Source organism: Pseudorasbora parva, chromosome 10 (assembly GCF_024679245.1).
Source record: "Pseudorasbora parva isolate DD20220531a chromosome 10, ASM2467924v1, whole genome shotgun sequence".
NCBI lineage: Eukaryota > Metazoa > Chordata > Actinopteri > Cypriniformes > Gobionidae > Pseudorasbora > Pseudorasbora parva.
Genome location: NC_090181.1, coordinates 9,593,614 through 9,881,971, shown reverse-complemented (window position 1 = coordinate 9,881,971; position 288,358 = coordinate 9,593,614). Strand labels below are relative to the sequence as shown.

At 38.5% G+C, this 288,358-nt stretch overlaps 2 protein-coding genes and 1 long non-coding RNA gene across 12 annotated transcripts; 1 reads left to right on the top strand and 2 right to left on the bottom strand.

Moving 5' to 3' along the window:
* Nucleotides 1-79,243: 79,243 nt before the first annotated feature.
* LOC137090556 (uncharacterized) lies at nucleotides 79,244-127,146 on the bottom strand. Of its 3 annotated transcripts, none has more exons than XR_010907894.1 (3): nucleotides 126,818-127,146; nucleotides 124,436-124,600; nucleotides 79,244-79,321 (listed from the first exon to the last, which is right to left on the bottom strand). It is a non-coding gene; the product is annotated as an uncharacterized lncRNA (long non-coding RNA). The 3 variants fall into 3 exon arrangements; XR_010907893.1 differs by lacking the exon at nucleotides 79,244-79,321 and adding an exon at nucleotides 88,224-88,853; XR_010907895.1 differs by lacking the exon at nucleotides 79,244-79,321 and adding an exon at nucleotides 100,455-100,536.
* Nucleotides 127,147-139,881: 12,735 nt separating this feature from the next.
* Nucleotides 139,882-261,444, bottom strand: kif26ab (kinesin family member 26Ab). Of its 3 annotated transcripts, none has more exons than XM_067455104.1 (15): nucleotides 260,952-261,444; nucleotides 258,692-258,928; nucleotides 212,706-213,179; nucleotides 203,622-203,788; nucleotides 167,992-168,175; nucleotides 161,533-161,742; nucleotides 159,176-159,269; nucleotides 155,992-156,254; nucleotides 151,899-152,082; nucleotides 148,600-148,759; nucleotides 147,728-147,890; nucleotides 143,945-147,263; nucleotides 143,356-143,546; nucleotides 142,318-142,468; nucleotides 139,882-142,191 (listed from the first exon to the last, which is right to left on the bottom strand). In XM_067455104.1, the coding sequence occupies exons 1-15, from the start codon at nucleotides 261,084-261,086 to the stop codon at nucleotides 142,013-142,015; spliced, it is 6,111 nt and encodes a 2,036-aa protein (XP_067311205.1). In that variant the 5' UTR covers nucleotides 261,087-261,444; the 3' UTR covers nucleotides 139,882-142,012. The 3 variants fall into 3 exon arrangements, with proteins under 3 accessions (XP_067311205.1, XP_067311206.1, XP_067311208.1); XM_067455105.1 differs by lacking the exon at nucleotides 260,952-261,444 and adding an exon at nucleotides 259,419-259,646; XM_067455107.1 differs by lacking the exons at nucleotides 203,622-203,788; nucleotides 212,706-213,179; nucleotides 258,692-258,928; nucleotides 260,952-261,444 and adding an exon at nucleotides 172,387-172,843.
* An 831-nt stretch (nucleotides 261,445-262,275) lies between these two features.
* LOC137091025 (uncharacterized) lies at nucleotides 262,276-286,477 on the top strand. 6 transcript variants are annotated; one of them, XM_067455099.1, is made up of 13 exons: nucleotides 262,276-262,762; nucleotides 264,306-264,341; nucleotides 264,630-264,747; nucleotides 264,927-265,089; nucleotides 268,086-268,272; nucleotides 268,435-268,524; nucleotides 272,068-272,184; nucleotides 272,560-272,679; nucleotides 273,377-273,550; nucleotides 274,236-276,222; nucleotides 276,334-276,390; nucleotides 285,146-285,262; nucleotides 285,456-286,477. In XM_067455099.1, exons 2-13 carry the CDS (start codon nucleotides 264,333-264,335, stop codon nucleotides 285,668-285,670), a joined length of 3,354 nt encoding a protein of 1,117 aa, XP_067311200.1. In that variant the 5' UTR covers nucleotides 262,276-262,762; nucleotides 264,306-264,332; the 3' UTR covers nucleotides 285,671-286,477. The 6 variants fall into 6 exon arrangements, with proteins under 6 accessions (XP_067311200.1, XP_067311199.1, XP_067311203.1 ...); XM_067455098.1 differs by having other exon boundaries at nucleotides 285,143-285,262; XM_067455102.1 differs by lacking the exon at nucleotides 264,927-265,089 and having other exon boundaries at nucleotides 285,143-285,262.
* The last annotated feature ends 1,881 nt before the right edge of the window (nucleotides 286,478-288,358 follow it).

Sequence of the window (288,358 nt, the reverse complement as noted above, 5' to 3'; positions counted from 1 at the left end):
GTGTGTGTGTGTGTGTGTGTGTTAATGTTTAAATGTTCATTCCAGTATGACTTTCTCAATCAGAATTGCAGAATCTGTGCTGCTACACTCTTAGTAATCTGTCCACACACAGCCTTGGAAAAGCATTAAATATTTGCATTAAAATATCTACAATTATATTACTATGAAAATTATATATACAAGATTTTTTTTTTTTTTTTTAAACCTTGTGTGGCATCTCATGCGAGTAAACATTAACATGACTAGAGTACATTTACAGTGCACCCAGAAAGTATTCACAGTGCTTCACATTTACCACATTTGTAATGTTACAGCCTTATTTCAAAATGGATTAAATGAAAAAAAAATCTCAAAATTCTACAAATAATACCTCATAATATCAATGTGAAAGAAGTCTGTTTGAAATATTTGTAAATGTGTTACTCTCCCAGTTTCTGCCTCTGAAAAACATCCCCACAGCATGATGCTGCCAACACCAGCTTCACTGTAGGGAGGGTATTGGACAGGGGATGAGTGGTGCCTGGTTTCCTTGCCGTTCCTTGCTGCTTGCCATTTAGGCCAAAGAGTTTCATCAGACCAGATAATTTGTTTTTTTTGTGAGAGTCCTTCAGTCACCTTTTGGCAAATTCCATACAGCCTTTTACTGAAGAGTAGCTTCCATCTGGCCACTCTATTGGTAAGGCCTGATTGGTGGAGTGCTGCAGAGATGATTGTTCTTCTGGAAGGCTCTCCTCTCTCCACAGAGAAACACTGGAGCTCTGTCAGAGTGACCATCATGTTCTTGGTCAGCTCCCTGACTAAGGCCCTTCTCCCTCGATCGCTTAGTTTGGCCTGGCGGCCTGACATGCACCGTTAACTGTGGGACCTTATAAAGACAGGTGTGTATCTTTCAAAATAATGTCCAATCAACTAAATTTACCACAGGTGGACTTCAATCAAGTTAAAGAAACATCTCAAGGATGATCAGTGGAAACAGAATGCACCTGAGTTTTATTTTTATTTTTTATAAATTTGCAAATATTTCAAACAAACTTGATATTTCCTTCTGAAAACATTTGCATGAGCACTACTCTAACCTTGCAGGAAGGGGCATTTACTTGCTGCTGCCTATTTTAATAGCCCCATCCTCCCAGCACACATACAAATAGATAGACCTAAACATAAAATCCACATTAGAAGTATAATATAGGCCAGTCAAAGTTACTTTTCAAAATATAAAATTCAACTATAAAAGCCTGGGTGGAAAAACAGAATACAGGGGGTAAGCTGCAAAGACCTTGGAACTGTGGTTCAAGAGACTGTGTGTGTGTGTGTGTGTGTGTGTGTGTGTGTGTGTGTGTGTGTGTGTGTGTGTGTGTGTGTGTGTGTGTGTGTGTGTGTGTGTGTGTGTGTGTGCCCGCATGTGTGTGTGTGTGTGTGTGTCTACAGTGGTGGAAGTAATGCATCATTATAGGACAGAAACCAAGGATGACCAAAGGCCAAACACAGCATAACCACAGGCATCTCAAAAGAAATGCATTGCAACAGCCAGAGCAGAACTCATGCTGGGTTAGGGAACCCTTACACTGACTTTGATCGAAAACATGCAATAGAAACACAAACAGTCTCATGGCTGTTCTTATTGCCATCATTACACATTATCAGAAGGTATAGACAGTGATTGAGAGCTAAAAATAAAAGCAGTTCACCTAAAGATGCCCTATATCAGTCTTCCCCATCATTAATTTGAACATCTCATCTCATCTCTTCTCATCCTCTCCTCTGCACACTGCTGCGGTCCCATCATCTTAGCATTCATTTGCATGTATAATTATAGGGCAGGCACTCACTGAAAAGATTCATCCAAATTGTAATTAACAGTAATGATTTTTTTTTTTTTTTTTTTATCGGAGCCATGGCCATGAACAGGCATTTATGAGACCTAAATTGAATCTAATAACCTTACTGCAAAAGATTTGAATGGGTAGAGACCTCTGCAAAGGCATATTATCTAGTATGCATGAATTGTGGCACGAAAGCCTAATACTGCAGGACTAAAACTGCTTTCTGACATCTAAAGGTCTGTTCAAACAAGTTGTTCAGTCAAAATGATGCATTCCTTTGGGTTATATTTTACATTAAAGCAAGCAAAAAAGAATTAAGAGCGACAATAATGACTTTTATACTGTTATTAAAGGCAAAATAAATAAATTACAAATAAATGAAAAGCATGTCATATCTCAAAAACTCACCTAGCTTTCTTCAGAGCTTTCCTCCATGATTACATGACATAAAAAAATTTAATATGGTGTTCTAAATTGTGGAGAATTAAGCCATATATCATATGCTGCAGTAAATTTCTGTATTGTTAACGATTAAAAATACAACAAGAACCGCACAGAACTGAAAACTGTGACCCAAAAATCGTGATACAAACCGAACCGTGGGTTTTGTGAACCGTGCCACCCCTAATATGTACCTAAAACACAGGTTTCATCCATTTTATTTATTGTTTTTGGTATTTATTCAAGTGCATTTTTTTTGTAAACAGACTGAGAGTCCATAGCTTTTATTGTTTTTGGTTGTTCTGTTCATTTATTGTGGATATTTAAAATGTTTTCCATTTTCAGTGTTAAATAGTCTTTAGAAATAAAAGCTTATTAATCTTTGAAAAGATGTACCTATGCCATTGTCATTATTTTAGATGAAAATGGTCTCAGAATGACAATCATTTATTGCACTCATTTCTTGGCCAATTTATTGTTCAGCAAAATTTGTTATTGTGACAGGACCACAGACATCTCTTGAGAATGCTTGTGTTATTTACTACTAACAAGCCTTTTCATTTTTACTTTAGACAGGACTGATTATATAGTCAGAGACTGTTTAGTACTTATGGTTTATGTAAAACAGCGCTCAATGCCAACTTCTACATTCTGTTCCATTACAAACAGCAAAGCTTAAGATTATCCAGAAGCCAGAAACCAAATATCCAGGCATTGTTGGCATAAGCTAATATGCAAATCTTCTTTGAAACTCATGAGCATAGCAGATACAAAATCCTACTGAAGTTCAGTGTGAAATTAAATCATGATCTAGCAGTCCAGGTTAAGGTGAGGTGATTGGCTAAAAATCGGCAATTGATTGAACTGGCCGATCAGAACACTTAAAGGAAGCGTAAGATTGTGGCCAAAACTGGTACTGCAATCACTTTCAAATGACTATAGTGCGGTGTATCCCTCTCCCCCTCCCCCTGACTTGTGGTTTCCAGATAGGCTGCAGGATCAGCAGGAACGTTTGTAGCTGCAGCTGTGGTAACTAGAGCAGATCTGGCAACCCGGATGCCCAAACGCTACTGACTTCATGATTGGTTGAGGGCTGCAACAACAACTTTTAAATGACATATCCTCAATTGCTTATGGTTCGGTTTGTATCACGGTTTTAGGTTCACGGTTTCGCTATTTGCTATGTTCAGGGAAAAAAGGACTACTGCCAAATAAAAATACAGAACATAAGAACAAATAAATCAAATACAAGGTCTACCATTAGTTTTCAAGTACAGAAATGTAATAAAGTAATCCAATGTAAAATAACTGCCTATTTAACTTTAAATTAAAGATTAATCCTTATTAAACTTACAAAATATCCTTTGTTTGACATCAGCAGTAAAGGCTACTGCCCCTTTAAGACCTAATGCAGGGGTATGCGTTGTATTTCTTGACTGTATAAAGTTAACTTAAGGCATATACAGACTATGTCTGTTAGGATACTCATCAAGATGGACATCAATATTTAAAAAGAGAACTCGATATTTGCCTGCGCTTTCAGATGAGTGCACAGAGACAAATCTTCTCACAGCGCACGCAAGTTCTCAATCACGTCTTCTGACTCTACACCCCGGTGATGACAGCGAACATGACTGGTCATATTTAAACATACGGCAGCCCTCCCATGCATTGAACAGTTTACAAAGAGAGACAATTTTGCACGCGTTTTACTTTTATTATTGCTGTTTTAATGTATCACTGAGGAGACAGCATGTGTATCCATCGACAGAAACATACATAAAGCAGCATTATTTTCAAGTTACAATGCATATTATAGATGCATCATTTATCAGATGTGAGATGAACCATGGTGCAAGTGCGTGCCGATCCGTGGGTGGAGAACCATACGATTCGATTTTTTTTTTCTCCCACAGAGAACCGTCTCACCCCTAATATGTTGACGTCAGACATTATATTTGTTAATTCAGACATTAGATGTAGTTATCGTATACAGTCCCTGACAAAAGTCTTGTCGCTTGTCTATTTTCTAGAAATACCTGATATTAACCTGACTTTTAATTAATTCATTGGTGTTAGAAATAGCTCATATGAAAAGCTAAAACCCTCCCAAATGATGTTTAATGCACTGAAATAAATAATATTCACAGAAAAAATATTTATCATTTAATCAAGACGGAAAGGTCAAATTTTGGCAAGACAAATTTTTGTCGCCTATACAGAAATTGAACAAATTTACAGCAAATACAAAAATATGTCAGCAAATTAAGTTGTGGTGCTGTGAGATCCAAATTTAATATCTTGTATGACTTCCATGAGCTTGAAGGACTGCATCCATGCGGTTTGGCAAGGATTCATACAATTTATTGATGAAGTCATCAGAAATAGCTAAGAAAGCAGTCTTGCATGCCTCCCAGAGTTCATCAATATTCTTTGGTTTCGTCTTCCATGCGTCCTCTTTCATCCTACCCCACATATGCTCAATGATGTTCATTTCTGGTGACTGGGCTGGCCAATCCTGGAGCATCTTGATCTTCTTCACCTTGAGGAACTTTGATGTGGAGATGGAAGTATGCGATGGAGCACCGTCCTGCTGCAGAATTTGGCCTCTTTTATGGTTGGGAATATAAGAGGTAGCTAAGATTTCTTGGTATTTTAGACTATTGATGTTGCCTTCCACCCTGCAGATCTCTCGCACACCCCCATACTGGATGTAACCCCAGACCATGATTTTTCCGCCACCAAACTTCACTGTTTTCTGGGTGAATCTCGGATCCATTCTTGCTCCAGTAGGTCTCCTGCAATATTTGTGGCGACTGTGGTGTAATTCAATAGAAGATTCATCTGAAAAATCCTCCTTCTGCCACTTTTCCAGCGTCCATCCTTTTAGCAGGCTGTGGGCCTTGGCAAATGCCACACGGTTTTTCAATTGTCTTTTATTTAGTGCTGGCTTCTGGGCACTGATTCGACCATGGAGGCCATTTCGAGACAGAATCTGACAAACTGTTCTGGTTGACACAGGGACTTCAGGTGACCAGGTCTCGTGGAGCTCTGCTGCAGTGGAAAATGGGCTGGCCTTGGATTTTCGAGCCAACAAACGGTCCTCTCGAGCAGTTGTCTTGCGGGGTCTGCCTGACCTGGGCTTGTCAAAAACGTCTCCAGTCTCTTCAAATCTTTCTTTTATCCTCTGTACTTGACGCTGAGACACATTGAAGGTGTCTGCCACATCAGCAGTGGATCTGGTCTTCAGCCTCTTGATAATCAAAACTTTAGTCTCAGGGTGAATCTTAAGCCGGGTGCACACTGTGCGATTTTGGCCACGATTTGGCCGTCTGGGACAAATTTAGCAAATCCTAAAAGATTCCTCTGATCCTAGGCTAAAATCTGACGTCTTTGGTCGTTAGTTTGACATGTTCACCGGCCGCCGATTAATGAGCGCTGCGATCAAATTTTACCTCAGACGAAATTCTGGCAGTGTCAGAAGATTTGGCACAGAATCCTGCAGTGTGACTTCTCCTACGACGACCGTCAAATATCTCCGTTTTTCAAGACAAACTATGACCAAAACGAGTGCTAGAGATTTCTTTGTAGCCAGCATTTCAGTCCCGTGTGTAATGCAGCTCACTGTCACTGAACGAGTCATTCATTGATGATATGAACTCCGGTTGAGTTTTCTTGCGCGCGTCCGTTTTTAGCGCGCCTTCACTATCGTGCAGTCTGACATTAATGTCAACTGAGCTCTTACAGTGTGACATGGCGATCATGTTCGTACAGTCTGACAAGGGACATTCGCAAAGGATTTTGAAAAATCGCACAGTGTGCAGGACCCATTAGGCATGTTTGCAGAGGTCTAGTTGCAGTTGATGTGAAGATCTAGCGTACTGGGGTTCTTTTTATACACACTTGAGACCTAATTGATCCATTATTAGTCACAGGTGAAGCTCATATGACAAGGTGACAACACTTATGTCTTTGCTAAAATTGACTCAATGGGCTTTACCAAGCTGTGAATATTAGAATACTTTTTGAAAGTTTAGTTTTTCACTGAAACATTATCACAAAAGCTGGTGGGATTAAAATGAGCCATTTCTTGTAAAAAAATCTTGATTAGAAATATATTTCAGCGGCACATTAGGTCAATTTGTACACAAGCGACAAGACTTTTGTCAGGGACTGTATATTAATTATTTTATCCACGTTTTATCATTTAAAAAACCAAAACAGTTTGAAGGACTTTTACACAGCACCTTCCTCTCGTCAGACGGCACCCCGGTTGGGAAACTGCTTCGGGATAAGATGATCTCCTAGTTAAATTTAGCCTTAAAAATTATGATACATTGAGGAAAAGGAACCTTGAAAAGAGCCAAGAGTCTTTTCATCCACATGAGATATTTTCTCCTCAGCAAAACCCCCTTTCCACACCCCCGATCAACTGGGCATTAATAATAGAGGCTCATTGAGGCCTCATGCATGTCTGAGTGCATTAAACTCGCACAGGATTTACTCAAGAATGGATCTCAATGAGGGGGGAATATCTTTTCATACAAACGGTGAAAGACAAAGAAAAGGAAACACACTGGGAGAGAGAAGAAGGAAGAGAATGTGTGAAATCCCAGAAATTCAATTGGTTTTCAAGTGTCACAATCAATGACAATGTGAAAAATAGGGGGGGGTGGGGGTAGAGAATGGAACTGCAGAAATACAATGGTACCTGATTGTAACCCAAATTTTCAGAATCCATAAAAATGCTATTTTTTAGGAACAAACCCGAATTCAAGGCATTATTCGCTAAACTCCATGTCCATCCTCAAAAACAACCATAAACATCAAATCCTGCACTGCACCATTAAAACTAACATTTTTACACCTAAAACGTTACGTTCACAAAACCTTTTTAAACGTTTTACAAAAAAACTATTGTGATAGAATTAGGGTGTAAGAAAATATCGATACATGTGAATATCGCGATATTATGTTTGGCAATACTGTATCGATTCTCAAAAACACTGTATCGATATTTATATATTTATTTATTTACATCCTAGATTCGTGGCTTTGTGTTCGGTTTAAACCACAGAATATATAACACCCAACCGCCCAGATGGCAGTGTTATCTCAGAACGTATAACTGACGCGGAGCCGGTGAAGCGCAAGGTAAAATTGCGTGCTGCATCGCTAGTGTTTGCATCATTAGCAAACCCAGCTCTCAAGACGATAGCATTATTCCGCTCCTGCAGAGCTGAAGTTTTGACTCATTTTGGCTTCAGCTAAAAAGAAGCCACTAACGAAATCGACAAGAACCATTTTGTTTGCAAAATAGGCCAAGTTAAAATCTAATACTTGGGAAACACATTGAAACAGAGAGCTCGCTTAACATCCTGACGTCACCCGCGCTGCTGAGAAGCGTTTCAATAGAATGTACTGCAAGTTTTCCTCTCAGTAACAAAATAAACACACACCAAAACTGACAGCGGTGGCAGGAGAACGAAAGATAATAGCGATGTGGATATGATGACCAGCTCTGCAGTTCAATACTTGAAATAGCACTTTATACAATAGACTGCTTTATAGAAAATAGCTGAACTGTATTAAATATAAAACAAACAGTCCTTTAGTCATGACTGAATGGATCATGGACTGCACTTTCTGTTGTTAAATAGCCACCGCTATACTGTGAACCTTTAAAACATATACACGTAAAGAATCCTGCAGTCACTTTTTACTTTACTCAGATTGCACAAAATAGTGATTAGTGATATAAATTATACTGTATTAATTAAATAAAATACTTTGTCTCATGTTTAGGCATATGGCTGTGTTCTTTATTCTTTTAAATTATATATAATTTAAAAAAACACAAAAAAGAAATATAGCAATATATTGCCTCTCTTACAATATCGCAATATATTACAATATATCGTACCGTAACCCCTGTATCGTGATACGTATTGTATCGCCAGATTCTTGGCAATACACAGCCCTAGTTATAATGGACTGCAACATATTTATGTTTATTGATTCTTCATATTTTTGCAATAAATAAAAGATTGGGATTATATAGAATGATGTATTTCTTTATAGTGTATAGGCCTATATTTTTTAAGAAAATATTTGGGTTAGGTTAGAGGTTAAGGTGGGATTAGCACATCAACAATATCTATTTAATGATATATTGTTACAAAAATGTCATTGTACATATTTTTGTCTGCTAAGTCTTATATATTCTTTTTTTTTAACTTTTACACAAAAATGTTTAGGCTTGAGCATATTGTTACAGGATCTAAAATATATCTAAAAATGGTAAAAAATTTAAGTTCATCACCTTCTACTGTACCTATTGAAGACAGAAAATGCTGTTGTGCAGAATTGTCAATAAATATTTTCTGTAATGATGGCAATGTATATTGTATTGTGTTGTATTTTCAGTGTGGTTTGTACCTGCTGCATTTCGATTCTTAATGTGAAGGCTATACAAGTATCTGGGTTAGATATTTAAAGAAAGTTGAATGCTTATATAAAAATACAAAGTTGAGTTAACTTAAAAAAAAAAAAAAAAAAAAAAAGCAACCAGCTGCAAAGCTTTTTTGAGTTTACTGAACTTCAAGACCTCTGTAGTTGTGCTTACTTGTTTCTTTGAGTTGGACTGGTAATTAGATGAACTTACCGAGTAAAGTATAATTAACTTAATCAAATAAGTTTAGTGAACTTTCAAAAATGATTTGGCATAACTTCAACCACTTAAGTTGAGTAAACTCAAAAATGCTTTGCAGCTGGTTGCTTTATTTTTTGAAGTTAACTCAACTTTTTATTTTTTACAGTGTATACAATTATTTTTTACGACAAATATGTTACATTTCTCTAGATGTAAATATAATAATAGATTTACATTTTATATGTTGTCAATAGTGTACATTTAACATATTTTCAGATGGACCAGAAAGTTTGTCTTGTAGAGTAAATCTTAGATACTAATGTGTATGTATATTGATCAGGATACCAGGGCGTGTATTCCAGAAAGAAAGGTTAACTTACCGCTGCATATACCTGGAACTCTCAGTTGATTAACCCAAACATCGAGTTATACTGATACACTATAGATAAGCAACAGATGCTAAGAAAAATCGTGCCATTATATCCTCTACTTCTTTTGTTTTATGGCAATTTACATGACCTACTTAGTGCATCTCGGCACCTATTTGGTGGTTGTGCAATTATTTTAAAAAAATCTTTCCATTTAAGTAATCTTTATTCACTGAAAATAACGATCATATTGTTTGTTGATGCTAATTCATTGAATGCAGATTCATGTGTAAGAAAATGAACATTTAAACATTACTTTGTTATAATAGTGCTTCAGAATGAATATATATTATTGTATAATATATAACTGTAACTATATAACAAATTTAGTTATAGGAATATAACTATATTAATTATAAAACATGCATCTGAATACTTCTTAAGCAAGCTAACACTGGAACAGAAAGTCTGTTTAGAGAGTAAGTTGCTATGGCTACTTGCATACCCTGAAATTTACCCTTAAGCTTTTGGAACCGAAACCTCCATATGTCACATAACAGGCTTTCTGGAATTCCCCCCAGAACTGCAAACAAATGTAAAAAAATCTGGATTAAAAATGCAAAATAACTTGTTTACATTCATTTGGCCCAAGAAGAAATTTGAATACTATTTTAATCTTTTTTCCATAAAATTTTTATATTTTACTGTTTTTACCTATAACTTTTTTTAAAAAACTTCATGTATGGTGGACTTCTCCAATAATTTAGTGTGTGTAAACCCCACCCCTTACTTACATTCACATCTTCCTCCATTCATTCATCAATCAAGCGAATATTGTCAATATGGGCGGCAAAATGAAAACATGCTGTTTTGCACACTGCTTTTAAGTGCGAAACACAATTTAAAAAAAAGCAGGTTGGTCAGCAGTAGCCTGGTCCTAACAGACTCTCATGCATTTCATTTGTACAGAGAGTCTGGCCGCTATCCATTGACAAGCGTTAACTTCCTTGAAGGCGGGTACTCTGCTGAAGTTTAAAACTATTGGATCTGCCATAACCAATCGCTAACGTTTGGTCGTGTCGTACGCCATGCATATGTCTATCAACTTTAGGTTTAGCATCGCTAGTGTGTTCGCCTTAGCCAACTCCTTCACCACTAACAGCGCAAGATGGAAAATCAAACTTTTCCTGAACCACGTGGGGTGGAGGGCCACCAACAAAACTCAGCAAAGATAGTTCTTGCTCCGGCTTCTGGATATTCAGGAGCGTTGCCACAAATGCGTGAAAGTACGTAGGAGGGTGGAGCCAGGCTAGGTCAGCAGAGCAGGGCCATGCACAGACATTTTGAGGGGCAGTGGCCCTAAACAAAAAAAGGTGCACTAAGGGGGAGTCTGCTAACTATTCTATGATGATTTACCCACTGTTTTGCTGGAGCTTTGAATCTATGTTTACAATGTTGAATGAGCAGCCTAACTTCGCTCCTTCTCCCTGTCTTCTTTTTTTGTGAAGGCAGCGTTTTTTTGTCTACAAAGTGTGCCAACAACAGCAAATTTGCTGTTATTTATATTAGACCAAATCGGGTGCAATAATTTGATTAGACAAGATTTCTAATCCTCTTCTAAGAACATGGATATTTTGCACAAGTTGTTAGCACCATTAGAAGACCAGGATCAAAACATTGCTGACGGAAATAGTAAAACAAACTACCAAAAGACTAATTCCGCAGATTACAATCCACAACCACTGTCTGTGATGTGGATTGTAATTTGTAATCTACCTGTCGATGGGACGGCATTCTGGAAGTGCAATCTCCACTCTCCAGAGAGCGGGCACAGACGGAAAACACAGAGCAGATTAGCGGAATCAGCGGATCTTTAGCGGCACGATAACAGAAGGCTTTTATGGGAATCCTCTGGGGGGTTAGGGAGGGGGGGCGAGAGGGACACCTCAGCCGATGAGTGTGGATGAATCTATATATGTATAATTTATATTGTATAGAAATATTAATATTTTATATAGAAATATAACAAATTGTTTTTTAATATATTCATGTGTGTGTATTTATAAATGCATAATAATTACACACAGTACACACACATTTTTTATGTAAATACAAACTTTAATTTTGGATGCGATTAATTGTTTACAGCCCTAGAACAAATATTATATTACAATTAATTTACAATACAAAAAAATAAGTAACTTCTGGGTTTTACAACATGGATCATATTTATGTAAAACATTTATGTAAAATATGTAAAAAGGTCTGCTTATTTTTATTCATTTTTTTATATATATTTTAATCTGGCTTTTGTGTCTGTTATTGTAAACAGCTTTGAATTCAGGAAAAAAATGAAACATTACCTGGCAATACTATTCTTAATCTCCTCCTGTCCACTGTACATTAAATAGCATCTCAAGCAATAAAACCTCCCCCTTTTTCAATTTAATCATAGTGGGAAAAACGAATTAAATAGCAGTGATGGAACAGTAAATTTCTTATACGAGCTGTCAAGCGTCCAATCCCGCATGTACGTCTGTACACCGTGTGCACGTGAGCATGGAGGTGGGCCGGTCTCTTTTGGACAAGCCGAGGCGGTGACAGTTTGGGTGGCCAGACGATGTTCCTTTGATGAGGTGACAGACGGCCACTCGTGAACCGAGGGGGTTGGATGACATCAGTATTCACTCATGGCTTCACGACCCCGGCTGACCTTCCCCTCTCAATTCGCACCACACCTCTCCCAGCCGCCTCTTTCTCTAAAGGCACTGCGGGAGGCGCGCATGTTCCCTCGAATGAAGTTATTGATGGCTTTATCAGCCCTTCGGCTCCTGCGCTGCTTCAGTGGTGCGTTTACAGGTATAATGCTGACAAGGAGTATGATAATGGCCATCGCTGATCATACACATCTTTTCAACCTTCACAGCGCAGATTAAATTGCTTCTCACTTATTTATCCTGCATAATAGGCTCTGGGAATAAAACCTGGGTGCGGCCGAGTGGGAGCCACTGCCTGCATTAAATGTGATGATAAAGGTTGATGTCGAAGACGCAAAAATAAAAAAAATTGTGGTCTAGTCACCGAGAATCCCTGACGTGCTGGTGGGCTTGGAGTGATGGTCCATAATAAATGACAACATCCAACATGAGGCTGTTCAGTACTTAGTGAATGCTGGAGCGCTTTAACATGGCAGAAACAGTGTCTGTCAAAGCACAAGGCTTGTCATGATTTTTAAGAGTAATATGCTTGCAAAGAGATGCAAAGAATCACTGCATATCTTTGATCAAAAACACATACAAAATGTAATAAAAGAAGTAATAATTTGAAATATGTTTGTGTTTTCTACATTTAAACATTAGTAAAATATTCATAAATCATTCCAACAGGCTGATTTGGTTCTCAAGTAATATTCCACTGTTATTATCAAAGCTGAAAATGGTTGTGCTGCTTAATACTTTTTTGGAAACCATGATTTTTTTATTTTTCTTTTCAGGATTCTTTGATGAATACAAAGTTCAAAAGAACAACATTTATTTAAAATAATGGTTTTTTTTTCCATACACTTTTGATCATTTTAATACATTCTTATTACAAAACAGTATTCATTTATTTTTGTTTGTTAACATTCATAAATATTATTTTATTTACATTACTGTATGCAACATATCAATTATTTTGAAGCTTTTATTAAACTTTTTTTCTTTATAGGGATACTTCACCACTTTTTCATATTAAAGCTATACTGTTTAACTATTTTAGTTTATTCTTAGCTAAAAACACTTAGTTCTTTCAAAAATATATGTGCTCATTAATATATATTTACTTCTTTCAAGCAATAAAGTATTCTCGTAAGTTTATAATATGTCACTGAAAATACATACGGGTGAGGGGTTCGAATGCTGGTCGTCATGTTGCCCCTCCATCTTGAAAGTACATTAGCCAAAGAGGGACATATCCGTAAATTCAAGCTTCGCCTTTCGCGTTTTAACACTCGATGGCACCGTGTCGAATGTGAAGAGGGGGATTGCCATGTTAATCTTGGACTAAATCGGCCACCGTAGGTGTTAAAACGAAATCAGTATTGAGAGGAACAGAAACTTTTATTCACTGGATGGTCGTATACCTTTACACCACTAGATGGGGGAAAAAATAACACAGTGTAGCTTTAAACTATATGTTATTCCCTTAACTAAAACGAGTTGATGCATACCTCTCTCGTCTGAGTGTGTGCACTGACGCGCGGTGACGATCTGATAGCATTTAGCTTAGCCCACTAAGCCCAGTTCATTCACTATGGTACCAAACAGAGATCAAGTTAGAAGCGACCAAACACCTCCACGTTTTCCCTATTAACATGCAGTTACACAAATAGTTAAACAAACAAGTATGGTGACTTTACGCTTTTCTAAGTGGATTAAAAAGGAGAACTATACTGTATGGCGGAATAGCACTTCTGAGAGTACTTCGACTCGGCGCAGTAAAAAGTCTCGGCTGAAACATCCTCCCTCACATCTCCCCCTCCCCTCTATTGACGGAAATGAGAGAGGGAGGATTTTTCAGGTGGGACTTTTTACTGCGCTGAGTCGCACTCAGACGAGAGGGGTATGTGTCAATTCATTTTAGTTAAGGGAATAACAGTTTAATATGAAAAAGCGGTGAAGTTTCCCTAAGGTTATTCCTTACCATAGTGTAATTATACATTAATTATATTATATACGGTGTAATTATGAATATACTATACACCAATCAGGCATATTATTCCCAATATTGTGTTGGACCCCCTTTTGCTGTTGAAACAGCCCTGACATAAAACAACCAAGATTTTAGCAGCAGATCATTTAAGTGAATACCACAGAAACCTGGGGAATTTGGAGGCCAAGTCAGAACCTCAAACTCGTTGTTGTGCTCTTCGAACATTTCTGAACCATTTTTGCTGGGTAGGGCGCATTATCCTACTGAAAGAGGCCACATCCACCAGGGAATACCGTTTCCATGAAAGGGTGTAGATGGTCTGCAACAATGCTTAGGTAGGTGGAACGTGTCAAAGTAACATCCACATGGATGGCAGGACCCAAGGTTTCCCATCAGAACATTGTACAAAGCATCACACTGCCTCTGCCGGCTTGGCTTCTTCCCATAGAGCATTATGGTGACGTGTTCCCCAGGTAAGTGACACATATGCACATGGCCATCCACATGATGCAAAAGAAAATGTGACTTATCAGACCAGGCCACCTTCTTCCATTGCTCCGTGGTCCAGTTTTGATGCTCACGTGCCGACTGTTGGCGCTTTCAGAGGTGGACAAGGGTCACCCGACGGTTCTGCGGCCATACACAACACACTGAGATGCACTGTGTATTCTGACACCTTTCTATCAGAACCAGCAATAACTTCTTAAACAATTTGATCTATAGTAGCTCTATAGTAGCCTTGGTCGCCCATGACCCTGTCACCAGTTCACTACTGTTCCTCCCTTGGAGCACTTTTGTTACTGACCACTGCAGACCGGGAACACCCCACAAGAGCTGTCATTTTAGAGATGCTCTGACCCAGTCATCTATCCATCACAATTTGGCCCTTGTCAAACTCACTCAAATCCGTACACTTGCCCGATTTCCCTGCTTCTAACACATCAATTTTGAAGACAAAATGTTCACTTGCTGCCTAATATATCCCAACCACTAACAGGTGCTGTGATGAAGAGATAATCAGTGATATTTACTCAATCTGGTGTATAAATAGGTTTAGGGTTTTGTTTGGTTTAAGCTTGGTTGCTTGTAATTATGCATAATTTTCTGTTATTACCATAAGTACTTGTAACAGGAAACATCAAATAAAGTGTAATCTTTTTAATGTCAATTTAATACAAATAGTATTGTTCATAGTTTGATAGTTCAACGTACATTAAATAAAGTTAACAAACATAACCTTTTGATTTAATCAAAATGTATTAGTAAATGTTGAAATGACCATTACAATTATTAAGTATTGATGTTTGTAAAGTGCTACTATATGCGCGCGGCGCGTTCACATTCACATTTTATAAACATTTACAGTACAGACATACGGTTTTAATTTATTTACAAAAGAAGGAAATCACTTTTCATGTTTGTTGTAGTTCTTTATGTGTATTTTACATATTATGGGCGCTTTTAGACTAGCGAGGCCCATTTTCCCAGGGCCTCGCAATGATGTCCAGCCTAAGACCTGGACAGACCCAGTTAGAGCGGGTTGTGATCTGTGGCTGCTGGTCGTGCTAGATGGCTGTTGCATTTTCATCAGGCCTTGCGGCAGAGAGGAAATGAAATGTGTTAACAGTATTTCACATCAGGTACAGTGCTTCCATCCCTCCAGCCATGACACCGTGGCCCCCTGTGTGATTAGCAAACATAAAAACGACCTGCTTCCAGTGTCATAGGTCAAGGTTCAGAGGTTAGGCACACCAAACGTGCTTGTGCAGAGAGCTCAACAGCTGCAGTTCTGAACGTTTGTCATATGAAGATTGGCAATCCCGATAAAACAAACACTTCAGACCGTCACAAATAGAGACAAAAGAAGACATCTTTTTAAAAACCTTGTCTATCGTCTCTGTATATAAAATCAACAAACAAACTCTACATTGTCTGGAGTGGCATTCCTACAAATCAAGTCCTATGTAAAAGGAAATGAAACAAATTTGCTCTGAATTCAAATGAAAGCTTTCCCATGACATAAACCATTGCAGAATTATAATAATGTTGGTTTGCTTTGTTGAGAATGAGAGAAAATATAAAGGGGAAAAGACCTGAGGGATTCCTGCACTGAATATCATTGAATATCATGATTAATAATTGAACATCGTAGCGTATTGATTTAAAGCGAATCCATTCCCCGTGAAGCAGTTGGACGCATGCTTTCATTAAAGCTTTGCTGATTTAATAAAAGCATAAACTTATAACTGAAACGCACATTAACGGACCCTTCAGGGAACTGATGCAGGAACAAATGTGTATTTCTCTTTGTAAATGTGTACACAAATTTTATCTTGATATAGCCTACTATATTTGCATCAAGGGGATAAAAATAGACTACAGCTAATATATTTTTGACTGTACAGAGAGTAACGTCATGTATTAGACAGATACAATCAAGAAACAGATTGTATCATCCATACTCCAGACTATAGTAGACACTTGTGTAAATTAAACGCATTGCTCTGCTTTCGCTGGGTGTCACTCTTCTTTTCTCCAGAGATGGATGTCTGCGTTTACCATGTGTTAGTGAAATCATACCTCTCACAGCAAGAGACTGAGAATAAATGTGAGAATAAGTACATTGACATATATAGGGAGTCTAAAGCCTTGTTTCAAAACCTATAGAGCTGGTGAGCTGCTCGTTCATGCAGAGCGCATTTCTTTGCATTTACAATCGTGAGATGGAATACATATTTTTTTTTAATGAAAAGTCGGTCATAATTTACTCATCCTCAAGTTGTTTCAAACCTGTATGAAGATCTTTAAAGAATAGGGGTTATTCATGGGCCCCATTGACTTCCATGGCATTTTTTATACTGTGCAAATCAATGGAGCCAAATGGTCACACACACTCTTACACACAATTTCAGCAGAATAAAGAAATTCATACAGGACATTTTTGGGTGAACTATCATTTTAAGTTAAAAAAAAACATGTTTTAGAATGCCTTTTATTATGTGAGACACTGCAAAAGATGCGAGATGTGAGTGCAACAGTCAAGCGTCATGTATAGAAAAACGATAGAAAAGAAGTGCAGTGGAATGCAAACGTGAGATGCAGGGCAGTGGAATGAAAAAACATATATAATGTCTAGAGACATTTTTTTATAAGTTGAACTTGCAAAAGAGCAGTTAAACAGCCCATGTCTACATAGGAAAGCAATAGAAAAGCAGCACAGTGGAAAGTTGAAACATGCCATGAACTGATTTATATGGAACATTAATAAGCAGCAACTTTACGTGTAACTCAAATGTAAATTAAATGGCCTTCCACACAGGTGACTCGACTCACAATTGATTTCACTAGATTTAGATGTTAGCGTGTTGCTAAGCTAACAGCATGATACTCTTATAAACATATACACAGTGTAAAAAAATAAAAAAAACATATATATATATATATATATATATATATATATATATATATATATATATATATATATATATATATATATATATATATATATATATATTTAAACTAGGGCCGGGACTTTAACGCGTTAATTAAGATTAATTAACTACGGGACTTTAACGCGTTAATTAATTACGCAAAAAAAAAAAAAAATTAATCGCACTTATTTTTGCCCCGCGGAACGTTTTTCAATGAATGAGTTTTGACGGACCGATTATACTGGAACACCAACTAGCGCTCATGAGTCACGACAACAACCATGACAACAACAAACCATAGTGAACATGAACGAAGAAGCTGATGAGAGCGCTTTGCTTGGCCCCGTGGATGGGAAATTTAGTTTTAAAAAACGAAATGATGGAAGCGTCGACAAGAGCATGGTTGTGTGCAAGCTACACAACAGGGGTATCCAAAGTCGGTCCTGGAGAGGGCCACTGACGTCCTGCAGAGTTTAGCTCCAGCTTGCCTCAATACGCTGCTAAAGTTTCTAGTATGCCTTATAAGACCTTAATGAGCTGGTACAGGTGTGTTTAATTGGGGTTAGAGCTAAACTCAGCAGAACAGTGGCCCTCCAGGAGCAGGATTGGACACCCCTGCTATACAACAAGGAATTAGCGTATCACCGCAGCACATCGAGCCTCAAATATCACAAATATGCTTTTGCTACACTTAATGGCAAACATTGCACTGGTCTGCTGGACTGAAATAAATAAACAATATTTTGTTGATTAAGCTTATGTATTCAGTCATTATTCAATGGTATGCTAAAAATCCATGTGAAAAATTGGGCTACTTCTCATTGTTCCAGGTCAAATATTTATATGCAATTAAAATGCGATTAATTTCGATTAATTAATTACAAAGCCTCTAATTAATTAGATTAATTTTTTTAATCGAGTCCCGGCCCTAATTTAAACTAAAGTTACTTCTCAGTATTGAATGAAATAAGTCTTCTTTATAGTCAACATTTCTTATGTTTTGTCCGCTATCTTGAATTAATTTTTCATTAGGCTTGTCACGGGTACATGTACTCATAACACTTTCACTTAATTAACTGATTTAGTTAAGCTTTCATTTAGTCTCTTTCTTCCGGGAAAAATATTGACGACTTGATGTGACCATGACTTTTGTCCAATCAAATGCTCTCTAGAATGAGAATGTACCACCCTCATACCAACTGCCAATGATAATCAAGCAGCACATCATTATTTGCTGTAGCATAAATAGTCCTATTGGCTAGAAATGAAATAAAAACACACTTGATATGTCCAACTCCAACTTCCTGTTCCAACAGGAAACACATCAACACAAACATAAAAAGTGCTGAATGCTTATTTTTTATTAGACTGAATTAATTAATGGAAGTGGGAATGGCATATATTAAGAAATAAGGTGTACAAGGTCAAATGGCAGAATAGGGTCAAAGGGCACAAATGCCATAAAAACTCACCTAAATTTTCACCTTCACCTTTAAGCTAGGTTCATGTCACAGCACTGCTGAAAACTGCAATAGACCTACAGTCATTAGGGGGTAAAGTTCCATAAAATGTGATGTATATATACTGTAAGTGACTGAGTTCTTGCATTGGCAAAAGCTGTTGCCGTAACCTGTACGTTTCCATTTTGCCACCACCAAGTGGCTGATAAAAATCAATGAGAGATGGCAACTATGGCAGTGGGGGTTCTATTTTATTATTGACAGAGGCCGTAATGACACAGAGGGAAATGGGATCAGGACCTTAGACAGGTCCAAATAAAACACTCATCTTCCACATGAGCACATTCTCACAGCTCTGGACCATTGAGCTTTTAAACGTGCAATGTTAAATTTACAACCAAAACCACCTAATTCTATTTGGAGGTTTTAAAGAGAACAAGGATGTTGTATTAACAGACATGCATTAATATAAGGAACATAAATATACAAATTATTCAAAACAAATGAGGCAATAGGCAACATTGTTTGTAGAGCTACCATCTAGATCAGTGATGCAGAGGTTGAAACAGAGAGGTTGAGGTTGCGTGACCTTAGAAAAGCCACTTATATTAAAGAGCTGAAGGCTCAGAATTGATGGAGAGAAATGCTAGAGCTGGGTGGAAGCCTATACCAATGTCAAAAACATGTGCTCTTGATTGTCCAAAAGGTCAGAGCTCAAGCGCACACACACACACACTTACACACATTAGTTTTTGTGAAATGTGGGGACACATTCCACATTCCATAGGCGAAATAGTTTTTATACCAAACAAACTGTATTTTCCATCCCCCTACACTGCCCCTGCCCCTAAACCTACTCATCAAAGGACACATTCTGCATTTTTACTTTCTAAAAAAAACTCATCCTGTATGATTTAGAAGCATTTTAAAAAGTGGGGACATGGCCAATGTCCTCATATTTAACCCTCTTCTTGTAATACCTGTCATACCCATGTCATTATACACATTTGTGTCCTCATATATCACAAAAACATACAAGTCATACATTTGTTTGCACTAGTATTGTGATATGCAGCTGCAATCGCTCATGTCTTTAGGCAAATGTCTACCTTCCATTCAACTGTTTTAAACATTTAATTTTTTAGATGACTGTGCTTCCTTATTATTATTATTATTGTGAAGTGTCCTTGAGGCTGGGAAAAGATGCTATATAACTTAAACATATTATAATAAATGTTTTGCTAATTTTTTTATGTATTGTTTATTTATTTATTTATCACTGATATTTTCTTCTCCCATATGATAATGAGGTGGTGGTCATTTCACAACTATTGCATATTTATTTATTATTTATGCAAGTTTCATCCTCCATATGAACCCTTTAAGTGTATAAAAACAGAAATTTAATGGAGGAAGAAAACTTTGTTTCCTGATTAATATAATGATCACGAATTGTGTGAATCAAGTAAGACAGAAATCCCTCTTATTTCCCAAGGAAAAACTAAATATTTGTACAAAATCTGCAGTGAATTATCAGAACATATTTCATATCGTTTAAAAATCCACCATCTGCTCCTTTCAAGGGATTTCAATTGCAGTGTTCAGACTCACGTCTGATCTGGTCATGCATTAATCAAATTACAGCAAACATATTGCTTATTAATATTTCAGCAGTATGTACAGCCAGGTATTAACAATAATACCCAATTGGCCTGCTGAATATTTCATATGTTAGATTGGGCCATGAACACTGCTTTAACCCCTGCTGGGCCGGTCTTATCGATAGCGTCACATGGTTTTGCCCCCAACACAAAGACAAGTAAGGTGGAAAAATGGATTATCTGAGGTCTGGCTCGCCATGGGCTCCAAACCTTGCGCTGAAGCGGTCTGGATTGTATCCTTTGAGGAAATAAGGGCCCCATTTAGACTTCACCCTGCCACTCAACAGCCCAGGCGGTAATGAGCCCATTAAAATGTAGATCCAGGTATAAGAAGGACATGAGGATGAGATCCTCTCATATTTAAAGCTGCAAGCAGACAAATCATAGGATTATGTAGCAGTTCATCCCAGGAGGATAGAGACGCCTGCACGGCTCTTTATACCACATGCCCACAAAATCTTGTATTATATATGGAGAATTTTTCATAATTTTTTGTTGCTATGGTCATTTGGTAATCAGGTTATGTTTACTGAAAAAGATCTAAAATAGGTGAGAAATGCATTCTTGTTGCTATTTTGTGTGGTTTGTATAATGAGGTTAAATGAATGTTTCAAAGCCTGAGTCATGAAGAATTAAAGGAATCAGCTTGTTAAGTCTGAGGTCATGTGTCACCGTTTCTGGGTCCAAATGCAGTAAATGCTAGCCTGACAAGACAGACCCACATCAAGATGTTTGGTCTGGAAACTCACCATAGACAGGGCTCAATCCAAGGGGCGGGATAAACGGTTGTCTTTCAAAATCCCTCTGCACGCAATTGGATAGCGCTACAACCAACCAGAGCAACGAAGGTGAAACAGAGCTAGTTGACAGATTAAACTTTTGCCGTATCCGTTTTTTTAAGAATGACTTTAGTGCCGTTCTTTGTCCTTTTCTCAGAGAAAAGCTTAACTCCAAGTCTTCCAAAAGTCGCGGTCAAAGCTGATTCGAAAGACCGCCGTTCACCAGCTTCTGTATTTACTAGAGGCAAGCAAGCGAAACTCTGCCGTCATCATGTTAAGCCCCGCCCACCAACTCTATACACGATATGATTGGCCCGACCACAGTTTGGCGTTTACAGCTCAGAACTGTATTGAGAGTTGCTAGACGACGCTCGCGGCAGATTAGATTTGCTGCCACTAAGGTGTGTCTAGATTTCTAGGCTAAATAAATGCCAAAAGCAAACAACAAACAGTGTGTGCTGCAATACTCCTGAAAAATCATAATCCTAACCTTTATCTTCATATTGAAATCTTAGATGACCAGATGTCGTGGCAGGGCTGTAACATCATAGGCATTAAGGGGGGCAGTGCTATATGAAGACATGATATTTCTTAATGTTGTTCTTCATTATGTATCGCTTTGTTTGTTGACAGACCATTTAAAGGTCCCGTTCTTTGCGTGTTTTCGAAGCTGTTGCTTTGATTATGTTTACTCGTTTATGAGTTCATTATGAGTTCATGTTTCGCGTGTAAAAAAAACTATTTTTCACACAATTTACTTATCTGTACACCACTGTTTTCTCTGTCCTAAAAACGGCCTGATGATTTCCTTGTTCTATGAAGTCCCTCCTTCAGGAACACATAACGAGTTCTGATTGGGCCAGCGCATCTCGTGTTGTGATTGGACAGCAGCTTAGCGCACTTTGCCCGGAAAGGTCCCGCCTCTTACCATAACGGGGAGATGCAAGCTCTGAATGCGCGCTCTTCTCCACGTGGGAGAGCAACAAGACCACGCCCCCTATTTTGCATGTTCTTGTGGGCGGAGGGTTAGTCAACAAACGGTTCTAGTGACGTCATTACATCCCTGCACTTCCTGCTGTAGTCCAAACCGGCCGTTCACTGTAGGCTTTGAAAGGAACTTCTGTTAAATAAAATATCTCGCTTGGCATTGAACTTTGAACTTTATAATTTTACAGGTATTATTTATGCTCTAACAGCAACATTACACACTAACTAAAGTTTGAAAGATGGAATCACGAAGAACGGGACCTTTAAAATGTGTTTTTTTTTAGGCTGGCCTGCCTGAGCAGTCTAACAGTTCTCATCAATGATGGCCAATTGTGCTGTTGAGATATATTCAAAATTGAAACAAGTAGAGGTTAGGACCTGGAAACTGTATTCCTTATGTCACACCGTAACAGGAAGCATGACTATGACTCAATTACAAAATAAGAGACATGAACGTGGGTCTTTTTTATTTTTAATCATTATTTTATTTGCCATCGGTAGCCTACATATTGTATAAAATAGGCCTATGGGCAAACTAACTTAGCTTTTCAACTCTTCCGTGAAATCACATTGCAGTAACAAAACAGAATTGAACACACTTTTGTCGTTGTATACACAGGTAGCCCTTCACACACGAAAGCATGTAAGGGTAAATCCTCCATGTTGAATATGCTCCTGTGTAATCGGTTCGCTGTGAACCATTGTACATAATGCGCAAAGCACGGAGTGCTAATCCAGGGCGGCACTCTTCCAGAGTCTGGCCTTTGCGATGTGTGGCTATGGAGATAAATGAGGCTTCGGGGATTAAATCGTCCCAAACGCACTGACTGGTTAATTGAATCCCCCCCGGGGAGGCACTGCCAGAATAAGAGGTGTAGTGTTGAGGAGAGCTAAAGGGCTTTTTTTTTTTAACCTCTGGGTAGGGCACCTTGGGAATGTGCAGAGGGTCAGGATATAGGTAAGACAAATCCCTTTCCCAGCCTCTCAAAGGCAGATTAAAAATGGGATACCATACTCATTGTATCACTGGGTGGGTAAGATGGCCACAGAAGCAGTGGCTTTTATGTTCCTACTGATGCAACAAACTTGCCTCTGGGGCGGCGAAAAAGAGCAGACTTATTTGTACAGCAGATCCATTGTCTGCTAGCCTTACAAGCCAGACCCACAACAACTTGTTGGGTCTGGGAAAACACAATTGGCAGGGCTTAATCCGAGGAGCGGGATAAATGTTTGTCTTTCAAAGTCCCTCTGCATGCAATAGGATAGAGCTACAACCAACCAGAGCGCTATCAGTGGCAAGACAACAATCACAAGCAGGTTGTGGCTGTGACACAATTTCCTTTTTTACAATTTCCTTTTTTAAGAATTCACATGGTCGCAACTCTGCCGTCATTATGTTAAGCCCGCCCACCGACTCACTATACACAATGGCCCTCATTTATCAATCTTGCGCAGAAATGGGTGTATATGTTAGCGAAAGATTATGCTTACACTCCTCTCACCGCCTGATTTATGAAGCTGTACGCACCTCTGCAATCCAGGTGTACGCAATACCTGCCCTTGATAAATGCCGCGGCTGAAAACGATCATCATTAGAATAACACGCCCCTATATATTCAAGTCTCCGCCTCCCCCACGCCCTCATTTTACGCCACGGACACACGGAAGACGGCAAAGAAGCGAAACTTCTACAACTTGGAGATCGGGCGCGTCTCAATCATCTCACTAGTCCACTAGTCAGGGCACTTATTAGGACATAAGTAAAAGTAAACGGGCTGACTCCCTGATCAGTGCCCTGACTAGGCATGTGCCGATTTCAATTTTTCATGTTGCGATTAATTGATGAAGTTTTATCACGATGTACGGTATTATCACGGTATTGAAATAAGTTTAAAAAAAAAGTGTTGCCATAGCATAACAGCTTTAAGAACTATATTTGTAAGAACAAAAATAACTGAATGTTTAAATACAATAATGCACCAAAAATATATACAGCTCTGGAAGAAAAATTAAGAGACCCCTCATTGAGAGATCAATGTTATGTGGTCTCTTGATATTTTTCAGAGCTGTAAAAGTACAATTTTCAAACAGATTAAAGGGTCATGAAACCCCAAAACACTTTTTTTGAGATGTAAACAGATATGTATAGGCTGCACATCATTGAAAACACTAAGGGTACTCATTAATGGTATTCATATGTGAAAATAGTTATTTTTGCATTTTTCAGAGCGATTTCTGTCTTCCGGTTTGAAAAGCTTAGTCGGAGCAACGTCACAAATGCTGACGTCGGCGTGGCCTTTTCAGCCCAAGTATGGGCTGCTGGGCAGTGGGCACATGCTGACGTCGACCGCTCCGAGCGATTCTCGATATATATTCATGACATAAAGCTCATTCAGTCCAATCCCTGCGCTGTAGTATGCATACAAGATAATTTAGTTAATATGCATGAGACAGTCACTTCTGTCAGGCTCGTCTTACATCATTATTGTAGAGATATGGTGGGGAAGTTTTGGAAGCAGCGTGCGGAAAAGTCACGGAGGAAAGCTAGGCGTTGTGCTGATACGAAATAAAGTAAAGGGTGCCGAGCGAGCTGTAACCGGCGCCGTCTGTGGAAGCCTTTGCTACAAAGGCTCGGTAAAGTAAAATTCACCTGAGGAATCGCACGCCGAACCTGCAAGCGTTGACTATCTATGTCAGGAGTGCAAAATAACCAATCTGTAATCTGTAGACTAATGAACAAAAGCCACGTCCTCTCCGTTTTATTTGTGGTCACAGCCATGCACTAAACCGCATGTGTTCGGGCTCTTAGTGAAACAGTGTGCTGCATATTTGGACAAATATAGATTTAGCTGCCGAGTGATAGACAGCGCGGATCGTCACGGCAACCCAGCGCGCGTCGTTCTGCTTCAGATGCGCGGTCGAGACTATGAAGCCTCAAACACCTTCGCTTTTACCCCGATCTAGAATTACACATCTCTATCACATTGCAGTTGGGTGGTTCACGTTCTCTTATCACGTCGGCGCGTTGTTCATCTTGCCAAACAGCGTGCATATTTGGACAAATATAGTTTATCACGTTTCCAAAAATTTCGTCATGCAGAATAACATTTATTTTCATTTCTCACTGAATTGATTATGCTGGTTTGAATATGAAGAGCTGAATGATTTGCGATCTCTGCTGCACGCCACATAGCTCTCTCATTCGCTGTACTCATCCCTCATTTAATCTCACTGTGGTAAACAATGCCAACGTGAACCAGGAACATGTCTCAGAACCACTGTAACTGCTGCTGTTGGTAGCTTTGTTAATGCACCTACTGACAGTCCCCTATTTATGCAAACATTCCCTCTTTCCACACAATACCCATCCCACCTTTTCACAGTCGACCACTCCCCTTTTAACAAGCTTTTTCAAATCGAAGGTGTGAAAAAACACCGCTGCAGCAGGGGGGTTTCATGACCCTTTAAAGTGCAAAAGAATTAGGCTATAAAGAACAACAGGTAAGCTTACAAATTACAATAAGGGCTCATTAGTTAATGCATTCACTAAGATTGAGCAATAGCTACATTTGGTACAGAAAGTATAATGTTTTTGTTAATGTTAGTTAAGAAATACTGATCATTGTTAGTTTTATCTTAGGTCCATTAAAAAAGTTATTTTGATTTTAATGTTATTAAACAGTAACTAAGAAATTAACATAGAATGATTAATTCTTTATAAGTATTTTTCATTGTCAGATTGGTAATAACGAATTAACATGTTAACTAATGAAGTCGTATGTCTCAAAGTTTTACTGAACAATAACGAATAATCAGAACACTTCTAATCATTAGGGCATGTTGTAGTCCAGATTAAAACATACAAATGTTTAAGTTTGAAAATAAATAGCCTATTAAGTCTTTAAGTATTAAGTATTAGGTGCTGTGATGAACAACATTGAGATTACAAAAACGAATGGCTGTTTTAAAAACTACACGCGTTTTTTGTTTGTTTGCTGGTTTCCGGGGTAACCGCTCCATTCTGCAGTTCATCAGCGCCCTCTGCTGTCACTGAGCGGCACTTCATTAGCGCGTCTCCTTCACTCGTTCAGTCACGTGCAAACGCACGTTGGGAATACAGCAGTGTTGAGCATTTATACGGTTGATGGGCAAAGTATTCTTGAATGCATTATAAAAAAATTATAAATTGTTAATAAATTATTATTTACGATATTTTAATATGCCCACGATAACAATATCGTGCATATTCATTATCGTGATAAATCGCATTATCGAAAATCGGCACATGTCTAGCCCTGACTACTGAACTAGTGAGATGATTGAGACGCGCCCATCGAGACCATCACCAGGGAAGTGGAAAAACGCGAAATTGTTTTATTTAGGAGTTTAAAGAGTGGGATTAAAGGCACCCAAAAAACTAAAACAAATATGGACCCAAATTACGAGTAGCCTACTGTTAATAGTGTGGAGGTTGAGAAGTGCTCTCCAGCAGCTTAAAGCTGTTTGGACGATAAATTAGGCCTTCCTCACAATGCATTATTTTACAGCACATCTTTTGAAAAAATTAGCATTTAATTTCGTATCACGGCACATGTATTGGGGTGTACGATATGATTATGTTATGTGGAGTAGCCTCCATTCATTCACATTAATAATTGCATGACAATTTGTAAGATTCTTTTTATTATATTATTATGATTTTTATTATTAATGACGCTTATTGTTATTTAGAAGAAGAATGTCGTTATTATTTATTTTATTAATATTTAAAAGAAGAAGAATGTAATTTTTATTATTTTGTCGGTCTGAATTATTCAGTCCGTGTGCAGCTGCCGCACAGGCTCGCAACTGGAGGAATACATGCCTCAAATGCTTTGGTATAGTCACACAAATTAAACATTGAAATCCATGTTGCTCAAAAATAAACACTGAAGTTTATACTTACAATGTTGTTGTTGTTGTTGTTTTTTACAGTGGGTCATAATATAGCATATCTTTGTCAGTGCGTTTTGTGGTGTTAGGAATAGTTTTTCTGTGCATTTTCGCACTAACTCAAACGTGCGTACACCACCTCCTGAGCTGGCGTAGGATTTGAGCGTGCCGTACGCCAACGTCCATATTGATAAATCTCAAAGTCACCGTGGGTTTGGGTGTACGCAAGGTGTACGCTGGAAATTTGGTGTACGCACTTTTGATAGATGAGGGCCAATATGATTGGCCTGACTAGGGTTTGGTTTTTAAGCTCGCAAGCCAACGAGTTGCTAGACGACCCTGGCTGCAAAGTACATTTGCTGCTACTTGGATGCATCTAGATTTCTAGGCTAAATGTCTGCAATTGTTGCAATAAAATGTTGTGTTTCTGTATTTGGATAAAATCAGGTTGTGGAAAGGGCTTAAATGGAAAGTGCATAAAAACTAAACTAAACTATACATATTCTCATTACATAATTTTTTGTTTCTATTTTTCAATAATTGCCACTATTATTGGCACCCCTAGAAATTCTTGAGTGAAATATCTCTGAAGTTTATTCCCGTTCAAATTTAGTCATTTACAGACATTATTTCAGGAGTATAAATATAAGGAAACACAAAGGCCAAATTCCCCTAATCATTCATCACAATAAGCAAACCAAAGAATATAGTTCTGATGTGCAACAAAAGATTGTTGAGCTTTACAAAATTGACAATTCACATTTCCACCACCAGTGCAATAATTAAGAAGTTCCAATCAACTAAAGATGTTAACAAATCTGCCTGGAAGAGGACGTGTGTCTATACTGTCCTGATGCACGGAGAGGAGGAGCATTTGAGAGGAAAAAGACTATCCAAGAACCACAGATGGAGAATTGGAGAGATTAGTTAAGTCTTGGGGTCAAAAAGACCAAAAAAAAAAAGCACCTAAATCACCACAGGTTGTTTGGGACGGTTACAACACTTACATATTACATATTTAATATACATATATAATTCATGAACATATGTAGTTAATTGTGGCATTCAATCTGCCTAATTTTAATGAATACGTGCGTGTTTGACTACGCGGAAGGATCTGTATTGCTCATTTGATTTCGCCGAACAATCTCTGAGGTACTTGTTTGATTTCGCGCAAGGATCGAGATCAAAGGACTTTGCGAGTTTCACCGAGAGGCAACAGCAGCAATTTTGAGGGTGCAGTTCACGCGTCAGGTAAGCGTTAATGATTAAATTGCAGACAAATATGATGAACATTTTAGGCTTGTGTGGATATTTAACGTTAGAAGTGAAGTAAAAAGTAAATTAGAAGTTAATATATCCAAGGAAAATAGGGATTATTTAGGCCTAAGTGATGTCTACGTCAAGTTCATTTGTCATCGAATAAATGATTTACGTTACGTTAATGTGGTCTTTAGCCATGTTTAAGTAATAATACATCATTTTGTTTTAAACTACAATACTATATAATGTATTTTAGGTTTAATCTCAGCGTGTTGTGCAATTTATGTGTCAGACAAACTTTCTCTCATTAGGCCAAGGTGCTGTGGTGATTTTTATACGAGCAAATTTACTGAAACATGTCAAACGTGTAACTTAATGTAGGCCAAATAATGTACTCTATTTAGGGTTACGTACGGGTTTTGTTGAACCTGATTTTTCGTGTTCCAACTTTTTAAATTATCCCGTAATGTTAAGGGAACAACATAACCACGAATACCATGATAAAATGGCGCTCATTTCATCGTCCTCACAAGTGGGACGAATTATAAACAGAGAAAGAAAGCAAGCCATGTAGGCCTATGTTGCAATATAAGGTTAAAAAAATATAGGGTTAAAAAAAAATACTTTAGTTTGCAACTTTAGTTCAGTCACACATGCAAGTAAATTATTAATATTGATAAAATGTATAAAGAATATAATTTGATTTTTTTATTATTATTTTTTTTCTCTTTCTTTCTCCAACAGGGTGTGACCAAGATATCCATTGATGCTTTGTCGTTGCAAAGTTTCTCATCCAAGCCAGTCAGTTCTTCTTAAAGGGATGGTTCACCCACAAATGAAAATTCTGTCATTTACTCACCCTCATGTTGTTCCAAACCTGTATGAGTTTCTTTGTTCTGCTGAGCACAAAATAAGATATTCATAAGAATGTTTGTAACCAAGCAGATGGAGCAACCAATCACTACCATAGTAGGGGGGAAAATACTATGGTAGTAAATGGTTGCTCTATCTGCTTTGTTTCAAACATTCTTTCAAATATCTTATTTTGTGAACAACATGAGGGCGAGTAAATGATGACAGAATTTTCATTTTTGGGGAACTATCCCTTTTCCAGCTGAAACACTGGCAAGTAGCAAGAATGCTCCACTGAATCTACTTTGACTGTGTGTGTATTTTCAAAACTAAAGGTGCATTAAAGACGTTAAAGAAAAGTGAAAAGGGCTTTGGTCATTTTTTTATTATTTAAAGAAATTTGACATGAATTCTTATTAAAATGTATCGTTTGTATGACAAATGTTATAAATACAGATGATACAATGTGTTTTCATTCGTTTTTATCCTCGCTATAACATGTTGTAACTAGTTCCACTGCAATTTCTAGTAACAATTAAAATCATTTAAAAATGAAACCCCTGATTAAAACATTTTAGTTGAATTAATTATAAAAACAGGTTGAGTAAACGTACATTTTAAAGTTAAAGTCAAGTTTGAACCAACTTAAAAAATATTAATTCAGGTAACAATTTCTAGAACGAAATTGAGTGAACGAAAAAAAATCTGTGGAAGTAGTTACTAAATAATAATTATTTAAAGAAGTAGTTACTAAATAATAATTAATTAAAGAAGTAGTTACTAAATAATAATTATTTGAAAGCGCTAGATTTTTTTTTACAGTGTATAGAAAACAATTGGGGTAAACAAAAGAGAAAAAGCACCAACATGGATCTGGGAATCTGAAAGATCTGGAGAGGTTCTGTATAAAGAAAAGAAAAAAGATTCTGTATGAAGGAATGGTCTCTGATCTCTTGTCAGTTGTTCTCCAAACTCATCAGGTGTTATAAAAGAAGAAGCTGTTATCTTGAAAAAAGAATTGCAATAATTGGGTGCAAATGATTGTGGCCAACGTGAAAAAAAAAAACTTTTATTTCTTATTCATATCTACCAAGGGTGTCAATATTAGCAGAGGGCACTGTACACTATATATAACTAATCTTCATATCAGAAAGCATTGCCTTTGTGTAACAATCAAAAAGACAAATCCATTTCTTTGTCTGTGTTCATATTTGAGACTCCACCCCCCACCACCTTTATTTAAAGATGATCATTGGTTTAAACACATTAACCAACCCCCCAAAAAAATTCTATAACCTCTAGCGGGGCTAGAGGGAGCTGGGATCTGACAGAGATAGGCGTCTTTCTGCTGAGCCACTGAGCCATAAAGTCATAGCAATGCACATTTAGAAGCCGTCAGCAGACGTCACTAAACGATTGCTGTAAGGTGCCTTCAGGTTATTTTATTACATTGTTGGAATTAAGTTATAGATTAAATAAAAAAGTGGAAATTGCACCATATATCAAGGCTAGCTCCGTTGAATAAAGGATTTGTCACCGTGAGCACTCCATCACTGTGTGGTGACATCCAAGATCATTAGCATTTCCACAATGGTGCTCTGTCTCTAATGGAGTCGCAAAATCAAAAGACAGTCACTTAAACGAAACAACAGAGCTGCGACACACATCTGTGATTTGATTCAAATGCGAGTGTTTGCGGTATTTGTTGCGGATAAATAGTAAACCTACAATGCACAAAAGTTCAAACGAACCCTTATCTAGACCCTTTAGAATCAGGAAGAACCTTTGATGCAAATACTATAACGGTACCAAACACTTTAGAGTTTAGATTGTTTTTAATTACAGAATATTAATTAGCTAGATAAAAAACTATTCAATTTGGTTAATCTGATCGGAAACGCTTACTTGATTCATGATTAGCATGTAAATTAAACCTCTCTTCGACTGTTTTAAGTGCAATCCATTCCAAAGCTAATAGTCAGGATGCTAATTCTAAATTGACAAAGCTAATTCAACAGGCGTACTAAAGAGGAGCCAAATCTGGACAAGTAAAAGATGAAGAAAAAGTTTCAAAAGATCACAACTAGTCTCGACTTTCAGACAAGACTATCTAAAATATCTACTTTTAGGCTAATTTACTTTAGTTAGCTTGCTGTTGAAAAAAAGAAGTGTGCTTGTATTAAATATGTGCTCGTGTACTACAGATCTTAAAAGAATATTTTTCAAACTGTAATTGCAGTTTGTAATATTGATTATATTATAATTTATTAAATAAAATGTACTTAAGTGTACATTTTCAAAACTGTTTCCTTGTGCTCTTTACTAATAAATAAATAAAAAATGTATCATTAAAATTATTACTTGTGTGTGATTGCATAATTAAAATACATAACATACAATATTTAATATACATTACATTAATGTATCTTTTAGTGTACTATAAATGCTTGTCCTTACATTTGGCGGTACTTTAACCATATTTTAAAGACAACAAAATTATGAAGTTACATTAAGATGTACTTCAGTTCTTCTTAAGTGGTCAAACGAGCACTTTACATTTCAGCTAATTACATTTCATATCTATTCCAACTATTATACAGTTTAATTTAATTGCACTAAACATGCGGTTACATGTCTGTAAACATTATTCAGTCAGCATTGAAGTAGTCTATAGTATTTTAATGTTATTTCTGTAACAGTACTCTTAAAAACAAAACAAAAAAGCTACTTCTTTTCCATAAGAGTCATCAGACATTTGTTCCTTCTATTACAAATCCCTGTGATGGATAAGTTTACGCCTCATCCATATGGTGGCAGTATTCCAAAGCTGTCTAATCCGAGTCCCCATTCTCCCCGCAGGCCCCTCTACGCGGCAACTTACTCGACAGAACAAAGGGCACAGCGAATCTCATCTCTTCTGACAGTCCTTCAGTGATATTTCACCACAGCATATGGCCTGCGACATCCAAGACCAACGCAAACAATGGAAAAACAAGCTAACTTTAATGGAGCACAGAAGACTAAAATGATTCCTTGTCAATATAGCTGTAAAAAAAGCTATATTTGAGCTGGTGCAATTGCTTATATACAAGCAGAAACGTATACATGTCAGTAATCCACTGATATTACATCAATATAAAAAGATTTAAATGTTGCGATGCATTTCAGATGCACAACGTACCAAACAAAAGCGTGCTACGGCATTTAGAAACAAGGCAAATTTGCATTTATTAAGAAGTGACAATATGATTATATCCCCATCCGTCACTAGTTAACTGCACTTTTACTGCGTAAGAAATAAGACCCCCATATTGAGCATGGATGAACTGTAAATGGTGAAGGCCCATTAGAATTCATTAGGCGTAATTGGGAGGCACTTATTACCTTCCAAAGGCGAGTGAGAGCTCGTTCCAACCAGCTAAGACCTGAGCATTACTCTAATTCTTCATTTTCTTTCATAATATTATCTCTTTCTGAGGAAGATCATTTAAATGTTAATAGACAGCTTCCCTCTGCTGTGCAGCTATCAGTGTCTCTCCCTGGGAGTGCTGAAGCCGCTGTACGTGGGTCAAATCCACAACAAGGCTCTACTCCACAGAGACGCGAGTCTTTCTCTCGTTTCAGCGTTGGGTCTCTGAAATGTTCAAACTAAATCTTGATTGAACTCAAATGATCTGCTCAAATGGAATCTCCTCATTTAGCAGACCAAAAACCAAACAACAATGCACTGAGACTGATTAGAATACAAATATACGATATATGCAGTTTATTACAAAACTATACAACTTTCTCTTTTTATTGCACTTATCGTATTCTTGAGCTGTGTCCAAAATCACGTACTGTCTGAGTGAACTTGCTTCATGACTGTTAAGATCTATACAGTATGAATGCATGTAGTATGAATGTAATCTGGACGTGCTACATCCGCCATTATCACGGGACCTACCAGTTGCATCCCTTCACCTCCATTCATAAATCCTCTCCCAGGGCCTCATGGGATAGTAAAGTGTCCAACGAATGCGCACTTCAGAATCTCACCAGAAGCAGTAGGTCATCCGGGGACTTTCCTACTACTCCTTTTCGAATACTGTGTTCGGACATATGACTCTGTTGGTGTACTGTTTTTCACATACAGTAGGGAAGAATTCTAGCCTAGAAATCTAGACGCACCCTAGTGGCAGCAAATCTAATCTGCCTGCGAGTGTCGTCTAGCAACTCTCAATACCCTTCTGAGCTGTAATCCCCTAACTCTTGCCGGGCCAATCACATCGTGTATAGAGTCGGTGGGCGGGGCCATAATGACGACGGCCGAGTTGCGTTTGTGTGCTTCTAGTAAACACAGAAGCTTGCGAACGGCGGTCTTTCGAATCAGCTTTGACCGCGACTCTGGAAGACTTGGAGTTAAGCTTTTCTCTGAGAAAAGAACGGCACTGAAGTCATTCTTAGAAAGGGAAGATGTGTTCAGAGTTTAGCCGACCGGATACGGCGAAAGGTTTAATCTTTCAACAAGCTCTGTTTCACCTTCGTTGCTCTGGTTGGTTGTAGCGCTGTCCTATCGCGTGCAGAAGGAGTTTGAAAGACAACTGTTTATCCCGCCCCTCGGATTGAGCCCTGTCTATGGTGAGTTTCCAGACCAAACATCTTGATGTGGGTCTGGCTTGTCAGGCTAGAAAAATTTGATATCGGATGCAGAGTTGAAGTACCTTGAAATGCCATCATACATAATTTGGTAATTATGCAGCATGGCATCTCAGTCAGATATATGTCATAGGAGATAATCATGCTAAAATATACACTCTTAAAAAATCTTGGGTTATTTTTTTCTACCCAAAACCTACATAAATCAAACCCTGATTTTTTAACCCAGTGTTTGGGTATTTTTGTGTTACCCAGAATGGGTCAGATATAACAACCCAGGGTTTGAGTTATTTATCAAGGCACTATTTGCTGTTTATTTATGGACAGGTTGTGGACCCAGTCACAGTATATTTCAGCTACGAGTGAAACGCAGGCCGGTGGTCTGAAGTTAGAAGTTCCCCCGCTGAAAATGACACACGCTCCAGCACAAGATCCAGCGTGTTGTTACGGTGGAAACCGGACAACAGAGACTGATCGATTACATTTAAATTACTTTTAAATGTTACATTTTTACTTCTAATATTTGTTAAATGAGCTTAAAATGCCAGCAATATGTATTAAACAAACTATATAAAATATACTATGCTGTAAAATATGAAAGAAAATAAAGGAATTATCATGCAAACCAGTGGATATATGGAGTATTTTAAAAAAGATTTGAGGATTTAATTAAATCTGTAAACATTAATTGTTGCATGATTTAAAAAAGAAAAGAAAAGAAAAGAAAAGAAAAAAGGTAGTATTATTGTAGTAAAACTGAATCAACCCATAAGGCTGGGTTAAATAAGCAACCACATTTGCATGGTAAAATTATCCTAACATGTTCTGTCCTATATTTACCCAGCCCTTGGCTTAAAAACAACCACATTTTTCCTATTTTATTTTTCCAAGCATATTTTTCTAATCCACATCAATCTTAATAACTACTAATCATTCTGTATCATTTATTAGTGATATATAATTGATAACAAGGGCTGAAAGTGAAAAAGTCTAATATTTGTAAGTGCATAATTATTTTTTTTAAGGAAGAATGGATAAGAAATGCTTGTCACTGTAAAAGTAATAATTTCACAGTACACAATAGTTTCATATTATTTAATAGTTCGGCTTGCAAAAACAATACCGTTGTAGTTTTTTTTTTTCCTGTATATGGCAACGTACAGGTAACCATGGCTTTAACTGTAGCACTTTTTACAAATCTTTCCTGCAAAAAAATACAAACATTTTAACACTGTACCTTAGCAGGTCAAAAACAGATTTGATCCATGAAATCTGCCATGCCAGTGTACTTTTCACTGTAATGATGGGTAGTTGTAACTGAGCTACTTAATAAAAAAGCAATTGCACTATATAGAAGTAAAAATATGTTAACGTTTTCCACTAGAATTTTAATGTTAAGACTACTGGCAGAATTACATTAATTCTAAACGATATTTTGAGTATGGTGAATTACCTTTTATGCAACAATAAAACACATTTTTAAGTAACATGAACTTAATAATTTTCTACATGAATGCAAGTAATTAAGTTGATCCAACATAATGTTTTAAGTTAGGTGAAGAAGTTTAGGCCACAATAAAAATGCATTTTTAAGTAACATGAACTTAATAATTTTCTACATGAATGCAAGTAATTAAGTTGATCCAACATAATGTTTTAAGTTAGGTGAAGAAGTTTAGGCCACAATAAAAATGCATTTTTAAGTAACATGAACTTAATAATTTTCTACATGAATGCAAGTAATTAAGTTGATCCAACATAATGTTTTAAGTTAGGTGAAAAAGTTTTTTGGCCACAATAAAACACATTTCTAAGTAACATGAGCTTAATAATTAAGTTGAGCCCTGTCCTATAGAAAATATTTTTTCCTGTGTTTTCCAGGAGGCAATTTTTTAAATATAAACAGACACCATTAATGATAATTTTTTTTTTCCTAATGATATTCAGGCTTACCATGTTTTTGCTCTTCTGTCATGACCGTGAGAAAAAATCTTTAGCCACACTCAGCCTCCCGTTTGTTCCGACGAAGAAAAATATAACGTATATGTAATAAATAAAAAATATATATTGAACGTTTTATCGAACGCATTTTTATTAATAGCCTATGATTACATGTCTATCTCGAGACATGTCGTTTTATCGCCCAGCCCCACTGTAACCCATGTGTTTAACTAATTATCACATTCACGGTCTTAACGTGAATATTAAACCTTATGAAATATGGTTCTCCAAAATAAATTCTTAACAGACGAGAGCAGGCTGTAAAACACACTTTTTTGTGGTAAAATACGAGCAGAAGGTAAAAAAAAAAAAAACGAAATTTGGAGAAATAAATAAAACGAAATTTAGGAAAAAATAAAACGTAATTCATAGGGCCCTACATAATTCCGACTGGTTTTGAGCAAAGTATCTGAACAAATAGTGTAGCTAAGTTAGCTCAATTAGTGACAGGCTACAGCTATAACGTTAGCTAACTTTACCTCCTCGGCACACAGACTAGTTATAACGTTACTATCAACACTGCGCAGATTTCAGAGTAAGGACTTACAGATTTCAGTATTTGGTTACAAGTATATTTGGCCATGGGCCAAAAAAAATTTGCCACTAGATGGCGGGCCAGAATATAGTCAAGGGATAATTTAATAAATAAATAAATAAATAAAAATAAGTCAAAACATAAAAGAGGATTTGAATAAGCCCATTATTGGCATGTTTGATTGCTCTTAGCGAACTATGTTTTATTATTTCCACTTTCCATATTGTGAATTATAAATGTATTTTAATTTGATTGTTACACATGGAACCTATTGTAATACTTATTTGACGTCATGTAGCATACTTTTAGCTCAGAATTATTCCTTGGCATCCTCACGTAGTAAACTGCATTTTTTTTGCAATCGTTTGCGTTTTGGAGACAGGCTAAACTCTCCAAGTACAGAGTGATGTTAACATTTAAGATAGCACTATCAAAGAGTCTAAAGAGGAAAGTTAACAGCGAAAACAGGGCATACAATAAGAATGGGAAGACATCTGTGCATGCATCCTACCTGGTTTTGTGAATGCAAAGCTGGTGTGTCTAATCTGCAACGAAGTTGAAGCATGGCACATTTTTGCTGGTTCTTGTCAATATTTTTTGATAAAAAGGAAGCTGAATTTGAGTTGTTATTGTTCACGTGGTGCTGACGCCCCGCGATATAATCAAACGTTTCAATATTTCACTGTTCGTTTTGTCATCATACCAGACATTTCATGACGGCTCTAGAGGCGTGTCTAGCGATCTTCCACAGACTCTTGAATGTCTTTCAGAACTTTTCAAATTGAAAGCTCTGAATTTATCCTAAAATAAAACATTACTGCTGAAACGTTGCTGTATTTTTTTTAAAGGCAAAATCACTAAAGACAAAATTGATTGAATGTTGATATAAATTCGCACTGCCCGCACTGAGCGGGGCTCGAACTCTGGTCTTTTCTGCACGGGAGTCTGACGCTCTAACGATGAGACTAAATGCTATGTAACTTTCCACTGGCCACTAGACGAAGTGATCGACTCTTGAAATAACGGAAGTTTACCTGCACAGTTCTCATTAACTCACCTCCGTTACACTGACAGATATATTTCAGAACCAGCCGCTATCAAAACAATCTGCCAGATTCGGCAGATGCGGGCGCGCCGCGGGCCAGATATTATCGCTGGCGGGTCACTTTTGGCCCGCGGGCCGCCAGTTGCCGACCACTGAAGGCTGTCAACTGAATCCTGAGCGAATGCGAATATGTGTAATTAAGCATAAAACTACTTACCATTCACCACATGCTTCACTCGTCTCGTTGCATGGCCTTGCGCGCGGAAACTGTGGGCTAGCTGTTTGCACGTCATCAAATTGTTTTTTACATTAACAGAACTTAAAATTAAATTGTTTCTTGATTAACTGAAAATGTTAAACTCTGACAAGTCATGATAGTATATTTCATCAATAGGCATAATTTGTGTGTCATCCCAACTCAATAAAATAACAATTACAATTAAAAAGTCTAATAGTTTCTCAGAACTTGATTTTTTATTTCACAACAATATATATATTTAAGTAATGACTAAAGGTCCTCTGAATTAGTTTTTAGAGTGTAACATGCCCATCAATCTTGGGAATCTTGATGGAACTAGACACAAATTATTAGCCATTAAATTAAAGTCACAAGAGAAGATGATTGACAGCAACACCTTGAACTAATGCTGACTGTTATAGGGAACAGGTTCCAGCCCAAGCTCTCCAGGGTTATTGAGTTTTAAAGAGCCCCATCACCCCCTTCCCCCCATAACCCAGCCCAGCTAATGAGGCTTCTCCAGGGGCAGAGGTTTACTCCAGAGGGGGTAAAGAGGCAGTCGTGTTGCTCATTTACTGGCAACATACAGCCATGACTGTCCACTAATTGCAGGTCTGAACTGGCTCATTTGTTTTGATCATTAAAATTCAGTTCAGAATGCCAACAACCACACACACACTCGCATATAATCACAGATCATTTACAAATACAGCAGCTTTCGTTGATTCAGAGCGATGGTGATTTCACAAAGATGGCACATATGTACAACCTTTAGGGCAGAGGATCTTAAAGGATCACTGAAGCGAAGAGTGTTTTTCAATGTGTTGATTCCATTTCCACTAAAACAGGAATACAGGGCGGGACATAATGAGCAGCTCCACCCTCTTTTAAAAACGGCAATAGCGTTTGGCAAAGCTTACGACAGATTCTTCTTTTAGCTTTAATATGAAACTGTTACTAAAGTGAAACAATGAACAATCATGCTGAGGGTGTGTAGTTTGAAAAGTCTGTAATTTATGTTGGTGTTATCTATTCTACTTGTCAGTGCTGTATCTAATGGCGAGTCTGTTTCCCCCGTGAGTTCTGTGTAGAATTCAAATGGGTCTGATACGTTTTCTGGTCTGCACCGACTTTCGCTCATGATCCGCTCTGTGCTAATGTGCCTCTGGAATGGAGCAGACTGTGTGCACTCTGCAGCAGTTTGCGTGACTATGAAACATGACTTTATTCGCCCCAATGGAAAGCATATTTACACTGTCAATATGTGCTTTATCCCCTATATAAGGCACAATGTTTCATTCACCATATAGAAAATAGTAACTGTGTGAACAAGTGACCGATTTAAGCTTCAGAGTCTATTTATAGTGTAGGGGCGTCCCGGGACGCCTCAGATTCTGGAGACCATTTGATTGGATAGAACCTTTTATGAAAAGTTGAAGTACAGATTAATGTAATCAAAATCATTGATCTATTGGCAGAAGAGAGACTACGTTTTGAATGGTCATATCTTCTAAATATGTATTTTGTCATTGTTTTTGCACAAACTAGCTCATAGATATATTTAAGGCTAACATATTCATACTGAAAGCAAAAGACTTAGTTTTTATTTCAGGGGGACTTTAACCAGGGGACCGGGGCCCACTAGGGGGCCTCAGCAAACTTCCAAGGGTAAAACATGCATTGAGCAAAGCATGGGCATTTTTGTAATGAATGTACTTTCTAGTTGATGTTATACCAAGCTTTGTATTATTTTATTGGATAGAAATAGTCATTTAAAAAAAAAATATATATATATATATATATATATATATATATATATATATATATATATATATATATATATATATATATATATATATATATATATGCTATATATATATATGCTATATATATATATATATATATATATATATATATATATATATATATATATATATATATATATATATATATATATATATATATATATATATATATATATATATATATATATATATTTAAAAATAAATAATATTTAGTTAAATATGAACAACTGGAAAAGTCACCGGGCCTTCAAAAAATGTGTGGACAATTTGAGTCTTAGTATAGCCGGACGATTAATGGAAATAAAATTGCTATTGCAAAATGGCACAGCACAAAGGCTGTGGTCTGATTAAATAAATATATGCACTGCATGCTTCAGAGGGAAGTGCAGCATTGTGTTCATTTACACATGAGCAGCTCAAGATAACAGTGTTTTCTGTCAAAAATAAATGTTTTGATTTATTGTTGAAAACTAAATGAATGAAGACGGGGAAAAAAAGATAATATATATATATATATATATATATATATATATATATATATATATATATATATATATATATATATATATATATATATATATATATATCTATACAACCATATATTTTTGTATATATATATATATATATACATACATACATACATACATACATACATACATACATACATACATACATACATACATACATACATACATACACACACTCACTCACTCACTCACTCACACTCAGTGTTGGGTCACAATTGAAGGTCTAATAGGTCTAATGTAAATAGATCCTGAAGCAAAACCAGATGAGAACCACAACTCTAACATATTCAGTTATACTCAGTATGGCAGATAGCCTAGAATACACACATTAGTGCAAGCTTTCAAAAGAACAATACATACTTATACAGACTCCCACATGCACACGCAAAGACAAACACACGCAGCGCGCCCAAAGCCTCCAGGGACTGTGCGATTGCTGTCTGTGGCACATTTCAAAGCATCACACATCAAACCTGACTGAGCCTGAGAGAGGAGCCCTTTAGCTGGCTGGTATTAAATATTGATGGACTAAAGATATGCAAATTGTTTATTGACTGGCTTCAGAGGGAAATGAGGGAAGGGCACGTCTGTCTGGCCTGTGCCATTTCTGCCATAATCGCCTTGTCTGATTTTGGAATTCTATTTGAATGTGCAGTGCTAAGGCTTTGTGTCACTCGTGGTTGTAATTACTAGACATAAACAAGCAATTAAAGGAATAATGAACTAAATATGCTGCCGAGCTTAAATGGCGTTTAGCTTTAATGGGTTGGCATAGAGGAGAATAACCATGCAGAGTGCTGGGTTAATACTCACTAATAGCTTCAATTATTGCCAATTATTGCTTATTCAGGATAAACAAAGGGTGACATTTTTGTCACTTGACACGACAATGACATTTTCCAGGTGGTGTTCATGCATCAAGAGTGGAGAAAAATAAATCAGAACTTCCTTTACGAGGTAAGAGGAGACTTTAGTGCCGTGTGATTTGTGCAAGGTTGCGTGGCTCTTAAAGAATCTATCCATTATGTCTAAAATTGTAAGGCTGAAGAAAGATGGCTAATTGCTGTTTGTATTCTGCCTTGGGATTCCAGTGTTCTTTACGCTAGCAAATATTTTGCCACTTGATACATTCTATTTAAAAAGCACCATTAAAGCACTGCTAATGCTATGACAGAACTAGATAATTATAATACTTATGCTATATCAGGCTGACCACCTGTGTGTGGACAAAAGAGACATCAGGGTTCAAGCAGGCCTAAAAAGCCGTCTGAGAGAAAACACAAATAGCTGCAATACACTGGGGCAGCAGAGAACCTAACTGGTGGGGAAATTATATGTGGTAAACAACAAGTGAATTAGTCTTATTTGGATAAAGAATTTTGGGGATTTATGTCTAGTGTTTCATGATCGCTTTAACCTCATTTTGTTATTAAAGCGGTGGTAAAATACAATTTCACTTTTCTAACTTTAGCTAGCATGTAATGTTGCTGTTTGAGCATAAACAATATCTGCAAAGTAACAGCGTTCAAAGTTTAAAGCAAAGGGAGATATTTGCTTTTAAAGAAATCAATTTCTAAGGACTACAGCAAACGGCCGGTAGGGACTACAGACTTTTCCTCCAGGGTAGCTGACATCACTAACCCCAATATTTACGAAAACCCCATCTGCGAGAATATTAAATAAAGGGGGCCATGTTGTATTTCTGTGGAGAAGAGTTGCTGTGGTATAGTAGGATGGAGTGTTGTTGCCACGATGCAGATGAAACGCTGTTATTTTCATTCGGATTGCAGGTCCACTTTGTTCAACCTTTCTAGGGACAGGGGAGTTAGGGGTCAGTCGTTTTTTTTTTTTTTTTTTTAACTCGGTCCCTCATAATCATTACCCAAATCTCGCTCTCTGCGCTGCACGTTACGGAGGAAAGCTTCCACAATCTTTGCGAGTGCAATGCAGGATTTGCACAACTGCTTGTCCTGAAAGATGGAGCAGTTTCAACTTTAAAAACGGGCCACAACCTGTAAGTATGATTTATTTTTTGTCGATGCATTTTCCTGTAATATTTCGTATTGTTAATTGTATGTTGTAGCAAGGAAGTAAACAAATGACAACGCTGCTTGCAAAAGCAGTTTGTTAAATGCTCATTCATACTTAGCATTATTCGACAATTAGTCAATTATTCTTTGATTAGAGCCTTTATGTATTGTTTATCTACATGCTTGTTCTATGGTTCTGTGTTGGATTTGGCTACTATAGTAAAGCCAATGTTTAGTGTTTGTTTTGGGTTAATAGTTCTTGCGACAAATATTTGGCTATAATCCTTCTAAAAATACAAAAGGTGCCATTCAGTAGCGATCACTATAGATCTGCAGCCTTTACAGATTACCGGTAAAGGTAAGGGGTTTCCAAGAAACGAGCACTAGGCGGTTAGCGAATCAGAACACACTGGGCCAGCTAACCAATCACAGCCCATTGCGTATTTTTGAGGGACCGGCTTCATAGAACCCGGAAGCCATGAGACCGTTTTTACAAGGAGGGACAGAGCAGTGTAGAATAAAGGTAAAATATATGAAAAATAATGCAATTTTTTTTTTTTAAACAAAGCATGAACACATTACAGTGCACCTCACAAACACAATTAAGACTTCCAAAGAATGTGTTTTACCACCCCTTTAAGCAACCAAAGACACATGGTAATATTAATCACAACATTTTTTCCTCTAGGTTTCTATATGATAACAATATGAAGCCAAATTATACAAGTATGTCTGTTCCAAACACTATATTCATCCTTTTTAGCTATCATGTACACACCCCACATAAAAGGCTGTTTTAAACCACAGGCTGCCAAATTAGGCTGCATTATATAATGCTTCATTCTACAGCATTTTGTGTAAATTCATACTCCAGGCATTAAAAGAACGCATTACAAAGATCTTGGTAAAAAGATCCATGCAAAATATTTTTTGTTCAAATCATATATTTGTTATTAAATCATATTTTATAGCAGCAATCATTCAAATAATACATTGTTTTACTGCAATATACGCCACTATTCAGAACTTCAGAGTAAGATATTCTAGTCAAGAAATGAATACCTTTATTCAGCATGGACATTAAATTGATAAACAAAAAGTGTTTTACTTTTGAACGTCAGTGTACATATAAATCTAAAATCTTACCATAAATTAATTTGTATTAAAGGGTTAGTTCACCCAAAAATGACATTTATGTCTGTGGCAAGGGGGGCGTGGTTCAGCGAGGTCTGCAGCGGGAGAAAGAGCCGCGGGACGAGCGGTAAGTGAGTGGGTTGGACGCAGAGCAATAACACCTGTCTCTTGTTCCAGTAATGAGCGCGGAGAGGGTATAAAACCTCGGCGGAACCAGAGACCAGGAAGAGAGAGAGACGGACGGTTGATGCTGAAACACAGACTGAGAAACCGGAAGCCGGAAGTGCCGACCCGGAAGTGATCGCGAGTGTTTGGAGTTGGAAAGAATCTCCACACCATAAGTGTGCTTTTGATATATTGAGTTGATAAATAAAAGAGCATCAACCGTCCAGCCGACCCCCGTGTCCTCTTCCTTCCTCACATTAAGAACTTTGTTACATTGGTGCCGAAACCCGGGAGGAAGTAGGACAGCGCCGCCGCCATGCAGACGCCCTCCGCCTCGCCATTTGCGGACATTATTACATCCCTCGCGGTCCTCCATCAGGACCAACACCAAGCCATGCTGGACCTTCGGGCAGACCAGGAGCGCCGCTTCGAGGCCATTGCCCGAGGCCAGCAAGAGGACCGCGAGAAGTTCCGGAGCTGGATCGACCGGGAGGCTCGCGCCGAAGCCGCCGGGCTCGCCAGCGCACCGGTCCACGTGCCCCTGCACAAAATGGGGCCACAGGATGACCCAGAGGCGTTCGTTGACCTCTTTCAAAAGGCCGCGGAGGCCTGCGGGTGGCCCCGGGCACAGTGGCCGGTGCGCCTGATACCACTGCTGACAGGCGAGGCCCAGGCGGCTGCACAACAGCTACCGGTGGCGAACCTCCTGGACTATGATGACCTAAAGAAGGCCATCCTCCAGCGGGTCGGCCGCTCCCCGGAGCAACACCGACAGAGGTTCCGCTCCCTGGAGTGGGGGGAGGCCGGCCGACCCTTCGCGATGGCCCAACAGCTCCGGGACTCAGGCCGCAGATGGCTCCTGGCCGGCGGAAGCGACGTGGACCACATCGTCGATCTGGTGGTACTGGAGCAGTTCATCGCTCGGCTCCCAAGGAAAACTGCCGAGTGGGTCCAGTGCCACCGGCCCACGTCGCTGGAGACGGCCATCCACCTGGCGGAGGACCACCTGGTGGCGTGCCCGGGGGTCGGCGCACCCCTTTTAACCTCTCGCTCTCTCTCTCCCCCCTCTGTGTCTCCCTCTCCTCCTATCCCTCTCCCTAGGTCACGCCCTCCGGGCCCTCCTCGGATTCCCCCCAGAGGCCGGGGTGGGATGGGCCCTGGACCGCTCGGGAGTTCGCGGGCTCCGCCCAGGGGGGCGGGGCTGCTGGGGATGGGGGGTGATAGTGGCTCTGGTTCCGCGCCCTCCCCGCGCTCATTGTCCAACCCACTCCCCGCCGCAGGGGTGGCGGGTAAGCCTGGGCTGGCCTGCTGGCGGTGCGGTGATCCGGATCATTTTGTGGACCGATGTCCGAGGATGGACATCGGGACAATGATCCGGATCCCGGACGTCCAGCGGACCACCCCCGATCAAGCAGGAGAGTACCAAATTCCTGTAAGTATCAAGGGGGGTACATATCAGGCCTTGGTGGATTCAGGATGTAACCAAACCTCGATCCATCAAAGCCTGATGCAGCCTGGGGCATTGGATACAAGCCGCATGGTTAAGGTGCGGTGTGTACACGGGGATGTGGTGGAATATCCGGTTGTCCCAGTCACGATACAATTTCGGGGGCAAAAGCATAGTATAGAGGTGGCGGTTAGTCCACACCTCCGGCATCCGCTAATTCTGGGGACGAATTGGCCCGCCTTTACGGCTTTATTGGGATCGTTGTGTGCGGATGCCGCTTGGGGGAAAAAGGCAAGGAAGGGGGCGGTGCGAGTACAGCTTGGGGAGACTGAACCGGGACCCTCGGAGACAGCTCCAGAGGAACCGAGCGGGATTGAGAGACTAATTCTCTCGGACCGTGATGACTTTCCTCTGGAGCAGTCCCAGGACGACACCCTTAAGAACGCTTTCCAGCAGGTCCGATCGATCGACGGACAGTCTCTCCAACCTGCCTTGCCTGTCTCCTATCCTTATTTTGCCATAATAAAAGATCGGTTGTATCGAGTGACCCAAGACACTCAGACAAAGGTAGATACAACCCAGTTGTTAGTACCAAAGAGCCGCCGGGAAATGCTTTTCCAGGCGGCTCACTCTAACCCGATGGCGGGCCACCTGGGACAGGCGGCCACGCTGAATCGTTTAATGACCCGATTTTTTTGGCCAGGCATTCATGACAATGTGCGCAGGTGGTGCGCGTCTTGTCCTGAATGTCAGTTGGTGAATCCACTGGCCGCCCCAAAAGCGCCATTGCGCCCCCTTCCATTAATGCAGGTCCCCTTCGAGAGAATTGCGATGGACCTCATCGGGCCATTAGAGCGATCCGCACGCGGACATCGTTTTGCGCTAGTTATCGTGGACTACGCAACACGATATCCGGAAGCAGTGGCTCTCCGCAACATCTCTGCGAAGAGTGTTGCGGACGCACTGTTTCGTTTAATCTCCCGAGTGGGGATTCCGAAGGAAATCCTCACTGATCAAGGCATGGCGTTTATGTCACGCACGTTAAGCGAATTGTACGGATTATTGGGCATTAAATCCATTCGAACAAGCGTCTATCACCCACAAACAGACGGCTTGGTCGAACGATTTAATCGCACTCTTAAATCCATGATCCGTAAATTCGTACAGGAAGACGCCAAAAATTGGGATCGGTGGTTAGAACCCCTCTTATTTGCTGTGCGGGAGGTCCCGCAAGCCTCCACGGGGTTTTCCCCCTTCGAGCTTCTCTACGGACGGCAGCCCCGGGGGGTGCTGGACGTCCTACGAGAAACTTGGGAGGAGGGGCCTTCTTTGGCCAAGAACGAAATTCAGTATGTGCTGGACTTGCGAACAAAACTCCACACCTTGGGGCGGCTATCGAGGGAGAATTTGTTGCAAGCCCAGGACCGCCAGAGCCGGTCATATAACAGGGGTACAAAACTACGCAAATTCACACCGGGAGAGAAAGTGCTCGTTCTACTCCCTACGTCGAGCTCAAAATTAATGTCAAAGTGGCAGGGGCCGTTTGAGGTCGCACGACAGGTAGGAGAGCTCGATTATGAAGTGATACGATCCGATAGGAACGGGGCACGTCAAATATACCACCTCAACCTGCTAAAAAAATGGAATGAGGTGGAATCAGTGTTGTTGGCAACGGTGATCGGGGGAGAGGATGATCTCGGGCCAGAGGCGAGCATTAAAGCGCAATCAGTCGCGCTGGCCCCTGGGGGAGATCACCTCTCACCGTTACAACTCACTGATTTATCAAAATTGCAGGCGGAGTTCGCTGACGTGTTCTCGCCCCTACCGGGACGTACCGACTTGATTCAGCACCATATCGAGACCGAGCCGGGCGTGGTAGTTCGCAGCCGGCCGTATCGCTTGCCTGAACACAAGAAAAAGGTAGTTCAGGAAGAATTAGGCGCAATGCTCGACATGGGAGTAATCGAGGAGTCCAACAGTGACTGGGCGAGCCCGATAGTTTTGGTCCCCAAAACAGACGGCTCGGTCAGGTTCTGTGTGGACTACCGCAAGGTGAACGCTGTGTCGAAATTCGACGCGTATCCAATGCCGCGGGTTGACGAGTTGCTTGATCGGTTGGGCACGGCTCGATTTTATTCGACGCTGGACTTAACAAAGGGCTATTGGCAGATCCCCTTGTCTCCATTGTCCAAAGAAAAGACAGCTTTCACCACGCCGTTTGGATTGCACCAATTTGTCACGCTTCCTTTCGGGTTGTTCGGGGCGCCCGCTACCTTTCAGCGCCTCATGGACAGGATTTTGCGTCCCCATGCCGCATATGCTGCTGCCTATCTGGATGATATCGTGATTTACAGTCACGATTGGCAGCGGCATATGCAGCATGTCAGGGCGGTCTTGAGGTCGCTGAGGGGAGCGGGGCTCACGGCCAACCCAAAGAAGTGTGCGATTGGGCGGGTGGAAGTAAGGTATCTGGGCTTCCACTTGGGTCATGGACAAGTGCGTCCCCAAATTGATAAGACCGCAGCAATTGCAACCTGTCCGAGACCCAAGACCAAAAAGGAGGTTAGGCAGTTCTTGGGGCTGGCGGGATATTATAGACGGTTCATACCAAATTATTCGGACCTCACCAGCCCTTTGACTGACCTTACTAGAAAGGGGCTACCAGATACGGTCCAGTGGACGGAGCCGTGTCAACAGGCTTTTACCCGAGTGAAGGCTGCTCTATGTGGCGGGCCGCTCTTACACTCCCCTGACTTTTCTCTCCCTTTCTTGTTGCAGACTGACGCGTCGGACAGGGGGCTGGGCGCAGTCCTGGCCCAGGAGGTGGAGGGGGGAGAGCGGCCGGTGCTGTACATTAGCCGTAAGCTCTCCAAGAGGGAAGCTAAGTACAGCACCATAGAGAAGGAGTGTCTGGCCATCAGGTGGGCCGTTCTCACCCTCCGCTACTACCTCCTGGGGCGAGAGTTCACCCTCTGTTCGGACCACGCTCCTCTCCAATGGCTCCACCGCATGAAGGATACCAACGCGCGGATCACCCGTTGGTATCTAGCTCTTCAGCCGTTTAAATTCAAGGTGGTCCACAGGCCGGGTGCTCAGATGGCTGTGGCCGATTTCCTCTCCAGAAATGGGGGGGGGGGGGGGGGGGGGCTGCAGGCCGGACGGCTCCCCGGCCTGAGTCGGGCGGTGGGGGTATGTGGCAAGGGGGGCGTGGTTCAGCGAGGTCTGCAGCGGGAGAGAGAGCCGCGGGACGAGCGGTAAGTGAGTGGGTTGGACGCAGATCAATAACACCTGTCTCTTGTTCCAGTAATGAGCGCGGAGAGGGTATAAAACCTCGGCGGAACCAGAGACCAGGAAGAGAGAGAGACGGACGGTTGATGCTGAAACACAGACTGAGAAACCGGAAGCCGGAAGTGCCGACCCGGAAGTGATCGCGAGTGTTTGGAGTTGGAAAGAATCTCCACACCATAAGTGTGCTTTTGATATATTGAGTTGATAAATAAAAGAGCATCAACCGTCCAGCCGACCCCCGTGTCCTCTTCCTTCCTCACATTAAGAACTTTGTTACAATGTCATTAATGACTCTCCCTAATGTCGTTCCACACCCGCAAGATATTTTATATTTAGTCCGAGAGCGTATCTAAGTGTATGCACACTATACTGTCCATGTCCAGAAAGGGAATAAAAACATCATCAAAGTAGTCGATATGAGACATCAGTGGGTTAACTAGAATCTCTTAAAGTATCGAAAATACATTTTGGTCCAAAAATAACAAAAACTACGACTTTATTCAGCATCAGTCTTCTCTTCCGTGTTTGTTTTCAGTCCGCAAACAAAGATTTGAATGGTTATGAATCAGCGGATTGATTCATGATTTGGATCGCGTGTCAAACTGCTGAAATCACGTGACATTGGCGATCCGAATCATGAATCAATCCGCTGATTCATGACTGCTTGAATCTTTATTTGAGGTTTGAAAACAAACGCAGAATCGAAGACAATGCTGAATAAAGTCGTAGTTTTTGTTATTTTTGGACCAAAATGCATTTTCGATGCTTCAAGAGGTTCTAACCCACTGATGTCACATATGGACTACATTGATGACAACTTTAATTAACTAACTGATGTCACATATTGACTACTTTGATGATGTTTTTATTCCCTTTCTGGACATGGGCAGCATAGTGTGCATACACTTAGATACGCTCTCGGACTAAATATAAAATATCTTAAACTGTGTCCTGAAGATGAACGGAGGTCTTACAGGTGTGGAACGACATTAGGGTGAGGAGTTAATGACATCAATTTCATTTTTGGGTGAACTAACCCTTTAAACAGAATTTGATTTCCATTCAAACTGTTCCAAGATTCCAAGATGGTGGTGCTGTTGACAGAATATAAGTATTAATATCTACAGTGTAGTGCATGTAAATGCACGCCAGTGTAAAACGTGTCACTTCAGACACTTACAGTAAAAGGTTACATTTCAATTAGTAGAGAAAGACTGTAGATGTTAACGCAGCACACTATCTTCAAGAAAAACGAATCTGTTAAGCAGGAGTGTGTTAATAATATGACTGTCCAGACTTGGCCAAACATTCCATGACTGTGGCTGTGGGTGGCCAGTACACCGGCTGCCACTGTGCTTCATCATACACTGACCACACCACCCAGCTCTGTGCCAGGCCCCTGTTGGCACTGACAGTGTGGCAGTGTGTCAGCATGCTCATATCATCTGGTAGTGATGACGTTGTGGCACAGATACCCCATCACAGATGCTGTCATGCCGAGCAGGACCACTGAAAGTTAATCCCTTTAAGTGTTTCGTGAGCCAATGCGCTGCATGATATATTGTGCCAGGCTTTCTCCAACAGAAATGTCTCTGATTAAGAAATTTGAAGATGCAGGTATGTTATCAGCTGAGAACATATAAAGAAAAAAATACAATACAATAGCAATAATCATTAATAAATATATTTACATGTAACTATTTAAATTACAAAAACAAATCCATAAAGAATAATAATCTTTTATTTTATAGAACAACATTAAAATTACAATACCGAAATGTATGGCGGTCTTATTTTCTTTGCTTTCAAAAGTTAACCACTTCAGCTCTGCAGCACATTTTGCATTTTTTTGAGAATGAGTAATATCTGAATTTAAAAGAGCGCCCTACCCACATACATTGGAGTAAATTGATAAAAATGGTCTCATTTTACAGAAAACATTCTAAATTTTAACACAGTGGTGGAATATTGCATATATTCTAATGTATCTATTCACAATTTTATGATAAACATGTATAAAACAATTAATATTTTGATTTATTTTTAATTAATTTATTTAAAAATCTATATTTTTCTATCAGTTTGGACTCCAACCTTTCTGGAAGTTTCTGTTGATTCCATAAATTGGCACTAAACAGGCGAAAAATATTTTTTTTGATATCGCCTTCCAAAAAAAAAAGTTATTGAGATGTATCTGTCCAAAGTGTCTAATAACTCCTACTCATCTGCATTGACATAAACTGGCCAGTAGGAAATGGAAAAGAAGGCTCCGCCTCTTCAAATTTGTAAAGGGAGATCTCGGGCTCTGATTGGTCTAGAAGCATGATCGACATGTCTATAAAGAGCTGAGATTAAACTCTCTTCTAAACAATCTAGCACTGTAGCCCCAGCATGCAAATCAATGCACGCAATACTGGATTTTTCATAGGATGCCGGTTGTTGGTTTGTTGGGCCCAAGAATGGGAAACAGAAGTGCTGGTGGACCAATTTTGCCTGAGAACAGCATGACTTTTCGGTACCACCAGCTAGACCAGCAAAAAAAAAAAACTCTAACCAGCCTGGACCAACATGAAATTCATGTTTGTTTATGCTGGACATTTCAGCAGGGCAGTCAAAAGCGGGATGTAAACATCAACACATTGTGAAGCAACAAAAATGTGAATGATACGAGAAGTGCCAGTCCACTATGCTTCCTTGTCACCTCTCATATGAGCTACAGGCGGCGCTTGCATCACACTTCACAACGCTCTCGTAAATGTGTATGACACTTGGCCCGAAGCAGTGGGTTATAGGTAAACATTTTAAAAACAGTAATATTTTTCAAGAAAACATTGATTCATCAGCTGGGGTTCATATTGTACACTTGCATTATATGGATATACAGAAATTCATTCTTCTTCTAAATATACTTCAGGGAAAGAATGCGTTGAGTAAATGCTTTGTTGGCAATAATTATCAAATTTGAGAAGATTTTTGGTGCCTTTAGTGCTTTTAAATGTGTGTTATAAGGGATCCAATTGCTACAGAGATGTAGTCCACATTGAACAGCATTTATTGAAAACTAAGCCACTCGGACACTCATGAGCTGCTCAAATTGAGTTCACTTGGGTCATACTTCAGTTCGGAAAATACAGTTATCCATAAAAATATGGGGGAATGTTTAAAATGCTAAGATGCTTTGGGTACTTTTTGCCTTTACAAATGATGATTTTAAAATGTCTGAGTCACTGTAACCCATTTCACTGAATTTGAAATCTTATATACAAGAAAATGTATTCTAATATGATTAATACAACTAATGAATCACTGATAATTAATATAATAATATAATACTTTTTTATTAAAACATGTTTTTTTATAAACAAAGGAAAAAATTTACAACTCATGTCAACAGTAAATGTAAAATACTGTGCATTTACTGGGCAACAACATATATTCCTACTATACAGATTATTTCTGAAAGGTCCCACTCGCCTCCATGCGCGGGTAATGAGGGAGAAGACAGGCAGGTCAGTATGTTTAGTGTGGCCCCTGGAGATCCCATGTTCCAAACCACACATACATATTTGAATAATAATATAAACACATGCATGTCCTTCTTGTGTCTGTCAATGCAAGGCCTTACCTGTCAATCATATGGATGTTTTCATGTTAGGTTTGAAGGCCCCCCACCCCCTGCGCTGACATCGGTGATTGTGCTAAATATATGATTATCAATGTACATGCTGGAGAATCTGAAAAAAAAAAATCATGTCTGGTTCATAATTGATCAGAGGAAATATGATGCGCATAAATTATTTGGTGAGCTTATAAAATCTTAACATCAGACTAATTCAGTATGTTAAAACTAGCATTTGAAGGCTGCCTTAGTGAGGGACCACAAAGTTGTGATCTAAGAAAGAAGCAGTCTTGCATTAAAGTCGATGGAAAAATAATAGTTCATATTTGAAATGAGATTTTACTTTACATTAAAGGGAGGCGTTTCATACATAGAACCTTTGAGGGGACCATATTATGGATTTAGCTTTAATGCATTAAACAGCTTGTAAACACTCTTTTATCACTAAAAAATGTTTTTTTTTTTTTTACATTTGGATATTAATATCCTGTGTCTGCCATCATAGCCCCTCTATATACTTTAAAAGGGAGGGGTGAGCAGTGAATGTTTGCAATTCACAATTCAACCTAGACTGCTAACATGTACACAGTGCACCATTAAAGTTGCCAGTGCCTTTTTATGTAATATTTTAGTGTATATTATACATTATTTATCTATGCACTTCATTTTTTTTATTCATGTGAAACGACATCTCTTCCTATCAAGTAATATGGCGAGGGTGGCGCTATCATGGTCTGGTTCGTTTATGGCTTCCAACTTCCAACAATCCAATCAATACCCGAAGGATGAAATCAAGCCTCGCCCTAATTTTTTTCTAATTTCAGAAGTCATTTCATTCAGATATACACAATATTGACAAACGTTTTGGGATGTCTTCCTTTACATGCTCATAAACTTTAATGACATCCCATTAATCCATAGGATTCAATATGAGGTTGGCCCACCCTTTGCAGTTATAACAGCCTCCACAAGGCTTTCCACAAGGTTTAGAAGTGTGTTTCTTAGAAGCACATTTGTGAGGTCAAGCACTGATGTGGGCGAGAAGGCCTGGCTCGCAGTCGTCGCTCTAATTTATTCCAAAGGTGTTCTATCGGGTTGAGGTCAGGACTCTGTGCAGGCCAGTCTAAGTAAAGCTCCTCCACACCAAACTTGCTCATCCATGTCTTTAAGGACCTAGCTTTGTGAATTGGTGCACAGTCATGTTGGAACAGGAAGGGTTCCCCAAGGTTTTCCATGAAATTGTCAAAATGTCTGAAGCATTACGTTCCTTTCAGTGGAACTAAGGGGCCCCTTACAACCCCATCACCAAACTTTACACTTGGCACAATGCAGTCTGGCAAGTACCGTTCTCTTGGCAACAACCAAACCCAGACTCGTCCAGCAGATTGCTAGAAAGAGAAGCGTGATTGGACACTCCAGAGAACACGTCTCCACTGCGTCCAGTGGCGGCGTGCTTTACACCACTGCGTTCGATGCTTTGCATTGGTGATGTAAGGCTTGGATGAGCTGCTCGGCCATGGAAACCCATTCCATGAAGCTCTCTACGAACTGCTATTGAGCTAATCTGAAGGCCACACAAAATTTGGAGGTCTGTAGTATTCACCTCTGAATCAGCTGTCCTTTCAGTCTAATCAAGGTAACGGTAACCACAATGGAAGGCTCGCCTCGCCAAAAAAAAAACAATGGCGTCGGGCACTTTTCTGCTCAGAGTTGATTTTTTTTTTTTAAACTTCATGCGCTCGGAGTGCTCCTTGAAAAACACAAGGCACAACAGGCGGTTCAAACGTGAGGCACCCGGGGCGCATAAGCAGTGCGCATAACGCTTAAAAAGGCACCTCACGCTACAAAACATGTTCTGTGTGATTGGGGCCTTTGGGTTCTTTAAAATGAAGTCAAGAACCCTAGTGTTCTACAGAACCCTATTAAACCTTTATTTCTAAGAGTGTATCTACAAATGAATGAGTTAGCTGACTTCTCATTAAAAAGTTACCTAAAGTTAGTAAAATGTCTAAAGAAGACTATCGCAATAAAGTCGCTAACCAATGTTTTGTGCTAATGTTTTGATAATGTCATTAAAGATAGGCTATGTCAGATAGGCCTAATTTTGAACAAACATTCTATTAACATTACTGGAATAATGTTTGCTCATAACTTTGAGAGAACCTTGCCACAACATTAGCCAAAGCTAGGATGGTGCCATTACTGTGTTCACACTGGCAAACCGTGACTGAAATGTCATACAGCTTGAAGCATCGATATGTTGCAGGTTTGATCAGATATAACAGAAAACCAAAGCAACAGACATGTGTATCTATCAGTGCAGCAGTGTATCAGCTACACACACCACATTTAATCTCTTAACATGAGGGGTGGGCGGATTGACAGGTTTGCTGAGTTGGCTTTTAATCCCCCCGCCATCCCCCGCACAAGTATAATCACGATCCAGACAAAGACACTCATCGCCCCTGCGTGTAAATCAATAGCATCACACACACACACACACATACTAACACTTGCTCACACTTACACATGTAGATACTGTTATCAATAAATCCATCCTGTATTTGTCCATATTCTAGTAGAGATGCACGATTCTGGATAAATTAAGTCACTGATTCTGAATGGACAGCAAAACAAAAGTCTATTAAAAAACAGATTTTATCGATTCTCATTGAATGATTCAATGACTCGCTCATAAAGACACCAGTTTCATTACTGGAGGAATCAATGTCTTTGAACGAATCTTTTGAAATCATGATTAAATGAATACACTCTAAAAATGCTGGGTTAAAAACAACCCAAGTTGGGTTGAAAATGGACAAAACCAGAAATTGGGTTGTTTGAATAAGTCCATTCACTGGCTTCAAACAACCCAGAACCCTTAGAATTGTGTGACATAAAGTCAGAATTGAAATATATAAAGTCAGAATTGCATAATATAAAGTCGTAATTGCGAGATTATATCTTGCAATTCTGACTTTATAATATGCATTTGCTAGATATATATGGAGGACCAAATTACTCAAAATAAAATAATTACATAAATAATTAATTCAATAAAACAACAATTACGTTTATTCTGAAATAATTTAATAATTAATAAAATAAATGAATAATTAATTTAATAATTAAATAATTAATTAAATTAAATATAAATGTAATAATTTAATAAATTAATGTATCCATTTAATTTGTAAAATTACATGAAATTGTTTAATATTTTTCACAATTACCTCTTCCACACACTATTGTTATGCTTAAAAAAAAATCATTATTTAACATGCTTTTTCAAAAAGACGTTTTTCATAATAATATGCTGCATTTACGAATGATGTCTATTTGACGAATCATACATTTCCAAAGCACGATTTTCTCAAAGATTTTTGGGAGGACATTTCACAAATGCCAATCAACAGGCAGTGGGCGGAGCTTGCACAGACATGACAGATCGATCTGTGTGTGGTGTGATGACATCACGAAACACCAAGGGTGCTTCTCATTTCTTATTTGTGACTGAAAATGTATTTTGACTCTATTGAATTTTCTTGAGATAGAAAACTATGAGAACTGTGGCTGTATTTAATTTTATCTTGATCAATTCCTACCGCCATATTAATTTCCAATCAGTTCCCCTATTTCCCCTTGCCACTTGCCAGACCCAGACAGAAAAAAGTAATCAAACTGAAAGGATTATCCAATCAGCGCCAAGCTCCACCCACTGCCTGTTGATTGGCATTTGTGAAATGTCCTCTATTATTATGAAAAAAATATTTGGGAAAATCATGCTTTGGAAATGCATGATTCGTCAAAAAGGCGTCGCTTGTAATGCATATTATGAAAAACAGCTTTTTGAAAAAGCACTTTTAATAATTCAAAAATTGATTTTTAAACATAACAATAGTGTGTGTGGAAGAGGTAATTGTGAAATATATTAAACAATAAATGTTATGTTTTCATGTAATTTTACAAAATAAATCGATACATTTATTCAATTAATTCATATTTAATTATTACACTAATTAATTCATTCATTATTTCAGAAAAAAAAAACTGGTACATTTAAATTGTTGTTTTATTGAATTCGTTCTTTCTTTTAATATTTCATTTTGAATAATTTGGTCCTCCATACATATAAAGTCAGAATTGTGAGATAAAAAGTCGCAGTACCTTTGTTATTGTTTTATTCTGTGGCAGAAACAATCTGAGCTATAAACTTGTATCCCAATAGGCTACTAGTATGATAATCTGAATTATTGCAACATAAATAATGATACTGTGTGGTTGAAAAACTAGCCTAGATGACAACTTTCTCTCTCTGGCTCACGATTAATTGTGCAGCTCTAGTAGAGGACACACACTGGAGCAAAAAAAAAAAAAAACTAACACAAAAAATGGACCGTCATACTCATCCAAACAAACTCACATATGTGCAGTACTGCTGAGCACAGCTTACAGGAGTCTAACATGTGGAGCCCTGAGGCTGTGTGTCAGTGAGAGCAGAAGTCATTCCTGTGGCAACTCAAACTGAACTTTACACCTAACACCCACGATGAGCATGTTCAGCTGATTGAATAGTTGTTGTCATTGGGTGCCTGGCTTACAAAAAGGGACCGTAGACAAACATGCTTAAAGGTATCTTTTAAATAAATAGATTTTCTTCGATGGAAGACAAAAGGAGAAGATTAGCAGATGCTTTTGAAAAAAGCTTGTGAGCTTGCGAGAATAAACGTTTCTGAAGCCATATGACGATGAACAGAAAAAAAAAAACAATGATAATAATACTATTGTAATTATTGTTTGAAAGTTTGGAGAAAGCAAGATTGGAAGTGATTGGAACACTTAAATTCAATGATTTGGAGCGGTGTCCCGATACTTTTGGCAATATAGTGTATGTTGATTTCTGAAGTATGTGTATTCAAGAGAAATACAGTATGGTTTATGAAAAGTATCACAGATAATTTATCTTCAGGTTGAAATATTACAGTTCAGTGCAGTGCATGATGGACATCATCAAGGGCTGTAGAGAGAGAGAGAGAGAGAGAGAGAGAGAGAGAGAGAGAGAGAGAGACCACTTATTTGCACCCACCCTGTACTGACATTCAATGTGGCATGGGCGGAAAAAGAAAACAGAAAAAGAAAAGAAAAAAACGCTGTCATCATGAGCGGCTGCCATCGCGCTGCAGATAATTGTCTACTGCTGTCCTCTTAAACCCCCTGGGGTTCAAAGAAGCCTCCGGCCATCATTCTCAGACAGGGTGAAAATGAAAAAAGAGGAGTTGAGGTGGGGGGATAAGAGCGAGGGATTTGAGAGAGGACACAGAAAGAAGAGAGAGAGAGAGAGAGAGAGAGAGAGAGAGAGAGAGAGAGAGAGAGAGAGAGAGAGAGAGAGAGAGAGAGAGAGAGAGAGAGAGAGAGAGAGAGAGAGAGAGAAATGGTAATAAGAAGACAAAGACAAATACATGTTCTCAAGGGAAGGTGAACAGAAGAGGAAAGGCAGAGGTGACTTACTGAAGCAAAGTGTTCATCTTAAAAGCAGCAACAGCTATTTGATGCCTTTTATTAAGATTATTTATTATTTATTTCTTAACCCCGTGAAGCTTACTACGATATTAGCAACACGAATCCTCATTTAGAAGACATAAAGATCACTAAATCATGATACAAATTTGCATATATAAGAAACGGGTATATACATTGAACACAAAATAATAATAACATAAAATATTAGCATATCACACAACACATTTTGTTTTGTGTGAGGAACATAAATTAATTAAAAAACTGTTTCCTCCCACTGTCATTTTCAAATCTCATTTGCGCTGGCAACATGTCAGTGATTACAAATTGCATCGGTCTCACGTCTTAAATCTGATTAAGAAGAGCGGAGAAGCATATGGTTCATCTTCAGGTAAATTCACCTTTAATTCTCTAAATACAACCATAACTATCCCAGAGTTCCATTGTATCTCTTCCACAGCACCCTCTCCATTAAGATATTTTTACAAAAGCTATTAAACCAGTGAATATCTCGAATCTATTTTTGCATTTTCAAACCTAAAAGTTTCACCATGACTGATGTTAAAACAATAACAACAAAAAACATGTCATTTCCTGTTTTAATATTCTCCCAAATCCACTGAAAGCGATGAGAGAATCTTTACACCCAGGCATCCGTGAGCCCCTGTGGTCAATGACGAGCCCAGAATATGTCCAAACACCATCTGTTACCTTGAATTTACTTTATTTTGAGTACTTTCACTAATGCTGACTATACTATCTAGGAATCTGGGCTCACAGTAATATTGCTAAAGGGAATTCTGTTTAAAATAAAATGTTCTCCATATTTTTTCAACAGAAAAGTATCTTGAAGAAACAGACCACCCAAAATTGAATAAATTCTGACATTATTTACTCATCCTTGCACAAATGTGTCTTTATTCTGATGTGAAGACCAATGGCTTCATTGACGAGTCTTGTAATTAAAGGGATAGTTCACCCAAAAATATAATTTGATGTTTATCTGCTTGACCTGGGGGTAAGCAGATAAACATCAAATTTAAATTTTTGGGTGAACTATCCCTTTAATCGTGACAAAACAAAACACGTTTTCACAGTAGTGAAAAAAAAAACGACTCGCCAAAAACGATTTTGAGTTAATAATTTATTATTGAGTTATGCATCACATTTATGATATTTGTCATTTTTGAATCCTGACAGCTTCTTGTCACTATATACTTTCATTTAATGGAAAAGAGCAGCATGAACATTTTATGAAACATCTTCATTTGTGACCCATCGAAGAAAGTCATACAGGTTTGGAATAGCGTGGGGGAGTAAATACAAAATAAAAAATAAAAAACATTTATGATGCTTTTTGTAATTTTTTAAGCTAGACGCATGGCCACTGTATGCTTTCACAGTATGGAAAAGAGCAGCATGAACATTTTGCTAAATATCTCTATTTGTGATTTACGGAAAGAGTTTGGAACACCATGCGGGTAAGTAAATAAAAACAGAATACTTTTTTTTTTTGGTGAACTCTCCAGGTAAATGAATGCTAACACCTCATCTTTAACTTTTATAGTTTGCTTATTATAATTAACTTTAAGAATCTTTGCATTGCTGAGTCACAAACACAATGATTTTAGCTAAATGTGCTAGCGTTGTCGCTGTCCTCAAGCATTTTCCCCATGACTCTACTTTTTTGTTTGTTTGTTTGTTTGTTTGTTTGTTGCTTTGCCAGGGTTTTGGCTCCTGAGGGGAACTCACTGACATATTCTGACAACATTTGCCTCCTTTTAGCTAAAAATGTGCACAAGGCTCCTTATGGTTTTACAAGCTTATCTGACTTGGCACAGTATCTGTCGCTGTTGGAATGCATGTGGCCCACGGCTCCAAAAAGCAAAGTGAAGGAAATAAAAACTCCCAGATCTTTGTTGGTTTACCGCGGCTGTATAACGATTAAACAGCTACAAGTCAAACCGTTGCCTGGGACAATTTTCCAAACAGAAGCTTTCTTTCTTTTTTCTTTTCTTTTCCTTTTTTTTTTTAACTGCAAGCAGTACTGGTAGGAATATGTTTCGGAAAAGGTGAAAGTTCATGGGATGTGTCCTCCGGCTGTGCCTGGAAGATGTTATGGGTGAGAACTGGAAAGGCCCTTTTTCTTCTCCTCAAGTGTGATCTCTCAGAGGGAGTGAGGACAAAACACAGACATGACGCCACTCGTTTGTACTTGAGATCTGCGACACACAGCTCAGCAGGTAGCCGGGGAGTCATGCCAACAGCAAGAGGCCCATTTGAGAGGCAGCGTGGAAAACAAAGGGGAAAATGCTGGCAGCACTGAATCTTTAAGGTTATTGAGTGTGTAGAGTTTAATTATGGACTGCTCTCATGTGAGACACACATCTGGAACACCAGCCTGCCCTTTATCACAAACCGCCTCATTTCTTACTGTGGAAAAACACATTTTTTGAAAATCTCTTTCTTCTCTAAAAACCACTCGAAATTATAAAATTGTTAAAGCTTACTAGAGATGTGTTGCTATGACACATTATATCCTGTTATAACATGGTATAGAAGCTGAAGGTTAAAGGGTTAGTTCACCCAAAAATGCAAATTAGCATAGTTAAAGAGGTTTGGGAGGGTAATAAAGGCCCTTCTGAAGCAAAGTGGCACGTTTGATTAAATATCCATATTTAAATCTTTATAAATAACTAGCTTCCAGTGGTCAGCGGTACACAAAGTCGACTTGTGCTAAAAGAGTAACTTCCGACGCTACGCTTTTTGCTCTATCCTCTGCACTTCTGCGTTCGTCAGTACGTATGCGTCAAGGGTCAGGGGCCTTAAATTAATATTTTAGTCTATTTCAATCATACTACACATACTATAAAACAGATTTTTTTTTCTCCAAAACAAATGTAGTGTAGTATGCAATTTCAAACTCTGCTAATGTATTTTTGCATGGGTAAGGGTGTTGTTGTTAATATGTGCATAAGTTAATATATTGTTCAAAATTCAGGGTTTGTAAGATTTTGAATGTTTTTGAAAGAATTAAGTCTGCATTAATTTAATTTAAAATAGCTGTTTTATATTTCAGCATGTTTTAAGATGAATTATCAGCATCATTACTCCAGTCTTCATGGAAGATTCTAATATGCTTATTTGCTGCTCAAGAAACATGCATTGCAGCTTGAAAAAAATATAACTGTTATTAAAAATGCTCATTGCTTTGCATTTACTGCCTTGATTTATACAGTCACATGGTCCAGAATTCATATCATATTTTTACTAAATTACAATTATATTGTATGCAATATATTTGCGTGGGTAAAATGGGTAAAAAAAAAAGTGTTTGCCTCCATAGTTTTTAAAAAATGTTCATGAAGTTATCTTTGAAAATCAAACAATGAGATGAAAAACAAATATTGTAGCTGCTTGCATTTCTATATGCTAAACATAGTTACCATGTATTTAATTTCAAGACTACCTATTACTCCCGGTTTCACAGACAAGGTTTTTTTTTTCTTTTTTTTCCCCCTAAGGCATGTTTATAGAAGCTACTTAAAAGCTCTAATTGAACTAAGGCCTAATCATGGCTTAGTCTAAGCCCTGTCTGTGAAACCAGGCCATAAAGTTAGCTCAACTGCAGCAAATTAGTTGAGATAACTTAAAAAGATTTGTATGACCGGTTGGCTTATTTTTAAAAAGATAAGTTGGCTCAACCACTTTTTTGTTTCCTTGCTTCCTTCTTTAAGTTCAACCTGTTACCCATTAGATGAACAAAAAGCATTTACGTTGACTTTAATCGTCAATTAGTTGAGGTTAACTTGAGTGATAGGTTTTAAGTAAAGGTTTTAAGTAAAGACAAAGAGTTGAGAATGAAAACACGTTTAACAGTATAATGGATCCATGCGTCAGGTCTTAAAGTGACAGCAGCCTAATATACCTGCAGCCAATTATAAGATATTTTTAATATCATCTATATAGTGTAGCTGTTTTTTTGGCATGGTATTATTGCCAAAATTATGACCAGTGAAAATGTAAAAAATTTGGAAAACCACTAGCCACAAAGGGTGGTGGGCAAAAAAGTTAATGTCTACCCCTGCTCATAAGACACTGTTGAGGAAATATTAGAGAAGCTGAAGGTTAAGGTTATCAGACAACTGAATGACGTTGTTGCCTTTCTGCTCTTCCTTCGGCAATGAATTTAAGAACACAACTATAGAAATAATCCCCACATGCACCATCATGATAAAATACTGATGTTTTGCTTTTATTATACATATTAAACCCACTGACTTTCCTTGTAGGAGGTCCAAATCTTCACACGCACAAAACGAAATTGAGGCAGACGAATCAAACGGCTTCACCACATGCCCAGTCAGCTCCATTAACTACGACAAAGAGACCGTTACACCAATGTACCCATATCTATCAACAGGGAGCATAGGAATGTTACATTAATACAAGTCCGCATAGCCGTTAGCTTCACTACACCTCATTTTATAGGCCTGATATCAGTCTGCGGGAGTCTGCTTTAGATACACGTGACAGAGAAGAGCATATCTGCCATATAGCGATGGAGGATTAGCTCAGTGCCATGCGTGAAATGACTTTGTAGCATTAGTAGAATGCCGGACCGGTTATCTGATAAAACTTCGGGAGGCTGGGACCTGAAAAAGCGAGTTGGGATTAATCAACAGTTCTCAGAAAACTATGATGAAATGATGAAGAAGTGAGAATTATGACAAAGGGTTTGGCTGGCACAGAGAATTGGACTATGAATATTTGATAGAAACTGTTCTGTACGAATCAAATGGATGTTAGAGCAGAAGGGGTGCAGTTTTTATGGCAGACCTTCAAACACTATCAGAAGAGAACGGAGCTTTAGTTTTCATTTCTACTTCTGTTTATTTCTCACAGACACTGTTTTGAAGTCCATAAAAGTGCATATATACATCTAGGATGACTTGAGGGTGAGTAAATCATGAGCTAATTTTCATTTTTGGGTGAACTATCCCTTTAATTTGTGCATAGTATTATTATTATTATTACTCTGGAGGGACAGATGGCATATGTTTAACCAGATACATGACATATTATGTGCTTCTTTAACTAAATAAAGAGTTAATATGTCAAAGTCAAGGCTTTAAATAGAGGACAGGAGGACACCAATATGAACAAAAGATAAATGAATGTATATTTATGGACACTTGACACGTTCCAAAAGAATCTCATAGGTTTTCAGTGAAAAGTTTTAAGTACACTAGAGACCGTCACGGGGCTTCTTATCAAAGTATTTACTAGATGAGTTATGTGTAGTGTCAGCGGTCATGACACATATTTTAGAACAGAAATGGATTATGATTCAGAAGACTCTTGAGAGGGAAACAAGAAAAAAATAAAGTGATTGCAATCATTGTCATAAAACATTGTGCTGCAGCATAATTCAGTGTTCATTGAGGTTTGGCAAATTTGGATTCTTGTTGTCATGATTTATGGTAAATGCTAAAGACATCCTTCAATGGCATTTACTTATGAAGATAAATTGGTCCCTCCTCTCATGTCTGAAACCAGAACACGGGGTCACTGACAAACCTCACAAAGGGGGCAAAAGACAAATTCAGACCTCAATCTGACAGCTTGAGGGTGGTCACAGGTGGACGTGGTATACCTCATTCACACGGAGGAAAGGTCACTGTGATCCAGACATCATTAGTTGGGTGTCACATCATTCATTATACAGCTAGATTAATTCCTTGAGCCTTTCACACAACTTAAAAATGGGAAGATCATCTCCATGACTCTGGAAGTAATCAAATTCTCTAGAGGGTTTTTCCAAATTTGAGTGTTCTATAAGTATTGCTTTTTAAAGAGGAAAAATACTTTGGACATGTGAATTTTACAACAAGATTTAAATGGATATTGCACGCAATAATTTGGTATAATTTGCTCCCCTTAAACCCTTTTAAAATATTTAAATATTGTAAATAGTTGTAAATATTTAATTACAACTCCATATAGGAGATTAATAGAAACCTGATGATTGCAATGCAGACTGCCCAGAAAGGATATATACATACACACACTCCGATAAGGCATTACATTTTGACAGGTAAGGTGAATAACACTGATTATCTCTTCATCACAGCACCTGTTAGTGGTTGGGCTATAATAGGCAGTAAGTGAACATTTTGTCTTCAAAGTTGATGTGTTAGAAGCAGGAAAAATGGGCAAGCATACGGATTTGAGTGAGTTTGACATGGGCCAAATTGTGAGTCAGAGTATCTCCAAAACTGCCGCTCTTGCTGGGTTTACCCGGTCTGCAGTGGTCAGCATTATCAAAAGTGGTCCAAGGAAGGAACAGCGGTGAACCGCCGACAGGGTCATGGGCGGCCAAGGCTCATTGATGCATGTGGGGACCGAAGGCTGGTCCGTGTGGTCCGATCAAACAGACGAGTTACTGTAGCTCAAATTGCTCAAAAAGTTAATGCTGGTTCTGATACAAAAGGTGTCAGAATACACAGTACAACGCAGTTTGTTGCATATGGGGCCAGTCAGGGTACCCTTGCCGACACCTGTCCACCGCCGAACGCGCCAACAGTGGCCACATGATATCAGAACTGGACCACGGAGCAATGGAAGAAGGTGGCCTGGTCTGATGAATCACATTTTCTCTTGCATCATATAGATGGCCGGGTGTGTGCTTACCTAGGGAACACATGGCACCAGGATGCACTATGGGAAGAAGCCAAGCCGGCGAAAGCAGTGTGATGCTTTGGGCAATGTTCTGATGGGAAACCTTGGGTCCTGCCATCAATGTGGATGTTACTTTGACACGTACCACCTACCTAAGCATTGTTGCAGACCATCTACACCCTTTCATGGAAACGGTATTCTGTGGTGGCTGTGGCCTCTTTCAGCATGATAATGTGTCCTGCCACAAAGCAAAAACAGTTTGAGGAGCACAACGAGTTTGAGGTATTTACATGGCCTCCAAATTTCTTCAATTTAATCGAGAATCTGTGGGATATGCTGAACAAACAAGTTCAATCCATGGAGGCCCCACCTCGCAACTTACAGGACTTAAAGGAGCCCATGCTTCGACAGGTCAGGGCTGTTTTGGCAGCAAAAGGGGACCAACTAAATAATAGTGTGGTAAATGGTCATAATGTTATGCCTGATCAGTGTGTATAGTGTGGTTTTAGTGTCTTAATGCCATACATCCTCCAAATAACTTCAACATCCTGATATACAGAAAGAAAGGGCCTCTCCACTTTAACAAGTGATTCTTACTGAATCAAACACGTGTATGGTCATACACCACTAGACTCAAAATTACACTACAATGAAAGACAGCCAAGAGCAATAACAGGTCCATTTATAACAGAAAGCTCTAAACTCCTACACATAAAGAGTTTCATTACCCTCTTGCTACTCCTGGTCATTCTTTATTAGCCTTTCTGCTGACAAATTGTGTTTATCTGATGTCCCGTGAACTTATGACAGTGGCAGATTCACTTCAGTGCTCATACATTCTTTGAAGATCAAGAAAGCAGTTGTAAACCAGTCCACTTAATACCAGTGTCCAGGAAATTTAAAAAGTGATCCCTTTGAAGTCTGGTGTGAAAAAAGCACATAAGCAGATTTTGGTAAGTTAATCAGGCTTAAAACACCCACCCCATCTTTCTTTCTCTGAATATAAAACGGTCTCATTAGCCAAGGCCATGGCTGCACTCTGCATACTGCCACCAAATGCTCAACAACATGGTGGTTTATGGATCTCGGAGCCACATCAGAGAGCTGGGTGCCCCATATTTCCCCGAAAGAGACTCATTTTACAAGACTGAGTCTCATGTAACTGCACTAATCAGTCAGAGCAGAGAGTTTAACACATGCTGTAAAAAAGAGCTACTGGGTCATTCACTCTATGAAGTACAGTCTTAATATACTGCATCAAATATTGAACTAACCATTTTTAAAGATGGAGGCCATTGTTAGTTTTTATTACAATATCAGTGAATAAAGTGAACGGCTTACATTTTCCATAATTTCACTACTTAGTTTTAAACAGTTGTTCAAACAAAACACTTCAGTTACACTTTACTTTGATGGTTCCCTTTAGACACCTACATGACAACTAACTCTCATTAGAGTATTAGTTGAGTATAAGTAGACTGTTAGGGGTAGGATTAGGGTTAGTAGAATAAGAGGTTAGGGTTAGTAGAATAAGAGGTTAGGGTTAGTAGAATAAGTTAACGTGTAGTGGACCATCAACAAAGGGTTAGCAGATATTAAGCAATATTAACAGAAAAATATACAGAGATAACCCAACCCAATCTCTCGACAATTAGTAAGTATTGTACAAGATGGCTTATTTTGCTAAATTGTACATATTTGAAAAGTTGTCAAATTTGTATGCTCTCGTGCAAATGACCTACCCTCAAACCCCACCCCTAAACCTACACGTCACTGGGGTTTAGACAAATCAAGCCAACTTGTACAAATATGTACGAATTGGTCATGAGAAAATGCTGGATAACCTGGCTTCTCTTGAGAGTCTCGCTTCAGAGAATATTTAATGATATGCTAAAGCCCGCCTGCACATTGACGTGATTGATAACAATGTAGTTTGTGAGTAAAGAACACCAGCGATTCAAACCACGTGTTTTTTTGTTGTTGTTTTTTTACTGCTGTTTTAAGTACAAAGTAGTCAGCGATAGTTTTGACTTATGAATTTGCACATGGTTTGTCATATTAAAAACACCACATATACATATAAACAAAACTTGATTTTCACCAAAAAGGGGACTTTAAAATCCCATGATCAATTTTCAGAATGAAGTGTAACCTTGTATAACGCTTCCTATTCTGCTCATTTAGTTGTTTCCTCCACCACTATTGAATTTTCAGTGCCCCAGCAAAATAAATCATATTTTACCTGTTGTGAAAGTGAGTTCATAGTCTGTATTAAATGGGATGCAATAATAAGGCAATATACCACAAAATACTGGCAAGAAAAGTATTTTTGTTGTCCTTGTGTGTTGCATGCAAAGACAAACATGCATCTCAACCAGTGTAGCCAATGACTCTTCAGAGCCAGTTCTTGTAGTGAACAGTTTGAAGAGACAAGTTACTAGTTTAAAGGTCCCGTTCTTCGCGATTGCGTCTTTCAAACTTTAGTTAGTGTGTAATGTTGCTGTTAGAGCATAAATAATACCTGTAAAATTATAAAGCTCAAAGTTCAATGCCAAGCGAGATATTTTATTTAACAGGAGTTCCCTTTCAAAGCCTACAGCGAACGGCCGGTTTGGACTACAGCAGGAAGTGCAGGGATGTAATGACGTCACTAGAACCGTTTGTTGACTAACCCTCCGCCCACAAGAACACGCAAAATAGGGGGCGTGGTCTTGTTGCTCTCCCACGTGGAGAAGAGCGCGCATTCAGAGCTTGCATCTCCCCGTTATGGTAAGAGGCGGGACCTTTCCGGCCAAAGTGCGCTAAGCTGCTGTCCAATCACAACACGGGAAGTGCTGGCCCAATCAGAACTCGTTACGTGTTTCTGAAGGAGGGACTTCATAGAACAAGGAAATCATCAGGCCGTTTTTAGGACAGAGGAAACAGCGCTGTACAGAATCAGATAAGTAAATTGTGTGAAAAATACAGTTTTTTTACACGCGAAACATGAACTCATGTTATATTCCACACTGTAAACATAATCAAAGCTTCGAAAACACGCGAAGAACGGGACCTTTGAATCAAATATGAAACACTGCCCTGAATAATGTTGCAGCATATAGAGACAATGGGTCATTTCCATGATGACAAACGCGATCTCCCAAGAGCAGCTCAAAATAGCATCTGGTTATAGACATGCTTTTTTTGGGGGTCTGCAAATAATGACGCAAATAAATAAATGGCGTAAATTGACAGATGCAAACCTTGGTAAAATCACATTTATTTAAATACTCTTCTCTAATAAATACTGCATCTGAAAGGGAAACTCCTACGAATGCATATGCAATTTCAGAGGGAAAAAAAGGATTAATTTCAGAAAATATGTATTAATGTTTTAATGGGTAATCAAGACAAGGTCTTTTTTGTCTTTTCTAATATACTTATAAACAACTAATGATGATTTGCGCTTCAAACTAAAGCTTGTAGCATTGGGATTCACCTTGGAGATGTTTTTTTTTTTTTTTTCAGGGCATTTTTTTTAAATTAAGAGTTTTTAAAACCCCTATGGGGAAAATTAATAGGGGAAATCTGTTGCATTATTAGCACACAGCATAACAGGAATGATCCTACTACAAGGTGAAGGAAAGTGAAACCAATTTTTGCACGAGTTAAGAAATCAATCTAAAATGCTGGATTTTCAAGCACACCGTACAGCCGTGCTCCCTCTCTTTGAATCCAGAAGTCCATGGTGGGACAGCGTGCGACAAAAGGCTGGGCCGTTTCTGATCCCAGATGAGGAGCAGGTGATAATAAGACACAAGCACGGAGGGTCAACGGTCAGCTCTACATCAGTGTCAGTCCCACATAAGTGACAAGTCTCGCTCATCCGAGAGTTAAATTACTCTCGCCTGACAAAGAGCTGACAGACAAAGAATGAAATATGGGTTTGGATGGACCAGAGGTGTGGACAGACTCACAAAGAGCACGTCCTTACAAATTAGCGACCGTCTGGAACGCTGTCTGTATTGCACCCTGCCATAAAATCCTTCCTCTAGTCTAGTAAATGGATGACAGTAAAAATACTCAATTTGTTAAGCTCTCTCATTGAGTTCATTCAGAACATGCCCTAACGGGATCAATATAGCCATATTTAAACAGGTCGATCCCCCTTTTTTTGTGTGAAACATATCAGTAGATAACTATATTGCACAAATGCAATATGCACTTCCATGAAACACTGCAAACAACATAGAGTTCCCAAAGCTCTCAAACTGCTTATATTTGTATGTGTAATATGCATCTTTTGCATTAAATAAATAAAAAACTAGCATATTTAAATCAATTATTTAAATGTATCCATAATTTATGAAGGATATTTATCCATTGTTTAGAAGGATATTTCACAATGTCTTAAAATTACTGTAAGGAATAATATCACAAATTGGATATTGTGAATAGTGCATGCACTTTGTTAATTGTTAAAAATCAAATGACTTTATTTTATGCTTGTTCAAGTCATTACACATTCTTGCAACCTTTTCCTTAAAAAAGACATTCTTAAAAAAACAGCCTAAATTGGTGATAATAACAATGCATTTTTTGAGCAAAGTGCTTGCAGACAGCAGTGGGTTGTACTTAAGACCCATTTACAGTCAACTTGAAATGGTCATGTATTAGTCCCCTATCTTTTCCGCTAGTAAAAACGATTGCTGAGGGGAAAATCTTGTTTTTATGAGTGTAGTTTTGTGCTTAATGGTGACATTCAAAATGGTTAAAGGTTAGCGAAACTTCCACAAATTGTCTTCTCCATATTAGAGAAATTACCTCTGGACTGAGGTAATGGATTCACCCTTGGGAGAAAATATGGGTGCTATTTAATTCCATGACAGAATCATTTCTAATAATTTTCCCTCATCTCTTCTTTCCGATCACGTCATCTCATCCTTTTGACCCCTCAGTCAGACAATCATGGCGGGTCAGACCCATGGCAGCTCAGACAGATGGTTGGCTGGTCGACCCTGACACCCCTCCATGTACGAGGTCAACCCCCTAACGCCCCTTCTTGGTCTTTTTGTCTTTTCCCTCATGAGCTTTTAGTCCCCTACACGTGCCAACCAGGTGAGGGGGGGGGGGGGGGGGGAACCCATTTAATATAATTCCCTCAGGAGGAGACAGGCCAAGTGCTTCAATATGTCAGGGACCATGTGACTATTTTACATGTTGCTTTTTCCAGTGCAACAATTATATCGGAAAACAAAATAAGAATAGATTAGGAGCATATCTGAGATAAAACTGAAATTACCATTTTTATTTATTTATTTTGTTGTTGAAAAAAAGGCAATTTAAAGATATACATTTTAGGACAAGTAAAGCGCATTTATAAATGCTTTGATTACTGTAGCAAGATCACAGACTGTTTTTTGATCTATCTATCTATCTATCTATCTATCTATCTATCTATCTATCTATCTATCTATCTATCTATCTATCTATCTATCTATCTATCTAGAGATTTTTTATATTATTTCACTTTTTATAATTTATTGTTTTTCTATAGCATCAGCTGGATAGAATTATTTACTTATTTATTGAAACCAATACTTTAAAATGTATTAGGATAACATACACTGTCAATAAGTTATGACAACATATGTTTTTACATTGTTTCAACTCAAATTAAAGGAAGTGTATGTAAGATTTTGGCCAAAACTGCAATCACTTTCAATGACTGTAGAGCGGTGTATCCCTCTCCCCCTCCCCCTGACTCGAGGTTGCCAGATAGGCTGCAGGATCAGCAGGAACGTTTGTAGCTGCAGCTGTGGTAACTAGAGCAGATCTGGCAACCCGGATGCCCAAACGCTACTGACTTCATGATTGGTCAATAGGTGGAGGGTGGAGCTTCAGGCCAAAACACAACATGTCAGCATTAACATCAGTTGAGGGCTGCAACAACAACTTTTAAATGACAATATCCTGGCCGGACTACTGTTGTTAGTGATAGAAGTATTTGAAATTAACATTAATGTCTATTGACATAACAGGGCCAATTTATGATTTATTGCAATACATTTCTTATATACAGTTCCTTTAAGTTTAGCAATTTTCAACTTTTGTATAAGTTATACAAGATTCAACTACTTTTTTAAGTCAGCTAAATGTCATTGAAGTTGAAATGACTTGCATTTTTAAGTACAATCAACTTGAATGTTTGTCATCTTTTCTAAAGTGTAATAATATAATAAGTGACAGTGTAAATTGACATGAAAAAAAATATTATTTCCTATCCCAATTAAAAAAATTAACTAAGCAGCAACAATATATTCATAACATAAAGTGTTGAAAAAAGTACAGTTTATTGAAATGTATAACTTCAAGTGATTAAGTGATTAAAATTACAAAAAATGGCTAATAAGTCACTGATCGCTCTAGATGCTTGTTGCATGTAAAAAGCAAGGAGCAAATAGTAAAGATGTGTTGTCTATGTATTTTCTTTGCATACATTTTGGTGCCACTGTTTTTAAAAAAACAACATTTTTTTAATGTCATTACATTTAATTTAGCCTACAAGGTCACAGCTTTTTAGCCGCTTCTGAATCTATGCATTACCAAATTGCATTACCAGAAAACACTGTCAGATTGTTTTAAATACAGTGTTCTGACCATCTTAGTGAAAGAAAACTGTCAACATTCCAACATCCTACTTTTTTTTTTTCTTCAGTTTAGCAAGAATTACCATGTGTGACTGGTCTTACTCGCAACACAACCGAACGGGACTAGAAAAACCGTCACTAGCATGGCAGGCGGATGCACTAACAAGGAAGCTAAAGACTGCATCCTTTAGTGTCAGTCGCTAGTGTGCCTATTAAAGGCAGTGCACCTAGACCCCATCTGGGTCACGGCACCAACATGACTGGTCTTACACTGCTTTGAGCAGGATTTGAACCAGCATCACCAGCATGGGAAGTGGGTGTGCTAACAAGGATGCAAAAGAATGTCAATCGCTAGTGCGCCTCTTGAGGTCAGACTGAGGTTTACTTGCACCGCTCTTTACAAACTGGCATCTGTTACACAAGGTTATTAAATACATATAAACAGAGATGATAAGGGTATCTGCCTCTAAAATAACCATGTCTTGGTAATTACTCCAATATGTATAGAAATATCAACTGAATTTCAAGCACTCATTAATAATGCCATGAAAGCCACAGCATACTGTCTGTTGAACTATGCACTCCAGCGCTGTCTTTCAAATACTGAGGTCTTTGCATTGTATTTCAATTCATGGTGTTTTGCCAGCTTTGTGTGCCAGGACAGTGATTTAAATGGTGATAAACTAGAGCCAGCCAGATGATCACACAGAGAGAAGTTGGACGCCTAATTACATGGACATCCCAATATGCCACCCTAAATCAATGGCCAGTTGAGGAAGAAAAGAGGCCATTCATTCTAATCCGGAGATGGAAGAAAGCATTGATATGCAAGAGGGATGGCGAATATTGACGACCGTGATCATTGATCTATGATCAGAGGGATGGTGTACCTGCCAGGGGAAAGACTCATCCCTGCCTTCCAGCTGCTTTCTCTCCACGCTAAAAAGAGAAGACGACTCCTCCCCTTCCCTCTTCAATCCAGTCAACTGAAACTTCTTCATAGTAACTTTCAGCTCTTTGTTTATGCAAGCCGTAATTAGTGAAATAGTCAATAAAACAGTGGGATGCCCCGATCACAATGGAGAGTTGGCAGTGGATGATGGGAGCGTTTCAAACGTGGCATTGATGCAGCCGTAGAGGTGGAAGATGATTCAGCAAGCCATAGATCTTTTCCACAAAAAGAGAATGCAGTAGAATGAAAGGTTGTAGGCCAACACGGCTGATCACAATCCCTCACTACATTAGCTATTATGTAGAAGCTTCTCTGTTGTATAACCCAATTTATATGTACAGATTTATACTATTTTGTCATGTCTGAAAAATAAATCAGCAGAATTGTCTGTCATTGTGGATGTTTAATAGTCTTCAAATATTTTAATGGCCAGGACCTCCCAATAAACTATACACATTTTGTCAGACAAACTCTATTGAACAATTACATAAAAAAACATTTTTACAACATGTACTATGAGTAAATTGGTGGTGAGGGTTAAAAAAAAACTGTATGCTGAGTATGCCAAGTCAACACCTCAAACTCCTTGTTGTGCTCCTAAAACTATTCCTGGAACATTCTGCTTTATGGCAGGGTGCATTATCCTGCTGAAAGAGGCCACAGCCGCCAGGGAATACCGTTTCCATGAAAGGGTGTACATGGTCTGCAGCGAAGCATAGGAAGGTGGTACGTGTCAAAGTAACATCCACATGGATGGCAGGACCCAAGGTTTCCAATTGGAACACACTGCCTCCGCCAGCTTGCCCTCTTCCAACAGTGCATGTAGATGGCCAGGTACTTGTGTGTTGCTTACACTCTAAAAAATGCTGGGTTAAAAACAACCCAAGTTGGGTTGAAAATGGACAAACCCAGAAATTGGGTTGTTTGAACCCTAGTAAATGGGCCCATTCAAACAACCCAATTTCTGGGTTTGTCCATTTTCAACCCAACTTGGGTTGTTTTTAACCCAGCATTTTTTAGAGTGTAAGCAACACACAAGTACCTGGCCATCTACATGATGTAAAAGAAAACATGAATCCTTAGACCAGGCTACTATCTTTCATTTCCCCGTGGCCCAGTTCTGATGCTAACGTGCCCACTGTTGGTACTTTCAGTGGTGGACAGGGGTCAGCATGGGGACCCTGACTGGTCTGCGGCTATGCAGCCCCATCTGCAACAAACTGTGATGCACTGTGTATTCTGACACCTTTCTATCGGAACCAGCATTAACTTCTTGAGCAGTTTGAGCTACAGTAACTCGTCTGTTTGATCGGACCAAATGGACCAGCCTTCACTCCCCACTGAGCCTTGGCCGCCCATGACCCTGTCGGCGGTTCACCACTGTTCTTTCTTTTGACCACGTTTAAAAGATACTGACTGCTGCAGACTGGGTGCTAACCAAGTAACAGGTGCTGTGATGAAGAGACAATCAGTAAATCAGTGTTATTCACTTCGCCTATCATCCCTTATCATGTTATGCCTGATCGGTGTATGCCGACTTTTAGCCATATTTAGTCATATCTAATATACATTAAACATATTTTTCTATGTTTAATATATTAAATATGTATTTTTTTATTGCAAATTACTTTAATATTATATGGACAGTTTTTACTTTTTATTTTGTTGAGAGCATACTTTTTTAAACCATAAGAATTACATATGTGATATGTACAACACAATTTTGCTTCACTTCTTTTCCATTTAAAATGCAACAGTAATGCTGTCAGTTTCCTCAAATTTATGTGACCAATCCCATCATTTTGGAAAGCAAGATGCAGTAAACTTTAATTATATCCTAATTGTTAAATGTCTTAACATTAGTATGTTAAACATACTCCATAAATATCTCAAGCTTACTTCAAACGTTAACACTTTTACAGCCGTAAAAATTCCCTTTGTAAAAATCTCACATTTTTCCGCAGACCTCCAGAGATGTAGAGAGCTGCTCAGAAAAAAAATCCTCTCTAGGATGGCAATGAAAATGAGAAGTACGGGTAAAACAGAGTGTTATCTAAAAAGCGTCATGCTGAGGACCCCTGTGAACACTGAGAGAATGTTGCTGTATGTCTGATACGGCTGCATAAATGGCTCGGCTTGAGGAAGTCAGCATTTGTTTCCTTTTAAGTCTTTGTGTATTTGCTTTTTTATACAAATCATTTAACCATCGGCCAACAAATGAACTGTCCTGCCAGGAGAAGTCCCTGTACTTCCTATACAGTCCGCTCCAGTAATGAAATGGGAAGCTATATAGTAAGATACTCCAATTCCAACCGATCAAGCCTACTCAGCAGAGCTAGAGAAAGAAATCCATTCAGGCACTAGTGAGGGGTCATTAATGCTTGATTTTACGCCTGCACTTCAGTACACACTGTAAACTTGCCCTGAATATTTATGGGGGTTTAAAGTGTCCACCACATCATTCTCTGAGGTGTCACAAAACAGCTGTAATCAGGAGTCAGAAATGAGTCCCTGTCCGCTGTTCTCTTCACTCTCAGTCAATAGAGCTGCTGTGTAAAGTCAGCAGTAAAAACTCTGTAAAACGGTGCTTCAATCGTACAATCTAGCAGCCATCTCAGCGAGCCATTCACAAACCACTGAACAGACTCAATACTATTCATGGAATTATTTTCAGGTCTGCTTTTGGAGAAAACACATGCTGCTGCTCAAGCAAAGTGATGTTGAGTTGTTCAGGTTCAGTGGCCTGCACAAACTCTCGGTCCTTGTACGTTTACTTCGATGATTTCAAGATTGACTTCTGTGTTGAAATGAACCCTACTGTTCAAAAGTATGGGGTGAGTAAGATCTTTTAATGTTTTTGAAAGAAGCCTCTTATTATGCTCACTAAGGCTACATTTAATTGATCAAAAATACAGTAAAAACAGTATTATTTCAATTTAAAATGTTTTCCATTTAAAAATATTTTAAAATGTAATTTATTCTTGTGATGGCAAAGCTGAATTTATCTTTCAGAAATCATTCTGTTATGTTGATATGGTGCTCAAAGAAACATTAATTATTATTTATTATTATTATTATTATTATATTGATATATTATTATCAAAAATGTTGAAAACTGTTTTGCAGCATATTTCTGTGGATACTGGTGCATTATTTTTCAGAATTAAAATACTTCACTGTCAATTTGATGCACCCTTGCTGAATAAAATTATTATTCATTAATTATTAAACTGTTTTATTTCCTAAATTATAAAAACATGTTGCATGCATAATAGAACAAATATGGTGAAACATGTTAAACATTACATTTCCATTCTGGAAACGTATGACTTTTACATCACTACATTTGAAAGACAAATATTGTGCTTTTTACTCCACTACATTTCTATCTAGGTCGAAAGTCATTTCTGTAGCAGCTCTGAAAGTCGGAGGATGATTTTTTTTCCATCTTTCAAAGGTTTTTTGTTGTTGTTGTTTCAGACAGTGTGTCAGGAATCACTCTTATAGGGTCATATACATTTTCCCAACTTTTTTTTGAACGCTGATCAGTTCATAGCAAAATGGAAGAAGACGGTTCTTAGGCACAAGTGTGTGCACCCAAAGCTATACTTTGAAAGTATGTTTCAGTTAAAAAAGAAAAGAAAAAAAGATTAGTTTAGTTGGCAATGGCATACACTTGGTGCATGTCTTATAAAATATTAAAAATATAAACGTCTGGGACAAAGAGAAGAGTAAACAGTTGGAGAATATCAGATGTGTATCAGTGTTTTGGATCCGTGCATTCAGCCTTAAAGTGACAGCAGCTTTATAAAGAGCTTTGTAACTTTTATACAAGTATTTAAAATGAGTTGTATGAGTAGTCGTATGCTAGTATGTCAGATGGAGCATCATTGACTGGCTTAAACCATGATGACAGTGTGCATTTATACAACAAAAATAAATAATGCATTGGCATAAAAAAGGAAATTTACTTTGATACTTAAGTACTTTTGAAAACAAATACTTCTGTACTTTTACTTGAGTAAAAATCTATTTTTACAACTTTCACTTGTAACGGAGTAATATTTGACCAGTAGTACTTTTACTTTTACTCAAGTAATACAGTTGTGTACTTTGTCCACCTCTGCATATTAGATGGAAAAGACAACACAAATAAATAATAAAATGCATCTATGTCATAATATTTTTCACTACATTTTTGTTTTGGATGGATGGATAAGGTACAACAAGCCATGCTATATTGTGAATAAAATCATAGACAAAGGACATGTTTCGGCATAGTGCCTGCAGCCTCTTCAAACGGGACCATATTTGCGATATCATGCCCTCACTTCCTTTTAAAAACAAATTCACTGGGTGCTGTACTAGTTCCTAACATGTGCTGTAAACCTCCTAAGATTATGTGTGTTAGGTTACCTTAAGGTTACCATCTGTTTCAGCACTGGAAGCCGGAATGCTGTATTGACCAATCAGCTTCCAGAGCCACAACTACCCATTAATAATAATTAGCAAGATATACAGGTATCAATACAAGACACACCGTGGTGTTTGTTTATTGGTGGCCTAAATGAGTATGTCGCCGATTAACAGCCAAAAAAAGGCTGTGAAAAAAATTCCATTAATTTATTCGTGTTGTCTTTGACGTGTACCTTTCAGCTATGCAAGGCGTTAAGAGTTTATTCATCCATGCTTTATTGATTGCAAGTTACTGAGGCACTGCACTTTAATTAAGACTCTCTAAGACCTGAGACACACAGTAAACCGATCATGTTTTAACACACATCCCTCACAGCTACTCGACCATGTGTTTACGAAAAAAAACACTATTTTGAACAGTCAGTTCAGAACTTCAAAAAGCACAGTGTTGGATGAATTACCACTATGCAAAGTACTGAAGTGACAAAGTCGGTCTCTTTTTCTTTATAATAGATTGTAAGCAGCCAAGAGATAAGCTGCAATAGAGACTGTAACTATGTGCACAGTCAAACATTACCTTGTCTTGGTGGGCAAAAACTGATGTTCGCACAAAGGAAGTGAAGCTATTAATTGGAGAGGTGAAGAAATATATAGGCACGGGTTACATTCACTGCTAATGAATGCTAGAGGTGTCCAATTCGGACTTTTCCCATCTCCATTTTCTCGGTGTCTCCCTTTATTGCCCTTTCTCCTCCCTTCAGTGATATGACTGAGAGCCAGGCACCTCTGCATGCCTCTCTTATCTCCTCTCTCCAGCTGTGTCCTGGTAGGTAGAGGCCTTCTGGGAGAAGGATTCTGTTTGGACTGAACCTGAGGAGGGAGCTTATTGGAGACCTGCACTTGAATATATGTTCAAAGACCAGCATCTCAGACAGAACGAAAAATGGCTACTTTTAGTTGTGGTTGTGCTGCGATTTGTGCAAGAATTTGATTGTGTAGTCCAATTAAAGTTCCAAGATTTGTGAGCAAAGGTCAACTTCTGAAAGGTCATTTCTGAAGCCAGTATTTTGGATGGCTGTGAAATTAAATGAGAAATGGGCATTTTCAGGAATAAGTGTTGTGAATGACCAAATATTGTACACTGTATAGCAACAATTTAAAAAAAGTTCCTGTTTTTTGAGGTGGCAAATGTATAATCTTTAGGAGATAAGCAAGCATGAAGCGTCACTGCGTAAGCAGATCATATGAAAACATACAAATTAAACCAATCGTCATCATTTACTCACTACTGTCATTTAAAACCTGGATGACTTTCTTTCTTCTGTTAAACTCTTCTGTTAAACTCTAAAGATATATTGAAAAATGTTTTTATGTTTTCCAAGGTAAAAAAAAAGACCAGATAACTTTAAACAAACGTTCTATTAACATTACTGAAAAATGTTTGTTCATAACTTTGAGAGAATCTTGTCAGACTTTTTAAAAACGGTTTTGTTTCATTTTATTCACAAAAAATGTCATTGTGTGGCCAAATGTGACAAATATTGTCAACATTCTTCAAAATGTCTTCTTTTGTGTTCTGCAGAAGAATGAAAACCATTCAGGTTTGGAATGAGAAGTAAACAATGATGAATAAATTGACAAGATTTGACATTGAAGGAATGTGAACTCTGTAAAGCGTTGCTTTTTAGAAAAGCAATTTTAAAAATTATAAAACAATTTTATAAACAATATTGATAAATAAATCAGTTTAAGATTACTCATTACTTTTTTGTGTGTCTACATTGTTGCTCCTAAAAGCTGCTGCTCAAACTACCACTAAACAGTAAAAAAAAAAAAATGTAAAGGGCGCCTATTATGCATAATATACATATAGTTAAATTTGTTTATGTCTGTACGAATCATTTTACACCAGACTGCTTTGTGAATGAATTTCAATACAAAGGGACAATACAAAACACAGGGTTTTGCTAAAAAGTTGTTACTTAAGGATGGATTACAATTAACTGTTGGTGATCCAGCTTACAGTCTCCAGAGTGATGGATATGGCAGAAGTAAAGGTGAGAGCACGCACTTCATTACAGTTCTTCTGAGTTGATTTACGGATATAAAGTTTATCAGTTTATTAAAGGGATAGTTCACCCAAAAATGAAAATGTGATGTTTATCTGCTGACCCCCAGGGCATCCGATATGTGGGTGTGTTTGTTTCTTCAGCAGAACACAAATGAAGATTTTTAACTCCAACCGTTGCGCTGTGCCAGTCATATAAGCGCATGTCAATGGGGTGCTTTTCACTATAAGAATAAACCTTGCAATTGCAAAAAAAGCAATTGAGCATCTCTGGAGAGAACTGAAAATGGCTGTCCACCAACGCTAACATCCAACCTGACAGAACTGGAGAGAGAACTGCAAGGAGGAATGGCAGAGGATCCCCAAATCCAGGGATGAAAAAATGGTTGCATCTTTCCCAAAAAGACTCGATAAAAGGGTGCTTCTACTAAATACTGAACAAAGGGTCTGAATACTTAGAACCACGTGATATTTCAGGTTTTCTTATTTAATAAATCTGCGAAAAATGTCAACAATTCTGTGTTTTTCTGTCACTATAAGGTGCTGTGTGTACATTAATTAGAAAAAAAAAATACTTAAATGATTTTAGCAAAGGGCTCCAATATAACAAACAGTGAAAAATGTAAGGGGGAAAATATGGAATATGGAATACAAAAATACGGAAAGTATAGTAATTATATATACATTATTATTATTATTATTATTATTATTTATTTATTTTTTCAGATAAGGAGAGAATAGTAAAGTAACAACATGCAGTGTGACAAAAATACGAATGAATACTTAATGAGAAATAATATATTACTCGCACTTATTTCTGTACCTCTGGAAATTGCAGTGTTACCAATAGTGTGTTGGCTTGAATTCCTACGTGAGGAATGAGCTTCTACTTCATCTACTTCAAGCCTTTCTCAGCAACATCAGACGCTTCCTCTGTCACATTTCATTTTTCTTTGTCTTTCATTCCTCCGCACATACAATTAATACTGTCAATTTCCATTTAAGAGCAGGGCTTTTAAAATTAAGCATCCTCTTCCAAAAGAAAAAAAAAGGAAATGCAGCGATAATTAAATTCAATGGTGATGGTGAAGACGTTGAAACAAAGGATGCCCTTCTCCAACAAATAGCTTTTCAAAGGCCCACCAGGAACAGAGGAAAAGTTCCCCTACCTATTCTCTGGGGGGCTGATTCTTTGTTCCAGGCACAATAGCAAACATCTCAGGAAACATCAGAGCAGCAAACCCCCTGCACAAATGAGAGAAGACGACTGTGTGATTATGATTAGGAAAGGATCGTACAGTGTAGGTGTAATGCACAGACACAACACTGCTAGTACAGAACAATGAGTAAGAAAAACTTGCTTTTACACCCTTTACACAGTCAGTCCCACACGTTAACAGACCCTTGACCTTTGCTTTTATTACTGTGCTGCATGCAGGTAAAAGGGAGTAGCGTGGGAAGCAATTTATCACAAGTTGAAAACTATTCCCAGAGAGAGGCTTTAAAATTGTGCGTTTTTGAATGACGTTTCACATTGTAGAAATGCTCATTATAATCCTTGTGTAAGGTAAACGCAAGGTAAAGCAGCTATGCATGGATGGATGGATGGATGGATGGATGGATGGATGGATGGATGGATGGATGGATGGATGGATGGATGGATGGATGGATGGATGGATGGATGGATGGATGGATGGATGGATGGATGGATGGATGGATGGATGGATGGATGGATGGATGGATGGATGGATGGATGGATGGATGGTTGGATGGATGGATGGATAATGTGAATAAATTGAAGTACAATTTACCTTGACCTTCGAATTCAAAAAGTCATCAAAAAAAGAGTTAGCGGATGTCCACATGAAGCCCAATTTTTAGACCATGCAAACAACAGTGCATGCACAGAAGAAAGACAAAAGTGTGCGTATGGATGCCGAAAAAGAAGTATACCAGAGCCACGGCTACCAGGGAATACTGTTTCCATGAAAGGGTTTACACAGCCTGCAACAATGCTTAGGGGTAGGTGGTACATGTCAGTGTAACATTCACATTGTCCAAAGCATCACACTGTCTCCGCCAGCTTGTCTTCTTCCCATAGTGTATCCTAGTGCCATGTGTTCCCCATAGACAGTAAAAGAAATGGACAGAGCTATCCCATAGACTTCAACGGCGGAAAGTGAGGTAAATTAGAAGCACTCACTTCCTGATGGCTGAGCGAACTGCGCAGGCTCAGACTGAGCTTGGGACGTAGATGTGACGTGAGCAAACTGTCTGACAGCTGTAGGTCTTCTAGTAGTTGTGGAAAGTAAAATCTGAATCACGTTGTTTAAATGTTTTGTCCCGTTGCTTTTGGCTCACTATAGGCTTCTCCCCATTCTTCTCCCTTGACTTTATCGGACTTTGTGTCGTCACGTCCCCCCGACTGTCTCATAGACAGTAAAGATTGTTTCTGAGCGTCTCCTCAGGTCTATACAGTAATTTATCAACTGTGCGACGGAGTCGCGTTGGTTATGACGCAATCGTTAGCCTATTTTTACAAAAACAGCTTCTACGGGGCGATAGTGTAAGGCTGCATTTACAATGCAGGTCTTGATGCACAATTCCGATTTGGTGACTATATCCATATATTTTTTTTTTGACAACCCGCTTCCATCATCAAAAATTTACCCGTATCCGATATTTGCATTTACACTGTACACTGGGAAAACAGCCCAAGACGTTCTTAACCGGTGAAAGGAAGTAAAACAGCGCGATATGCGATGGCCGCAGACAAAATGATTGTACAATGTTTTGCTGTCTGCACTGTTCCACACATCTTTAAAGGTCAGCAAAACATTTCTCTCGTAAGGCGGAGAAGAAGAGGAGAGCCCATGACAGGGTTGCCAGGTTTTCACAACAAAACCCGTCCAATTGCAACTCAAAACTGTGTTAAAGTAGCCCAATTCTGCATGAAAACCGTGGACTTGGCAACGCTGGCCCTTGATCGCAGTTTGTGTCCACCTGAGTTGACGTCATTCGCCTCCGTCCTTTTTTCAATGACGTATGACTCGCATTTACTGGGGAATATCCGATTTGACCGCTTACATGGCAGACGCTAATGCACACATCCGAATCATATCGGATTTATTACCACATATGAGTGAGGCCTGAATCCGATCTGAGGATATCTGAATTCATGTATTTTTTTTCCTGCTTACACGTTCATATGTCATATCCGATCTGTGCCACATGAGAGGAAAAAAAATCGGAATTGGGTCACTTGAACCATGCAGTGTAAATGGGGCCTAAGATACAAGGTAATGGAGCCTTTTATGCATTGTCGTGTTTCTTTATAAATAAACAATGGACAAATGGAGACTTTAAACGCCTCAGATGTAAAGTTATTCACTGTCAAAGTGACTCAAAAATGAATGGGAGTCAATGGGATGCTAACAGCAGGTGATGGCTTGGTTAGCAATGGCCGCCCCTATTGGTGGAACGCTATCCGAGTGCTAGATTACCCCCTTGGTGTTACCGCCATCCGTGATGTAAAAGAAAACGTAAAACATCAGGCCAGGCCAGGTCCAGTTCTAAAACTCACATTCCCAATGTTGCCACTTTCGGTGGTGGACAAGGGTCAGCATGGGCACCCTGACTGGTCTGCAGCTATGCAGCCCCATACGCAACAAACTGTTGCGATGCTCTGTGTATTCTGACACCTTTCTATCAGAACCAGCATTAACTTCTTGAGCAATTTGAGCTGCAGTAGCTGGTCTGTTTGATCGCCCCACACAGCATCATGGGCGTAGATTACGCGGGGGACGTGTCCCCCTCACTTTTAATAAAATGTATTTTCGTCCCCCGCACTTTTACTGGGTCTCACCGATCCTAGTCGACCCGCTCCGAGCGGGATTCGAACCGGCGTTACCCTGCGCGGCGGCGGGCAAATTAACAGGGACACTAAAAACAGCCTTCTCTAATCTCGGTTGATAGCGCGGTTCTTGAGGTCACGGGCAAGTGTATTTACATAGAAACCAATGTGAATACATTAAGATTTAAATTCAGGCACAAAAAATAATCTATGCATGACCTGTAATTTTTTTCGAATCTTAATATGAGGAGGGCGCTCACATAGAAAGTCCAATAGTGGATTCGTAGAAGTAATACTGTCACGCCGGAGCTGCAGCTGAAGATAAACAATCGTTATGAGTGATGAAACGTGACGACGACAATCAGACGATTGCGACAATATATGCTTTATGTGTGTTTTTCAAGTCATCTCAATGTAGGCTATTTATTGACAATCATATGAATAATGCAGCTTTTAATGTTTAGTATCTTCTGCTCACCAAGGCTGCATTTATGTAATGAAAAATAGTTAAAACAGTAATATTTTGAAACATTATTACAAATTAAAACAGTTTTTTTCCTATGTGAATATATAGTAATTTATTCCTGTGATCAAAGCTGTATTTATCATCATTACCCCAGTCTTCAGTGTCACATGATCCTTCACTAATTATTCTCATATGAGGATTTCATAATCAAGAAACATTTATGATTATTGTCTGTGTTGAAAACAGTTGTGCTGCTTAAAAATGTTGTGGAAACCATGATAGCCTACATGTTATTTTTCAGGATTCTTTAATGAATAGAAAGTTCAATGGATAGCATTTATTAAATAAATTATTATCTAATTTGTAATATTAAAAATATCACTTGTAATCAATTTAATGCATGTCTGATCAATAAAAGTATTAATTTCACTCTTTTTTAATTTTACCACAAATGTTTAGATGGTTTCCACAAAAATTAAGCAGCACAAATGATAATAATCCTAAATGTTTCTTGATTATGAAATCCTCATATGAGAATAATTAGTGAAGGATCATGTGACACTGAAGACTGGAGTAATGATGATAAATTCAGCTTTGATCACAGGAATAAATTACACTTTACTATATATTCACACAGAGAACAGCATGGTTTACATCAGAATACATATTTTTTTACATTGCATAAAATCTGTGGAGTCTTAATGCAGAAGTGTTTGTAGTATATAAACCAATCATAAAATTGGCATAAAAAATAGGAGAATAATATTATAGATATTAATTATTGGTAATTGTTCAGCAGTGTATTTGATATCTTGCCCAATTAAAAGCAAGAGATGCGATAAATTATATTGGTCCAAAAAAAATGGTATTATGACATTTCTGTCCCCCTCACTTCTGAAAAGATGGCTACGCCCCTGAACAGCATCATTGAGCCTTGGCTGCCCATGACCCTGTCGCCAGTTCACCACTTAGATACCGACCACTGCAGACCGGGAACACCCCACAAGAGCTGCTGTTTTGGAGATGCTGTGACCCAATTGTCTAGCCATCACAATTTGTGACTTGGTCAAGTCCTTACGCTTTCCTGCTTGTAACACACCAACTTTGAGGACAAAATGTTGGCTTGCTGCCTAATATATCCCACCTACAAACGTGCCGTGATGAAGAGATAATCAGTGTTATTCACTTCACCTGTCAGTGGTCATAATGTTATGCCTGATCAGTCTACATTCATACTGATGTTTCAAACTACAGTTCTAAAGAAGTTATGTTCTCTTTTACCAAAAAAATTTACAGTATAAGGTCAAGTTTTTTCAATTTGAAAACAACTTGACCTCGGATGTGTCTCTATCAAGAGGAGATTATTTGTCAGCAGAGACTCGTATGGCAATACATCTTGCACCAAGCAACTCACCTTGGTGTTTACTATCAGAGCAGAGTTCACTAATATCATTATAGATTATACACTAACGTTAACCTAGGATTTACTGTGCTTTATGGCTTTGGGATTGCTTGAGCCCTATGGTCCATAAAGGGAGACTGCAAATGATTTTCCAAGCACAATACACTTTCCAACCCTGTCTTACTCAGTTAAACCTTGCACAATTCAATTAAAAAAAATAAATGAATTAATAAAACTTCAAATACTTTAACCTAGGATATACTTTTTAATTAGTGGCTTGCCTAAAACTCCTCTTTATTACAAAATGCCTTTCCACTTTTCCTCTGTCTTTCCTTTTTTAGGATATTAGTGAGCATCTCCCTCCTCCATGTAATTAGGGGTCCAATTAAAAGGGTGTTTCTAAAGCAATTCCACTGGAAAAACAGGGTTGATGACAGAGATAATGATCTTGATTATTCATGATATAGCATTCGATGTACTGAGAAGGGCTTGAAATCCTTTGCCTGCGGGGCATCCTACATCATACAAGAGGAGGTAACTGTAATAAAGCAGAAGTTTAATTATTGTTATTTTTATAAGGCATATTATAATGAGGTGCGGATTATCTGTTCATTAGCCCAGATTGAATTCACATCCTTTAACACTCCTCAAAGAAACATTCAGTGTAATTGGCATCTCCTCTGAGTAAACGTGGCTCCTAGCTGTGTATTAAAAGCTTGTGTCTTTTATTGTCTTCCTCCACTAAAGGATTCTTTAGATTAAACCAAAGATTTAGAGTCTCTTGGAACTTGGAAAACGTATGGTTTAAATGTATCATAGGAATATAAAGATGAATTCTCCAGAAAAGTAGTTTCTGAATCAGCCATAACCAGATGTTCTTTTCTAAAAGCAATACATGAGGGTTCATTTTCCTATATAATGTTTTTTTCACTTTTCAGTGCACTGGAGTTGAATCCATTACACAGAGCACATCAAGACAGTCGAATTAAAGTGCAGCTCCATTCTTGTCACTCTTAGAAAGGGATACTGCAAAATCAAAGATTAATAGAGAACCCTTTTCTGGATATAACTCATACCTGGTATTAAAGGGAGAGTTCTCCCAAAAATGAAACATTATGTCATCATTTACTCACCCTCATGTTGTTCCAAACCTGTATGAGTTTCTTTCTTCTGTCACAGAAGAAGGTATTTTAAAGAATGTTGGTAAGCCATTGAAATCCATTGTTTTTGCCCTACTCTAAAAGTCAGTCAATGGCTACCATCTGGTTTCCAACACTCTTTTAAAAATCTTCTTCTTTAAACAGATCTCATAGAGGTTTGGAACAACATGAGGGTGAATGATGACCTTTTAAGATGGTCGATCGCATCACAAGTGGAAGGTGTAAACGGGGTCTAAAACGTTTTGAGATTGTCCACTTTCAACAACTTCCAGAGGTCGTTGAAAATGCTTGTGTTTGAAATTGTTCTAAAAGTCACAAAAGACCATCTACTCTCCGCTTGCTGACCATAGGCATAAGCATTATGGCAAGTGCGCTAGCCAGACAGGATTTAAACTTTGTTGGCTGGAGATCCAGGTTTGGTTTGAAGCCCAAGCTCAATGTTCTCTAACCACTCCTGATTTCTACACACACTCATAGCGTTCTGCTGGTCTTGCGGCGTTGTCAATTGTATGTGAATTGTGTGAGCTTATTTCCTCCATTAGATTTACCCACCCATAGAACCTCCCCTCGAAGAAATCAGGACACAAGTGGTTAACAGTGGACCATAGAGACAGATTAAAACACGAGGTGTAAATGAGTTTGTCGCCCTCGTCTACTTGTGATCCAATCATCCAAAATGCATCTTAATACCAGGTTAAAACATGGCCTAAAAATTCTAAACACAGGCCTGGTCTGCATTTTTTTTTTTTTTTTTTTTTTTTTTTAGGTGAACAACTGATAGACTAATGGTAATTTACCTTCAAAAAATAAAAAAAATAAAAATAATAAAAATAATAATAATAATAATAATAATAATAATAATGATAATGATACAAAAAATGTATTAATAAATGAAAAAAACTTAAATTTTAATTAATTAAAGTATTAAAATAAATTAAACTAAAATTAATTAAATCAAAATTAATTAAATTAAAATAATTAAAATATTAAAATTAATGGAATGGGGATTGTGAATTTTGAATCTAGTGGATTTTTTTTTTTTTCCGAATTAAATGAATAAATAACAACTGCACTATAGAACAACAAGAGAAAAAATATTTGACATAATAATCCAAGTAAATGCTGTAATACAGAAGCATAGCAAAAACTATTATTTGTTACAATAGTTTTAAGTGATCCCTCCCTATATATAGTCCATAAAAATACTCCTTCACATCTGGCTGAATAAGGCATTGATAAATTACTGAGGCATCTGCAAAGTCAGATCATGAATTAACCTCTCACTAACTTCACTTAACTCTTGAGATATGTTCCTCTGCTTGTGCCCAACAGACCCTAATGAATATCATAAGTACCAGACAGTAATAAATAAATGAATCCATTAATTCATAACCTCCGCGAGTCTGGAAGACGGTGGAAATGAAGATGTTCTCAACGTGTACTTACACACCGCCCAATGTAAAGAGTAATTTGATAGGAATCATTAAAGTGAAATTAGTCCTTGATTAATTATCTCCCACGTGATTAATTAACCATAAAGCCTCGCAGCTTACAGGCCGCTGGCTGATCCGGTGTGTTTTGTTATGACGGGAAGAATCACAAGCCAGGCTGAGAGGATATTTGTGAGCAAACGACCTCCCAGGAAGACTTCATCATGTAGACAGTGTACATTCATCATGAGCCAAACGTCCTGACAGCTGGTCGTAAGAGGAGGTGGTTGACGAGCAGGGCTATGAACACAGCCACATCTCTCCGAAACACTATTGCCATAACTCTCACAATTTAGTACCATGGCTCTCTTACCAATCTCTTACTCAAATAATGCTATGAGGGGGTAGGGGTCATTTTATCTGGTATTCAGCAGGTCTTCCAGTTATTCTTCCAGCATTACCAGCAGAAGAGCAGGACTAGCCTGTGGAAACCAACAACCCTATTGAAAACAACAGCATGCTGATTAGGTATGTTTTGAAGCATGGCAGCTGGTTTAAACTGGTTTATACTGGTCCTTAGCTGGTTTAAGCTGGTCTTTATGAGTTGGTTTAAGCTGGTCTTAATAAGCTGGTCTACATGAGCTGGTTTAAGCTGGTCAAGTGCTGATCCTAAAATGGTCCTAAGCTGGTCCTAAGAAACTAGCTCCAGCTCAGGAACAGTTTAAACAAGCTCATGACCAGCTAAGGACCAGTTTAAACCAGCTGCCACGCTTCAAACATACCTAAGCATCATATGCTGTGTTTTTCAACGGGGATCCCTGAAACTGGTTTAAGCTGTTTTTGTTAGCAGGTGCCAATATGTAAAACAGATCCTTTAGATTAATATAAAAACACTGGCTACAATTACACATTTTATAACATTATGATGAGCTGTCCATAACAAAATTACTAGAGATATTCTTAGGGCTCCAGACTACAAATACAATTCTTTCAGATGCGTTTACTCATACAAAGGCTACTGTTAGCATTACTCAAATGACTTATTTGTTTTTACAAGACAATTTTACAAGAGAATACTACTTCAAAATGACAATTTTATTTCAATGTGTTGCCTGCATTTGTGAAATTGTTGTTTTTTTGTGAAATTTGAAGAAATAAAAAAAAAAATTCCCAGTGTTCCATTACGGTTATGGTAAGCCCCCTGACATTTCCGAAGCACGCAGGTAGCGGCTGACCAATCACAACACACTGGTCCAGCCGACCAATCAGATCACAATGCGCTTTTCGGAAGGAGGAGCTTCATAGAGACATTGGCTGAATCCGAAATCGCCCCTTAAACCCTCATTCACTATTCCCTATGTTAGTCCACTAATACAGTTCACTTGAAGGAGTGAATAAAAACGAGTGAGTGAATTCGGACAGGCATTATTTGTACACAGGCTCTACACTGGTTATTGCGGCGCAATGTGGGATTGAATGCACTCAGTAACGTCCACTATGGTTTCAGACACCACTAGAAATGGCTGTCCACTCAAATAATGATCTGTTTGAGGTAATAGGGGGCGATTTTGGATTCAGCTAAGATCTAACTAGAGCTTTACTGAAAGACTGGGAAGAGAGGCAAAAATGTTTTTTTTTTCTTTAGAACATTCAAGCATTAAATCTTTTCTAGTAGACCCCAAAAACAAAACCAAGAGTTTGTAAAAGGGATAAACCAACATTGTAGGACAGGACCCCCACACAAGTGTCCATCTGTTTGCCTGTATTAAAAGACAGATGCCTCTCACCCTAAGCCCTTTCTCCTCTTTCTGGGGATCCTTTCTTTTATACGCAGGTGCTCTTTTAATCAGTGTGATGTACCAACGATCACACACCCTTGTTTTCTCAGCGTCCACTTGTGCAAGTATAGTCATCCATCCCGGCAACCGAATGGTGGCTAACCAGGGCGTGCTGGGTCGCAGACTAGATGAAATCAGACAGGATGCAAATGTCTCCCAGCAGGTATGGAAATAGGACACTGTGAGAGTTGTTGGTTGGGTTCAATATTAGCTCAATACACCAGGGTGCGTCACAGATGCAGATCTCTTTAACAGTCCTATGTAAGACAAGGTTCATTGTGCACAGAACGCACTGACACGTTCAAAATGCATTCAGACTACATTTCGGCAGCACACTCCAGCTGTGTTTCCCACTGAGATTGAATAAAAGAAATTCTTGAAGGACAAAGATGAACAAGGTGAAGCAAAATCCAACGCAGATGTGATACAAAAAAAAAAAGCAGCAGGACCCGAGGTGTGAGCTTGCAGGGCAAATCTGCAATAACACTCCTCCCCACTGACAGACGCATCCTGCAGAGGGAACAGCGGATTCTCTTTGGAGCAGCGTGAAAGCCAAATCCCTCTCAGCACAGCCAGAGAGACGAGGTGCTGTGTGTGGAGCTCGTTCAACGCAGGCAGACACAACAACCTGAGGGATACACACACACACACACACACAGCTAAGAAGAAGCACCTCAAAAAGTATTCTTTGTTTAGTTTTGTTTTTGCATGCAACTTTTGATTCTTTCACCCTCTGCAAAGAGCTCATATTCTAGGCTTCTGTCATCCAAAAATGAGAATTTTGTCCGTAACTACTCACCAAAACCTTTTTTTCTATTTTTACATTTATCAGACCTTTTCTATCCAAGGTGAATGGTATTCTTTACAACGTTTTGAAGCTGTTTCAAATGATATTGTCGCTACTGTTTTGCAATAAAAGCATAGCATGACCATGGGTTCTTGGGGACCAAAAAGGAGAAATAACAAAATTCATAGTGGTCTTGTTCTCTATCTACGTTCTAATGCACCCCCGCCTTTTATCTAATTTCATTACTTTTTTGTTGCAAATTTGTATGTTTTTAGTTGTCTATGGACCTAAAAAAACATACTATTATTAAAATGTTCCTAAGAAAATGGGTTCCTAAATTCTGTTCTAAAAGCTATATTATACACTGAAATTCTTGCAGTTTCTCTTAAATTCGCCCTTATGCATCTTACATCTTGGTAAATCGCATTTTGGGTAAGCAAAATAGACTATCAACTTAAAGGGTTAGTTCATCCATAAATGAAATTGATGTCATTAACGACTCACCCTAATGTCCTTCCACACCAGTAAGACCTCTTCGGAACACAGTTTAAGATATTTTATATTTAGTCCAAGAGCTTTCTGTCTCTCCATTGAAAACGTATGCAAGTATAGGGTATAATGTCAAAGACCAGAAAGATAATAAAAACATCATTAAAGTAGTTCATATGTGACATCTGTGGGTTAGTTAGAAATCTCTTGAAGCATCGAAAATACATTTTGGTCTTAAAATAAAAAAAACTACAACTTTATTCAGCATTGTCTTCTCTTCTGGTTTGTTTTCAATCCTCAAATAAAGATTTGAACAGTTATGAATCAACGTTTTGACTCATGATTCGGATTGCGTGTCAAACTGCCAAACTGCTGGAATCACGTGACATTGGTGATCCGAATCCTGAATCTATACACTGATTCATAACCGTTCTAATCTTTGTTTGAGGATTGTAAACAAACGTGGAAGAGAAGACAATGCTGAATAAAATCGTAGTTGTTATTTTGGGACCAAAATGTATTTTCAATACTGTGTTCCGAATATGAGCGGAGGTCTTACGGGTGTGGAACGACATTAGGGTGAGTCATTAATGACATCAATTTCATTTGTGGGTGAACTAACCCTTTAAGATGGAATACAAACATTTCTAAGGATTCAATACCATGGAAATATATCAGTGAATTCAAATCCTCTTCAGTAAACAGTAAAAAAAGACAAAAGCCTATACAAGATTCAATTCCTATAACCCTCGCTCAAAGATTTCATTATAGTGAAGCACAACAATCACAGATCCGATTACCACAGCCATCATATCTAGAAGGAGATCATTTTTAAAAAGCACAGTAATACACAGTTATTTTCTATTTCTATTACCAAAACTTTAACATTTACAAAGCCGTCCATTGTTTAATGCCAAAGCATAGTCCCTCTGCACAAAGCCAGTTGATTTCCTCTGAGGGTGCCACTAGCTACGTTTCAGAGGTTCAGATGTTTCAGAGGATTAAATCTCTCCCAGGAGACCCCACTATAACCGGGCTATATATGCCAAAGCCAACCTGTGTAGATCTTTTATTTGCAATGAACACTTAAAGGTTGAGTGAAGTATAGTGTTATTATCGGTTATGATTCGGGGGGCATGCTTTGTGCCATGTGTTTAGCAATGTAAGCTGAGGCAGCCTGTCACACCTCTAACATTAATGAAGTGTTTGTAACATGTTTAGCAGCATTATCATGTCCAAGTGCATGCTGGAGACGTGTAGATGTTTGACGGAACAAACAAGCATGCCATACAATCCAGATTGCTGATAGTAAACCAAATGAATGCAAATACCATGCTGCAGCGCATACATAAACTAATTGTTTATTTGACACCTTTATTCAAAGCACCTTAAAGAACGTGTTATACAAGTACAACCCTACAAAATGGTTTATTAGCCCAAATATTTAACATCTAAAAGAGGTTTTACAAAGTTTCTAATGCCAAGGATACCAAAATCTAACGATCCCCTTGAAAGGGACCTCCTTCTGAATATAACGAGATGGCTATACATATTCCCATTGGCTAAAAAAAAGATACATTTTTACAATGAGACAAATACTATACAAATGTATTCACAAACTCATGTTGCAAAAGAGTTCTTCCAGAAGACTAACTTATCATTGCTTCACTTAAAATTGTAACCATGAAAACCACACTAATGTATCTATTTTATTGTTTTTGGCATTTTTGCACTCTCTCACAGTGACTGTCTTTCCAAATAAACTCTATACGTATCCAGTTAGACAATGAGCCATCTGGATCCATTTACTCTCTCCATCAGCACTAAATTACGACTTTGTCTTGCATTCCTGGAACTGTGGACATATTTTTAATACACAATCTGTGGTGTGAGAATCCTCAAAAAGCATGTGTTCACCACGACTGCTGTGGTTTCTCTTCCTCCCTCTGTAATCTGATGGGGATTTGATGTTGCTACCAATCCTATTCTATTTCCAATTTATTCAAGTATATCCCCGTCTTGCCAGAAACACCACAATGGTGCCAGTATACATCTCTCTATTCCTCCGCCAACACATGGCAGTCTATTTTGAAGATAATTGCCCATGTTTGATGGGTATGCAGTCTTATCATACTGAAGCCATTTTAGAGGCAAGAGATGAAGAACCTTGAGCCATGTTGGATAGACTGTCCCCTTGAGGGTCTTTGGAGTGAATTTGTGTTCAAGATTCCTTCTTTAGGTCAGGAACCAGTACATTGGCACATACCCTCAAATTTTCGCAAAATATATGTCTATTTCATGTAATACAGTATGATCTATCATTTTAAAAACGAGTCTTCCAGCCATCTCCACTTCTCTCACAGCAAGAAATGGTAGCAGGAGACGGGACCCCTGAGGGGCCGGTAGCACATCCCCACAAACAACAGCCACAGATTCCTTTTAACCACCACTGATGAATATTCAAGAGCAATGGCAGGAAGCCCCCGGTAGCAAGCAGCCATTTTATCCTGTTCTACACGTTAATTACGCTGCACCCAAAATGTGGGGTGCTAGGCACGCTGGTGCCTGATGCCCTCCAGTTTTTAATTAACTAAATGACTGCACAATTTCTGCCCATTGATGACGGCTTAGGGACTGAATTTTTGAGCAGCAGACAGATGCGGGAATAAGGCTCCAGGTGAGTAGAGCAAAGCTAATGAGAAAGCAAGACATGCAGGACAAGACAACAGTTACCATAATGGCAGCTGTATTCTGATGATGTTTTCATTGGATTGATATCTCTGAGCTAACAGAATGGAGATTTCAGAATAATTTCAGGAAAAATCATTTTTGAAAATGGGTTACTTCACATTGCCCCACAGATGACAAGAAATGGTTTTGCTGGGTCAGTGTGAACAAAATAGTGTTTCCTACATATAAATCCAAGTTCAGAATGTATCAAATGTCGGTGTTTGTTGGGGAGTGTAAAGGAACTCTAACACCCTCAAAGTCTTTTTAAAAAAATGGTCTTGGCTGGTAAACAAAAAATAGTTACTTGCCAATATGTCCTTCCTACTCTACAGTCAACTGTTAGTGGTGTTATAACAAAGTGGAAGCTATTGGGAACAACAACTCAGCCCCAAAGTGGCAGGTCACGTAAAATCACAGAGTGGGGTCAGCGCCTGCTGAGGCACACAGAAGTTGGCAACTTTCTGCAGAGTCAATAGCACCACACCAAACTTCATGTGGCCTTCAGATTAGCTCAAGAAAAATGCGTAGAGAGCTTCAACCAATTGTTTCCATGGCTGAGCAGCTGCATCCAATTCACTAAGTGCAATGCAAAGAGCAGTGGACACGTTTTCTGATGGATGAGTCTTGGTTTGGCAGTTGCCAGGGAAACAGTACTTGCCTGACTGCATTGTGCCAAGTGTAAAGTTTGGTGGAGGGTGCATTATAGTGTGGGGTTGTTTTACAGGGATTGGGCTTGGCTTCTTAGTTCAAGTGAAAGAAACTCAATGCTTCAGCATACCAAGACATTTTGGACAATTTCATGCAATTTCAAAAGTTTGGATGGCCCATTCCCGTTCCAACGTAACCGTGCAACAATACACAAAGCAAGGTCCATAAAGACATAGATGAGTTAGTTTGTTGTGGTAAATGGACTGCATTTATATAGCGCTTTTAACAGACCCTATGGCCATCCAAAGCGCCTTACATTTTTGCCTCACATTCACCCATTCATACACCGACGGCGATGTCAGCCATGTAAGGCGCCATCCAGCTCATCGGGAGCAGCTGGGGTTAGGTGTCTTGCTCATGGACACTTCGACACTTGGTCAGGTGGAACCGGGGATTGAACCACCAACCTTTCGGTTTGTAGACAACCTACATGAACCACTGAGCCACTGCCGCCCCTGTGGAGAAACTTGACTGTGCTGTCCTGACCTCATCCTGATAGAACACCTTTGGGATGAATTAGAGCGGAGACTGCGAGCCAGGCCTTCTCATCCAACATCAGCGCTTGACCTCACAAATGCGCTTTTAGAAGAATGGTAAAAAATACCCAAAACCACCTTGTGGAAAGCCTTCCCAGAAGAGTTAAAGCTGTTATAGTCAATATATAAACTCCATATTAAACTCAACGGCTTAAAATGGGGATGCCATTAAAGTTCATGTGCATGTAAAGGCAGGCATCCCAAAACTTTTGGCAATATAGTGTATATTGGCCACCATCTGTATCGGCCGATAAATGTTCATTTTCAATATTATTGTTATTAACCCAATAAGAAAAGTATGCTGATATATTAAAGCCGATGCACATCATTCGCCATAAGGGCATGAATTGTCTGAAATATGATTGGAATCCCTTTGAAAAGTAAACACGGTTAAGTGCAATGTGCAGTTAAAAACTGTCATATGGGCTACATAATATTATAATCAGAACACTACTGTAAAGAAATGTTGTGAATTATTTGTGCACCTGAGTTTAGCGCATTGTTACGGGAAAAAAGCATCCACAACAGTTACACCTTCATGACTAGCACATTCAAGTTCCCTTTTGAAAAGCCTTTTGTGCAATTGAAAGTTGTAATATTAGGTTTATTTTGGTCATATGTAGCTGATTTATCTCATATAGGATGTGTTTAGTTAAGTTAATTGATGTGGTAGTACAGCTCTCCAGTTTACCGGTGCCCATATTTAGCTTCAGAGCATGCTGCTTAAACAGCAATTCACGACATTAATAAGTATGATTGGGACTGTAATATTACATTATGATGAGAACACTGTTGTAATAAAATGTTGTGAATTCTTTTAGTTAAGTTGCCATTTTCAGTGCATTGTTACGGGAAGAGTGCACTTACAACAAGACTTACACATATTGACTATAACTTACTTCAAGTTCACTAAGGCATTAGTGTCATTTTGTGCAGATACAAGTTTTAATATTATGTAAAAGTTTCATAAATATCTGATAAATCATTCTTTTTTTTTTAATATGCTTTACAAAGTGCTTCAGTTTACCGGTGTTCACCCAGCTCAAACAGCAATGTGATTATTTGAAACATTAACATTCATTTTTACATGTTTATTTTTCAAAAAATTTGAGGCATTATTAATAATAGCTACCACTTTTATAAAAAAAATGTCATATAATATTATTTTTGGTGATTATAGAAATGATCCGGATGTGTTTTTTAATATCTGCATTGTCAATATATCACATGCAGAACTTCTGACTCAGCTGCCTGTCAATTTCAACGTTTCAAAATGTTTACATAAAAAGATGAAATGCTTAAAAAGTACAGATTATGACACTAAAAGTCAAACGTATGAAATTAGATTTACCAAAAGCACGATAGCTCGACAGCCATCTTTGGTCATTCATAACATTTAAAAAGTCATTTTCTGTAAAGCTGCTTTGAAACAATGTGTGTTGTGAAATGCGCTATACAAATAAATGTAAATTGAATTGAATTATCTCTCTGTGCTATGTCCAGCTATTTTTAAATGCAATGTCTTATGCAAACTTCAACATGAAAAGGTTCAGACTGAGCGACATTTGAAAACAGCTTTATAATATATTAAATTAATAGCAGCAGTATGTCACTGTCTGTGTTTTATTTTTACATCAGTCATTGAGAATGACCTTGAAGCAAAAGAGGACACACAGGAGGGATAGAAATGATGATGGTTGGTGGTTCCCATGTGGAGTCAGTGTCATTAATGCCCCAGAACCTCACTGCTGGAAACACACACACACACATGCATGACCACACACACAAACCCCCACTGCCGCACCTCCTCTTAAGATTGGAGCCGACGGGAAGCCATGTCATTTTACCAACTTAAATGAGGAAACTAGGGCCATTTCAAATCCATAGTGAGAGAGTGTGAGAGAGAAGGGGAGAGAGGCTCTAACACTTGTAGACTATCCCAGCAGACTTTTTTTTTATGGAAAAAGACAGTTGGTGGGTTAAATGGACATGGCTGGAGTGGAAAATGGAGAGATGTGTTAGGTCTCTTTAGGGGCATTGAAAGTGCCCTCTGGGCTAAACTAGTTTAATGTTGCCATTTAGGACTGCTAAGAGATAGAAATAAAAGATGAAATGGATCATATTCTTAGCCGATTTGAGAGTCTAACAAAATGAGTTCCCTAATTTTTCAATCTCAATAGTTTACCCAAGAAACATAGTCCTGACTGTATTTTTTCTTCTTCTTCACTGGAATGAACAAATGACTATCCACTATATATACACTGCAATTTTTTTTAAAACAATTGCATCATGATTTTCACAAAAGTTTGTAGCAAAACTGGTTTCAACATTGATAACATTAATAACACATGTTTCTTGAGCAGAAAATCATCATATCAGAATGATTTCTGAAGGTTAATGTGACACTGAAGACTGGAGTACTGATGCTGAAAATTCAGCTTTGACATTACAGGAATAAATTACATTTACATGATAACGATGTACTAAAAAACAGGAATGTTTTTCCTTCACTTTTTTCACATACAGACAACAATGACTAGAATTTTTGTATTATGCATTCAATGATAACATTTCAGCCCGTATCAACTGTTCACAACATAAGGATTTGTGCACATAATGGAGCCATATTGAAGTTTGTCCCCCAAGGCTTCCTTCAAGGCACCTTTAGGGTCCTTCTTATACCTTTATGCACTATGTAGCACAGCTTACAGAGTTTGCACAGAAGATGTTGGAACAGTAGTCTGTTTTCTATTGTCTTTCCTAAAGGAAGTGTCATCATGCAAACACCAGGCAAACCTTGACCCCCTGGCCTTATCAAACACCACTAAAGAGCTCAGGGTACTGAATTGCATGAGATAAATAGATTTAGTTTTGTTGTTGCTCAAATACAAAAAAAATCTAATGAATATTTTTGGGTTGGCTCTAAAGCAGTGCTAGTACTGTTACACTCTCAGAACAATGGTGTCACTGAAACACAAATTCAATAACACATGCTCATCTTTACACACAAACAAATATGCACACATTCTGCTTCAGCCATTCATGCCTTTGGCCAAAATGAGTGAAATACACTCACACACTCCTGGCCCTCATTTTAACAGATGGGGTTTTTACTGAAACTGTTTGTGTTAAGTACCTGCTTGAGGGGTGGCAGCTGTTCCCCCTAAACTCTGGCATCACCTTTTGCCCTCTTTATAACACTATAACTGTTCTTCAGTCCTCAACTTTTGATGCATTTAAAGGGGCCCGACCCTTTTGTAGTATTTTGCACCAAAATTGTGCTTTAATTTAATGTTAGTTAAATAATTCCCTCCCTCTACAGAACCCTTTGAATTAAACTGCCTATTTTTGCAAATATGTACATTCACACTTCAGTTTGGATAAGTAATTTATAAGACTGTTCTTGCAGTTTATTTCAATAGATCATTTGAAGGGAGGGGGAAAAAGAAATGATGGATGGATGGATGGATGGATGGATGGATGGATGGATGGATGGATGGATGGATGGATGGATGGATGGGAAAACAAAATGTTTGCTGGATGGATGGATGGATGGATGGATGGACAAACAAACTGTGGATGGATGGATGGATGGATGGATGGATGAATAAATAAATGGACAAAAAAAATTGTGGAGGATGGATGGATGGATGGATGGATGGACGGATGGATGGACAAAAACAAAATTTGTAGGATGGATGGATGGACAAACAAACTGTGGATGGATGGATGGATGGATGGATGGATGGATGGATGGATGGACAGACAGACAGACAAACAAACTGGGGATGGATGGATGGATGGATGGATGGATGGATGGATGGATGGATGGGTAAATGGACAAAAAAATGTGGAGGATGGATGGATGGATGGATGGATGGATGGATGGATGGATAAATGGACAAAAAAAAATTGTGGAGGATGGATGGATGGATGGATGGATGGACGGATGGACAAAAACAAAATTTGTAGGATGGATGGATGGACAAACAAACTGTGGATGGATGGATGGATGGATGGATGGATGGACAGACAGACAAACAAACTGGAGATGGATGGATGGATGGATGGATGGATGGATGGATGGATGGATGGATGGATGGATGGATGGATGGGTAAATGGACAAAAAAATGTGGAGGATGGATGGATGGATGGATGGATGGATGGATGGATGGATGGATGGATGGATGGATGGATGGATGGATAAATGGACAAAAAAAATGTGGATGGATGGATGATGGATGGATAAATGGACAAAAAAATGTGGATGGATGGATAAATGGACAAAAAAAATGTGGATGGATGGATGGATGGATGGATGGATGGATGGATGGATGAACAAAATGTGTAGGATGGATGGATGGATGGATATAATGTATTATGATTAGACCCTTGAGAGATACAAACAGAAGATAGATAGATAGATAGATAGATAGATAGATAGATAGATAGATAGATAGATAGATAGATAGATAGATAGATAGATAGATAGATAGATAGATAGATAGATAGATAGATAGATAGATAGATAGATAGATAGATAGATAGATAGATAGATAGATAGATAGATAGATAGATAGATAGATAGATAGATAGATATAGACTCGTGACCATGGGACTGGAGATGGCAAAAGTAAAAAGTAAAGTATATTTCCATGGTAACCAAACATCCTGAAGTCTCTATCACTCACAGACACTCAATAACCTTGGGCTCATATTTCTCTGCTGTTGATTTAACACCTCACAGTATTACTACCCTGGATCAAGCTCTGCTCTGACACCCTGCAGCGCTGTTCAATGCTAGCGTTATTTATTTCCTCTCTCTACAAGCGGCGCAGTGACATATGAGCATGCTCCGATGCTCCATCCATCTCTAGTTTAAATATGTGTCTGCCAGATCAGGATGGAGGTTGAAGACTCAGATGAAGTATGTTACAGACTTGCTGTACTGAAGTAATGTATCAGACAGGCAGAGATGTAGAGGTCGGGGGAAAGTTTTGCTCTGGATTTGTGTCACATCAAATATGCCATTGTGCTGAGGAATGGGCTTTGTGTAGAACGTGATCATCGTTCCTGAATATGGAGAGTGAAATGATGGGGAAAGGATTATGGGAGGATAGCATCTTTAAAAAAAAAAAAAAAAAAAAAGTGTCATGGGGTGATGTCCTCACCCATTCAAACACCAGCATCCAACAATTGTTAATAGACAGTGTAATAAGCATAAAAACACAGCGCACAAAGATATTTGCTAAAAGGTTGTGATTTTAACTGGATTCAACCACTTATCAGAACTTTTCTTTATTGATTTAAATGTTATAAAATTGTGAATGTGTACTAATTAATAATAATAATAATAATAATAGTTTTGCTATTATCATCATTAATACTAATACAATGGGTCAATTTCTGATTAATTCTGTGCTTATTTAGCTCAGCTTCAAGATTAATAGCAATGAAACCAGTCTCCTGGCTTTTAATGAGCAAAGCATTTGACATCATATATACCTTTACTAAAATTCAAAAGAGCATCTCAGATACTGTGGAATGTGTGTGTTCTCTATCTGAGATTTCGATCATACCATGCTAAATAAATCAGACATTCATTAAACTATTGAAAATGTAGAATTATTAATGTATGATTAGTTTAAATATTTATTCTGAAACTAATATATCCGAGCTTGTGCCTCTGATATGAGATCTTTTGAATAAGATAATTTCACCACCCTCTTTATGTTGACTGTGTGAATTTCAAATGAACTTCAACCATACCAGAGAGAAGGAGAAAAAAAATCTATAAATCTATATTTCAGGCTTTTTCTTGGCATTCAGAACATGGTTAAGTTCACAGAATATATACGTTTTTAAAGAGTGAATATTTATATTCAGGAGAGGGAAAGAACATTGTTTTTTTTTTTTTTGAATGAGAGATTTAAAAATAAATAAAAAACATTTATGAGATATGAGAGGTGAGTGTCAGTTAGTGTCTGCTTTTTGGGTCAGATTAACCTGATGATACAGGTCTTTGGAAAAAGTACAAATAAATAAAAAAAAATAAAAAACAATTCCTTGGTCTAGAATCAATAATACTAGACCGCCCATTGATTTATTCAAAAATAGATTTAAAAAGGTCATAGATGCATCTTCTATGATGAGCATGTTTTCAATTTCAGAATTAAAATTAATTTAGATTAATTTTGGGAGGACAAACATTAGGGTGATATTATACAATGAATTAAAATATTCCATATTTTGTGTGTGTGTGTGTGTGTGTGTGTGTGTGTGTGTGTGTGTGTGTGTGTGGTATAGGTTTAGGGCATAGAATGTACAGTTTGTACTGCATAAAAACCATTACGTCTATGGAGAGTCCCCACAAAGATAGTGAACCAGACAACCAGATAGTGAAAATTACATTTAAGCCTGCAAATGAGTGATTAAGGTGTTAGGAAATATGGAAAGGTAATATGTTATCACTTGTTGCTTTATGGTTACACCACATTACACTTTTCTAGATTAATATTAAAATGGAATATCAGGTTTTTTTTTTAACCATACGGAACCAAAATGTAAAGCATGAGTAAAACAAGCTTATTTTATATAGTAACAATTAATAAATGTTATATATTAGTAACATTTATTATTTTCATACAGTGCATACCAAGTCTTCACGCCTAATAAGCAAAACAGTGATGTATCTGACAGACTGTAAATCATACTAAAAACCCATGCATGCACACCCACATCAAAAACTATATCCCCTCATTTATTTATTTATTTATTTAGCGAAACTGCTTATAATGCACAACACATCCCCAGCCACTCCCCAAGTAATTACCGCATTCTGTGAGTACTCCAAATTAATTCATACACTACATGGAACTACAGCAAGACATAGGTTGTAAAAAAAAGAGCAATATAAATATGTATGCAAACATAAACAGAACAGGGAGGAAAAAAATGAATATTTGTGTTAGTGATTAGCTGGTCCTTGGAGAGGTTGCCCTGATGCAGCATGTGATGTTGAGCGTAGAACGCTGCTTCTCTATAGGGTATGAGCTGGGCTCTGCATACATAAGATATGAAGTAGAAAGCACAATATCCAAGAAATTACAAGCTACACAGTGTATTTTTGTAGACAATGACATTTAAAATGGTCTGTTTTAGGTAAGGAAAAAACAGTCTGTTGTTGGTGGAGGTGAGCAGGTGTTTGGCTGTCACTACATGTGTGCAAATGTTTTGGTGGAAGCTCTTGGTTAACGGGTTCCTCCCTCTAAACATTAAATTATTCATTGAGCCTGGCCATAGTAATTATCATAAAGTCAGTTTAGTTTTCCGCACACTTCCTCAACCACCAGGCTCCTCTAGAAAGGTCAAATAAAGCGTGACATTTTTTTTTTCTTGGCCACGGTATGAATTGTTCCATGGAGAATTCTACAGGAAGTGCTGTGTTAGTGTTTAAATGTAGTCTTCAACACAAAATTACCAAACCCCAAACAGCAACCACACAGGACTTCCATTAAAGATGCGTTAGCGTTATGCGTTAACGTCCCAATCAATTTAAAGAAATATATTCCTTTCATTTTAGAGGCTTCTAGCGTGTCTAAACATGTCACAACACATTTCTCTGCATTTGATTGACTGATTTCAACCGTCAAACTCAATACTTAAACATGACGTAACTACCTTGTCAACATGATTCAGATTATTGTGATTAATAGTTTAGTCATAGTGTGACAAATGATGTCCTCCATCAATCGGAAAACTGAAAGGCGATGAGGAGGAAGCAGAGGTGAATCCAGCATGTTCAGAATGTTTGAACAAATATGCTCCAACACAAAAGAACACGAGACTCTGCTATAAGCCTCACCATTTACACAGGAAATCATCAGTAATTTCATTTCTGACAGTCAGACGTCATGTCTATGTCTATCATGCAAACACTATTGACTGGCAGCGTGAGTAATTAAGTCAGAGGGACAATATTGGATCAGGCGTGAGGAAGTGCTGACACATCACAGCATAAATAAGGGTTTGGCACTCCCTTTTTTACTCTGGAATCTGCAGACAAAATGTTTGTGTTCATTTTCAGCGCAGAGTTTGCATCATTGTGCCGAGGGCTTTGTTTCCGGATCATGATTTATTTAACAAAAAAAATTGTATTCCTTTGGTTTCTTTATTTTTGCCAAACTTTTAAGATATATATTTTTTTAATAACATGTTTCTAAATCGTAGGTCTGTTTCAAACAGCCCACCAAGAGCCTTTTAAAAAGAATTATATATATATATATATATATATATATATATATATATATATATATATATATATATATATATATATATATATATATATATATATATATATATATATATATATATATATATATATATATATATAACAGTTATATAACTTTCACAAAGAATGCAATCTCGTGCGTTGATAAATTAATTATTTAAATAAATAGACCTAAGATGGCTAGGTGAGAGAAATGCTGATATTGCATTCGAAAAATATCAACATAAAATAGTTTTATTTAGTTTGCCTTTGTGAAAAAGAAGTGTACTTCATTGTATCAACCCTCTGGGTTTAGGGGTCACACTTGGCTTCTTCACAGTCAAGTGACCAAAGCCTTAAAACTTTACTTTTTTCCCTCCAGGAAAAACAAAGATATTTTAGCTAAATAATATTTTTTATTATTATTATTCAACATTTTGAGGGTATTTTATGATACTATGCAATATATAAACATTTTATTAGCTATTTTTCCCCATGTGAAAATAATACAAATACATATATTTAAAGTAAATATATTATAAATGTCAAACTACCACATTACAAATGTTTAATTACAAATATTTAAATTGAAAATAAATAATACTAAAGTATATTTTAGTTTACCATAAATGCCTGTCCGTACATTAATCACTTTAATACTATTTTAACGATACCATAAGTAATTATGGTCCAAAAGATCAACTAATTGAATTTAAAATAAATGTAAAAATGTACAATGCTTACAAATTCATGTTGTGACTGAAAAGCTAATAGCTTATACTAAATATTTGTGTGTTAGGTGTTTCTTATTCTTATATTCGAGAATCACATTGTTAGCTTAGCGACATACTACTGTCAAACTCTATTATGTACCCCAATTATGTACGTGTTTGGTAAATGGTATTTACGTAATCTTACACTTTTAAAATCTGTCAAAGGCTAATGAAATGAATGCTGCATGAAAAGCATTGTACAACTTAACCCTGTGGTACAAGCCCAATCTCAGCTTGAATCTAGAGGACACACTGTCACTTCAAACTGATTGACTTGCATGAGGAGAGCCACCAAATGCCATTTATTAGATAATTAATGTCTGACCGGGAGGATCTTTGATTTTATTGATTTGGCAGGGTCTGATTGTGCTTTATTGATGTGCTACCATCACAGAACAGCTGAGTATTTGAAGCTTGACCATTTACTGAACACGTACATAATTGGGGTCTCTGGAATCCCAAAAATGAAGACAGCAAAGTCGATCTCGGTATATGAGGGTTAACAAAATACATTTAAATGTTCATCAGTGCTATTTGCAAGAAAGTGTATAAGAATCACCTAATCCATTTAAGCTATAAATGGATAGTTCATCCAAAAGTGAAGGATAAAATGACATTCCCTGACTTTCTTTTGTTTGAAGGTATTTGATAAATAAAGCTATTTTTTGTTCAAACAATGAAAGCAATTGTCAAAAACGGTTGCAAATTTTTTCAGAGCATCTTTTTTTTGTGTCAACAGAGGAAAAAATGTCATACACAAATTTTTTGGGTTAACCATCCCTTTAAACTAAAGTAAATCGCAGGACCTGATTTTACCAACTGCAATGTTCCTGGATCAACTTTCATCAGATCATCTTTGTTGATTCTAGAAAACAACATCAAATAATCAGATCTGAGGGACAAGTTCACAGTTTGTCAAGTTAGGCTGAAAACCAAAGATGACGATGACCGTCATTGAACTGAACCAAACAGGAAGTTTTTATACACCAGGGAAATTAGCTAATTAAATGACAACAGGTGAATGAAATCGCTAATCAAACAAACTGAGAAACTAGGTCAACACAGACTAAGAACAAAGACAACTGACAGAATTAAACTGGTCCTTGAATCACGACAGTACTCTCCTCTCCTGAAGGCACGTCCTTGCGCCGTAACTGAACATTCCACTGCGGAGGGAGGGAGAAGGCTTTGGAGGTGAGCGGGGAGCTGGTGGAGGAGCTGATGGAAATACACACCATGGTGGAGCTGATGATGGGAGGAATCCGGGTGGAGTCATGACTGAATCCGGCAGAATAGAGAGGCCGAGGGACCAGGCCAACATCCTCGGCCCGAAAGTCCATGGTGGAGCTGCTGGCTCACAGGACCAAGGCAGAGACGGGGCCATGTCGGCAGACCATGGCGACGAGAAGGTGAGTGAGGACAGGAAAGCCAGAGGGAAGGAGAAGCGTGGTGGATCGTGGTGGATGGACCTGGAGGCCTGATGTAAATCCAAGGATTCAACCTCAAGCTGGTGAATGTGAAGCCGAAGACCCGCATGGAGCAAGCGGCAGGAGCTGGGTAGAGGAGCAGGACGACACCAGTGGCACCGACAGACCCAGGGAACTGGACAAAACCAGAGCAGGAGATGGGATCGGGAAGTCAGATGGGGGCCTTCCAGACTGGACTGGGGTATCCAGATGGCTGGACGGTACCGGAATTGAAGACGGAGACTCGATGATGGGGACTCAGGAAGTCTGCTCGTGTCGGCTCCATGATGACCCAGGTAGCAGACTTTGGCTCGGACTCCTTCTCTGCCTTGCTGAAGGTGAACAAAGAGTCTCCTTGCTGCATGCTTTCGTTTGCCTCCACCACCAGTACTCCAATAGTGGCATGACTTGGCAGGTGATAAGACGATGCCAAGCAAGTAAGTCTATCTTTAAATGTGTTATTCAGCCAGCCACTCTGTCACGGAAGGCTATAGTGACTAGCTCACAAAGAAATAGGGAACTCAGAAAAAGTTTTGAATTAAAAACTTGCAGGAATACATAGAGAAAACTAACACAACCAACTTCACACGGACAATGACCGACATTGAACTGAACCAAACAGGAATTATTTATACACCAGGGAAATTAGCTAGTTAAATGACAACAGAAAAAAACTGAGAAAGTAAAGACAGACAAATGATACACCTTTCATTTCCCTCTGATTTTGGGGATAAATAATGGGTAGGGCTAGGTTAAGGGGTAGGGATATGGTTAGGACTAAATTTGAATGTTGTTGAACACGTCTAACTCGGCAAAATCAGGAAGGGCAAGGCAATCTAAGACATTGAGTAATGTGCATCATAATCCATTTTAATATTACCATATTCTAGTTATTATTGAGGTCTGAAGTTCAAAAGTGAATTCCTAGTTAATTTCAGAAAGCGCAAAATCAATTGCATTTAACCTAATTCACCCTAATATATCCAGCAAGAACACATAATGCCTGCAGACAATATAGCTACAAGAAAGGAAAATGTGTCGAAGCCTCCTCAATTCAATATTGCTAAAGAACACTTTTTTTAGCACTGATTACTGATCAGAAAACCATTGATCTCGATCTGCTAGGGCAAGCGGGCTCAAAACACATTACAGATATGAGGAAAGAACTAAAACTCATTCTGTTTTGATTCCATCACAGGTGGAGGTCACTATTGAAACATAGCCAGAAACTCAATCCAGAGCTCAGCAGGAAATGAGGCACTGTACCAGACAAGACAACCCAGGACATCCAGACAAGAGGAGGAGATGGGAACAAACACAACTGCTGCACCGTCATAATGCAAACCGTGTACTTTAAAGGGATAGAGCAGCCAAAAACGAAAATTAGCCCATGATTTACTCACCCTCAAATCATCCTAAGTGCATATGACATTCTTCTTTCAGACTAATTCAATTAAAATTGCATAATGGCAGTAAATGGCCGTTTCTGTTTTGAAGTCCATAAAAGTGCATCTATCCATCATAAAAGTGCTCCCCACATGGCTCTGGGGGTTAATAAAGGCCTTCTGAATTCGAAGCGAAGCGTTTCAGTGAGATTCCACAGGCATTAATTATCTGATAACTAACTGTCATACACACGTTCATGAGAGACTGGCGTTCCAGTGTATGATACAGGACACTCCGGGGAGAATATACTAGTTCTCGCAAGAATCAAGTTTTGTTTTGCTATATCATCTGTACTTCCGCATTCGTCACCGGAACTTATGCTACACGTGTCCGACTTATACACTGGAACGCCAGTCTCTCGTGAATTTGCATATGTCAGTTAGCTGAAGTTAGTTTTAAATAGATGTACTTTTATGGACATAAACTGTCATTCAATGCCATTAAAAACCTTGGATTAGCCAGGACATTTTTTAATAGAACTCTGATAGTATTCGTCTGAAAGAAGAATGTCATATACAACTAGGATGACATGAGGGGGAATCAATCATGGGCTAATTTTCAATTTTGGGTGAACTACTCCTTTAAGTGTGCGCACTGTATTGTCCATTAGAAGGAAAATGTATGCCTACTTAATTTAATAATAGTAAAATTGCTATCAATTACTTTAATTGATACAGAGATGTTTTTGCAAGGAATAGTTCATCCAAAATGAAAAAGCTGAACATTTTCTCATCCTCATGAACTATTCGCTGTTTTAAAATGTATCTTCTGCCTTCTTCTGTTATGAATTATGTTTTATAGAGTAAACTTTAAATATGATATATATCCAGACTCCATAATCCTCTCCAATTATGGTTTTATCAGTATGGTTATGCTTTGCATTCTTTGTGCTGTGTAATTTAAACCGACCTGGCCTGGTGAGGACATCAGTTGCCTTTTGTCATGGCCCTGTTTTTCAATTCATGACCTTGAGTTACAATTATAGCCTATCTATGGAACATTTCTGGCCTAGCATCTCTCTCTCTCTCTCTCTCTCTCTCTCTCTCTCTCTCTCTCTCTCTCTCTCTCTCTCTCTCTCTCTCTCTATCTCTCTCTCTCTCTCTCTCTCTCTCTCTCTCAATAAAAAAAAAAAACACATAATATTTGCAATAATAATTATAATACTCTGAAAATGTCATGGGTTGCAACCATCAAATTAACGTTATAAAATAAATACCTTAGACCGTGAAAACATTTTAAAGAAAATAAATTATGACAGAAGAAAAATTCTGATAATAATAATAAATTGTAAATGTTATTATTATTATTATTATTTATTATACATTGATTATTATTATTATTATTATTATTATTATACTTGACTATTTTACTTTAAGCCCCACAAAAATGTAAAAAATAAAACTAGTTCAGAACATTAAAACATGTTAATTGTAGAAAATATGTATATCATTGTCTGCATGACATTTTTATGTATTTTTACCAGAAAAAAATAAGAATAAACCCGGCCTGGGGCAAAAATGTATGTCACATTATTGACTCGTAAATTAATACAAAAGTTTAGCTATTTTTATTTCCGTTTAAAACCCTTCAAATGTTTTGGTGAGTTACAATCCTGTATCTTCCTCTCATTTGTAAGCATCAGTCTGCAGAGCTCAAAAACAAAGAGCCAATTACACACATTAGAACTGTAACTGACCGTAAACGGATGTGACTGCTACAGGTCAGGGTCAGATGAAGATCGTCTCCCTGTCAAAGTCAGCTGAAAGACAAACGGACGTAGCAGGACGTTCACTTTACAGCAGAATCCAGTGAAGAAGGAGGGGTCAGTTCCTAATCAGATTAGGGGATATTCAGCATGCTTGATAACTGTATTAGCACTCAACCTGCAGAGCTAATTACATCACCAGGTTAATACCAGCGTTCAGCCTTTCATAATCTCATTCTGCGTAAAGTGGGAGAGCCAAGCTGTTAAAGCTGGTTTATTGGGTTAGTCACTATCATTTTCAGCAATTCAATGGGATTTCAACAGAGTTCAATGAGTGATGTGCCAGCCTGCTGCATCCCCAAGGAAATCAAAAACAAATCGAACATGATGAGAGAATCAAAAGCATCATTCATCCATCAAAACAGTGAATCCATCATCCGCTCAAAAACCTCTGGATCATGCGTCTTTCACATACATGTACAATCTTTAATCCTGACATCAATGAAATAATAATCAAACTACAAAAAGATCATTTGATGAGGGCATGGCTTAAGAATTTCTTTTCACTAATGAAATAACAATAAGTAACATTTTAAGAATGATTAAGGTGAGGCCCTTACAATTGAAGTCAATGTGGTCAATTACTGGAGGTTTTAAAGACAATGGCACTGACATATTTCAGTTCAAACATGCATTTTAGTCTGGGACTATAGGCTTAAGCCTTGTCTGTGAAACCAATTAGTGTTATAATTTTATAAAAGGTTTTACATTTAATTCTCATATTGAAAATGATCACCATTTCATACACATTTGAAGATAACATTGTGAAATTGTGTTAATATGCAATATGATTGTGACGTTACATTCAATACACATGTGTCAACTTGTTATTAAAGTTGGTTAAAAAAAATAGTTTGTTTAAATATTTAAATATATATATATATAGTACAGTTAGTCCACAGTTCAATACATACCTCGGTTTTTAACCACGGTTTTCGGTTTGGTTCTGGTGGCTTGTCACATCAGTTTTTTTCTATTCTATTCTTAGGCAACAGGAACAGCAAGAGGTTAAGGAGAAAAAAGGCTTGTTTTTATTGCAATAATCTTTCTTTGTTGTACTTAAAAGCATTGAAAAACTTTACTTAAACTTAAAACTTTACTTTAAAAAAAAAAAACTTGTACACATTCCTAGTGTATTGTATAATATAAAATAAATACACATAAAGATTTACACTGGTAATACTGGTAATTTACAAGATAATACTGTACAGCAGCATTTAAGTGTGAAATTAAATGTATATGTAAAAATAAACTACATAGACCATATGTGGTTTTCAGTCAAGAGCAGTGATTTTCTCAGTGATTTTCTCTTTGTCTTTTGTTGTTGTACTAACATTAAAGGGATAGTTCACTCAAAAATGAAAACTCTGTCATCGAGAAATGAATACAGATTTGGAACAATATTAGAGTGAGTAAATAATGACAATTTCAGAGGTGAACTGTCCCTTTAAGGACGGCGTGTTCACTAGGCTCCGCTGCTGTAAATTTAAGGCATGCATGCATCTAAAACACAGACACATGCCAATTTTACTTTCACTATAGACATAACAACTGTGTTTGTGTAAACATTGTGTGTATTTGATAGTATTAACGCAGTAAGACTACTTAATCCAGTATTTACGTGTTTGACAGGCTTTTAGTGCGTGTGCTCGGAAAAGTGCTTGTTAAAACGGAGCATAAGCACGCGAATGAAATGTTTAACTGGTAAGGCTTTAAAACGCATGCAAATAATGAACTTTCCTGATTGTGAATAACTATAGTGTTCCGTGAGTATAACTCTACCACTAACGTGAATGTATGTCGCGTTTTTCAGTATAGTGGGATCGAGGCAAATTATAGAATTTGTGGGAAAATAATTAATTAAATGCAAAACCAAAAAGAAAAACGCAATTCACTATTATATATATATATATATATATATATATATATATATATATATATATATATATATATATATATATATATATATACATACAGTATATATATACACAGTATATATATACAGTATATATATTCAGAATCAGATTTGTGATTTGCAAAATGAATCATTCTGATCTCTTGTGCTCACAAATGTAACAAAAAGGTCAGGATAAATGTACTGGAGTAAAAGTAACACTTTATAACACTTGATGGTCCACTTTAGACATTCTGTTGACTAGACGTAACACTTTATCTACATGTCAACTCTCATTATATAAGTATTAGTAGACTGTCTGCTTAATATCTGCTAACACTTTATTTTGATGATCCCTCACAATATTGACTAAAAGTAGAACTTTTTCTACTAACCCTAACCCTATTCCTAACACTAACACTCACTCTAATGTTAGTTGTTAGTTGACATGTAGGTGCAACGTTTACTTATAGTCAATGGAATACCTAAAGAGGACCATCTAAATAAAGTTAATCGAAAATATAAATTAACAATGTATCTGTCCTTCGTTACTACATCTGTGCTCCCATTGTAAGTGTCACCTTACTGAGGAATCCTGAGTATCTAGACCAAATCAAACCACAAAAAAAGAAACGTTTTAATTTGTCAATTATAACAACAAATGATTCAATTCATTTTAGAAACAGCACATCATCTATTCCCAATGGTCTAGAATGAAAAAAATATGAAAAATGAAAATGATAAATAATTAATCATGAAACTGAATAAAATGTCATTACACATTAGGTTTTTATAAATTTGTGAACCGAAATGAATTCATCACAGACAAGAGTTCACCTCATTTTCATGTTTGTATTGAGTTGTCAGTGGTGTAGAAACGGAACATCCAGAAAACTGATTATATTTTTCCAATTTAAAGCTGCAAAAGGCGAATTTGAATTAGCATCTCCATTACCTCTAAACAACACATAGTTATTCACCAGTATTGAATTACACTGTGGATGAAAATGATTGATTTGAATGTGAAGAGATTAGCGGACGAGGCTAAACCATCCATCACAAGAGAATCATTACAAACATAATTCTCTGCCAGACAACACAAACAATGTGAGGCATCCCAGACAAACAGAAGAAGTCAAAATACTGTCAGAACGGGCCCGGTTTTCACCAACGCCTCTCTTCCCTGTTGTTTACCCCTTCTGGCCTTTTTTGGATGTGGTGCACTTTGTAAATTTTGTGCAGAAGCCTCTCAGTGACTTTGAAAGGCTAAAGCTTTGAGGACCCTATCGTAAAGACCCCCCGTTAGCAGCTGCTCTCTTCTCCAAGCCAACAGAACTAAACTTAAGCTCAACGTGAATTTATATTTATAGAAAATCTCTAGTGAGCAACTCGAAACAACTGCCCTAAATCTGAGATATTCTCTTTTAAAGACCTCCATCTTGGCGTGCTTCTTTGAAGAAACAATGCATGACGTAATTAACCAGGACGCTGAGGTGCATCTATTTTTAATGTGTCAGACACTTCTCAAGCTGAGGGGGGAAAAAAGCTCCTCACGCTAATGAAACTACAGTGAAACTGGGGTGAAACATTTGGCAAGCAGGATGTGTTACGGTGCAGTTACATTAGTGTGTGAAAAAAAGAACTCCATTGTCAATAACAGAGATTGTGCAGATTCCTGTTGCAATGACTGGATTTCTCTCACAATATTTATCAGAGCAACGGTAAATGCGCCCCATTTACTGATCAGAAACTTAAAACTTGATTTTCGAACAACATTTTTATCAGGCAACATTTAGGGCTTGGCTTACTAACAGAATGATGTTCCATGACCAAGACAACTGTTTCATCCAGTATTTACCAACATCATACTTGGGAAAAAAAATGTCACCATGAAGGTAGTTTTAATAAATTTTCCCAAGTAGATCAATTCGGAAGTGTGTTAAATGGGATTCATTGATGGACAATAACAAACAATGAATGAAAAAGGAATTTATTTGTTACTGTGGCAAGCAGGGAGGGGCCAAGAGCAGTGGGAATGGAACAAGGCTGGTGGTGTGAGTGCTAATGAGTGTCACCTGCCCGCCAAACACATCTTGGCTGTGTCCAAAAACCATCAGACAATGACTCTGCAGGCAGCGTTTTGTGCATGAAGGCACCTCACGAAACTAATTTCAGACAGACTTCTAAGGCAGTGTAACAGTTTAATGATCTACAGCTAAATAGAGAGAGCTTTGGTGAGAACTAAACATATTTAATTACTACAGTAGTGATTTCTCACTAAAAATTACATCAGAAATGTAATATGTTGGTAAAAAAAAACGTACATTTACACACAAACTGGCCAGCAAACACAACTTCTGGATGCCATCTTTTTTTCCCCAGCTCAACTGTCACTGAATGGAAAGCACAGGATTGTGGGACATCAAAGGCAGTGAAGGACACATGTATGCTGCCTTCAAAAATGGATCAGATGAAGGTATCTCAGGAGACAGGAAGTGAAGCAAACATTAGATTCGGACGTGGCTTGATGCCTTTCTGCCTTCAAATGTGTCCTCCGAAAGCAGCATTTTACAGGTTTCGGACGCAGCCCTTAAGTCCCACGGAGACGATGTGTCTTGGGTAATCAGATCACATGGGGATGTGACATGAGGTGTGAACCAGTTCTAAAAGATTTGTGCTTGTCCAATTTCGACCACTTCGCGAAGTAGATGAAAGCACACTACAAAAGCTGGATTGCTTTTGTAGTGTAAACGCACATGCGATCGATTTTTGCTTCAAAAGATCTACTGACCTTACGTGTAAACATTACAGGAAATGCACTAGCAAGACAGGATTTAAACTTTGTTGGCTGAAGACCCAAGTTTGGTTTGAAGATGAAAAAAGTACTAACCACATTGTTTTTTCACCATTCCAGCCTCCTTCTCTGAGCCTTTAACATTGCTGCTACAGTGGCCTTTTTCCTTCTGGAGCTCCTCCATAAGACTACATATACAAGGGTGTCCCTAGGTCCCTAAATATTCAGGCATTTTGTCTAACTTTTGTCTAATTTTGCCGCCATTTTGAACTGAAAATAGTAATATGTAATGTGATTTATTATGTAATTAACAAACAAGAAATATTAAAGCCATTTTTTTTCTTCTTCAGATTAGGCATAGGGTTAATAATGAATGTGTACATATTGAAAATGTGTATAATTGTTCCATTTGTAGCCTTCAGTAAATTAAAAAGCTCATCTTTTTCAGCCTGTATTGGGCAGAAGATTAGTAATGAATGTGTGCATATTGTGAATTAATTTAATAAACTTAGTTACCTAGCTTTTCATGATAGTCTTTGGTAAATTAGCATGTCTACGAAAATGATTCATAAAACATAAATATCAGTTAACCATATGTTTACTTCACTGACAAAAATGAAAAAAAAAGTGTCACATCTGCCTACCGACATGGTTTTCAAGCTATTGTTATCCATTTTTTTTTGGTCTTTAGAACATCTTAAAATGTATAGATCATTTGTAGATCACAGAAATCTTTTTTTTAACACTAACCCCTAAAATGAAAATCCTAGAATCGTCCCGTACACAAAGTTTTATATATTATGCAGTCACCTAAAGGATTATTAGGAACACCTGTTAAATTTCTCATTAATGCAACTATCTAATCAACCAAACACATGGTAGTTGCTTTAATGCATTTGTGGTTGTGGTCGTGGTCAAGACAATCTCCTGAACTCCAAACTGAATGTCAAAATGGGAAAGAAAGGTGATTTAAGCAATGTTGAGCATGGTATGGTTGTTGGTGCCAGACGGGCCAGACTGAGTATTTCACAATCTGCTCAGTTACTGGGATTTTCACGTACAACCATTTCTAGAGTTTACAAAGAATGGTGTGAAAAGGGAAAAACATCCAGTATGCGGCAGTCCTGTGGGCGAAAAATGCCTTGTTGATGCTAGAGGACAAAGGAGAATGTTGCCTGGTCTGATGAGTCTCGATTTCTGTTGAGACATTCAGATGGTAGAGTCAGAATTTGGCGTAAACAGAATGAGAACATGGATCCATCATGCCGTGTTACCCCTGCAGGCTGGTGGTGGTGGTGGTGGTGTAATGGTGTGGGGGATGTTTTCTTGGCACACTTTAGGCCCCTTAGTGCCAATTGGGCATTGTTTAAATGCCACGGCCTACCTGAGCATTGTTTCTGCATTGTCCATCCCTTTATGACCACCATTTACCCATCCTCTGATGGCTACTTCCAGCAGGATATTATATATATATATTGAACGGTTCAATAAGAATACGTGTATCGTTACACCCCTAATATATATATATATATATATATATATATATATATATATATATATATATATATATAAAGAATATGTACTGTCCCCAACTGAGCAAGCCAAAAGACAAAGGTGACAGAGGCAACAGTGTAGGTATGTATGAAGCACAACTCACAGATAAGAGTCACTTCCAAACCTAGCAGCTTTCTTTTGGGCAACAAAACCAACTGGACACTGTAGTGAAACGTGCTGAAAAATATTTCACCCTCACTCAAAATTCCTGATCACCTGGATTCTTATTGAAATTAATGGATTCTGCCCGCATAAGATAATTCATCGAACAACAGTGAAGAATAATGGCCACACCTTTGAGCTTTTTGATTCCTTAAAACATGAGGCCAATGTTGAACACAAAACCCTCTAAGGGAAGCGTCCATAGCCAAGTCATGTTAGTCTCCCTCTCTTCCTCCTGTCCCGTTATCACCAACCTTTACTAGCAAAGCATTTGGAGTTTTATATTGGTGTGATTTATGTGGACTTGAGGCACATTAATGATGCTAGCAAGACTCACCCTTCATTCATATTCATGAACAACTGTGAGGAGAGGGTGAACAGAGGAAGGGGGAGGGGAATGTAGATTCTGCCAAAACTCTTGCAGGCACAGTCCTGGAGAGCAACAATGCCAGTTTACCAGCCTACGACCAGGTGCCCACAAGTAGGACTGTCCAAGTGCTCGGACTTATGCAGACACAAAAGACACACTAATGAGTGTAACAGAGCTATACAATAAAGGCAAAAATATGACCTTAATGAACAGTTGTTATTTCCCTTGCTTCTGAATTAATATTTACCTATGTTAAATTCTATGCATAATAATAAAAAAGCAGACTATATTTGTCTCAGTCAGGGAGCACAGTATATTTACTGTAATATAATGCATATGACTCTTATGCCCAACAAAAATGCATTTATTTGATACAAAAATAAAGTAAAAATTGTGCAATACATATTTTAAAATGTAATTTATTCATGTAATAGCAAAGCAACATTTTCAGCATTATTACTCCAGTCTTCAGTGTCGCGTGGTCCTTCAGAATTCATTCTAATTTGCAAATTGTGGGCTCAATAAATACTTCATATAATTTTTTTTTTTATATATATATATTGTAGAAACTGATCAAAATTAAGATTTTATCAGAAAATAAATCAAGTTAAAGCAGATCCTGTAAACACAAACTCCCATCCAGCTTTCTGAGCCCCATATGATGTCACTTCCTGACCCAGCTCAGTATCATCTATTTCAATAAAGGAACCACCAGAACTTCACTTCTTATTAACCATCATGTCCTGATCAATGAGCTGTAGTCCTAAAACAGCTGACACCTAATTAAAGGGGCAGTATGTGTGTGTGTGTGTGTTCGGCTGTTACAGCAGTCAGGTAACCAGTGGTAATTAAACCTTAGAAGAAATGTCTGTCCAGAGCCCAACGAGGTGGGAGGTAAACTAGGCAGTTCAAAATGAATGGTTAGCTTGTCTCCAGAGCCAGAGTCTAATTTGCTCCACCAGACAAATCAATACAACAATTTCATCTCAGGCACTTGAGCAACAATGAACACAAAAAAATAATGAAACATAACAGCCACATCTTTGGGGAGAAGGCAGAGTTACGTCTTTTTATAAAGCCATTGGGAAAACAATCTGACAGGTTTGTTGTTCAGCATTCTAGGTGGATTTTTTCCCCCTCATTTGTACACAAATTCACCTGATTTTGAGTTTAGTTTAAAATATTAAAAGTTTAAAATTCATACAATTGGCCAGAGGTCACCAATACCCCTTTTCCAACCAGGTGCTAGTTCAGAGCCAGTGCTAATGCCAGTTTGTAGTCGGTTCGACTGAGGAGCCTTCTAAGAACCGATTGCTTTTCCACATGCTGAGAGCCACAACAGAGCCACGTCTTAGGTCGCATCTTTCTCAGCAATGCTAGCGAGGCAGCGGGAAACACACACACACACAAGTTCTAATGCATCAACGCTCTGCAGACCGACCTGCGTATGATATAAAAAAAACGCATGAGTGAATCAAAAGCATAAAGGGGGTCGAACACCGGACGCGGAGCTCGGCGGCGCTCGGCGGCGCGCCACGTCTTTAAAATTCGAACAAATTGTTTTCAATGAGTGTACGCACACCGGTGGCGGCATTCGGCGCCTGTCCGCGGCGACTCAGGAAGTTGTTCTAAATCCTGCCGCGCCACAGAGCGCCATTTCAAGGCTTTATATTAAAAGTATATTATCGTTAAGGTATACTGATTTCAACCTTTGCTACAAGACACATTTGTTTTACATTCTGAGTTCAACAGCTTGAATAAAGTCTAAACATATTTTGGGGAATGTATAATAAACGTAGCCTTTTAAAATGTGCGCGTCCGGTGTGCGATACCTGAGACGCTGCACGGCGCGCCGCCGAGCTCCGCGTCCGGTGTGCGACCCCCTTAAGGAGTAATATGCTCTCGCTGGACTCGTTGTCATACGGCAATTGGTCTGCACAGTGCCGATGCACAGGGCTTGACATTAACACCCGCCAACGCGCCAAATGCGGGTAGATTTCAGCTGTGGCGGGTAAGGCAGCCACTCCCACTAGCCCATTTGGCGGGTTGAATATAATTTCAGCCTACAGCCAAATGAAATGCGAAGACCGTATCACAAAATTAAAATTGTCTTACAATTCTTTATCGATCAACTTGCAGTTAGTGAAGGCGGGATAGGCGGAATCGCGCTGAATGACACAACAGAAGCGTGCAGAAGCTCTGTCAAACGCACAATCAGTTCTCCTTGTCAGTGTTGGGCAGTAGCATCGCTAAATTTCTGAAGATCAAGCTCAAATTGGAAACCAACTGCCAAGTCGTTGATATACTTCACTTTCTACGTTCCTTTATGGCTCGCGCAGACGCGCACAGATGCGCGCGAGCCTTTCAAAGGACTCCTTTGGCAATGAGCGCGGAAAGACGGGTTCGTCGGTGCACTGGATACGCGCACTATCTAGTAGTTGACGTTTGTTTCCGAGCGCTCAGTTCGCTGTTGCACGTGCGTCATCCGCGCGGTGACAAAAGAGAAATCGTCTTCAAGTTTTAAAATAATCTATTGTGTCTCTTGAATAAACACCTCTTATTAAAAGCATCGGAGTCCAGCCTGGCCACCTCTTGATATGAATGAATGAAACTTTTCCATGGAGAACACACACACACAAATATAGGCACGTTTTGTTTTTTGCCATGTTGGTACTATTTGGAGCAGGTCTTAATTCTTTTGCTACTGTAGCTTACTTTGAGCTGAGCTGAGTTGAGTTGTAAATTAACTTAGTTTCCTGCAAAAGTGCCCAAGTCTAAATTGAGCATAAATGCAAACACATATCATACACATAGGCTACAGATGAGCATACACACACTCTCGACACCTGGTTTTGTTAATATTATGGATCACATGTTTTTGTTGCCAAATCGATTTCGACAATTTTTGAATAGCCTAACTGAAAAAGTATGCATGTCTATCTACTTTTTTGTCTATCGAATTTTATTGATCACAGAGATAGCGTTGATTGGAATGAAGTTGGTTCAATGTAAAATTAAATAAATAAAAACTAGCTTAGATATAGTAAACTACCATTGCCAAGTGCTGTAGCTTAGCTTGCTACATTTCCTATAGGGGGGTAGCTTCAGTGAAGTGAAGCTTAATTTATCGTAGAGTAGGCTCTCTCACGCATGTGAAAGTTTGAAAGGGTTTTAAATCTTCAAAATCAAGTAATTTAGGCATGCCAAAGTCAACTTTAATCATATAAAATGTAATTTCCAAACTGCAAAATTGTGGCCAGTGAAAATGCTGAGTGGCTAGTAACTTTGGAAAACCACTAGCCACGGTGGCTGGTGAGCAAAAAAGTTAATGTCAAGCCCTGTCGATGCATCTCAAACAAGCCTTCCATCAACAATGGCGAATGTTGCATTACTATTAATTCGCATGGCTTTACGACATCGTAAATCATCAGCATCAAAACACAGCGAATCCAACGCATTCATACGGTTTGCAGTAATTTGTTTAGACAGTAATTACAAACGAGCAGCAGCTTTTAGCTCCAATACCTGCTATTTAAAAAATGGCGGATCTAAAGTTTGTGTTCATCTTGTTGACCCCACCCCCAGCGCCTGATGTAATCGGTTCTTACTTCCAGCCCACCAATGTTTTGGTGCTACTTAACAACCACTTTTCCTGGCTCGGAGCTGGTGCTTTGGGTGTGGAAACACAAAGAACGGATTTGACATTAGGCTCTGGCTCAGAACTAGCACCAGCACTACCTTGGGGGAAAAGGGGTATAATTAGCAATCCCTGGGGCCAGATTCACAAAAAGGGGAACAATCTTTTGAAAATAATTTATTTTAATTCTTGATCAATTCAAGTTCTAAAATATTTTCTTAAGCACATCTTAATTTCTTTACTTAAGAAGAAAACGAAAGGTGACATCTCCCCCTCCCCCCAAGAAACAAGAAAACATCTCCCCCTCCCCCTGTGAGATGTGAGGGAGGATGTTTCAGACGGGACTTTTTACTGCGCCGAGTCGAAGTACTCTCAGAAGTGCTATTGCTCTATACATTATAGTTCTCCTTTTTAATCCGCTTAGAAAAGCGCCACGTTTTATTTTATGTCATCATTCTTGATCGTTCAACTATTAGTGTAACTGTTTAGTCGCTTCTAACTTAATCTCTGTTTGGTACCATAGTGAATGAACTGGGCTAAGCTAAATGCTATCAAATCATCACCGCACATCAGAGAGATTAAGAGCACACACTCAGACGAGAGATGTATGCATCAACTCGTTTTAGTTAAGGGAATAACATGGTTTAATATGAAAAAGTGGTGAAGAATCCCTTTAATGTTTCATTCATAAATAAATCCTGAAAAAAGTGTCACAGGTTTCCAGCATATCAGAATGATTTCTAAAGATCATGTGACACTGAAGACTGGAGTAATGGCTCATGAAAATTCAGCTTTGCATAACAGAAACAAATGATATTTTATAGTATATTAATATAAAAAAACATTATTTTAAATTGTATTATACTACGAGGCTGTATCTGATTGGTTGATGAACGTTCTGCTGTGCAACTATTTCCAGGGAAACGCACAGCTAAAGTAGTTCCAGGCAGGTCTTTACCGCATTACATGTCCATGTCCAGTAATGTCTTCACACATACATATATAATATGACCATCAAAATCCATCCAAGCCTCCATTTCATGACATGTGTTGACTACCCTATATTCACCGATATCTCCAGTTGTCAGTTTGATTTTTACAGGTCTCAGCACTTCAATGTGTGTATATGTGCTACTGGGTGAGGACATGCACAACTATTCATCCCGATCAGTTTGAGCCTATACAGTAAAACAGAATTTCACATCACACACTAGTGCTGAAGTCAGCATCATGAAAGAGCATCCATTAAATCTAGCGTTCTGATTTTCAGCGGCCTTGGGGATTTTCCTGCGTTTCTTCTCATCAAGCAATCATGCTGTAAAAGTAAAATAATTAGCTATCCAGTAAGTTATGAGTTTCCTTAGACCTTTATAAATTGAAGGCATGAGAATGGCTGAAGATCTCGTTGTATTATAAAAGGTCAAATGGAGTGTTTCACTCACTGCTTCATGTAGGAGAAGAAGATGTTCTGGCAAGATCAAACAAGAAACCATATAATTGGCCTATATATAGCACCTAACACTATATAAACTAAAAAAGATTTCATTTGTATGCTCACTTTTTAAGTAATTAAAAACTAGATGATAGATTACAGACAGACAGACAGATAGACAGATACCATCCCTTCTTTCCCAAATAATAATGATTTCATAATGTTGGCGAGATTATCAAAACAGGGAGTCACATAAATTAATGAATAATTTTTCTGCTTATTTCAATGCGGTGTGAATTACTTTTGCTCTGCACAGCTGCATCTGAGGGTTAGACATTCATGCATCATTTTATCACTACCTATCCTCACTTCAAAGAGTTACAATGAAAGATTTGTTCCTTTGAACGGTATTAATCAGAGCGGACAACAACTAAGATGTATGCGAATCAAATTCCTTTTTCTATTGATGGGGAAAAACAATAGCTACATTTATTTTATGTTGGAACAACTTTGGAAAAAACATTAAAACACGTTCATGTGTTGGCGTTTCAAGGGAGGGAGGAAGGAAGGAAGGGTGGCCAGTTTTACCATTTGAAGCCTACTTTAATGTTCAAAATCTCTCATGAAGTTTACTCTGCTGCATCTCAAGATGTTCAAAGCACATTCTTTCCCTTTTGCCTTTTTGTGTGCAGGCAGCCAGTTTGTTTGCCAAAGGAGGTTACAGTATGACCTTCTGTGCATTCTGCAGTGGGAAAACAATCAAGTAGCAGCCAAATCAAATGTCCACCTTCGAATAAAGCATAATCAGGAATAGACGCCTTCCAGTGAGAAGAAGGGCACAAAGAGCACACGAAAATAGACTCAATTTGTGCTTTCCATCCAAGAACAAGTAAAACTCATGAATACAATTTATCTTATCATGTTTCTATAATGGAGAGCAGGCTGTGAGGAAGGAAATACAGTTAACCTGTGGCTGAGATCGAGACTAGCACTGTTTGCACTTCGCCTTCAACAGGGAGCACTTCGCCTTCAACAATGAAACTTTTAGTTCAACATTATTAGAATCACTACAAATCAATGTTATATTTCATAATGATTCTTCTAATGACTAAAGTTCTATTGTCTTAGCCATTCTTGAAGATGGATGGATGGATGGATGGATGGATGGATGGATGGATGGATGGACTTACAGAAGCCTTATAGACATTTTAATAGCTTATGTACTGTCGTTTATCCTACTTTGATGGTTGGATAATTACATTAAGAAGGTAAGGACATACAAACCAGGTTTTTAACACTGATCCCAGAATGTAAAGCTGGTCTCAGCAAAGAAACGATACGTCATCAGAAACAACAGCATGAATCAGTTCTGCTTGACTGTGGGAGGTTACATGGCCCTCATTCTGTGTTGCTTTTCCTGTTGTCACTATTACATTATAGCAGTTTAACATGCATGAAGAATAACCCATCCACCAAAGATGGTGAAAGGTGACAAGAAAGACCCATACACCGCCTCCCAGATTCAGCTCCTCGCTCGATTCTCTCGGCCCCTTTCCGGCTCACTGAAGTAGGAAGAAACAAGGGTGCCACTTTGCCATCACAGAGCCCCCAGCCCACCAGATGGCAGATGCCGGAAACCTGCTGCAAGGCCAGCCCGCTCAATGAAACTTTATTGGGGAGATGGCCATACGAGGTGAATAAACGTCCATGGACAGGCTAATTAAAAGGGTCTTTTTCATTAGAGAAGTCCATCTGTTAGTAGCACAGGTCCCAGTGGAGTCTAAGCTTCTGGTAAGGATATTCACACTAGCTGCCATTAAATCCCAGTATCAGCATGTCGATTATCTGGGCTCCTTATATGGGATTAGAGATGTTTCTTAACCTGGCTTCTGGGCTGTTAAGCTGGGGCCACACTTGAAGATATTTAAACTCTTATAAGATTTGCAAAGTGTGAGAGACAAACATAAGGATAAGAAATCATAGATTTAACCGGTTTGTTCCTCTAGTGTGTGGCCAATAAAGCACATCACACACAAACAGATTACATTCGCAAATAAGAGTGCTGCCTGGTGCAAAATCTCTCCCATCAAACATCTCAAATGTGACTTTAAAGTAAACAAACATGGAGGACGACCAGCAAAAAGAAATTGTACTTTTAGTGTATTGAATGCTTTTCACAGAAAATTTGCAGGAGGGTTGGGGAGTCATGGAGACAGTGTGAAGAAGGACTTCTGTGAGCTTGGTTTCTGATTGGATGTTATTTAGTTTCACGTGATAATTTGCGAGTGCATTTGTCCCCATATTTTATATTATACCGTATATTATATTTTCCCTGATTAATGTATACAATCAAAGTAAATCCACGGATGTATTAAATTGACATTAAAGCAGCACTAGATAACTTTTCAACCTTCATAATGTATTTTCAAGACTCCTGTGATGATACATCGACTTACAATAGGTTGAATGACGCGTCTGCCATAGCCTGAAGGGGTCTGTATAATTTGAATCGTAATTTTAATCTTCGGGTTTCGGGTAGTAACCCAAGAACAAAAAGAACTACAAAATTTGACTGCTTTACGGCATATACGTCACTTCCACCACCACCACCACCCCCACCTCACGTAAACACGTGTAGTAAATACATAAGACACACAAGATCAAATCATATTTTAGGATACCTAGCATGTCTGTAATATTTGTTTATTTGTCTTGCCTCAAGTTTGCAGATTCATCTATGGTAGCTTGTTATTATAATATTGACTAGGGCTGTGCAATATATTGAAATTATCGAAATATCGCAAATGTATATATCGCAATAAGCATATTGCATCGGCATGCAATATCTGAATGATTTTAATAGGCTACTTCAACATCGTGAAAAAGTGTATGTTTTAGGTCGAAGCTGTGACAAATATAGCAGAGAATAGACTGGGCACACAACTTTTTCTTATGTGACTTGCTTGATGTTAAAAAGAGTTATTAAATGCAATAACTTGCAAAAAACAACAATTTGCAGTCTTGCGCTGTCTGACACACACACATACCGAAATGTGCACAAGTCGCCTCTCTGAAAGCGCGTGATCCCTTCAGTTCAGTTTCGTGTCTGCATTACATTTACAATTACAATTTTGGTTTGTTTACATTGATGTTAAAGGTGCACTATGGAGCTTTCCGTCCACTAGAGGGCGCCTATTCAAAACAAATCGTAGTTTGATGATGCAAAGTGTGAGCGCAGCATCTTAGGAGATGTGGTCTTCTCATCACAGCCGGTGGAAAATAGGACTCGGGCAGAAATCACGTTCATGCATGCGGTTATTAACGTTACTGTAGTCTAAAGCAGAGCAGGACCGAGCGTTCTGGACCTGAGCACAGCTGCTGGAGCGATTGTTAAACAAATACCCGCCTCGCAAATACCGGGACTTTTATTATGAAGGGACGGGACACAGTCGCCGGGCACCTGCACAGACCCGCTCTTCCGGTTATGATTTTGAGGTAATGCCGCTCTGTTTATCATATTAGATACATTTAAGTGTGTTTAAAACGATGTTATGACTTTACTCTGTGCGTTCACTTGTTCACACTGCTAAGAGTAAAGCGCTCCTGTCAAATAAAAGCCGAAACTGAGGGTAACGCAGATATGACGCAATTGACAGGCGACTCCCTCAAATGCAATGTTGAAACGTCCCTGTCCTTAGTTAAAATAGCAATTTTCTCACAATTTACAAACAGTTGGAAACTTCTGGGATATTGTAGGTACTCAACTGAACAAAATATATAACACTGGCCTAGTGGTTTTTGGATATTTTACTGCAAAAATACTACATAGTTCACCTTTAAAACTACATTGTGCACATTAATTTTTGCTAAAACACTGCTGGTCACTTTCAGAAGTTGTAGAGACGCTTTCTTTTCCCAGAAAGAATGTGAAACACACAAATGGTATCATTCTCAGTTTAAATATTTTTTTAATGTAACTTAAATAGATTTTACACACTAATAGCAATATTGTATCAAATTAAAAAACGCATTATTTAAAAGTGTATCGCATATCACTTTATTCTTCAATATCGCACAGACCTAATGTTGACGATATATGGTATTACCTACCGCTCAACACTGAATTGACACTGAATTGAAGGATCATATAGATTCTGTAACACTATGACCAATAGACTAGGCTATTATAATGACGCTGGCTTGTAAACGTGAGCATCGCGATCATTTGGCGTTTGAAAATAATAAAACCCATGAAATTATATTCATATGACATGCTGAAACATGCCACTGTAGCTGGGATAAAGACATTTCACACGCGACGCAAGCAGAACACCTGCATGTGAACTCCTTCTGCAGTGTTCAGGGCTATCATGGTTGTCATGTCAACAAATGCAACCGCGCATCCCCTGATGTAGGATGACAGAGTTTACGACGTAGTAGAGGACAATACTGTTTCCCAACTGTAGGGTGACCCCGAGAGCAAAAGTTACCTAGTGCTGCTTTAAAGGCATTTAAACAGAATATAAGTCTGAATATATATATATATATATATATATATATATATATATATATTCAGAATATCTATTGTTGCACATTAAAATATGGAAAAGTTAAAATCAGCACTAATCATCATGAGCATGGATCTATTTTAAAAAACTCAGTGGCACGTGATCAGAAAGTACCAGACTTTGACTCAAATGCAAGTGAATTTTGTGAAATATGTATTGTAAACTATGAAAGACAAAAGACAGCTAGAAGAAGTGCCTTAAAAAAACGGGCCAGACGTCATTAAAATGCAAGACACACCGAATCTGCCAACACAGCTGGTTGTTCTCGCCAACTTCTTTCCTTGTATGCAAACAATTTAATACTAATTTATTTCCTTTCACCAAAGACACTCAAGCTTTGAAATCAACATTTCTCAAATGGCCAGACCTACAAACTGCATAACCAGCCGAGTGCAGTTGTCTGATGCTAATCTCAAGCGCTCTGATTGACGGCATTCCAAACAGTGATTATAGTGAAGTCATGTGTGCGGTCTGAAGGAGAAAATTGCTGCCGTTGAAAGCTGTAGCTGTCGCGCAACAACTGTTTTTTTATTCCCTGTAGTGTGAAGGTCACATATTTCATTACATATGGGATTCGTGGGCGTCTATGACAACCACTGTGAGCGGCACACAGATCAAAAAGACCTAAATCTTAGTGTTTGTCATGGTGTCATGTTCTAAAATTCAAAATGTGAGCAACTGATGCTAAACTTGTTCATGAAGCAATGAAAATTAAATGTATCCGTTCCAAACATATATGACATCTTTTCATAACAGAAATGAAACAATTCTTTTCCAATCTTTTTTGGGGGGAGGGGGTTAACATTTAAACATGCTAAAAAATGTTTACCTGCTTCATCTGCTGTTTTCACACACCAACATAAAAAGTGCATGTCCGCCACCTACTGGTCTGGAGTAAGAAGCATGGAATGGCCCACCAGCGGATGCCAAGTCTCCTTCTTCTTGAGTTCTTATGGGGATTGACGTCCATCGATAGGTGCATTACCGCAACTTGCTGTTTAGGAGTGTGGATCAGAAATAAAGTAATTTTTAGAACAGATGCATTATGTCTATTAAACTGGCACCACAATTTTACTATTAAAAGTGCTTAAATATCAGGTTGCTTTTCACCAAAATCAAGTACAAAAAGGTACAAAATGTATGTACAAATTAGAATGCATAAATAAAACAGGATTTTTACATTCTCTAAAGGAATGCAAAAGCGCGCTGCCACACATTTACTGTAATATATATATATTTTTAAATTCAGCTTTACAGATAAAAAAAGGATACTAACTGAAAAATAATGTTACGGTTTCATAATATATGAAGTACATGTGATAAAATATGGTACTTTTTGTATAAATATATTTGAACATACTGTATAAATACTTTTAAAAAATGATATATCGTCACACATTTTCATTTTCATATATGAAATGTGTAAGTATGCAAACAATAAAGTGAGATAAAAGTTTATGAATATGTTCAGTGTTAACTGAAATTATTGTGTGTTTCAATAATGTTATTACATGTAAAAATATCTTGAATTTGAATCTTTTAAGTCTTTAACAGTTTACTGTTTTACTGGTACAATATGTAATTTTTGGCCCTCTAGCAGTTACAAAAGTGCAAGTATTGTGTGGAAGATCACTGTTGTTTTGGTTGTGCTTCGGCTCAGTGCAGATGATTATGCTTATCCTACTGCTTATAAAACATACTAGGTTTAAAATAGATAACCAGTGTAACATTAGATGGAAAGGATCTCAAGCTAGCCGTTACTGTAGCTACAGGCTACCCATTAATGCATCCCCTTTTCTGCAAATTATACCAGGAAAATACTGTGTCTATTAATTAATACACAATATTTCCTGGTATAAATTGCAGAAACAGCTTAAATTTGAGTATCTACCGACAATAGCACAGTTTAAAACTAGGATAAAGGGTCCTCTTCGTTTTAAGGTCACACTTGTTCTCCTCCCAGTCAAAAGTGACCAAAGCCTTAAAATGTAATATAATATTTTTTTGATTATTATTTAGAATTTTGAGGGTATTTTGTGATGATATGCAATATTTATAATTTTTTTATTAGCTATTATCCCCATTGAAAATAATACAACATTTTTAAAAAAAAAAATACATTAAAACAGTATTCCATGTTAAAATAGAGACAGGGCATTCAAAAAAAATTGAAGGTAGTTATTGCCCTCTAGTGGCAGTAAAAAAAAGAAAAACTGATGTAATGCCCAGTTATGACCACTAGGTTCCTATATAACTCTAAAGTAGATTATAAATTCTTTAGTGTTTTTAGACATAAATACTTATTTTTATTAAGTTGTGGATTTGGATTTATACTTAGACATTCTCAAAGACTACCTTTTGCCAAGGTTTAGATATTTATTTTTAATGTTGATTTGAATGCCAGTTTTTGCATTAATTTTACATTCAAACCTGAGCATAGAGGAGATTTTAAACATATAACATCAAAATTCAATAAAAATGTAACAAAAATAAACAGGTATGTTTTATCACCGCATAACGGGTCTGATTTTAACCTCTTATTTGAGACATAAATACTCAAATAACACAAACAAATGGCTCAATTTTACCACATGAATTACAGCCATACCAGTTCATTTGTATGTTATTGTGGTTTGTGCATGCGTCTCTGAGTGTTTATGTCTGTTTTGAAATCTTGATGTTTTAAAGATCAACCTCTTCCTTGTTGTGTTTTTTTACTGCATTGTGGCTGAATTATTGATTTTGTTTCACATATTCGCAAAAATGTGCTCTGTGTTATAGGCGCGCGCTATTCATGTGTGTGTGGGGGGTGGTTGTGTCTATTTTGCACTCTTGATATTTTAGTGTCACCCCTACATTGCTATTTACTTTTTTTCTGGTTAATGGGAATGGCTGATTTGTGGTTTGTATCACCAAAAGATTCCCTGAGTTTTTGTGTTTTTTCATATTTTCCATTCATTTCCTATGTCGGTCATTTTTGACCGCGAAGGAGACAAATGTGACAATTTTTAATTAATAAATCCCAGTCAGCGCTACAACAACCATAATAAAATGACCCTTCAATAGACACTTCCTTCATAAATTCCAGTAACGTTACAGCACTACAACAACCCTAATGAAATGACCCTTCGCAACAAAGTAGCATGCAAAGTAGGCCTAATGCTTTATTGAACTCTTGTCTACATCCGTTTGAAAAAAATACCGTACTCACCTGTTGAGTAATAAAACCACCATATTCCCGTCGCTTTTCAAATCCCCTGTTCACAAACAAGTGTTGCTTCTCGTTTTATTGCGAGCTTTCTCTTTTCTCCTCTGTTCTGCGTTTTGTTTTTGTTTTTTTAGACGAGTGATTTCCCATGATTTAGCGGCCATGTCAATCTTTCTCACTCGTTGTGACAAAACATGCCACTCCCACACTATTATTATGCTGCCTTCACGTGCTCTCGAAATGATCGTAAAAATACGTTTCCTAGGTAAAAATTGCACATAAACGCCTTCCCATTTCAAAATTTAAATGCGATGAAAGTTAATCACGACTTCAGAAGGGGGAATTATCAAATTTCTGATAGCAAGTGAAGGCAGTATTTGTAGTGCTGGTTAGTAGTGAATAATCGCATCCAAAATAAAAGTTTGTGTTTACATAATACTGTGTGTAATTATTATGTATATATAAATACACACATGAATGTATGTATTTAAGAAAAATATATTATTTTTTATATATAAAATATATACAAGATAAATTATAAATATACAACATATACATGCAAAAATTTCTTAAATATCTATGCATTAAAGGAGTGTGTATTTATACACTAGACCCCTGAAGGTGTGCTGTGGTATCTGGCACCAAGATGTTAGCAGCAGATCCTTTAAGTCCTGTAAGTTGCGAGTTTGGGCCTCCAATGGGTTGATAGTTCAGCATATCCCCCAGATGCTCAATTGGATTGAGATCTGTGGAAAATTTGGAGGCCAAGTCAACACCTCAAACTCGTTGTTGTGGTCCTCAAACCATTTCTGAACATGTTTGACAGAACATCCTTTGTGGGAGGGCGCAATATCCTGCTAAAATAGGCCACAGCCACCAGGGAATACCGTTTCCATGAAAGGGTGTATATGGTCTGCAAAAATGCTTAGGTAGTTGGTACGTGTCAAAGTAACATCCACATGGATGGCAGGACCCAAGGTTTCTAAGCCGAATATGGTGCATTATGGTGCCAAGTGTGCCCCAGGAAAGCGACGCACACGCACCCGATGCTCACGTGCCTACTTTTGCCGCTGTGGACAGGGGTCATCATACACTGACTGGTCTGCAGCCCCATACGCAACAAACTGCAATGCACTGTTTATTCTAACACCTTTCTATCAGAACCAGCATTAACTTCTTGAGCAATTTGAGCTACATTCATCTGTTTGATCGGACCACACAAGCCAGCCTTTGCTTCGCATGTGCATCAGTGAGTGGTGAGGTTCACCATTATTCTTTCCTTGGACCACATTTGATAGATACTGACCACAGCAGACAAGGAACACCCCATAAGAGCTGCAGTTTTGGAGATGCTTCTCTGACCCAGTTGTCTAGCCATCACAATTTGGCCCTTCTAACTCGCTCAAATCCATATGCTTGCCCATTTTTCCTGCTTCTAACACATCAACTTATATATATATATATATATATATATATATATATATATATATATATATATATATATATATATATATATATATATATATATATATATATATATATATATATATATATATATGCAAAACAATAGAGAAGCACAATAAAGATATGTTGGCTTCAGATTTGATTGGTTATAAGCCATTGTGAGAGCCTAATTAGCATGTCCTCCTTCTCAGTGGTAGGGCTGCAGTTTCTATAAGGGTCACCTCTCTCTGAATACTCCTCCAGCAGTGATACTGTCTGACTGTATGCAGCAGCTCGGTTGGGGGGCGAGAGGAGAGAAAGGATAATGAAGAGGATACACCAGCCTTGCCGGCTGCTGCCAGGTTGCTGTCAGCTCGGATCAGACCTGTGTCTGCCACACATCTCTATTACACAGTTCCTGAGTAGCGGCTGGGTTAACGGTAGCTTGCCTACTAAGCTGACAGGCCCTCATCCATCCACACAAAGTCCATGTCACACATTACCAGCATTATAGAGTGTATTAATAATGACCTGACTTTAAAGGGATAGTTTGTTTATTCAAAATTCTGGCATTTAATCAACTTCATGTAGTTTGAATTATTAGGCTATTTTTGTCTGGTTGGCTTTGAAGCTCTACAATAGACAATCGTTTTCATTAGAAAGAATATCCATTTTTGTGTTCGTATTCATGTAATACAGAAGGAATAGAATTGAATAGAATTTAACTGCTTATTCCTAATATCAAAATCATGTTTGGCTGTGTAAACTTTTTTTAATAAAACATTCAGTGCAACCATTTTTTAAGAGAGCATTAAATTCATAGTCCCATGGGAAGGCTCAGCTTAAAGCAGTGGGTAGACTGCTTAAACTGACCCGCTGGATAGTGATATGTGTGTTAGTTAGGGTCTGTCAATAGTTACAGCACCCGTGAAGCAACCCAAGGCAGGACGAGGCATGTGCTAGCATTAAATCTAACCCACACACACGGGTAGTTTAAGGTCTCTTTCTGAACCAGCTTGTTTTAATTACTTAGAGTAAGTGGCAGCATTTGGCTGGGTTTATTGCTCTTCTTAAATGAGCAGGCCCCTGCTTTAGAACGCGAACTCTCCCTGATTGCAAAGCTGTAAATCCCTACTCTTGCTGCTCCTCTAACAATGCCCGGGCCGGCTGCTGCACCCCTTGACTGGAGGGCACTCGTAAATTCTCTTTTAATTTTCCAACTCGCAGAGACAAAGGGTGGCACAAACAACCCCACGGTACCAAAGGCCAAAAAACAGTCTAGGTCTACATGTTGAAAAGAAAACGGTATTAGGATCCATGTGTAAATTGGAAAGTGTGTGTGGGGGGGGGGGGGGGGGGGGATTTCACGAGTATTCTTGAGAATTCTTCACGACTTTGCATTTATTAATTAGCATTAGAACCTAAAATAATTCGCATTTAGAATCTCAAGTGTTTTAAAAATATGTATTTTGGCCAGTTTCCAAAATGCAAATAAAATAAATACTTGTAATAATATTAATAATAGAAATAAAATAAATATAGGTTAGCTTATAGTTGTTGCTGTGAGGTAATTACAGAACTTTTTGACTCCTCTATTCTAAAAAATATTTTCAGTCTATTCAAAGAAACATGAAGCTTCACAAAAAGTCAAGGTCTTGAAGAGAACTTTTAGGATGGAAGCGTAAATACTGCTCTGGCTAAATTAAACCATGAACCTATCATGTTAGGTGTAAACCAAAATAAATTATAGTGGGCATGATAATGTTTTCCTTGATCTACTTAAGCAATATAGGGATTGGTTCAGTTCCCTCACAAATCAACTGTGCGTTTTTATGGGAGTGACCGATTGAGAGACCCTGTGTCATTAAGGTGCTGAAGGCTCTACTCATTAGAAATGACAAGAGGAAGTAAATCTAACAATCACTTCCTCTTGGTCTGTGCGCTCTGTATCGCTGGACCACCAATAATGTTTCTAGGCTAGTAACATCACTTCATAAACACTCCTTAAAAATGAACATGGCAGCATCATTTCCCTTTTCTAAATGGTTTATTTTCGTCCATGTAACAAAAAAGTTCAAAACTGAGCCATAAAAAGGATCATTAAAGTGGTTCATACTACTTGTGTATATGCTGTGTCTTCTGAAGTCATATGATAGCTTTGTCTTTGGAATCAATCAGAATTTAAATCCTCATTAAACTTTAATATTCTATTTTACTAAAACATTCAAATGTAATTTTCTTTTATGCATATTAAAACTATGCACATTGAGTTTGTTCAGAGTAGATAACACTGAATGTTCTTTGAAAGGTCATTTCATTTTTGAGTAAGAAATGTTTTTAATATCCTATATAAAATTTCATTATTTTCTTTAGCCCAAAATGTTATCAAGTTATACTTAAATCCTATAGCAGACCTGCAGGTGGTGCTGGGGAGGAGGAGGGTTTTAACAGAACTCTCATGCCCATGCAACTGACATTACTTTGTAATTGTTTGTGAAACTTATAGCATTTTCTGAGGGAAAATTGTTTCCACAAAAAAATCGGTGTATTTCTGATTCATTTCAAATGAATATATCATGGATTGCCTTTGGACTGCTGTGGTCCCTCCTGACTTTTCCCTGAACTCCTCTTCATCGTATTGCCGTCACGTTCTATCCCCTGCAGGAGCATCTAAAGGTTCCCATTTCAGCATCAGGGTCAAAATGGCCCTTTAAAACCGTAGACTCAGCAGTGTAGCACATCTCCCTACAGCCAAAGTGTCTCAGTGGTGGCGGATTCTTTTCTGATGGGTAGAGTTCAGGAGCTGAGGCCCTTTCTAAAAGCTGAGATCCCTTAGTGAGAGCTGGAAGGGTTTGAGAGTTTGAAGTGGTAACACACACATATACCAGAGAAGTTGGCTACATAAGTTAATAATGCATGAGCATGAATAGATATAAACTCAACAGGAAATATGACACGAATGTGACAAATATGATTTCTGCTATCTTGAGGGTATTATCATCTTGTACCCGGCCGAAAATGCAGTAAAAAACAAGGAAATATTGTGTTCACATACACACCAGGGTAGCTTTATGTGAACGTCTGTGACAGTGTGTATGTGCGTGTGCGTGTGTGTATTTGTGTGTGTGTGTGTGTGTGTGTGTGTGTGTGTGTGTGTGTGTGTGTGTGTGTGTGTGTGTGTGTGTGTGTGTGTGTGTGTGTGTGTGTGTGTGTGTGTGCTATGGAGGTTTTACATCAAATCCCATTTCCCGCAGTACACAAAGCTTGCTATATTTTGCACAGCTGTACTTTTAACATCAGCTAATAATAATATAATTTAAGTTTTAATAATCATATTAGTACAAATTGTAATCTCAGGTTTGTCCATGCCCTATCATGAATATGATTACTTTTATAGTCTTTGCCACATGACATTTTATATTTTTTTTACTTGTTTAAAATAAACCCAATATTAAATGCTTTGAAATCTGAATGTAATAAGTTAGCATTATATCACAATAATATGATTTTTTTTCAGGTTACAGAAGCTCAAAATATTACATTTAAGGGTAGCTACATTTACATGACAATGATGTACTAAAAACAGAAATGTTTTCCTTTGCATTTTTTGCATACACACAACAACATTGTCAAAACCATCCCATTCACATGGATCTCTGAAAATGACTAAATATGTTGTATTCTGCTGCCAGGCCAGTAGTTGGCGATGTCACTTTGTAGAGAAAAACACTACGTGCCTATAGACAAAATACTAAGGCCCTGTCCCAAATGGCACACTTCAGGTGCACTTTCGCTCTTGTGGACTTACAATGGCCACTGCATGCGCATATCCATTAAGTCCATGAGACCGCAGGGTGTCCATTTGTCATTTTAGGTCTCAGAAGGGTGCTCGCGAGCCTTAGTGGCCGTTATGCGCCCTCGATACGCACTTCTGCAGAGCCCACACTGATGCGAACTACGCAGCGAAGTCAAAGTGGCATTACGTCGTGAAAGTGCGGACTGTGACTGTAAGGGTTTAGGGTGCCATTTAGGACAGGGCCTTAATATGCATATACATGTCACCGTTTTCATAAATTCATGTTTTTGTAATTTACATGGAGAGGATAACAGCATCGTTTTCAAAAGATTGCCCTTTTTGAAACCTGTTTTCCAAAGTTTGTGTTTTTAGGCCCCCAAAAGGTTGTTCTCATGTTAACGAACAGCCAAAATGCATACATTTTTTGGTTGGAAATAGTATTGTGTAAACGGCCCCTGAATTTTAAGTCTACATAAAATCAAAATATGCGTCTTTTTACTTTGTAAGCTCACATTAATAGTCTTGTGGTGAACAATTAATCCACTTTATTTGTTTTCATAATCTTAAAAAAAAATCTAAAAATTTGATTTCCCAAGCATTCCGTCTCTGATAACATCTGGCGTTTGATACAATGTCTTTAACCACTTCTCTTAAACTGTGATCTCATCTATTTTTCACATTCAGTATTCTGTTACACTTTAAAATACGGTCACACTTATACACTCACCTAAAGGATTATTAGGAACACCATACTAATACTGTGTTTTTTATTGTAAGTTAAAGTTACTTGTGCTAATGTTTAATGTGGCTCCCTTGAGTGTAAAACAAATTCCCCTTGGGGCAATAAAGGTTTGATGCATTCAGTCACCCCCTTTCACCTTCAGAACTGCCATAATTCTACGTGGCATTGATTCAACAAGGTGCTGAAAGCATTCTTTAGAAATGTTGGCCCATATTGATAGGATAGCATCTTGCAGTTGATGGAGATTTGTGGGATGCACATCCAGGGCACGAAGCTCTCGTTTCACCACATCCCAAAGATGCTCTATTGGGTTGAGATCTGGTGACTGCGGGGGCCATTTTAGTACAGTGAACTCATTGTTATGTTCCCCCACACCATTACACCACCACCACCACCAGCCTGCACAGTGGTAACACGGCATGATGGATCCATGTTCTCATTCTGTTTACGCCAAATTCTGACTCTAGCATCTGAATGTCTCAACAGAAATCGAGACTCATCAGACCAGGGAACATTTTTCCAGTCTTCAATTGTGCCATTTTGGTGAGCTTGTGCAAATTGTAGGCTCTTTTTCCTATTTGTAGTGGAGATGAGTGGTACCCAGTGGGGTCTTCTGCTGTTGTAATGTTCCTAATAATCCTTTAGGTGAGTGTAGATTAAGGTCCAATTCACTCTATTATAAAAACTCTTAACTAAGACTTTTCCCTCAATAAACTCCTTAATATAATGCTTATTAATAGGATGGGTATTGGGTATGATTAAGGGGTGTAGAATCAGGTCATGCAGAATAAGGCATTAATATGTGCTTTATGAAAATAAAATAAAATAAAATAAAATCACCTTTATTTATATAGGTATTTATATTATTTATAAGTCCAATTGTTTCAAAGCAGCTTCACAGTGTTAACAGGAAGATAATGCAACAGAATTTGATTCGGCTGTACAGCCTCTCTGGTGAAAACAGTAATGTTATACAGCTCATTTCAATTATCATATAGTGTCAATGCAGGCAGATGGGTAATATAGTTGAAATTTAGGTGTCCCCAACTGAGCAAGACAAAAGCCAAAGGCAACGTAGGCAAGGAACAAAAACTCCTTCAGGGTCAGAATGGAGAAAAAAAACCTTGGGAGAAACCAGGCTCAGTCGGGGTGTCAGTTCTTCTCTGGCCGACGAACAAACAGTGTATGATTATAATTCTGACAACATTGCAGTTCTTAAGTCATATTTGGTAAACAGATATCCGTAAGAAAATTCAAAACATTGGAGTCATCATGACGGGCTTATTTAGAATGTCGTGTCAAAAGGGGGAGTTTAATTGACACGGTCTCTGTCATATCCAGGTGCAGGTCCACAATCTGATCTGGAGACAGCCTGAATCAAGCTGACTCCAGTAAACCTTGGGATAAACAGAGAGACTAAAATTAGCATAGATGACATTCTTCTTATGACGTAACGAGTACTTCAGGTGTTTTGAGAAGTGTTCCCGGTTCCGGCTGACCTAGTTAATGCATCCTAACAATCATTTTAACTGACTTGAACAGAAATTGATAATGTTCTATATGTATGCCATAGTAAAGAGATGCATTTTTACTCTAGATTTAAACTGAAAGAGTGTGTCTGCTTCGCGAACAATGTTAGGAAGAGTTTAGGTGCTAAATAGGAAAAGGATTGCCCACCTGCAGTTGATTTTAATATTCTAGGTATAATCAATATGGCCAGAGTTTTGAGACCACACATGATGGAGTATAATGTGTTAAGAGCTCGCTCAAGTACTGGGGAGCTAAACCAGTCAGTGCTTTGTAAGTAATAAGCAGGATTTTAAAATGTATGCGATGTTTAATAGGGAGCCAGTGCAGTGTTGAAAGAACTGGACTAATATGATCATACTTCCTGGTTCTAGTAAGAACTCGAGCTGCTGTTTATTAAGCGAGAAGGGCAACCACCCAGTAGAACATTACAATAATCTAGCCTTGAGCTCATGAACGCATGTACTAAATGTTCAGCTTTTTGTATTGAAAGCATGTTCCTTAATTTAGATATATTTTTAAGATGGTAGAATGCAGTTTTAAAGATGCTAGAAATGTAGCTTTGAAATGAAAAATTGGTATTAAAGAGCACACCCAGGTTCCTCACTGACGATGAGGACTTGACAGAGCAGCCATCAAGTGTTACACAGACTTTAGCTTTATAAGTACTAAACAGCCAATATCCTAGTTATATGCTTGCTAATAAGCTGAAAATTCACAATACTGAAATAAAGTAGATCCCAACTTCTAGCCTAGAAATCTAGACGCACCCTAGCGGCAGCAAATTTAATCTGCCCGCAAGTGTCATCTAGGAACTCTCAATATCCTTCTGAGCTGTATTCCTCACAATCTGGACGGGCCAATCACATCGTGTATAGAGTCGCCGGGCGGGGCCATAATGACGACGGCCGTGTTGCGTTTGCGTGCTTCTGTTGTCTAGAAAACACAGAAACTGGCGAACGGCGGCGGTCTTTCGAATCAGCTTTGACTGCGACTCTGGAAGACTTGGAGTTAAGTCCCGCCCCTCGGATTGAGCCCTGTCAATGGTGAGTTTCCAGACCAAACATCTTGATGTGGGTCTGGCTTGTCAGGCTACACAACTTCTGGATTACACAGTTTTTGAATGGGCTGTTTTAACATTTGGTAATTTACGCACTCTCATGAAATATTTAAGAATCTTAACACAAATATTTCAAATATCAGGGTTCATAGTGACAATGTCCCCCTACATGACAAAAACTGACTTTAAAAACAATTTCATAACTTGCACTATATTCCCAACCTTCTGAAGCCAAACAATAACTTTGATGAGAAACAAATTGTGTAAATGTACAAAAAATGTCTATCCCTTTAAATGGATTTTAAACTGATGAGACGTGAGCATTAAAGTATCAAAGAAATCGTGTGGTAATATGCCCAGTAACTATAGACCTATAGTCACTCCCAGTTATGGTGATTATACCAGTAATAACGGACAAAAATATGAAACAGTGTCCCAGAATAAAGTGTGTGTACATTTTAATCATTGTCATTGGAGTGATTTGGCGCTCTTTCCTGCTGTCAAAAAGCACTCAGGGCCAGCTAGGCTAAAGGCTACAGATTTGATTAGCGATACAGTGACCAGCTGCTGCAACACAATAGCCAAATCATTACTGCTGTTTTCAGTGGAATGAAGACAGAAAGGGTGAGGGAATTATGGGCCCAGAGAGTTGTCAACATATGTACAATGCAACCTGCTTGCATTAGCATGCTGTGCGGTTTGGTTAAAGACCTGCATTTTATTTTAAATGATGGCCTTGTGCCTTTTGCGTGTGCCATGCGTATTGAAAAATGCCTGAACCATACACAACCTCTTTGTAGAAGAAAACAAAATTGTTATCTAGATTGTTAGGTTGATAAATTGCAAGACGTGAGCTGTGCTTTTTCGCAGTAATCATTACCCCCATGGACAGGCTAATATGTGCGTTTGTGTGTACGCCCAATCAAATGGAGTATTCGTGTGTGGAAATCAGAGCAGGTGGCAAAGCAACAGGATGACGAGGTGACAGGACCATGTTGAAAGCATGTGCATGTGTTTTTGTGTGAATCTGTGCTGTGCTGGTTTGCAGACACAGCTCATCACCTTCTATATTTCTCTCCAACACCTGTGGATTGCTGACATATCCCTCATTCTTTATATAGTTCTGTGTCTCGATGATGTGTTTACCAAGATGGGTAAACGAAACTGGGGTGATTGATTTATAAACTAGAATTCCAGTGTGTTTTAATAGCAGCTCGGCATTGGATTGGATTTCAGCTTCGTGCGTGTTAATACTCAACAGACTATTTACGATTTAATAAGGCGCAATACTTAAAAACAGAACTAAACAACTTATGGCAGATATATTATAGGCTAAACTGAGCTAGTTTATGATCACATTTTTAGCCATATGTTTGTCCTTGACATTTACCATATTTGAAAGGCATTTCATAATAATATAAATGTAAACATGAACATAACACAAGTGTCCTTTGTTTACAAAAAAACAGTGAGGGGTGCTTTGTTGATATGACAATTATATATTTTCTGACACCAAAATCTGCACTGGTAATTTTAGTCTTTGTGTGTGACAGGCATGCTCCTCTGCAATGTGCAACAATATTTTGTCCAATCACTGGTGAGATAGAAGATCTGTTAGCTAAGCAATGGATTTAAAAAAAAAAGAAGAAAAAAACATTTAATATTTTATAAGTAATTTATGTTATATATGTATGTATATATTATGTACTCAGATTATTTTTTAATTTTAATATTACTAAACGTGTTGATTTTATCAATAGTAATGCTAAAACTTTATACAAGTTATAGAAGTTTCCGAAAACCAGCCAAATTGCAATGCGTTAAAAACACCAAGAACACTTTTACAACTGCATAGCAATGTCCCGACAACCACCCATAACACCCAATAATTTGTTTTGGTGAGTTTCTTGAAGAAATAGTTCAAGATGAAAATTCAATCATGACTTACCCTACTGTTGTTCCAAACTAGTAAGACTTTCCTTTATCCTTGGAAAACAAATGAAGATATTAATGAAATTTAAGTGATTTCTGTCCCTTAAAGGACTACAAAACTACCTCTTTGATGCTTCAAAAAATTCATAAAGAGATTGTAAAACTAATCCATATGAATTGAGCGATTTAGTCCAAATATTCTGAATAGACTGGATCCCTTTATATGAACATTGAATATACAGATTGATTATATGAATATACAGATTGAATTTAGAATATTATTCACATATAAACATTGATAAGCGAAAAAAAACAAAGCTCAACTGAATTTGCTTGACGCACCAGAACAAACCTCTTGCGGAAGCTCAAACGAGCTGTGTAACATGAGAATGAACCTCATTGGCTCTTGCTGAAGCTCAAACAAGCTGTGTAACATGAGAATGAACCTCATTGGCTCTTGCTGAAGCTCAAACAAGCTGTGTAACATGAGAATGAACCTCATTGGCTCTTGCTGAAGCTCAAACAAGCTGTGTAACATGAGAATGAACCTCATTGGCTCTTGCTGAAGCTCAAACAAGCTGTGTAACATGAGAATGAACCTCATTGGCTCTTGCTGAATCTCAAACGTGCTGCGTAACATGAGAATGAACCTCATTGGCTCTTGCTGAATCTCAAACGTTCTGCGTAACACAAGATTGAACATCATTGGCTCTTGCAGAAGCTCAAACATGCCACATAACACGAGAATAAACCTCATTGGCTCTTGCGGAAGCTCAAACGTGCTGCGTAACACGAGAATGAACCTCATTGGCTCTTGCAGAAGCTCAAACGTCCCACATAACACGAGAATGAACCTCATTGGCTCTTACGGAAGCTCAAACGTCCCACATAACATGAGAATGAACCTCATTGGCTCTTGCGGAAGCTCAAACGTGCTGCGTAACACGAGAATGAACCTCATTGGCTCTTGTGGAAGCTCAAACGTGCTGCGTAACATGAAAATGAACCTCATTGGCTCTTGCGGAAGCTCAAACGTGCCACATAACACGAGAATAAACCTCATTGGCTCTTGCGGAAGCTCAAATGTGCCACATAACATGAGAATAAACCTCATTGGCTCTTGCGGAAGCTCAAACGTGCTGCGTAACACGAGAATGAACCTCATTGGCTCTTGCGGAAGCTCAAACGTGCCACATAACACGAGAATGAACCTCATTGGCTCTTGCGGAAGCTCAAACGTGCCACATAACACGAGAATGAACCTCATTGGTTCTCGCTGAATCTCAAACATGCTGCGTAACACGAGAATGAACCTCAACGGTTCTTGCACGCCAAGCGAACATGCTCGAGCTCGAGCTTCCATTTACCACAACTAATGTGGTAGTTGATTAATCATTATGTGAACATAAAAGCCTAAATTCAATGTTATAAAATTATTGTGTTCAGAAAATGTGGACTAAACCACTTAATTCATATGGATTAGCTTAGCTATTTTTTATGAACTTTTTGGAGGGTCTAAGTGGTAGTTGTGTAGCTGTCAATGGAGGGACATAAATTAATGACAGAACTTTCGTTTTTGGGTGAACTAACCCTCTAACATTTTCTTCAGAATATCCAGGGCGCGAACTACGGGGGAGCTAGGGGGAGCTCGGCTCCCCTAAATAAGACATGGGCTCCCCTGAAAACGTGATTTGTGAAATTTTGGGGGGTCTCAAAAATATTGACACTGTGTTATTTTGAGGTGCAATTTCATTTTTATGTAATGTAATCATTGTGGATTATTATTTGTAAAATTGCTAAAAATATATAATTAATTCATGCATGACGGCAGTTTAAATCTAATTCACTTCAATAAAGATAACTATACATGCTGTTCTTGTCATGACCATCAAGGTGTGGTGGTACTGCGGTGCAAATTCCACTCATGTTTAGTACATGTCAACGCAAAGATTCGCAGAAAAAACAAAAACGAATATCCACTTCTTGATCTTGGATTTCTGGAAGAACAGAAAAAGAGGCTGACCTCAAGCCTCTGTGGTCGCTTCTGTGTTAAGGCATGTTATTCCCAATTATGTGTTGTGGCTGGGTTGATATAGGTCTGCGCGACTATCGATTGAATTATGGTATTCTTCTGTAGCCTGACGAGTAACTTCAACCGTTGTTCATGTGAACTCAAAGACAGCCGGATGCTTTGTTTATAGATTTGTGGACTTTTTGACCTATCAATTCTTGTTTTTTTCTTCCTTCATTAAAATCAAAGATGTTCTTCAATGATTGTAAATTGTATATTAAGAGTCTCCGCAATGCATTAAGCAATAGATTGACGCGTTCGTCTGTGTGTGAAGGAATATACACGTCCTCTTTTGTGTATAGGGATGCACGCACCCCCCCCCCCCCCCCCCGAAAAGTGGGCTCCCCCAAAGGCCACAGTATAGTTCGAACACTGAGAATATCTATTAACTAAGACTGTAATCTAGTTTTTACTTATGAAACACTAAAAAGGAAATATCTAAATGATGAAGTAAATATCCCAGACATATGTGGAGAAATGGACAGACCAAGACAAATAAGAAGGACATTTTTATTCACAAGAAAAACAGTGTTATCCCAAGCTGCCATATAATACATTTATACAGAGGGTCAGAAAATTCTTTACAAAACCAAAAAAAGTTAGAAAATATGATTTGATATGAAACATGATGCAACACACATTGTCAGCTTTCATTCATTCCACACACACACACACACACACACACACACACACACACACACACACACACACACACACACACACACACACACAAAAAATCTTTCAGTTTGGTGTCAGTTAAATCCATGTTCATAAAGTGTAGTGAATGCCAGCATAATCATTACAAAATTCAAAGATGGAGAATAAAGTCTAGAAAAAAATACAAATCTCATGCAGCATCTTGAAAAAGGGCCTGAGAGTGTTTATAAAGGTAAATAAATCCAAGAAAAGGTTTTGATTTTCTTAAATGTCGAATGAGATTTAAAGGTCATTCACGACATGCCTTTGATAGACAAGTAACAGGAAAGTCATTCCGGCAGCTACATGTTCAAACACTGAATCACTTTCACCAGCAAAGTTTTGTAATGGCGTCTTTGACATCAGAGGAGTTCAGGTGGTCTTTTACAGCAGTTATTAAACAGCGCAATGAGCACTGAAAATATCGATAATAGATCCTGTGAAGGCTAGCCATTGTGCTAAATGCTTGCAGTTGCTGAGGTTGTTTGTTCAAGACCATGATTACATGGATGCATAGGACTAAGGCTTGGATATACATCCACAGAGTAGTTAAAAAAACCTGCAATGCATCATGAACTGGACTTGTAATACGCTTTGAGGACAGGTTCAACGTTCCCTTAGTCTATAAAAAAAAGTGTATTAATAGCATCAAGTACGCCAGTGAGCAGGCCACCGTGTTTAAAATCTCATCAGATGTTTTTATGGTTACTTTGTTGTTGTCCGAAACGTTATGGAAAAGAGTCCTTCTTGTACCGCACAAATGTCCCCTCACCCCTTTAATCGCAGCCACAGCTCTTTTAATGCAGCACACAGTGTGTCTACAGAGAAAGGCTGAGCTAGACACGTCAGGTAACACTGATGAATGCCCTTTGCCAAAGTGTCTATTTAAAGTAAACAAGAACAAGAGGCCAATCTGCATTTTAATAGATTGCACCTCTCTAGCAACATGCATCCATCGCAGGCATAACAATGACACTGGCTTGCATGTATTTTTGTGATAAGAACCAAATCACAATGCTGGGAATTTTTGTGCTGTTCATTAAAATGTTTTAGTTTACATTCAATATGGCTGAGCAAACGTAGTACCAATTCAAATCACCTATATGATTCTCTGGGAAATAAATATGTTAAAGGTGGATATGCATCCAATATCAGTCCAGTTCGGAATGTTTGGAGGCAAGGCAACCAAACCAAACACTATTATGAAGACTGGCTTGCATCTTATATGACTGTCAATTGCTGAGTGATACTGTGTTCCTTAAAAAGACCTTTAAAGATAGAAAAACACTCCGACAGTAACTACAAATACAACATAAGGCTCAAAAGGTTTAATAACAATATGCTGACAGAGGTGATAGTTCGGGAGGCAAAGGCAAAGCATGGAAGTTCAGCTTATTGCTCTCCTTTCGCAACCAAAATTATATTTCACACACTGTAAGTTCATATAAATACACTATACAATGCAATAAAAAAAAAAAAAAAATGGTTCGGCTTGAGTATGCTGGTCAAAGCACTAGCACCGGTAGAAAAAATAATGATTGACAACAAATATACAAAACAGTCATATGAAAAAGGCACTTTGTGGTGTGGTTGAATAACTCTTCGGTAAGCGAGAACGATTCTTCTCTTTCCTTGTGTAAGGAAATACGTCAAGCGCATCAAAGCTTGTTGGCTTTCCATTTGAGCAAGTCTATTCCATGTTTGTTATGAGGCACTGCATATTACCAGAACGAACAGTTTTAGTCTTCTCCAGAAGATAATAAGTTCCTACTTCATGCAGAATTCAGTTTATTAAGATCATCTTTTGATCCATGGGTTTTCTCAGAATCACTGGACCGGCTGCTACATTTCATTATCCTTCCTTTCAGACATCCAGGGTCCTGTCTTCCTCCATCTCTTTCTCGTTGTCCATCGATCAGCACATCACGTTCTTAAACCTCAACTTCTCGCGGTCCTTCCTGCGCGTCAGATGCTACTCGAATATCGAAGCAGGTCACCATCATGACGCGAGACTTGCATAGGTTGACGCAGTATTCCAGTTCAGCCGTAGCTTGCTCCAATGCCTCGCAGTACTCCTGCGACTCCTGATCCAATTCCTGATCCACCTCAACTGTGGAACAAACAAGAACACAGGTATTTCAAGAAATGAACCAAAGTATTAATCATGAACTTTCACCTTACTAGAAACACTACCAGTCAGTGTGTCCAAACTATAGTGTAAAGTTATAATACTCACACTCTCCTATCCACTTGCTGGGATCCATCATTAGTCTAGACTTGGTGTCCTCCAGCTCTTCTTTCAGAGTCTTATGCTTGGCTCTGAGATCTCTAATTTGCTGCTGTCGTTTCTCAAGAACCTTCAATTTAGTGTTAAAATAAATCAAGCCCTGTGGACAGAAGATGGGCATGATGGTTAAAATGACAGTTGCATCCCACAGACTTTTTCATGTCTGGCTTATCGAGAGAGACTGCACTTCATTATGTTGTCAGGACTGATTCAAAGAAAAAATATATAATTGTACAACGTTGATCCCTTAAAATCACTTTGACCTTGTCTTGACCACGACATTTACTGCACAAAAGAACCATAAGATACAGAACTATTAATAATACTGTGATATTTTTCAGATATTGTAATGGAAGAATACAAGCTTCCTCACATTTCACTTACACAATCAAGCTACATTCATGTCAATTCATTGAAATGACTTTTGGAACAAAGAGAATACGAATGTAAGAATCTATACTAAGTTATTAAGGAATCTACACAACATACATGCATTTGCCATTGCAATACCAACTGGTCTCCAAACTAATGACAAATTAAGGACCATCTTCCCGAATCTATTTACTGATAGAAACAATTATTTTACTGCAGAATTTCACTCCTGAAGTTTGACCCCCCAAAACAATTAATTCCAGATAGTCAACTTCTTTTAAAATGTAATCATTTTCCACGTTTACCCTTGAATGTATAAAGTTTGAATATGAAGCATTTTGCTGAGCAAAAAATATTGCTCTTTACATATGAAAATCTTACCAAACCTAGATCGAAGCAAACTTTGTAAAGCTGCTTGAAGTCTCTGACATTATTTGCTATGCACTTTGAAAATGTATAATACATAGTTATTCACCAATTTATATAGTAATTTTCCTCTGTAAGATATAAAAGCATATCTTACATATGATCCATGAGAAAAGACTAAAGTTAAATATAGATGCACTTAACCAGATTGTGGTTTTAAAAAAAAACACCCAGAAAACCCATTCTAACCTCATCTGTCTTCTCCTGTCTCCGACGCTGAAGCCGCTCCACATCATCAATTTCATACACTTTTATCTCAAAAGGCTCTTTCAGTGGTCCGGACATAGGGGGAAGGTCCACCCACTGGCCCGTAGTCCCAGACTTCCCCAGGGAAGAGGTGTCCGGTAAGGGAGCTGGGATGAGACGCCGCCTCTGGAGGCCTGGTTCATGGAGAGACAAAGTAAATATGTTTGTGTAAAGTAAATAATATTACAAAAAGACTAATATGTGACAGAAAAGCTAAAAAATAATTGGGACATAAACATTGCAAAACGAAAGGAAACGAAAGAGTAATTAAAAAGATGGATGGATAAAGAAAAATTAAGCAAGCTGTGCCTATATTAAAATACATGAAGAAATAAAGTACAGATTGTATACCAGAGCTTTACAAATATACTGAGGAATACTAAACTGTGCTAGTTATTTGTATGTGTTTGATAATGTAGATGCTGGATATTCAAACCTACTAAACTGCATGTGATTTGTCTTGCATAGGCATGTCTAATAACATTTCACTGGCTCTCAGAAAAAGTTATATTTAACAAGAGATGCTACTCACCATTCGACCTCTTCTTGGGTACTTTGGAGCTCCTTGTGCGACCAGAGGAGGACATCCCACTCTCACTCATAGAGTCATGGGCTGAAGAAGCACTGCCTGTAGCTTCACTGTCACGAATCATGCTTTCATATCCACTGCTTCCTCCACTGTGGTAGAAAAGAGCAGTTCGTCCCATGGCAGGAGGCAACTCCCCACTTAACACACTACTGTTATCACTTCCATGCCCACTGCTGTAGCGCTGAGGTCTTCTGGGGGCTGTGATCTTACTATATGGAGATGGAAGAATGGGGATTGGGGTATGCTTGTCCTCATTGAGGTTCACTCCACTGTCATTGCCACTGTCTGAATCACCCGAACCCCTTGTATTTTTCCCAGAAGTGTTGGACGATGCCAACTCACTAACACGACTGTTTGCTGCCCTCATTGCTTGCTTGGTACCCATTATAGTTCCTCTTGTGGATTTACCATTGCCTCCAACTGTTGCTCGAGGTAACGCAGTCTTTCCTGAAGGTGGAAGGTTGGCATTCCTTGTTGCAGGCGCCACAAGAGACTTAGTGGATGAGCTAAGGGCTTTGGAGTTGTTTGCTGATAATGTACGAGCTTTGTTGGCATTAACAGGTATTGGTCTTGCATTAAGGCTGCCCTTGACAGTTCCATTTTTTACAGTGCTTACTGGGTTTATACACGAAGGAGGAGAGGTAGCAATTGGGGAAGAGGTGGAAACAGGTGATCCAAACCTACTGACAGACTTACTTGACTTGCTATTGAGACTAGCACCACTGTTCTCTCGACTTAAAGCAGGTTTAGATCCCAAAGAGGATAAACTGTCACATCTGTCTAGAGATATCTGGCTCCCATAAAGCTGTCCAGTATCACCTCTAACTCCTCTAGCTTTGAGACTTGAGGTTGCTTTTATCAAACTATGTTCTGACTTTAAGTTAGATGCTCTTAAACTATTTGAATCACCCCTAGAGAAAATGTCACGGTCATCCTCTAAACCTGTAGCCCTTGGTGCTAAAGATTTTCCTGCATCATAAGCAGACTTTAAGGCACTTGAGGGAAACAGGATTCGATTCTTTTGATCCAAACTGGATTTGCGAACTGGAGGAGGAGGTGGTGATACATTTCCAGGTTTTGACATACTCTCCTCTTGCTTGCTTGTTTTTCCATTTTTTCCTAAAGAGGAGAACTTCAAACTGCTTGTGGAAGAACCAAAATCTTGAGCAAGCTTGACATCAATGGACGTATGGATAACTGGAACTGTCCCAAGTGTTGTTGCACCTCGTCTGAACTGTGGCATCTTGCTGGGGAACTCCATTTTCCTGTTGTTGATCGTTTTTTCACATCCATCCACTACCCTTTGAGATGGGTTTGACCCTAGTGTTTTAGGCATTCGAGGTACACTGCTGCTTGTGCCTGCTTTTCGTGCAGGAATTCCACTCATTCCATTTTTTACCAGTCTGGATGAAGAACCTGAATTAGAAATTATAGAAGACTCCATTGAGGTATCTACTCGGTTCCAGGGATCTGGTATGCAGTCTTGCTTAGGTGGCTCACGTCTCCAGTTGCTACTAGAGCTGCTTCCACTGATGCTGCAACTCTGGGATATTGATGAGGTAGGTTTTAATTTCCTGGAAAGACTACACTGGGCAACTTGAGAATCTTGAAAAGACTTGGGATCGGCTAAATGGATGGTATTTGCCTTTGCAAGTTTTGGCAAATTTTTGGCAGATAGTTGTGGGGCCTCTGGGGAAGATGGGCAGTTGCTAAGTGAGAGTTTGCTTGATATTGCACTTTCACTGTCCAAATCTGAGAAGCTACAGCCACTATCATTCAAAGAGTTCTTGGGTTCCTTTTGAGGGCTGCTTTGGAACATGCTTAGAGAATCAAGGTAGAAACTGCTGTCTAGACAAGTATGAGTACCTTGAGGGAGAAAGACATCTGTTGATTGGGCACCTTCACTCTCCAGAGTACAGACACTTACTTCACTGAGCCATGAAGTGATAGAAGAACCACGGCTGCCAAGCGAAACAAATGTTTTCTCCTGTAATGGAGCCACCATTTTAATGTTTGCCTCAGAAGTACCAACACTGCATGTATAGGCATCAAACTCATCATTGATGCTACTAATGATGCTTACTGGTCGTGACCCTGAGGCAAGGGCCTGTAATGAGCAATCACTATTGAAACTCACAATACTGGAGGGCCTCCCGTTGTCCACAATGCTGCCAATTGACAACTCTTCCACAAGAGTGAATACAAGCTCATCCTCTCCATTTAACTCCACTGGCTGTTTGAGGGTTACAGTTGTCCTCAATATGTCCTTCTCCATGCACCTCTCCCTAAGATTGGACCTCATTTCCCCAGGAGTCCTGGGATTAAGGTGATGGACTTTGACAGGTGAGTTCCCATTTGAATCACCTCTTTTTTGATGGCTCATCCCAATTGGTGGTATCCTCGTGGCAGACTTTTCTTCAGTTTCACTACTGACCCTGCTATAGTCTTTTTGTTGTGGCGGCGGGGGAGCAGGCTTGGGTAACTTTTTATTGAAAAACACCTTCTCCCTGACCACAGGCTCTGAGTTTTGGGATACTATTGGTTTACTTTGCTGTCCTGGAGTGAACAGAGATCCAGTATCCATTTGCTCCTTTTCACCATCTGCACTTGTCCTACACACACTCTCAGACATGTCTCTGAGATCTTTGTCTGATGTGGCACTTTGCAATTTGGAGTGTTCTAATTTGGATTTGTGTTTTGGACTGCTGGGCAGTTTATTGGCCACAGAAATTGAGTTTTTGGATATGCTGTCCTGTATTGATGAGAGTGCTTTGGTAGGAGTCTTGGGAGAAACTGAAATGCAACTAGAGCCTTCTTTCAACTTGGTTGCGCCACGTTCCATTTTAGGGCTTGCAGAATTATCTCCAGGTTCTCCAACAAAAGCTGTAGGTTCCTCACTACCATCAATACATTCTAATCGCTCCTGAAGCTCAGCAAAGGTGTTACATTTGAAGTGATCATGGTCAACTCTCCCTTCTTTCCCTCGTTGCTTACGGTTAATAGAAGGGATGATAGGAACAAAGGCTGGTGGTCCTTCATTGTCACTGAGCTCTCGATCAGAGATGGCAGCACCACCAGGGCCAACATAAATTACAGTGTCGCATGATTGCTCACTGCTTGAAGAATAGTCAGGATCACTAAGGAATGGCGGTAGATCTGGGTCAAGGGCCACAGTCCGAGGATGGAAGGGTCGCAAATGTGGTGGTCGACGGATCCTTCCCTCATCACAGGAACTCTCCCCTCCGGAAGAACTTGATGCATACTGACAAAGACAACATCAAAATAACATAAAAAAATATTTTTGAAACTCTGATGTAATGGTATTGTAGTAACCTTGTCAAAATGCATGTACAAGTAGCTGATGCATTGACTGTACTCTGAGGGCAAGTCTTATAAATACGGCTGCTTAACTTCTATAGTAGAGTTATTAAAACTATTTAGCTTGTGCAGGACTACCTCAAGGTGAATACATCATGTGACTTTTTCTATGTTCCATGACAGTGAAACTTATGGTACTCAATAAAAATATTTTTTGCTGTTAATATACACCAAACACATTTCTTTTCTATGTTGTTATCTCTTGTTGATTGATTTTGTTTGGAATAAAACATATAACATTTGAATTGAAATTAAATCATCACTGACCTTCTAAGTACATTATACAATTATTATTATGAGTATTCTTGAATTCCATTCAGTTCTTGAATTCTAGTTCTGAAAAGTTACCTTGGATTTCTTTTTCCTCATACGATGGATTCGGGAGGCCAGCTGAATGGTGGTAAGAGACTCTGCATAATTGGCAGGGGAGTCAGAGATGTGAGCAATCATGGTTGTCCTACAGTTTATGTTACCCAGGGAATCTCGCAGTAACATTGTGAGCTTGCTATCCCTAGAAAAATACATTTTCATTGTCAGCATAAACACAGGTTGATAGATTGTCAGCAGAAAGTGAGCTGTTTACTCAAATACTGAAGGAGCCTGGCCGTTAAATGTTCTCTAAAAGTGCAGAACCATCGAAAGGTTCACTATACCCTTCTGTCATGATATTAATCAAAAAGCTACAAAAATGTCTATATTGCAATTCTTACAAATGTGCATAGGTTTTAAAAAGGTGAGAAATAAGGCACGTTTTCCTGAAAATATGTCAGTTTTTTTAACCATTTCAAACAGATGCACAATCTATGAGCTCACCATCTATGATCTCAGCAAAATACAGATAAACAGCAGTGCATCAGTCAGACAATAAACCTATCAACACAAAGATCACAGGTGCAAGCTTGTTCCTGGCATATTTGATTATGTGCTCAAATCCTTCAGTATTACATCTTCTATGGAAATGCGACAAATCTCCGGCACATATTCAGAATTATCTTGCACATTCTGCCAATGGCCATACCTGTCTGTGTAAGTGATTTATTGACATATAAAAACGCTTTATATTTTATGCAAGATTCCACTTGGCAGTTATGCTATTCAGTTGTGATTTTGTCAGTATTGACTAATAGTAGAAATACTTATACTAGATGCTCCATGTCTACACATTTTTAGCAACAAAACCCATTTCAAATTCTTATAAGATTTACATTTCATTTTCTTACCTGTATGGAACGTGTTTGGCTCCGTTGGCCAAAGCCAGTATGACATTTCCTAATGCAGTCAGAGACAGACACAGACCTCCTCCTGCGTCCCTGCTCTTACAAAGCACCTTCTCACAGCTTCCCAAATCAATCAGATGCAATCTGCTCCTACCACCAGACACTGGAGAGAGAAAAAAGAGAGATAGAAAATGAGAGGTGATCCCTAGGGTCCCACGCCACAAACAACTGTCCTTCTACAAATCATATTGGGATTTTGGGTAAATTTACATCAGCTCTGCTTTGATCTAGCGATTCACATTTATTACATCTTTTGTATATGCTAATATGACATAATCATGGAAACATAATAGCCGTTTGAGTGTAGAGAGATAAAGGCCAATAATCAAAACAAATCAAAGAGTAAATGACAGTTAGTTCTTTACGCAAGTAAAACTACTTACATTATGGAGTTTCCAAAGTTTTATGGTGGCAAACAAAGCAAACTTGAATCAATAAAATAAACGTCTCTAAATAATAAAGCACAGATTATAGCTTGAGAGGGTAATATCTCATTTGGTAAAAATACCAGCTTAGGCATCCTTGTAATGGAAGATAAAAATACACTGTCAACCACACTCATTACTGATATCACTGACAGTTTGAGATGCTGCCAATGCGGTTATACCACACTGATGACACTCCCACACTGAGGTAGGTGTGGCAAACGCACAGACATATTAATAAACAGCCTCAGAGAAGACCTGCGGCTGACTAGGCTGTGTGATTTATTCATGAGTAAGTTACACAGCCCACTATGATTCAAAGACAGATCAGGCTGGCCTAGATAAACACCTATATTCATACTATGCACAAAAGGAGACATAAATACACATGTGAGTCTCTGTGCTGTCTACTCATTCTTTGCCCTATGAATATAACAGACAGTTGATATACATGGAGTAACAAAAGGTTAAATGCATACACATCTGGGTGCTGTACGGACAAGGAACTTTTCCGATGAATATATCCTCAGCTATATCCTACTAGTAGCAAATGACTACTAGTAAGAATAAGAGATGTTGTTCATACACAATTGCAGAACATAAGATGGTTTAGCCACAATTGTATTATTTCACACAAAGTCATGTACAGTCCCTGACAAAAGTCTTGTCGCTTATCTATTTTCTAGAAATACCTGATATTAACCTGACTTTTAATTAATTCATTGGTGTTAGAAATAGCTCATATGAAAAGCTAAAACCCTCCCAAATGATGTTTAATGCACTGAAATAAATAATTTTCACATAAAAAATATTTATCATTTAATCAAGACAGAAGACGCCTATACAGAAATTGAACAAATTTACTGCAAATACAAAAATATATCAGCAAATTAAGTTGTGCTGCTGTGAGATCCAAATTTAATATCTTGTATGACTTCCATGAGCTTGAAGGACTGCATCCATGCGGTTTGGCAAGGATTCATACAATTTATTGATGAAGTCATCAGGAATAGCTAAGAAAGCAGTCTTGCATGCCTCCTAGAGTTCATCAATATTCTTTGGTTTCGTCTTCCATGCGTCCTCTTTCATCCTACCCCACATATGCTCAATGATGTTCATTTCTGGTGACTGGGCTGGCCAATCCTGGAGCATCTTGATCTTCTTCACCTTGAGGAACTTTGATGTGGAGATGGAAGTATGCGATGGAGCACCGTCCTGCTGCAGAATTTGGCCTCTTTTATGGTTGGGAATATAAGAGGTAGCTAAGATTTCTTGGTATTTTAGACTATTGATGTTGCCTTCCACCCTGCAGATCTCTCGCACACCCCCATACTGGATGTAACCCCAGACCATGATTTTTCCGCCACCAAACTTCACTGTTTTCTGGGTGAATCTCGGATCCATTTTGGCTCCAGTAGGTCTCCTGCAATATTTGTGGCGACTGTGGTGTAATTCAATAGAAGATTCATCTGAAAAATCCTCCTTCTGTCACTTTTCCAGCGTCCATCCTTTTAGCAGGCTGTGGGCCATGGCAAATGCCACACGGTTTTTCAATTGTCTTTTGTTTAGTGCTGGCTTCTGGGCACTGATTTGACCATGGAGGCCATTTCGAGACAGAATCCGACAAACTATTCTGGTTGACACAGGGACTTCAGGTGACCAGGTCTCGTGGAGCTCTGCTGCAGTGGAAAATGGGCTGGCCTTGGATTTTCGAGCCAACAAACGGTCCTCTCGAGCAGTTGTCTTGCGGGGTCTGCCTGACCTGGGCTTGTCAAAAACGTCTCCAGTCTCTTCAAATCTTTTTTTTATCCTCTGTACTTGACGCTGAGACACATTGAAGGTGTCTGCCACATCAGCAGTGGATTTGGTCTTCAGCCTCTTGATAATCAAAACTTTAGTCTCAGGGTGAATCTTAGGCATGTTTGCAGAGGTCTAGTTGCAGTTGATGTGAAGGTCTAGCGTACTGGGGTTCTTTTTATACACACTTGAGACCTAATTGATCCATTATTAGTCACAGGTGAAGCTCATATGACAAGGTGACAACACTTATGTCTTTGCAAAAATTGACTCAATGGGCTTTACCAAGCTGAGTTTTTTCACTGAAACATTATCACAAAAGCTGGTGGGATTAAAATGAGCCATTTCTTGTAAAAAAATCTTGATTAGAAATATATTTCAGCGGCACTTTAGGTCAATTTGTACACAAGCGACAAGACTTTTGTCAGGGACTGTAGAATGACAAAGGGTGAACTGACAATACACTGTTATTACGCAAGATAATATAAGAGAAATGTTAGACCTTGAAACCCTATATCATTACATTTGTTCAAAGCAGGATGAACCTATTGACTCTATTCCTAGATGTTTTTGTCTGCCTTTTGCAGCTTTAAAGATGCTTCCATGGCAATTCCACTGTTAAAAGATAGTGACCAACACAGTATTTACCTTTGCGAATTAGCACCGTGGTGGCATAGTGACAGGTACCTCTACTATGATTAGAGCTGTTAGCTGCTCATGAATTATTACAACCTGTTAAAATTCCCATTAAAGTTTAATGAAGTGGTCAAAGCAGACATGATTGATTTCCCTCCTACCATGATGGAGCGAGAGGAAAATTGAAGGGATTCTGGTAACTCTCTGATTTGGCCTGTAATATCACAGCTATTACATTAATAAGCTTGAGATGTATTTTCCCTTTCACTGAGTAAATGAGGAGGAGGAGAAGGAATTAGACTAGACTGAGTATAATCGATTTAGTACATGCAGAGGCTTCAGCAGCAGAAGCAGCATCTCACACAGTGCAAACACAAGACTTACTTCCACCCTTGCCGCTCTTCTCCATGCGGTACTGATAGATGTGTAAGGTGAACAGCATGTGCGAGTTACGGCGATCTTCCTCATCTGCATCTGGCCGGTTGGTGCTACGTGCTGCGATGGCGGCGTCAAGAAACAGGGCGGCCTTCTCTGCAGTGGGAGCCCTTAATTCGCTCTGGTTCTGGAGCTGAAGAATGGAGAAGATGACTCATTAAGTCTCAGTGTGAGTAATTTATCAGTGTGGGATTTATTCTGGCTTTTAATGACAAGTGAAAATAAACATGACTGGAGCTAGGGGTAGGTGGTCCAGTATCTTGGTGTGAAATGTATGGAAATTTAAGAAAAAAAAATATAAAATTCTGGTAACACTTTATTTTAAGGTTCAGTTATTAACTATTAACTAGTTGCTTATTAGCATGCATATTACTAGAAAATTGGCTGTTTATTAGAACTTATAAAGCACATATTAATGCCTTTCTGCATGACCTTACTCTACATCCCTTAATCTACCCAATACCTAAACTACAATGCTACAAATACTACCTTACTAACTATTAATAAGAAGTAAATTAAGAGTTTATTGAGGCAAAAGTTGTAGTTAATAGCGAATATGTGTTCCTCCTACTAAAGTGTTACTAAAATTCTTTATACTTCATCTCATTTGATGACCTTGTTATTGGGAACTTGATCGCAACCCAAATGATAGCATTATTCATGTCAAGTGAATGGCAAAACAGGTTAACATTATGTAAACCTCAAAAACAAAACTCTAAACAATTTAACTGATGATTGACAGTTTAATATGGATAGCTCTGGCTTTAATTAATCGTCGGATGAGTCAAGCTTTTACAAAAAAAAAGCATACATACAGTTGCAAGAAAAAATATGTGAACCGCTTGCAGAATCTGTGGAAATGTGAATAATTTTAACAGAATGAAAGAGACCATACAAAATGCATGTTATTTTTTTATTTAGTGCTGTCCTGAATAAGATGTTTTACATATACTGTATATATTTTTTTAAAATATAGTCCACAAGAAAAAAAAAAAAAAAAAAAAAGAATTTATAAAAATTTGGCCTGTTCAAAAGTTTATGAACCATTGATTCTCAGTACTTTGTGTCGTTCCCTGGATGATCCACGGCTGTGTGTGTGTGTGTGTGTGTGTGTGTGTGTGTGTGTGTGTGTGTGTGTGTGTGTGTGTGTGTTCGTAAAGGTTGTTCTTGAGTCCCTTTTGTCCTGAGCAGTTAAACTGCCCAATGTTATTCAGAAAAGTCCTTTAGATCCTGCAAACTCTTCAGTTTACCAGCACCTTTTGCATATTTAAACCCTCTCCAGCAGTGACTGTATGATTTTGAGATCCATCTTTACACACTGAGGACAATTGAGGGACTCAAACACAACTATTAATATAAAGGTTCAACCAGTCATTACATTCAAAATGTACAGGCATTATTATGACTACATAAACCACTGAAAGTAAAGATTGAAAGCAATCGAAAACCAACATAAACCCATTGAAAGTAAAGGTCAGATCAATTATTAAAGTTTATTAATAAACGGAGCAATTCCAAAAGTTAAAAACATAGCAATTCCAATAGGGTCCTCACACCGATGGTGCTTGGGCCCTAATAAATATCAAACTGTACTGTGTTTCAGTCTATTGTCAAATGGCTCATCCCTAGTTGGAGTTGACGAAGTTGGAGTTGACAAAGAAGGAGATCAAGAAAACTGAGCCTCTTTACACAGTTCTAGGCAATTAAACAGAGTCTCTGGGGCAATCAGAGAAACAAATACGCCAATAGAGGGAGTAGGATTACTGATGAGAGACAGTGGTGGATAAAGAGGGCAGAGGGCAGCCTGATGGAACAGAGGAGATGAAACACGTGTTGGGCATACTTATGGTCTTCTTCAAGGAAACAAGCAATTAGGCTGAATGGAATAGATCTGTGTCCCCTGCATATTCTTCCTTGATTTCCCTGCTATACTTAAATATCTTCAATGTGAAGAAACACTGTAGATTTCAAAAAGCAGCCATCAAAAGCAAGCTCCTTCAGAACAATAGCGGGCACTTTCCTGCAGTGCTCGCCAACCGCCTGTGGCCAACGAGCTGGTCTAAAACTGAAGAGAGAAGAGAATGCTGCAAAAGTGATGGGCTTATAGGCCCACTCCGTAGATTTGAACTTCACAGGCCTCAAGGCAGTCTTTGATGTGCTGCTTCATATGGACCCCCAAAAAAACAACATCTGATGCCAACACCTGGCAGCGCTTTTAACTACCCTCTACCTACCCCCAAAATCTACCTACCCCCTCCTGATATTTACCCCCTTCCAGTGGAAGGTAAGAGGGGGAGGGGGAAACACAGCAGCAGCTCACCCAGATGGATCCGGATGGTGCACTGAGTAAAGAGAACCATCACAACATCTGGCATTTAATTTGAGATTTTGTGATTAAACTCAGCTAAAATAATTCTCTAATAACTTCTACTGTTAAGTAAGGTACAGTTAAACCCTATGAAAACTGAAAAAATAAATATAATCAACAGAGATGTGATCTAGGCAGTTCTAGACCCTGATCTCATTTCCCCATCTTCGTTTCAAAAATAAACTCGACTGTCTCGCAAAATAAACATATTAAATATATATAATGTAATTTCATGCTTGCTGACTAAAATCATTTATTTATTAAATCTTACTGACCTCAAACCAGCATTTTAAATATATTTTGTTTTATATTTTTATACTGTAAAATAATATATATATATAAAATATAGTTTTCATAATTCAAATGCAGAAATCTTTTAAAATGTAATGTAATTTATGTAACGTAATGTAATATATATATATATATATATATATATATATATATATATATATATATATATATATATATATATATATATATATATATATATATATATATATATATATATATATGACATTATATGACAAATATATATTATTATATATACATATATATATATAGTAAAGTTTCAGATAATTATTTTTTTTTAATACAGTATAGAAAGTATTAAATATAGTTTATAAATGTAATTTATTTTACAATAAACAAACTATAAAACACAAAATATATTGTTCAAAAGAATAGTGGCAAAACTAAAAGCTAAACTAAAATTGACTAAATTTACCAAAAAATACTATATATAAAAATAAACTGTACAATACATTTTACAATATAATAATGACTGCCAAAAAACATGCCCATTTCATTTCAAACCTTTATTATGGATAATCAACTACTTTTGTTTAGTTTTTTTTTCTTCTCATTTTTGTGCTTTTTGGTGTGCTTTCATTTATTTGTATTATATACAGTAATAATAATAATGTGTTCGATTTATATAGCACTTTTCAAGGCACTCAAAGCGCTTTACATTGAAGGGGGGAATCTCCTCAACCACCACCAATGTGCAGCATCCACCTGGATGAGGCGACGGCAGCCATATTGCGCCTGAACGCTCACCACACACCAGCTGATTGGTGGAGAGGAGACCGAGTGATGAAGCCAATCAGGAGAGGGGGATGATTAGGAGGCCATGATGGACAGGGGCCAATGGGCAAATTTGGCCAGGATGCTGGGGTTACACCCCTACTCTTTTTCCAAAGGACATCCTGGGATTTTTAGGAGTCAGGACCTCGGTATAATGTCTCATCCTTAAGACGGTGCTCTTTGTCAGTACAGTGTCCCCATCACTATACTGGGGTGTTAGGACCCGCACAGGCCACAGGTTGAGCACCTCACTAACACCTCTACCAGCAGCAACCTGGTTTTTCCCAGTTGGTCTCCCATCCAGGTACTGACCAGGCTCAGCCCTGATTAGCTTCAGTGGGAAACCAGTCTTGGGCTACAGGGTGATATGGCTGCTGGTATACAGTATACAGTATGTTGGCAGTATAATTGCCATCTCCTTCCCTGCCCTCCACATGTCAGCTTCCATCATTGAAAAGCCTTTATTGGCAACTAAATTGGCAACAGTGGTTTATTTTCAAATACTGTATGTTAATATGTAACAAGCAAGACTGGAAGTGCTTTATCAGGAAGAAGCAGCTAAATCTAACATCTAGATGTCAAGTTACTGACCTGTGTGCCACAGATGGGGTCCTCACGCAGGTAGACACCAGGCGACTGGCCGTCCTGCAGACTGCCTGTGGGAACATCAGAAAGCAGGTCCTGCAGGCTCTCGTCCTTGCCGTAGATTTCCACGGCTGACACCCGCACTGAGAAACGCGTGCCCGTCTTCTCCTTGCGCTCGTTGATGAGCTTGAACAGCCAGGAGATGGCACAGGGCGCAATGCCAAGGCTCTGCATGGAGCTGTCTGTGCCAATCATGGTGTATGTCTTGCCTGGTGAGCGAAAGAGAGAAAGCTGTTGATTATGCCAAGATGATGATGAGCACTCAATGAGCTGTTTCAAGTGTGCATATTTCTACTACTGATTTGATGATCTCATTTTTAATACTTTAAAAAAAAAAAAACTTTTGCTGATATTGAGGTGGGATATGGGTAAAGTTAGGGACAGATGTGGTGGTGTGGGTTAGTTTAAGGGTGAAGTTAGGGACAGGTGTGGTGGTGTGGGTCAGTTTAAGGGTAAAGTTAGGGTCAGGTGTGGTGGTGTGGGTAAGTTTAAGGGTGAAGTTAGGGTCAAGTGTGGTGGTGTGGGTTAGTTTAAGGGTAGAGTTAGGGACAGGTGTGGTGGTGTGGGTCAGTTTAAGGGTGAAGTTAGGGTCAGGTGTGGTGGTGTGGGTCAGTTTAAGGGTGAAGTTAGGGTCAGGTGTGGTGGTGTGGGTCAGTTTAAGGGTGAAGTTAGGGTCAGGTGTGGGTTAGTTTAAGGGTAAAGTTAGGGTCAGGTGTGGTGGTGTGGGTTAGTTTAAGGGTAAAGTTAGGGACAGGTGTGGTGGTGTGGGTTAGTTTAAGGGTAGAGTTAGGGACAGGTGTGGTGGTGTGGGTTAGTTTAAGGGTAAAGTTAGGGACAGGTGTGGTGGTGTGGGTCAGTTTAAGGGTAAAGTTAGGGTCAGGTGTGGTGGTGTGGGTAAGTTTAAGGGTGAAGTTAGGGTCAAGTGTGGTGGTGTGGGTTAGTTTAAGGGTAGAGTTAGGGACAGGTGTGGTGGTGTGGGTCAGTTTAAGGGTGAAGTTAGGGTCAGGTGTGGGTTAGTTTAAGGGTAAAGTTAGGGTCAGGTGTGGTGGTGTGGGTTAGTTTAAGGGTAAAGGTAGGGACAGGTGTGGTGGTGTGGGTCAGTTTAAGGGTAAAGGTAGGGACAGGTGTGGTGGTGTGGGTAAGTTTAAGGGTAAAGTTAGGGACAGGTGTGGTGGTGTGGGTCAGTTTAAGGGTAAAGTTAGGGTCAGGTGTGGTGGTGTGGGTCAGTTTAAGGGTAAAGGTAGGGACAGGTGTGGTGGTGTGGGTCAGTTTAAGGGTAAAGTTAGGGACAGGTGTGGTGGTGTGGGTCAGTTTAAGGGTAAAGGTAGGGACAGGTGTGGTGGTGTGGGTTAGTTTAAGGGTAAAGTTAGGGACAGGTGTGGTGGTGTGGGTCAGTTTAAGGGTAAAGGTAGGGACAGGTGTGGTGGTGTGGGTCAGTTTAAGGGTAAAGTTAGGGACAGGTGTGGTGGTGTGGGTCAGTTTAAGGGTAAAGGTAGGGACAGGTGTGGTGGCGTGGGTCAGTTTAAGGGTAGGTGTAAGGGAAGGGTCAAAGAGTGTACAAATGTAACTACAGAAATGAATAACAGATTTAAAAAATGTAAGTACAATGTAAAAGCATGTCTTTCTACAATAAGTGCATTGCATCAAATTATGAATTAACATATTAGTACATAGTAGTCACGGCCACCTAATATAAAGTGGGTCCATAATTACATGTGGAATGTGTTTATGTGCAATATAATATTATGGTTCAGTTTCGGAAAGATTTCGCAATAACAAGCTAGCTTTGAAATCATAAGAGCCCACCCTCCCTTCAGAGCGTTTTCAAAAGCCACGCCTCCTCCAAGACAAAAGAGATGGTGTTAAAATACAAAAAGCACATAACATGACAATAATTATGGGCTGCCATCTCTTAACAACGGTAGTTATGGTGTGAAGGCAGCATTAGATCATCGTTATGGTTCTGAAGGTGACTGACATCTTCAATTCATAGCCTTACGTAATGTGCTGATGACGTGTGATGTCTGCACGAATAGTGTGTGCGGAGGTATGGAATTACATATATTGACAGACAGAAAGGACATCCTTCAGACTGAATGCAATGATTGGACGAACTTTTTTTGGTCTTGAGACTTCCACAGAAGTTATATGCACTTTAAAAAAAAAAATTTAAACCACTTCTATTATCGATTGCCAACAGGATGTGAAGGGAGATGTGAAGCTAAAAACACCATGGTTTAGAGCATCATTTATATACATCAAAAAATTGAGATGAATACTGTTCCGTATGGACAGTCCGGCTTTAAAAGAGTCATAAATAATGCTTAAACGCTGAGACCACATGTAGTAAATAATGGAGGAAACCATTGCAATGTCTAACAAGCATAATTGGCAATAGTACAGAGCTCTGATGCAGTCTACTGTGAGGGTCAATTAGTCAGCTTTTAATTACAGTCTCTAGCCTCTGGCCTCACACACACACACACACACACACACACACACACACACACACACACACACACACACAAGCAGATTTGAACGGCCCATTTCTGAAAATACATTTTTGACCTTCAGTCTTAATATTAGACATCTAAGGGCCAGATTTACAAACAGCTTACACCAGTGCATACCCTGTTTTGGCATTAAAAAAAATACTGTCAGGATTTACTTAAGACCTGCAGTGATAAATAAGTGCTGATAAGGCGTGGACAGCGTTATTTTTGCGGCTGACCTTATTGCATATGCATTTGTAGGAGTTTCCCTTTCAGACATAAAATGTATGATGAATTTATTTAAATGAATTTATGCTCAAGGTTTATGCTCGTAAATTTACTGGTATTTGCACCATTATTTACCGCCCCCAAAAAGCACATCTTAAACATATGCTAATTTGCGCTGCTCTTGGTAGATTGCATTGGCCATTATGGAAACGATCTGAATGGGTCTGTTCTTTAATCTGTGCGTAAGCGTTGACTCATGCGCAGAACTGTCCACTCCCAACAGAGCTTTTTTGGAATTGCGCTCTTGTGCTATTTTCCCCTGTTTAGTACATTTGGACAGTGTCTTGCAATCTGTGAAGTGTGAGACAAGATCAATGGCTGTTCATTTAAAAAAAGGAAGAATAACTTACCGACATTCACATGACCGAAGCAGAAAATACACCCATCAGCTCCGTTGACCACTGATTGAATAACTTCAGCCACTGTCCCTGAGCAAACTTCAGCCTGTGGAAAACAGTTAAACAATTAATTCTCATATCTGGTATTATAATCAGTTAACACATGGCATCATTATTTAGCAAGTCAGCTATGAATAAAGTCGGTTATAAATAAAATCAACAGGGTCAAGTGAAAAACCTTATACAGTAGACATCCAAGAACAATATAAAACATGTACTATCCTGCAGTTTTCAATACTGCAAGTTACCAGCCAACTGTTTTTATAATAATATTAATATAGAATTATAATTATATTAAGGGGAAATATGCTGTACTGACGAAAAATGTTTATTTAATCAAAAGCGCACATCATCGTCTTAATAATTAATGGTTTTTAACATTCAGCTGAGCTATGAAATGTATCCCAACGTTTCTAACAGAATAAAAAGTACCTATAATCTTTTCTTTGATCCGAAGATCATTGATTTATTCACTAGCAAAACAAAACCACAGAAAGCACCAAGGAGGCAGCTCCTCATCACGGATTCATCAGACATGTGGGGCTTTACACCGGCTGCACTGTGCGGCCATAACGCGACAATCTGTTCCACTAGCCCAAGTCCCCGGAGACAATTTGGGACTGCAGCAATTTCCTCCCATACATCATAACACACACACATACACACATTCTTACAAAAGACAGAACAACAGCTCAGTGCTTTGCTAAGAAATATGTCCCCATGCTCTCACTAAACCACACACACGGTAGATTTGGCAGATTTACAGTTACACGACTTCACTGGGCTGGTACTGAGACCTAAGCTTTCTGCTGGCCCGGAGTAAAGGAACTCTTCTTAATCGATAGGCTGGTATCTATATCTTGCCTTTAGCATGCAGGTTTAATAAAAATCAGAGTATATGAAAGATCAGTTCCTAAACGAAGGGGAATTGCTTTTTATGTCTACAAAGGGAACTGCTCAGCAGCATCCAAAAGTGAAACACCTCAAAAATGAATGGTTTGGAACCATTCTCACAGCAACTCTGAGTATTACAAGAACGGCAGTCCTTACATGAAGTGCAGAAGAAACTAGTCTTACAATCGATTCTAATAGTTTGCTGTTAGCATGTCGCTAAGCTAAAAAAACGACTTCAATAAGCATAAAAATACATTGCATACAAAAATATCGTGTACAATTGTTTTTTGTTTTTCCGCCTTTTCATATTAAACTATGTTATTCCCTTAACTAAAACGAGTTGATGCATACCTCTCTCGTCTGAGTGCGTGCTCTTAATCTCTCTGACGCGCGGTGACGATCTGATAGCATTTAGCTTAGCCCACTAAGCCCAGTTCATTCACTATGGTACCAAGAAGAGATCCTATTGACCTCCTATTGACAGAAATGAGATGTGAGGGAGGATGTTTCAGCCGGGACTTTTTACTGCGCCGAGTCGAAGTACTCTCAGAAGTGCTAATCCGCCATACATTATAGTTCTCCTTTTTAATCCGCTTAGAAAAGCGACACGTTTTATTTTATGTCACCACACTTGATCGTTCAACTATTTGTGTAACTGTATTTAAATAGGGAAAACGTGGAGGTGTTTGGTCGCTTCTAACTTGATCTCTGTTTGGTTCCATAGTGAATGAACTGGGCTAAGTGGGCTAAGCTAAATGCTATCAGATCGTCACCGCGCGTCAGAGATTAAGTGCACGCACTCAGAAGAGAGAGGTATGCATCAACTCCTTTTGGTTAAGGGAATAACATATAGTTTAATATGAAAAAGAGGTGAATTATCCCTTTATATAGTATATTTTGGCCTACCTTTGCTTATGTGATATATTTTGAAGCAGAACTTTAAATATCTGGCTTTACTCATGGCTCTTTACACAACTACTTCTAGATGACAACCTTATTAGTCTTGAAGTAGCTCTATCTCACATCTGAATTGTTCACACTTAATCATCTTCAAGTTTGTGTCTCCTGAAGTTCCTCTTCCCTATTTGTGTCCATTTGTTAGCTACTTATCTTAAGATGGATGCCATTGCAGCTTTGGAGGACAGATAATGAACTGTGAATGAGCTGCTAGATATGCGAGTCTGGAATTCAAACTATTTTCTATACTTAAAGAAACAGCTGTTGGGCTAGTACTTTGAAGAACGGTGGGGTCTCAAAACAGGCCTTTTTGCATTAAGCCCCTTGCCCCGCAAAGAATGTGTGTGTGTGTGTGTGTGTGCTTCTCAAATATCTTCTTGACACTAACAAAATGTTTTCACTTCAAAACTCAAAGGGAAATGCCAACAAAATGATAACTTCTTCACAGTAGCTCTTACTTGAGAGGCATCTTGGGGAAAAACAGCATCGAAGGCAAACATCTTTGGGGCGGGCAGCACTGCTCGTCTGTGCACTGAGGTGGGCTGTGTGTTGAGTGAAGGATCGTAGAGAGTCAGTTGTTTCTTACGAGTGTCCACCTTCAGGAAGGACATGGACTCCGATGAATCCACAACCCCCAGAGATGGACAGATTCGCATCATCACTTTGACCTGGAAATGTTAGAACAAAAAGAAATGAGTAATGATACAAGGATAAGCAGAAGCAGAGGATTCCAAACAGACATGTTTTAATATATACACATAAAGTGATTGATGGGTCAATGACAAGCAAAAGTGTCCACAATAAAACAAAATGCGTGTGCCACGTTCTTAGAAAATGTACTCTTTGTATTCATAGTGGTTTCACAAAGATTTGGAAGACTTTAATGCCATTTTTAAGAAAAGTTTGAATTTAATGACTCTCAAAATGTCATGTGGTGTAACCATCAAATAAAACATATTTTCCTTACACCTTGAATACATGTGAACGGGTCTTAACTGGTTGGGGTGCACACCAATAATTAGTCATTAATAAAAAGCATTGTTTTGGGAAAGTCACACCACATGACAAGTTACAACCAGGACTAACCTAACCTTGTTATAAAAAAAGTCACAATTTTCGGATTTTTTAAATGAAATATTAGTTGCGCCACATGATTTTGAATATTGCTCCAAATTAGGGCTGTGCGATATTGAAGAAAAATGCGATATGCAATATCTTGTTAAATAATGCAATATTCGATATGCAAAACGATATTGCAATTAGTGTGTAAAATCTATTTAAATTATATTTTAAATAGTTTATAATAGTTAATAGTTTTAAATAATTTATATTAAAATTATTTACAAACTGATAATGAAAACATTTGCGTTACACATTCTTTCTGGGAAAAGAAAGCATCGCTACAACTTCTTAAAGTGACCAGCAGTGTTGTAGAAAAAATGTGTGTCTCAAATTGTTCACGTTTCGGTGTGTGTGTCAAACAGCGGGAGACTGCAAATTATTGTTTTTCGCAAATTACTGCATTTAATAACTCTTTTTAACGTCAAGAAAAGTTATATAAGTAACAGTAATGTACCCAGTCTATTCTCTGCCCAATGTGTGACCCAAAACGTACACTTTTCACAATGTTGAAGTAGCCTATTAAAATCATTCAGATATTGCATGCCGTTGAGATATGCATATTGCGATATTTCGATAATTTCGATATATTGCACAGCCCTACTCCAAATATTTTGTTTCTAAAAAAAAAAAAAAAACTATTGTATTAGACCCTGACATTTTATACTTAATAAATTAGTATTATAAAAGAACAATAATTGAAAAAACAATAAATTAATTTTAATTAAAAAAATTAACAACTTGCTTAAGTTATTGTCTGCATGACTTATGACTATATATGTTAAATTAATGAATTGGCCATGACCAAAAAAACGTCATTAACCCTAAAAAATATTGCCTTAGCCCTTTGGACTGTGGAGTAGCTGTTACTGCTTCAACAAGAACTCATTTTTCAAATGAGTTTTCATCGTATCATCACTGTTGACCACACACAGATTAACCTCACAAACCAGCCATTAACAATTACACTGCCTTTAGTATTACTACACATTATCACGATTGTGTCACGGGGCACCGCTAAGACCATTTGCAGCACACACAGTAAAGTAAAACAAACATACTGTAGGAGAACCGCATGCCCTTAATACAGCATTCAGAGCTCCACAAAGCCACAGTATTCCATGGGTGATTTGTAGCAGAGATATAATTACAACATTTGAGCTCCAGTGCTATGAAACAATGTCTGCACTGCTGATCCTATTCCACGGCACCCGGGGCCAAGCGGCATGCCTGCGCCACAGCGGCGGCCCGGCGCGAACTCCCCCTCACCGCTCCGCAGGGGCCGATTACACTGATGGACATGTGCACGTGGTGAACGAATTACGCCGGCCGTGACATTGGAAATAGGCTTCCATATATGACTGGTCCCCCAATGGGGACAGCCACCCAGACACCACAGAAATGTGGGCTTGGGTTGAACCGTTGAGTTTTACATTTGTTGGCAATTTGATACGTGACGAGAGTTTGATCCCTTTAGCTCGGCTGCTGGCTTCACACCTCCTAAACTCGGGTCTAGAAATGATGTCCCACAAGTTTCTGAGGCAATCCATACAGCAATTAACTAGATGCGTCAAAATCTATCAACAACTTGAGCTCTGTTATAATTCTGCGTGGAAAAGAACAATTAAAAGAATAGTTTGAGGCAAAGGGCGGGACACGCCAAGTTAAGGGTTGGCCGTCGCCAATACCGACCTGCAATTAAGTGTATGTCAGACTAGTTTAGGGAGCTCTGCACAAGTTGGATCACTGTCTGTGGCTTTGTGGCCATAAAAAATGGCGATGGAGCCTGACGGGGAGAGAGATCACTCTGATTGGCCGTTCAGCTTATACACTGTAAAAAATATTATTTTTTTTAAGTACAATTGACTTATTTATTTCAACTTAGATTATGTTAAACGCACTTTAAAAAATTAGTTCATGAACTAATCTTGTATAACTTATAAAAAACATTTCTTACATTATTTTGATGAGTTAAAACAATGTAAAAACCCATGTTGTCATAACTTTTTGAATTGAATATACATTTTTTTACAGTGTAGTGAACCAGTGCACGAAAAAGAAAAACTGAAGTAACGAAATTAAGCAGACACACAGAGAGCTCTCATTTTTTCTTCTCGTCTTCATCTTATCTGTGATGATTGCTATTAAATCTATCTGTGGTGAATGAGCTTGGTGTAAAATTGTTAAGCAAGTGTTGATTTGTTTACAGTTTTTCTGGTTTCCCCGCTTGAACGACTGAATGACTAAACTAAACTGAATTGCGTAACACAAAAGAAAATATTTTAGTTTTTTTTAAAGTTTTTTTCCTCCCATATAGTAGGGACCAGTAGCCTAGAAATCTAGACGCACCCTAGCGGCAGTAAATCTAATCTGCCCGCGAGTGTCGTCTAGCAACTCTCAATAGTTTTCTGAGCTGTATTCGCCTAAATCTGGTCGGGCCAATCACATCGTGTATAGTGTCGGTGGGCGGGGCCATAATGAAGACGGCCGAGTTGCGTTTGCGTGCTTCTAGTAAACACAGAAACTGGCGAACGGCGGTCTTTCGAATCAGCTTTGACCGCGACTCTGGAAGACTTGGAGTTCAGCTTTTCTCTGAGAAAAGAACGGCACTGAAGTCATTCTTAAAAAGGGAAGATGTGTTCGGAGTATTGCCGACCGGATACGGCGAATGTTTAATCTATCAACAAGCTCTGCTTCACCCTCGTTGCTCTGGTTGGTTGTACCGCTATCCTATCGCGTGCAGAGGGAGTTTGAAAGACAACCGTTTATCCCGCCCCTCGGATTGAGCCCTGTCTATGGTGAGTTTCCAGACCAAACATCTTGATGTGGGTCTGGCTTGTCAGGCTAAGGGACCAGTATTGTTTTGCACTCCATTGACTTTCATTATATAAACAAAATGAGTTAACATTAATAAAAAAACATATTTCATATTCAACAGAAGAAAAAAAGTAGAAATGTCCACAGGCTTGGTTTCAACAATAGTTAGTAGCAGAGTTTGGCCTACGCCAGTGGTTTTCAAACACTACTAATTAATAGAGTAGCTATTAAACACTAGCTAATTAGTCAGAGTACTCTATGATCTGAGTCCAATGGGGAAAATTAGCAGAATGTGAAGGGTACGCTTCTAAATTAGTTTGTGTGCCCCAGGTTTAAGTATATGCTTGTCTCACGAATGTATCCAGTGCGCTATACATTTATAGCGCACATCAAACCTGGCATGTTACAATCGGTCATGAGACACGTGAGAACCAATGGTATTCGACATCAGTAAAGATCACATTCAATTGATAATGTAAATCGTTAATGGGATTTCAGAGCTACAGGTGACGTATTTTCAGCACATTTTTACTTTATTTCTCACACAAATCCATTGCATGGCTTCTGAAGACCTTGGAATATAGTGCACAAGTAATAGGAACCACTTTTATGTATATTACGCAGATGTCTTGCATCCTTCTGGACAATTTGGTCATTGAGCAAACAAAATGGTTATACAGACGGCTGGGCCATTATTCTAATGCCTGTAGCTTTTTATAGTTTTCCCAAAAGCTGCCAACAACTGGAGTCTATTCAGGCAGCATCAGATGTGTGGTTGCAGTAGTAGGAAAAGGAAGCTCATTAGTGAGGCTGGGATGTAATGAGTCCATTCTCAGTGGGTACTTATCAATCATTTCAGCGGGCTACAGCTTCTGGCATGATGTTCTACAATCATCTCTCAGAGCAGGTGGCCTCTAATCTGGAACAAATCCTCTCCATCACTATATATATATATATATATATATATATATATATATATATATATATATATATATATATGGTGCTAAAGACAAACCCTCTGGACAATGAAGAGGGCTGGTGTGTGGATGCTGAACAACTTGCAACTCTTGGCCAGGATCCCAATCCGAGATGTTAAACACAATCTGTTCACCATGAGTCACTTTCTATTTGGGTTGGACAGAATAATAGACAGGACTTGACATGAACTTTTTTGCTCACCGGCCACTTTGGTTAGGGGTTTTACAAAGTTACTAGCCTCTCTGCATTTTCACTGGTTACAATCAATATCATCGGGGAAAAATGCCATTTTTAATATCATCTCATAATTTGGCAGCAACTATATTAGGCCGCCTTCACTTTAAAGGAAGTGTAAGATTGTGGCCAAAACTGGTACTGCAATCACTTTCAAATGACTGTAGAGCGGTGTAATCACTTTCAAATGACTGTAGAGCGGTGTATCCCTCTCCCCCTCCCCCTGACTCGAGGTTGCCAGATAGGCTGCAGGATCAGCAGGAACGTTTGTAGCTGCAGCTGTGGTAACTAGAGCAGACCTGGCAACCCAGATGCCGAAACACTACTGACTTCGTGATTGGTCGATAGGTGGAGGGTGGAGCTTCAGGCCAAAACACAACATGTCAACATCAACATCTGTTATGACTACTGTTGTCAGTAAAAGAAGTATTGGAAATTAACATGATTTCTAGTGTCATGTCAGGGCCATTTTATGATTAATTGAAATACATTTCTTACATACAGTTCCTTTAAGACTAGACACGCAGATCCATTATACTGTTACACATGCGTTTTCTTTCTTTCAACTGTTTATGTTCACTTAAAACATAACTGACCCTATTTATCTGAATACTCACCAAGACCGGCATTTAGACATTGTTTTGTGTGAATTTAATGGTTTAAAGGTGCAGTGTGTAGTATTTATGAGGATCTATCGACAGAAATGCAACATAATATACATAACAATTTTTTCAGTGGTGTCCAAAGACCTTACGCAATCAACCATTATGTTTTTATTACCTTAGAATGAGCCATTTCTATCTACATACACTGTGGGTCATACATTTCTACAGTACCCTAAACAGATAGAGCATAAGTCACTCTCTGCTTTCTCCGACGACAACCTTTTTGTCCCGTGTCAGCCCCGTAGCTTCTATATGTGCTGCGAAAGCGAGGGGTGAGTGGTGACTGATTAGCCAGTCACAACATTACCGCTAGATGCCACTAAAATGCACACACTGCACCTTTAAGAGCAATAACTCATTACCTTCATCTATTAGGAATGCCACATCTTTGGTTAGTTTTAAGAAACTTCTTAAGACGCATCTTTTTAGTCAGAATTTTAAATTATAATTGTAATTTACAACTGTGTTTGTATAATTGTAATTTACAAGCGCTTTGAGTTGAGAAAGGCGCATTACAAATAAAATGTATTATTATAATACACACTGAAAAATAACTTAATTTGTACTGAGAAGCAGCTTTATATGCACGCACAAAATCTGAATGAGTAAAATTATGCGCAATACGTTTAATCTCGCGCCGAAATTCAAGCCCTGTAACACACAAAAAAATTCATCCAGAGGAAATGAAATGAGTGAGTGAGGGGAAGAAGGTTTGTGTGTCAACCCACTGTCAGAGAGATAAGAGAGAGAAAGTGCAGCTGGTACTGTGTCTGTTCTGCTGAAAATGAGTACTGGAAACGTTTCAGATATTTTAGTATTGATATGTATCGAAAAAGCACTATTTTTGGCAACACTACATTGCACTTAGTTTATTATTTCAGATGCCTTTTTAAAAGACTGCAATTGAAAAATTTATATATTATCTATAAAAGTCAATCCGCCAAAGTGGCTAGTAGGAGTGACTGCGTTACACGACCACTGCGGATGTTAATGTCAATCCCTGATAATAGATACTTAGTATATCGAAGACTTCATAAAGACTTATTGTGAGGATTCCTAATCAACACTTTGAATGGTGCAGTTAAAAGAGGAAGAGTGTCTGACCTTGCCCATGCCAGGGTTCTCCTTGGCCTTTGACCCCGCCCTGAGCAGACATGGTGGAGCAGGTGGAGGGAAAAACTGGAGGACAGCACTAAAGTTAGTCGGGTAGATGGAGGGCTCCTGGGGGTATACCAGTGGAGGCTGCTGCTTCTTCCTTTTGGATGACAGATTCAGCTTCTGAGCAGCCCTGGGATAACAGACAAAAATATGTCAAGGATTAGGAGCTTATAATATTGAACGAATGATCAATTTTACGTTTTTTTTTTATTGTTTTTTATTATTTTTGTTCATTATTTTATATTTTGAGAACAGCTCGTCATGCAATTCATGTCAGAGCGATAACATTTGACCACCCATGTACACAAAACAACACCTATTCAGACACTATACTGTATTAATGATGAACTCTGGCTGTATGTTGAGGTTATCCAATCATAACAGAGGTCATTTACATATAGAAGTCTTAAAAATACAGTAGCAAAAACACCTGTTTAATTCTAATGCTTGAGCAACATTTTGGTTAGTTGGTGCAAAAAAAATGTAAATGTAGAGTACAAAGCTTTAGAATGAGGTATTTTTAGCAGTAAAAACAAAGGTTCAACAAAGCAGTCAGACTAAATCGCTCAAATCCAAACGCTCTGCCAAAGGGGGTCCCATTAAAATGAAGCCAAAACTCTTTGTCACCACAGCGAAAAGTGCTTTTCCAAGGAACCTTACGCGTTTCAAGAATATTCTTTTTCATTCAGACAGAAGGCTGCACAGCCGAAAATCATTTTGGTCTTTTCCTGATTGATTTAACGGTAGAGCTTGACATTTAAAACTCAATGCTATAAAATCAGACCTGAAAGGTCAAAAGCCCCCTATCGCATTGCCAAAGTAAACACAGACCAGCTCCGTCTTTCTCCACAGGCAGCCTTTCCCCTCTTTACTTCACAACTAAATAGGCACACTGTGCTCAGAAACCCTTGAAAAAATGTCCTCTAAAACGTAAAACTGAAGTTAATGGGGTCAGCTCTGTAGTTAGCCTTGACATTAGCCATTTGCTAAGACTGGCTTTATAGTGACCCAGTTACAGGGTGGAAATTAATCTGAATATCCATGTGAGATGTCACTAGTGGACTCCAGAAACAGTAGATGAAGTGGTAGTAATGACAGCATCAATACCTTTCCCTAAGCAACAGCTACCTTCCCAACAAGCTATTGCAGTATCGTAAGACTGAACTTGACAAATGCACATATGAGTAAAAGCACAAAATGAGAGGAACAAATTAGAGTAAGTGGGGGGACAGAGAAAGACTAGAAGTGAGAAAAGAAAAGTGAAAAAACGTTTAGGGGCTTAGCTCACATAAAGTGGTACATTAAGGCTGCTCTCTTGGGCTGAAATGAAACAGTGGAGGATTAACTAAAGGAAAGCTGTCCACAGCGGTCTTTAACCATAACCAACAATAATCACACTAAATGCAGATATAATCAAAAGTGAAGTAAACTGAAAATCACAATGTGCTAAGAGTATACATTATAAGTAGCCTAGTGGAACTCAAATGTAATTGCCATGTCAGTCTTCATTTTTCATGCTTTACACATAATGTAAAGGACATTTTTTTTAGAAGAATAACACATCAGATAACCAAGTAAGATGTGACAACATGATGACTAATTTGACCATTAGATGTATTACGTGTAATGTTTGTATTTATGTTGGTTAGAAAAGGGTTTTGAAACAACTTTTATACCATTTTCAGGAAAAATATTACATTGTCTGACAGGAAAAAAAGTCATGTGGCGCAACCATCAAGCAAAATGTATGTTTATTACATCTTGAACAATATAACAGTACACATCTTAATCATTATACTCACAAATGTTCATATATTTTTCAATGTAAAAAAAATACCATGATTTATTTGCTGCACCACTTGACATTTTACAACCTGAGCGGACTTAAAACTATTTTTTGTTTACAAATGATTTGACATTTTTAGGACTTGGTGGCACAGGTGGCACCACATGACATTGTTGGGCGCAAAAAAAGAATAGAATTTTTAAACATTTTTAGTAAATTAATAGATATTATTAATTACATTAATGAGGATACAAGAAAACAAAAGTGTCACATGATTAACCCATTGTTCAGAGGTTTCCAATAAAATGATGCACTTTACCTCAATTACTCCTACAATACAAACGTGATGGATTTAGAATAATTATGGAATATTTGTGTGCTAGTATGTTTGTATATTTCGTGATAAGATCAAATCAAATGAAAGTCAAGAAATGGGAAAGGTGAAAATAACGAGAGGGAGACAGTGAACGCTGGGCATTATAGAGTGTGCTTGTGACAATAAATGTCTGTCTTTTTATTCCTGAGATGCGCGAGCCCTGATCATTAGTGTAGGCACTAGCTCATTGGACATGCATGTCCCAGTATTTCTGTCAATTCTACACCTTTTCTTTCTCTTCCCCTCTTTGCATCACTCCATTCCTCTAGAAGTGAAAACCCCTCCCTGTCTTTTTCTCTCCCTCCAGTTCTCCACCCCACCCCTTTTTACTCTCACTCCGTCTCGCCCCCCGCATCAGCCCAAGAGCGCACTCAGGGAACACACCGATGGCTGATGAAATAATTATAACATCCACGAGGAATACAGGAGCAGCCCCTCCCGAGGGATCTGACAGCCCACAAGAGGGTGTGTGTGTGTGTGTGTTTGTATGTGTGCCTGTGTGTGTGTGTGTGTGTGTGTGTGTGTGTGTGTGTGTGTGTGTGTGTGTGTGTGTGTGTGTGTGTGTGTGTGTGTGTGTGTGTGTGTGTGTGTGTGTGTGTGTGTGTGTGTGTGTGTGTGTGTGTGTGTGTGTGTGTTCGAACAGACGAAGGGGATTAAAGAAATGTGTGAGCACAGCATTCAGAAGGCATTATGAGTGAAAGACAGAACATGAGAAAAAGGAAAAGGCAATAGACAGAGCAGAGAGAGAGAGAGAGAGAGAGAGAGAGAGAGAGAGAGAGAGAGAGAGAGAGAGAGAGAGAGAGAGAGAGAGAGAGAGAGAGAGAGAGAGAGAGAGAGAGAGAGAGAGAGAGAGAGAGAGAGAGAGAGAGAGGAAGTTGTAACTTGCGTCAAAAGAATTTTGAAGTCATTGAAATTAAAAATTTGAGTTAATACAAAGAACATTTTTGAGCATCGACAAACTTTATTAAAATAATATTAAAATATATGATTTATCAGAAGATGTGTTTTATTTGTGAAGACGCAGTGAAACTTGGCAAATTATATTTTCATGATTTCAGTTTTCATAATTTTTCATGTGGTTCAGATACAATAATATTTTAGATTTCTATTTATTAAACTAATTTCCTTCATTATATGAACTCAATTTTTTTATTTCAATAAACTCAACATTTTAAGGCAACCAGGTTACTTACTTTTTAAAGTTAAACCAATTTATACAGTGTGTGGAATTATCTTTAAGAGTGCAAAAAATCGACATAAATATATGAAATTAAAGAATATTAAGTTGAATCGCTTTGAAAAAAGAAATATAATGAAATATAAATTAAAAAGTAATTTGACTTAGATTTAAGCTTAGATCAAGAAAGGCTTTATTGGTAATTGTTTTGAGCAAAAAATAATTGGTTTAAAAAAATATATATATATATATATATATATATATACTCTGTTTAAATTAATTAAAACATTTATTTATTATATAAATAATTAATATTTTAATATATTTATCTTGTTTCAGGTAATGTTCAGGTATTTTGAAAAAACTTGTTTATGGATGTTGGGTGTGTGTGTGGGGGGGGCATCAGCACATAAATACAGTATACAGTATTCATCACAATTCTATATTCAATCTTTGCAGAAAACAAAAGTGCAACCAATAAGTTGGAAAGGTTTGAAATGAAACGCTTGCACAGTCAAAAAGCACTCCATGAACCCACAATAGCAGCTCAAACATGCTCAGCACGCACACCTGTACACTAATGCTGAAATTAATTGCTTGTTGAAGCACACACGCTCTCTCTCTCTCCCCCTCTCTCTTTCAATCTCTCCATCTCCTCAGAGAGAAAAAAAACCCTGACTCGGTTCATGAATGGAGAGCGGCTATGAAGCACACGTCCATGTGCTTGCTCTTACTACTTGTCCACCAGCTCAAACTCACTGCAACACGCACACGCAAAACTAAACAAGCATGCTTTGACACGTTCCACAGGCGAGGAGCAATCCATATCCCAAGTATGTCTAAACAATCCGACAGCAGCCTTTGTAGAGTTTGGCAGGTGAGCTCAGGGGACGGAGCGAGAATTCCTGCCGCTAAGACGGGTGTGTTGCAACTGACATCTATGGGTCAAAACCCACTACACACATGCACACACAGAGGAAAAAAGGCTTTAAAAGTACTCACACTTCTTTCCAATCCATCATCTAATGTATTCACAACTCATATCCAGAACGACGCAGGCGGGACGCAAAAAAACAGTACAGTTTGTGTGTCCATTCCCACATTTTTCCATCAAAAAGGAGCGATTGAAAACCAAACTACTCATAAAGTCATTGCAAGTTGTTGTCCGTAGGTCCCTGCCCATTCTCACTGCACAAACATCTGCAAATAAGTCATTACATTCTCTCCTGAACTTTTCTTCTTGTCATTTAATTCCTCTTTGCAGCCTTCGCTCTGTCTTTATCGCTCTCTCTCTCTAGAGCGCTCTGAGTCAGATAGTCCACCTCTTGTGCCAGGCATCCCGGTCCTTTTTGTCAGCGATCCCTCTTTTTCTCCTTCTGGCGGAGGAGAGGAGCTGGAATCCAGCGGTCGGGATTCGCCTCTCGCTGCCGGAGGAGTGCTGGCAGCCGCACTGCACTCAAACACACGCGCACGATTCCTCCCTCTCTCTTTCTTTACACAGTCCAGCCCCTTTTCACTCCCCACGGCCAGAAAAGGAATCAGAGCTTTGCGAACGCTCGCTCTCTCACTCACCCCTCTTGCACACACACACACACACATGCCCCTTACTGCATGAATTCTTCATGTGTGAAGGGGTCTCTTTTTTTATTCTACCCCAGACTTCAAACAGATTTGCTTAGTATGTGCTGCATGCCTGTCTGTGTGTGTGTGTGTGTGTTTGTGTGTGTGTGTGTGTGTGTGTGTGTGTGTGTGTGTGTGTGTGTGTGTGTGTGTTTATCTGCTTTAGGTGTTTTGTATACTGCATAAGTGGACGCGAGTGTGTGTTGGTGTATGTGTGATTTAAATAATACAAATTATATATATATATATATATATACACGCACATTTTTTATAATGAATAAATAAATATTGATTATTTGCTTTAAGGATATTCAGATATTTTCATTTTTTTTGCCAGTGCATAATGTGTGTATCTGCCTCAGGTCTTTCAGATGTGTGTCGGTGGAGGAGAATATGTATTATTTGTTGTGTGTGCTTAAAAAATAAAAATGCTAAAGGTGTTTTGAATGAGTTTCAGGGTAATGGTATGGTTGTGACCTTGCACTGTCTGGTTGCTAGGGTGTTCTGGGCACTGGTTGAAGTCTCTACAATATTCAGAGATCAAAACCTCTAAAGAAGTTCCTCTAATATAAGCGTATGTATTTTTCCCATTCATTTTATTGTCTGTTAGGAGATAATCAAAAGAGTTTGATGCGCTTAGAACAGTAGTAGCGCACTTCTCTTCAACAAGCCGTACAATTTGAGGTACATTCACGTCTGTATCACAAACAATACGGGAGGAGTCGCTCGCCGAAGGTTAATACTGGGCATTGGGAGTTTGTTCAAATTAGCCTTAGCGAGCGCCTTTAACAAAAGGAAAATACAGGGCGAGAGGAAGTGTGTTTGTCCACGTCCTGCACCTGTGTCTCGGTGTGTGCTGAAAATCTCATTAAGTGTTTGCATTGTGACAAACATAATTGCTCTGACGGGTGGGATAAAGCTATTAATTATCACAAACGTGAAATAAGCACACAGCATATGCTAGGTGCGGCGTAGCTTAGTGTGTGTTCAGGTGTAGAGGGGGGGAAAAAGAAACATCTATGTGCGACCACCACTTTAAAATCATATTCCAGACACATACAGCGCTTAGAGATGCCCTTGGCCTGTGGGTAAGGGCAAGATGAGGGGAAAGCAGCAGCTGGAACAAGTCTAAGCTCTTTATGTGAGAGAGATCTATTCCCTAAACTGCTAATTTGAGCTGAGGAGCAGGAGTGAGACAGAGAGAGAGAGAAAAGGAGAGATGATGTTTGCGAAAGACTCATTTTCCGTCGGTCTGTAGCACGGCTCGCACACCACCGCCCCCCTAACACACTGCCCTACATATCTACAGTGAACTCAGACTCTCACTGCCGCCCACTGCTAGCCAAGAGACGGGTACAATCAAAGCTCCCAAGGTGCACAGACTATAGATGACTGGAATTATGTACTCTGATGACACTTGAAAAGGAAAATCTGTCTGGCTGGAAAGATGTTCTTTGGCTAGAAAAGAAAAGAAAAAAGCAGGGATGCAGAGATCAGCCCACAAAAATATCTGATTTTATATATATATATACCAATAGCCGATTATTTACAATCATACCTGTTGATACCAAGATTGATTTTAATGCTGTAAACTATAAAGGGAACACTCATTCGGTACACTAAAATATACTATAATGTAATAAAGAGGTTACAATTAACAAAAGAGCCATTATATTCAACTACTGTTTATTTTCATATATAACAATTACACAATGAAATGTTTTGTTTTCTTGACACGTTTCCACGGTTGAAATGCTGATTGAGCGATTACATGATTCATTTCTGTAATTTATACTCTAACATACCTTCTGATGTTCATGTATGTTTTTTCGAGCTATAACTTGTATTAAAGTGGAAGAAGAGACTCCGCTGCAGCTTGAACTGTCACAATTAAGTGTGTCAAAACACGATTTATTGTTTACATTTCATGATGAAATGGATTATGGAATTTGAAAGATAAGACAAGCACAAAGCTCTTTAGAGAGTAGGGAAAAACCACAGACCTGGCAATCCTGTCTTGAACTATGAGTAATTCATAGGGTCAAATGGAGCCTGCTTTAACATAGATGTTTTATCTGTTAATGTTATTAGCTGCGTTTCCATTACTTTTCTAATTGTGCATTAAAAAACATTTTCTAATTAATATTTTGCAAAACTACCATGAAAACGCATTTTTTCACATTTACAGGTCACCTGATGTGCGTAAAAGTCGATCATTCTCTGAAGATGATGATGCATGTTTGGACAGAAGGCGAGATTAAAATCATAAAAGACAAAAGAATTAAAGGAATACTGGGTTTTTAAAAAAACAAAGAAATGCCACAATTGATAATTTTCATAAAAATCATAAAAAATATGAACATATATAAAAAATAATGGCTGGTGCTGCAGCTGTCATATACGTAACCTTAGCAACATCTGTCGCCATGATTTTTTTAAATGACTTATCATTGGTTAACTTGCCCTAAATTCAACACGAGAGTTCTTCACACACAGTATGAGTTGCAGTCTGAACATGTTTTTCCACTCCCGTTGAATTGGCGGGATATAATCGGCCGTGATCATTGGCTGTTGAATGATCAGCCAATGCCCATTCGAATATGCATGTATTGGTGCATTTCTAATATACACACTAAAAAATATCTTAATCTAAAATTTTAAAAATTAAGAACTTCCCTTTAAGCTAAGAACAAGAAAAAGCATGACACAATAAGACAACTATACATTAGCAAGAATCTGTAAATAAAATATGCACCGTACTGTATTTAGATTTTTATTTGAATTAGTATTGTACTTAATTTTCTTTCTGACAGTAGTAAGTGTAATTTTTTGATATAACAAAACATTTGAAAGTAATTCCACGCTGCATGATGCCTTATCCCAATGCTCAAGAATCAGTGAAAGGCAAGAGGAATCAGGTTCCTCTGCAAATAGAATGGAAATGTACAAATGGCTAAAATAAATGGGATACATGGTTGTCAAGCAACATAAAAGGTACTTTGAGCTTTGTTAAAATCAGAACGGACTTGGGTGTGTGTGGACGTAAGGTTGGGGACTGAGGAAGGGGATTTTGAGCATGTGTGGAACTGTGAACCAATGCACGTATCATGCCTGGCTTGCTTATCTTCTGTTGTGAGAGCCAAAGCATTTGGCTGTTTGTCAATAATCTTTGCAGGCTGTCTGCCTTTCAGCTTTGGTCAAATTAGAAAGAGGAATTCCTCAAGCTGACCGAGTCATTAGCCCCTAGAGCCATTAGCTTGTTTTGTAAGGATTTCAGTCTGTCTCTCTCTTCGTCTAGATAGCTTTGTAGCTAATTGCCATGTTGGCCCTATTTACCATCCCTGACATTTTCTTTTATAGTAAAAAGGTCTTTTTTCTTTCTCTTGACAAAGGATAACAAAGCCCCGGATACTATGGATCGCCGTGGATGATATCAGGCTACACAACCAGCGTTTCCATACCTATATCTCCAACACATGTGCTTTTGATTCTTGTATAGCTGCTTTGAGTTATCAAACTACAAAAACGACCCTGGGATCAATTAAGACGATGCTTTTAGTGCCTATCAAATAGTACTTATGCTTTAGACAGCAAAGAAAGATGAAGAAATAATCAAAAAGTGTGCCATAAAATTCAAAAATCAGAATGTTAAAAGAGAAACAAGATCAAATTTGCCAGCTTGGAGTGATATTCAAACTGAATCCGCAGCCAAAACATATTCAGTATGTGAATAAGTACTGGGGAAAAAAACTATATCCAGTAGAACCGTTCAGACAATGTTCTTCTCTTTTATCAATGAAGGTGCAATAACTTTCGAATCACTTACTGAAGCATATGCCAATTAAAGCTTCACCATTTAACCTCTTCCTGTGATTACGATACTAATGGCATCACTTCATGGGCATCGAGAGATGATGTCATCCTCTTTTACCCACAGCCACTGGCCTGAAACAAGATTTAGCCGTCAGGTCAAGAGGCTGAGAGTAGAAACCCATAGATCAGGGTACATAAGATTCATGTATTCATTGCAACAGTTTACAGTACAGTAGGAGAGTGTTTATGTGTATGTTGAATTTAAGTAGCCAGGCTGTTAAATCTCATAGTTATTTTCTCATTTAAAAGCCCAAACTAATCTGACTTTCGTTTTTGCAAAAAGGAGATGTTTAGCAGGATGTTCAAGATGCTCTTTTCCATACAATGAAAGTGAATGGTAATAATGGCTGTCTCTGGTCCTTAACCACTTCTGTTATGGTAAAAAGAAAGCAGCAAGGACATTCTCTTAAACATATCTATTTGTGTTTTACACAAGAAAGGGAGTCAGAGTGTGGAACAACAAGAGAATGTTCGTTTTTTGGTGAACTCTCCCAACAGTCTCTCCCACTTTAATATTGACCTATTTAATACCATTTAAAAGTGTCTCCTAGCCATAATAAGAACCATAGGTGCAACTTAAGACATGTGAACAGGATTTCTTTTAATAACCAAAGACATATGGAGGTGGTTATACGAGTAACCTGGAGTCTTAGGTTTCTTTCCCACGGAAGTAAGAGACAGCGTTGTGACAGAAGCGAATACAGAAAGAGTATGTGAGAAAGTTTTAAAAGTGATGTTGTTCCACAGCTGCACACTGACTGAAATGATCATTCATATATTTTATGCAGCATACTCTCTCACATTATGATTTAGTGCTAAAGAGGGTCAAATCACAAGTACGAAGCAATAATCTCAAAGAGGTACCAAGTACAAAAGTAAGGTATGAATAATGGTTGCACTTTAGTACATAGTTATTATACAGTTATTACTATAATAAGTACATGTGCATGTGGAAGATGACCATAAAATATAGTTCTACCAGAATAACCTAAATCTAAATCAATGGAATAATTAGATGTACGGGATGGTATGGATATTCTTTTATTGTGAGCAGAGCGGAAGGTGGGGGTTTTGGGGGACGCTCAGCCTCAATTACTAAACACTTCCTTCGAGCACTTATGACCTGAGGCTTTAGTCACCCGGTAACATTATCCCTCATTAAAACAGAATGTACATGAGAGCACGCTGTGCGATATCTGTACAATTGGAGCATTATGTCAATACGGAAATCACCACAGGGCAGATTTGGCTGTTCGTTGAGCTACTACTATAAAATATTGCCTAATCATAATGCAGTGTAGCTCATAATTATAATAAGTCACAAAAGTTGTAAAGTGATGGGCTACTGTGTTATTGCAATGCAGTGTAAATGGGTTCAAATGCACTCGAGTGTTCTTAGTCCCTTTTGTGGAAAGAATATTTGTTCTAAAAACCGGTCTGGTCACAGTTATTAAATACATTTAGAATTATTATTTATAATTAGGGTGAATTCAGGTTTTGGGGAGACTTTGAATGTAGTTCATGGATATTCATTTGTAAACAAAAACAAAAGATCCCAAAGTATCAATGTTTTCAACACATGTACAGTCCACCGAGATTAAAAGAGAATTATTCACACAACACTGACAGATTCAAAGAGGCATGTGTGTGAACAGAGAGTGTGTGAAATCAAGTGAAAAGTAGGGACAAAGGACAATGTGGAAGAAGAGTAAAAAGCATAAAATTGCATCCAATGTGTGGAGAGGAAGGGAGAGAAATATATGGAGAAGGGAGGGGGAAATTGAGTATGAGACACAGAGGTGAAACACCAGAGAGCCAAAAATCAGAAAATGAGATGGAAATTAAAAAAAAAGAGGGTGAGGACCTCCCGAGAGTGAAGAGAGACAGAACACATCCAGAAAGTGGGAGAGGGAGAGAGTCATCTTAAAGGTAGATAGCGAGAGTGCGAGTGTGATCAGTCTGGTCTTTGTGTTTTGGCTGGGAGCCAGTCAGCGGCTGTCTGAACGGAGGTAAATCATTTTGAGCCCGAGAGTAGCACACTGAAAAATGATGGCTCAAGTCAGGCCGGGCTCAGCTAGGGATTGTCTCGTTCCCTCAGTGGGCCAAGGGGGGAAATCCCCAGCCAGACCCAAATAAATGAAGCAGTCTGAATCTAAATGGAAAAATGTTCTAATTAAAAAGAAAAAGGACAAGAAAATCCCCAGGAATTACTGTATTGGGAAATGCTGTAATTCTTTAGATTGTATGTTTACATTTTCATGTTAATCCCTTTATCTATCTTATGCAAAGTAATTGCTTGAACTTTTACACTGAATTTTAAAGAGCAAAATTCTACACCAACTTCCTTAAAAGCATTAGAGCGAAATAGTTGCAAATAGTTTGAAATCTCTGCTCACTCTTGGGTTTTCTCAAATTAACTTCATGAGGCGCATCATGGGACGCTTTTGAACTCTTTCCCTCCAGCATTTAAAAAAAAAGTTGCCAGCCACCACCAGGGTTTTTGACCATTTTCACGAAAATTCAACAGCCAATAGAATATTTTGTTTTATGAATATCGGAGTATGCAATCTATTAAAAGAAAGAGCTTACCCTCTTCTATTAAACAACAAAAAAACGTTTTAATCTAGCTTCATGCATTCCTTTTTTATCAACAGTTAAATATGAGTAAATTTCATAAAAAAGCTAGCCTAGAAAACTAGACGCACCCTCGCAGCAGCAAATCTAATCTGCCGCGAGTGGCGTCTAGCAACTCTTAAAGGTCCCATTCTTCGTGTGTTTTCGAAGCTTTGATTATGTTTACAGTGTGCAATATAACATGAGTTCATGTTTCGCGTGTAAAAAAACAGTATTTTTCACACATTTTTCATATCTGTATACCGGTGTTTTCTCTGTCCTAAAAACGGCCGGATGATTTCCTTGTTCAGAAAGGGAACTTCTGTTAAATAAAATATCTCGCTTGGCATTGAACTTTGAGCTTTACAATTTTACAGGTAGTATTTATGCTCTAACAGCAACATTACACACTAACTAAAGTTTGAAAGATGGAATCGCAAAGAATGGGACCTTTAATACACGTCTGAGCTGTAAAAACCAAACTCTGGTCGGGCCAATCACATCGTGTATATAGTCGGTGGGCAGGGCTTAACATGATGACAGCCGAGTTGCACTTGTGTGCTTCTAGTAAACACAGAAGCTGGGAAATGGCGGTCTTTCGAATCAGCTTTGACCGCGACTCTGGAAGACTTGGAGTTAAGCTTTTCTCTGAGAAAAGAACAAAGAACGGCACTGAAGTCATTCTTAAAAAGGGAAGATGTGTTCAGAGTTTTGCCGACCGGATACGGCGAAAGGTTTAATCTTTCAACGAGCTCCGCTTCACCTTCGTTGCTCTGGTTGGTTGTAGCGCTATCCTATCGCGTGCAGAGGGAGTTTGAAAGACAACCGTTTATCCCGCCCCTCGGACTGAGCTGTCAATGGTGAGTTTCCAGACCAAACATCTTAATGTGGGTCTGGCTTGTCAGGCTATAAAAAAGCAACATTTTGAACAAAATCACATTTTTGTGAAAGACTGTATCCAGATCAGATTCAGAGGGATGATCAAACACAGATGGAGTAGATCAAGTCCATCAACACCCCTAATGCGTCCCAATCCTGTAGCTCGTCCTGGGTTAACATTTCATTCAGTAACATTATAGTTTTGATTTATATGATATTTAATATTGACGATCATCTTGTTATTTTGCATCTGCATACATATGATCGCTTGTTTTACTGTGTCTTCCTTGCGTGTGTTTTGATCAGGAGATTCTGTACTCATTCAGAAATATAGCGCCCCCTAGTTCTAACAGGGAAAACACGGAAACAGAAAATTCTGTTGTTGGCCGGGACGCGCTTTCTCACAAATAATGGAAAATTCCGTGTTTGGCGGGGAAAGAGTTAAAAGCACTGAAGGAGAACTCATGCATTTTGGTAATTCCAAACCTCTTTCCCTGAACCAACCTAAGTTGGCTGGTTTCAGATGGGTTTGGGCACTTTTCAGCTGGTCAGGCCAAGAAACCAACTGGCCACAGAGCTTGGCTAATGACTGACCAATCTGGAAGACCAGCAGACCAGCTAACCAAACCTAAAAATTTGGACACAGAAGGACCACCTCTTGTCGAGGAATATTCAAGTGGGACTTAAATATGCCATGGAGAGATGTAAGATTTTAAAATAAACTAGATTCATTTGGAAGCGATTATGTTAGGGTCATCAACATCCAGGATCAACACTGTTCATGTACCGCAGGGTAAGATTACATTAATTTACATTTTACCAGTTTCATATGGAGAGGAAATATAGACCTTCGTTTATGTGTTTTAGACCTGCACTGTAAATGACGTGAGAACAGATATTTAGGTTTATAGGTTAGCATGGACTTGCTAACTTTAAATGCAACTTAATGAGAGCATGACAACCAGAAAATCCTCTCAGCATACCTGGAATCAGTGTTACAAGTAACCCAGGTACCCAAGTATTAAGTGTTTACTATAGGTTTATGGCCTATTGTGCATTCACTAGCATGCTTGGCTAGCAGATAGGTGTTAACACTACAGTTCCTGCTTCCTGTGCTAGTTTTGTGGCTCATAAAACAGTAAAATAAAAATCAAAGTACCACCAAACATGTCCACAATGTCAAGCCTATCACCTCCATTAATTCCGACAGCAAAGAAAAGAGAGAATGTTTCTGTTTACAGTGCATGAAAAAGGGCAGCTAAAGCATTTTGAAGAGGGGGGAGCGAGTGAACGAGAAAAGCATTGTTGTCTTTTTGCTGTTCCTAAATTACCCCCTCAATAGGATCCCTGAACAGACAGGATGTGCAGCTAATCCAGGCTTGGCTTGCTGTGATTTAGCCACGGTGGGGAGGCAGAACAGAAGCCATAAACGTGGCCAGGGTTTTTTGTTATTTAATGAGTTGCAGCGTTCAATCCCGAACCCCTAGAGAAAAGCTCTGGAAAGCCACAAATTGAAAATAGTAATGGGGTTGTCATTTTTGTGAAGATATTCTCTTTTTATTCAAGCAAGGAGCCTTGAGTTTGTTTAAAAGCACAGCAAGCTAACGTTTAAGGAAGATCAATTCCATTTTAGCAGAAAACTGACAGATAACCAAGACTCGCGTCTCCCTCGCGCACTCTCTCTCTCCCTGTTTACAAAGATTAGCATCTACTTTCATCTCATCCGTGATGCATCTCTCTATCTCTTCCCTTTGCACCGCTGGGATTTGTTCTACAGGTAGACAACCCGCAGCATCAGGTTTCACTAAAAGGGTGTTGAGGAAAAGGAATTTAATTACAGGACAAATGCGTGAAATGGTATAATCCTGTCTACACACGCTACGAAAAGCGCAACACAAGTAAAGAAGGAGTCAGTGAAACCAGACGAAAACGCAAGGTCCGATCAGACACTTGATAAGACATGCGCTTGACCAGGCCCTTGAACTATGCTTACGTGATTTCAGCCTTTTCAGAACTAATTGCCTATAACTGACTTTTACAAATTACGGTCACTTTGCCCACTAGGTACAAACAAGCTTTGCAACGTCGGGTGGCCAAGCCCTGTAGATACGGAAAGGAGACGACAAGAGCATCCTACCGCTCCACCTCGCCTTAGCGCTCATTCATTAATCACTGTCTGGCAGGGAGGACACCTAACGCTTATTTATTTGCACTCTTTCACTCGGAGGCTATTACGACAAACAACCCCATTGGCTTCGGGGAATATCTGTGCATGATTAATCAGAGACAGCCTGGAACATCAGGGTTAGAGATGAAGAGGGGAAAGAGAGAACGAAAGAAGTGACCACTGAAGGTTAGAGGACAGAAAAAAACAGATGTGCAGGAAATAGGGGTGGGGAACGAAGGTTGTCTTTTGGTTGCCGCGTGCTCAAGTTGACAATAAGGAAGCAATGGGGAGTTTACCATTATAGGTTAAATTAAGAGTCATTTAGAGTTTATAATGTTAAATGATTATAAAATATTAATAAAAAATACAGTAGAAACGTGCTAATTGCTCATTGTAATATATACAATTAATATATTTTTAAATGCACAAAATAATGCAAACACAAAACTGAATGGAAAAACATATGAGATGAATATTGCATGTTTGATTTTTTTTTGCAGTGTGTTCCATTTATATGAATTATGGTGGTTTGCAGTGTGGGTATTTCACTTGTTTTTGTGATGATAATTAAATTACACCATGCAAAGAATGCAAATTATATTAAATGTCCCATCTGTGTTTGATTTATAAACAATTAAACCATAAAGCGTATTGGACCGGCAATCGGTTTTTGATCAGACTCTAGACCTCACACAAGAGAAAGAAACAGTTATGAATGTCAAATTGAAAGATGAATTAACATTGAAAAAAATGTATGAATTGCATATGTAAAGCATAAATTTCAGAAAAAAAATATTCGGTTGAAGCCAGGAGGCAGTAATCTCCAAGGGACGTGAACATCCATCTATGCCATTTACATCTAATTCAAAAGTGCAATAAATATGTCAATAGTCTTTATTGACTAATGATCATGTTGTCATAGACAGTAAGACGGATGCTTCCCTAACCATACAGGATGAGAACCATAAAGCTACCAGGTTTATAAGACTAATAACATCATTCAAATGACTTCATAAAGCCACCAATGTATGAGATGATTATTACATTCAGTGGTGACCTTCACACTGCAATATAATCATTACCATTGCAATGTGCATAGATGTGCTCTTAAACAGCAGGAATGCTATCAATCCATACTATGTGATGCATTCTCACAGCTTATAGTCTTGCTACGCACAAAATCCAAGAACCATGCCATTAAGAAACCCATAGGTTATAGCAATAACCCTTAATAACAGCCCTACTCATACGATTTTATGAGCGCCCTCTGGTGCTACTGCAGGAATTCAGGTGACTGGTACTGGCAACTTAATACTGAAAGAGAGAGAGAGAGAGAGAGAGAGAGAGAGAGAGAGAGAGAGAGAGAGAGAGAGAGAGAGAGAGAGAGAGAGAGAGAGAGAGAGAGAGAGAGAGAGAGAGAGAGAGAGAGAGAGAGAGCTAATGGGATTCTCAGTTCTCTGCAACAGGCTCTCTCACATGCTGGGTCATGAACTGATTACAGGCTGTAATCCACTCCATTTCAGACAATCTGCATTCAGAGTAGCTTTCAACAAATAAAAACAGCAGATAAACTCCCACTCTGTCTCTTATTTCCACTCCACCCCCCTCTTTGCCAGAAACCTTCACTGCCTTAATGTGCTGTAAAAACTATTTTACATCCTCTAAAATAAACATGAATACTAAAATGGATAAACCTTAACCTACTGAGAATGTTTTTCTATGGGCAAGGAACAGCAAGAAGTCAATGCATGGCTAGTTAACATGTAATGAACAATTTTGTCTGCACGTTGACTCGAATGTACACTCTTAGAAGAAAAGTTTCTATATAGAACCTTTAAAAGGTTCTATCGGCGCTACGTGTTTGGAACCCCTAAAAGGTTCTATATAGAACCCTTTTTAAGGGTTCAATCAAAAGAACTCTTTAGGGCTCTTTGTAACCAGGAAAAAGAGGTTCATTCATTTATTATCATTTGTTTTGTCCTTTCCGGATTAAATATTTCATATTATTGACAAACATTTCACTGCATTATTCAGTGTATTCAAATGCATGTATGAATGCATGTGGATGATCACAAAATTCAAGATATGGGGGTTAGAAAATGTATGTATTTATCTCATTTTATGTAGTTGATCAATTTTACACGAAAAGAGTGCCATTTCAGTTTTTCTCCTCCAAAAATCAGCATGATTAAAATGTGATATTAAGTTACTACAACAGTTTAATAAACAATCATTTAATTACAACTACAACATTTTACAGAATAATGTAATATATAAATGAATAATAGCATAAGAAAATTTGTAACAAAAAGGGTTATTTCTTGTCATTATAGAACATTTTTAGCATAAAAGGTTCTTTGGAGTTGAATTATATATTGAGTCTAGAACCCCAATGAACCCTTTTTCTAAGAGTGTAGGCTTTTCTACACTCTAAAATAATTGGTGCTATTTGGTACTGAAAGTGGTTCCTGGCTTGTGATCACAGGGGAACCGCTTTTGGTGCCAAATAGCACCATATTTTTAAAGGTGCTCTACAGCACCTTTGTCAAATGGTGCTATGTAGAACCCATAAGAGGTGCCATATCGCATGTATTTCTTCCTCAATAATGGTGCTAAATAGCACCAACAGTAGTTCTTTGGCATGTAAAGAACCTTTAAAGGGGCTTGAAAAGTTCTTTGTACGGCAGTGGTGCTAAATAGCACCTTTATCACCCCAAAGAACCACTAAAGAACTGCTGAAGAACCCTACAAGGGGGTATACAAGCTCTGTATATGGTAATGGTGCTATCACCTCAGTCATCCCAAAGAACTAGTGATGAACCGCTGAAGAACCACTGAATCACCAAGATTTGGTGCTATACAGCACTTAAAGCAGTTCCCCTATTTGATTACAAGCCAAAGAACCACTTTTAGTACTATATATAGCACCGTTTTTTCTAGAGTGTGGGATGAGCTAACACTGACTGGTTAGCTTACAAAAAAGCTAAGATTTAACTCGATTAAACAAGCAAATCAAACTCTTGCTGAAATGATAACTATTATGAGAAGCAAATAAATAACTTAATCTGCAATGAAAATCATTTTTTACATATTTTAACTAACAAACATTACTATTCACTTAACCTAAATTGGGAAACAGATGTTTAATGTATAATTTGGTTCGCCCGTTGAATCGTATGTAGGCTAAGCTAACATGCTATGAGCTAGCACGGTTATCTTACAAGCAAGATTCTTAAATCAGCAGGTCAACCAAATTGTTCGAATGCTAACTATCAAGGGGCAGCAAAAAGCATTAGTAAATAACCTTTAGGCAAAACTGAGCACCCACGAGTAAAGACGGCGGATTTCAATTTCCTGCGCCAGCTGGGCAACCGCTATAGAGATTCATGTGAATGCTAACATATTCTAGAAATCCTTGAGGCGACAGCATTCTGCAGAGATATTCGGTCTATAGCATCTCCTCCTTTGACAATCAAACTTTTCTTTATCAAATCAGTAGTATGTGTATGATCAGTAGTGTATCTCAGGGATCTTATTAAGTAGTCTGCAATTTTGCTTGGGTTGCGGTAAAACATGCTAGGCCTACATGAATAGGTATGAACTGTGCACTTGGGTGGTATTGGGTTGGGAAATCAGGGGAAGGTTGAACACTAATTAGACATAACGTTGTTTTCCAAAAAAAAAAAAAAAAAAAAAAAAATTCTGCTCAGACTCAAAGCTTAACCGGCGGATTGTGATGGGATTGTGGGCTGCTGCTTTTGTTCTCTCCAGCCACAACAGAGGATATTCGGGCTGGATGACCTCATGGGAATTTTCAACTTCAACCACATCTGCTGTCTGAAAAGACAATAGGTAATAAACCTTTAAATGTATATTCCACACGGTCTGGTAACACAATTAATAACCTCGGTTGATCTGATCTGTATTCCACAAATCCGGGCCAACCGGAGACCTCTTTAGAAGAGCCGCCGCTTCCCTCTTCTTCCTTATTTACTGTTTTCCCTTGTGAAATGGCTTTCAATTGTTATTTAGGGTTTGCTTTAATCAGCATTCTCAAGAAGTGCAAGCTTTGAGATGACTAATAAGGTGGCGACGGTGACTTGTCTATCATGCTTACTGTGCGAAGTACAGTGCTGAAGCAATTAAGAATCAATCCTCGTTACGCCGCTGCACCGTGGGAAGCTTGAAAGCAGCCTCAGCCTCTATTATGTGCAGAGCGCTAGCATGTAATTCCAGACACCAAGTATTTTCAAACAATATACAAGAGATTAACCAGAATCCCAGATCAAAAAATACATTTAAAGCAAACATCACTTTGGCATAGAGACCCCCAGGCCATAAGGCACTTGAAGTCTGACTGATTTGACAGCATCTTTTCCATAGTGTTGCAGCAAACATCAGCTCTCCTACAGACCCACGTCTATTGAGTCCATAGACATGAATCAGCAGATCCATGCCGTCTGGGGGGCTGGCTGATGCCTGCTTCCCTTCCTGTGGTGACTTTATGCGAGTGGGCTGGTTTGGCTTCCTGACACAGCAGTTTTTATGCTTTTCCCTGAGCTGTCACAGACCCCCACTGTAAGCATGAAAAACACCAACTGTTTGCTGCTTATGTCCTTGTTTATTCAGGATAAAGGTACCATACTACAAAAACTTTGCATAATTGTTCCCAAAACCGGTGTATGTTGCCATGTTCTGTATCTTCTATCACTATTCTTCAAATTTAATTTGCACTCTTGTATACTTGGTATTCATCTATCCTGGGTGATCCAAAAAATAAAATAAAAAACAGGATCTGTATGGGTTCCCTCAAACCAGCAATGGGCCCATCTAGGGATGCATACCGCATTGTGGAATATGCATAAATGTGTCCAGTACAACATCGAAGGGTCACATACTTGTGTAAAACAACCATTGTGCCAAAACAAGGTGACAGAAAGTGATGTACACTACCATTAAAAAGTTTGGGGTCGGAAGGGATTAGATTAACATGAGGACATGGGGGTAAAGTCATTTTACATTAGGACGTCTGTAATATTATTGGCCAATCGCACGGGGATAAGACATCTCAGTAAAACTAGCAGAAGTGGGAGGAGTAACTCGCTTTACGCACTACGGTAACCTCCATGTCGTCATGTGTGTATGACGTAGCTGTTATCACGTGAGCAAACACACAACATGCGCCAGTCGGAACTCCGTCTCCAATATAATGTGTATATATCATATATGTGTTTTAATAAAGAGTTAGATCCAGTGTAACGATTCTGATTCGATTGTGTTAGAGCTAAGATAAGTGTCGTGCCTCTAATAAGTGCTTTGATCTTTTTTTTGCTTTATATGTTATGCGGAAAATACTGGACGTTTGCCAGAGTTATCCCACCACCTACAACGCAACCGAATGCTTCAAGCGCCTCAAAGCTCGCAAAATGCGCTTTTTTAAAAAACGTTTAAACAGGAAATTACGGAATTTTACCTCACATTTTTACAGCGGGTCTATTCGATTGGGATTAGTATTACTCGAGGTAATTTTTCCGGACCTTTTTACAGAAGGTAAAAGTCTCGGCAATCTTAATTGACATTGTCCCTAATGATTATGATTATGTCCCTAATGAGATGGCACATGCGGACGGGACTAAAATCAGACAGAGAACCTCTGGTAATAATTACTTTACCCCCACGTCCCCATGTTAATCTAATCCAGTCCGAATAGGGTTTAAGACTGCATTTATTTGATTTGATCGTTTTAAGGGTGCTTTCACACTTGGTTCGATTGCCTGGACCGAACCCGAGTTCGATTGCTCCCCCCTGCCCCCACTGGACTGTGTTCATATTATATTTTTTAGGTCCTAACCGGAGTCCGTTTGTGTAATCAAAGCAGCAGCTGTTTACCCGGTTGCTTAGTAACGGCAGTGGGTGTGTAGGCGGCGAAATGCATTGCTTTGCTCCCGTCACTTTTATATATATATTTTTAACTGTTGGTTTTGTTACCAAAGCTTCTGTACGTAATGGCACTTGTGTATCTGCCGGCAAAAATAGACTGCAAATGCTCTAAAGAACGCTGAAGACGAGAAGAAATGAGATCAACAGCTCTCTGCCTTAGAGAGAGCTGTTGATCTCATTATTATTGCCTTTTTTCTCTTCAAATTTCTTTGAAAAACGTTTGAAGAACAGCAGTGAAAATAGAAATCTTTTGTAACATTATAAATGTATTTTCTGTCACTATTGATCAATTGAATGCATCCTTGCTTAAAGGGATAGTTCACCCAAAAATGAACATTTGATGTTTATCTGCTGACCCCCAGGGCATCCAAGAAGGTCCTTGTTTCTTCAGTAAAACACAAATGAAGATTTTTAACTCCAATCGTTTCTTGTATAATGCATGTCAATAAGGTGTATTTCTATGAGAGTAAAAACACACAGACATATGAATCCATATTAAACCCTGTGGCTTATGGCGACACATTGATGTCTTAAGACACGAAGCGATCGGTTTCTGGAAGAAGAAACAAACACACCTACATCTCGAATGCTCTGGGGGTAAGCAGATAAACATCAAATTTTCCTTTTCCTTTGGGTGCACTGACCCTTTAATAAAGATATTTATTTATTTTAATTTAAAAAAATAATGACCCCCAACCTTTTGAACGGTACCGTGTATCTCCAATTGCACCAAGACGTCATACGAGAAGCGAGCTAATACCAGAAGTAAACACGTTTTTCTCGGCTGGTGATCCAATCTTTCAAGATGTCAATACCAGGTGTAAATGGGGTCCAGATGTCTTCCCATTGGTCAGTAAACAGATGTTTGAATGCTGTTGTATCATGCGAGAACATTATTATCCTGAGAAACAGATGTGCGCAAAGCTGTTCAAGCTTGTGATGCTCTGATGAGGTTTAGTTATTTGGTTGTCTATTGCATAAAAACGAACCGCTGTCACTACACTTCTAAAACATACATTTAACAGAAACGCATTTGTTTAGAGCAAATGCAGAGAGCTTCAAGATTGTGACATGAGAGAAAATCCATTGTGATGCTAAACCGCGGACAGTACATTTGTTTCACAAGTGCTTCAAAGGTGAGTCTGCCTCCTTTCAGACAAAACAAAGACGCTTTAGTGTTCTTTGTGTTTTCTTGAAGGTGATAATCACCCCAGTGAGAACTGTTTGGGCTGAGAGACTCACAAAATACGGGTTATTCACACAACCTGGGGGTGTGTAAAAAGCAGGAAGATCTGGGGAATAATGGAGAGAGTGAGTGGGAGACATTCGGCGGAGGTGGTCGCAGGTTACAGGGGAGGGATTTTAAGAGGTGACATCTCGTAAAGATGCGGGGGATGGAGACAGGACAGAAGACAGAAGACACAAGACCAACATCTTGACATCAACACTGCCACAACTTGTTGTATGATAATAATTTCAGTGTTATTTTGTTGTAGATAAGTTGCTGTTTATATTAAATGCTTAAGAGTCTATGATTGGATCATTGTCAATACAAGATCTTGACAAACATTTATACACATCTTGATGGAAATACCATCACAACATTTATTTCTATCAAGAGGTGCATACATTTTTGTTCAAGATCTTGCATTGGCAATGCAAGAGTCCAGCACTCTGTAAAGTCTCCTCCAGCACATCCCAAAGACTTCAGTGAATCTAAGTGAATGTAAGGTCTGGACTCAGATGTGCCAGTTCATGTAGGAAAATGATTCTTTTTGATCCATGCCAACCATTTTTCACAGTTTGATGAATCTTGACACTTTCATTCTGGAATATGGCCATGATGCGTCTCCCTAATGATTGTTTAAGAAATGAAAATCTACACACCCCATCAGTTAGGGTCAGAAGAACATGCTAAAAACATAATGATCACTGCAATAATGATCCAATCATAGACTCTTAAGCATTTGTCTATTTAAATCCATGTTCAAATAATGTTACTAATGCTTTGGAAATGAAAGCTTCCCTTTTTACTATACAAATACATGCCTTGTTGTTTTACCGTTTATTTACTCTGGCTGAACCTCCAGCTGCTGGTCTCTACTCTTAATCATGTGGTCAAGCATGTGTTTGTCTGTAAGTGTGTGTGTGTGTGTGTGTGTGTGTGTGTGTGTGTGTGTGTGTGTGTGTGTGTGTGTGTGTGTGTGTGTGTGTGTGTGTGTGTGTGTGTGATGGTCACATGTACAGAGCAGCCGAGGCTGGTGCTCCAGAAGTGGAGGCTGGGAAGGAGGACAGCCGTTCTAGGCAGAATGTCCAGGTGTGAAGAGTGCTGAAGGTACTGAAGGCTAGCCTTGGATTGTATCTATATTTATTTCCTGTATGTAAATCTCACAAAACCTGTCAAGAACATATCCAGGTGGTAACAATAAAATAAAAATAAAAAACATAAAATCCAGAAACTTCTTTCATAATGCAAAAACCAAAATATACTTCTCCTTTGATTTTGATCTTCTTGAACGAATCACCAGAACACTAAATGCAGTAGATTAAGAAGTGAAGGGAAAATGTGAATTATACACTAAAAATGTGGAATATACAGTGTATACAGAAAACCTTGGGGTGTTTGTGGATCAATACTTCAGTCCAAAACTACTGAAGACAGGAAGTGGGCTTGGCTTGAGCAGATCCCTGGGGCTTCGGGCCTAGCATGATAGATCTATCAACACTTCCATCATCCACCCTCACCACCCAAAACCACACACCAGAACATCTCACGGCCCACTGCAGGCTCTTCACACCTGGACATTCTGCCTAGAATGGCTGTCCTTCTTCCCAGCCTCCACTTCTGGAGCACCAGCCTCAGCTGCTCCGTGACCATCACACACACACACACACACACACACACACACACACACACACACACACACACACACACACACACACACACACACACACACACACACACACACACACACACACACACACACACACACACACACACACACACACACACACACACACACACACACACACACACACACACTTACAGACAAACACAAGCTTGACCGCATGATTAAGAGTAGAGAAACGCAGCTGGAGGTTCAGCCAGAGTAAATAAACGGTAAAAACAAATAGGCATCTCAACACTCCACCTCAACAAAACCGATCTTCCTATAGCTAAAGTCAACGATAAAGGAGAATGCAATACTTCTTAAAAAACAACTAATGGAGAAGCATTTGCTAAACCTGATTCATTTGAGAAATATTGAATTCATTGATTCTTTCAGACCCTTTTTAGATTTAATCAGTTTAAATCAAATGATTGGTAAAACTTTAGTTTAGGGTCCAATTCCCACTATTAACTAGTTGCTTATTAGCATTCATATTGGTACACTCTCAGAAAAAAGGTACAGTTCTGTCACTGGGGCGGTACCCTAAGGTGAAAAGTGAAAAGGTTCATGTTTGTACCTTACTCACCCCTAAATGGTATATATTAGTACCTTAAAAGGTAGGGTAGGTAAGAATGATCTAAAAACACTTTTGTCTAAATTTGTTTAAACTTTCTTTACATGTCAATACATAATTAAAATGTAAGTACTCTGAAAAAGAGAGTATAAAAATCTCTAGACTCTAGACTTTTTAATCTGCAATAAACACCGCTCATTATTTTCGCTCGGGCAGAATCAAGTGATTGGCTTGGATGACTGTCACTCTCTCTCGCTACCATGGCAACCACCGCTTTCGCTAAAGGATCTGCCCACATGCGCGCACTCGTTTGATTCGAACAGTTTAAGAGGCAAGAAACCTAGGCAAAATAATGGCAGAGAAAGAGCATTCAAAATTCACAGTGCAGGGTTTTACAGTCAGCGAAGGCAAACAATGCAAAAAAGGAAGACAGTACAAGAAAAGGCAATGCACAAAAAGTCTTTGGATAAACAAAGAAATCAAACGCGAGTAAATATCGGCGTGGCTTTTCGACGATGTCGAGAACTGAGGGACCTGAAAAACGACTCCTTGCTGGCTGTATTTCTGCTGGACAGGTAATCTTTCATTTTGATTATACATTTTTTTAGTTCATGTTTTTATGAAGCATGTATCAAGAGCACATGTAGCTGCCTAATATAGCTAACATAACATTACTTAGCATAAAGTTACCATGTTTTACACTTAGCCATTAGTAGAGATGATAAATACTCAATATGCTTAGCTCAAGTTGATCGCTGTTGTGTTGAATTTCGCAAAATTTAACTTTAGATAACAAAATGCATGTGTAAAAGCTAGTACACAGCATCCAGGAACTTTTTTAGAACTAAGTTAGCTTTAGCTACTGCTAATCAACAATGCTTTTATCATGGAAACTCTTACATGCAAAACACAGTATGGGTTATGAATCTTACACAAAATTCATCTTCACAGTATAACTGATGTTATTGGAAAAACACGTATCGATGCTACCCATTTTCTTTGCCTTATAAATATAACTAGTTTGTTCCAGAATCAAACTAAAATATATTTTAAACTTTACCAGTACCGGTATTCTAACTTGATAGTGAGTACTAAAAGACATCTTATTTGTTTATATTCATACTGATAAAGTTTGATTTTTTATTACATGTGATTCTGACATGATGTCACTACATGCACTGCGCTTGTCTTAGGTCAATGATGCATCTTCCAGCTGAGCGGCCGGTGAGGCGCGTTCATGTGTTTTGGGGGCGTGGCTTTGGAAAGAGCCCAGAAGGGAGAAGGTGGAGTGAATGGAAATAATGAGCTGTCTTTAAAACAGTCCTGAGAGGTCTACAGACACTCAATTTTTATACTTTCTTTTTCACAGTACTTACATTTTAATTATGTATTGATATTTGGGAAAAAAAGGCTTTTTAACCAATTCTTACCTACCTTTAATGCCTTATTGTGCATGACCATATTCTACATCCCTTAATCCGACCCAATACCTAAACTTAGTAAAAAAAACTCTACTAATTATTAGTTATTATTAATAAGCAGTGATTAGGAGTTTAAGGCAAAAGTCATTAATAGTGAGAATTGGACCCTAATCTAAAGTGTGACCCAATTATTTGATTCATTCGAGTCATCGCTAAAAATAAAGACATGCATTTGCACAGCCCAGTACATTTGAGAAACAGTTGAAATACGATTCATTTGATGAATCACTCAAAGGTTTCGACAGAACTTTTGTAGTGAAATAGTCATACTTTGCAAACTGTTTTAGCTGAATCATTAAAAAGAACTTTTATGTTCTGCAAGATCCAAGAATACTCAATTTAAGCCAGCTAAAGTCAAAACTTTTAATCTCTAAACACAAGTTTTTCTTATATGGTGACTTACTTTAGTTTCATAGTTCCGCTCCAATTACTTTCCTCCACAGTCCATGATTTTCTCTCCCTCCAGCTGGGAGTGTTGGTGTGGGGCATTAGTCCGAGTCTGCCCACCATGAGTGGATGTGTGTGTGGATACACCTCACTGCATCAGTGTTTTCAAAGAAACTGCACGTGTGAGTGTCCGCCACTATCAGCCTCGACTGAAGTGCTCCCGTTTCCCGGCTCCCGTCACTCAGCTGCGCAGCAGGGCCCGGCTCCGCTCCAGGGCCCCGACCACTCAGCATTAATCTGTTTTCCCAATTTGTCCTTGTCAGGGATTAGTGCTGTCACTCAAAAACAGCCATCCACATGGATCATTTGCCTGTTTCTTTCTCCTCTGCTGTTCTCCTCTGTGTACTTTCTCTATCTCTCCATCTCTCTGCCCCTCCTGGATCTCTTTCTCGCTATAATCCTCCGCTGTGATGGGCGGCCTACGGAGCCGACGTTATCAGCTTTAGCCCGAGAGCGGTTTTGACTGTGTAAGAACTCTTAACCAACCCTCTCTGCTCTTTCACTCACCTCACCTCTCCACTCCACAGACAACCATCCCCCATGTCACCATCCCAATAGCTCCATTAGAGCCCCGCCCCCCTGTCCCACCCATCAGAAGGCCACTGTCCACATTAGCATTGACACAGCATGTGGGTGGAAAGGTGAATGGCATCCCCCTGTTTACAACTCTCAGGATGCTTTATCATTATTGCCCCACTACAGCAGGAGAAGGAAGCAAATCGTCTGAACAATGAGATTAAACTGATGCATTTATGTACCTAATTGACTTTAAATTGGAATGCACAGTGAGAACTCAAGAATTAGGGGCAATGTTAGTCATAAAGGGTTACCCAATGGAGTACCAAAATGCATCAACTGACCTTTCATTGTAAGATGAATAATTGTTAAATATCGACTAGCTTATGTGAAGTTAGCCACTCATGAAACGTCACTTTATACAAATGCAAAACAAATACAGGCAATACAAATTCAAATAGTTCTTGTTATTTAAAGAAATCAAATATTTAAAGAATTAAAAGGGATTTAAGGGAATAAAGAAGTTCTAGGTATCTAGTTGCGAATTAATCATTTAAACACAAATTATATTTAATTAAAAAATATGCACACATTCACTCATGTTAGTATGTCTAATATGTCAAAAAAAAATAATAATTCTTGTTTTGTCACAGTCCGTTATGAATGACATTTAAATTCAAATTACATTCAATTAAAAGTTGAGTAGTTTGAATCACTTACTGTGGGACATTAAACATATCCATCATACTACAGTTGCCAAATATTAAATGTTTAACTACTTATATCTTACTATGCACACACTCCTTCACTGTAAAAACTTAAAGTGTTGGAATTCACACTCATCTTCAGTGGAAATTAAGCCCCGCCTTTCTTTGATCTGATTGGCCATCATTTTGACATTGATGAGCGCTGTTAGACCACTGAGGAAGACCAGCCTAAAAGTTTTAACTTTTAAACGACCTGCTATTCTAACATCAAACAGAGCGACGCGTAATGGAGAGCAGCATAATGAGGTGGGAAGGCTTGATACAGTTTGGCCATTTTCAATTATTGGGGTGGGACTTCTCTATAATGGTTATTGTTATGGTAGATAATAAGAAGGTAAATATATTTTATCTTGTGTATTTGGTAACAAATACATAAAGGACATGATGTTATGCTTCCGGAATTCTGTGAATAAAAATGTAAACTTGGAAATGTTAAAATCTTTTCTATTTTGAACGACTGTGAGCTAGTGCCTATACAAAAGCAATTCAGATGTAGCACAAGAATGAATGCCATTTCATAGTTCATATGGGCTAATGCCCACCATCCTTTTATCTTCAACTAGCAATTATGTTTATTCAAGGCACAGCATAAACATCCCATAAATTAACATCCCTTTGTCTCTATGGTTACTCCCTAAGACCAGCGCAACAAAGCACTTTGGCAACTCAGCTCATCTGGTGAAAGTCTGGATTGTCGTCCAAGTAATTACAGTGGAATGTTTACTTCAATCATAGTCATTACTGTTCAAGCTCACCTGGACAGGCAACTGAAAATGAGTGCTAGGCCATAAAAATGTTTAACTGTGTGTTGCGTTCAATGCCACTGCAAGTCCACATACCGTCAAACAGCTGTGCCTCTTACATGCTGACCTGCATGCATGCATGTACAAACATATACTCTCTTTTTACGCACATTAAAATTGCAACCATAAACTTGGACTGGGTGGTCAGCTAATGAGCTAACTTCAGCGGCACAAAGCGTCCATACCGCATGTGAATAAGCATCATATGTAGACAGTAAAATCAGCACTGCTTACAATAACAGGAACAGTCTTGTCATGTCACATGCACCAGTGTAGACACAGTGTAACAGGCACTGTTGGACTATTAGCATGCTAAAGCACAGCATGCTATCAGCATGCTTCAAACCTCTCCAAGAAGTGCTTTTGTCACAAATTAGCAACCTTCAACAATACATTTCTTAAAGTAAATGCCATTTTATCTTGTCACCCATATGGATGGGGATGGCTGCATCTGTGTGATTATTGTAAATATTGTGTTCAATGCTATATATAAGTGATACCTAATAAAAGTATTTTAATTAATAAAATAAAAACATTTGTGTCTATACCCGCTGTGATTTCTTACATTCTAGAAGGAACAAATTCATTCGGTGCTAAATGGAGCAGCTAAAGGTTTAGCTTATATTACCATGCACAGGCAAATTGGTTGTGAAGAAAATCACTTCAACAACATGCAGCTGTAGGTCATTAAACACATCCACCATAAAAGAGTTGTCAAATATTAAATGTTTAGCTACTTATATCTTACCACGCACGGTAAAAACAAAAAACGTTGCGTTGGAATTCACACTCATCTTCAGTGAAAATTAAGTCCCGCCTTTCTTTCATCTGATTGGCCATCATTTTGACATTGACGAGGCAGACCAGCCTTAAAATGTACTTTTATTAAACTGTCTGCTATTCGAACAACAAATGGAGGGGTGCGTAATGGAGATCAGAATTAAATGTATAAAATGTGCAATTTGGCCATTTCCAATTATTGGGGTGGGACCTGTCTATGATGTTTATGGCCCTGGAAAATTAGAATAATTTAAATCAATTTTTGTACTTGTGTATTTGGTAAAAAGGAACATGATATTATTCTTCAGTCTGTGACTAAATACTAATACTTTAAAATGTTAATGTATTATCTGTTCTTTTTGGAACAACTGTGTGTGAATTAGTGCCTATATAAAAGCAATCTAAAGCAAAATCCTGTCTGATTGGTTGTGAAGAAAATCACTTCTGATTAGTCAACGACATGCTGCAGTGCAAGACAATTATATTTTTTACTCCCCAGTGTGTTGCTAGCAGTCGTGCTCAATACAGTGCCCAGATTGCCAAGAACTATACTAATGATTCAAGGCTTCTGTAACTCTGCGTTCAAAGAACCTTTCAGTTCAACCACTAACCTAAACCATCGGTGAAAGGCTTGTATTGGGCACCTTCCCATTTAAAACCCATGTTGTACATGCACACAAGCACACGCACGCACACGTACACGTACACACACACATGCACGCATACACGTTAGGGTTTTGTGAATTGTGGGGACTTTCCATAGGCGTAATGGGATTTACACTGTACAAACTGTACATTCTATCCCTCTATACACTATACACTCTACACAGCGCCCCTGCCCCTAAACCTACCCATCATAGGAAACATGCTGCATTTTAAATTTTCACAAAAAAACATAATTTAGTATGTTTATACATCCATTTAGATTGGACCACCACTGGCTGGTTCCCACAATGTAGGTGATCTCAGGTTTATATTACATTGTGGGGACATTTGGTTCCCACAATGTCATATAAACAAGTACACACACACACACACACACACACACACACACACACACACACACACACACACACACACACACACACACACACACACCTATATTTCAGCATTCATTGCACATTTTACACACAGACATTCTCTCTGATCTCTAGACAGACAAATCTTTCTAATTTTCTTTCTCTTTGTCTCATCCTCTTTGGAGTCAATAGAGCATGTGGCCATCTAAAACAGGCATATCCTTTTAATCAGTTCTACCTCAACTCCCACCTAGAAAAAGCTCAGATGATTCACTCACATGACCCTGCACACGATGCTCAGTACCATTTCATCCCGCGGAGCACTGAGCTGGAATAGCCAAACACACCAGGCTGTTGAGTGTGACAGGGCATTCTAAAGCTCTGGGAAGCTCTTTGGGCCTTGTGTCTGTATTCATTACAGGAGCCAGCTAGTATGTCAATACACTAATCATATGCTCCGTCACTCTGGAGCATATGCCGAGAATGGGGGTTAGGGAAAAGTCAACTTCTCAGCCATGCATCCACTTCTATTTTCTCGATAGATACTTGCTAATATTTATACAGTACTGTATGAATAAAGGAAGTTAAATCATCTTACTGCAGCCAAAGATGCCTTACCTGTGGCAATAGGATGGTTCAACAATAATACCACATCTAATATCTTGTTACTTAAGCCCCCTTCACACTGCACGTCGGACCCGCAATATTCCCGGAACATTGCCGGGTCGCCTTCTGTGTGAAAGCAACCACGTCCCGGAATTGTTACCGAATTGAACCCGGGTCAGGGTCCTAGTAATATTGCGGGATTCGACCCGGGACGAGCGCTGTGTGAACAAAAGCCAAAACTAATGCCGCAACGTGTACGTAGTTATAGTGCGACTCCTAGAGCTTGTTTTTTCAATAACACAACCCTGCAGTGCCAGAAGAGCTAGTCTGTGTTTTAAACGCAGAGAGGGTTCGTATACAAAAGAAACTCAAATTAAACAAGCAGAAATGTGCGCAAGTCAGGACCACGGAGCTCCTTACTATCCGCGCTGAAGCTGAGATCGCTCGCCATTATACGTCACATCAGGATGTCACGTGTCAACTCGATCCGGGACCATTACGGGTTGTGTGTGAAAGCGCACATATTACGGTATTTCGCCGGCAGTGTGAATGTACCAAATCTAGCGGCCCGGGAACAAATGCCAGGTCGCATTATCCATGTATTTGCCGGAATCGCAGTGTGAAAGGGGCTTTACTGTCTTTTTCATTTAAATGATACTTCAATAGACTATAGTACCATTATGGTACCATAGTCTATTGAAGTATCATTTAAAGCAGTACTTCAAATGAAAAGAAGTAGCGGATGCATGGCTGAGAAGTTGACTTAACCCTCATTCTCGGCATATGCTCCAGAGTGACGGAGCATATGATTAGTGTATTGACATACTAGCTGGCTCCTAGTACGGCTTCAATTGATATTGTACCATTATGGTAGTGTCTGTTTCTAAGGCAATACCACAATAGAGGTTTTGGGGATGAAAGTGAGATGATGTTATTGTATGAAATAGATCATAACACTGAACGGATGACTGGAAACAGATTTACTTTGTCCCCCGTCGCTCTCCTCTCTGCTGTGCAACTCTAATTGCACTCTAATTAACATTTCACTTACAAGAAGATCCAGCCTCCTGCTTGTTGTTCAAGCAGGTTAAAGGCCCAGCACACACTAGAGCAGGGGTCTCAAACTCCCGGCCCGTGGGCCACTTGCGGCCACGCAGGATGATATTGTGTGGCCCCCTACTTGACATCAAAGTTTAGTGTTAGTGCGGCCGCGCGTTGCTTTGAAAACCATTTTTGGCGGAGTCGTTGCTTGTGCCGCGCTTTATGCCTCACTTTGTGTGTGTGTGTGTGTTTGAGAGAGTTAGCTCGGCCCTCTCTCATGCAGTATAATTGGTTGACACCGCATGATTGACATGTTCAGACAGTCGAAATGAATGTGGTTTAACGGTGCTCAAATGGCCAATCAAATCAAAGTAGGCGGGATTAACGTTCTCTTTTGGCTCGCGCACATGCTCCCGCAGTCTTCACACACACACACACACACAGACGAGCGTGCAATCTATCGCGTAAGGCCGTTGCGGAGAGAGACTATTCTTTCCGGTAAAATCACAAAACAAAATTGCACACACACAAATGCACACAAAATGCAACGTTTCCATGCTCTTAATATACAATCATTGATGAACATTTAATAAAGAAAACTATATGAGCGGATTAAAACTCTGAACATTTGAGACTATTTACTAAAAGTCTACTATTAGACCACTGAGGAACTCAAATATAAGCAGCTGATGTGCGTATTTATTCACTCATGCGAAAAACCTCGGGACAAATAATATATTTGACGAAAATTAATGCAAATATTGTTTGCAAATGGTCCCAAATGTATTATTTCCCAACTAGAATTAGATCTAGAATTTCGTTCACTGATCTGTTTGACCTGGTTATGGCCTTGCTTTGAAATAGTCTATTATTTTAAATAAAAATAAAAACATTTATTATTTCAGTATTACATAATGATTTAATTTCTATTGGCCATATTTATTAGTACACAATTACCATCACACACCTGTTGGTAATAGATAGGTGCGAAGGATGAAGGATATCCAGATCCAAAAATCTCAAATATATTGGCAATAAAAAAAAAACACGAGTAAGCTAGATAAGCCATGTTCATGTTCAGAAGAAACATGAATGTTGAAGAACTGTTAATAATAAAGATTGAGAAGATTGGATCAGTTGTACGTTTTTGTTTTTTGGAAAATTTGATGCGGCCCAGCCTGACCCAGAGTCTACCTCCAGCGGCCCCCAGGTAATTTGAGTTTGGGACCCCTGCACTAGAGGAATAACCGCAGGTCTGGATGTTCACTACCAGCTCTTAATCTAACTGTAGAAGTTTGATAATGACTTCTTTAGATTATAAACTTCATTCATTTTTGGCATGCCTGAAAGCAAGGTGCTGCACTGGCATTTCTTATTCTGAAAACTCTGATCAGATCAAACATGTCTTACATTTCTAGGTGGAGAAAAACATTAAACTAGTAATGGTCTTGACTTCAAATAAATAGCAATAAATAATTTCTTATAGAAAACTAGCATTGATGCAAATTTATGTCAGTCTTATGTAGTCAGAGTCTCTCAAATCACGCAACAAATTGAGAATATTGAAAATTACGATTTTGTCTATGCCTTATTAAGTCTTGTAACCTTGTATTCCAGACACATAGGGTGTCCAAAAATGATAATTGACCTCATTCCTAACCATGAAAAATAAAATTCTTGGCAACAAGAGGTGAAACAAGAGGTGGTACCTAACATAATTTCCTACTTCTTCTGTTCATCCACCCAGGAGTTTAAATTAAGAGCAAAACAAATCTATTTTCTCTCTCTCTCTTCCTCATCTTTCTCTTTCTGTGACGCAACAGCCTCCCTGCTATCCGCTTCTTTTGTGATCAACTCCAAAGAAAACAGACAAGCAATTATTAATCAGACTGTAAAAATTAACCCTGTCCTACATGGGGTCACATCTGTCTGTTGTCTCAGAATGACCTGGAAGTGCTCGGGCAGGTGGCAGCATCCCAAGCAGATCTAAAAACTCTGCAGCAGTCATTTTCCACAAAGGGAGAGGCCCCTGATCACTCTTTAATGTCCCATGCTGTCACACTTGGCTTGAGAAATATGTCAAATGTGTTTTCCAGGAGCATTCCAGAAGCATTCCTGTCACCACTCCTTTCCACATACCAGTGGAATTGAGAAATTAATACACTGACTAATTAAAGACCAGAGTGCATGTTTCTAAAATCATGCCATCATTTAATTTAAGCAGTGCTATAGTAGACACTTTAATCCGAAGCAACTATAGGTGCCTTTCTCAAAAAGCTGCCTGTCTATAGCTACTATGCCTCAATATACTATACCACATTATACCGTGTCCTAAATCTATAACCTTGATACTAAATTCTGAAGGTAAAGATCCAGAAGTTTCTAGTTAAACGAACACTATATAATTTTTGGCCCTCTGGTGGTTAAAAATAAATTTTTAAGAAAGAGCATTGTTTTGGTTGTGCTTCGGCTCTTCGCGGCTGTGCAAATTAATATGACCATACACAATAGATGATGTTTTACAATTAACTCAATCAACTCAAAGAGAGCTACACATGGCAATTTATTTGTTCAATAAAATACCTTACTCACCGGCTGAGTAACAAAAATGCCATCTCGCCGTGGCTTTTACAACATTTCAAATTCCTGCAGCTAGCCATCTCCGAAAAGCAATGTTGATTCTTGTTTTATTACGAGCTCTGTCACATTTTCTTTTTCCCAGCAGATTCTCCTCTGTTCAGCATTTTTTTTAAATGGGTAATTCTTCTGAGGTTCAAGATTTAGCTGCTTCACATCAACCCTTTTTGCTTGTTGTGACAACTAACCTATGCCACTCCCACACCATACATGTGTCAAAGTTGCCCGAGGAACTTTTCTCTATTTATGAATATGACAAGACATGCACAGGAGAGTGACATATGTACGCAATGTCCCGCAAAATGGCTGCTAGGTCTAAAATATAAACGCTTATAATAGGCTTACCATTGTGAGTCAGGATAACTGGAAAAGTCAAAAACATTTTGGAAGAACAATTGATGTACTGACATATGATGCTTATTGAAATTTAAATTTTGTTCATTTTGAACAACAAAGTCACATAGTGTACATTTAATAACAATGCAGTGTAGGGCTGCACAATATTGGGGGAAAAAACTTTTTTCTGCAATATACATTGTGATAGTAAAACTATTTCACCAATAATTGTAATAATTTGTAAATAATTAATATAGGATGATTGGGGTGATTTTGTTGGAGAGTTAACAAATTACATAGATAAATACAATACAAAAAAGATTTTAAAAAAATGAAACAAGTAGTGCTTTATGTTTTCCAGGTAAATCTCTTTCTCTTTTGTTAAAATTGCTGGTGACACAAACAGCTCTGGGTATATTAGGCTACTGTCCCTTTAAGATGTATACGCGTATCCAATTTAAAGCTACACTGTGTAACTTTTTTTGTTTATTCTTAGCTAAAAACACTTAGTTCTTTCAAAAACATATGTGCTCATTAATGTATATTTACTTCTTTCAAGGTATAAAGTATTCTCGTAAGTTTATAATATGTCACTGAAAATACATACGGGTGAGGGGTTCGAATGCTGGTCGTCATGTTGCCCCTCCATCTTGAAAGTACATTAGCCAAAGAGGGACATACCCGTAAATTCAAGCTTCGCCTTTCGCGTTTTAACACTCGATGGCACCGTGTCGAATGTGAAGAGGGGGATTGCCATGTTAATCTTGGACTAAATCGGCCACCGTAGGAGTATCAGAATTGAGAGGAACAGAAACTATTATTCACTGGATGGTCATATACCTTTACACCGCTAGATGGGGGAAAATATCACACAGTGTAGCCTTAATGATAGGCACCCACTTACTTTCTCCATTTTTTACAACACATAACCGACTGTGTTTATGAGGATACTCGCTGAGATGGACAATTTGACATTGTGTGCACGTCCATTTAAATTTGTTGTTCACGTGCTGTCTGCATGGCTCTGGTGCATGCACAGAAAACAGCGTGCGCGTTCCAGTCTTCTTGTGCTTGATGTTTAAACTGATAGGATGCAAATAATAAACTGTGAATGAAATGTGAATATTGTAGATGCACATATAACGCAATATCTATGCTATAACAATATATTGTGCAGCCCTAATGCATTGCTATATATGGATGTTTGAGGGTCCATTTAGAGATTTAGGGCAAATCTTTTTTCTTACCTGATGAAGAAGGATGCCGCAGCTGAAGTGGGCTGGTCAGGGGAAGAGGGCACAGCCTGGCCAACCTGAACCTGACTTCTCTGTCTGGAGGGAGTTAAGGACACTCTGGAGATGGTGGTGTCTGAAGACCATTCACTCTGCTCTCTTTGACCCACGAGGCCTTGTGACTGGGGTGGGAAGAAGCAGGATAGGTGGGGCTTAAAACATTTAAACTCAATAATGAGACACTAAATTACCCTCATACACAGTTCCAAGAATCCTAAGCCTAAGCTACAGAGGATCACACCTTTTAGAAGTAACAGACAGCAAGTCCTTACAAGGAGCAAGAGGCAGTTCCCTTATAAATTATGTTTCAAAGGTCACATATAAAATCGAGGTGGTAACCATTACTCGCATGCATTTATCATAAAGTACATAATTAGCTACCAGGGAGGAACATTCATCCTTGTACTGAAGGTATAAGTAGGGTTTCAATGAGTAGAGATTAGACAGGCTCACAAGAAACGCGAAATCCTAAGGAAGAACCAAAACAAGATGCAGAGGTTGTCAATCCAGCCACGAGTCCACCATGTCTCTCATGGCCCGAGGCAATATAGGCTCATCTTCCTCTGCACTCGAGAAAGAGGCCAAGAAACTAGTCTTCTGTCAGTGTCTCCAATGGTGTCCACACAAAAGATCAGCGAAGGGGTAGCCGGTTCTAGGAATCAACATTTCATTCTGACACTTGAAATGGCGTTACATAATTCTTGCATGGAGTCTGTGAGGAATTGCTTTTTCGCAGATAAGGAACAGGAACAGAGTTTCTCAGAGCTCTTTTGCAGCATGTTAAAATCCCCGCACTGGAACCCATTCATTCAGGGATGTTTTCATTATTTTACCAAACTCAGCCTTTGTCTCCAAGGCCTGTGAGTAACTAAGTAGCTTAAACCCACAATCAATATGATCTGTCAAGTGCTTGTTTTGAAAGTAGGCCGTGTGTTAAAAGGCTTCAGGTAAGGTTGGGCCATTTCCCAGAGACTATGGTGAGTTAAACACATTGAGCAATAGACAACCATGGCTTTAGCATGGCATGTCATCTACGTTGTGGTGGTTGTGCATAATGGCTGGATTCGTGTTTGCTCTAGATTCATGTCTGGCAACTAAAATAACATCATTAACAACCTTTTCATGAAGCATATGCCATCCAGTGCATGATGTGTCAACAGAACTCTGACAGGAGAACTATTTATATACCTAGGATGACATATGAGCTCCATAAATCACAAAGCTTCATGCCCATGGAAGGATTACTCACATGAGACGGCGTCCTACAAGTAGCATCCATTTTGAGAGGTTTCTAGTCTTGAACTGTGACATTTGATTGAATAATTACTGTGACATAAGCTTCAACTTATTTGAGAGATGGGGGATTCCAAACAAAGCAGGGCATTTTTTTTATTTGTTTGGTTTGAGTAATTTATGTCTGTTTATTCAGATGCCTATGTATTGTGTTTATGTCTATAATTGCTATCTGTTTATGGCTGAAAACAATAATTGTAATGTCTGTCAGTTTCTCTTGTAGAACTGGGAAATGTGTATTCATGTGGACATGACTTATAAGGATTAGTTCAAAATGAAAATGTCCTGATAATTTACTCACCCCCATCTCATCCAGGATGTTTATGTCTTTCCTGTCTTCAGTCGAAAAGAAATACATTTTTTAAGAAAAAACATTTTCTCCATATAATGGACTTATATGGAAACCAACGGGTTGAAGGTCCACATCAATGCAGTTTCAAGGGGCTTCAGAGGGCTCAGCGAGATCCCAGATGAGTCCAGTCTTATCTAGCAAAGCTATTGGTCATTTTCTAAAAAAAATAAAAATAAAAATAAAAATTCACCTTTTTAACCTAATTTGCTCATCTTGCACAGCTTTACAGCGCACCATGGATTAGGCAATCACAGGGGCTGTACTTATTAATCAGGCAATTAAGGCAGGGGGGATAGTATCGGTGGGAATCTTTTACCATCTCACGATTCAATTCGATTCCGTTTTTTGAGGCCAAGATTCGATTCATAATTGAGTTTCGATTCAAAACAACTCGATTTCGAAAATATCAAAATTAAATCCGCACCCGCGCAGACCCATTAATATTTGGCCCGTTACCCGACCCGTGCCCGCGATAAATCAGATGACGCTCATTTACAATCACGCCCCGGTCTCGCTCGTCCACCTCGCCACAGAAATATTGCACATATTTTTCATCTGCGCTACTACCCGCCCGCACAGAGTTAATTATCCGCCGCATCCCCGCCCGTGATTTTTATAAATGTCAAAATCCACCCGTTTTAGCCACTTTTATGCCGTTGCAGGACTCTACGTCACGTATAGGCTAGTTACAAAATTGAGGCGAACAGCCAGCTGATTTTATTAATTTATAAAATAGATTCTTGGAAATTTCAGATCGATTCTGAATCTTTGCAAGTGAGAATCTAGATTCTTCTGTGAATCGATTTTTTGGCACACCCCTAGTAAATAGTCGTCATATTAATCTTTGCACGTTCGCTTGGGGTTTGTACTCCGTCTACGTCTAGCATAATCTTTCTGATGTGATTACGTAATCCATAGCACGCAACCAAGCGCAAGATAAACAATTTAGTTTAACAATTATAACAAAACTAACAAAATAAATAAATAAATAATAATTAAAAAAAAAAAAATATATATATATATATATATATATATATATATATATATATATATATATATATATATATATATATATATATATATATAATACCCTATTCCTCAGCTGGGATCCTGCAGCCCCCTTTGAAGCCCTTTGATACTGCATTGATTTTGACATGTCAAAGTCCATTATGTGGAGAAAAATCCTGGAATGTTTTCCTCAAACAATTTCTCTTCGACTGAAGAAAGAAAGACATGAACACCTTGGGTGAGATTAGGGTGAGTAAAATATCAGGAAATGTTCATTTTTCTAAACTACATATGTTTTCAGTGAATCTCTACATATGCACAAAAGATGTTCCTGACACTTTTTATGCAAGCTGTTTTACAGTGTCCAGGTTTTTATGTCTGCAAAGGTCTCAGATGAACTTGCACTCATGCATTCATCAACACAAAAAACACCATTCTGGATCTGTGACATGACAAAGTCATATCACAACGCATGGCATTCTGATTTCAGATGAGCCGTGATAAATCAAAACAGCGCCCCACTGACAGCGAACGGTGTCTATCTGGACAGAATGGTAATCCCTGCATACAGATAAAGAAGAAACGAGTGTCAGGTTTCACATCAACAGGATGTTTAAGGGGCTGCGCAGTTGGAGCGAGACCGAATTTGGGACACACAAACACAGACATTAGAGAGACACACACACACGCACACACAGAAGCAGCTGTCAAAAAGCCCAATATGGGTTTTTGAGGACTTAAGCCCTCCAGTCAAGCTGTTTTCATGAGTGTCAGACACAGAGCACGAGGTGCGCAGGCTGTATCCCCAGGTCGGGTCATTAAAGTACAGCTGTAGAGAGCTCCCAGCATTCGATAACATCAGGTATTCTCTTTATGCTACACCCTACACCCTACAACACCCCACCAGAGTCCAGAAATTCCAGCTATTTACATCTCCTTCTGAATGTCTGTCTTTCGCTTTCATTTTTTGAAAAGGAGCAGCATAATTTCTCTCTCTCTCTCTCTCTCTCTCTCTCTCTCTCTCTCTCTCTCTCTCTCTCTCTCTCTCTCTCTCTCTCTCTCTCTCTCTCTCTCTCTCTCTCTCTCTCTCAGAGGGAGGTAGATCACAGTCTGTTCATGCTGCTTAAGGATTCCTGTTTTGGGGCTCCCAGTAGGCCAGTAGGTCATTCCAGCCCATATGAAGCCCACGTGGAAAATCCCACCTCGATATGCTCTAATAATTTTATCTGCCAGCTCGAGTAAAGAGCAATAAAGCTGACAGTAACATACTCTCGACTCTTTTTAAAGAGACTACCCATCAGATTATTTATTTTTATCACAGAATGCTCTAAGAAGCATAAAAACAAATCACTGTGCTCATTGCAGTGCAGAATTGTCCACTTCCAGAATAGGCTTCACTTAAAATTATTATTGCGATACTGTCTTAGAATTTGGCCAAAACAAGCTTAAGAGGAATCAAGATTAAGCTGTCGATTTTGGTGCAGCCTACATGTCGGAAGTGTGGCTATGATGTGTAAAATATGAAAATTATATACACTTTCTTAAGTGTGTGTCTGAATGTGTTTTTATACCCTTATACAAACAAATATTATGATGGAAGCACACTGGTATTATCAGATGGTAATACCATGGTTCTTGAATATTTTAATCACGTGTTACAATGGTCCATAACCATGCATCATGGTATCTAGGTAATCCAAATGACCTAAAAGGAATGCAGTGGTATATTTCCAAAAGTATTGGGACACCTCTCCAAGTCATTGAATTCTGATGTCTTCTATGGCCACAGGTGTATAAAATCAAGCACTAGGCATGCAGAAGCTGCTACAAATGCTCTCACGAGCTCTGTGAACTTAACTGTTGTACCGTGATAGGTTGCCATTTGCAAAATAGATAGGGTAAAATACTAGATAGGGTTGTAACAATATACAGCTATAATGGCTATTTCTGATTTTTTTATATACATTTTTAATGATAAATATAAGTTGTTGAATTAATCTATAACAATTATAAAACTTTTTATATATTTTTTATCAATGAAATATGGAAAAAAACATGCATTTGTTATGCAACTAAACAAATGCTTTTAAGCATTGCATTTGTTCAACCAAAAAAAAAATAGTTTTGATTGTTTAATATCCTATACTGTGAAATTTTCAACGATTATCATAACGTGAAAATCTCTTATTGTTACCACAGAACTACTAGACAATCCACAGTCAACACTTAATGGTATTATAATGTTAGTCAAAGCAATTGGGAACAACAGTAACTCAGCCATGAAGTGGAAGGCCACGTAAAATCCCAGAGCGGGGTCAGCGCATGAGGCACACAGTGTGCAGAGGTCGGTAACTTTCTGCTGAGTCAATAGCTACAGACCTCTAAACTTCATGTGGCCTTCAGGTTAGCCTCAAGAACATTGTGTAGAGAGCTTCATGGAATGGACCTTACATCATGAAGTGCAATGCAAAGAGTCAGATGTAGTAGTGTAAAACACGTCGCCACTAGACTAGAGCAGTGGAGACTTGCTCTCTGGAGTGACCAATCACGCTTCTCTGTCTGGCAATCTGATGGATTAGTTTGGGAGTTGCCAGGAGAACGGTAGTTGCTTAATTGCATTTTGCCAAGTGTAAAGTTGGAGAGGAGGGGGATTATGGTGTGGGGTTGTTTTTCAGGGGTTGGGCTTGGCCCCTTAGTTCAAGTGAAAGAAACTCTTAATGCTTCAGCATAACAAGACATTTTGGACAATTTCATGCTCCCAACTTAGTGGAAACAGTTTGGAGATGACCCCTTCTTGTTCAAACATGACTGTGCACCAGTGCACAAAGCAAGGTCCATAAAGACATGGACGAGCGGGTTTGGTGTGGAGGAACTTGACTGGCCTACACAGAATCCTGACCTCAACCAGATAAAACATCTTTGGCACGAATTAGAGGTCCAACTTTTTGTCCAACATCAGTGCCTGATCTCACAAATGCACTTCTAGAAGATTGGTAAATGTTTTCCATAAACACTAAACCTTGTGGAAAGCCTTCCCAGAAGAGTTGAAGCTCTTATAGCTGCAAAGGGTGGGCTAACTCCATAAACCCTACGGATTAAGAATGGGATGTCATTTAAATTCATGTGCAAGTAAAGTCAGGCGTCCCAAAACTTTTGGCAATACAGTAAATGCAGTCTGTCTAAGCATTTGAGGCGTATGTTTGAATCTAAACTTGACAGCTGTCAACTTCTTCATCTTGTGTTGATGGTGAATGCCCTGATTCTGCATCAAAGTGCTCCTTGCTATTTGATGTTTCACTTCATGCTTTTCAGGAACTCGCACCTGCTTCAAAAGTAGTGATGTATCTTTACCCACTAGCACAGACATAAAAATCTACTTCACAGAACACAAGGCCCCTCCAAAGACTTCCTGTCAGACTCAGTCCATCTCAATGGCTTTGTCTCCTCCTCTTTCCTCCTGCCGCTTGTCATTTCTCCCCACAGAAATCAGATGAGTTAAAGCTCTTTGCTCAAGGCTCTGCCAAAGTCCCAGCGCACTGTATGCGTTATTGTCAGCCCTCCAACCTAATGAAAGGAAGGATTCTTTCCAAATTATACAAGGCATATCTTTGAACTAGAGGAAAGCATAGAGCTCAGAGCTATTCCCGTTCATGCACACACTGCATTTGCGAGTCATGTGTTTGGGTAAGTACCACAAGGCAGACAGCTTCTGTTCGTTTTTCAAGCTTATGGCCAGCATTTTATCCCAGGCTTTTTGCTTTGCCTGTGCACAAGCTAAAAGCTTCATTTTCGGTTTAAAGCACTGGTTGACATTAACGCAAAAAGCAAATCCACAGGCATCACTATTGTAAATCCCCCTTTGTCAATAGAGGTAACTGTTGACAGTAACAAAGCGGTTCTGTCAGAGGCAACTGCAAAAGATTGTAAAAGCAACATCAACACCACCAAAAAGAAGTGGTATGTATTACAATTAGATATCGCTCTGATAGAGCAGAGGCTCAGCCTTGAAGACAGACAGGAATAGTTGTGGTGGTCAGTTTTGTTTAGTTTAACATGCTGAAGCTGTACACTTATACAGCTTCAGCAGTCCACTGTGGAATGTAACAGTGCAGTAAGGCAGGCATTCAATAAAACACAAGAGTAATAAAATGAACTCAAACTCTCAATCTGCCAAACCTGCATTCTGGCGATTGGTCGATATATGGCTGAGGGCAATATATCAGACGGATTATAATCAAGCAACACATTATGAGATTGTCACCAGTCAACAATAAATACTTGCTTTTATTTTAATTGCTGTATACACAGATCAGGCATTTCATTATGACCACCTTCCTAATATTGTGTTGGTCCCCCTTTTGCTGCCAAAACAGCCTTGACCCGTCAAGGCATGGACTTTACTAGTCCCCTAAATGTGTGCTGTGGTATCCTTTAAGTCCTGTAAGATGCAAGATAGAGCCTCCATGGATTGGACTTGTTTGTTCGGTACATCCCACAGATCCTCGATTGGATTGAGCTCTAGAGAATTTGGAGGCCAAGTCAACACCTCCAACTCATTGTGTTCCTCAAATCATTCCTGAACCATTTTGATTTGTGGCACAGCACATTATCCTGCTGAAAGAGGACACAGCCACTAGGGAATACCGCTTCCACGAAAGGGTGTACAAGGTCTGCAACAATTCTTATGCAATTGTTGCAACAATGTTTGATTGAACCACACCGCCCATGACCCTGTCACCAGTTCACCAATGTTCCCTCCTTGGAGCGCTTTTGATAGATACTGACCACTGCAGACCGGGAACACCCAACAGGAGCTGCAGATTTGGGGATGCTCTGACAGTCGTCTAGCCATCACAATTGGGCCCAAAACTCGTTCAAATCCATACGCATGCCCATTTTTTCCTGCTTCTAACACATTGACTTTGAGGAAAAAATGTTCACTTGCAGCCTAATATATCCCAACCACTAATAGGTGCCATGATGAAGATAATCAGTGTTATTCACTTCACCTGGCAGTGGTCATAATGTTATGCCTAATCGGTTTATACACACTACACATTTATATGCTCACCAAGTCAAAAAAACAGTTAAAACAGTAATATTATGAACAATTATTACAATAAAACACATTTTAATATACTTTTTTTTTTTTAATGGTGAAAATATTTGTTTTAATGTTGTTTATATGTGTATGTGGTGTTTCTAATATGATTTAAGACAAGCCATGTGCAAAGTCATAAGTCCAGTGAACCAAAGACTCTCAAAAACACAGTTCAAAATAGATGGTGTTTCTGACGTCACAAACTATCTGTTAGTTGTTCTAAAGTGACAAGTTGACTTATCTGACAAGTTGTTCTAAAGTGTTTCTACAGATGCAGATTTTTAGAAGGCAGTTTTTGCCATTGCTGGACTTCATGGAAAACTATGAATTTCTTGTTTTTTTTTAATCTTACTGATCCCAAACTTTTAAATAGTAGTGCATACTCATTGTAAACCTCATTGTAAAGTGTAACTGGAACAGCAATACCGATCCCTTCTACATTCATTAACAACGTGATACTCATTTCCATAAATCAACAGGTGCACTGACAATGTGAAACTGCACTAGAGATGTACAAATCCGTAAATGAGACCGCATAAAATATTAACACAGTCCTAGTGCATTATGTTTCAAGCATACTCTCCATGTCTAATGTGATTCAGTTACGCAGGTGTTTTGGACTGCGATTCAATCAGACAGCTGCAGCTCAAATAACTGGATGAGTTATAGCTGATGCCATGCTGAGGACTTTGAAATAATCATGCTTCAAAAAGCCCTTTAAAGGGAACTTTCCATACCCATCAACCATTGTATGAGAATAACAGAAGCCCATTTGACTTGGGAAGATGTAAAAGTGCATCTAAATGACTCCTACACTACTCCTACTGTGGTTGATGAACCATTTGCAGGGGATACACATGGTCACGTATAAATGGAACACATTAGGAGTTTGTTTTTTAGTATAGTAGTAAATGTGATCAGATGCATCAGATCAATGATTACCAGTTCATTAAATGCATAAACAAAAGAGGTCTCAATTTAGATTATGGTCAAACTCTACAATCAACTAAGTATTAACTACAAAATTTGCCTTCATAAAATCCTAATTACTGCTTATAATAGTTAGTAAGGTAGTTGTTAAGTTTAGGTATTGGGTAAGATTAAGGGAGGTAGAATATGGCAATGCAGAATGTGGCATTCATACATGGTTTTATAAGTACTAATACATAGCCAACATCCTAGTCTTGTGCATGCTAATAAGCAACTAGTTAATAGTGAGAATTGGACCCTAAACTAAAGTGTTACTCGCAAAAGATCTTTGTGAGAGAAATGGAAGGTTGCATACCGGGTTTGGCTGAGGCAAGAAGTTATTGACGCGCGAGATGCTCCACATGCCCTCTAAATACTGCTGGGCTTGAATGGTGACTGAACTGATGGTGCCCGTCAGAGGTCTTCCTCCCATGGGTTTTAGTGCACCGGCGCTGGGAGACGGGCCCTGAGACCAGCCCAACTCACGTTGCCGCTCCCCCACAGGCAGGACACTGTGCGCTGGGTGAGGTATCCTCGATTTGGTAGGTCTGGAGGAAAGAGTGACCACGTTGTGAGTCGTCAGCCTGGTGGGATGCCCAGAGAAGGTGTTGGGAGGCAGGGATGGCATGTTGGATCCAGGGTACCGCTCTTGGAGAGTCTGAAGGGCCTGCTGTTTTAGCTTCTGTGCAGGTGCTCCGCACACCTGGCACCTCGTTCCTTCAGTTCCTCCTTTCAGTGGCCAATCAGGCACTTGCAGCTGGTCGATGATAAACGAAGCAAATCCAGGGTCCTACAGAGAGCAAAAGAAGAGAAAAGAGCTGTAACAGCTAGAAATGACGCTTGTTTTCATTATTTTTTCCAGATTAATTCTGGCTTAAATCTCTAAAATTTTAAAATAAAAAAGTAATATATATATATATATATATATATATATATATATATATATATATATATAGAGAGAGAGAGAGAGAGAGAGAGAGAGAGAGAGAGAGAGAGAGAGATTATATAAGACTCAAGTTGGGTTGAAAATGGACAAACCCAGAAATTGGGTTGTTTGAAAACTGTGAGTGGACACATTCATATCGGGAGAAATGGATGTAATTTACATTTTATTTATTTATTTATTTATTTATTTATTTATTTATTTATTTATTTATTTATTTATTTATTTATTTATTTATTTATTTATTTATAATACAAATAATAGGCCTAATAAATGAATTTGAAATTTTTGCAACAACACATTATTTTTATTATAATGTTTCTGTTTTATAATATTATATAAATGTTATATTTTATGTTGCAAAGAATATAGAATAAAATTATAATATTACTATTATATTAGAATTATTTCAAGATTTATCCATGCTCACGGTCAAAAATAATAATTTCAAAGTGGCATTAATACTAAAAATGCGCATTGTTTTTATAACAATACCATTTTATTAGCAGGTCATTTAAAAATATGCAGAACGATGTATATTTGGATGAACTTGGCTGATCAAAACCAGTACAGCCATAGCCTGCAGACATTTAGATAAAATGTTCCTAGTTGTCCCAGAAGCCTCATCGTAATTATAATATTTCAAACTAAGCAGAGCTGAAAAGTGAGAGTTTTGTGGGTGGAAGGATTGAGCGGCGGGGTGGGGTGGGGTGGTGTGGCGGGCGGTGGGCGGTAGGGTGTAAAGAAAACAACAGCTGAGCTCAGGCATGAAGCACATTGCAGTGTGTATTTACATTTGATAAGACTCCCAGCAGGGAGAGATATGACAAGAGACCCAGCATGAAAATAATCATCTCCCATTCAGTGCCAGGGGCACAATGCCAGTCTACCTGATGGACAGGGGCTTATGTGTGTGCACTCACACTCAAACACAATAAAGTGCTCGGAGCAGGTAACTTTTGCTACAATACAAGATCACGTATCATGATACTACAACCGAACATAAAGGATTAACCCGTCTTTATAAAAACACATATAAAAGTTAAACGTGAATTGATAGGAAATTAATTACATGCTTGTATGGATTTGAAAGGAATTATTCACTTAAAAATGAAAACTCAGTCATTATTTAGTCTCCCTCTTTCTCTTCTCATGGACGTTAGTCTTTTGTGCCTCACAAAAGAAAGAAACTACAGGTTTGGAATGACATGAGGATGAGTAAATGATGACAGAATGCTAATTTTACAGCAAACTATTCATTCACAGCACTCATTTCTAATGCTGTAATAACTCTTTCACATCCACTCGCACTTCTGGTCTAATGTGAGAAAAATCTCACACTCCAGATTATTATTAATGACTGAATGGAGCCCAGGGGTCTCATTTATAAAACGTGCATACGTACAAAACGGGGCTGAAAACGTACGTAGGCCAGTTCCCACGCAAAGGTTGTGATCTATAATATATAAACTTGACGAGAGAATGCGCGCACCTATAAGCAAACTTTGGGCTGCGTACACACATTCTGGAGACAAAGGGAATTGGCGACACAGATGGTGAGGTCGTGAACTGAAGTTAGAACTGTAGAAAATAAATGTGAGAAGAACGATTGTAAGAATTAATGACATTTAATTTTCACTCCATTTCAACCGCATTATCATGAAGATTAAATCCAACAGTGTTATTTGTGCCGATTGTTTTCGGCTATAGCCTATACATCTAGTAAAATCCAAACGGAACTCAAAATGTATTTTTTTTTTTAAATATTATAATATAATCAGCACTGCCTTACAGTCATAAGTCCAGTGTTCATTACAGTGTAGTCACAACAGTGTTCATTACAAAACCATCATGAAAAAGCATGTGTTCACTATATCATTTTCGTCTTAAATTTTCGCCTACAAATGACAAAATGTTCCCGCAAAGATGGCAATATCCAAAAAAATCCTTGTCCTTGTGAGAACATTTCTGGCCTCTATGCGGAAAACAGCTTATATATCACATTTTTCTGTGATGGGTAGGTTTAGGGGTATGGTTAGTGTAGGAGGATATGATATATAGTTTATACATTATAAAAATCATCATCCTTATATGGATTTTCCACATAAAATATGAAAACACAACATGTGCTGGATGCATGTAAGCATCTAACCCAAAATTAGAAAGATAAAATAGCATAATAGGGGAACTTTAAGACTCTACACGGAATGAATTCTGATTTCATATGGACTTGAAGACATACATGTGCTAGCTGCGGTTTAGTGTAATGTACCGCCATTAGGATGGTCTCATCCATCCACCAGTGCCAGAAAGAGAATTAATAAAAAATTGAGAAGAGAGAGAGTGTGAGCGAGAGAGGATAAGCGGTAAGATGAGGGTTAGACCCCTGGCCTTGGGGCTTGTAGTTGGCCATTGTGTGACTTTATTGGCAGTCAGCTCTGGTTTTTTATGAAGCTCTGGGGATGAATGCAGGGGCCTATCTGCTGATTAGTGATGCACTAAAGAACTGAAAGCGAACAGAAGGATAAATGACTACATGTGTGCCCTCAGCCCGCTAGTCTGACTGTCTCTAAAACTAATGATGATGAGATATGAGCGTGGGGAAAGGACAGAGAATACAGGGGTGGGGGAGGAGCTACAGAGATACATGTGAGTGAAAAAGAGAGAAAGGAAAGCGAGACGATGAAGATAGAGCAGACAAATGAGAAGGTGAAAAGAGAGAACAAAACATAAGATGATGGATAGGATTGTAACACATGGATAAAGAACTTTATCGATGATATTTGACCACAGTGGCCAAGATTGTCATATATATATTATCCACACAAACTGCCCCTGTCCCTAAACCTACCCATCGGAGGAAACATTCTGCATTTTTTCTTTATCAAGAAAACTCATCCTGTATGATTTATAAGCTTTTTGAAAAGTGTAGGTGTGTATCACAATGTAGGTGATACACACACCTACACCTGAGATCACCTAAATTGTGAAAAAGTGTAGATCACAATATAGGTGACATCAGGTTTTACTATACTTATGGGGACATTTGGACCCCACAATGTAATATAAACAAGAACACACACACACACGTCCGGCTCACAATCTCTGTGGGGACTCTCCATAGACGTAATGGTTTTTATACCGTATTTAAGAGTTTTTTCTATCCCCCTACACTACCCCTGCCCCTAAACCTACCCATCACAGGAAACATGCTGCATTTTTACTTTCTCAAAAAAACTCCTTCTGTATGATTTATAAGCCTTTTGAAAAGTGGGGACCGCTGGCTGGTTCCCGCAAAGTAGGTAATCTCAGGTTTTACTATCCTTATATCACAATGTAATATAAACAAGGGCACACACACACACACACACACACACACACACACACACACACACACACACACACACACACACACACACACACACACACACACACACACACACACACACAGAATTCATTTTAAGCCTGATTAGCATCAAACTCTTTTGCCTTAAAGAGACAGTTTACCAAATACTGAACATTCTGTCATCATTTACTCACACTCATGCCGCTCCAAACCTTTAATGACTTCTACCAAACACAAATAATGACATACTGAAAAAATGTCTCGTTGTTTTTTTTGGACCCCACTGGCTTTCATTGTATGGACACAACAGTTGAAACATTCTTGAAAATATCTTCGTGTTCCATAGAAGAAAGAAAATCAACCTAACATGTTGACTTGAAAACTTACAACCTAGTTTTCGGTCTCATCAAATTAAACAAATTCATTGCATTATAAAAGCTTACAGGTTTGTAACACTAAAGTCATATATGTATTCATAAATAAATATACATCTGACTGTGTCACCTCTGGATTGCTTAGTTAATGATACTTAATATTCAGCAATATTACACTCTTAAAATGGATGTGTTAAAAACAACACAACCTGTGTTATATCTTAACACACCCATGTGTCTAGTTAAGGACAACACATTTTGTGTTACTTTTAACTCAACCAGTGTGTTATTGTTCTTAACACAGGGAGTGTGTTAAAATATTTAACACACTAATGTGTCATAAATAACACAATTTGTGTCATAGATGTGCTATTTTTGACCACTTATAATGAACGGCAAACAAATAAAGCATTTTTTTTTTTTTTAAGATATATTTATTAAAACAACTGTTACATTTTTACAAAGTCAACAGTCGTATGTCATTTGGATTTCATAAAGACATTTTTAGATAATTTTATATCTTGGATTTACAAAAAGGTTTTCTTTGTAGGAAATCATGTGAAGAGGTTTTACATCAGCAGCATTGCTCAAATTAATCACTTTGTATTCATTTGTTCTTTGGACTGCATAGGCATACACGTGTGGGTCAAAGTACATTTGTGATAGAACTCTTAGAAAAACTAAAACAATTTCTTTTTCACATTGTGGAACTATGTGTAAAACTTCACCAAAGAGACGCTCTTCTCTTAAGTCACAGTTTAAAGCAAGTACACAACCAGTTTGAAAAGTCTGACCGAACACACCAACAGAGTGAGAAACATGAACAGTGCTACATGTGTCAAGTTCATAGCCAAAGTTTCTCATGTTCTCAACAAACTGAACATTTTTTTCCAAAGATCCAACCATGACTGGAAAAACATTTGGGACAGTAATTTTTTCTGTTAATGGACTTCCCAGTTTCCAATGAAACATAGTCTGAACCTGACTCTTGTAGGCTAATGTCTTGCTTATATTTACAAAATTACATACAACTTGTGCTTGTCTTTTTAGAGGACCATGCTTTGCCTCAAATCTCATGCACCAAAATTTAGACAGTGGGCCAAATTTTATCATCATTCGCCAGTAATGAGTACCATATATTTATATTTGACCATTTCTAATAAAAAATAAATCGAAATACCTGACGTGTGCATCCAAGTCATCCATCAATGGAAAAAGAGCCGCGAACTTGCTTCTTGAGGCGTCGAGTGACGTTGCAGCAATGTGATTGGATGATAGTTAACACATATTGTGTTGGAGACACTGTGTTGTTTCTCTCCCTCTCTTTCTTTTTCTTTTTACACATGATCAACTTAAAATTACACAAAATGTGTTAAAATAGCCATAACACAAAAAATGTGTTATTAATTAACACATCCTTTTTGAGAGTGTATTGATTTGACTGAACGGACAAGATTGGATGAGAACTGAACTCAGCTGGATGATGAAATCTGTGTTTTCTGCAGAGCTGCTTTAAAGCGGAATTAAACTTATTTAATAATTGATGAACTTTACCACGCTATTGAACCGAAATGAATCAACACTGAAATGATTTCAGCTGAATAACTGTTTACTATAGTTTTTTAGAGCTGCTTTACAGCAGAATTGAATTAATTCATGCATCATTGAAGCGTTGTTTTCCTGTTCATCACTGTAAAAATGCTTTGAAGCAATCCGTTTTGTGAAAAGCACTATATAAATAAAGGTGACTTGACTGAGCCTCTACCAACTGGCAAAGGTGACACGTTTGCTGCAGGTGTGTGAGGGAGGAGCTTTCTGAGATGGAAACCGGGTTGCGTGAAATTCCCAGGAACAGCTGTTGCCACACACCCTGTAGTGAAAAGGTGAGCGCTGGGTCTTTTCACAGCAGGCCATTAATACAGATTACATTTACTATACTCTAAAAAGCTAAAGACCACATCCAAAGCTAATCCCGATGGACCTCTACACAAACGCACACACACACATGCTATGGTCAAACTACCCAAACGCAGTGCAGCCCAGGAGGGATTCCTAAGCAGGGTTATAATGTAAGCTATAGACCAGGAGCTCTGAGATCCTCTGGGCTTCTATGGGTGTAATTACAGGAGCATGGGATGGCAGGTAGGTGTGTGTGTGTGTGTGTGAGCCTGTTTATGTGGTTTATGAGGACACAAATTTGTATAACTACATGGGTATTACACTGGTATTACACTATAAATGTGGTTTATGAGGACATATCAAATGTCCTCATAATTCAAACGGCCTTAAAAACATACTAAATTATGTTTTTTTGAGAAAGTAAAAATGCAGAATGTTTCCTGTGATGGGTAGGTTTAGGGGCAGGGGCAGTATAAGGGGATAGAAAATACGGTTTGTACGGTATAAAAACCATTACGCCTATGGAGAGTCCCTGTAAACCACATAGACCAACATGTGTGTGTGTGTGTGTGTGTGTGTGTGTGTGTGTGTGTGTGTGTGTGTGTGTGTGTGTGTGTGTGTGTGTGTGTGTGTGTGTGTGTGTGGTATTGTTACAATATATAACTATATCATATGAACTCTCTATTTGTGAAAAAAATGTATACATTTGTATACGTAACGTAATGTATACGTTTCTTTAGCACAGAATCTGCATATTAGAATGATTTCTGAAGAATTTTAGCTTTGCCATCACATAAGTAAATTACATTTTATGTATTTTTGATCAAAGAAATTGTAGCCTTGGTGAGCAGACGATAATTATTTTAAAAACATTGGAAAAACCTCTCACTGCCCCAAACTTTATTGGTAGTCTACATAATGTAGGCTACGTTATACATAGTTTAGACTGTTATTTTATAAGTCATTTCAATAGGTGCAAGTTGAAAATGAATGAATGAATGGATGGATGGATGGATGGATGGATGGATGGATGGATGGATGGATGGATGGATGGATGGATGGATGGATGGATGGATGGATGGATGGATGGATGGATGGATATTGGGTTAAAATTGTCTACCAATAAAGGAACAGAAAATGTTAAACTACAAAGAAAACACTACATGTTAAAAAAATACATTTGTGAAACCAGTGAAAACCAGCAAACCTCGGCTCCTATTATCATGTGTTTATTGCTACTGCAGTAAGACGATCACACACACACACACACACACACACACACACACACACACACACACACACACACACACACACACACACACACACACACACACACACACACACACACACACACACACGGGAGAATGAGACAGAGGGTCATTAGAAACACAGATGTTTGTCTGTCTGCTGAGTGACAGGCCACAGTTGGCGCTCTCTCATTACAGTCTGATTGATTATATCCTCTGTTAGTGGCATTATTATTAGTATTCTGCATGTGTATGATACATCTATACTTATTCCACAGCTTTTACAAATACTTTATTGTAATTGTTCAATCACAGCTGTCTGTCTGTCTGTCTGTCTGTCTGTCTGTCTAAATATGTTGCATAAGTAGAAAATGTAGTTACAACCACTTTACGTTGAGTGCTGGATAAAAAGCCTTTTAAAAATGTCCAAAATTACATAATAAATTAAATCATATGATTCCAATCTCAATTAATCAATTAAAATGTCTATAAATTTGAAAAAGTGTCAGGTTTCATAAATCAAAGCTAACGTGCATGAATATTTATGTAGCACACAGTCAAAAGTTCAAGACCTCTCCAACACTGGCCTGCTTTCAAATCAGTTGTACTAAACCTTACTGAAGCAATGAAAACCTGATCAGTTCTCAAGTTAATCTTGCATGTTTTCTGAGAAATTCAGTTATATTAATCCAGATTACTGACCAGCAAAAAATCCTGTCTGAAAAAACTTGTCTTCAGTTAGCTAGCAAGATTTTAAAAGTTCCCAACATCTATGTATGCACATATGGTGAGCCAGAATTGCCTTTCATGTGTAGTTCACAGTCGATTTACTTTATTTTTGCAGTAGTATATAGACATGTACCTCTTCAATCTCCAGGGTCAATGCAGAAAAGAATGCAGGTATGTCACAATCACCTATCTATCATGGATCGCTCTCAACTGTACAAAACTTAAATGGCTTTTCCTGTTCACTGGGGCTTGAAAAAGAAACCAGTTTTCTCCTGAATTGTTTGGATAACCCGCAATACTGTCTCCCATCTGTCTGTCACCCTCCCATTCATCTCCTCATGGATCACTCCAGCTGTCAGTGCCTCGTCAAATTTAGGATGGGCAGCCAGTCAGCATTGAGGCTGCTGTAACCACAGACTATTATTTCCAAAGATTCTTTAAGCAGTCTATTGCTGCAAGACAAACTATAAGCACTCGTCGGCATGCTTGACTTTAGCGATATTCCCAAACCTTGTAAGCTGCCTTGCTGTCTGCATCCTATGCAAGCCTGTTTACACCACAGAATACTTTTTTTTAAACTGAATTGCATTTTTATCCCACAATTCTTATATCTTGCAATTCCGAGTTTATAATTCAATTTTTTTTTTCTGAATAGACTTTTTTTCTTGCGGTTTTTAGTTATATATTTCACTGTTGAGTTAATATTTTATAAATATTTTATTACATTCAATTTTGCATTAATATTAATGCATAAAATGCATATTATATATATATATATATATATATATATATATATATATATATATATATATATATATATATATATATATATATATATATAGTGCATTTTTGTTATTGAGACAGATCCTTTATCCATTATATTGGATGCTTTCTGAGGGGTTAAAATGTCTGAAAGTCTGAGATGGTATATCACAATTTTAAGATACACCGATCAGGCATAACATTATGACAGGTGAAGTGAATAACACTGACCATCTCTTCATCACAGCACCCGTTAGTGTGCGGGATATATTAGGCAGCAAGTGAACATTTCAAAGAAGCAAGAAAAGGCTCATTGATGATGACGTGAGGACCGAAGACTGGCCCGTGTGGTCCGATCAAACAGACGAGCTACTGTAGCTCAAATTGCTCAAGAAGTTAATGCTGGTTCTGATAGAAAAGTGTCAGAATACACAGTACATCACAGTTTGTTGCGTATGGGGCTGCCGCTGAACAGTCTGGATGCCCATGCTGACCCCTGTCCACCTCTGAAAGCGCCAACAGTCGGCACGTGAGCATCAGAACTGAACCATAAATCAATGGAATAAGGTGGCCTGGTCTAATGAATCAAATTTTCTTTTACATCACATCACAAATCGCTTACCTGGGGAACACATGGCACCATGATGCACTATGGGAAGAAGGCAAGCCGACAAATGCAGTGTGATGCTTTGGGCAATGTTCTGCTGGGAAACCTTCGGTCCTGCCATCCATGTGGATGTTACTTTGACATGTATCACCTTCCTAAGCATTGTTGCAGACCATGCACAACCCTTTCATGGAAACGGTATTCCCTGGTGGCTGTGGCCTCTTTCAGCAGGATAATGTGCTCTGCTACAAAGCCAAAATGGTTCAGGAATGGGTTGAGGAACACAACAAGTTCTAGGTGCCGACTTGGCCTCCAAATTCCCCAGATCTCAATCCAGTCGAGCATCTGCGGGATGTGCTGAACAAACAAGTCTGATCCAATATTAGGAAGTTAGTCATAATGTTATGCCTGATTGGTGTATAAACTTGGACTGTGAAAGATTAAATCAAAATTGTAAGATAAAAAGTTATTTTTATCTATGTTATGATTTATATATAAAAGATTGGGGAACACAACCAAGAGAGTTTGGGGAACAACATGCACACAAAATGTTTTTCAGTATTGACTATATTTATAGTCAAATCATTCCAGCTTAGGTGTTTTTCCCCATTACAGTGATTGCTTTCTACATAAAGCCCCCAGTGATGCCCGGTAACAATAATTTGGATTTAAAATGCTGTCTAGATAGGCAGCTCACAAAGTTTCAGAGCAGAACTCATAACTCCTTAGAGTTTCATGTGACCCGGGGCTAATAGTTAAACTTCGTTAAACCAACAATGCCTCCTTACATTGCACTAGAGATTCACTTGCGCATACATATTTATACATGCTCACCGGCTTATTTTCTGCAACTAATTAAAATAGTTGATTTGCAGAGACTGTTTGGAAACTCTCCAGAGCGCTCTTGATTTATTTATCTCTTTAGCCAGTTTATGGAAATAAAAAATAAAAAAACATAAATCAACTCTTCAATCTGTTCAGAAGTACAGCTGCCTGCAGAAAGGTGAAGATCAGGGAAGGAAAAGTAATTGCTGCAAGGGATTGTGGGTATTCTTGACTATTAATAAGCTAATCAAGGTGGATGGCACCACTGAGCACTTTGGGAAAGAGCAGCACCCGAGTGAAGAGTCGATGTGTGTTCAGACTGACAGCGGCTCAATCACTGATGAATGTGATTTCAACAAGTGCTGCATGTTCTTGATTCAACATCCTTGTTGATCCTGGAACAACATTTCAACCAACCAATCAGATTTGAGGAACAAGTTTGCAGTTTATGTCAAGTTTAGGCTTATAATCAGGGTTAGGTGTTCCCTAGCATCGCGCAGCCACACTTTTAGACTGACGGCAGAAGGTCTGGACTCTATCGCAGCTTTCATTGGTCTAGGACCGCCCAAGAGGACATTTGACTGACATGCATCGCAAACAAACTTCACATACTCTTGAAATTCCAGTGTTTAGTTGACACGACGGTGTTCATCTTCCACAAGGGGGTTTGGTTATACATGTACATGTAGAGTAGACTCGCTCCCTCTGTCAAAAATAAAAGAGGTCAAGGGTCAATCTTAAACTTCCCTCGTCCACTTGACGAAGATGAACGCACTTCAGAATAGTGGTATGGGATTCTCTCCTTGCTCACTATAGAGTAAAGGGGAAATAGAAAGCATCTTTTATTCCACTGCGCTGCATTTGCATTGTCTTTCTATGTAAAAATACGCTAGAGGGACGCGTTTGACTATTGTTCTTGTTTCTCGCATCTTTTGCAGTGTCTTAGACAAAATATGTGATTCTTAGGGGATGCTCACATTGCACCTTTTGCAAGCTCAACTTCATTATTTTAAAACGTAGATGTACAGCAAGCGCGCTCACAATAGGGAGCGACGTCATGGCAGTTAATCCAATGAGTTGTCTATTTCTCTCTCTATACACACTGTAAAAAAATCCTAGTCACAAAGATGTAGGCTAATGATTATGTTTTAGTTAACTGGACAATTAAATGCCAAAAATGGGCTTAACCAGTAAAAAGAAGTTAGTTCAACAATTGTTGGACCAACCTAGTATTAATTGTAAATTCGATTTGTAATTGCAAGTTAACAAGCATAGAAGTTGCAAAAAGTTAACAATGCATTCTGGGTGCATCATGCAAAACTCATCCACGGCTCCCAGCATGCATTGCGGCATTAAGCATGTCACCGTTGTTGAGATTTATAGGCTGATTCTTGATGTCTGTTGGAGAAAATCTCACGCAGGAGGTCAAAGTGCTTAATGTACAATCGGTGTTAAGCCTTATTCAGCTTTTCTGATTAAAGCCATGTTGGAGCTTTTCTAGAATCACAATAAAACAAAGTTAATAGTATATTGCTCATATTAAACTCAGTCACAAAATCAGTGAATTAAACCACTACACAATGGTTAAATTCTTATTCAGCCGCCAGAGAAACATTAGCATTAAAAAGTCATCAAACTGCCCAACTAAAGAAAACACTGATCACCATGATGGTGACTTAAAAAATACAAAAAATTCAACACAAAATAAAAAAAATAAAAACTATAAAAACTCAATTAGCTGAACAAAAGATCTTAAATTGTGAGACATGTGACCTAACTCAGTTAATGGAGTTGAGTGCACTACTTGTGTAAAAGTTGAGTAAACTCAAAGACGCTGTGCAGCAAGTTGCCTTACAATTTTAAGTTATGTCAGCTTTTCTTTTTTTTACAGTGCATAAATCCTAAAAAATCAAAGTACCTCAATCCACAAACACTGCACTCTAAACAGAGCTTCCATCCATCTTTCACAAACTTTTCCACACCTCTAAGCCTCCTCTCAACTTCCTGTAAGCCCTCCCGGAGCCATCTGCTTTCAACAGAGTCCTGCTCACTCTCGGCTTTAACACACACAAGCCCATGTGGGCGAGAAGAGAAGTTAATTACCTAGTGAAAAATGCAAACAGGAAGAGGTAAACACACAAACACATGCATCAGTAATTTGCATGAGCTCCACTCGTCTGCAGCAGCAGCACTGGAACTGATGAGAATTCTCGCTCTAAAGCACTCGTCCCTAGAACTCAATCTCTAAAGTCACATCTAAAGCAGCACATCAGCATAATTAGGAAGAGTAATTCACACACGAGGCTGGTGTCTTAGACCGCTCTGAGTGTGTAAACTCTGGAGTGGGATGTGATTCGATGACTCTGGCCACATAAATCACAGTACGATATCTGCTAGACCATAGATGTGAAAGTATGAAAAAAACTTTGCATGGTGCATTTGTGGTCTGACTTTTAAACTGAAGGTTGTGGGTTCGATTCAGGAAGCGATTGAGGTGCCCTTGAGCAAGGTATCTAACCCCAAATCACTCCTTAGGTGCCGCAATGAATGACTGCCCACTGCTCCTGGCGTGTGTGTGTGTGTGTGTGTGTGTGTGTGTGTGTGTGTGTGTGTGTGTGTGTGTGTGTGTGTGTGTGTGTGTGTGTGTACTACTAACTGCTCCAAACATGTGTGCACTAACTGGGATGGGTTAAATGCAGAGGACAAATTTAGAGTATGGGTTACCATACATGGCCTTCACGTCACTTGACCTCAATTCACTAAAAATGTAAGGTAACTTAAAATGACTCAATAATCAAATGTGATCGTTTGCAACAACAGATGATGAAAGATGGCAACCTTTGAACTAATTCATTTTTCACTGGTAACTACAACTGCCTTTCAGCATAATCAAATCTAATTCAATCTGCCAAAACAATTGGAGCAAGGCCAAGTTCACAAGGACGTACACATAGGAAAGAAAACTCCTGTCTCGTTAATCATGAATCTAATTTGTTTCTCCTATACAGCAACTCATGTTAAATGGAGAGTAAATTGAGAAACCTGCTTGATTTTCCAGGTTCTTGGCAAGAGTTCTTGGCCTTGTCTACACCTTTTTTTCTCAGTTTCGGCCTTCCATCCGAGTTGTAGTTGTGGACTATGAAAAACAGAGGAATTTGAAAAACAATGACACAAAGGCTTTCCTGTAGCTCAACCAGTAGAGCGTGGTGCTACCAACACCAAGGTCATGGGCAGCGGCGTAGCACCAAATTTTGGGCCCTGTGTAGAAACCATTTGCTGGGCTCCCGTACCAAATACCATAGTAATACCTATGAGTAATACCCTACCAATGGGTGGGGTATTGCATTTTTATTGCAACTATAGAATCACAGGGTGCACTAACTGCCGAACTAGACATTCAGTCTTTGAATTACGTTTTAAAATAAGTCATTTTCAATCATTAAGATGTGCATTAAACTGTACTTAATGTAAGAGCGTGCACAAGATAATTTTTCTAGCCTGACAAGCCAGACCCACATCAAGATGTTTGGTCTGGAAACTCACCATTGACAGGGCTCAATCCGAGGAGCGGGATAAATGGTTGTCTTTCAAACTCCCTCTGCACGCGATAGGATAGCGCTGCGGCTACACCAACCGGAGCAACGACGGTGAAGGGAAACACGCTGACTGATTAAACATTTGCCGTATCCGGTCGGCTAAACTCCGAACACATCTTCCCTTTTTAAGAATGACTTCAGTGCCGCTCTTTGTTCTTTTCTCAGAGAAAAGCTTAACTCCAAGTCTTCCGGAGGCGCGGGCAGAGCTGATTCGAAAGACCGCCGCCGTTTCGCCAGTTTCTGTGTTACTAGAAGCACGTAAATGCAACTCGGCCGTCGTCATTATGGCCCCGCCCGCCGACTCTATACACGATGTGATTGGGCCGTCCAGATTCTGAGGAATACAGCTCAGATAGGAATTGAGAGTTGCTAGACCCCACTTGCGGGCAAATTAAATTTGCTGCCGCTAGGGTGCGTCTAGATTTCTAGGCTAGCTCAGAAGGGTATCGAGAGTTGCTAGACGACACTCACGGCAGATTAGATTTGCTGCCGCTAGGGTGCATCTAGATTTCTAGGCTAAATTTGCATAACAATGAAACATCTTTGTTTCCAGGTGAACTGTTAAAGAGTTCTTTAACAGTAACAGATATCAACAGTCCTGTAGAATTAAACCAATCAGATAATAACTTGTAAGTTTGGTAGGCTGAGACTACCAAATATACAATGGTGACTGAGGCGACCTAGACGCATCTGTGAATGGCGAGATATTTTTCTAAATAAAATGACCCTGCCAGAATAATAGCATGACTTTTTTTTTTTTTTTTTTTTTTTTGCTCGTTTTACACATTCATATAAATGTAAAATTTTCTGAGGTTTCGTTGTGGATAAAGAACTTTAGGAAAACGATTAAAATAATAATGTGGATGATGAGTGTTTTGAAATGAAAATGCCGTTTTCAAATGTATCCAGATTAATGTAGACGTATAGCCTTAAAAAACCCTCCAAATCTGTGTCTCCATATGTTTTAGAAGACATTGCAACAACTCAAATATTTCTCATCAACTTACCAAAAATTATCTGTATAATGCTATTCAGCAGAGCAGCTCCCCAATTTATCCTTTTTCTCTCTCTCTCTCTTTCATAAGGAATTCATTAGGAGAAACATTACTTAATAAAAAAGTAATATTTGTTTGGCTGTTAAATCTGTGTGTCAAAAAAAGTCATTAAATAATCCAATAGACATAAGGATTAAATAAGCCTTTGTGCAGCAGATATTTGGACACGCATCAAGACAGGCATCCAAGACTCTCGGAGATTGGCAGGTCTGCATGTTTTCTTTGGGTGAATAGAGACGTCTAGACACAGCGAATAAAGATAGACTGATAGACAGAGGATTCCCGAAACCTTCTCCGTCTGGAGCAGACATAAGGCAGAACACACAAATGAATCGCCTTAATGACTATAAAAATGATTTCAATTTTCTTTCTCTCCCTTTATTGAAATCTTTGCTTATCAAAAATAGTAACAAAAGGCATTTAGCCACTTTGTGTGACAGTAACAATTGGAATGAATATAAACGGCCTTGACGTGAACTACACAAAAGCAAAACCTATCTGCTACTCATTGATGGCGGGATGAGGTGAGGAAACCCTGAATTATAACGGGAAGAACTGAAATGACTAAATTATATAAGGAGAGGTATTGTGAAGATGGGACAGAGAGAAAAAGAAAGATTACCTAGGTGCTTTAGATTGTTTTTACTGAACCGGTATTATAGCTGTCATTTATCAGTGCTAATGTCTCTTTTTATGGAAACAAGACACAAAAAAGAGAAATAAACTAAACTCTCTATGCCGATTTAAACCTTCTCCCTGAACATGTTCAATTTGTCATGGCCTAGAAGCACTACACCTACATAAATGCCTCTCTCCTGCACTTAGAGAGATCGTTGATGGATTCATCCAGCCTGTTGGTCCTCTGTCCATCAAGGCAATTAAAACGTGAAAGTGTTCGGAGAATATCTCCAACAGTGATGTCACAAGCGTCAGTGTGCAATGGGGTAGCAAGAAAGGCCAAGGCTAAATCCACTCTGATTTGCATATGAATGAGAGCCTATTACACTGAGAGTTCATTACATTATTTTTAATGGCCTGACACATTCAGTCATCTACTCGGTTAAAGCGAGGCTGGACGGCATTACGGACACTCTCTTTATCCAGACGAGGGACTTTCAGTGAGGACTTCCTGAGTGATTCTAAACCCCATCCAGTGTGTTCCTTCTGTTTGAATTTATGATCATAAAAATGGAACAAATAAAACGCTACAAAAGTGTATAAATTGGGCACTTTGTCTTGAAAGTTAGCTGAAAGCTATACTGAATATAAAAAGCACAGGCATATTTATGAGTACAATGCGCACAAGGTCAAAGCGAACTGTAACTGCTTTGGACACAGAAAACTAAGTTGAGTCAGACACCGTGACAGCCGTAACACTATCGTCTCTATAACGCTGGGCAGCCTTATTAAGACATTCATCTTATTCTAAACAAACACACAAATGTAGGACAAAGTATGCGGAAGCATTGTCTGTGCCTAAAGGTTCATTGGCTAGGATGAGATGTCAAAGGTCAGCTAATTGTGCAGCTTCTGAAGGTCAGTGTAAAACAGAGATAAATCTTCAGCAGTGCTGACCTTTGACCCCTCACCTTCACCACACAAAATAACCACACACGGCACATTCTCACTTCAGTTCCTGTCCTAGAATTGATTTACAATACATAGACCAACCCACACATCATACATTCAAATACAAATATAAAATATAAATACAAAATGCCATCCAATCACAGCAGGAACTGAAGATGCATCATCAACAGGAACTTCCTGTCCAGACTTGAAGACTTGACTGATTTGAAATGATTACTTTCGGTCTTTTTAAATGGAAATTCCCCAAACTGGAAGTGCCACCCATTATTCAAAACGCAGTTGGCTTGACAGAAATAAGGTGGATAGCATCGCTGTTGAACAGTAATTGGCTGGTGAAGTGGATTTACTTATTAACAAAAGGTATCATGAGCATTGTAATGTTTGAAGCGGGTGTCATAATAAATGTCAGTAGACTGAGAAGATTTTAAAATGAGCGGTTCGTTCATAAAACGGTGAAATCTTACCTTCATTTCAGACAGAACACAACGAGGGCAGTGATTAAAAGGGATGGGGCTACATAAGGTCTGTAAGTTAGTTACTTGGCTCAATTGGCCAAATGTCTTATGCATAATAACCCAGGCTCTCACATAAAAATAAAATGTCATACCCATTTGGTGAGTAGCAATGAAATATGAAGAATAATGTACGGTCAGCCAGTCATTATTGTAAAATAATACCACATTCTTTACAGGTTTATTTTGCGATCATACCAGCTGACTGTACATAATCTGTTAGAGATTTGGTCTCGTAGATCAAAAGTTGTTGGTTCAAACTCCAGAAGGGCCAGTTTTGCTCTGGAGCAAGATATTTATTTCTAGGTTAGTTCAAGGACATTGTAAAACCGGTTGGGGAAAATAAACGTCTGCTAGAAGAAAAAAGAACTAAATAATGCAGCATTAAATCATTTAAAAGGCAGAGTAAATATTAGGTCAAAGTTCTTCAAAGAAAGGGAGTACCGTACACAGTATGTCAAAGCATAATATTTTCCAAAAATCTAAAACAGAGGGCTTTTGTGTGCAGCGGACAGCGTGCAGTTGCTTTCTCTCTACAGTCAAACTCAAAGTAGCATTTGGAGTAAATCAACTCCAGGCTATAATGAAAGAAACGAGGAGATCGCTGTCTAGTGCCAAGGTTAATAATCACTGAATTTCTTAATTAGCTATTCGAGGCAGTGCATAATGGTATGGGAGTGGTTTGAGAGTCTGGCTGCCTGTCAATGTGTCTGCCCTGCAATCTGAGAAAGAGGTTACTACTAAACAGTGTCCAAAACAGGGGGAAGATATCGTGTCTGCCAATGGGTGAAACTCAGAATATTTCATTTTACTAAATATTTTATAAATAATGTTAAAATATGTATTACTGCATAGGAAACTATTTAATACTATATATACATTACTGACTAAGAAACTATTTTGAATATTTTTTTTATTATAATCATATATTTAATAATTAAATATCAACACATTTTTTCATTACTTTTTGTCTTAAAATAAAGAAAAAAGTTAAAAGACTAAACTACAAGCAAATCAATTTACATGCTGCAAGTGATTTGAGGAATCACAACATAATGTACATAAACAATCTATATAAATTAGTTTGAGATTAGATTTAATAAATGTAGTATTAGTGTTTAAAAAGATTAGATTATGTGAGCATTAGAGGTTGGCAAAAGTAAAATAGGAGAAATTAGCATGCACAGTATCAACCAATACAACTTTTTTTAAAAAAAACTATAATATCTGATGACAATATATATTGTGACTTTTTCGCTCATTTTAGTAAATCGTGGCCACAATTTACAAATCTGTTCCCTAGTTTAATACATTTTGGCCCTGCTGCTGCACTAATTTGCTCCCTTGTTTTGATTTAAATAAATATTGAAAAGATATATATTGTGTATCATTAAATTAATTTCACAAGTTAAAGTGCCCCATTCGTTCAAACAACTTAATTTGTGGCCACATTTTATTAATTTGTTTCATTGTTTTACTTAAAGCACTATGTAGGATTTTTGCTGTAAAATATCCAAAAACCACCAGGCCAATGTTATATATTTTGTTCAGTTGAGTTCTTACAATATCCCAGATGTTTCCAACTGTAAATTGTGAGAAAATTGCTATTTTAAACAAGGAGCCAAGACGTCTGAGGGAGTCGCCTGTCAATTGCGTCATATCTGCGTTACCCTCGGTTTCCGGTTTTATTCTGCAGAAGTGCTTTACTCTTAGCAGTGTGAACAAGTGTCATAGCAGCTGCTGAGCGAACGCACAGTAACATCATAGCATCCTTTTAAGCACACTTAAATGTATCTAATATGATAAACAGAGCTGCGTTACCTCATACTCATGACTGTAACAGCGGAAATGGCGCCCGCAACTGTGTCCCGTCATAATAAAAGTCCCATTGCTCGCGAGCTGTGTTGCGCAACAATCGCTCCAGCGGCCTTGCTCAGCTCCACAACACTCGCTCCTTCTCTGCTGCATACTAAAGTAACATTAAAAACCGCACCTATAAACATGATTTCTGCCAGAGTCCAATCCCGATTCTTTTCCAGACCACATGCCCCAAGATTCTGGGCTGAAACTTTGGCATCATCAAACTACGCCTTTGTTTTGAATAAGCGCCCTCTAGCGGACGGAAAAATTACATAGTGCAGCTTTAAATCATTGCCACATTGTACTAATGAATTCCCTCACTTTAGTTAAACCAAAACAAAACTAGGAACAAAATATGAATAAGTAGCCACAATATCTTGTCCCCCCCAGCCCCCGCATATCATGTGACTCCATACCAAACAATAACAGTTATCAAGATAAAGCGATTGTTCGACTGGTCATGCGATCCACTGTTTATGAATCAGCAGGTGTTTATCTCTGGAGGGCAGGCAGGCACTTACGTTTGAACTTAAATGTCAATTGAAAAATGGTTGTCAGGTACAATGTAATATCTCAACTCTACTCCCACTGGGAAGCTAGGTGTGAACACAGGAGACGACTTCCCTGCCCAGAAAGATGGATTGCAGTGATGGATGGAATGTGATGGAAAAACAAAAGAAACCGGTGCTTTCAAAAGCGCTGCATTGTGTGTGGGTCAGAAAGAGCGTCCTGGGAAGAAGGGCACCACTTCAGAAATGATTAACAGCATTCTCCACAAAAGCTTCCTTTCCTAAACACACGCGGCAGGCCACTCTCATTAACAGGGTGTAAGCGGTACATCAACGCCTCCGCCGAACTACCTGAGGACAGCCGGCTGCGCTAGCCAGCAATTTAATGCCCTCGCTGTTTGTGTGAGCAAGCCATCTTCCTCTGCTTCCTGTCAAAACAGGAAATGAGCAAATAGGAAATTGCTGTATTGATGTGCATTGGCTGGAATCCTATTCTTGTTTCCACAGTTCAGAAAACAGGGATATGAAGGGTGTGACCCATGGCAGGACACTCCACGGTGTTATATATAACACTTCAACTTGGAACTACGGTCAATTCATTTTTCAGGAATTTAGACTGTGAATCAGATATTCATGACCGAAACAAGTAAAGACCACCTGCCTCTAGCTATAGCCAAAAGACCATTGATGGTGTGTTCACACTTGTAGTTTGGTTCTTTTGATCAAAAAATAAAATAAAATAAAATGATGCACACTTTGTGTTCACACATGCCGTGTTCGGTGTGATTAAAACCATAGTGCGGTTTGAATAAAACCATAGTGCGGTTTGATTTAAACCATAGTGCGGTTTGATTAAAACCATAGTGCGGATTGATTAAAACCATAGTGCGGTTTGATTTAAACCATAGTGCGGTTTGATTAAAACCATAGTGCGGTTTGATTAAAACCATAGTGCGGTTTGATTTAAACCATAGTGCGGTTTGATTAAAACCATAGTGCGGATTGATTAAAACCATAGCGCGGTTTGATTAAAACCATAGTGCGGTTTGATTAAAACCATAGTGCGGTTTGATTTAAACCATAGTGCGGTTTGATTGAAACCATAGTGCGGTTTGATTAAAACCATAGTGCGGTTTGATTAAAACCATAGTGCGGTTTGATTAAAACCATAGTGCGGTTTGATTAAAACCATAGTGCGGTTTGATTAAAACCATAGTGCGGTTTGATTTAAACCATAGTGCGGTTTGATTAAAACCATAGTGCGGTTTGATTAAAACCATAGTGCGGTTTGATTTAAACCATAGTGCGGTTTGATTTAAACCATAGTGCGGTTTGATTTAAACCATAGTGCGGTTTGATTAAAACCATAGTGCGGTTTGATTAAAACCATAGTGCGGTTTGATTAAAACCATAGTGCGGTTTGATTTAAACCATAGTGCGGTTTGATTAAAACCATAGTGCGGTTTGATTAAAACCATAGTGCGGTTTGATTTAAACCATAGTGCGGTTTGATTAAAACCATAGTGCGGTTTGATTAAAACCATAGTGCGGTTTGATTAAAACCATAGTGCGGTTTGATTTAAACCATAGTGCGGTTTGATTTAAACCATAGTGCGGTTTGATTTAAACCATAGTGCGGTTTGATTAAAACCATAGTGCGGTTTGATTAAAACCATAGTGCGGTTTGATTAAAACCATAGTGCGGTTTGATTTAAACCATAGTGCGGTTTGATTAAAACCATAGTGCGGTTTGATTAAAACCATAGTGCGGTTTGATTTAAACCATAGTGCGGTTTGATTAAAACCATAGTGCGGTTTGATTAAAACCATAGTGCGGTTTGATTAAAACCATAGTGCGGTTTGATTTAAACCATAGTGCGGTTTGATTTAAACCATAGTGCGGTTTGATTTAAACCATAGTGCGGTTTGATTAAAACCATAGTGCGGTTTGATTAAAACCATAGTGCGGTTTGATTAAAACCATAGTGCGGTTTGATTTAAACCATAGTGCGGTTTGATTAAAACCATAGTGCGGTTTGATTAAAACCATAGTGCGGATTGATTAAAACCATAGTGCAGTTTGATTAAAACCATAGTGCGGATTGATTTAAACCATAGTGCGGATTGATTAAAACCATAGTGCGGTTTGATTTAAACCATAGTGCGGTTTGATTAAAACCATAGTGCAGTTTGATTTAAACCATAGTGTGGATTGATTAAAACCATAGTGCGGTTTGATTTAAACCATAGTGCGGTTTGATTAAAACCATAGTGAGGTTTGATTTAAACCATAGTGCGGTTTGATTTAAACCATAGTGCGGTTTGATTAAAACCATAGTGCGGATTGATTAAAACCATAGTGCAGTTTGATTTAAACCATAGTGCAGTTTGATTAAAACCATAGTGCGGATTGATTAAAACCATAGTGCAGTTTGATTTAAACCATAGTGCGGATTGATTAAAACCATAGTGCGGTTTGATTTAAACCATAGTGCGGTTTGATTAAAACCATAGTGCAGTTTGATTTAAACCATAGTGTGGATTGATTAAAACCATAGTGCGGTTTGATTTAAACCATAGTGCGGTTTGATTAAAACCATAGTGAGGTTTGATTTAAACCATAGTGCGGATTGATTAAAACCATAGTGCGGATTGATTAAAACCATAGTGAGGTTTGATTTAAACCATAGTGCGGTTTGATTAAAACCATAGTGCGGTTTGATTTAAACCATAGTGCGGTTTGATTAAAACCATAGTGCGGATTGATTAAAACCATAGTGAGGTTTGATTTAAACCATAGTGCGGTTTGATTTAAACCATAGTGCGGTTTGATTAAAACCATAGTGCGGATTGATTAAAACCATAGTGCAGTTTGATTTAAACCATAGTGCGGATTGATTAAAACCATAGTGCGGATTGATTAAAACCATAGTGCGGTTTGATTTAAACCATAGTGCAGTTTGATTAAAACCATAGTGCGGATTGATTAAAACCATAGTGCGGTTTGATTAAAACCATAGTGCGGATTGATTAAAACCATAGTGCGGTTTGATTTAAACCATAGTGCAGTTTGATTAAAACCATAGTGCGGATTGATTAAAACCATAGTGCAGTTTGATTTAAACCATAGTGCGGATTGATTAAAACCATAGTGCGGATTGATTAAAACCATAGTGCAGTTTGATTTAAACCATAGTGCGGATTGATTAAAACCATAGTGCGGTTTGATTTAAACCATAGTGCGGTTTGATTAAAACCATAGTGAGGTTTGATTTAAACCATAGTGCGGTTTGATTTAAACCATAGTGCGGTTTGATTAAAACCATAGTGCAGTTTGATAAAAACCATAGTGAGGTTGCTCTGTTAGTCTCTGCCCACTTCCAAATTAACTTTGGTGCAGTTCGGATGAAATATGAGTGCAACACAGACCAAAGATCTTTTGTGTGTGTGACGGAGGGATTCCTGCTGCTGTTTTGACTTCTTTACACATTTTATAAGCTCTTACACCATAAAAATACCATCATATGTAGGCTACGCATATTCAAAAAGCGCATTTAGCCCAGCACATGTGTATCACGAAATATACGACATAAAAGCCGACCAATCAGGTTGTGAACATTTTCCTATGCATTTAGGTTCAGTACCTTTAGGTTTGGTGTTAAAATGATAATGCGAATGCTTAGCGGGCCAGGAATAAATGTGTTTGGGGTTTTTTTTGGTCCGGACCAAACGAACCAAGCGAGCTGAACTACTGAACACACACTTAGTCATGAATCACATGCACATACACACTGGCAATTGCTTTTCTATATTTTGCAACCGAACTTACCGAACATCCAAACCAATGCTGTGTGCTGGGCTAAATGTGCTGCATGTGTTGTATGTGTTTGCATATGATGGTATTTTACAAGCTAAAAACTCACAAAGAGCTTAATGTGTAAAGGAGTCAAAACAGCAGCGGGAATCCCTCCTTCAGACACACACACACAAACGAAGACGTGCTGCGAGGAGACGCGGTTTTGCTGTCTGTTCCAAAATGTGATGAACAACATCGCAACTTTGAGGAAAGAAAGCAAGTATGCTGGAGCATTCTGTCCTTTTTTATGACATCATGTCCTGTTTTTGTTTCGTTTACTTTTTCTTTGGTCTGTGTTGAGTTCATCTTTCAGTTGATCCAATCTGCAACCTCCTGCAATCTCTCTTGAAGCCAATACAGAAGTAATGTAAACTGCAATTCCTTAACTGGCCACTAGGGACAGGCTCTAGAAGGGAAAAGACTTTCATTGAGCCCCATGTTAAAATGCCCAACTTTACAGCAGAAAAAAAAAAAAAAACATGTTTAGAGCCTGGTACAAATTGTGGTTTTGGTCTACACGGATAATTTTGCCCTTCATGAAAACTCTGAGGGGGTGAATTTTTTTACTCATTTGTTTACATTATATAAAGCCTTAAAATTCTGTATAATTAAGGGCTTGGTTACTTTGAGTGACAGGTGGATAGCCATTTATCCGCCGTCTATAGTCATTGCGTCACATAAGCCCCGCCCACATCCCGCCTCTGACGTGCAATGACACACTTGCAAGATGGCACCGCCCAGCTCGCCCCTACTTTACGCTTCAGAACGGCTTATGAAATCCTATGGGTGACGTCACAGATGCTCCATATTTTTTTACAGTCTATGGTTGAACCACACCAGAGTTGATTTGAAAGCAGACTGATCTTTTCAGCGGTCTCGGTCTGCTTTTTGGTAAAGTGTAACCATTATTTCTCAAAACTGACTTCATTCAATTTTTATCACAATTACCTCTTTCATTTTTATATTTCTCTGAGATTCAAATGTATGAAGCCCCTAGAGGACTTGATGGACAACATTTGAGATAGGAGGGGAATTTATATTGCTATATTATTGGTTTTGCATTCTAAAAAAATATATAATAATTACATTCACTCACAAAAGGCATTAAGATACAGTTTTCTTGTCCAATTTCAAATTATTTCCATCACCAGTTTTGCAAAAGAACAGAAAGGTTTTGCAAGCAAACACAAAGACTTTACAATATGTTTTACTCCCATCACATATTTATTTCCGTCAAATCAAGAAATTTCACTTTTTATGGTGTCAACTACTGAAATGTTGGTATTCTGACAACCCCACCCTCTGCAAAAATAACCAGACAGATTGCCAAAACAAGAGAAAAAAAGACTGAAAAATGCATGTGTGTGTGTGTGTGTGTGTGTGTGTGTGTGTGTGTGTGTGTGTGTGTGTGTGTGTGTGTGTGTGTGTGTGTGTGTGTGTGTGTGTGTGTGTTTAAAGCATCCTAATGAATGTATTGTGCTGTCTGCATTTACGGGTGGGAGGTGAAGCAGGGGGGTGGCATTCACTTTGAAGGCCATAGTTTGGTGTTGACAGAAGTTCCTCCTCTCTCCACACGTGTTTTTTTGGGCAGTGTGTGTTCCTTTCATGTGTTCAGGAAGCTGCTCATGAGGAGACACAACAAGCCCCTCACTTGCCTCTCTGATCTTCACTGGTCCATTGTTCAAGAGTTAATTAAGAATCACTCGGCGCGGCTCTACATACATACACACACTCTCTCACACACCCCGCAAAAACACACAGACAAAACAGATTCAATTCTTTATTTCTACCCACAGGCATATTTGCATTTTTGATGCTTAATTTAACTTAATTTAAATAAGCCATCCCCATGCAAAGCTAACTGAATGCCTGACAAAAAAGAGAACTATAGGGATAACTATAACAATAAGGTTTTAATAATCATCAAAATTGTATGAGAATGGGTAAGTACAACTATATAAAGATAACAACAAAGAGGAATGATACGTAGTTTGGTTAATCTATCCATCTGTCTATTTATCCATTGTTCTATTTCTCTATATGTCTGTCTGTCTGTCTGTCTGTCTGTCTATCTATCTATCTATCTATCTATCTGTCTATCTCTATCCTATCTATCTATCCGTCTGTCTGTCCATCATCCATCCATCCATCCATCCATCCATCCATCCATCCATCCATCCATCCATGTAATGACTAATTTAAAGACCTTATTCAACACTTTAAAACAAGGCTTTCATTTAAAGGCCAACATTTATTTAAAGTTTTGACTATATATATATATATATATATATGAATTTCAAATTATTTCAAACTACAAACTACAAAAAAATTATTTCAAACTACAAAAAAAAAAAAAAAAAACATGAAAGAGTGAAGACAAACAACTCTATCAACGGCTGCTGGCTAGCTGCAGATAGTGTGGGAAAGTAGAACAAGAGATTGCACACACACACCACCCACTGCCCCTTTACTAGCATAACAAGTGTACATTAATAGCTGCATCACTGACAATTAAACTCCTCCTTTAATGGAAAGACCACAGGGATAACATGCAACTTGTAACTGTAACTGTTTTAAGGCTGCGACTTCACAATCCTGTGTGAAACTCCCGACTGCGCTGTTTAAGTGTCCAAAAGTGACTTGCTTTTACACAGAGGACTTGAGAGTGCTTGATGTCTGTGGGAAAGATAGCAGTGGGACCCATAAAGGGAGCTGTGAAGTAAACTAGCTGACACACCGCAAGGATAAAACACAAGCTCTTCAGGACCACGCTGCAATCTGACATCATAAAAGCCCGCTGTAGTAACCACAGGCTAGGAGAAGGACGGTAGATTTTTGACATCATAAATGGTGCCATGGTAACAGATGGGCTAATACAGAGCTGCTTTTGTTGTGACATCATTAGCAAGGCCATGGTAACAGATTGGGTTTTACAGAACACTAGAAAGAGAGGCAATTCCAGGCCAACCAGCAGTCTACACTGACATCATATTCATAAGGATGACATTTTGTCCCAGGTTTTCAAGTAACAATCTTGTTTTTTTCTTCTTCTAACAAGCAGCACTTTGGGATAGCAAATTGCTACATCTTGGAAATAAAGCTAGCTGAATAATCAAACATGCTCTCCAAACATGGTTCATCCAGACAGTGAATCAGTTTATTCAGACAGTTCATGTAAATGAAGTAGTTCAAAAAGTCATTCACTATCATTTTTGGTCTGTTTTATAGCAAAATAATACATAGTTAAATGCTAATTGTCAGTGTGATTCCAACTCAGTTTTTTTCAAATAGAGTGTTTTTATTTTAGTACTACCCCTTAGCCTGGGAAAACCCAGACAACCTCCGGCAAATTTAGATTTGTTCTGCAAGTAGTCTGGCAAAAAGCTCATTCAAACCCAATTTTTAATCTGTCGAAATCTCGGCACCAATCAGAAACACTGGGGCCGGCTTTACACGAAGATGACAGCGCAGTGACGGTGAAGCAGATCTTGTACATTACAAGGATGGATGCTGCCGTGGAACATCACTCGTCCGAATCAGCCATCGCGTCTGTTTTAAGCGAAGTTTCCTTTTCATTAAAACCGAGCAAAGAACAACACTTGGCTACCAGATGTGGATTACACCGGCTACTTTGATGAGGAGGATGGGGAGTGTGCACATCATACAGCAGCTCTGTATCTGGCCTTTCAGAGCTTATTCCCTCACACTAGATCTGCTAACCATGTAAAAATTTAAATAATTGTAAATAAATTACCAGTGTTACCACTGAACCACTTTGAAAAAGTAATCTGATTACTGATTTAAAAAGTAACTTAGTTACTTTACAGATTACTTGATTTTAAAAGTAACTAAGTAAGATTACAAGTTACTTTATTAGTTACATTCAGCAGGCAGTTGCCGACAACACCCCTGCCACCTCAACATAGAAATGACAACTGTTTTTGGCAACACTTATTTTATTGGAAGTGCATTTTTAACAGTAAAGTCAACAATTTATCTCCTGACTAGAGCCCTGCATTTATGCCTGAGCCCGACAGGCCCCGACTATTTTTACGCCCCTAGGGCCGAGCTTCGGGCCAAATTTCACGTCATACCTAAAACGCAGGCCGGGCTTCGGGCCTTTTTTAGGCTTCTCCTTCGTTTTATATTTATTTTATTAATTTAAAGAAACAATGAGATCTGCTGCGCTGGTGGAAACAACACAAGACCATAATAGCTTACATGACTGTCAAGACTCCACCCTACTTTGTGTGTATTTTACATAACCTTAAGTGTATTTGAAAGTTTTAGCACAATAAGACATGAAAGAGAACTTTGTTCAATACTCACTGGATGCGCAGTCTGACTTAGATGTGCGCGCTCAGAAAACCACATATTAGAAGTTTACATTGATATGAATTTAAAAACGCATGGAGATAATAAACTTTCATCATGATGAAGAACTGCAATGTAATGTAAGTGTGACATTGGGCGAAAGAGATGATCATCAAAACCAAACAGATGTTTTAGTTTTTGCCAGAGTATCGGAGGCACAAGCTGTACAGGCTCCGCCCTCTTCTGGAAAGGGGGCAGGGAGCAGCAGCTCGTTTGCATTTAAAGATACACGCACAAAACAGCATGTCTTTCCTTCCACTCAAAAATGGGCATTTACAACATGGCATAATAAATTATCCGTGGGGTATTTTGAGCTTTAGTTTCACAGACAATCCATCTGAGGCCTATTACAGCTTATAAAAAGGGGTATAAAAGGTCAAGTAAAAGATGGTTCTTTGCTACTTCTTTAGGTCTAGAGCAGATACCTCCCAAGTTTTATCGGAAAAGAACAAAATGTAAATTGCAGGAACTGGTTTGGGAAACTCTCTTTGTTGGTATATGAACTGTGACCAACCCTTGCCTCCTAGGGGAAAAACAAAATAAGAACAAAGATCTGGCACTCTCACAGCACTCAAAGACATGCAAGTGATTCATTACTCCTACCGTCATCTGCTCTACTCAAAGATCTATTTTTCATAATAAGCCATTATAATAAAGTGTGATCTTCCACCATGTTAAACATTATCTTACTAATAATCAAAGGTTTACATGTCCATCCCCTAAAATAAACTCAGTATACAGTAGATAAAAGGACAGATAGTAACCACAACAAGAAAAAAGAAGTGAATCTTATCCGCTCTTTGTCATAAAAAGTCTGTTTGTGCAAAATGTGAGAAGAAGCCAGATGCCATGAAATTACAAGCCTATAAAACAGAGATTAGAAGATCCTTGCAGGAAGTCTCAATTTATCATTCAATGACAGGCTAAATTAGGCTAAATTAGGCGATCAACTTTTTTACTGTGGCAGAAACTGAGAACTGGCTCGAATGCACTCAAGAATCAGACATTTTAAAGTATGAATGGGTTAAGATGACCTGAGAGGAAATGATATTACTCCTTGTCTTCCCAAGCGACAAGACCAGTGATTATCAAACTGTGTTCCATAACAGATTAAAAATGCTGGGCGAGTCCAATGGCTGATTAATATCTTTCCAAAAACCACTTACATTAAATGGACTGATTAATTCATAACAGTAAATGAACTGACTGGAAACATACATTTGCAATTTTTCTGTTGTCTCATTTCAGTAACAGTTCAAACTTTCTTTTTGGAAAGCTTGAGAACCTCTGAACTAGGCTATTATCCAGAAAGACAAAGAACTGGAAGCAGTGGCTTTTGTTTAACCCAATGAATCCTGTCACTAAAGGTAAGACAAATCACTTTTTACTGTAATGGCTGATTAAATCTTCCATCTTTGAGAGAAACCCTTTCATAGCACAGTTATCACACAGAAGAGCCTGAATCAATTCTGAACATGCACACACGCTCAAAAACAAAAAGAATAAACGATTATCATTCCATGATAAACCAGCATCTTTTTATGCAAAATCTCACACGATAATATGCTGCACCACACACAGAGGAAGACAGTGAAGCATGAAATGAACTTAGGTGTGAACTTTGACTGGCATTTCCATGCAGATTTATAGGACCCACATATCACAATGAGTTCTGCAGAATGGAGAATAAATAAGGGCTTACAAGAGGCATCACACACACACACACACACAAACACACAGACTCATTTCATGCTTACACATGCCAAGCCAAACACCACAGGGGATCCTGCCAAACTTATACGTATGCCAACAATACAATGACAGTTTGGGCTGACGGTTGACCCACTGACCAGAGAAACTGACACTGATGTCAAGGCCGGATTAACCAGAGTCCTTCCTTTCAAATGAGTTTACAGTTGTTCAGGTTTGTTAAATGTTATCCAGTCAGTCATGGCTAGTGGTGGGCCTTTACAAATCTTTTGTTTTGAATCAGTTGTTCAGAGCGTGTATCAAACTGCTAAAGTCACGTGATTTCAGTAAACGAGGCTTCGCTACGCCGTAACTGCTTCGAAACATTTCTGTGAACCCATGATTCATGTGGAGTCACTGAGATCGCCCCCAGTGGCAAACCGTTGAACACGTGTGTATGATCAGTTTTATTAGTCTCTTACACACGTGTTCAACGGTTTGCCACTGGGGGCGAACCGTTGAAAACATGTGTATGATCAGTTTTATTAGTCTCTTACTGGCCTGTTTAGCTGAGCCATGTAACAATACAAGTCCAGAAAATTGATAAAAGAACCCATATTGTACAGGCACTTAATATTTAATCTGATTAGATAACTAGGTAATGACCTTTCGATAAAAGATTTGCAATGGGTTTGTAAAAGCTGTATTTATGCATGTTTGTTACAGTGTTCTGTCCAAATATGTGACATTTCAAACGCTTCGAAGCAATGAATCATTTTGTGAAGTAATTGGTTCAGTTGATTCGAAGCTTTGAAAAGCTTTGTTTCTCCCATCAAGTCTAAAAAGAAGAAGCCATACGCTTTCAACAGTGGCTGCAAACTTCATCAATCCTTTTGTTTGGGCTCATTAACATTTTCAGCTATTTGCTATTGCTTATCAGGGGTAGGTATTAGAAGAAGATATTTGAAGAAGGTTCCCTCTTGTGGAATGGAGAGGGTGAGGAGGATGAACTGTCATAATCAAGTCAAACTTTTAGTCATATAATAGCTTATTTGCAACCTCAAAGCTTACAGATATGTACTGAATTCTTTTGTTTGGGCTATTTCGCATTTTACTTATATGTTATTGCTAATCAGAGGAAGGCCTACTTTTCAGAGGTAACTACTTTTGTTTCGCAATATATTTTCCCAGAAATAATTGAGATAAACAGTATTATTGTAATTTTAAGACTATTTCATGCCACTGAATATATAACATCATAATGCAAGTAGACCTACACACTTTCAAATGACAACCTTTTAGTTCTTTAGATCATGGAAATTAAGGGTAAAAAATATATATTATCCTAAATAAATAAAAAAGTAAATAAACATTTCCCCTTGTGAAACGGCTTTAAACACTCATTTAATGACATTTATATGTGCAAACGGCAGCGGCTTTTTCACCTGTCGATAACTGCTCTGTGTGTGAAGGAACTGTCGAACACAATCGAGTAAAACGTTGGGGACATTCATTATCATGTGAACATAATGGGCGATATATTGCCTCACAATAAATTATTGAGGTCATGTACATATATTGCGTGATATATAAATACATGTATTATTGCGACAGGCCTAGTCAGAGACAGAGCTTCTTGAACAAGAAATAAATGTAGGGCAGAACTTGATTTTGTCCATTGGGAATTGATCGGATGGTTGTGCTTTGCTATTGGTGTGATTTCATGTGAGTGACAGGTTGCCCCGCCCTCACGCTAGTGAACACGTCATCAGAGAAGAGAAGAGATGGCACTGCAAGAGGGAGGGGAAGTTATTTTGATTAAAGATTACAAGGAACATGAATATGATGTGCATGAATAAATCATTTATAATAAATTGTATTATTCTATAAAACTATTCTATAAAAAAATAAATAAGAATGGTGTATTTTGATTACATGGTGACATTAACCATGTAAGCTAACCAAAACCGCCCCCTATTCCCCACATTACTTCTCTAATACAGTTAGTAATTAAAATGAGCAAGCAAATTCGGACACCGAGTGTGTGGTGTGCTGCAGATGCCATCTTCTGTCAAGATGCCGGAATTCATTCAGCACGAAGCTAACAGTGCATGAGCGTTAGCGACCAGCTGTTGAGTGAACATTCGTTGTACACTTGTTAACGAGGAGACTAAATGAGTGCACTTGATAATGTCCACAATGGCATTTGACACCACTACAAATGGCTGTCCCTCAAGTAGTGCACTCTATAATGGTATAGGGAGGGCTTCTCGGACAAAGTAGAAGAAGGATTTAACTTTCTATAAGGCTCAGGAAGGTTCCCTCTGGTGGTCTGGAGAGGAGCTGTAGGCTGAACTGTAAAACCTAAAATAGATCAAAACGAAAAATAAAAAAATCTATTTTTAGTACACTATATATAGATGGCTTTAAGTCTAACAGAGATTGATTAAAGGCCAAAAAACTGACATTTTGATTTTGTGTGGTTATTAACATTAACATCAAGGTGTTTCCAGATGCATTGTCCAAAAAGGGTTGTTCCTAGTCTCCTAGTTAAAGGTGTTTGTTGGGCTTAACATGCAACAAACCAATCATAGTCTTAATTTCTTATTTCCCTTAAAAGACATTTTCGCTCAGCCTAGAAATCTAGACGCACCCTAGCGGCAGCAAATCTAATCTGCCCGCGAGTGGCGTCTAGCAACTCTTAATACCCTTCTGAGCTGTAATCCCCAAACTCTGGTCAGGCCAATCACATCGTGTATAGAGTCGGTGGGCGGGGCCATAATGACGACGGCCGAGTTGCGTTTGCTTCTAGTAAACACAGAAACTGGCGAACGGCGGTCTTCCGAATCAGCTTTGACCGCGACTCTGGAAGACTTGGAGTTAAGCTTTTCTCTGAGAAAAGAACAAATAACGGCACTGAAGTCATTCTTAAAAAGGGAAGATGTGTTCGGAGTTTTGCCGACCGGATACGGCGAATGTTTAATCTGTCAACAAGCTCTGTTTCACCTCCGTTGCTCTGGTTGGTGGTAGCGCTATCCTATCGCGTGCAGAGGGAGTTTGAAAGACAACCGTTTATCCGCCCCTCGGATTGAGCTGTCAATGGTGAGTTTCCAGACCAAACATCTTGATGTGGGTCTGGCTTGTCAGGCTAAGTTTCGCTTGCACCATTGGTGGATTCGCTATTTACAAGGCAGAATTTGCAAGCGGAAAGACTGAACATTTCTCCAGAGAGGAATTATTTTATTTTTAATATTATATTTAAACATGTTTGTGTGCTGCAGCGCATCCCTGTGTGTGTAATAATCAGAGTGTACGCTCTTTGTGCACCTGCCTATAGGCGCATAATACTAACGCAGCCTTTAGATAACCAGTGTTAGGCAAGTTACTGAAAATTTGTAATAAGTTACAGTAATTACTTATATTAAAAGTAATTTAATTACTTTACCAATTACTGTATATCAAAAGTAATTAGTTACTAGGGAAAGTAACTTTTAAGTTACTTTTATGTCTGCTTTTTAAATGGAAATATGAACAGTACTGAACAGTCAAACACAATACACATCATTTAGACCTATATATTGTCATCAACAGTTTAAACAATGTAGCGCTGGACTTGAAAATGAAAACTGCATCTGGCTGAAACTAGCAAAAAAAACAAACATTTGCATTGCACCTGGCGGCGCATTGTGCTGGGTGTATGATAGGGCCATTTATGTCTTCATCCTAAAGTAAAACAGTTGAGAACCACTAGTTTCAAATAACATACTTTAATTTCCTGTGCTGAAAGTTCCCTTAGCCCATGAGAACAAAAATCAAAGAGACATGGCACTGATCAGCTGATGGCCAGATGTGATCAAATCTAAATATCTAGAGCCGCTGCAGTTTCCCGCATGCTTACGTCTGATTTGTTAGCCTGCAGTCAGCATGATATTTAGTGTAATAGCAGGCAGGACTGGACAGAGAGAGGAATGACAGACAATAGCAATTATGCTGGATGGAACATTCCTGGATGTTCTTTTTTCCACACAGATTCTGTCATGTGGATTCTCAAACAGTCTGACACACCACACATATGCCAATGCACTCCAGCATTTATACACACACCGTTACACAGCCTTCAGCTCAAGCCCTCTTCAGCCTGCTTCCTGAGTCACACCCTACAACATTGAGAAGTTTCCTCTTGCTGTCAGCAGCCTGGGATTAAATACAGAATAAGAGAAAGTAAGGCTGTAAACTGGCCAGTGTGAGTAATTTTTCTCTTTTTTCTTGTCATGCATATCCTAAACTTTGAGCTTCACTTTTCTGTACACAAAGTTGTCCCACACCTAAAAATGTATAAATGGCACAAAAAAAGGTAAACTAAGTAGTATAATATACCCATAAATAATTAAATATTTATATAAAAAGCACATAGCTCAAGTTAAATATTTCACATGAAAAGGTTTAAATAAAAAGTGTTACATAAATACAAAAAAAAAATGTTTAAACCACTTTGTATTTTTGGACAATATCAAAGATATTTGCTTAGAGGTCACAGTAAAAAGTGACTTTAAAAAGTGAAGATAGTTCTGAGAAGAAAAGAAAAATGTCCAAATACTGGCCAATGTAGTTATATTATTGTCTGTTGAACCAAATACACAATCTATTTAATGCATTTAACCTCTCCTATTGAAATGTATTGATATATTTGATCACCGGCTCAAAAAACAAAAACAAAAAAAAAAATGTTTGAGTGCATTCAAAAGAGAAGCCCTTATGCCTCTAGAGGACAAAAGAGGAAGTTCAAGTGCTTCAAGATTTATATCTGACAGCTTCAAACAACATGTCTGAACAATATACATAAAACGGTAAACAGGTCAAAGTCTTAACATGCAGATGACCTCGTTGGAAATGTGTTAAGATATACGAGCATCAGTACATTCCCTAAGAAAGACAAATGCAAAACAAGTGCTTTGTTTTAACATCAAAAGCCTGAGAATAAAACAATTTAGGAAGAGCTTATCAGAGTCATATCAGCTGAGCACACAGCCTGACAGTGAAACAGCCCAGAAGCAAACAATGAGTTTAAACACTCACTGATTGAGAATCAGATAGCAGGGCTCACCGGAGTAAACATCAATAATGCAGTGTAGTACTTGGCTCTCTCACCCCATCATTTCCTGTGGTTTACATTCTGGTTTTCCTATGGTCGACGTCGGGTTGAAAGGTTAAGAGGAAGATGAGAGCAGCATGCGCAACACGTCCATCTCCAGATGAACAGATCTGAACCTGAGGTGAGTGAATCCACGCTGTTAAATATTATTCAAACCCACCATTGGTATTAAAACGCTACCAGTACTGACGGTTTCACACTGGCTGATCCGCTTACAAAGTCATGCTGTCAAGGTCTTTCAGGATTGGGGTATATTTTTTTAATAAGATTTTATTTTTGGAAAAAACCTATTTGCGTTAGGGTCAATGACACTGATCTATTAAATTGATTTATTTAAAAAAGAAAATGCATTAAATGCAAGAACAATACTTTGACTAATACTCCTCTTCTATGATGAACATGTTTTTCCATTTCTGAATCAATATTTTTTGCCACAAATGTCAGGACAGAACTACTACACTATAAAAAAAATATTTAGAAAAAAAGTTACCTGGTTGCTTTATTTTGAGTTCATTGAAATAAAATGTTTTAATTAATACAATAAACATTTTTTGAGATTCGACAACCTTTATTAAAATATTATTAAAAGTTTTTGTAAGCATATTGGGTAATTGTGTGTGTTTTATTTGTGATGACGCAGTGAAACATGCCAAATAGTGCTATTTTCATGATTTATAATTTTTTTTTAGATTCAATAATATTTTGAGTTTCTATTTATTAAACAAATTTCCTTCATTGTATCAACTAAAAATTTTAATTTCAATAAACTCAAAATTTTAAGGCAACCAGGTCGCTTACTTTTTTTAATTAAACAAACAAAAACCCAAAAAAATTTTTTACAATCATAAAAACCTTTAAAATAATTAATTCTTGAAAAAAAATGATTTAATGAAAATTAATGTAATGTTTTATATTAACAAAACTGCTTGACTGTTTAATAAATGTCTGTGATCAAAGGCATTCGCATAAACAGAATAGAGCAGACCGTGACATGACATCATTTAAGTTTAAAAATTGTCTTGTGGTGTGACTCCTCAAAATGGTATGATATTTATGAATTAAAATGTTTAAGACTTTCTACATTGAAAAAATATCAAGAAAAAAAATTATGATTATATATATATAATGATTATATATATATATATATAACATGCAAAATTCAAGAAAAGGTGTCATTTTTAATGTATATATATATATATATATATATATATATATATATATATATATATATATATATATATATATATATATATATATATATATATTAAAAATGACACCTTTTCTTGAATTTTGCATGTGTTTTAAAATAGAATGTTTCTAAAATCTTTTTCTTATGTCATTGACCCATTAATCAAAAAATGCTTTACTTTCAAATAACATCAGAGACACGTAATGAAAAGACAATTCAAGGAATCAGGTGTGGGCTGACGTAAGAATGTTCGCTGGATTCCAACCGCCTCCATGTTTGTTACAAGTTTCAAGTTATTATGTTCTGATTAACAGCTTTCAATTTCTTTTAAACTCAGAGCATATGAAAGTACAAGAAAAGGGCATAGGAGCAGAACTGAATGAGAATCTAATTAAGGCAATAAAACTGAGTGATTTATAGTGACTGCTCTGGCATGTGCTCTCTTCCCTGCAGGGTTAAGAGCGAAGAATGGGACGAGCAAGTCGAACCAGGACTTCCAGTAGACCTTCAACTCCACTTCAACCATCCTCGCTTCTCGTGAGAACCGAGAGCTTTTCTCTGGTAGGGGTGTGAGGAAATAATTGATGTCCTTGGAATAAACATCCCAATAATGCCGTTGGGCATGCAGTCGCATTGAAAGTAACCTGAAAATTCAGATGAGCTTACAAAATTAAAAGGCTTATTGACAGATTTCACTCAATTATGTAACCTCAACATTCAGATGAGCTCACGTCAACGTTACGCTTACTGACGCATTTTACTCTATAAAAAGAGGAGTTGGCATTCTTGGCATCTATGTCCCAGTTTACACCTGGCATTAAGATGCGTTTGGGTCGATAGGATCAGAAGTGGTTTACGCTAAATACAGTTGTAAACAGGATCTAAAACCTTTTAAGCTTGTCCACTTTCAACCACTTCCAGAGGTAGTCAAAAACACATTTGACTGGATTGCTTCCATATTGTAAAGGCTCATGCGGTCGAACGCTTTCGAACTGCCACTGAACACATAAACATTATGGGAAGCACCCCAGCCAGAAGGGATTGAAACTTTGTCGGCTGAAGACCCAAGTTTAGTTTGAAGATAAAAAAAATATACGAAGCTCAATGTTCTCTCACCATTCTTGATTTCTAACTCCACTCACAGCGTCCGCCGTGGTCTTGCGTCTGTCAGAGCAGAAAGAAACTCCTGCTCTTCGTATGTTTTTCTGGCATCTTTGGTGCTTTCATAAGTAAATTACGTAAGCTTGTTAAGATCGAAAGATCTGAAAAAGCCCATACATTTACCTTCCCATAGACCCTCCCCTTGAAGAAATCAGGACAGAAGTGGTTGAAAGTGGACAGAAGAGACGGATTGAAACACCAGGTGTAAATGGGTGTGTGTTTCCTTCGTCTACTTGTGATCCGGCTGACAGTTGTAAAGAGGGCCTATGGTTCTATGAAGAACCTTTAACATCCATGGAACCTGAAAAAAAGGTTCTTTATACGACAATTCACCAAGACGTCACAACAGTAATAAACGTTCTTCCGGGTGGAAAAAGCCGAAGCGTTCATATGGCAACACTAGTAAACTGCTTGGGATTTAGATATAGTTAACATGATTATTGAGGGACTGATTATGTAATTCAGGAGATAGCAATACATGAAATGCCTAACCTCCAGTAGATGTAGCGCTAGTCTAATACCATCATTTTTAAATGAGCTTCAGCCTACATTAGTTATTTTAGTGACTGTTGCTGTTTGACATACAATATGTTAAGCTATCATAGATGGTCTATTTCCCTGTTATCTAACTAAAAAAGGCTATGATCGTTTTCTGTTGCTCGGTCGGGGTCGGATCAGATGGCACAGACGTGAGCTTCTGACGGTCAAAAGGATAGCGTGCTGTAGACTAGCGCTACTCTGCTAACGTTAGGCATTCACTCAAACTAAACTCTCAGTGATGATAAAACCAATGTGGTACACGCATAAATCATCCAACAGCCTACAACTATGTTTTGCTTTTCCTTTTTCTTCCATTGACATTTGATCAGTAGCCTGCATGACACTAGAAGTTCGGTCTCTTCATACCTTTACTTCAGGCAGTGACTGGCAATGAGTTTAATATTCAAAAGAGATTTAAAGTTTACTAATATTAGTCTTGAATTTCCCCAGCTGAAGATAATTATGCTTTGCTATGATTTTGTAGATGGACCGTTTTGAGAATACTTCTCTGTAGCTCGACTTTTGACGACGTCCACTCACTTTAGTCTCCTCGCCCACAGGTTTTGCTGGATATATTTACTTTTTTCTGAAAGAAATCGATACAATCCTACACCTTTTGCTGTATATCTGATGGCGCAACCCCAAACACAACACGTTTTCATCATAGTTTCAACTTTAATCAACAACAATGTTCTTAACTATGTAACTGTTTACAGCAGCCGGCTGATCTCTTCAGTTTGTCAGTAGAAGCCGCTCGCGTTCTGCCACCCGGACGTATCTTGGTGCCGATTGTTTAAAAGCATTCTAAAATGCCGTATACACTCTTAAAATAAAGTTCCAAAAGGGAGTTTTCACAGTGATGCCACAGAAGAACCATTTTGGAATCCACAAATAGTTCTTTTAGGAATTGTTTACTGAAAGGTTCTGTTTCCTTAGTGTAATTAAGAACACTTTAATAGTCTACATCAAAAACAATTAAAAACCTTTCTTTATAAGAGTGAGTGGTTAAAAGGTTCTTTAGATTTAAAAAAAATATTTTAAAAACCATTCACTGAAAGCTTCTTTGAGGAACCCAAAATGGTTCTTCAAGACCATTGCTGTGAAAACCCTCTTTTGGAACCTTTATTTTGAAAACTGTATGTGTAGAGTTGGAGGTTTTGCCTTTTAAGCTGAATTCACAAGTTCACACTTACATATAACAGAGTAAATTTAAATGCTTATTTGGCATGCTGTCCGGGGGGAGGGATTCGAGCTCGAACTTGGCCTGAACCCAAAGTAATATATATATATATATATAGACACCTCTTTGTTGATTAGCTGAGTGCTCTCCACCTGTGTCAATTATCTGAAAGCCCTCCTCCCAAATCTTTGTTAATAAATATCGTATAGTTTTAAAATGGCACGTCGTTTCAAGCCTGTCTACATCTCAGAGATTTTTCTGAGCCCAGGCATACAATATAACATCTAAGTGGATTATGCAACTTCAAATTGAATGAGACAATTAGCCACTGGCCTTTAAAAGATCTCAATCTTTATTGTCCAAAACAATGTAGTCTAATCAGGCTCAGTCCACCCATTTTCATACTTTGTTATGATTCTTGTGCCACAGCAGCGTACCACAGTGACCTTTCACATGGCAGTTAAAGGCCCAGTGTCGCTCATATGCACGTATATACACACAGCTGCAGGGGTTAAGTGTTCAAAACGAAAACGGCAAACTGCAAATCCATCTAGCTTTGCTTTAGATGATCCTCCCAGGGGGTTTTAGGAGGTCTGGTCACAAGAGAGTTCAAGGAGATGACTGACAGCAAATGAGAGCTAAGTATTCTCATTACAACCGTCATCTAAGGTTTCACACAGCATTTGAAGGACGGAGGGATGCAGGTGTTTTCGACCTGCCCTGTGAACGGACCTTAAACTTCTTACATGTCACAACAGAGAGCTTATAGACCCTTAGAACTGTAGTGGTCATTATAATTGATGACAGCCATTTCAGTGCCTTTCTTTGGACAATGGAGATGAAATAACGGCCGCCCCCAAGCGCATATTCATCTTATTAAACGTGATACCGTATAGTCCATCATCACAATAATGGGATTGGGAACGCCACATTCCACACCGCTAGATTGTTCTAACCCAGGTGCGAATGCCCTTAAATTTTGTTGAATGATCTTGTAATCGATGCGGACAGCCAGCGGAGTGAAAGGGTTTGACGTTAGACGTCTCCGATTCATTCTCAGCGGTTAATGGTTATCGTAGCCGGACGTATGATTTAGGGTTAACGCCGGCCATTTTTTAAATTGCGAGTCTTGGGTAATGTGGTGGAGCTTTGTGACTAGTTAAGTGCCAATCATTGTAGGCAATGAAGTCTTTGTCCATTGTCCCGTGTTAAGCTTCCAGGCATTCCGTCCTCGGGCATTGTTCAGGTGTTAAGTGCCCTGACATTGAAGTGAATGAACTACTGAGGGGAGAGCTTCTTTATTGTTTAAAGAGAAGAGACCATTCCTCACTGATATCAGGCGAAGGAATCACTGGTAATAAATAATAAAACAAAGGATGGCGCGGGCTGAAAGCAAACCTGGTGAAAAACAGTGAAGCCATTAAAAGATGTGGGCCGTGAAGAAAGACTAATTGCCACCTGCGAGCGTGTGCTTGGCAGAAGACTGTAAAGAAGCGGCCTGTCACACACCGGGCTGCCGGGCTGACCATGCATTTCCTGGAAGGGACTCGCTTTTGAGCAAGTTTTAAGATTTTTTAATGAGGATTTCACTTCAGAATAACTCATTCATTATACAATAGGGGCACGAGGAGATCTCATGCCAATATTAGACTACGGTGAGATGATTCACAGGACCATGGAGAGGATTTGTGCGCAACAGGCCGTGTCTGATAAATGTCTTATCTTGTAGAATGCGCGCTCAGTACTGGCGCTCCCTATACACTGAGTACATGCGATCGTGAATCGAAAGCAAACGCAAGCACCCTGATTCCCGCAAATGAATAACTCGATCAGAGCTCGATCAGAGCACCCGTGCAAAGGCGTCAGTAAAACAACTTGAGAACAATATGTCACTTTACATTGCATTTACCTCAGGAAAGTTATCCAATGTTCACAGTTTGTTAGTTAGCCATAAAAAAACACTCGAGATGAGCTTATTTACTTATAAATTTACTTCCAATAAATATTTAATGGAGGTAGTTGTTTACAAAACTGATGTAATGTGCAAGTTATACAGCCTGTCTCCCAATATCAAAGCTATTTTATGTTGGGCTGTGTAGTTGCAACCTCCTCTTAGCTCTGGTCTCTGTTTGCTCTTTGAATATTGAGAGAGTACTTTGATTATGGTTGCTTGCACTTATGCCGGGTGCACACTGTGCGAGTTTTGGCCACGATTTGGCCGTCTGAGACAAATTTAGCAAATCCTAAAAGATTCCTCTGATCCTATAGGCTAAAATCTGACGGTCGTTAGTTTGACGTGTTCACCGGCAGCCGATTAATGAGCGCTGCGATCAAATTTGACCTCAGACGAAATCCTGGCAGTGTCAGAAGATTTGGCACACAATCCTGCAGTGTGACGACTTCTACGACGACAGTCAAATATCTCCGTTTTTCAAGACAAACTATGACCAAAACAAGTGCTAGAGATTTCTTTGTAGCCAGCATTTCAGTCCCGCATGTAATGCAGCTCACCGTCACCGAACGCTTCATTCATTGATGATATAAAACTCCGGACGAGTTTTCTTGCACGCGTCCCGTTTTTAGCGCGCCTTCACTATCGTGCAGTCTGACATTAATGACAACTGAGATCTTACAGTGTGACATGGCTTACATCGGGAATCATGTTCATACAGTCTGACAAGGGACATTCGCAAAGGATTTTGAAAAATCGCTCAGTGTAGCAGGACCCTTTTGAAGATTTTGTTTGTTTGTTTGTTTGTTATTTATGCTGTTTTTATTTCTATTTTCAATTTGTGGAAAGGAGTTGAATTAGGAGATCACACACAGCTTTAATCATTAGTTCTGGAAGCTTAATTCATGTACAGTAAGATCTGAAGAGACTAGCGTGAAATTATACAGGACAGACGCCAGTCAGCTGAGTTTGTGGCAAAACCTTTTACAGTGCATGTATATTGTTGTCTTTCAATGCATTTGATAATTCATGTCTCGTCTTGTTCTCGTGAACTAAATCTCGTGCCTGGTTACACCCCTAATAATAATAAATGAGGTACATTTTCGGCACTTGTCGGTACTTAAAATGTATATTGTATGTACACATTTTACAAATCCACCTGAAGTTTGCGTATTAGCCTCAGCCTTTCATAGCACACCCTTTGGTAATAAAGGCATTTTCAAGGAACAAGGTTGGCACATTGAGCACCTCTGAGGATTGCATTTTCACTAAATTTGCCTAAACCTGAGAACTTAGTGCCATTCATTTGCATAATTTGCAAACCACCACTGTTTTTATTTAAATCTAATTGGTTTTAAATGGTTTTAAGTTTTATTAAAACATCACAAATAATACATAAAAAATTATACTGTATTTATTAATTAACTTTATGTATCGTGTACATAGTACATATTAATAAGTAAGTAATATTATTTGATAAAAGTCAGTAAGCAGGTACAGTAAGTAAAAGAGAAACTGAGTGAGTGTATGGTTACAGACAGACAGATAGATGATAGATGGATAGATTGTATCACATATTTTTACTACAGTAAATTACATTTTATTATTAATATTTAATATTTAATATTATTATCTTGATTTTTTTTTTTTTTTAATGTTTAGGGTTGATATACTCTTTAGTATATAATATTATTTAATCATATTTTTATCTAACGTCACTTTAGATGTCAGTCAGATAAAAAGGCTGCAAAGTTTGGCTTTGCAAGCCAACTTGAATGCTGCCACTGGATTGTTAAACTGCCAAAAAAAACACACAAAAAAAACATAAATGTCGGCAATTACACAAGAATAACTGACTATGAGGCCAGTGCTCCTTGCCAACACAAGCTGGCTGGGAATAAATGAGCTCTAGTATGAACCAGTGAAGTGCAGCTGGGTCATTAGGGCAGCCTGATATCTGAAACTTATTGAGTGCTGCAGTTCCCAGACTTTACCAGCAAACTGAGAGCAGTTTTCATAATGAACATGGGGGGAGCAGGTGTGAATCGCAATTGAAAATCAAGAATAATGAAAACTCAACCAATTTAAACCCAGGATTTAATCCTACAGGCCACCCACACTTTGGTGGGAGCTGATAAACAGTAACCCTCTGTAGCTTCTCATCTAGAACCATCTCTGGAGTCTCTAAGTTCAGGTCAGGTAACCAGCACACATCTCCAGCTGGACAAAGCATCCTTTCTTTTCCCAACTGCAGGGAAAGCGGGACTCCCGTGGCCAATGCTTCCACGGTCTCATTAAGCCATCAGCAGAGGGGCCGATAGAGGCGTAACCTCTCCGGCTTGACCCCGTCGCTTTATCCCCCACACCTGGAGCGGACCACACAGGGCAAACAGCCAGGGTGAAGCGGCCTGCCAAACTCGGGGTGATTTCAGATAACCACTGGTGATGAGAGTGAGGGAGCATATTAGCAGTCTCTGGAAGCACAAACCAAATAACACATCTTAGGGTGGGACGAGGTCATACGCATCCACCAACACTGATGCACGCCCACACAAAAGCCCTGCCTTTATCCCCTGAGGTAACCTGGAGAGAAGAGAACTTGAGGGGGGGTTCAAAGCAAACCTGAGGGCTTGTAATCCTACCTAAGCATGAGATCTCTCTTGAAACACAACCACAAAAGAAAGCGGAGGGAGGGTGAAAACCTGAGGCTAACCCAAGCAGCAAGTCAGACAACAATAAAAAGTCGACAGCCTATATTTAACTGTGGTGGGAATTTGGTGAGGAGTATACAGGAAAACTTTGAATGCATGATGAAGGTCAACTGGGTCTCCACTTCCTCCACAGACTCCACAGCGAGTCCGCTCGACTGTTTTCTCCCCCCAATGTCGATGGACAAGGGGGGAGATAAGCATTGTTTCCCAAAACAATGGGCCACTTCCAATAGCCCCTCCCCTATCGACAGACTCTCAGAAACTGGCACTCGCATATTCCGCATGAAAACAGTGTGTGAAAGTAAGAAAAGCTGTTGAAAACTCTAGAAACGGAAGGTTGTGAGAAAAAAAATGGCTTTAGGAATGAACAGATAGACTGTGAACACTCCAGACAAACAATGCGAATGGTTTTATGGCTTGAGTTTACCAGCATTCAGAAAAGTGTAAAGCAAGGGTGGCGACCTGGATGGGTTTGATCTCTTGTGAGACTTATTTATGATATTGTGGATTATTTCAAAGTATCAGGGATTTTTTCTTCCATCTTTTACTATACATAACAGGTACAAATGGAATTTTGTCCTCCATTTGATTGATTACGTTCTATCACGCTCCAATAAAAAACAAAAAAACATTGGTTTTATTAAATAAAGAGCAGTTAGTTCAAGGCCTCAAAATGTATGAGTGAATCATTAAATCATTCACTCAACCGATTCATTCAAAGACACTGGTTCATTCCGTAACAAAATAAATAGGCGTGTTCGAGATGCATCAGCGCTGTGCAGACTGATCGGCGTATGACATCAAAATACCGCTAGAGAGATTGGAGAGCAAACGACTCTTTATGCTTTTGAATCGCTCTCGCGGTACTTTGATGTCATACACTGATCGCTCTGTGCAGCGCCGATGCATCTCGAACTGGCTCTAATGACTGTCTGTATGAGTGAATCATTTAATTATTCACTCAAACTATTTGTTTAAAAACACTGATTCATTTCTGAAATTAAACAAATTAAACTATTCATAAACTCTTTTTATGAGGTTGTTATTAAATCACTCAAAAAATGTGTTAATAAAACACTAATTTATTCAGTGAGTCATCAAAACTCAGACTTTTTTTAACCTCTTTATGAGCGAATCACTAAATCATTCACTCAAGTGATTCTCTTCATGAGTGAGTGATTCTTTTCATTAAATCGTTCAATTTGTTTAAAAACACTGATTCATTCAAGAATTATACAATGACTCAATTTGTGTATTAATCATTGAATCCTTCACTTAAAATATTTGTTATTAAAAAAACTCGGATTAATTCAGGAACAAAACAAGCATTGTTTTAGTCAGTAAACCATTCAGTCAGCCAAACACATCAATTGTTCCTGATTCATTCAGAAATAAAAGTTTACTAGCGAGTCATTTAATAATGCTCTCAAGTGATTAGTTCATTAACATGAATTCTTTCAGAAATGAAAGAAGTAGCTCTCTTTGCAAGATAGTTTACCATTTATTAAAACTCTTTTATTCAGTGAGTCATTTGAATCATTCACTCAATAGATTTGTTCAAAAACACTGATTTATTCAGATATGAAACAAGTTATTCTCTTGGTGAAGTTGTCTTTGAATCATCCACCCAAAACACGCATTAATTCATCTATTTTTTTTGCGTTTCATAATTGAGTCATTCATTCAACTAACTTGTTCAATCCTTTTAGAAATAAAAACATTCAGGAATGAACTTTATAAGTCAGTCATTGAATCATTCACTAAAATAATTCATTCAAAAGTAACAAGTAACTCTCTTCATATTTTACAAAAGTACTCTTGCGCATGTGATACTGATTAAACAGCACTAAAAATCTGCACTAGAAATTTAACCTCACAACTGATAAGAATTTGTTTCAGTCAATTTAGCGCTACTTTAATAGCTTATTTTTCATCCAGCATGTTCTCTGTATACATTGCCCATCCATTTCCTGCATTGGCAAGCACAAGGGCACATCGAGCCACACAGCTGAGCTTCTCACATCTCACTCCAACCATCCCACTCGAGGCTTGATGAAGCTTCATCGCCGCTTTGACCATAAACCAAACATCTCAGTGAGCCATTTTAAGTTGTGTGGTGAAGCCATGATCTGAATTATGACTTGAAAGCATGCTAAAGTGCAACAAAGCCCATAGTTTGAAAAAGAGGTTGAAATATTTGCTCTCTGTGAAGTTATAGTAAAAAGATTAACCTTTCGATGACTGGGTGAACTTCGTGAATAGGAGCCTGGACAGGATATCAGTTTTCTGATAAGAGGGTCATAAAACTAGAAAGACAGGGCTTATTTGTGTCAACTTCTCATCAGATCATGAGATTTCACACAAAAACATATGCCTTGCATCTGATTTATGTGTGGCTTTCACAACGCTTTGAAAAGAGCAGAGTGACAGAGTGTAACAAAGAGAACAACTTCCAGAGCTTTGAAGCTCAGGTGAAAGTCAAGTGCTTCTCGAGACTAACAAAAGCTTTTTAGTCATGCATTTCTGCAGGATTCAAAACAGATCCTCGGAAGATAACATTATCGGTACTGAAAACACTGCAAATGACAAAGCAGCACGAGTTCCCCTGTATTGGATGTTTTTGCAGTGGCTTTTCTCTCACTGACCTTTAAGGAAGCGGGGTCGGACAGAGCGAGGGCTTGTCTCCTCAGTTCAGATATAGTCATCTGACACTGCTTGCACAGATCTGGCCTAGTCTCGTCCCTGTCGGATTCAGAGACGCTCACGGCTCCTGCGCCTTCAGGTGGAGGTCTGCTGGCGCACATTTCCTCCTCCGCTGACAGTCTCTTCCTCGGGCTCAGCTCGAGCGAGAGGGAAGACTCTCCGCTCGAACAGCCTTCCACCTTTTTGGAAGACAACAAAATCAAAATGCAGAAAGAGCACATTTTTTTCAACCATCTAGAGCTTTTACATTACAGTAAAGTGCATATTACAAATCGTTTAGTATATTAATACGCATTCCACGCTGTGATATTTATATGATCAAAAAGTTATGACAACATATGTTTTACATTGTGTTAACTCATCAAAAAAGTCATACGTTTGCAATTTCATAGTAATACAAGATCCAGCTCATTTAAGTCAGTTTGATGTAATTTAAGTTAAAATGACTGAAATATTCAAGTTGATTGTACTTTAAAAATGTAAGGCAGCAGCTTGTTTATAGTGCATGCACAAATAGATCCACTACATGTTAGGTCATAACACAAAAGTGTGATTAAACTTTCTAACGTGTTGCAAGTTATTCAAACCAATGCACAAACAGCAAACGCTGGCAATCCATTCGATTAGTGTAACTTCTCAGCATCAGTTTTTGTTTATAAGAGGACTTACAGTTGACCGGCTGACCTGGAACTGTCCTTGCGCATTCCCTTGTGTTAAATCCATCATCTCGGTATAAAAAGATCAGAGCACTGCGGACATCTAGTGTGCTTTATTGCGCCTCTATTTGTCCACACACATTGATTAGGAACACAGGTCATGAATAGTCAGCGGGAGCGCAAAGGAAAAAGCATTGCAAAATCCCCCCTAAAGTTTTGCTTTGCTGTAGTTCCATGACGACGCGCGTGCTCGGGAGAGAAGTTTGACTGCTGTCAATGCATGCGCGCGGCTCGGTCCCTTGGTTAGAGGGGTGGAGCCGCGCTTTGAGCGTTCTATCTGTTCAAACTGTTTCATAGTTTATAGGCTGCGTGCGCACGAAAACAAAAAGCGAAAATAAAGTTGCAGTGAATTCAGCATTTAATTAATTGTGATATTAATTGTGTGTTTTGTGATAAGTTAAGTGACCTAACCTAATCAAATTGTTTACATCTTTAAAATGCATGTCTTATATGCCGTACAAAATATATATTTTAACTTTTTGTATTATTGTAAGCAGCAGCCTATACACTCTGCTCTATACATTTTATAATTAAAAAAATTTGTATGTACGAAGCAAAAAATAAATGAGTGCTTCTAACATAAATTACGTCATCTTTTATGTTGCGTTCTCTTGCGTCGACTGAGATTACGGGTGTGCTGATGTCGTTTGCTTATTACTCTGGCGCCACCCTCTGGTGTTTTATTGAACTGCATCTCACAAACCTCTCGGTTTGCAAAATATTTTGGGAATGTTTGAATATTTAATTACTCGTAATTACTCATATGCTGGGATCACTTGATTTTAAATTGCATCCCAAATACTGCTAATCACCCCCTCTCAAATAGCTAACCCTTATCGGTGCCAGCACCACTGGACCAATAAAACATCAATAACGGACAGTTTAACGTGGACGAACAAAACATCCAAACCTACTGACAGAAATGTGTCTTTTTTGTGCCCGTATAGACTCCATAACATTCTTAGCCAATATAACTTGAACACTCTGAGAGAGTGTTTTAAAGCCATTTTTGAGCATTAATATCAGTTTGTGCACCTTTAGAGTGGTTAACACATATCAGACTGATACTCAGTATTTTCAGGTTTTATGTAGCCTAGTTGTGCCTATATCATTATAACCTTTACCGGAGTAAAATTCCTGACATCTTGAAAAACTTTTAATCAAGCACAAAGTTCACTATAAGATGAATATATAAAAATGAAGGGTTTAAGTTGCGTTACCACTTTAACGTGTTTCGGAGGCTTTAAAGGAAGTTGCCACGCGCAGTTGATGGGGACGCGGAGAGCTGTTCGTGGTGCTGAAGTGGATACACCGCCACACATCACATAGGCTAAACAATTAGAACTTACTGTTTCACATTTAACCCCAAAATATGATAGCCTAGACTTTAACATTGCGAAACAACCCACATAGAGTCTACTGAGCCTAAACGAGTCAACTTGTGGAGTCTTGTGTAGGCTACTCTCAAAAGCTGCGACATGCTTACCTTGGCTTTTCGCTTCAACAGATGACTAGTAAATCCAAAAATGATGTCAGCGTCCACGAAAAACGTCCCGAGGTCAATCAGACCGGGCTTCTGCTTGTCCGCCCCAGATGACCCGTTAGAGTTTTGTAAATCCATTGTGCTGCTGTGAATAGATTTCCTCGTCCTGCTTACAGCAAATGTGGAGAAGTCATCGCCGCGCTCTGGAGTTCCGACTCATTTTACAGATGATTCTCTCTGATTCCAAAGCAGTGTCATGGTCTTATCCAGAGGGTCCCTGTCGGGTACATCCAACTGTTGACTCATTTAGATCGTCCGGTTTCTGTTCCAAATTACTTTCCGCGGATAAAATTATATATCCAAATGTTGACATTCGTCAAAGCTCTCAATAACCCCATACATTCCAAACATGGTCCATGCGCTTCTGGCATACATCCTTTGGATAGGCAGTCCACGCCTTGTCTTGTCTACACTGCAGGTCTAGGAGTGAACTCGCGCGAGCCTGTTGAGGACTACCTTGAACAACTCCACCTCTCTCTCTCTCTCTCTCTCTCTCTCTCTCTCTCTCTCTCTCTCTCTCTCTCTCTCTCTCTCTCTCTTCCTCGTGGTTAGGGTGGTCGCTCTCGCGCTTGATGCTCAACCAGTGCGCGCGGCAATATTCGTGCTCTTTAAGTGACGCGATTCCTTCATTGCAGACAGCGCTGCTTTCTTGATTTTTTACCTATTATGCGACATTGCTAATTTCCAAAGCTGTAGTTCTATCCCAATGCTTATTGCTTAATTATGCATAATTGACAATATATATATTTTTTATTTTTTAGACATAGATAAACATAGAAATGCATGAATGAATTTGTATTGCACGATCTGGCTTTAAAACTCCATGTAAAAGGAGAATGCCCTTATTTTTTTGTTCGTTTTTAATTTATTTATATGTAAAGTAACTTGTTCTGTGAAAGGAATGTATGTATGTGTGTGAGTGTATATGTATGTATGTGTGTGTGGGGGGGAGGGGCATGTTTTTGTGACATATGAGGACACAAATGTATATAATGACATGGGTATGACACAGGTACTACAAGGAGATGGTGACTTATGAGGACATTGGCCATGTCCCCACTTTTCAAAATGCTTATAAATCATACAGGATTTATTTTAGAAAGTAAAAATGCAGAATGTTTCCTGTGATGGGGCGGCAGGGGCAGTGTAAGGGGATAGAAAATACAGTTTGCACAGTATAAAAACCATTATGCCTATGGATTGTCCTCATATGTCACAAAAACAAATGTGTGTGTGTGTGTGTGTGTGTGTGTGTGTGTGTGTGTGTGTGTGTGTGTGTGTGTGTGTGTGTGTGTGTGTGTGTTTGTTTTTATTACCTTGTGGGGACCGCGACCTGACAGCACACTCACCTTGTGGGGTCCCAAAAAACGTGTGGGGCCATCTTGCTGGACCCCACAAGTATTATCATTGAAATGAATAAAAAATGCTTTGCTGATGTGTCTAGTGCAGAAACTGAGTTTGGCCCACAAGTGATGAAAAAAATTTATGTGTGTTTAAGTGTGCTAAGATTTTGCTCAGTACTGCCCCCTAAACTAGCTTAATGGTATTGCACCCTCACACACTTACACACACTATAAGCCAATGAAAGGCGCGCTTGTTTGTCACGTGGGTCAGTACCAAGACAACGGCATACGGTACATCTTTTGAAGTGACGTGAAGTGTCGTGATGACAACGGTGGATGACGCTTACAGGATAGGAGAGTTTGGAACGTTCCACGAGGGAAAAATGTCTTCGCGGGATTTTTGAATATAAGGTAATTTACCGAATGACATGTCTTTACACCTATGCTATAAATAAATAAGAGAGCTATAACCCAGATTACTTAAAAAACATTTGTAGTAACTTCCGTATTTTGTGATAGAAAGTATATAGAACTAGCTGCTAGTCAACGACACATGATCCAGCAGTCAGCCTGACATAATGGCCTTGCTAGTTCAGCAACTGTTATTATCTTAGCCACCATAGATATGGTAACGTTAGCCACTAGCTAAAATAGATAGATGCACTATTATGATGATAGATGCACTTTTATGATGGATAGATGCATTTTTATGATGATAGATGCACTTTTATGATGATAGATGCACTTTTATGATGATAGATGCACTTTTATGATGGATAGATGCATTTTTATGATGATAGATGCACTTTTATGATGGATAGATGCATTTTTATGATGATAGATGCACTTTTATGATGGATAGATGCATTTTTATGATGATAGCACTTTTATGATGGATAGATGCATTTTTATGATGATAGATGCACTTTTATGATGGATAGATGCATTTTTATGATGATAGCACTTTTATGTAGTGCTTAGTACTTAGTAGCCACCATAGATATGGTAAAGTTAGCCACTAACGACTGTTAGCTAAAATACAGGGATGCAAACAGCATTTCGGCGCATCCCGCTTTTTTAACGTCAGTTTGGGGTGACTAGTGTGTATGGAGCTAGAAATATGATTTATTTTATTTTTCTGTTTACCTCTATACTTTTGTATGTTATGTATGGCTAATCACATGTGATTTATACTCTTTTTGCAACAAAAAAAAGTTTAAAAAAAGCTAGAAATATGACAATGATCTGAATTTGAATTGTATAAATCTGAATTATTGACAAGTGTAATCTAACAAAATTGAATACCGGTATATTGCATTTTACATAATACTGAATTTGAATTTTTTAAGTGTTGAATATAGAACATTTGAAATTGAACACATTTGAAATGTTTTTATGTCGAAATTGTATAGACATGTATTTTCAAACAGCAGATATTTTGTACTGAATTAATAGACTGCAAATATTCAGTTTTTGAAAATACAGATTCAAGATTTCAGATGAAGAAATTCAGATCATCAAATTCAATATTCTAAAATTCAAACCGCAGAAAATCAGATGTATTTACACATTCAAATCTACCCATCAAAATTAAATAGCATTTACAAAAATTCAGAACAATTATTTCAATTTAATTAGTAAAAATACCTGATTTATATAAGTGATCAGCCCCTTAGAGTATTTTAAAATTGGTGCAATGAGTCACTTTCTAGATCAAACGCCATTCTAATTGTTTATTTATTTTTTTAAAGCTTGTTCCAGACAAGTGGACAAACATTAATGTCAATCTCTGATGATTCTGATTATTGCAGAGGTCTTTAAACAGTGGTACAGAGAAAAAAAGATGTTTTTAGAAAAACATTTGGGTGATTTGAGGATGATCATTCTATGAGTCCTATCAGATTAAATGGTTTATTTGCGCAAAACTCATATTTAACGAGTTCTTTGTCAACAGGTTTGAAGTAATTGCCCTGACTAGCAGATGCACAAGGTAAGTAAAGTTCAAGTAGCCATATTGAGTATACTATCTTTTTGCATTCTTTTGAGTAACTTAACTTTGCTAAAAAAAAGTATTTTTATTCTTGTAAAATGATAACTCGTAGTGAGAATCAATCTCAAACTTACACAATGGAGTTGCGTAAAGTTCCTGGAATATCTAATTTGGTCTGTTCCTGATATAATTAAATCTCCACAAATTTAGTTTTTTGGTGTATCACATGTAATTGTGTTAACAATTCATTATAGCCTAATTAGTGCAAGTAAATTATATTCGGCACAGGGGGATGTCACGATGAGGAGGTTGCGACTAAAGCCGGAAGGTGTAGCACTGCAACATGTGCGCAGTGCCACAGACAATGCATGTTTTTTGGAGGCACGACACATAAATCCAATAAAAGGCAAGTTTAACATGGAATGTTTTACAAAATATGTTCAATTTACCACAATTCTGGATTATTTATGTATATTTTTGTTCAATGAATTTAGATTGTCTTTACTGTCAATAACAGTGATTACACAATGCTCTTGCATTCTTGCCACATCAAATGTGATATCTTTATGTATTTTATGTTGCTAGGTCGTGGTGTGTTTGCCGTGTCCCCATTTCAAAGAGGGGATTTTGTTGTCGAATACAGAGGAGAAATCATTGACTCTACTGAATCTCAAGCTAGGAGGAAGAAGTATCATCCATCACAGGCAGTTTTTATGTTTGACTTCTACTGGCAGGGCAAACAATGGTGGTAAGAATTTAGTTAGCATTCAAACAGGTTACTTTTTTAATAGCATACATGCAACCTTCAATAACAATCCACTATATAACTGAATATATAAGGGATGTCAATTTACACAAATTCCCATGATCTATCGTCGTTTAAATTAACGATCAATTAATCGATTAATCGTTAACCTTAATACTGAAATATGCGTCTACAGCAGTGGCTTATGGCCGACAGCATGAGAGTATGCATGACAATGCTGCTCAAAACGCCATGTTCTTCACCAAATGAATGAGAAGGATTTTTTATCTAAACAAAGTGCTATGGGATTGTAAAACTAGTCGATGTGATTTTATAATTTAATTAAATGACTTATTTAATAACCAAATATAACCTGTAATACAACACGAACGCCGCCTCAGATCTGATTATTCAGATTGTGTGGACGCACTGCCAAGAACAACGTGCTGAAACGTCACCTAAACCCAATTAATTCAAAACGATTTATTAAAATATTGTTTTCATTAATGTTATGTAATGTGACAGTCCCAATCATAGTTATTATTAGTCGTGCGTTGCTGTTTGAACTGCGCGAGCTGAAGCCGATGCGCTGAATTAACACTGGTTACACTGAGCTTGCTAGCACGTTATTTAACTCAACAAAAAGCTTCCTATATGAGATTAATCAGATTTATATTAAGTTAACAAAATATTACAAATTATATATCTTCACAAAATGATGCGAATGCACAAGTGAACTTGAATTGAGTTGCTGATATTCATATTCAGAACGGGAGACGCGCTCGTCCTGGAACAACGCTCTGAACACGGCACCTAAACCCAATGACTTTACAACCATTTATTAAAACAGTGTTCTCATTTCTGGTATATAATATGACTGTCCCAATCATCGTTATTATGCATTGCTCTGTATGCGCTAAAGCCGAAGCACTGAATGAAAACGTTACACTGAGGCCATTTGCTAGTACGTTTTATTTCGCGAAAAGAAACGCATCCTATATGAATGATCACATATATACAAAATAAATGTAATATTACAAATTACTTTAGCACAATCTGATGCGAATGCACAAGTGAACTTGAACTTGAAGTTACATGCACAAGGTCAGAATGCATGGCTCATGTTGTGCATGCGCTCTTCCTGGATCAATGCAATGAAACACACGGCAAATAAACCCAAATACTTAACAATCACAATGTTTTATTACAATAGTGTTCTCATTAATGTTGTGTAATATGACCGTCCCAATCATAGTCATTATTAGCTGTGCATTGCTGTTGAAGCTGAATGCTGAAGCTGATCACCGCCACGCTTTTACCGCTCACCTCTAACGTTAATTATTAACCAAATGCATCCTTATGAGATAAATCAGCTATAGATAGGCCTGACAAAATACACACAATATTACAACTTACATTAGTACAAAACAAAAGGCTGCGAATGCACATCGCTTCATTTCCCCTCCCATTTCGTGGTTGAACCGCATGCACACGCATGACCCTGCTTAATCGATGATCGATAAGTCTTATCGATTAAATGTCTTATCGACAATTAATCGATCATCGATTAATCGTTGACATCCCTACTATATATATATATAATTATTATTATATATATGTAATGTGCCGTTATACAGTCAGGTAGCTTTGTGTAGCCCTTGACATCCAGCCGTCTGTTGTCAGAGCAACCGCTGTTGCTTTGGCCAATTGGTTCTCTTTTTGTGCTTTTGTTTTTTGGGACAAAGCAGGAATTACTGGCTGAAATGGGCTCGTGAAGGTACATTGTAACGGGGCTCAATTACTTTAAGCATGTTCTTAAAACTCCGTCTGCAGTGCGTTTTGCGCTGCGTATGCGTATTCGTATTCAAATATGCTGCGTTTTCAGTCCGCAACCGTTAACATGGGTACGGAAAAAATACGCACCGCATAGACTACGCACTGCAGACGGAGTTTGTGTGAAAATGGGCGTAAGGTCTCATATCCGCGGCTATAATGGGCCACTCGCCACAGTGACGTCTTTTGCCATTTGAATAAGTTGGAAATGTCTGTCTTAATGCTGCGTGGATAGTTTGTGGCTGTTTCTCCTTTTTATCGTCTTGTTGTCGGCGTAAATGAGTTGACATGGCATTAATTATTCCTGCTGCTGTACCATCATGTAGCAAATGCGACATACCGTTGTTTTTTTATCCATCACTCTTGCCAACACCATCATAGCTTACAGAGAATCCAAAGTTCACCCAAACACCAGACCTGTTGGTTATTGGAGGATCTTCTATTTCTGGTCTGTTAAACACAATAGCCATTTTGCCACGAGCATTCAGCGCGTAGCCTACTGAGTAAGCGAACACCTGACTGAGCAGCCTAAAACATATTTGGTGTTTTTTTTTCACTTCGGCGGTGTCAGGGGCATTGCCTGTTATCTCGTTTTGGTTATTGTTGAACGCATGTTATTATATTTCACACACTTTTTTTATTTTTCCAAGTCTAATTAATTAGTCCGAGAACCGTTCGGTACATAATGCGTACCGAACCGAAAGCCTCGTACCGAACGGTTCAATACGAATACGCGTATCGTTACACCCCTAATATATATAATAACAACAACAATGCAATAAGAATGCCCTGGGCAGATGCATTGATACTAGAAACTACGATCACAATTCCGCAATTGGCTGGTGGCAAGGCAACGTAATGACTTCATACAATTAAAAAAGCCACCTGGCAAAAAAACTTGACAAATTACACAAACCCATTTCCCTTCAGTCGGTTGCCTTTGAACTTAACAGATCCTTCTCCCTCTCACTGGTCTGTGTGTTCCAGGGCCTTTGAATTTACAAAATAAGCACTGCTATCAATCCCACAAGAAATCCAGGATTTGATTTAACCACACAGTCATGTGACCTTGATCTCAAGCTTATGTTGAGCTATAGAAAGGCCTTTATATTATTTTAGGTCCTGAAAATTATTTATATTTATCATTTGTTTTTGGCTTCTTTTAGCATTGATGCTTCTGTGGAAAATGGATCATTGGGGAGGCTGGTCAATGATGACCATGTTAAGCCTAACTGCCGGATGAAAAAAAATGTTGCAGATGGAAAGCCACATCTAGTCCTGTTTGCTTTAAAAAACATAGAGAGAGGAGATGAACTCACATATGATTATGGAGGAAGTGATTGGCCTTGGAGGGTAAGGTATACTATATTACGTGTGGGTTAAAAAAATGTTCCTTACAATTTTGTCATCTTTTCCTTTGTAATATAAAAACAGGCACTAACTTTCCTAGCAGAGTTGGATAACAATTGGTTGCTTGAACAATGATTAAAGAATTGACTGTAATCCATGTTTTAGGTTGATAAAAACCGCAAAAAGAAACAGGTGGAAAGTTCTGACAGAACGGAGGTACAAGACACTGCTGAGGTTTCCCCTTTAATTCTGAAGGTGAGCCTCTTTAAAATGTTATGTTCCTATTCATTTTGTTCTCTGGTCTACCCTGGTGTACACTTGTGGGGTCCAGATATCAATTCTAGAAATCCTCAATCTCTATTCATTTTGTCAATGTAACTAAAAACATTCCTTTTAAATGGAGTCTCTTTTGGTAATGACAGATTTCTTCCACCTCTTGGTCATATGTTGGTGTATAAGCACATGTTCATACACACGTAAACTGGTCTACCCTTGTGGGGTCCAGGTATCATATGTTGGTGTATAAGCACATGTTCATACACACGTAAACTGGTCTACCCTTGTGGGGTCCAGATATCAATTTGGCCGAGAAGTCTTGAATCTAGAAATTTCAATCTTCTGTTCAAAATCAATGCATTGAATTGAATTCTTTTGATGATTAAACATCGGATTTTGCACATGAATTTGGTCATGTGTGTTTTAATGAGTACAAACGTTGTTCATGAGTTTATTGCTGTAGGGTTTGTATTCACAATTATTAAATGTATTTATGTTACAGGTTGATGGTGGACGTTCTACTAATGACGCCTTTATGAATCGCAACAAGTAACGGGTGGAAAGTTCTGACAGAACGGAGGTACAAGACACTGCTGACGTTTCCCCTTTAATTCTGAAGGTGAGCTTCTTAAAAATGTTACGTTCCTATTCATTTTGTTCTCGTAATTTGAGAAAAAGTATTTGAATTGTCTCTTTTAGTATTGCCCAAAACAGATTTCTTCCACCACTTGGTCATATGTTGGTGTATAAGCACATGTTCATACACACGTAAACTGGTCTACCCTTGTGGGGTCCAGGTATCATATGTTGGTGTATAAGCACATGTTCATACACACGTAAACTGGTCTACCCTTGTGGGGTCCAGATATCAATTCTAGAAATCCTCAATCTCTATTCATTTTGTCAATGTAACAAAACACATTCCTTTTAATTGGAGTCTCTTTTGGTAATGACAGATTTCTTCCACCACTTGGTCATATGTTGGTGTATAAGCACATGTTCATACACACGTAAACTGGTGTACCCTTGTGGGGTCCAGGTATCATATGTTGGTGTATAAGCGCATGTTCATACACACGTAAACTGGTCTACCCTTGTGGGGTCCAGATATCATATGTTGGTGTATAAGCACATGTTCATACACACGTAAACTGGTCTACCCTTGTGGGGTCCAGGTATCATATGTTGGTGTATAAGCACATGTTCATACACACGTAAACTGGTCTACCCTTGTGGGGTCCAGATATCAATTCTAGAAATCCTCAATCTCTATTCATTTTGTCAATGTAACAAAACACATTCCTTTTAATTGGAGTCTCTTTTGGTAATGACAGATTTCTTCCACCACTTGGTCATATGTTGGTGTATAAGCACATGTTCATACACACGTAAACTGGTGTACCCTTGTGGGGTCCAGGTATCATATGTTGGTGTATAAGCGCATGTTCATACACACGTAAACTGGTCTACCCTTGTGGGGTCCAGATATCATATGTTGGTGTATAAGCACATGTTCATACACACGTAAACTGGTCTACCCTTGTGGGGTCCAGGTATCATATGTTGGTGTATAAGCACATGTTCATACACACGTAAACTGGTCTACCCTTGTGGGGTCCAGATATCAATTTGGCTGAGAAGTCTTGAATCTAGACTGTTCAAAATCAATGCATTGAATTGAATTCTTTTGATGATTAAACATCGGATTTTGCACATGAATTTGGTCATGTGTGTTTTAATGAGTACAAACGTTGTTCATGAGTTTATTGCTGTAGGGTTTGTATTCACAATTATTAAATGTATTTATGTTACAGGTTGATGGTGGACGTTCTACTAATGACGCCTTTATGAATCGCGACAAGGAACGGGTGGAAAGTTCTGACAGAACGGAGGTACAAGACACTGCTGTGGTTTCCCCTTTAATTCTGAAGGTGAGTCTCTTAAAAATGTTACGTTCCTATTCATTTTGTTCTCGTAATTTGAGAAAAAGTATTTGAATTGTCTCTTAGTATTGCCCAAAACAGATTTCTTCCACCACTTGGTTATATGTTGGTGTATAAGCACATGTTCATACACACGTAAACTGGTCTACCCTTGTGGGGTCCAGATATCAATTCTAGAAATCCTCAATCTCTATTCATTTTGTCAATGTAACAAAACACATTCCTTTTAAATGGAGTCTCTTTTGGTAATGACAGATTTCTTCCACCACTTGGTCATATGTTGGTGTATAAGCATAATGTTCATACACACGTAAACTGGTCTACCCTTGTGGGGTCCAGGTATCATATGTTGGTGTATAAGCACATGTTCATACACACGTAAACTGGTCTACCCTTGTGGGGTCCAGATATCATATGTTGGTGTATAAGCACATGTTCATACACACGTAAACTGGTCTACCCTTGTGGGGTCCAGATATCAATTTGGCTGAGAAGTCTTGAATCTAGAAAGTTCAATCTTCTGTTCAAAATCAATGCATTGAATTGAATTCTTTTGATGATTAAACATCGGATTTTGCACATGAATTTGGTCATGTGTGTTTTAATGAGTACAAACGTTGTTGTTCATGAGTTTATTGCTGTAGGGTTTGTATTCACAATTATTAAATGTATTTATGTTACAGGTTGATGGTGGACGTTCTACTAATGACGCCTTTATGAATCGCGACAAGGAACGGGTGGAAAGTTCTGACAGAACGGAGGTACAAGACACTGCTGTGGTTTCCCCTTTAATTCTGAAGGTGAGTCTCTTAAAAATGTTACGTTCCTATTCATTTTGTTCTCATAATTTGAGAAAAAGTATTTGAATTGTCTCTTTTAGTATTGCCCAAAACAGATTTCTTCCACCACTTGGTCATATGTTGGTGTATAAGCACATGTTCATACACACGTAAACTGGTCTACCCTTGTGGGGTCCAGATATCATATGTTGGTGTATAAGCACATGTTCATACACACGTAAACTGGTCTACCCTTGTGGGGTCCAGATATCATATGTTGGTGTATAAGCACATGTTCATACACACGTAAACTGGTCTACCCTTGTGGGGTCCAGATATCATATGTTGGTGTATAAGCACATGTTCATACACACGTAAACTGGTCTACCCTTGTGGGGTCCAGATATCATATGTTGGTGTATAAGCACATGTTCATACACACGTAAACTGGTCTACCCTTGTGGGGTCCAGATATCATATGTTGGTGTATAAGCACATGTTCATACACACGTAAACTGGTCTACCCTTGTGGGGTCCAGATATCATATGTTGGTGTATAAGCACATGTTCATACACACGTAAACTGGTCTACCCTTGTGGGGTCCAGATATCAATTTGGCTGAGAAGTCTTGAATCTAGACTGTTCAAAATCAATGCATTGAATTGAATTCTTTTGATGATTAAACATCGGATTTTGCACATGAATTTGGTCATGTGTGTTTTAATGAGTACAAACGTTGTTCATGAGTTTATTGCTGTAGGGTTTGTATTCACAATTATTAAATGTATTTATGTTACAGGTTGATGGTGGACGTTCTACTAATGACGCCTTTATGAACCGCGACAAGGAACGGGTGGAAAGTTCTGACAGAACGGAGGTACAAGACACTGCTGACGTTTCCCCTTTAATTCTGAAGGTGTGTCTCAGGGCTCTACACTAACTTTTTCTACTGGTCTTACTTGAGTTACTAACTCTTTTAATTACTGGCTCAAGAACATTATTTGGTGTCACATGTTTTCGCTCTGCACCTATGACTTCAGATCCCATGAATGTCATTGCTGGTTGTTACTGACAGCATAGGGGATTTTCTATTAAGACAGTCATGGTGATTTTATATTATTTTTGTTAATTCTTTTTTTATTTATTTATTATTATCTACAAGTCAGTTTTCAATCATAATCACATCTTTATTTTTGAACTTTAGAGTAATCATCAATGTATAGATTTACAACAATTTTAGAAGTTCTCCCTTTCGTAAAACATTTGTTATTGCAATTCTATATTCATACAGGTAAAAAAATTCCCAGTGAATTCCTTAGTTGAGTACACAGATTCTGAAGTCAGCTCTGGACCAGATCTTTCTTCTCCACATCCTGATACTGTTTCAGATTTACCATCTAGCAGCATACAGGTTGGTTCTTTCTTATTTGCATTAACTGTTTCATTTATTACAAAACTGCACTTTCAGTAGATGTCATCCTGTGTATTATTTGTTTCTCCTTTATAGCATCTCAATAGTAAAAGTGTTGTGGAAGGAGAACATGTGCCACAGCTTAGAAGGAATAAAAGTATTCTGGTAAAGCAAGCAGCATTTTTAAAGATAGTTGTTCTATTTATAGGCAACAATTACATGTTTGCTCCCTATTTAAAATTATTCACCATTAGTCAAGTTTTTATGCAGTGAAACTGAACATTTTTACAAAACACCTGCCTCTTTGACGGCTTTGCTCTGTTATAGTGCTGGGCGGTATACCGGTTCATACCTAATACCAGTATTTATTTTTGTTAAGATATGAATTTTGATGATACCGTAATACCAGTATGTCACTAAAACAAAGTTCTGGGCGCGGCACAACACGGGTCCCTTTTCACTGTGTTGAGAGCACAGCCACGATGGCAAGACTGAATCCGAAATCGCCAACTGAAGCATCATTCAATTTTCCCTACGTTATCCGCTTATATTATTCACTTGAAGGAGTGAATGAAAACAAGAGCGTGAATTTTTGATTTTATATTTCAGCCACTGACATGGTGTAGTGTTTTTTAAGAAAATAGTACAATTATTCCTCAGAATCTGTGAAATTAACATTTCATTCATTGTTTTTAAGATGGAGGAGACTCTTAATTGGTCTGAAGAGCTTTTTGACAGTCCAGATGAAGAAAATATTCAAACGATTGTGCCACACAAGCGGACAAGAAAAAGTTTTGACTCAAGTACAGATGAGGAGGAAGAAAACATACATAAAATTGTGCTAAGACATAAGAAGTCAAGAAGCATTTTGGTAAGCACCCATAGTGCAAGGCATGATGTGTAAGGTGTTCCTTGATAAGTAGTATTGTTTCTGAAAATCTACAGTTACTATGAAAATTTGTATAATATGCATTACCCATGATCAGTCCAACAAATTGCATCAATGAGTAGGTTAAGTATTTTTGCCAGTAAATCCTTAAATGGCAAGAAAACAAGCCTTTTTATTCTGCCAATACTCAGGGCTTGAAACAAGGGGCTTTATCTTGCAACCGGCGCAGTACAGCACAAAGTCTGACGCAAGCTGTGTTTGCTAGTATAAGACCAATGCGGTAGTCAATTTCCCGTCAAGCGCTCATGTCGTTAAAATAATAGCCATTGAGAAGCTTCAATTAGCCTGTTACTATAAGCAAAATTGTAATGCATTCCTTTTGTTTAAGACCCACGTTATTATTACATTCAAGACAGATACATCAAAAAAGCAAACAAGTCTTAGTCTAAAATGTTTTGCTTAGTCTAGTATTTTTATGTACAAAATTAAGAAATGTAGACTTTCAAGAATTGTTTTTATTCAGTGATTTTGTTTGAACCATGAAAATGAAAACATTTCTAACCAATAATATTCAGATCATTCAGACATTATCAGTGTATAATTAACCTGCTTCTGTTTTATTGGGAAAACCTAGTTGTGTAGTTTATTTGCTTTTATGTTTTTATAGGTTAATCAGAAGATTTCTGTTGGATCTAAAATAAGTGAATCAAGCCAGGACAGTGGAGAAGAATATGTTCCTTCCACAAGTGGGGAGAGTACAGATAGTAACATGAGCCCAGAACTGTCATTAAAAAGTCAATTTGATGCAACTGTAGGTCGTTCACTTCCATGTAAGCGCAAATTCAAGTCACCTCTTGCTAAATTCCAGGACAGAATTGTTGCTACACCAAAAAGCCAACATAATGCTCCTGCCAGCCCCACATCAAGTAAAACAACAGGTGGAGATGTATCAGTACTTGTTCCTGCTGTCATCAGAAAGAGTAATGGATCTCGAATGTACAACAAGCGACAGTACTGCCTATATTGTAGTTCAGCTGTCCAAAAAATATCTAGACACTTGGAGCGTGTTCACTTAAGCGAGATTGAGGTTTCAAGAGCATTGAGTTTTCCGAAGGGATCCCATCAAAGGAAATTGCAGCTTGAATTTCTAAGAAACAAAGGAAACTTCGCACATAATGCTGAAGTTATAAAAACAGGGTCTGGAATTCTTGTTCCCTTCAAACAACCAAAAGAAAAGTGCGAAGCTCAAGACTTCATTCACTGTGTTTACTGCCAAGGTTTGTTCATGAAAAGAGTGCTTTGGAAACACATGCAGAGTTGTAAATTCCAACCTGGCAGTGTTAAATCTAAACCTGGAAAAACGAGAGTCCAATCCCTCTGTGCGTTTGCTCAACCAACCCCCTCTGCGGTTAGTGAGAGTGTTTGGAAGCTGGTGTGCAACATGACACAAGATGATATCTCATTTGAAGTAAAAAATGATCAATGCATCATGGAGTTTGGAAAACATCTATATAACAGGCTTGGAGCTGATGTCAGCAAGCATGAATACATTCGTCAAAAGTTGAGGGAGCTTGGTCGGCTGTGTTTACATGGTAGAGAGGTCACACCACTTAAAACAATCAAAGATTATGTCACACCAAAAAACTTCATGCTAGCAGTTACTGCAGTTAAACATACAGCGGGTTTCAACGAGGAAACTAGCCAATACAAAACTGCAACACTTGCTCTAAAGCTTGGACATGCACTGAAAAATGTGTCCATGCTCCTTGAAACTGATGCAATGATGAAAGGTGATAATGAGGGTGCATCAGCGGCTCGTTGCTTTCGTCAAGTCTATGATGCCAGGTGGAATGAGCTTATATCAGCCAAAGCCTTACAGGGCCTCACAGAGTCCAAGTGGAATTCACCACAGCTTTTACCTTTTACCGAAGATGTAAAAACTCTGCATTGCTACCTGGACGACAAGCAGCGCCAGTTCTACAGTGAATTAATATCAGAGTGCTCATCTTGCAACTGGGCTAACTTGACAAAAGTGACTTTGGCTCAAGTTATTTTATTCAACAGGCGTAGAGCAGGAGAAGTCTCCAAAATGCTACTTTCAACATTCATCCTAAGAGACAAATCAGATCCTCACGAAGATGTCAATGTTGCTCTCTCTGAGCTAGAGAAAAGTCTCTGCAAGCATTTTGTGAGACTTGAAATACGAGGTAAGAGAGGGCGGAAGGTGCCTGTGCTCTTAACCCCTGCGATGGTGGATTCCCTTAATTTGCTTGTAGAGAAGAGAAAAGAATGTGGAGTGGCTGATAACTCATACATGTTTGCACGGCCATATGCAGTGTCCCACTACAGAGGATCAGATTGCATTCGTTACTTTGTGAACGCTTGTGGAGCCAAGAACCCTCTCTCACTCACCTCTACAAAGCTCAGGAAGCACGTTGCGACACTCTCAAAAGTACTCAATCTCAATGACACAGAGCTTGACCAACTGGCAGATTTTTTAGGCCATGACATCAGAGTCCATCGCCAGTTCTATCGCTTACCTGAGGGCACTCTCCAGCTTGCGAAGATCAGCAAGATTCTCATGGCCCTTGAGCAGGGGCGTTTATCAGAGTTTAAAGGGAAGAGCCTAGATGATATCAACATCGCCCCAAATGGTACCAGTGCTTTTTCATTAGACAAATATAAGAAAATGCAGATATTGTTTTTTCCAGTACACTCCGAATAGCTCTGTCATGGTTTTGTTACCTGCCTTCTTTTCATTTTAGAGACAATCCTGTGTGACCAAGAAATCGATGAGGTCAGGCTGGAGGAGAAAATGCCAGGTATCTATTTCATACTTGCTGTACTTGTAGATGCATGTCTGAATCATTTTTTCCTGTCTGAGGTATTTGCTTCCTGAAAGATATTATTTGAGTTAGGGCTGGGCGATATGGCCTAAAAAAATGTGGCCCTTTTTTTTTTTCTTTTCTTTTTTTTTACAAAAAAAATATTTATGATTTAAATCTATCTCTCCTCCCCCTTTTTCTTAATTGCATTTACACTCCCAGTCTGTCCGTGACTGTTCTGTTAGCAGAGGTGTAAAAGTACTCAAATGTTACTCAAGTGAAAGTACATTTTATTTAATTAAAAGTAAAAGCATCTGGCCAGAAGCATACTTGAGTAAAAAAAAGTACCACATTAAAATTGTACTTGAGTATTAAAAAAGTAAAAGTAGCAACAAAAAAGAAAACGAGAGATTCCTCTTTAATCTTTTAATCTCTGAAACCATAACGTGAATGAACTATTTGTATTTAATTATCAAACTGTAAGACTACTACCTAATGCCAGTAGGTACCATGCTACTCAAAGTTGTAAAACCTCGGATTTAACTTACAGGGTTAGTTCACCACAAAATGAAAATGTGATGTTTATCTGCTGACTCCCAGGGCATTGAAGATGTAGGTGTCTTTGTTTCTTCAGTAGAGCACAAATGAGGATTTTTAACTCCAACCCTTGTTTATAAGAACATACACATACGAATCCATATTAAACCCTGCAGCTCATGATGACACATTGATGTCCTATGACACGAATAGGATCAGTTTGTGTGAGAAACTCAACAGTATTTATATTAATTCTAACAATCTATGTCCGACACCCGATCTGCGCGCCATCAATTCTGATAAGTGAGGTCAATGTACACAATCTGGCATAGAGATACGTGTGAGAGATCACTAACGGCGCTCTGTCAGATCATATACATTGACCTCACTTACTGGAAGTGATGATGTGTTGAACGGGTGTTGGACATAGATCGTATTTGAGGTAAAAAAAAATAATTATATAAATACTGTACGGTTTCTCACACAAACCATTCGTTTCGTGTCTTAGGACATGACGTCATGAGCTGCGGGGTGTAATATGGATTTGTCTGTGCATGTTACTCTCATAGATGGTGCTAGTAGTCATGTACCATTGACATACATTATAAGACTGACAGACTGCAACGGTTGTAGTTAAAAATCTTCATTTGTGTTCTACTGAAGAAACAAACACCTACATGTAGGCTAGGCAGAAAAACATCACATTTTCATTTTGGGTAAGAAGCCAAAATAATGGACACCCATTCATGGCCCCCCCATGATTTTTTTTCAAAGAATAAATCATGAATTGATTATTTCAACAATGACAACTTGACAGCTCAACAATAAACCTTGAGAAAACATAAGCTCAAGTATGTGAACTTGCAAGCCACAAACTGACACGCACACCTCAACAACCAACACACACATGCTTCCCTCCTTCTTCTCTCCGCTCTCCAAGGCAGAAATCTCCAAACTCATCCTTTCCAATCACCCTACTACCTGTCCACTTGATCCTATTCCCACTCACCTCCTTCAGGCTATTTCTTCTTCAATCGCTCCTGCACTCACTCACATTGTCAACACTTCTCTTCACACAGGAACCTTTCCCACAGCATTTAAGCAGGCTCGGGTAACCCCACTGCTTAAGAAACCCTCTCTGAATCCAGCACTTTTAGAAAACTACTAACCGGTATCCCTTCTTGCTTTTATTGCAAAAACACTAGAGCGAGTAGTGTTCAACCAACTCTCTATGTTTCTTGAACAGAACAACCTTCTGGACAACAACATACTCTCTCCATTCAGCTCGGGTCATCAACCAATACTCCATCCGGGACAGCCAGGAACCTTGGAGTTGTGATTGATGACCAGTTAAACTTCACTGACCACATTACTGCAACAGCCCGGTCCTGCAGATTTGCGCTATACAACATTAGGAAGATTAGACCCACCCTATCAGAACAGGCTGCACAACTCCTGGTCCAAGATATTGTTCTCTCCAGACTATTGTAATGATCTTCTGGCTGGCCTTCCAGCATCCACTGTTAAACCCTTGCAGCTGATCCAGAATGCACCGGCGAGAGTGGTCTTTAACAGAGTCCTGCACGGGTCCGATTTTGTAAATCCGCACCCGCCCGTACCCCTGATGCGTTAAACCGCATCTGACCTGTTTTCTGACACGGAGCACTTTCGCACCCGAAAAAAAGTCAGTTTAGCATATAACATTATATAGGCCTACACATTTATTGCCAGGTAATACAAAAGTAAATACAGCACCGTGCCATGTCTTTAAAATTCAAACATTATTTTCAATGCGTGTACGCACACCGGCGGCGGCATTCGGCACCTGTCCACGGCGACTCGCTCAGGACGGGGACACACTGCAAGCGTGCCGTGAGCGTCTCGGCTGCGTGACGTGTCCGTTTTTATTTCGGCTCCCATGTTAACCGGTTAGAGCTTGCACACTGCCTGCGTGAGCCGTGTGCATGCTTCAAATAGAAGAGACGCCTATTTTTCATGCAACACGCAAGCGTGTTGGAAGAGTTTCCAGGCAAAATAGTATAGGAAAAGATGATTGTCATTTTGACACGAATACATATTAATAAATGACATTTTCATGTTTCAATCAATCAATCAACTCTATTTATATAGCGCTTTTACAATCACGATTGTGTCAAAGCAGCTTCACAGGATAATATTGCGACAAAATTAGATTTGGCTGTACAGTCGTACTGGAGAAAACAGTGATGTTATCAGCTCATTTTAATTTATCATATAGCGACAATGTTGGCAGGTGAGTATTATAGTTTATAGAATTAAATAAGACCTAATTCATACATGTTTGAAAGTCTGTAGGTTAACATAAATGCAGATAGGCCTAATTGTAATAATAAAAAACAACATAATTATCGATTTTGAAATATTAGTCAATACAGAACGAAATATTCTGAAGCCTATTTTGCCGTCAATACCATAGATGTATTTATGGTCAATAGGCTACTGCCGACGTTGTCTTTGCTGTATCAATAGGCTATATGTTTATATTTAATATGAAGTATAGGGCTTCCCTGTACATCAATACCAGCAGCAGCGCCGCATCAGACACGCTTCTGGTTTGCAAAGACAGAGAAAATGGCAGGCTGACACGCAACAGAAACGCCATGCTCACACCACGCTTGCAGTGTGTCTCCGGCCTCAGGAAGTTGTTCAAAATCCTGCCGCGCCAATGTACTGATTTCACCCTGTGCCACAAGATGCACACATCGCATGCAGCTCCTCTGTCAGAAGTGTATTCAAAACTGAGCTTGTGCGTAGGCCTATATAATGTGCGCGTCCGGCGGTGAGCTTCGCGTCCGGTGTGCGACTTCCTTGAACCCTTGTGATTTTTTTTTAAAGTGAGAGAATCCTGGGGGAGCGTGCGCGGTGCGAGCACAAATAACCTGATATTATTTTAAATTTATTTGATTAACTTGAAATGCAGGCAAGACATATTTTTGTAGATGTGTTCCTAAAAATATGCATACATTTTTACGTTGGCACGTGAATGTTTTAAAGCAGCACTGGGTAACTTTTGCTCTCGGGGTCCCCCTACAGTTGGGAAAAAATAATGTCCTCAACTACTGTTGTAAGCTGTCCTCCTACAGCAGGGGATGCCATTGCGCGTGCATTTGTTGACATGACAGCCCTGATAGCCCTGAACTAGTGATGCGGGGCTCGTCTCATAACCCGCGGACCCCGTATGTCTATTTAATGGTCGCGGGTGCGCGGCGGGTTGTAAAAATATATACAGTGGTGCGGTGCGGGCCAAATAACTTCATAACAGCGTCCCGCGGGTCGGTGCAGCACTAACAGTTCCCCTGAACACTGCAGGAGGAGTTCACATGCAGGTGTTCTTCTGGCGGCGCGTGAGAAATGTCTTCATCCCAGGTTCAGTCAGTGGCAGATGTTTCAGCATGTCATATGAATATCATTTCATGGGTTTTATTTTTTTGAAACGCCAAAAAAATCGAGATGCTCACGTTTACAAGCCAGCGTCATTATAGTAGTCTGTTGGTTACCGTTTTACAGAATATATATCCTCCTGGGACCCAGTAATAGACTTTTGTCCACTCTAGTGGACATTATATTTTAGTGAGTTTCTGTGACATCACACACGTCACAGTTTTGAGTCAGGATGTCCTTTATAGAGCACATCCAGGGCTTTGCACAGATACCAAATGTTTAGAGGTTTTACCAGGACAACAAAAGCTAATTGGTCTTTATAATTTAAATCTGATTAATTTTCTAATTGTTTGTTATAAATCAACATCTCAGGAAAATGCTATGGGGTTTCTAATCAAAATATGACTTTTTGTTACAAAACAGGGCATTGATTTTATAAATGTCCACTGTAGAGGACACCAGGACATAAATCATGTTTATCAGGCATTTTGGAGAGACAAACAGTAAATAGGGAAATAAATTACATAACAATATTCCTATGAATTTTTTTTTATTATTGATTTAGTTTTTTTGGTCAACAAGCAAAATTCCAGTTGCAATCATTTTACACAAAATAGCACTAGTCATATGGATACATACATACAATACTGTATATGCATGTGCACATAACCAAAAAAATTAAAATATTTTTTAAATAAACCAAAATAATAAAGTTTACACTCTTATTGACCAAAGGTGTAGGCTGAAGCTAAAGCTTATTATGCCTACCCTTAACTCCACACAAGCAGCACTAATTGACATTTATTTAATACATCAAATATAAGATATTGTCAATGTGTATTTGGAATATTTATTATTATTATAATATATTTATTATTATTACCATTATCATTTCCATTACCACTACCATCAGTCATCATTACCATCATTTGTTATATTTTTTCATTACCAGTCCTTTATAAAGTATTTTAAACTGTATTAATGAATTAGCCTTTTTTAATTCATCAGGGAAGCTATTCCACACCTGAACACCTTTATTTGATAGGCAGTTTCTTCTTAAATTGGTTCTACAATATGGTATATTAAACACATATGTCCCTCTAAGATCATAATTACTGTCTCTCAAATTAAACATAGCCTGCAAGGACTGTGGGAGTAAGTGTTGTCTTGCCTTAAACACAAGTATAGTAGTATACAAATCTACCATGTCATAGAATTTTAATGTTTTCAGCTCCGTAAACAAAGAATTTGTTGGGGTATTATATGGAGAATGTGTAATTATTCTGATGGCCTTTTTTTTATAATAGAAAAACGAGTAGTTCTAGATGTATATGTATTTCCCCAGATTTCTATTCTGTATGTTAAATATGGAGTGATGAGAGTACTGTACAATATATATAATGCACTTTTATTCAAAATATATTGCAATTTATATAAAATATTATATATTATATTAAAATATTACATATTATTATGAAAATGTTGCCAATTATTACTCCCCTTATTACACTTCTTTTTTTCATTACATGTTGCACCAAGAACACAATAATATGCAAATTAGATGCAATATACCGATACATTGTATTGATTGGGAAAATCCAAGTATGGCTGTTTTACCCACATATTGCATAAAGTAAGATAGTATATCAAAGTATTCAGTTATATCTTTTGTAACATAGCTCAGAATCATCTTTAAAAAAGTTTGTTTTAAAAAAATCCTGAAACTTAAAAATGTATTCGTGAATTAAAAATAAATCCCATTATTTTTGCCTATACATGCAATTTCATTTCATTAAAATTTTTTAACAACTGAGTCCTGGTGTCAACTACAGAGGACATATCATAACATATGAATACAATATCATTTTCCAAAAAGATAATGTGTCCATTTGTTTCTTATGCTGCGTTCACACCGCACGTGAATAAATTGGTTATTCGCGCTATTCACACGAAGATGGACGCGTGAACAATTTAAATCCATTCGCTTCATTCGCGTGTGACATTTACTACACAACAGACGCGAATCCGCGTCATGGGAGGGGGTTCTGCCAGGCAGTGGCAGTCGGCAGAAGGACTATCCGAGTTAAGCCTCCTCTCACCGGGGTTGATGAGCGCTGAGCTCCGGTGATCGCCTGGGTCTCACACCTCCGAAAACACCAGATCAAATTTTCAAATAGGAGCTCTCTTAATAAATAAACCACATATTTGAGCTTTAAACAACTACATTCTCGCCTGAAAAACTATTAAAACTACATTTTGTGACACAATACAGTAGTATTTTTAAATTACTCTGGCCTCAGGGTTTCCCCTATGGGTTTCCCATCCGTCACTTCACCACGTGACAGCAGTAAGCAGGCTCCTCATTGGTTAACGCGGCGCGAATATCTGCCAAAGTACAGATTTTTTCAACTTGAGCGATTCGCGTGTTTCGCGCCAAACACGCGTTCAAAATGCTCAATTCGCGTGATCATTGCCGCGTCATTCGCGCGAATCGCGCCACAGAATGCCTATTCGCATCTCTGCATTGACTTAACATGTAAATCACTCGCACGAATCGCGTCATTCGCGTGCGGTGTGAACGCAGCATTATGCTCTTAACAATCTAATGATATGAAAAAATACAAAATTCAAAAAACTTGTTTTTCCTGGGTCCCAGGAGCAATTCAATGTTTGAGTGGTTGGTAATCACCATAACAAGCCTGACAGCATCGGTCGGGCACGCCTCCTTCAGCTCACGCCGACGAGCAAACGCTGGTCACATGTTGATCCTCGTCCTGCCTTTAATCCCATCACTTTTTCGTTTCCTCTTATTGCGTTCCTCCAACAAAACCCTGCTTCATGACTATATTATCCGACGAACAAAGTTGGGCTCCTTTTACGTCTGAATGTAAGGAAGTGTGTGTGTTGGTGGAAGTGACGTATATGCCGTAAAGTAGTCGAATTTTGTAGTTCTTTTTGTTCTCGGGTTACTACTCGAAACCCGAAGTTTAAAAGTACGATTAAAAACGCTACAGACCCCATCAGGCTATGGCAGACGTGTCCTTCAACCTATTGTAAGTCGATGTATCATCACAAGAGTCTTGAAAATATTTTATGAAGGTTGAAAAGTTACCTAGTGCTGCTTTAAACCTGTGTTAGACCTGTGTTTCCCCCTTGTCCGACCCGACCCGCACCCGTGTCCGACACAGTTGGATGTTTTTCACCCGTTTCCGCTAAATTTGTGGGTTGACCCGTCGGCTACCCGAACCCGTGCAGGACTCTGGTCTTCATGCCTCTCTTCATCAGTCTGCACTGGCTGCCGATAGCCACGCCAATCAAATTCAAGGCTCTGGTGCTCGCCTACAAAGCAACCACTGGCTCTGCACCAATATACCTAAACTCACTTGTTCAGACTTACACACCCTCCAGAAGCTTGTGTTCTGCGAGTGAACGATGCCTAGTGGTTCCATCCCAAAGAGGCATGAAATCGATCTCGCGGACATTTTCCTGGACCGTTCCCACCTGGTGGAATGACCTGCCGATCTCAATTCGTGCTGCCGAGTCTGTAGCCATTTTGAAAAAACATCTTAAGACACATCTTTTCCAGCAGCACCTGACCAATAAAGAATAGCACTTAGCACTTATATATATATTTATGTTTATATATATATATATATATTTGTTTATTTATATAAAAATCTTGTTGCCCTGGACTGTTGAAGTTGCTTCTATTGCTCTCATTTGTAAGTCGCTTTGGATAAAAGTGTCCGCTAAATGTAAATGTAGAGCACATTTTATACTATTTTACATTATATTACTGTTTAGTAACCTGTTTGGTGCACTCTAAAGGGATAGTTCACCAAAAAAAGAAAACTGTCTTCATTTACTCTCCCTCATGATGTTCCAAACCTGTATGAGTTTCTTTGTTTGGCTGAACACAAAAGATATATTGAAGAAAGTTTGTACCCAGGCTGCTTTGGAGGCACCAACGACCTCTATTGCAGGAATTAACAGAAATGTATGCAGGTTTGGAACAACTTACATTTGTGGGTGAACTGTCCCTTTAAGGAGTCATTCTGAACCAGTAATCACTTTTCTGACAATCCTGAAATGCAAAAGTTATTATTATTTTGTATTTATTTACTTAAATTATGACTATTTCGATGTAATTGTGTCCCATTTTTATCAAAATGTTTTTTAAATTTCATGAACTTTATATGACAATTATTTATTATGTATGAATAATAAAGCCTAGCAAAATTATAAATGAACATTAATTAACCTGTCTAATATATATATATATATTGTCTGCCAAGCTCTGATAATGTATGGAATATTATATTGATAAATTATCCATAAAAAACAAACAAAAAAACAATAGGCCTACCTTTAGAAGCACGGATGTGTCTGTCAGCGCTGCTGCTTTAAGTCAGACAGTCTAAGACACTGATATTGGAAGTGTGCCGTTCGCCTGAGGTTCATCATGAGTTACTGGACAGACCAACTGACACCTTTGGACACCCCTGTCTTAACCAAACCTGGTATTTCACTAATTAAATTGTTTAATAATTAAGAATTATGAATTTTTCTAAATGTTATTTTTTTACTTAGATATCATCTGTCAAAGGTTATAATGTGTGCATATACAGTACATGGCCATTTTTTATATATATTTTAATTTCCAGGGTTTAATGTGACAAAAGATAAGGATTTAAGCAAAGTATGGTATGATTTTCTATAGGCACTGTATACTTATGAAAACTACACTAATCAAGAAAGGCTCACATGCAATATTTGTTCTTTTTTAATTAAGTAGATTGTGTGGTGAGGCCACCCTTGCCAACACAGGACTGTGTTGAGGACACAGCTGAGTCATGTGCTTCAGGCAGTAAGATACAAAATGACACAAAGCAAAAATTATCTCCAAAAAATGGTGAGTGACTTTTTTTCGATCTGATTAACTGAAACACAGTGATACTGTTCTCTAACATTATTTGTGGTGAAGAACTCAGTTTAATTTAAAGGAACTGTTTTGGTAGGTGATTTGCTCATGGGTTTGGAGAATGCTAGCAAAACTTAATACATTTGTCCTGCTTTCAACTTTCATTAATTTCATTCTCATTAAGGTCGCAAACCAGCCAAGAAAAGAAATTGGCAGAAGGTGGAGGTAGACGCAGTCGAGAAACACATGATGTCGTTCGTTAAATCTTGTCGTGTTCCGGGAAAGGCTGCCTGTGATTTGTGCCTCAAATCTGAGCCGGAAGCCTTAAAAGAGAGGGACTGGCTGGCTATAAAATTTTACATAAAAAATCGGATATATGCCCTGCAAAGAAAACTTTGAGCTATGCTCCTGGGCTGCAAGTATGTAGTTGTAAATGGCTGATTTTAGGGATTTTTAAATGTTTTCCCCATCTACAGTTATAGATGAGTGTTTTCTGTCCATTTACTGTATGTTGTCATTAGCTTATGAGTGACAATGTTACATCATAATGAGTTCCTGATTGGTTGTTTAGTCTGTGAGAGGTCAGTGAGCACTTGGGAGTAAGAAGGTGTCACAAGGACATCCAAATGCAGATAGGTCAATGACATTACATGTTTTTTTTGGTTTGGAATTCATGATTTTCCTCAAATGAATTTTAATAAATACATTTCATTAATCAAATTGATCTGCAATATTTTTTACTTTAATAGAAACCCTTTTAATTTTTTAAAAATTCAATTGACTTTGAGTTGTGGTGTTTGAAAGACCAAAAATGTCAGGTGGTGCGATCGTCCGAACGTACAAGCAGAAAACAAAACTCCAATAAAAAGGTTCATTTTCTCAGTAAATTCCTAATCAAATAGTTTGGCATGATTATATGTTAAATTCCTTATAAATAAGGGAAAATAGTGTATCAGTCCTATTTCAAAACTATTCTTACTTTAAACATGTGCAAAGGACCCCACAACTACTGAATAGTAAAGGTATGGCCTCACAAAGTATGTAAAACTTGTGTGTGTGTGTAGGGGGACCCACAAGGGAGAAAAACCAGTTTGGACCCCACATGTGACCACCCTGTCAGGTCTTGTTCAAAAGTTCTCAAATTTGAGATTATCAAGTGAGATTTGTGTTTATGTATGTGTTCTGATCTTGTCTGATTTTTTTAAGAAGTGTCCCTCCTCTAGAAAGGGTGGATCCCACAAGTGATGTCCCAGTCATGGGGCCTCACAAAGTAACAAAAACAAGGATGTGTGTGTGTGTGTGTGTATGTGTGTATGCACATAACAGGTGAAGTGAATAATTATGGCACCTTTTAGTGTGTGGGATATATTAGATAGCAAATTAACATTTTGTCTTTAAAGTTGATGTGTTAGTAGCAGGAAAAATGGGCAAGCGTAAGGATTTGAGAGAGTTTGACAAGGGCAAAATTGTGATGGCTAGACGTCAGAGCATCTCCAAATCTGCAGCTCTTGTCGGGTGTTCCCGGTCTGCAGTGGTCAGTATCTATCAAAAGTGCTCCAAGGAAGGAACAGTGGAGAACCAGTGACAGGGTCATGAGCGGCCAAGTCTCATCGATACACGTGTGTGAGTGAGTGAAGGTTGGCCTGTGTTGTTCGATCAATACAAGCTACTGTAGCTCAAACTGCTCAAGAAGTTAATGCTGATTCTGATAGAAAGGTGTCAGAATACACAGTGCATCGCAGGTTTTTTGCGTATGGAGCTGCATATACCAGTCAGGGTGCCCATGATGACCCTTGTCCATCGCTGAAAACGCCAACAGTGGGCACATGGGACACCACGAATCACGTTTTCTTTTACATGATGGCCGGGTGCGTCGCTTACTTTGGGAACACATGGCACCAGGATGCACTATGGGAGGCAGTGTGATGCTCTGGGCAATGTTCTAATGGGAAAACTTGGGTTCTGCCATCCGCATGTTCCAGAAATGGTTTGAGGAGCACAACAACGAGTTTGAGGTGTTGACTTGGACTCCAAATTCCCCAGATCTCAATCCAATCGAGCATCTGTGGGATGTGCTGAACAAGTCCGATCCATGGAGGCCCCACCTCGCAACTTACAGGACTTAACAGATCTGCTGCTAACATCTTAGAGCCAGATACCACAGCACACCTCCAGGGGTCGAGGGGAGTCCACGCCTCGACGGGTCAGGGCTGTTTTGGCAGCAAAAGGGGGACCAACACAATATTAGAAAGGTGGTCATAATGTTATGCCTGATCGATGTATGTAGGCTATTTATTTATTTCGAATGTATTTTATAACTTTGTTGTGTGACGATGGAAGACTCATTTTAGAACTTATTTTTGAACGCCGTATCTTTCAATACCAACGCGGATCCACCAGAAGGCTCCCTGGAGTGTGATTTCTGAGGAGACGAATGCTAAACCGGCCTGTTATTGAGCAGTTTAAATACGAGGCTTAATACGCTAGATAAAGGCGGTTATTTGCTGGGCTTTGAAAGCCGAACACAGGACATTACTGCTGCCCTCTTAATAAAAACTCTTATCTCGAGCATACAGAGGAGCATGCAGTAGATAAGCAGGCAGGCTTTATTGCAATAATATACTCGTTCCTGTAGACTTTCTTTTGAAGGAGCGGGGTTTTGTCGGTCCGATTAAAGGGAATTAGGCAGTTGACTGTTGACAAGTCTGATTGTGATATTGGCTCATCAACTTGGCCCAATATACAAAGTCGTAAGTTGCATTGATAGCCGGCTTGAGCAGAGCCGTTCAGATTAGTTTTGGATGGGGAAGGGGGTCGCTCTTGCTTTAATCCTTTAGGGCCTCATGATTACAATCCATTGTAAAGGTGATTTACCACGCACACAAGCCTTTCTCCCACTCTCCTCTCCGGGATAGCGCAGGGTCATCCCGACACGATGATGAAATTCCGCGGATCGAGTCTCGCGGGAGCGCTGCTCGACATCTGCTGCCCTTGCGCATGTACGCAGATCGCTCCGGGCTCCTCATTAAGATTGTTGAAATATCTCCCACCCCGACTCAAAACTGAGCTCCGCCAGTGGGGTGCAAG

What these genes read in the sequence shown, in the direction of transcription:
- LOC137091025 (XM_067455098.1), top strand. An exon ending in TGGCAGGGCAAACAATGGTG is followed by an intron (nt 265,090 to 268,085) that starts GTAAGAATTTAG and finishes GGCTTCTTTTAG; the next exon opens with CATTGATGCTTCTGTGGAAA. An exon ending in TACCATCTAGCAGCATACAG is followed by an intron (nt 272,680 to 273,376) that starts GTTGGTTCTTTC and finishes ATTGTTTTTAAG; the next exon opens with ATGGAGGAGACTCTTAATTG.
- kif26ab (XM_067455104.1), bottom strand. Translation starts at nt 261,086, where the DNA reads ATGGATTTACAAAACTCTAACGGGTCATCTGGGGCGGACAAGCAGAAG. An exon ending in GCGGCATCCTTCTTCATCAG is followed by an intron (nt 168,176 to 203,621) that starts GTAAGAAAAAAG and finishes CTGTTATCCCAG; the next exon opens with GGCTGCTCAGAAGCTGAATC. An exon ending in GCCAAACACGTTCCATACAG is followed by an intron (nt 147,891 to 148,599) that starts GTAAGAAAATGA and finishes GTATTTTTCTAG; the next exon opens with GGATAGCAAGCTCACAATGT.